At 44.2% G+C, this 260,263-nt stretch overlaps 7 protein-coding genes, 2 long non-coding RNA genes, 1 other non-coding gene and 1 pseudogene across 27 annotated transcripts; 3 read left to right on the top strand and 8 right to left on the bottom strand.

The window, feature by feature from the left end:
• Positions 1-30,773: 30,773 nt before the first annotated feature.
• On the bottom strand, positions 30,774-41,376 carry RBFA (ribosome binding factor A). The gene is made up of 7 exons (XM_087765506.1): positions 41,065-41,376; positions 40,348-40,390; positions 39,530-39,706; positions 36,898-37,010; positions 35,609-35,693; positions 33,213-33,286; positions 30,774-31,511 (listed from the first exon to the last, which is right to left on the bottom strand). Exons 1-7 carry the CDS (start codon positions 41,172-41,174, stop codon positions 31,121-31,123), a joined length of 993 nt encoding a protein of 330 aa, XP_087621632.1. The 5' UTR covers positions 41,175-41,376; the 3' UTR covers positions 30,774-31,120.
• A 1,153-nt stretch (positions 41,377-42,529) lies between these two features.
• LOC104021783 (uncharacterized) lies at positions 42,530-48,108 on the bottom strand. Its single transcript, XM_087765444.1, has 7 exons — positions 48,012-48,108; positions 47,484-47,537; positions 46,577-46,961; positions 45,444-45,615; positions 43,913-44,091; positions 43,275-43,371; positions 42,530-42,894 (listed from the first exon to the last, which is right to left on the bottom strand). The coding sequence occupies exons 3-7, from the start codon at positions 46,956-46,958 to the stop codon at positions 42,741-42,743; spliced, it is 984 nt and encodes a 327-aa protein (XP_087621570.1). The 5' UTR covers positions 46,959-46,961; positions 47,484-47,537; positions 48,012-48,108; the 3' UTR covers positions 42,530-42,740.
• Positions 48,109-51,484: 3,376 nt separating this feature from the next.
• LOC104021872 (uncharacterized) lies at positions 51,485-60,295 on the bottom strand (annotated as a pseudogene). Its single transcript, XR_015706451.1, has 5 exons — positions 59,971-60,295; positions 58,032-58,203; positions 54,244-54,420; positions 53,931-54,027; positions 51,485-53,029 (listed from the first exon to the last, which is right to left on the bottom strand). The product of XR_015706451.1 is annotated as an uncharacterized LOC104021872 (transcript).
• Positions 60,296-62,168: 1,873 nt separating this feature from the next.
• On the bottom strand, positions 62,169-72,134 carry LOC104021784 (uncharacterized). Of its 3 annotated transcripts, none has more exons than XM_087765408.1 (7): positions 71,268-71,404; positions 70,529-70,776; positions 66,395-66,779; positions 64,969-65,140; positions 63,606-63,784; positions 62,730-62,826; positions 62,169-62,328 (listed from the first exon to the last, which is right to left on the bottom strand). In XM_087765408.1, the coding sequence occupies exons 2-7, from the start codon at positions 70,727-70,729 to the stop codon at positions 62,172-62,174; spliced, it is 1,191 nt and encodes a 396-aa protein (XP_087621534.1). In that variant the 5' UTR covers positions 70,730-70,776; positions 71,268-71,404; the 3' UTR covers positions 62,169-62,171. The 3 variants fall into 3 exon arrangements, with proteins under 3 accessions (XP_087621534.1, XP_087621541.1, XP_087621527.1); XM_087765415.1 differs by having other exon boundaries at positions 70,529-70,641; positions 71,268-71,403; XM_087765401.1 differs by lacking the exon at positions 70,529-70,776 and having other exon boundaries at positions 71,268-72,134.
• Positions 72,135-72,264: 130 nt separating this feature from the next.
• Positions 72,265-80,830, top strand: TXNL4A (thioredoxin like 4A). Of its 4 annotated transcripts, none has more exons than XM_087765458.1 (4): positions 72,265-72,381; positions 72,578-72,751; positions 79,738-79,841; positions 80,551-80,830. In XM_087765458.1, exons 2-4 carry the CDS (start codon positions 72,599-72,601, stop codon positions 80,720-80,722), a joined length of 429 nt encoding a protein of 142 aa, XP_087621584.1. In that variant the 5' UTR covers positions 72,265-72,381; positions 72,578-72,598; the 3' UTR covers positions 80,723-80,830. The 4 variants fall into 4 exon arrangements, with proteins under 4 accessions (XP_087621584.1, XP_009473661.1, XP_087621599.1 ...); XM_087765473.1 differs by lacking the exon at positions 72,265-72,381 and adding an exon at positions 76,596-76,804 and having other exon boundaries at positions 72,687-72,751; XM_009475386.2 differs by lacking the exon at positions 72,265-72,381 and having other exon boundaries at positions 72,415-72,751.
• A 3,953-nt stretch (positions 80,831-84,783) lies between these two features.
• Positions 84,784-87,607, bottom strand: HSBP1L1 (heat shock factor binding protein 1 like 1). The gene is made up of 4 exons (XM_009475493.2): positions 87,475-87,607; positions 87,254-87,320; positions 86,168-86,262; positions 84,784-85,163 (listed from the first exon to the last, which is right to left on the bottom strand). Exons 1-4 carry the CDS (start codon positions 87,517-87,519, stop codon positions 85,158-85,160), a joined length of 213 nt encoding a protein of 70 aa, XP_009473768.2. The 5' UTR covers positions 87,520-87,607; the 3' UTR covers positions 84,784-85,157.
• Positions 87,608-87,735: 128 nt separating this feature from the next.
• Positions 87,736-99,100, bottom strand: LOC148057527 (uncharacterized). Its single transcript, XR_015706446.1, has 3 exons — positions 94,617-99,100; positions 88,749-93,716; positions 87,736-88,166 (listed from the first exon to the last, which is right to left on the bottom strand). It is a non-coding gene; the product is annotated as an uncharacterized LOC148057527 (long non-coding RNA).
• A 151-nt stretch (positions 99,101-99,251) lies between these two features.
• Positions 99,252-167,728, top strand: SLC66A2 (solute carrier family 66 member 2). Of its 7 annotated transcripts, XM_087765334.1 has the most exons (9): positions 99,252-99,365; positions 99,812-100,164; positions 109,692-109,825; positions 113,944-114,057; positions 114,205-114,258; positions 144,236-144,452; positions 159,648-159,826; positions 161,136-161,234; positions 164,475-164,628. In XM_087765334.1, the coding sequence occupies exons 2-9, from the start codon at positions 99,962-99,964 to the stop codon at positions 164,489-164,491; spliced, it is 1,017 nt and encodes a 338-aa protein (XP_087621460.1). In that variant the 5' UTR covers positions 99,252-99,365; positions 99,812-99,961; the 3' UTR covers positions 164,492-164,628. The 7 variants fall into 7 exon arrangements, with proteins under 7 accessions (XP_087621460.1, XP_087621486.1, XP_087621477.1 ...); XM_087765360.1 differs by lacking the exon at positions 113,944-114,057; XM_087765351.1 differs by lacking the exon at positions 161,136-161,234.
• A 4,032-nt stretch (positions 167,729-171,760) lies between these two features.
• On the bottom strand, positions 171,761-233,503 carry KCNG2 (potassium voltage-gated channel modifier subfamily G member 2). 4 transcript variants are annotated; one of them, XM_087737598.1, is made up of 4 exons: positions 232,892-232,999; positions 197,153-197,976; positions 173,569-174,117; positions 173,389-173,479 (listed from the first exon to the last, which is right to left on the bottom strand). In XM_087737598.1, exons 2-4 carry the CDS (start codon positions 197,906-197,908, stop codon positions 173,477-173,479), a joined length of 1,308 nt encoding a protein of 435 aa, XP_087593724.1. In that variant the 5' UTR covers positions 197,909-197,976; positions 232,892-232,999; the 3' UTR covers positions 173,389-173,476. The 4 variants fall into 4 exon arrangements, with proteins under 4 accessions (XP_087593709.1, XP_087593702.1, XP_087593715.1 ...); XM_087737583.1 differs by lacking the exon at positions 232,892-232,999 and adding an exon at positions 233,403-233,503 and having other exon boundaries at positions 171,761-174,117; XM_087737576.1 differs by having other exon boundaries at positions 171,761-174,117.
• Positions 211,494-211,657, bottom strand: LOC148057526 (U1 spliceosomal RNA). Its single transcript, XR_015700189.1, has one exon. It is a non-coding gene; the product is annotated as a U1 spliceosomal RNA (small nuclear RNA).
• Positions 233,239-244,193, top strand: LOC148057525 (uncharacterized). Of its 3 annotated transcripts, XR_015706434.1 has the most exons (4): positions 233,239-233,531; positions 234,341-234,475; positions 235,488-235,758; positions 243,789-244,193. It is a non-coding gene; the product is annotated as an uncharacterized LOC148057525 (long non-coding RNA). The 3 variants fall into 3 exon arrangements; XR_015706436.1 differs by lacking the exon at positions 243,789-244,193 and having other exon boundaries at positions 233,239-233,465; positions 235,488-237,414; XR_015706433.1 differs by lacking the exon at positions 243,789-244,193 and having other exon boundaries at positions 235,488-237,414.
• Positions 244,194-260,263: the final 16,070 nt, after the last annotated feature.

Below are 260,263 nucleotides of genomic sequence, written 5' to 3'. Positions count from 1 at the left end.
CACTTTGAACTTGACTTGATATGGGTGTTACTCCAGGCTTAATGTAATGCAAGGTCAGATGTAGAAGAGAAGAGTTTGAGATCATCACAGCCAAGCTGGACATCCCTTGACACCTACATAAATGTGAAGAAAGGAGTGGAAAGAGTAACGCAAGTAAAGAGGATCAAATAGTTTTGGGAATAGACGGAATAATGAAGTATGCTTTCTTATGGACAATATTTTGTCATTGGGTTTCAGTGTCTAATAAGGTAAAAGCATCCTTCACAGCTTTCTCCACAGCTGGGGCTGCAGAACATCTTGCTCTTATTTGGATTTTCTAGTGCCTAGTCAGCTCCAAGTTTATGCTGCAGTATTTTCCGTAGGGGGAGTCTTACCAGCCGTCTTGCCTCTGATGGGCTTCCTAAAGATTTACTGTTAAATAAAAAAGGTGATGTTGCTTACAGCTAAAGGGATTGGAAAATAAAAAAATATATCTTTGTGTCAGGGCCCTGAATGCCCCAACAGACTCTGAACTTCTTCCCCCACCTTCCCCTGAAGGTTTTGGCTGCCTGCACCCAAGGCCAGCTCTCACGCAGCCCAGGTGTGTACCCAGGGTTCGACTGCTGGGAGAGCTGGGAGAAGCCTCCAAGCTCAGGTCCTCACCTCCTCTAGGCTGTAGGTATACCTCTGCCAGGAATCATACCTTGCTGACTTGCTCTTCTGGCTTGACCTCAGACCTGCCTCATCCCTATGGACCTGTCTGGTGACCACTGGAGCACAGCTGCCCATGGTTACCATCATGAGCCCTGCTCTGGTCGTCTTGCTCAAGTGCTGTGAGACCACGTCCTCTTTGGGAGCCCTGCCTGCTTGCCTCACTGTCCCCCTTGGCTCCTGGCTCCTCTTGCTCTGTGGAGCTGCTCTGCTCTGGCTGTGCTCTGACCCTCACCTCAGACAGCTCGGCTGTGACAGGCTTGTCCTTGTCAGGGTCTGTGATGGGGGAAATATGTGAACCAAGCTCAAGACAAAAAATGTAGGACCTGAGGGCAGGAGTCTCATTTTCCACTGATGCCATCCTTTGGTAGCAGAGCTTCTGAACAAGGAAAGACATCTACCAGAGGTCAGGCACCTTCTCTAACTTCTAGTGTCTCCAGCAACAGAGGAAAACAGATACATTCTGCAGATACCTGTTGAGCCTATCATAAAATCCCTGGAGAGTCTGGTGTTCAGGGAGTGCTCCTCTATCCCTCAACATGACAGATAGCTTCCCTAACTCATCTTCATCACTTTTAGGTTTCTTCCTGTCACTCAGATCTCTGCATTATCTGCTCCCAGACTGGCTCATGCAGCTCAGATAGAGACCCACACATCAGTCATTCAGGTACAGTGCTTTGCATCATGGTCCAGATTCCAGTGAAAAGGCTTGCCATCTCCTGGGGGGAGAGGGCTCTCAAGGCACCAATTTCAAACCACCCTTAACTCCAGCCAGTTAAAACAAACAGAGGATTTATTTGCAAGATCTAAGAAAGGCAACACAGAGACAAGTCTTGTAAGTGCCGTAACTAAATAAAAACATGCTTTGTCTACCTCCACTCAGAAGAAATCTGAAAGGTCTCTCTTTTTCTCCTTCTAGCCAGCTGACAACACCAGGGACCAGCCTCTTACCTAATCTGCGTGGTCTGTGACTGAGTCCTCTTGCATTTCCCCTCCTCCATTGGAAGAACAGGCTATTTTTAGACCCACAGGGTCCAGTCACATTGTCTTCGTCCTCCCAGAGATTACTGAGGTATAATAATGCTTGGGAGGTAATTTTAATGCTTTTAATACTTTTTCCTTTACATAATTTACAGCCTTCACCTCTTTGGAAATGCTCACATCCCTTTGGCATGGTTAAAAGTGGTTAATAGCTATCTGGACAGTATATGTAGTCAGTCAGCAGTCTCCCTAGCGCTTAGTTAAGCTACAAGCAAATCACTAACCCACTGAGAAGATAATGTCCTTTTGCTCTGCATGGGACACAATGAAGTTCACTGGGGGAAGCCTTTTTTTCCCCAGAACCACATACATAACACAAAACATATAATTTGATAAATACACTTTACATAACCACAAGCAAGGGAGGGCAGTCCTGTAGCCTGAGACTGTGGCAAGTCAATACAGGAGTATGGTCTGGACCATACTGTGCCTCCAAGTCTTTCCCACTTACCTCAGTTTTCCTGTTTCCTATGCCATGTGTTGGACTGCTGCTACTCTGTTATATGCACACAAGCACTCACGCTCTTAACGCCCTCTGACTTGGCACTGTCCCCTGCATCCCATTCCCCTGTACTTGACTCTAGCAGCAGCCACTTCTTACCATGAGCTCTGTCCTATTCCTCACTTCAGGTGCTGACCTGCCTGCATGTTGGGTAAGAAGGGTCCAGAGGGCCTGCGAAAGCTAATTTCTCATCCTGCCTTTTGCATTCACTCACCACATGGTGTTTCAATCAGCAATTTCTGTCCATGTCCTCCTGAAAATGGGACACACCTCTCCAGGGTGGAATTTCAAACCTTGGGCTGATGAGGCTCCTACACAAAACACTGAAAGAAATGGACTCCTCAAAAGGGAATCCAGATGTGACAGTGTACATGAGCACGGGACTCTGTACAGCTATCCAGGAAACCTTGTTTTGATTTACAGAAAGCTGTTCTGTCAGTAGACAGAACCACTGCGCTTAGCATGGTGTCTCTTACACGCTTTGCAACGTCACAATATTTCTCAGCCACCCATACTCCCATCACTACCTTTGTGTCTGGTCTTCAACACAAGCCAGAAATGTGCTGTGTGCATTAATTCTAGACATGGTTGTAAAAGACATGGTTGCATATAATACAGGGTTCATATAAACCAGCTTTGACCAGGAATTGAATACCGCTCAAGAAATTCTGTCCCACAGTGGGCTAACAAACTGCTTAGGAGACAGCCAGACATTATTTGGTCAGTTATTAGCAAATGCAGGTTTCTGGTATGTTAAGTGCTTCCACAGTGGAACCAGACAGTCCCTCATTATTTAGGACAAAGCTTAAAAAACCTTTTTATTTAATGGAAGGATTAAAAAATCCTCCAGAGGACTGCAGAAGATATGAATCTAAATAACCATAACCATTTCTAGAGGACAAAAACAAGTGGCGATCCCTAATTCCAGATCATCTCCCGTGAAGGGTAACTGAAGGGTGCAGAACTGGTGACTGGCTTATCAGTCAGAAGGCTGTGAACAGCAAGCAGCCCATCAGCTTCAAAATGGGAGGAAGCTTAGGTGCTGAAGGAAGAAACAGGAATGGCAATGCTCTCTTTTCATTTGTTTTTGATTCTTTCTGTAGATTCTGTACCTCCTGTGTTCGTATGTACATTTTGTAAGGAAATTGCTTTCTTCACGGATATCTTAACCTTAAAACCAAAGGGTGATTTCAGGTTATGGCTGGGAGTTACAGTGCTCAGTTCTTCCATGATGCCAGTCCTTGTAACTGTGATACATGACCACTGATGTGCTTCCCCCAGGCATTCAGCCAGTGAAAGGGTGCTCTTCTACTTAGCTGCATGGGGAACTGGAAGAGAAGAGTGCCCTGCGGAGGAGCTATCAGCGGGGGGTACCAGGTGTTTCCTGGCTGCAGCTGACCATTGGGGAAAATACGGAAATTTTGAGGGTCTGCTTGTTATTTGTGATGGAGTTGCATCGTTGGACTAAGTATCAGAAGTTCTTCAAAATGAAGGATACCAAATCTATGAATAGAAAACAATAATCTATGAATAGAAAACAATGTTTTCAGGTTACTTGGGCTTCTCCCACAATTAGTTCAATATGCACAATGCCATTATGAATCTAAAATCTTTCTTACATTGTGAGCTGGGTCATGAAGCCATCAGGCTGTCTATAGCTATAAACTGTGCTGTTTTTTCATATTTGTCCCTGCTAGCATGAGCCAGTTCAGAGACGAGTCCGGTGCAAACGTGTCCAGTCAGGCACATATTTGGATGGTCTCATCAGCTTTAAGCCTGCATACAAATAAACGTCTCTGCTAGTGCCTTTCAGCAATAACGCAGCAATGCTATTCTAACCAGCTAGGCAGTTAGACTGTTTTTTTGTCAATATTAACCTTTAGACTTGAGCTAAGTGTTTATCCTGACTTCACTGAGGTCTGCTCTTGCCCATAAAAAATAAAAGCATACAAGTACACAGTGTATCAAGATTGAGAAACTAATTTTTAAGTATTTTAATTACTTAGAAGCTGTACTTAAAAAGGCCCAGACCTTTTAAAGAGAAATAGAGAATGGCTTTTCTTTTCAGCTTTGCAAGCACTCTTGCAACTTGCCTGTCTCCCTTTCCAACATCTTTTCCTAAACCAAGTGGATCCTGACAGATAGTGATTGCCCACATTTTTCCATGCTGGAATAATTATTCACTGTCTTGTGGAATAGTATTGGCACAGCAGTCAGATAGCTCCATAGGAAAGGGTGCAGAAAAATAAGTTGTTTTCTAGGTAACACAAATGTATCCATTGATACCTACTTACAAGAATGGCTAATCATCTGCTGAGCCAAGAGCAGCTTTTACATTTGCCCTGCTAGTCAGATATTTTGTAACTTAGTGTAAATAAATGGATCAATATTTTTGATCTTGTCTTCAATTAGATTTTTAGAGTGCTACTAATAATCAGTTCCAAAGTGCATACACTCAACACATACGTAAATATATATGTATATGTATAATGTCTGTGAATAGCAGGGCACTTTGTGCAGAGCTACAGTGTGACACTGGAGACTTGCTGGCTGAGAGTCTCCGCCTCAAAATCAGAATGAAAAGTAGTGTCGTGGCGGAGTTTGTTACATCTTGTCTGACTAAGACGATGAAGTGGATGAGCTATAGGCAACTATCAGAAGCCCTTCAATCGCAAGCCCTTGCCCTCATGTGGAATTTCAGTCATCCAGATATCTTCTAGGACAGTAAACCAGGACTGTGCAAGCAGTCCATGCGTTTCCTAGGCTCTGCTTGTGACAATTTCTGAATGCAAACACTAGAAAAGCTGACCAGGTAATGTGCTACTTGACCTCCTTCTCACAAACAGGGAGGAAATGATGGCAAACATGGCTGCACACAGCAATTTGGGTTGCTGTGACCACCAGATGATCAAATTAAGGATCTGGAGAAAGGATAGGAAGGTAAGCAGCAGGGTTGGGGCTTGGACTCTGGGGGAGTGGACATTGGCTTATTCAGGTAGAAAAGAAGCAAGGTAGGTAGGGCTCCCTGCTTTGCTATTGAACTGAAAGGCAAAAAGAGAGTGTGCAAGAGGGGAAACAATGGCAGGCAGAAGAGGAAAAGTGTAAGTGCGAGGGTATTCTGGATGAAATGAGGAAGGCCAAAGCCAAGCTGAAGCTAAAGCTTTCTAGGAATAAAAAGGTCAACAAGAAGGATTTCTACAAGTATATTAGCAGCAGGGAAGTCAAGAGAAAATATGGGTCCATTGATGAATGGTGCATACAACTTATTGGTGGAAAACATAGGAAAGGCTGAAGCGCTCAATGTCTTTTAACCTCACTCTTCACAAGCAAAGTCTCCTCTCAGACCTCTGTGCATACCAGCACAGTTTGGGAAGGTGAGAGACAGCAAAACAGCAACTACTTAGAGAAGCTAGATGTCAAATCTGTGGTGCTGGATAGGGTACGCCCAAGATGTGAGAAGGCTGAGTTGGCTCAGTCTGGTGAAGAGGAGCCTGAGGGACAATCTAATAGCAGTGTAGAGCTACTTCAAGGTTAATTACAAAGATGACAGGATCAAACACTTCTCAATAGTGGCAGACAGTAAAATGAAGGACAATGGCCACAAGTTGCACATCAGGATGTTCGTATTGATCATTAAGACAAATTTTCTTAATCTGAAAGGTGTCGCAGTCCTGGAACTGGCCCAGGGAGGTAGTGGCACCCTCACCCTTAGAGGTTTCCAAGGCTTGAACACACAGAGCCATGGCTGGCCTAGTTGTCAGCAGTCCATGTTTATACTCTGATTGCAATTAAAAATGAACACATGATGCAGAACAACAGGTCCCTTGGAGGGATGTGTCGGAACTTTGTGCTCACTTTGAACAGCTCAAGAACTTCACCTGAGAAATACAGAGATAATGACTGAAGGGTTGCTGTTGGGAACAAGTGTTGTTGTTGGGAACAGGCACTTTCAAGAATTTGTTTTTAAATCTCTACCACTTTTTGCAACATTTCGTGGTTTTTATAATCACTTGATGGTTATGCTTATATGCAGCCCAATCTAATTGTTGATACTGTATAGTACTGAGTATTTATATACAAGGCCAACAGAGTTCAAAAGACTTTGACATGCATTTTTCTAGGGTCATGACTCCACATATCACAGTCTCCATTGCTATCAGAGTTTGGAGCAGGGGGGTGTTCTTCTGTTAGGAGAGCATTACTTTAATTCATCTCTGTCAGCCTTGGGAGGGTGGGAAACAATTGCCCACTTCATAATTCCTCTTATTGTAAAAGAAAAAAGACAGCAGATGCTACCTGGCAATAGTATAACACAATTATCACAATCTGAATGTTACTAAACATAGATGAACTTTTCCAAATAGAAAGTGGGGAAAGAATTAGAGTTTGCTGTGTACCTAAGGTTAATCTTCCTGCACCCGTAGGAAGTTTGGACATTACCACTAACAACAAATGGAAAACATATTTAATTAATAATTTAGTTTTCTAAATAAGTCAAAACTTTATCTCCATTGGAAAAGAAGTGTTAATTACCTTCCTTCTTTTTTCTCTAGTGGTTTATAAGCCGCCAGAGGACACAGAAGGCAACAGGACCCCATCCCTCACCCCTTCTACCTGTCTAGGACCTACAAGTACCCAATACACCACAACGAGCTACAGAGCAGACAATGAGGCTCTTGTGGCCTCCTCGTGTTGTTGTAGTCTGCATCCAGTAAAATACTTCACAGGAAGACATGCTACCTGTCACTGCATCCCACAGCCTGTGAACCACTGACTCTGGTGGAAGAGCTCCTGTCTCTGCTGTGAGCCAGCTCACGCTCACAGCAAGTGTTACTTTGTTTATTTTACAGAAATTCACATCGTTAAAATTACATTCATAATAAGTATTTTGCAACTTAGCTTCTAAAATGCAATCATGCAATTGATTTCCCTTTTTTAAAGATACATACACATAGACTGATATACACAGAGCCACATACAAATAACAACACGGCTCATGATGACATTCTGTATTTTAGTCATATACACATTCGTCTTAAGACTTGTTAGGTTTAATATTTTAAACTGTCTATTTAATATGGGCCAAACTAACCCTATAGCAGGACAGTGCCAGGATTGCAGCTGCAGCTTTCCCGCTCTGTCCATTCCCCATCAAGTAAAAACAGTATTATCTTGGGTCTCATTCTGCCTCACATAGACAAGGTTGTCCATTCCTTTCATTATGGAACTCCTGTTGCTCACCTTCTGACCTATAATCACCTGTGATTTCACTCCCTTTATTTTATTCCCTTTCAAACAGCAAGGAGTCAGGCTTCTTTTGTTGTTGTTAATTTTGTGATCAGTCCCTAGTTCAACCCCTTCAGGTACAGTTAGGCTGAAAGGCGTAGGATGCAAGTAGTAGTAGAATAGGAGAAAGAAAAGCAAGGGATGGATCAGTTTTCTAATCCTGTTGCTATGAAATTCCAGTCTGCACTTCTGCAAACAGAGCCTTCTAGGTACATCTACAGAGCACAGCACTGCAGGATTTTCTGATAGTCAGCAACCACTCACAGGTGTACTAAAAAGCTGCAAAGCACTTTCTAAGGTTTTTGTGTTGTCAGCCACTGACCTAGACAGTCTCAGTCCGACCAATGGCAGACCTATGCTAAGGGATATACTAAGGGTAAGGGGCCAAAATTCATGTAGTTAATGTATTCATTTTCCATGAAGAGCTATCATTCTTTTCATCCCATATCTTGCATATCTGGAAAAACAGCATAAGTGAGTTAATCACAAAACAGTGCAAGGCTCTATGACATGTAAAGTTATTTGTGTTTTTATCTGTGTATGAGAGATTTGAGAAGGGCTGTAAGGATGGCCATTTAAGAACAGAAATAATTTGAGCAAAGTTGTGTAGAGCCTTTCTAAACACGACTGGTACAAACCTAGTTGTCATTAACATTCCTGAGAAGAAACAATTGGTGGAATCTCTTTACTGGATCATCACCTACCTAAAAAAGAAAAAAAAAAAATACCCAAAACCAGTTAGGAGTGGAGAGGGCAAGTCCATGGGTTCTCCTGAACTTAAGTTACTTGTATTCACAATCCTCCAAGTCACCCAAGCATGCTAGTTCAACATGCCTCAATTATGCATTTATTGCTCTGCTTTAAAACTACTGAACTGAGGCCAATGGAGAGCATTAGCAGTGTTATCTGTAGCTCATCAGACAGAATTGACACTTCCAGTAAAAAAAGATAACAATAGACAGATATAGGAATAAAAGTAATTCATTTTAAGAGTAAGACACTTAACATGCTAATCCTCCAGATTACTGCAATTCTCACTTTCAGCTGACCAGCCACCATACTCATACTCCTATTAGGGGCAGGCTAATGGTCTTGGGAAGTTACACAGTGTTGAATTTTTTTTTAATGGAAGACTCTGTTTTGAAGACAAAATTGTTGTCTTTCTTTCCATTAATGTACTCTGGATTCTCCACCTAAAGGAACTTTGCTGTCTCATAACTCAAGGTGAAGTGTCAAAGACTGTAACACAGACAATGGCCACTTGCATGTTAGGCCTTCAACTTCTGTGTATTCTGCATAATATTTATTCTAACATTTCTGCAGTTAGGACAGTTAGCTGTAGTACAGTATACTGACTGTATTTTAGTAAGTGTATGACTACATCACAGCTGCCTGACTAATCTGGTGGCTTGCCTGTCTAATCTGGTAGCCTTCTGGAATGGAGTGACTGCATCAGTGGATAAGGAAAGAGCAGCTGATGTCATCTACCTTGACTTCAGTAAGACCTTTGACATGGTCCTACACAACATCTTTCTCTCTAAATTGGAGAGATATGGATTCAATGGATGAACTATTCAATGGATAAGGAAGTGGCTGGGTGGTGGCATCCAAAGAGTCACAGTCAATGGCTCAACGTCCAAATGGAGATCAGTAACAAGTGGTGCCCCTCAGGGGTCTGTATTGGGACCGATACTGTTCAGTATCTTTATTAAAGACATTGACACTGGGATTGAGTGCATCCTCAGCAAAGTTTGCCGACAACACCAAGCTGAGTGGTGCAGCTGATACGCTAGAGGGAAAGGATGCCATCCAGAGAGTCCTTGACAGGCTGAAAAAATGAGCCGATGTGAACCTCATGAAGTTCAACAAGGCCAAGTGCAAGGTCCTGCACATGGGTCCAGGCAATCACCAGTATCACTACAGACTGCGGCATGAATGGATTGAGAGCAACCCTGTGGAGAAGGATTTGAGGATACTTAGTGGATGAAAAATTGCACATGAGCTGGCACTGTGCACTTGCAGCCCAGAAAGCCAACCATATCCTGGGTTGCATAGAAAGAAGCCTGGTCAACAGGTCGAGGGAGGTGATGCACCCTCTCTACTCCACTCTGGTGAGACCCCACCTGGAGTACTGCATCCAGCTCTGGGGCCCCCAGACCAACAAAGACATGGACCAGAGAGCAAGTCCAGAGGAGGGCCATAAAAATGATCTGAAGGCTGGAACACCTATCCTATGAAGAAAGGCTGAGATGGTTGGGGTTGTTCAGCCTGGAGAAGAGAAGGCTCCAGGAGATGTTATTGCAGCCTTTCAACATATATAAAGAGGGCTTATAAGAAAGACAAAGAGAGGCTTTTTACCAGGGCCTGTAGAATACAATGGAATGGAATGGAATGGAACGGAACAGAACAGAACAGAACAGAACAGAATAGACTAGACTAGAATAGAATAGGAATAGAATAGAATAGGAATAGAATAGTTGAATTTGGAAGGGACCTACAACAATTATTGATTCCAACTGCCTGACCACTTCAGGACTGACCAGCAGTTAAAGCATGTTATTAAGGGCATTGTCCAAATGCCTTTTCAACACTGACAGGCATGGGGCATCGACCGCCTCTCTAGGAAGCCTGTTCTAGGGTTTGACCACCCTCTTGGGAAGGAAATGTTTCCTCATGTCAAGTCCAAACCTCCCCTGAGGGATGCAGCTTTGAGCCATTCCCACGTGTCCTGGCACTGGATACCAGGGAGAAGAGATCAGCATCTCCCTCTCCACATCCCCTTCCTCAGGAAGCTGGAGAGAGCAATGAGGTCTCCTTTTCACCAAACTAGACAAATCCAGTGTCCTGAGCCGCTCCTTGTAGAACATACTTTACCAGCCTCTTCCTCAGCTTTGTTGCCCTCCTCTGGATGCATTCAAGTACCTTAACATCCTTTTGAAATTGTGGGCCCCAACTGACGGAATTGCATTCCCGTACTGTGTTCCTCCATGGTACAGGTGTCCTGGTTTCAGCTGGGATAGTTAATTTTCTTCCTAGTAGCTGGTATAGGGCCGTGTTTTGGATTTAGGATGGGAACAATGTTGATAACACACTGATGTTTTGGTTACTGCTAAGCAGAGTCAAGGCCTTTTCCTGCTTCTCACACTGCCCCACCAGCAAGTAGGCTGGGGGTGCACAAGAAGTGGGGAGGGGAGATGGCTGGGACAGCTGACCCCAGCTGACCAAAGGGATATTCCATACCATATGACGTCATGCTCAGCATATAAACTAAGGGAAAAGATGGCCAGGGGCCCACTGTTCAGGAACTGGCTGGGCATCTGTCAGCCGGTGGTGAGCAATTGCATTGTGCATCACTTGTTTTGCGTATTTTTTTATCATTATTGTGATTTCCCCTTTCTTTTCTGTCCTATTAAATTGTCTTTATCTCAACCCATGACTTTTACTTTTTCTCTTTTTTTGATACTCTCCCCCATCCCACCAGGGGGAGGTGAGCAAACGGCTGTGTGGTGTTTAGTTGCCTGCCAGGTTAAACCACGACAGTCCTTTTTTGGTCCCCAACGCGGGGCTCGAAGGGTTGAGATAATGACAGATCTGACCAGAGCGTGTTAAAACAAATTTGTTACAAGTGTTCTTTATTAGGTTAAGAGTTGCTGCTTGCAATGTTGATTTCTTTGCTCTCAGAGTTGTTGTGCTTGTTCTCGGAGTTGTGTTATGTAGCACCTTACTTGCTGTATATGTTCCCTGTTGTGCTGTGTATCACCTCTGGGGGTTGGACTAAGGTTATCATTTTGCTGTTCTGTGTACCACTGGCTTATGATATGATAGAATTACTGGTCGTGAGACTGATCTGGTATCTGTACTCAGCATTGCTGTCATCTCTGTACTTCGGGAACCATCTCTTGGAAACTGTTAATAATACAGTCTTTACGTTTTCTCCTGGGAGAGCCAATTTATGGGGGAGACAAGGGGGGACACTTGCCCTGCTGCTTCCCCTTCCTCTTCTCCTCCAGGCTAGTTACAATAGCTCTTGAGAATTTGGAATATCCTTGGGATGTTCAAACCAGCCTGTTCCTATTGCTGTGTCTCCTGAATGTGTTTCAGGTCTTGTTTAAGGTTCAACAAGTGTCTAAGTATAGCAGCCAGAGATCTGTCGCAAGGCTGGGTAGTTAGGAGTGGTAGGGTGTGTGGGATAGGATGGGCAAGTACCTAGGACAGTGGGCACCTCCAGTATTTTGGAACTTCATCCCTAAACAAGTGCAGAATTCTGAAAAACTAGTAAAATGTTTGGAAAAAGTCTGCTGTGACCCTGGCAGTTCCAGAGAGAAACAAATCACTGCAACGTGCTGGGGCCTGGCCCATGCCTTCTGAGCCCTGTTCAACACTCTTCAGGACCCTCAAGGGGAAGAGGAGGTCTTGGGATCTGATGCCAAAGCGGCAGGCACTGTGGCTACTCCAGCCCTGGCGACAGGCAGTGCAGTTGAACCAGAGAACCAACCCGTGCTGGTATCAGTCGCCCCTATAGACAAGAAGAAATGTTGGAAGCGAAAATCAGCTTGTTTAGTAAGGGAAGAAACTCTTCCCCTGCTAAGGGAAGAAGTGGACAAGGCAGGCTACTCTGAAGCAGGGCCATCATGAGAAGAGGAGGAGAAAGAGGCAGAACTCATAAATGAGGCAGCAACCACCTGATCCCTATCCCTGAGTGAGCTAAGACAAGTGAAAAGACTTCAGCTGTTGTCCAGGTGAGCAGATTGTCACCTGGCTGCTCTGATGCTGGGATGATGGGGCCAGTATCCTGGAATTGGAGGGTAGGGAAGCCAAGCAGCTGGGATCCCTTTCTAGGGAAGGGGGCATTGACAAAGCAATTGGCAAAGGGGAACAAGCCCTCAGCCTCTGGAGGCACCTCCTGTCAGGCTTGAAGCAACAGTATCCCTTCAAGGAAGGTGTTCTGTGTCACCCGTGCAGGTGGACCACCATGGAGAGAGGTATCCAGTACCTGAGAGAATTAGCTGTGCTGGAGGTGAGTTGTGATGACCTGGACAACAAGCAGTTATCCAAAGATCCCGATGAAGTCAAGTGCACGCGACCCGTGTGGCGGAAGTTTGTACAGAGCGCACCAGTGTCATATGGCAGCTCATTGGCAGTAATGACCTGGCAAGACGGAGAGGGACAAACGGTGGATGAATTGGCTGTCCAACTCTGGCAGTACGAAGAAATTCCAAGTATAAGGCCTTAGTGGACACTGGCGCACAGTCTACGGTAATGCCATCAAGCTATAAAGGGGCAGAACCCATCTGTATTTCTGGAGTGACAGGGGGTTGCCAACAGCTGACTGTGTTGGAGGCCAACGTGAGCCTAACTGGGAATGCGTGGCGAACGCACTCCATTTTGACGGGCCCAGAGGCCCCGTGCATCCTTGGCATAGACTGACTCAGGAGAGGGTATTTCAAGGACCCAAAAGGGTACCGGTGGGCTTTTGGTAGAGCTGCCTTGGAGACAGGAAATTAACCAGGTGTCCGCCTTGCCCAGTATCTCAGAGGACCCCTCTGTTGTGGGGTTGCTGAGGGCCGACAAACAACGGGTGCCGATGGCTACCACAGCAGTGCACCGGCGGCAATATTGCACCAGCCGAGACTCCCTGATTCCCATGCATAAGCTGATTTGTCGGCTGGAGAGCCAAGGAGTGATCAGCAAGATTCACGCACCCTTTAACAGTCCCATTTGGCAGTGCAAAAGCCTAATGGAGAGTGGAGACCAACAGTAGACTATCGTGACCTGAATGAAGTCATGCTGCCACTGACTGCTGCTGTGCCAGACATGCTAGAACTTCAATACGAACTGGAGTCACAGCAGCCAAGTGGAATGCCGGAGCTGGTATCGCTAGTGCGTTTTTCTCAGTCCCTTTGGCGGCAGAGCGCAGGCCACAGTTTGCTTTCAGTTGGAGGGGCGTCCAGTACACCTGGAATCAACTGCCCCAGGGGTGGAAACACAGCCCCACCATTTGCCATGGACTGATCCAGACTGCACTGGAACAGGGTGAGGCTCCGGAACGCCTGCAATACGTTGATGACATCAACGTGTGAGGCAACACAGCAGAAGAGGTTTTTGAGACAGGGAAGAAACTAGTCCGTGTCCTTCTGAAAGCTGGTTTTGCCATTAACGAAAGTAAGGTCAAGGGACCTGCACAGGAGATCCAGTTCTTAGGAATAAAAAGTGGATGTCATCAGGTCCCAATGGATATGATCAACAAAACAACAGCCATGTCTCCACCAACTAGCAAAAAGGAAACACAAGGTTTCTTAGGCGTTGTGGGTTTTTGGAGAATGCATATTCCAAATTACAGTCTGATTGTAAGCCCTCTCTATCAAGTGACCCAGAAGAAGAATGGTTTCAAATGGGGCCCTGAGCAACAACAAGCCTTTGAACAAATTAAACAGGGGAGAGTTCATGCAGTAGCCCTTGGGCCAGTCCGGGCAGGGCCAGATGTAAAGAACGTGCTCTACACCGCAGCCGGGGAGAACGGCCCTACCTGGAGCCTCTGGCAGAATGCAGCAGGGGAGACTTGAAGTCAACCCCTAGGGTTTTGGAGCTGAGGATACAGAGGATCTGAGGCCCGCTATACTGCAACTGAAAAAGAGATGCTGGCAGCATCTGAAGGGTGCTTGGTACTGAAGCACAGCTCCTCCTGGCACCCTGACTGCTGGTGCTGGGTTGAATGTTCAAAGCGAGGGTCGCCTCTGCACATCATGTAACTGATGCTACGTTGAGTAAGTGGGTGACACTGATCTGATAATGGGCTCCAGTAGGAAACCTCAGTTGCCCAGGAATCTTGGAAGTGCTGTCTTCTTCCTAAATGCCCTCTGGACAGGGGTCACTCCTGGCAAGGGAATTCGTCTCTGGCCTCACTCTGCCTGCTGATCTACCCTATCTATGTTTGGGCAGATGCAAGGGCCTGTTGTCTCGTCACAGTGAGCTGGCATCAAATTGTTGAAATTCTTTAACTGAATAGAAATACGCTGGCAGCTTTCTGCACTCGTTGCACCAGTTTTGCAAACTAATTACCAACTATGTGCCAGAAGAGTGTTTTTCGTACTTTCTTTGATCAATTTAAAAACAACAAACAATGAAGTTCCTTTGTATCTGAATAACGTCACCAGTAATTTCATCACACCGCCATTCTCAGGTGGTTTCAGGTGGGTGTATAAAAAGCAAAATCCTCAGTCCTTCTTGGCAGCTATCTTCCAGGCATGTAGGGACTCTTAAAGAGAGGCAGTTGCCTTTTGGTGTCAGATGGCCACCTGGACAGCCAGCTCCTTACCCACACCAGCATGATTGGCAACAACTTTCCTCTTCCCTGAATACCTGCAGAATTCATTTAAAAACTGGGCGACCTGTCTTCACACTCCTGGAGAGTAAAGCTTATCCCCACAGACAGCAGTGTCACCAACTGCATCACATTGACCCACCAGTGTTTCATCTCTTGGAGCTTTTTCAGTGTCTGGCACTTTCTCCAAGGAAGCTTCCAATATGGAAGCTCAGTTAATGCCAGCTGTGGTTATTTCCTTCCCTAGGAGGAGACATCCATTTCTAACGTGACTAGGCTGACACCACCAGCTTCCTGTTCAGAGCCCACCCACACAGTGCCTCCGTTGCTCACCTGGCCAGTGGAGGGCTGGATCTGCTGGTCGTGACTGCTTGGAGCTGGACACCAGCAGGCTACTGATGGGTGAAAGCCTCCTTAACACGTCTCAGGCTCCACCCTTCAGGCTTTGATGTCATCAAATGTATGAAAGGGTGAAGTTCATGGTCAGGTTTAGATTTAGATTGCGGAAAACCATTGTTCAAGAATTGTAGGTTTCCTTGTCTACATCATATTCTGGATTTCATGGCTTCCGTGAACCAGAAAGAGCTGTATCTCATGATCTGTTTCTACAGCCCCCATGCTCCATACCAGCTGAAGCTCTGACAGAAGAGATAGCCCTTACATCAATAAACCATGCATAAAGTAGTGCACTGTAGAAATAGGTAGCACAACGTCAGATGGAGTGCCATGAGTTTCTGCTCCAGCCTGGAAACATGGGAGTAGGAAAATGTTCCTGGAGGCATGAGCAGATCACAGGGTGACGATGAGCCACCAATGTGATACAGGCAAATGCATTCTTGTGTGTCAGGCAGGATATTTCCGTACGAAAGGCAAGCATTGTGCAAAGCCCTGGTGAGAACTCACTTGTACCACTACGGACGTTTCTCATTCCTCAGGTTCAAGAAAGAGAAATTCTGTCCAGGGTGAAGGCAGACAAAAACTAAGCAGTTGATTCGGAGCATGGAAGGCCTACAGAAGAAGACAATGACAAAGAAGGAGCAAGACAAAGGCTGAGAGGGCTGCCATCACGTTCAAGAAAAGTAGCAAGGATGAAGGCCGAAGAAGGAAAAGAGCTAATGAAGTGCAAGGAAAAAGAGGGTCAAGAACACAAACCAATTTGGTACTTCTTTCCAAGAGGAAGACATCACCATCAACAGTGTAGCAGCAAATGGCCCTTGGTGCATGGCTAAGGAGTGGTGAGGAAATCATGCATGCTCTCTAGGTCTCTGCAGAGTGCATGCAGAGGGAACCAAAACCCTGTCTGTCACCTCTGGCATCACTACAACCAAATGAATGTACATGGTAGAAATGCCCTTATTGACATAGTCTAAATGTACATACCAATTTTGGCACCAACATACAAAATGACAAGAATAGTACCTTCCTTCCTCTTTTGGGACTCAAAATACTAAATCCTAAAGGAAAAAGAGATCTGCCAGGCTTTTAGATGAGAAGTGAACATCTACCCACAAATGGAGGTAGGCAAATAACTCTGAGAAAGGTTAAAGTCACCAATGAGCTCTGAAAGTTTTACTTCGTGTCTGAAGTGCTTTTTGTATCCCATATAAACATGGCCAAGTGTGCAGCTCAGTTTCAGTGGGAAAAGGGGATGTGAGGGCAATAGCAGCAATGGGCTATTTTTACAGTTTGGAAGAGTTGTTGTTTGCCTGGCTGTGCTTTGGGCATGGATCCAAATGTTCTAGGTCTGAAAATGACCGACCTTTCCACCACACCAGTGTAACGTCCACTCCCTTGTTATTTCCATGGCGGTGTCTTGGCACCATCCATCCCAACCTATGGCTCTGGTTACACTTTGGCTTTCCTCCAGGCCATGGCTGCTGAAATCACCTGCCTTGTGCCCCCAGAAAAGGGTTTGTGTCCAGCCAGATCAAGTCCCTGTTCCTCCTCGCTGCGTGACCTCATGGACGTTAGCTCTGGCGCAGAGAGGGGACGGTTAATAGGAGTGGTCTCTGGGCTGCAGGGTTGGTTTCTGCCATGGCCTGAGAGGACTAACAGCATGAGGTTTGTCCCTGGGAGCCGAGTGGCAGAGGACGGTCAGGGAGGCCCAGCAGCTGTGCCCAGTGCATGGCCACCAAGGGCAGGGACAGCCCCCTGGGCCCCCTGGGCACAGGGACTGCATCAGGGCCAGCACCCCAAAGGCCTTCCTCCAAAGGATGCTGGGTGGAGGGGTGGTGGGCAGGGCTGCGCAGGGGGGGCCCTGTCACCCCCATGTCATAGTGCCACCCCCCAACAACGCAGCAGTCATCATGCCCTGGGGCAGGATAAAAGGGAGCATCTTCCCATGTCCTGCTGCCAGAGCTGGCACAGGGACAGCCCACAGACATCCGAAAGGAAGCCCTTGAGGAGCCGTCAGAGTTACTTGGAGGGGGCTGAGGGAGAAAGAGCAGAGGCTGGACGAGGCTACTGGAGACGAGAAGAAGCAGCAACAGCTGGAGGTGCCTGAGGCTCTCTGGCCTTTTCAGCTGGAGGGCAGTGGCCAGACCAAGGGAATGCCTTCTTGAGGAGCACTGCAGAGCTCACCGTCCTCATCCCCTGCGGAGCCAGTGGCAGCAGCCGTAAGGAATGGGATGCAGAGATGTTGCCAGGGGTTCCAGTACTGTGGAGCACCCACTGGTGTCTGGCCAGATGCAGGAAGGATTCCTGTCCTCGAGGTGGATCAGGCCAGGGGCATTTGGCCACTCTGGGAAGCCCCTGAGATGGCTGCAGGCTGAGGGGGAATAGGGGTTGGGCATGTCCTGGGAGGCGTGAGCAGCCTGCAGGGACGAGGAGGCAGGTCTTGCTCACATGCTCAGGGACTAGCCGATCGCCGGTTCTGGGGTCAGGAAAGAATTTTGCCCCGGGGCAGATTGGCACTGGTCCCCGGGGGTTTTTTGCCTTCCTCTGCAGCATTGAGCATGACCACTTGTCAGGGCAGGGCTCCTGTGCTCTGTTTTGTCTAGGTTACTGCCTTCTTCACCTAAAATCCTGTTTCCACTTGTAAGCTTTCCAATTTGTGTCCTTGAAAGTATTTTTGGAGCTGAAAATTAGAATAGAATAGAATAGAATAGAATAGAATAGAATAGAATAGAATAGAATAGAATAGAATAATAGAATAGAATAGAATAGAATAGAATAGAATAGAATAGAATAGAATAGAATAGAATAATAGAATAGAATAGAATAGTATAGTTATGGCATGTTATGATACAGTTCTGCATGACAAGCTATGACCTAGGTCTGAGGGCTCCATCCAGGAGAGCAGCTCCCTGCAGTGCAGGTCCCAGGTCCATCCAGGAGACAGGGGCAGAGACAGGCACACCTACCACATGGCTCAGGTGGGAACTGAAGGCCCCAGGCTGAGCTGAGACACATCCCCTGGAACCTTGGCAGGAGATGGTGTGGGTGGGAGTCCCAGGGGAGGCCGGTCCCAGCCATTGAGGCCTATGGGCATCCCCAGGACCCTGGCAGAAGTAGACTTGCACTGCTCATATCCTTTCCTTTAGACATTTATGGTTGAGCACTTTGGAGACAGAGTATTGAGCCAGATGAGCCTTGGCTCTGATGGAGTGCTGTTGTTCTCTGGATCTTTTCTTTTACCATGATTTTCCAAGGAAAACAGCTCAGGCATTTCTAAAAATGACTCCAGGAGAAAAAAACAAGAAATCCACAGGGAAATGAACAGGTACTGCTCACATCAAAAAGTTTTGCAAGCATTTAGTTGCAGAGCACTTCCTGCTTCAGACTGAGGCCTTGATCTTTGAGCCTCGCTAGTATCAGAGATGTGGGGTTTTGCCATCCTGTGGAAACCCAGCTAAACTGGATGAACAGAGAAGACTTTCAAAAACCACATTTCCCACATGCTTTTTGCAAATTTGTTGAGGTGGTCAAATTACTGGGAGATGATCCACAGCTCTCACCCCCATCAGAAGGTACATGCCTCCTTCCCACAACATGACAGAGCCAATGCCTAGGCTGAGACATGGTTACCCCTTCAATCCCTTCTACTAGAGCAGGGCTGGCAAGAAATGTCATCCAAGTTTTCCTCAGCATGTACTGGTAGGGAAAGGAGGGAGGAAAAACTGAATCAAATTGAATTGAATCAAATTGAATCAAATCAAAGAGCTGAGTTGGGAGGGACCTACAATGATCCTCAAATCCAACTGCCTGACCACTTCAGGGCTGACCAAAAGTTAAAGCATGTTATTAAGGGCGAAGGGCGTTGTCCAAATGCCTTTTCAACACTGACAGGCATGGGGCATCAACCACCTCTCTAGGAAGCCACCCTCTCGGGAAGGAAATGTTTCCTCATGTCAAGTCCAAACTTCCCCTGAAGGACACAGCTTTGAGCCATTCCCACGTGTCCTGGCACTGGATGCCAGGGAGAAGAGATCAGCACCTCCCTCTCCATGTTCCCTCCTCAGGAAGCTGGAGAGAGCAATGAGGTCTCCTTTTCACCAAACTAGACAAACCCAGTGTCCTGAGCCACTCCTCATAGGACATGCTTTCCAGCCCCTTCCCTGGCTTTGTTGCCCTCCTCTGGATGCATTCAAGTACCTTAACATCCTTTTGAAACTGTGGGCCCAGAACTGCACACAGTACTCAAGGTGAGTCTGCACCAGTGCTGAATACAGCGGGATAATCACCTCTTTTGACCAGCTGGTTATACTGTCTTTAATGCACCCCAGGATGCGGTTTGCCCTCTTGGCTGCCAGGGCACACGGCTGACTGCTGTTGAGCCTGCTGTCAACCAGCACCCCCAGACCCCTTTCTGCAGGGCTGCTCTCCAGCCACTCCTCTCCCAATTTAGACTTGTGTCCAGTGTTACTCTGTCCCAGGTGAAGAATCCAGCATTTGTTCTTGTTCAGTTTCATGCCATTGATGATTGCCCAGTGCTGCAGTCTATCTAGAATCATAGAATATCGAATATCCTGAGTTGGAAGGGACCCACAAGCATCATCGAGTCCAACTCCTGTCCCTGCATAGGACAACCCCAAAAATCATACCATATGTCTGAGGGTGTTGTCCAATTGCTTCTTGAATGTTGTCAGGCTTGGCGCCATGGCTACCTCCTGGGGGAGCTTGTTCCAATGCTCCACCACCCTTTGGGTGAAGAACCTTTTCCTAATGTCCAACCTAAACCTCCCCTGGCATAGCTTCCTGCTGTTCCCTCGGGTCCTATCATTGGTCGTCTGGGAGAAGAGATCATCGCCTGCCCCTCCTCTTACCCTTGTGAGGAAGCTGTAGACTGTGATGAGGTCTCCCCTCAGTCTCTTCTCCAGGCTGAACAGACCAAGTGACTTCAGCCGCTCCTCATACGGCTTCCCCTCTAAACCCTTCACTATCTTCATGGCTCTCCTGTGGACGCTCTCTAGTAGCTTCGTATCCTTTTAGTACTGTGGCGCCCAAAACTGCACACAGCACTCAAGATGAGGCCGCACCAGTGCAGAGTAGAGCGGGACAATCACCTCCCTCGACCGGCTAGCAATACAGTGCTTGATGCACCCCAGGACATGGTTGGCCCTCCTGGCTGCCAGGGCACACTGTTGGCTCATGTTCAACTTGCCGTTGACCAGAACCCCCAGATCGCTCTCCGTGAGGCTGCTCTCCAGCCTTTCATTCCCCAGTCTGTATGTGCATTCAGGGTTGCCATGTCCCAGGTGCAAAATCCAGCACTTGCCCTTGTTAAACTTCATACGGTTGGTGACTGCCCAGCTCTCTAATTTGTCCAGGTCTCTCTGCAGGGCCTGTCTAGATCCCCCTGCAAGACCACTTGTCCCTCGAGTGAGTCAACAACACCTCCCAGTTTAGTATCAGCAAACTTGCTAATGGTGCATTCAAGTCCTGCATCCAGATCATTGATAAAAATATTGAACAGAGCTGGCCATCGGATTGAGCCCTGAAGAGCACCACTGGTGACCGGTCATGAGCCAGATGTAGCCCCATTCACTGCAACCTCTTGAGCCCTGCTGTTCAGCCAGTTCTTCAGCCAGCGCACCATCTACCTGCTCATCCCACAGTTGGACAACTTGTCCACAAGGATGCTGTGAGGGACAGTATCAAAAGATTTACTAAAATCCAGAAGAACTACATCCACCTCCTTCTCCATCCACTAGGTGGGTGACCTTATCATAGAAGGATGTTAAATTAGTTAAACAGGACTTTTCCTTTGTGAACCCATGTTGACTGTGCCCAATGATTGCACTGTTCTTTAAATGTAGTGATAGGACAAAGTGTAACAGTTTTAAATGGAAAGAGGATAGACTTAGATTAGATATAAGGAAGAAATTCTTTACAATGAGTGTGGTGAGACACTGTAACAGGTTGCCCATAGAAGTTGCGGGTGCCCCATCATTGGAAGTGTTCAAGGTCAGGTTGGACGGAGCTTTGAACAACCTGGTCTAGTGAAAGGTGTCCCTGCCCATGGCAGGGGAGTTGGACTAGATGATCTTTAAAGGTCCCTTCCAACCCAAATCATTCTATGGTTCTATGTAATAAAAGCTGTATTCATACCCAACGAGTGATGCTGTAAATGTCCTGACTGATAACTTAAGATACTCCTAGAAAATTTTGTCTCGTGCCATGTGACTACATAGTTCTCTAAATATAAACTGTCTACTGGTGTAATAGAGACAGAGATATTAGAATTTTTTTTAAAAGTTCTACCAGTTTGATTTAATGTGTTAGTTGACAGGTTTATGCCCCTATAAAAATTAAATTATGATCTAATGAAGAAATGGCACCTCTTTTCTCACTCTGTCCCCAGTCCTTTCATACGTTTTCAGAATCATACTTGTAAAATTTCATGGTATGTTTACTATATCTAACTCCAGTCAGCAAAGCAGTCACAGCTAAGTCAAGCACACCCCACACTGCTTCATTAACCCATTTCTTGCAGTAGCAGCAGGCCCACAGATGCCACAGGGGCCTGAGCAGAACTTCAGGGAAGAGGGAAGCCTCTCCCTGTGCCAGGGATCTGAAACAGAACCTCTGTAGATTAAACAGATCTTGAACTTGTTATCTAATATCACAGCAATAAGCATGGACAAGATAACCCATACTAACTTAATGTGAACTCTCTTTGAGCTGCAGCTGTTCAGAGAAGTTTTTCAGTTTTTTAAACAGGCTGCACGGCAGGTGAATGAAAGCAGCGGTTTGAAGTGCATTCTCCTTTTTCTCTTCTGGTATAGAGCCATATATCAGCTCTTCCATAATGTCTGGCTTCCTTTGAAATTGCTGACCTGTCTGAGGAGAGAAAAGAAAAATAAATACTGTCAAAACTAGTCATCTGTAAGATAAGGTAAGGTGGGAATGTAGCCTCAAAAAGAAAGAGGGGGGAAAAAACAGAGCTATGTGAAATAAGTGTGAAACAATGCTATTTGGGCACTATGAAATAAAACTTTGTTACAGCTAAGAATCACCCGGGAGATGGCAGATATTCAGATATCAAAAATGCTAGGAGCTGGAGATCAGAACTGAACATAACAGCATCAGACACAGTGGTGTTTTACAGACCAGTTCTGTTCTGCCTCTGCTCACTTCATCTCACTTCACTGGGATTGCAGCATCCCATCGCACTCTTAAACCTGCTGGAAATTTCCCCAGAAAGATCAAAAAGCCAAAGTGATGGCATAGTTCATAAAACTGAAATGCAAAGCCTATGGGGAAAAGCAGAAGCAAGTCTGACCACATGTGCTTGCAAATTGCAATGTTTATTTACCATGACAAGTGTCTTATGAATCTGCCAGCAAACAGCCTATCAACAGAAATGAAAAGTAAGCATTTGATAAGGGATGCACTCAAAATAATGATTTTTAAAGATTTCCATCCCGCAGATCTTAACACAAGAAGGAAACTATTACCAGGAGACATACAGTAAAGACTAAATGGCAGCCTGAGTGTCTGGGACTGACCAAGTGATAGGCATTCATTTCTGTTCTAAAACAGAAGGGTTGACTCCCACTAACTGCTGCTGCTGTGACAGAAATAGAAATAAACAAAATGTCAAGCTCTTAAACAAAGCAGTCAGAGGTACCAATGAGGAAGTTAAAGTTCAGGCAGTCAAACCGGAGTGACGCACAGAGAGCACCTGGTTGTCTTCTGTTAGCCTTTGAATGCTGGTGAGTGCATAGAGCTTGTCCCAGCCTGCTCCCTCACAGGTTTCTCTGCCATTCTTTGTTACAAACTGCCAAAAAAACAAATACAGTTTTTTTAAAAAAAGCCTAATTTCCAGTGGTAACTGTGCAAACAGAGGAGAGTTTGGGAGAGGAAAGACTGAAAGACATTTCCCCTTTTCTTGCAATACATTTCAGCAATGACAAGAAGAAAAATACTTGAGCTGACTTTCCATTGACCAAATATGCACAATTTTGCTGCTTATCAGCTGTTGGAATCATGTTCTTCAACAAAGACCCTTTGAACTAACTTAAACTGCCCTATTTAGATTTCAGCTTTGCAGCAAGGCCCATGTTAGCAGGATGCAGTAGCTCTGCAGCAGCCTCGCAGCCTGCCCTCCCCCGCCTCCCTTCCCCCAGCAGAGGTGGGGTTCTCCTGCAAGCTGGGTGCCGGACCCCCTTCCCACCTGGGAAAGGGGAGCTTCAGTGTAGTCGTGGTTCTCAGGCAGGGGGTGAAAGCTGAGTACAGCTAAGGTGAATAATTGCATCCAGCCTGGAGAACACTCTCGTGCATTTTTCTGCAGGACACGGTACTTTCTTGCTTCTACCCCAAAATCTTCTGTAATAAAACTGTCCCCTGGGCAACATTTCCTCTCTTCTGTAGCAAACCTCGTTACTTTTTGATGGCAGATGAAAAGGGCTCCCATTTGTGCTGTAAGCCTTCATGACATACTGCAGGGACATACAGTGGTGGTGCTCTCAGTTTCAGATGTTTTGGGCCCAGTACCTACTTGCTGGGAAGCTGTTGAGTCCTGCTTGACAGCTGCAGTGACTGCTGCCAGGAGGGGAGCAGGGCTGCAGCAGTGTCCTGGTTTCAGCTGGGATAGAGTTAGTTTTCTTCCTAGTAGCTGGTATAGTGCTGTGTTTTGGATTTAGGATGGGAATAATGTTGATAACACACTGATGTTTTAGTTGTTGCTAAGTAGTGCTCACACCAGTCAAGGACTTTTCAGCTTCCCATGCTCTGCCCGGTGCACAAGAAGCTGGGAGGGGGCACAGCCAGGACAGCTGACCCAGACTGGCCCAAAGGGGCTATTCCATACCATATGACGTCACGCTCAGTATATAAGCTGGGGGAAGAAGAAGGAAGGGGGGACATTCGGAGTGATGGCGTTTGTCTTCCCAAGTTACATGTGATGGAGCCCTGCTTTCCTGGGGATGGCTGAACACCTGCCTGCCAATGGGAAGTAGTGAATGAATTCCTTGCTTTGCTTTGCTTTGCTTGTGCACGTGGCTTTTGCTTTACCTATTAAACTGTCTTTATCTCAACCCATGAGTTTTCTCACTTTTTCTCTTCCGATTCTCTCCCCCATCCCACTGGGGGGCAGTGAGCAAGCGGCTGTGTGGTGCTTAGTTGCTGGCTGGGGTTAAACCACGACAAGCAGTAAGAAAGTCCACATGGATCTCCTGTTCAGGGCTTGCCCATGTGTGCGGCGGCACGCAGGTGCTTGGTGCAGCACCTTGCAGCCCGGCATAACTGTGTTTGTGTGTGTGCTCTGAGCTCCACCATCCGCTTTCACACCCCAGGTTCTTACCACGTTTCTTTCACTGTGTTTGAGGTCCTGCCCAGTGGCAGAGACCATGCGACATGAGTCGGCAGCAGTGATGAATGATTTGACTCTCATGCCTCTTAACGAGGAGGCGGTACCTTAGCATATCACGGCTTACTGTTTTGCTTTTGAATATTCATTTAAGTTATTCAATATTTCTTGAAGGAGGCACACACTCCATAGGCTGTAATAACCATGTGGAGTCTACCAAGCAAAATTAGCACTGCTAGCAACAGGCATACCAGTCTGCATGTCAGCTCTTCAAATCTGTTGTGCTGCCTAGGGAAAGAAAAGATGTGAAGTAAGCATTTTCATGGAATCATTTAGGTTGAAAAAGACCTTTGAGATCATTTAGTCCAACCGTAAACCTAACGGCTCTTTCATTGCATATGAACTGAAAATTTAGATGAAGAAACAGTGTTTATTTTGAGAGAGTTCAGCTTCCTCCCCAGAAGAACTGGCCATCAGTGCAGCTATTTAGAGTCCATTAACTGACAACCTCCATCTTCATGTTTTGGGGGTAATCGTTAAAGCCTGGCTTGATCGCTGCTCAGGAAAAATTACATGGTCTCCAGACAAGCACTCGGGCAACACAGATTTACTGTGCGAGCAGCACTCGCTCTGTGAATGAAGCTGCCTCATCTTCAACATACTTTTCTCATTGATTTTTGCCTGTTTAAAAACCTCAGGCTAGGACAAAAATGTCAGGCACTCCCTTTGGTGCTCAGTTCAGCATTTAAGAAGGTACAAGTTTTCTCTAGTGCAGCTGATCCTTTCTTTCCATTGGCCTGTCAAATGAGAGACACATTTTTCTTTCCATACCATGGGATTTATGCTGGATAGGTATTTCATTGCTTTAGTTCCAGATATTTTCTAGCCATGACTTTGTAGTGGATGGGGATTTTTTTATCTGTCCAGGTGTTCCCTGGAGTTCAGGAGTTGGTCAAGGACTGGGTTAGGTGCTTCTGCATTGTAGCATTTTTGTTTTGAATTGTCTGCTTTCGCTTTGGGAACACTACACTCTTGAAAAGCTGCATGTATTTAGCAAGTCTTGGCTCCTCATTTAGCAAGTAGTTAAACATAGGCTCAATATTAAGATGATAATTTATTTCAGTATTCTTAATTGTTCAAAGTATAGGGCACAGAGCATCTCTCATGCAAGGTGAGACTGCGAAAGCTGGGATTGTTCAGCCTCGAGAAGAGAGGGCTCAGGGAGACCTTAGCAATGTTTATAAATATCTGATAGGAGGTGCAGAGAAGACAGAGCCTGGCTCTTCTCAGTGCTGCCAAGTGACAGAAGAGGCAACAGACAGAAGCTGAAATACGCAGGAAATTTTCTCCGAACAAAAGAAAACACTTTTCTACTGTGGGGGTAGTTGAACACTGGAGCAAGTTGCTGAGAGAGGTTTTGGAGTCTTCATCTTTGGAGATACTTGAAGCCCAACTGGACACGGCCCTGGGCAACCTGCTGTAGCTGACCTTGCTTTGAGCAGGAGGGTTGGACTAGACAGTCCACAGAGGTCCCTTCCCACCTCAACTGTTCTGATTTTGTGGTTGCCATTGCAGCTTGTCATCAGGCCAACAGAAGAACCCAAGCTCCATTGTACCAGGTTTTCTTTTGTCAGGAGCCACCCTGTGTTCCTAGGGGACTCTTTTTGGTCTGATTGCAGCCAAAGATGTATTAAGCTACCTAGAGTCTGGCAGTAGCAGCTCCTCCTTCCTCACTGTTTGTTTGAAGCCTCTCCTCAGAATCAGGTGATGATTTTCAATTACAAATTAGCAATGTCAATAAAGTTAATAAGGTCCTGTAAACCACAGCTGTGGACTGCTGCAAAATCCTGAACCGAAGTTTTCCACTGAAGAAGTAAACAGTAGAAATAGAGAAGCCTCCTTCTCCCAAGACACACACCAGTGGAGACACTCAGAGACTTCTCGGTCTAGCACCAAAGCAAGCACCTAGCACCCTTGAAATCTTCATGTCAAAGAGAGTAAATACTGACTTCTGTAGTAGTGTGAGAGCCAGGAACAGACATAAATGCATTGCTTTACTTGGAAAGCCACTGACACACCACCAATAACAAAAAGTTTATAAATCTTGCAACTGTAGATTGTTCAACGAAAGGCTACAGATACTGCTTGAACGTGCAGAATAAAATAATCATCACTTGAAATGATGCCAGGTTGTCCCAGGTAACTTGCTGAAAACCGTGACAGCCCATGGATCCCAGCCACAGAACTTGTCTCCTTTACAAGACGCCACAGATCTCAACACATCTGCTGTAGCGCTGCCATTTCACTACACCCATTCACATGGCTTTGTTTTCTCTCTCTTCCTTTCCTTACCTATTCCTTGGATCCAGAAAGAGAGTAGTTAACTGAAATTAACTACAAGTGTTATCCATTAGAATTTGTAAGTGTGAGCAAAGCCCACCAGGTAAGATGGACCACCTGAAGAACATACTACCAAAAAAAGTCAGAAGTAATTACCACAATGGACAAACATTTCTGCATTTTTGTTCTTACAGTTTGAAGTGTGATGCTTTGTTGGTTAGGTGTCGATGAGAATGACTGGTCTTTCACCATTACAGATTTTAAAGTACAAATGAGTGCAGTGCAGCAATGTGCTATCAGCAGTGATTGAATGCAAGAAAAATATGCACGCAACTCATTATTCCTAGCACATTCTTTAGAGCTTTGAAATCTTTAAAACTAAACCTTTTTGTCTTCACTTATCCTCTTGCAGAGTTAGATATAGGACAAAATGGCAAAGCAGTGAGCAATATAGTATAGTGAGAATATAGTTCTCTTTGCTGAGCTTTTATTCTATGTTTCTTGGCTTTACATATGCAAGCAAGGCTTAAGGGTAGACTGGCTTTCATGACAAATAAGTAATTGCTCGGACAGAAGATTTTGGTGAGATGCACATCTTGATTTTCTAGTTTCCCTAGCATGATGCCATTTTTGTCAGTGGTTTTTCTGACTCACATGAGTAAGGACACAGTTGCCCTCCTTGAGTTACATGTTTTGGAGAGGGTTGGTAAACTTCTTTCAGTCAGCCTGTCTGCAGCACAGCAGTGTTACTCAGCTGTTCTGCTGGAGAGACACTTCTGTTTTGGAAAGACACAAAATGCATAAACACTTTCATGGCAAGGTCTTAGAGGGATCAGAGAAATCAAACTGGTTGGCTAAAAGGAAGCAGAGGAACTATGTGCCTTCATTTCCCCTTCAAAATCAGCACCTTATAGGACCAGGTCTTCAGGAAAATAACCAGATTGGAGGGATAACTGAGGTATTTCTTTACTTTCAGTCTGAAACTTAGATCTGAGCAATACACTTGTAGGGTCCCAGAGTGTTTGGGAAGGTTTGGACTGACAGTCATAGGAAGCAAAGGAAGCTCTTGTGTTTTTTAAAACTGTCATTGACTAATCACCTTGATTCAAACACGAGTGGTGTAGCACATGCTCGCAGGGGCACCAATCGCTTAAATTCAGCTGCACGTCTGATTCTGCCAATGTTAAATAACAATTACTCCCAGCTGTGTATTTCTGACCAGGATTAATAACTGAATACAGAACTGCAGCAAATGGCGGCCACTAAAGGTAGGGGACCAGGTCTGAAGGCCCCAGAAGTTCTTTCCCCATCTGCGGTTATACAATACAGAAAAACTCAATCAAGGGATTCTGCAAGTCATTACAGTCCATATTGCTCAGATAGAGTGTAACATTCATTTATTGTCTGTTACAGCTATGTCTTGAGGTTACTATTACACTGTATGCTGGTTTTGACTGAGATGATAGAGTTATTTTCTTCGTAGTAGCTGGCATAGTGCTGCGTTTCGGATTTAGGATGAGAAGAATGTTGATAACACACTGATGTTTTAGTTGTTGCTATGTAGGGCTTACACCAGTCAAGGACTTTTCAGCTTCCCATGCTCTGCCGGGTGCACAAGAAGCTGGGAGGGGGCACGGCCAGGACAGCTGACCCAGACTGGCCACAGGGCTATTCCATACCGTATGGCGTCATGCTCAGTGTATAAACTGGGGGAGCTACTGGGAGCAGCAATTGCTGCTTGGGGATGGGCTGGGCGTCAGTTGGTGGGTAGTGAGTGGTTGCATCACTTGTTTTTCCTGGGTTTTGTTCTTTATTGTTGTTGTTGTTTTCCTTTTCACTGTTGTTATCATTATTTTATTTCAATTATTAAATTGTCTTTATCTCAACCTGCAAGTTTTCTCACTTTTACCCTTCTGACTCTCTCCCCCATCCCACGGGGAGGGTGACCGAGCGGCTGCGTGGTGCTTAGTTGCCAGCTGGGGTTAAAGCACGACACACTGGTAGCATAGCAGAGAAAACTTCCCACCTTGCTTCCCTGGGAAGCCAGCGGACGCTGAAGCAGAGCACTAATGACGGGGAGGCCAGGGACGGGGCCGCGGCTGCTCCCAGCCACCCGCTCTTGTGCCATTCTCCAGACATCCCCTGGGCCGCTTCCTCTTTCCAGTCTGTCCCGCCTGGTCATTTTTAAGATTACCATCTCTTCTAAATCTGTCTGCTTTTGCTTCATCTTCCTCATCACCAGGTCCAGAATGGCTGTCCCATTCCTGGACACCCTGAGTAAGTGCTAGGTCACCTCTCTTCTTGAACAAAGCCTGGTTTCTGTGACATTAGCTGTGGCAAGCAGAAGAGGTCGGCTGCCCTCGCTTGCTTAACAAGGGAGTAAAGGTATTAGGGCTGACAGTGACAATGGGTTTGGTTGTTTTTAGAAGAAATCTGATCTGTGAACTGCAAACCTAGTTTATGGATGTCCAAGCTGAACAAGAACCAGACGTAATCAACTTTGTTCTCTTTGGGTTGTTTTTTTTCCTTTTTTTAACCCTCAGGTAGAGTCAGGACAGTCCCACATTTTATACAGCAGAAACTAAAGATGGAGACATTAGTATTCTGTGGATTCATTTGGAATCCACCAATTAACAGGTTCCTGTCATCCCTTCAAAAACTTAAGAGCTTTGTTGCCAAGTTGCAACAAATTCATGGCTGGCTTTGATTGACAGTGATACTGCACATGAACAGTTTCTGATATGATAAATACCTTCACTCACTGAAAAACAAACTAAAGCATCTACTTCCAAGTGTGTCCGTCCTGTGGAATTTAGGAAGAACTCCTGGAAAGCCCGAATAAGGCACGCTGAAATTTGTGGGACTATTCACCTACTTCAAGTTAGGCAAGTACTAATGTGAGCTACAGCTCCAACATGTATCCTAATAAAAGTGACGCATACATTTATAAGATCCTGACCCTTATCAAGAGATGCTCTAAACAGCTTATAGGAATATCCTATGGATATTGATAGCTCATATCCTTTCCATATTCTTACAGGCAATCAATCTTCAAAATATGCTTCAAGGGGACTATTAAATAACCTACAGTGAATTTCAGGGTTCTTGGCTGACCTGAAGTCCTCCCTTCAACCTAAAAATCTGTTTTTTATATACTGGAGTTTATACTTGCTGTCTTTTAAACCTTTTTGAAAAACTATAGCAACATACTGTAGTGTGACCTCCTCTGCATTGCCTTTCTTTACCTCCCCATTAACTAATGGAATTAGATGTTCCTTGTTAGAATTCCTTTTTACTACCTTGTTAGTTAGAACTTACTTTGAAGCTTCAGCCCTTGTGACTTTATACACTCATGCTATTATTGTTTACTTGCTTTAGCCAGAAAGCTTTATTCTCACTTTTTATATGATTCCCCATCCATTTCCAAGTCTCAGACAGTTACTGGGGCATTCTCCCCTGCTGCTTTTTCTCCACCTTTTGAGTTTTGAATACATTTTTTCAGTCACGGTCAATGCTTTGCTGAATTTTACCCAACAGATGAGCAGTTCTCCATTCTTTTCTGGTTGCAGTTCCCCTTGCACAACTGTAAATTTCTGAATATTAAAATAAATTTATTTTCTTTCAGAGTTGTAACTTTATTGGCCGTAATTTCAATGAGTTTCACCTTCCTGTGGAAAGAGTTCCTCTGTCAGACTGGGTCCTCTGTCCTGGTTTTTGTGCGCTGAAGGCTGCTCTTTGAACGCCACTACCATTATTTTGCTTCCCTCTTCCTTCCTGACCTTAGAATAACGGACATCATCACTTTGTGATTATTTTTATCCAGATCACTCAAAAAAAGGAAGACATTTTATTTCAACACAGAAACCATAATTTTATTGGAAATAATCAACAGAACTGCAAGAAGTTTTAACTCAGTGCTGCACTACGTATATTTTGTTATTACAAAACTGCTCTCTGGTTGAAAGTCCTACAACTGCAGCAGCTTGAAAGCTGCTTAACAGAATGTCACAAATAGCATTTTTGTTTTTCTTACATACCTTGTGCTAGCAAACCTCCCCACGTGTGGCAAACCTATTAGTCTGAAAGAGGAAGTGGTGAACAGGCTGTACAAAACTGATCTTTCAGTATCTATGGCAGTCTTGTCTTTTCTATTGGCAGGCTCCATTTTAGAGTGAGCGGCTTTTTCACTTCATTTCAGTTTATCAGTAGGCTGACTTAGAGTTTTGCCATCATCCACCTCCAATTCATTTACCTCTTCCTGTAATTCATCCTCCAGCTCATAGTCCGAGACTGATTCAGTGTTCTCATTCCAGTAATCAGCTTCGTAACTGTCCAGTAAGTATTTCCGTGGTGTGATGTCATCATCAGGAGGATTCCTTGTTTTTTTCTTTTTTATTTTCTTTTGGATCTTAGAAAGCTGCTGCTCCTGCTCTTCTGTCCAGGCAATGCTTTCTATATGTCTTGACACCTTCAGTCTTTTGTAGTCCATTATCTGCTTATTCAGCAATTCATGATCAATACCAAAAAGATTAGACCGCATGGGTGAATCTGAAGATTGAGTTGCTGAGGAGAACAGTTCACTGTGGAAAGGAAAACAAATGTTGTGGGTTTTTTTCCCCGTGTATATTTTAAGGCGTAATGCTAATTGTGACAACTTGAGTAACACAGAAATAAACTGGAGTTTTCAGTTTGACTTTATTAATGCACTGTGTTCAGCACCGTGCTCCCTACGTTAAGAAGGAAGAGATACCACCGTACTATGTGTGCAAGGACAGGCTGTGTATAAGCCTGTCAGCCTGTCAACAGATTTAATGAGAGGAAGCCAACAAAGCAACTACATTCCAGATGAAACTGCTTGCTTCTGGGAAAAGGTGTGCATAGGTAACAGAGTAAGCACTGGGCCTGGGAGCCCCAAGGAAGCTGGACTACTCGCAGATCTTCCAAGAAGCGAGAAGCAGCAGCCTGTGCCCAGAACACATCACACAGGTGTATGAATGACACCGTATAGCGCCTTAAGCTGGACTTAAGTATTTCCACAAGACACAGAGGAAGATGTTAGGTGTCCTATGGGCAAGTCTGTCACAACAGTGATTTTCCCCAAGAAGCTATTTCTGATTTGCACCTGATGAACCGTCCTGTGAGACGTTAAAGCACAAAAGGCATTTCCACCAACAGACTGCAGCACACAAATGCAAGGCTGTTGGCTTTGAGAGCATCCAGTCCAGAGAATCATTATTCCAATAGACTGTTCAGCCCTATCCATCAACAGCCAAAAATCCTCACAGAAGAATGGTTAATTAACTTACTTTTTGTTAACTTAGGGAGATTTATCAGTAAACTTGTACCCACGTATAACAACCCAAACTCATACCAGAAAAAAGTGGCCAAGTAGAGGAGTGCTGGTAAATATAGAGCTTTTATCCTCATGAGAAAATTACCAGCAAGAAACAAATATTACTGCTGCAAAGCATTTTTTAAAATTTAATTATCACAAACACATTCAGTCTTGAATTCTTAGAAATTCTAAAAATATTTCCCTCATAAAAGTAAAGATACTAATACCAGAACAAGTATTGGGTCTGCAGGTAACAAGTCTGATGACTATGTCACTCGGAGTATAAACATCAAACACAACTGATTTCTAAGACTGTGTTCTGATATCACCTTATGGGTTAGTTGACTCTGAAAGCATATACACTATGCTGTTACAACTGACAATTCAGGCATTCTCCACAGCTTAACGGAAGCCCGGTTATACATAAAAAATAGACTTTCCCTTTCCATATTTGCAAACCTGTGGTCTGCAGCAAGGTACCTGTGCACAAGAACCAACAACAAGATAGCCTATGAAAAATGCCTCTGCACTAAAATATGAAAGTAAACCAGAGCATATACAATAAGAAATATTTTCCCTTAATTTTAATAAATGGGTGTAACATTAGTAAAGAAAACTTGAGCCACAAAATAAAATGCCAACCTCTACATTTAATTTCTGGGATGATTATGTATTAGTTTTGTCCTACGCTATTCTGTAGCCTCTTCTATTAATAAAAGGGCCCAAATGATCTCTTTAAAAGCTGAGATGCCTTTTTGGTAAGGTCTTCAAAAAGTCTCTCTCTTCTACTTTCTATTTCCTCATAACACCATTTGCCGAACTCTGAGATAACAACAATGTACACATCTAATTAAAATATACTTTGTCACATCAATTAATACCCAATTTAAGCTGGCCAACAGAGATGAAAACAGACATTTGTACAATTCTGATTCAAAAAACCCACCTAGAATCATTTTGAGATAATGTTTCTACTTCTTCTGGAGGTCCAAAATCAGCAACTGACAATAATTCCTCAATCTGTAAACACATAAAGACAATACATATTAAAGGCCCTGTATTAAATTCACTTTGTTCACACCAACACAAGAAACAGACAAGTATCAAACAGCAAATATTTTATTTTCTACATTTGGAATATTTAGCAAAACCATTTCAAAATAGCCTTTTCCTCCATTTACATGGAACTGCTTATTCTTGCCTAGGAAGTTTGTGTCAAATAGCATAACTGATCCAGGGATTCCTACAAAGTTTTTTGCCTTCTGTACATTCTGAACAGCTGGCTAGGGATTGTGTGACATATATAATTTTTGTTTTATTTGGTCTTACTTCAGTCTTGCAAATCCTTTTTCATAACATCCTTACACTGGGATTTGTTTCCCTTCTTCCCCCTTTCTGCAAGTTTGTATTTCTATTGCATGTAAATATTGAGTTCCCAACTCCCTTTTAACATGGCACCTAACCAGTAAATGCTACAAATCTTGTATATCCAGTGCTTATAGACTGTACCTAATTGTGAAAATTCTACATCTCTTTTGAAATTTTTATTCCTACTTTTCTTTACATTACTTCCCTTCTAATTCAACGTATTTTTTCTAGGAGTTGAATTGGATGGTCCTTCCCTGTCTTCCAATACTTAAAAATCAGGTTCAGCTATGTTATTTCAAGCCCTGTTATTCCAATCTGTGGATTACATAAATCTGATGATCTGGAAAGTGTGAAAAGATGACCCACCTAAGTGCTTCCCAGTGCCATTCACTGACAGAAGCTATGTAAGGAGGATTTTTACTTGTCTTGTGTAGTTAACGTTCTTGGTCCCTACGCACTGAACGTAAGGTAAGGTAAGGTAGTCCAGGGGTTTTCTTCTTCAAAAAGAGTTGGTGGTCATTTAACAAAGTTTGAGAAACAGGGATTAATGGAACAGGGATTAATGGAATGTTCTTGGTCCCTACGCACTGAACGTAAGGTAAGGTAAGGTAAGGTAAGGTAGTCCAGGGGTTTTCTTCTTCAAAAAGAGTTGGTGGTCATTTAACAAAGTTTGAGAAACAGGGATTAATGGAACAGGTTCCACAATAACAGACCTGAAAGACAGGACCTGCAGGAGTAGATATTTGTAGCTCCATCTAGGTATGTTAATGACAGAGTAATAGTAACGACAAAGTGCTTCAATAATCACTTGTTACTTGTGTAGAATTTTTTGTGTTGATTAGGTGGAGCATAATAACAAATATAAAAAGCCTTCAGAAGTGTTTAGTTCATTTCTATTCTTCTGCTTTTTTTTTTATGCTAATGCAGGTGAAAAGCATTTGCGCTGTGGATCAGTATATTGGCATGAAACTCGGAATTTTTCTGACCACAGAAAGTTCAAGCAATTCACTGCATTTCTAGAGAGTCTGAAGTTTGTATTACCCCTTCCAGTTCTGCTAATACACACCCCATGAGCCCATAAGTCACTAACAGCAATTGGCTGTAATAGTAGCACATCTAAGAATAAGGCATTTCAAGGCACAGAAATGCGAACGTGCTCTTTTCAACTAATGTTCTTTCCATTCACATCAACAGCTTGAGAGATGTTTTTCATTAAATTCTACACATTGGTGTCATCTTCTGGAAATCTCACTATTTAAGAGATCTCACTTCACAGTCCTAATGACAGCAAATTCCTAGAAAACATCATTATTCTAGCAATATTTCAACTAGTTAAAACTATCAACACCTTGACAGAAAATGTGAAATAGTAAAGATAATTTTTAAAGTGAAAAAAAAAAGCAGTATGAGTGAGCTTACATCCTCTATGCAAAGATCTGCACTTCTCTAGAAACACACTAGCAATTCACAGATGGAAAAAGCTTGGGGTAAAAAAAAATAAAAATCACTGATTAGATTCAATGGCATTTTAAAAACACATAACATTTAAAATGTGGAAGACAGCTCCTCAGACCTCATTTCTATAACCATGTATACCAGGCAACAGACAACTGCCTACCCTGTATTATTCCTTAAAACTGTAATTTCATTTTTTAGGATTTCTTTATTGACTTAATGATCTGGCCTACAAGCTTCTCTGAAAACTTCAGAAATTTTAATAGCAGCATCAAAAAAAGTTCATGAGCTGCAATGATTCTTTTACATTGTATATAAGCATCAGTCTTACTCACGATTCTTTGCTAAAATGCTTTGGAATATGAAGAGGAAAGGGTATAGACAAAGACTGATTTTTAATGTAGATTGGTAGAGCAATTGAATGATCAGCTCTCTCCGTATTCCTAAGCATTATGGTATGCTAAGTCACCATGTTTGCCTATCATTATATTTGTACATTGAGTCAAAGATTACAATTACCTCTTTTACAGCTGCAGCTTCTTTGTCTTTTACAAATACTATTGGAGGTACATTTCCTAGAATCTGCTGACTCATCAGAAGATACCTGGCAAAAATACAGCATTCACCAGTATGAGTAACAGTATAGCACCTTCAGGACAGATAAAATATGTTAAATTAATTCCAGCAGTCCTGCAAATTCAAGGATATGGTTTGCAAAAGTTACAGTTTGATGGGTATCCATTCAGGTTAGTGCTAAGCAAGACATCACTGCAGAATCCCAACTCTGAATGTGTAACATACAAAAACTACCAGCTGCAGATCCCACTGAGTATCGATGGTATTAGATTTGTCTCCTGTATGCACAGGCTAGTGCAGGTCTTTCCCCACTTCATCTGGCTTCCTTCTCCCCACTGTAGGAGTGACAGCGGTGGGGGACAGAGCCCTCACAGCAGGGCAAGACAACTAGTCCTACATGCTAGCTGCAGGAAGGAGTGACAGGCTCCCCTCATCTTCTTCCTAGCCAGCAGCATTCCTTCTCAAAGAGTGGAAGCTGTTGGGAGTAGAAGAGAGCATTGTGCTGGAGCAGGAATTACACAGCCTAGGGAAACAGGGGGAAAGGAAACAGCTCTACAAGTATGCTTCAATGCCACCTTCCCCATGGGGTGAAGTCCTGATCCTCCAACAGACCGGCTGGGTAGCAGAGGTTAAGCCCAGGAAAGGGGGAGAGACAAAAATCTCTATGATATCCTGAAAACTCACTGGACTCTCTGCCAAAAATGGGTAAAAGCATCACAATACACGGTAGCATCCCGACATTTATTTTTTGGTATCAGTATTGTGAAAAATTTCTGTAATATCAGTCGTCCCTCCTGGAGGCCCAAATTGTCCCTAGCGATCAGAATTGCCCAGTGAATCTGTAAGGAGATCCTTGTTGTAATGGCCACTCCACTTGTGCAGCATTGTATTCCGGCCTGCTGCCATGCACAGCACGTCCAGCCCACCATCACTAGTACAATGAAGTGAAACTTCATCCAAATTCCTCCTTCTTTCTGCTGAGCCCACTCCAATCCTAGGAAAGCACAGAAGCCGAGTAAGCCAGCTGTGCTCCAGCAGGAGAACACACAGCTGGTCTGACATGGTCATCCTTCCCTGTGAGGCTCATCACAGGAGATGCTCCGACTCCAAATATCTAAAAACCTAAAGCATCCTAACAGGTCAGATATAGACTGTTAGAAATACTTAAGAAATGGTACTAGTACGTAGCTATGAATTATGAAGTGGTCTAACTGTTTATCCCAGAGCAGTACCGTATGCGTGGAGCACTCTTCCGCAGTACACTTTCAACATAACTTTCTTTCTCCATAGTAGCAGCAGGATTCCAGTACACACGACACGCTGAAAAGTTTGATGCCAGGGACACCTGCAAAAAGACAAATGTTTCTTTAAAATTATATTTATACACACTCTTCATATACAACAAAGTCTCTAATTCATGAATAAGCATACAGTGACCCAGACTGGATATGTAAATTCTTAGGAGAATCTCTTCTTCCATCTCTGCTCTTAAGAACCAAAATTACATGGTGCCTTTATAGAGGTAGAGTTTAACACCAAGTAAGATTTACATTCAGTACCTGAAAGGACTTTTTTTATTTAGGCAAGTCACTGCCTAATCTCCCCTTCAACTGAAATTAAATGGAGGAGAACTTTGTCAACACCTCTATGGAACTGACAGTGCCACATTTAGTCAATGTGATGGTGCTACCACCACAAATAGTCCAGAATGACAATTTATGGCATGCTGTTTTGGAATACAGTTGAAAGTGTAAGTTTCCGCTAAAGTGACTTGTGACACTGCCTGGTTTGTTGTCACTCAGAGTTTTGTTTTGATATTGGCAGAAAAGAGGATGCCCTCCATGCCCCTGCAATGTTAAGACAGCTCTAGAGCCTGCTGGGAACCTCCAGTGCGTTAGCTCACTAACAGAGAATATTCATAGCTGTCATGCATGCAATTGAAAACACAGGGTGTGCAGGGGCCAAAGCACATGAGATAGACTGACAATCTTCCTGAAGAATAAACTTCTGCAACACAAATTGGATTCTGAAAGATTTCTATAACTGTCATTCATTGCGTCTAGCAGCGTCTTACAGAACAGGTTCTCACTATGGGAGTACACTCAGCAAACTTCTTATAACCTGTGTCAACCGAAGGAAGGAGCCAAGGAAGAGGGAGGAGAAGGCATAAACTACCCATTAGAAGGCACAGTTCAGAGGTCATCTAGTCCAGAAACCAACTCTTCAAACAAACAGGTGTCTACAGACATTAGCAGGAAAAGACAACTCCATCAGAGTACTCCCAGGAATGAAAACTGCATCACAGTCTGCTGTTGACAGTGCTACTCTTTCCTAAAGCAGAATGGACCGTCCCCAAAAACCAAAGTAGATATTGATTTTTTCCACCACCAAATACTTCCTGCCTCAGGAAACCCATTACTCATTAAAAAAACCCACCGTGATCATTAACCGGCCATTTCTACTGCAGGATCAACCCTCCCTATCTCCCACACTGAGTTTAATGTAAGCACATAAACAACCCTACCTAACACAAGCCATTTCTTCATCATCACATGAGTATTGTTATCAAGTGGATAAAAGTTTGATGTATCAAGCCTGAAGCATGATTCTTATTTGTATTACTATGATGTAGTTTTAACTCATACTGACAAAAACAAATTCTGATGGATTGTTGAAAGCCTGCTAGAAGATTTCTTTTGATAACAGAAGTAACAATATTGGACCAGAATCAGCTCAAGAGTAAATCAGGACTGAGTCTCAGCCACATCCCAGTGCAGCACAAACGCTAAGCACTATGCAGCTATAATAAAATCTGTACTATATTTGGAAGAAGGCTGTTTCTTTCCCTCTCTCATAAGTTGTTTTATTTACAGCAATGCCTCCTGAAAGTGCTGTGGCTTGCCTACATCAGCCAGTATTTTTATGTGCAGATATGCCATCCGAGTTAGACAAGCAATCCTCAAAGCCCTAGAGAGAGAGGAATACTAGATGAAGGATACTGCACATATAGAGCCAAAAGATTCATCTTGCCCATGTAATTTTAGTCACTTGCCTGAAGACAGAATGAATTCAGCTGGCAAAATCACGTTTCAATCATAAATGACAAACCCCTTGCCACAGATGCAGCTGGTTTTTTTTCCATGCTTCTAACTAACAAAGCTGAGTCCATCAAGCTTTTTAAGCCAAACACATTTAATCTTAACAAAACAGCAGATGTAGAAGAAAAAACTACAGACAACAAACAAGAATGTGGAGACTTAGTTCCTGAATCAGAGCTTTAACATCCCTTTCAAACTCATGAATTATGACAACACCAGCTACAATTTAGGTACAAATTCCAATTCTTTCTGGAACCTTGCTTGCCAATGGCATTTTCTTAGGCTTGCCTTTTTTTTTTTGAACTAAGCTCATGCCCCATTTAGGTCTTCTGCCTGTGTAATGATGCTGGTGAGGGATACAAGGAGGTATCAACTCTCACGCAGCTGCACGAAGACCAGACTCCCAGAAAGATACAGTTATGTTGGTAAAACCAGGCTCCTCCTTCTGAAAGGGCAAGGCAAGCAGTACATGTCTGAGTAACAGAAAAAAAAAGTCATACCGGGAGAATCACCATTTAGTTGGCCTAAGCTGCATTTGCATTATAGTGGCAAAGGTCTACTAAGCTAGGTACAACCGTGGCAAAGTTCTGCTAGCGTGCAAGATGAATCCAGAGCCTCATCTTGCTGTGCTGCGCCACACCAGAAGCAAGGCAGCAAAACTCCTCCTGCACACATCACAACACCCGGGGAAGCTCCTTTGGCGCGCCATGCTGACCTCAAGGCGCAGTCAGAGTGGCTCAACACAAACTGCAGCTTGGGCACTTGCCTTGCAGATATCCAGCTTGAGATCATAAAGTTCTTGATTGACTTCACAGGTAGCCATCATCTCCGCCACAGCTTTATGAATAAGACCGTTCAAGACTCTGCAGCGTATGTTATCTTCTTTTCTAGTTTTTGTGTGGTCATCTTTCATTACAGAGGCCAACTTGGTTGGTTTATACATCTTTAAAAACAAAAAACCCCCGACACGTTAATCAGTAGCTACAAACTTGTATTAGGCAATTATACACAGTTTTGCGCACTCTACTAAGTATGCTCTCAGAATGCCATTACTGGAGCTGTGATTGCTTTATATAGATCTTATGCATCAGGTGTTTCAATAAAGAATATTTCTGTTCGCCAAATCTCTGACCCTCGTGTATTACAGTCAAGGTTTCTCAGTTTCTTCAGTATTTTGTAGCAAGTTATACAGCTCAATAAATCAGTTTTTTGAAATACAGCATGTATTAACTGAAAAGCATTGCTTGTTTGAAAAACAAACGTGAAAATCTGTTTTCTGTAAAAGTAAAGCTAAGGTGGTATACAGAAGTTTTAATCTGGATCAGTTCTCTGCTACAGGCTCAAGAGCGTGCAAGAGAGTGCTGGTGCTCGCGCAGGTGACAGACCAGCACAGAAGAGCCGAACGGCTCCTCTCGACAGCAGTCCCGGCATGTCACAGTGAAACTGGAGCGCTCGTCTCCACTCACAAAATTCTGCTATTGCTCCACCCGAAAATACTTTTTGCAAAGTTAGACACAATGGCAGAAGCAGAAGCTTGTTCCTCCTGGCACAGATAAACACGGCACCTTAAAAGCGTGCACTTACCATTTTAGATCCCAGGGCAGGGCTGTCATACCAAAACTTCTTCCTTTTGGAAAAAGGAAAGGAAATCAGCTTTATCGTTCAGCAGCCCGGAGGAACAACGGGCTCCCTGCGTAACTAAAGCGTCGCCGGCCCGAAGGCGCACGACACAGCACCCAGGCTTCCACCTCGGCAAGTCGTTCTCCCCACAGCGGCTGCCGGCTCGGTGCGGAGCGGGGAGCAAAGCTTCCCTTTCACGGCTGAGGCTGCGGGTGGAGGGGGAAAGAACCGCCCCAAGGCTGCTTCAGCGATCGGCGCGGCTGGGCGCAGCACGGCTGTCACAGCCCCGCGGGCGCCGGAGGGGCGGCTCGTAGGGCGACGCGGGGCGGGCGGCTCTCCCCCACGCACCTGGAACACGGGAGCGCCCCGAGCCCCAGAGCCCCTCTCACACGACTTCGCCCAGCGCCCGCAAACCACCCCGCCACGGCCCGGCCCGGCCCGGCCCGGCGGTGCGGGCGCAGGCGGGGTACGGCCCGGCCCGGCCTGGCCCGGCCGGGGGCGCGGAGCACGCTCGCCAGGCCGGAGGCAGGCCCTGCCCGGCGGCCCGCGGCAGCACAGCCGGGCAGGCCCAGCAGCCCGCCCGCCTGCCCCCGCAGCGAGGCCCAGCCCGGCGGGAGGGCCCGCTGCCCGCCAGCCCCCCGGCACGGCACGGCACGGCGCGGCCGGCGCCCCCGCACCTACTTTTTTTTGCGGAGCATTTTCTTCAGCAGGTCCCTGGAGCCGCCCAGGGCGGCGGAGCTGCGCAGCGCCCGGCACCACCGCGGCACCGCCGCCGCCCGGGCGCCCCACATGCTGCCGCTGCCGCAGCGGCGCGACCCGGCCCGGCCCGGCCCGGCGGCGGGAGGCTCCCCGCGGCGGCGGCTCTGGCGGTGCCGGCTCCCCCTCGCGGCGCGGCGGCCCCGGCCTGCAGGGCCCCGGTGGAGGCGGCGGCGGGGCCGGTGGGCGGCCGTGGGTGGCCCCGCCAGCGCCAGGAGGGAAGGCGTGAGGCCGGGCTGCCGCCGGGCACAGGCGAGCCTCGGGGCCCGAGCGGGGGCAGGCTGACACACGCCCATAGCCGAGGCGGGCGCGGGCGCAGCCGTGCACAGGCTCTCTCATTTGGATAAGCCGGTTATCTATCTACCCCTGCAGAGGGGCCTGGACAGGCTGGATCGATGGGCCGGGGCCAACTGTATGAGGTTCAACAAGGCTCAGTGCCGGGTCCTGCACTTGGGTCACAACAACCCCATGCAACGCTACAGGCTGGGGGAGGAGTGGCTGGGGAGCTGCCTGGAGGAAAAGGACCTGGGGGTGCTGGTCGACAGCCGCCTGAACATGAGCCAGCAGTGTGCCCAGGTGGCCAGGAAGGCCAACAGCATCCTGGCTTGTATCAGGAATAGTGTGGCCAGCAGGACCAGGGAGGTGATAGTGCCCCTGTTACTGGGCACTGGTGAGGCCGCACCTCGAGTACTGTGTTCAGTTTTGGGCCCCTCACTACACGAAGGACATGGAGGTGCTGGAGCGTGTCCAGAGGAGGGCAACAAAGCTGGTGAAGGGTCTAGAGCACAAGTCTGATGAGAAGCGGCTGAGGGAGCTGGGGTTGTTCAGTCTGGAGAAGAGGAGGCTGAGGGGAGACCTTATCGCTCTCTACAGCTACCTGAAAGGAGGTTGTAGTGAGGTGGGGGTCGGTCTCTTCTCCCTAGTAACAAGCAATAGGATGAGAGGAAACATCTTCAAGCTGCGCCAGGGGAAGTTTAGGTCCAAAAGGGTAGTCAGGCATTGGAACAGGCTGCCCAGGGAAGTGGTTGAGTCTCCATTCCTGGAGGTATTTAAAAGAAGGGTAGACGTGGTGGTCGAGGACATGGTTTAGTGGTGGACTTGGCAGTGACAGGTTAACGGTTGAACTCAATGATCTTAAGGGTCTTTTCCAACACTAACAATTCTATGATTCTATGATCTTGGAAGTGAAAATAAACCCGCGCTTCCATGAAAGGGCTGCCCCAGGAGAGGCCTGGCAGGCTGCTCCCTGAAGGCAGGCACGCTCCGGCTCGCAGTGCCGGGCAGCTTGGTGGAGGAGCTGGGACATGGCTTAAACGTCCTTCGATTCCGCGTTACGCTGATGGGCAATTTTAAGAGGATGCGAGCAAAACAAATTACACCGATGCAAGACTGTGGACTCGTAAGTTTTTAATTGAAGTTCATGACAAAACACTGCAGTTTTCCACACAGAATCACTTTTCATTATTTAAATAAACTAAACCCATGCATTATACATTTTACCTGTATAACACACATGGGATAATTACATGAAGAGTGATCAAATTACCATTTCCTCACACCAGGATAAACACTACTGGCATTAACATTAAATGCAGGCCGCTTTACAGAATAACTTCATTAGGGATAGGAAGACCTCTAAGACCCGCTTGTATGCTTTCCGTCATGTTTTCCATCATGAGGTGGCGTGTCTTTTTGGTGGCACTTCCAATGTGAGGAGTTATTATAACACTCTTCAGCTTTAACAAAGGGTGATCCCTGGGAAAAGAAAAGAAATACTGAGCTAGTCACTCACAGAGCATTCATCTGTTATTTTGTCACCTGAAGGGAGCCAGGGAAATATTTAAAATAATAATTAAAAATAAAAACTAATTGTATCACCCAAGCATACTCAGAGGAGTTCAAACTGCTGCTTAGCTTGCGGGTTTTTTAATGCAACAAATCCTCCAAATGAGTCAGTGGGAATTTTGTTTGGCTAGGACGTAAGGATTGTGGGCATCGTTTCGGTAGGACCAGGGCACATACATCACGTACTCCTCCTAACAAAATTATACAACTTCTCACGTGCTCACAAACTTGTACTTCGCTTGAACCACACACCTACACTCATTTATATTTAGCTTAAATACATGTCCTACCTTGGCAAAGGTTCAGGATATGTCACATCCAGAGCAGCTGCCTTAATAACTTTGTTTTGAAGGGCTCCCACCAAAGCATCCTGGTCCACAACCAGACCTGGGTTACAGTAAGAAGTCTACTCTTATTTTCATATTCTGTACTGTCCTCTCACCATCCTTCCAGGCATGGTGGTCAGGCAAACGGCAGGGCTAGCGATGTTCACGAAGCAGAAGTGGCAGCAGGGAGAGGGTGGTGAAGCAGGAGGAGGAAGCTTGGGTACGTGCATCGGAGTCAGGAATTTTAAAAGGCAGTCCGTAGCACCATAAAACACAGTACAACGCCAGACTTCAGAGTTGGCTGTGCCACCCTGATGCGTGTTAGCAACAACACTGCACTAAATAAATAAAAAGCTTAAGTAGGAGATTATACATGGGCTCCTAACACTCCAAGCTCACTAACATTTTAGAGACCTACTTGCTCATAATTTTGGAAATGCTTAAATGTTTTGCTGAGATATGACCAAGGACATCTAAATAATCTAGTAATCAGAGAATTTACTGAAAATTCCAGAGCGACAGACTCTGTATTAGGGTTGGGTTTTCCCAGGTCTTTTTATGCCAGGAAACCATAATGCAGTTTTGTTTATTCCGCACCCTACCTCTGCTGATATTAATAAGAGTAGCTGTGGGTTTCATTAGCTCCAGCTCCCTCTTCCCGATCAGTTTGTGTGTCTGCGGAGTCAGGTTCACAGACAGCAACACAAAATCTGACTGCTGGAGCAAATCATCTATCTTCTTACAGTAAATAGCTCCAACGGCACTTTCTTCTTCCTTGTTTCTGAGGGGAAAAACACAAAATTAAACTCCAGTAGTAAGCAACAGGAAAAAGTTCAAATCACCATTGGAGAAAAGGTTTCTTAATTGTTTTCTTCGCTCCATAGTGCAGAGCAATTAGCAAGTTATCTGACTGAAACTCAGTGAAGAAAAACGTTAAGCTGTTTCCCACAATACGAAGTGCACTATACACAAATGTGCAGTACTGTACCCGTGGGGATGGAAAGTAAGAAATGAGTATCATGTAAATGCACGGAATAAACTAAATGCATTTGTGTCACAGCTTCTGGTTGTAACGGGGATTCTTTTCCAACCCAAAAGCAAGACTGACGTTTGACATGAATTCCTTTCCCTGTGAAAAGTAACTCGTCTGAAAATTACTGAGGAAAGCCACAAGACAGGGCAGGGGTTAAATCTTTGGAAATTTGTGTCAGCAGCATTCCGCTTGCTCTGTGCATCGGTGCTGGTTCACTGAAACCACGTGCAGCAGGACCTGCCGGTGCATTTGATCCGTATCAGGACAAGGTTGGGGCGTGTACTGCCCAGCTCCCATCAGATTCCCACAAAAGAAAAGGATGCGATGGGCCTGATGGGAGCCGTGCCATACGTGAAGGGCACATACACCTCATCTAGAAGACAGCTAACAGGCTGGCGAGTCCGGCTCTTCGCTGTCAGCTGGCTCTGCAAAGGCGAGGTGTCTCTGCCTGCGTCCCTGCCTCACCTAAGTCACAGGAGTTATGTACTCCCAGACTACTTCTCCTTTCCTCAGTCTATTGCAGTGTCACCAACACGACAGGAAGGCCCAGGGAGCCCTGACTCACAGGGGGACCAGCAAGATGTCTCTCTCCCATTCCTTCCTGACTTTGTTTCTGTATAAATTGGGAAATTAATGACTGTCTTGAAGCAAGTGTCTGTGCTTTGCAACTTAAAATAAAGAGCCAATAATAAGGCGGTGACTTATTGTCATGGCCCTGAGGGCACCGCCAGCCCTGGCTGTCGCTGCCTGGTCCCCCGGGGCTTCCCCAGATCCCAGGACCCCACGGCAGCTCCCCCTTCGGGCCGTCAGCCCCTGCCCCAGCGATGCCACAGCAGGGCTGGTCTCCAGCTCCCCGGTCTGGCCTCTGCCCTGCCTTATCACCATGAGCTCACCTGATGATTTGGACCTTTGGGTGAGCCTGGCCACAATCTGTGGCCCTCGCTGCTTCCTGGCACAACATTTAATAACAATAGTGCAGCGAGCACATTGTCCTACCCTAACACAGAGAGAACGGGAGATCAGTTTGACAGTGAAAGGTACAAATAATGTTTAAAAGCAGTGACAAAATAGGCTTCCCATGGAGCTGCAACCAGCTTTACCTCTGATTCCTGTTGTGGTACAAAATCTTCATTTCAAAGGCTTTGGCTCTCTCGGCCACTTTGTAGCCAATGGTGCCCATTCCCACAATCCCCAGGGTCGCCCCAGAAACCTCAGCCCCCAGCCAGTCAGCAGGGAAATACTCCGTGTCAGGGGAGACCGCCATCTGATAGCCTTGGAGGAGGGAAAAGAAGGAAAAATGTCATGTAAAGGATGTCCTGGCATCTGGTTACTTTTTTCCCCACTTACTTTTTATCATAAGACAAGGCAGAAGCAGAGGAGCAGTAACATAAAGTTATTGTGTTTCTGGACAAGAAGTGAGTAATGCTGCACTGTCAACACCACATGTGACATTGATTTCTTGCTTAGGATAGAAACATATCCAGACCTTGGCAGACAAGGAAGGTAAGACCAAAGCAGGAACCTCCCTTCGATGTACATCACACACCTGCCCATCATCTGTCTCTGCCTGCAGTACAGATTATTGTGGCATTGAAATGCACCTTGGCAACACAGCTTCTTACTCACGGTGGGTCATCAGCAGGGCTTATGAAACGGGCAGTGCCACGGATGTCGCCTGTATTGTAAATACTGAATGGTGCAACTGGTGAATCAGTTGTAGTATCATCAAGACTTTCCGTAAGGCCAAAATATGATTCCCAGCTATCTTGCAGATACACCAAAGTTGGCAAGGAAAAGAAACACAGAGCATGGTGGACAGATTTCTGGACAGCTTGTTCGTAATGACTCAGATACATGTCAGCTTGGCAAAGACAGGTTCCAAGCCTCCTTGAAAATATCTCCTTTTAATCCCCTTTTATTAAAACTTGAAAAGCAAGACTGCAGTGAACAAGTCAAACGAATAAGTGGCTACGGGCTGAGGGAGAAGAGGCCTGAATTTAGGGCTGTCTGAAGAAGGAACACATCTACCTTGCTGATATACCCGTTTGGAAATGGTATGCACTGTGTGCAAGTTATTGTCAACATGACAGACTTGTCTTAGCTTTTTTCTCATCCCTGTATTTTCCTGTATTTCTACTTTTAAGCTTACCTTTGCATCAGCACACACTTTCTAACTGCATGTTTTGAAGAGTCACCTTTCCTCTAAAAAGACTAAAACCATTTCAGTTATTACCTTCCACGAGCCTCCTGGAAGATGCCAGTATCAAAGCCATCCCCAAGTCTGCAGTGTCAGTGGAAACAACAAATGGAGTGTTGGACACTTTCACGCCATAGCTGGAGAGGAGGCTCAGGTCCAAGTGATCTATTCCCACTCCAGAGCTTGCAACTATCTTCAAGTTAGGCAAGCTCTGGAGCAGCTCTTCATTAATAACTGGTTTGTGATACCACATATAAATAGCTCTGATCTTTTTGCTGAGAAATTTCTTGTTTTCAAGATATTCTTTCATGGTGATGAGATGAAAATGTTTCTCCAGAAATTCAACATGGTCTTCATATACCCCATGCTTCCCTCCTACGCAGTCAATCAGCACGTAAGGCAGTTCCTGGCCCTCCATGCCCTATAAAAGCAATGAGAAACCAAAAGGACATGTCCTTAAGTGACTCATTATACCTTTATTAAAAAACAGGAATTGATTGGCTCCATGACATGCTGTTTTCCCACTTGATGACAGAGTTGGCTAAAGATATTCACTCCCACATGCAGAACTTTCTTTGTGTTCTTCCCATGTTATTCAGAAGGGTGTTCAATTTTTACGTAATCTTGTTAATAAGATGGGAAAACATGGTTTCTGGCATAACAGCTATGCTAACACTTAAACAAACGAGCTACCAGATGTTACTCCTGTTCAATATTCAATATTTAAAGGCCAAAGTCTTGATAATTTAAGAATGTGGCCATGTGAGTGGAAGGTTATCTTTTAGCCCCCAAGCTCTGCCTTCGATCGCCACCTATGCAACCATATTAAGTAATTAACATGAACGAGATAATCTCAGGAAAAGTCTCGTTTAGTATAACAGAGCTATAATTTGTCAACTGTGAACTCTGGAGTTACCAGTTTACCTCCCGAACATAAGTTTACCCTTTTTTGCCTCCGTCTCCTTCAGCGCCCTGACAACTCCTCACTCCGCCGACTCTGGAAAGAAGCAAGCCTGTTACCCCGGGTTAGGGACAGGAGACCCGCACGATGCCTCCCAGCCCCTCGGGAAACGCAGCCCAGCGTCCGCGGGGCAGCGAAGGCAAAGGCGCAGCGGGCCCGGCACCGGCGGGCGGTGCTTCTTCCCCGGCGGAGCGCAGGCCGGACCCCCGGCTCCGCGGCTGCCGGAACAGGGCGGCACTGCTCTCCCGCCTCCCGCCGGCCTGACAGGACCGGCGCCCCCCCTTCCCCCCCCCCACGCCAGCCGCCGGAGCGCCGCGCCAGGGCCGGGCTTCCAGGCTGGGGGCGGGCTGAGCCCCCTCTGAGGGGGCTTGCCGCTGCCCCGGCGAGCCTGCAGGTGGGACTGGGGATAGGACGGAGCCGGAGCGGCGGCCGCAGGGCTGGGCCCGGCCCTCCGCGACGGCAGGGAACGGGCGCGGTCCCCTCCTGGTCCCGCTCCCGCGCAGCACTCACCCACGCCGGCCCCGCTCGCCGCCGCCGCCGCTGCGCCCCCGCCGCGCCGCCGGGCCCTGGGAGGGCGAGGGCGGAGCGGGGCCGCCCCACGCTGGCATCGCGCCGGCCGCCCAGGCCGGGGCTGCCCGGCCCTCCGCGCCCCCGCCGCCGGGGCCGGCCGGGGCCTGCGGCCCCCCGCGAAGGTGCTGCCGCGGGCCGGGGGCTGGGGCGAACGGGGAGGAGGGGGGGTGGCAGGGCGGCGGGAGGTGCACCCCAGGCCCCTCGGGGGAGCCGAGAGCGAGCGAGCGAGCGAGCGACAGGTGTCCACAAATAATGGCGTGGTTTAAAAATGCATCGTGTTTCTGCGCTGTTAGTAATTTCAAAATAATCGGGATTTTGCGTTAGCGTCAAGCACGCTGTTTTTTCCACGCTGCGTTTGAACGCCAGCTATGGTCCGGTCTCTCTGTCGGTCGTCACGCCATTTGCACGTGAGTCAACGCGGCACGAAGAGTGGTCCCTGACCGGCAGACACCGGTGACAGATCTCATTGCACACACGCGGGTCTTCTCCAGCCCAAAGGCTTCTAAGAACACCCGCAAAAGCTCCCTTCGAGAGCCGAGCAGCTGGGGCGCGCTCAGGTGCTCAGTTGCTGCAGCTGTTATCCCGGCTACAGGCAGTCCTGCGCCTACCCCAGCTGAGAAACACACGGAAATTTTCCTGACAAGGTTACTCGGACTGTAAATCCCCGGTGATGGAGGCTGCCAAGTACAGCTTCGGTCCTCTGTTCACTAAGCCTGTGCCGGCGCGATGCCCCTTGCTGCGCAGGTGGCCAAGGGGCACTGGAGAGGGGGCCTGGCTTCTGCGGCGAGGGCAGCCCAGGAGCCGGGAAGCACCGCTGCGGCGGGCAGCGGGGATCACTCCTTCCACCCTACGAAATAACCAGAAATCGCGCGCTGCCGCGTCTCTCCTGACGGCTGTAGTGCTTTGCCAAAGAATGGGTTACAAAATCCTGTCGTCTTGAATTCTACCAAAGACGTTTTGATATGCTGAACATTAAGGCAGTCAAGTTTACCACCAAATCCTCTGTAAAATGACAAACGAAAAGATAAAGTATAATAAAGTCTTGTAATAATTATACAGAACCATAAATTGTTCTTGTTATCCTGGTGATGATTTTTGAGTATCATTTGGTTACACGGATTTCAAATTGAGACAGTTAAACTTTAAAGCAAAAATTCATTAACTAGCAAGATGGAGTTACAGCATATTAACTGGATTCTTAGTTACGTCTACTTGAATTTTCTTCTTTAAAAAAGAAAAACAAGCCCTAAAATGCTTACACGTTTCCTGTTTCAAATCAGCTGCTCCCAAGTTTGCTGATAGGACATAATGGGTGATCTTTTAACTTACTGCTCACATTACAATACCTGAGATCAAAGGACCGTTGCAAAGCCCCTCTCAGACACAAGTCATTCTAGCTATGAATCCAGGAAGGACATCTACCACTTTTGAGTAGTGAAGGTAAAAAAAAAAAACTTTGGAAGGACAACACGGTAGTTTTCCTCTTTGTATATCAAATCAACAAATTTGAATGAACACAATGAAGAATCGATTAGTCAGAGGAGCCAAAAAAATAATAGTCAAAGGAATTTTACTCTTTTTTAAGCAAAAATTCAGGACATACCTATCAAATGTCCAGAAAATGGGTGCGTTATCTGGTTAGATGTGGAGAGAATCAGATGGCTTCAAAGGTTTTTTGTGTAACGTGAACATCTAATTATCAAGTTATGGTTCAGGAGCTGATGTATCTCTATAGGAGACATCTGTATAGCAATATACATGGTAGAAGAGGTCAGGAAGCCATTTATATTTTGAGTGACTGAAGAGCTGTTCGAATTATTAGGACACAGAATGTCGCGGAAAGTAGAGTGTGGGCAGCAACCAAACAACAGTTACCGTAAGCTATGTCTGATTAAGGTAAAACGAGATGGGAGTGTTAAAACAGTGCACTGTCACGTTCTAAGCAGATTTAATTTGTAGAGCACCTTAAAGACCTCCATGTAGAGTGTTAAGCTGAATTATATAGTGTTGCAGTGTGCTGTTTGTTTTATATTATAGAAAGGGATCTATTCTACCGGCATTGTGACAAAGTTCTGTGAAATTAATGTCTATGAGTACGGGGAGAGAAGTATTGCACAGTCTGCGAACGTCACTCCCATTATTAAATATTGCCACTGGTGTCCACGTACCACTGCAGGGCAAGCTGATGCCTGCAGTGTTAATAAGGTGCCTGTGTAACAATCGTTTCTTAGGATTAGCCTTTCGAAGTATTGCGTTAGCCTAGAAGACTTACGTATAATGTAATGTAATGTAATACATTTCCCAGGTAGGGATGCATAGACTAGCTTAAGCACGAGACTGGATAAGGACGTACATTTCCCACGTCTACATTATGTGTTACAAAGCAGTATTACATGTGACCAGGATGCAGAGGACAAAAAAGGCCGAGGCAGGAAATCTATATTCCCGAGTTTGTTGTTTCAGGCAAGGCCAACGCAAGCAATGCATTTGTCGTCACTGACTCTAAACCATCATGAAGCGCTATCACTAACCCGTCTGCTTGCCGTGGGTAAGGCCAGCTTTCCCAGCAGACTACTGTAGCAGCATTTTATACCAGGTCGTGTACTGTTTGCCCCTCGAAATGTTTCAAACAAATCTGAATCAACGGAGTGAACTGTAACGGATCATCTCTTTGCTTACGTGGCCACTGCATTTTTTGACCCATTCTTAGTAATTGTAAGATTGGATGTATTGTGTTTTCCAAGCACAATCTAAGTAGAGTAGCAGAGATGGGAAACAGCATCTAGTAAGCACAGGAAGGCTTCCTTAACTGTATGTCAGTTAATTTGACACTATTCAATAAATATTTATAGATAAGGAATGGCAGGAAACAAAGGGCCATTTTTTGCAATGTAATTTGAAAAGAGAGGTAGTTGCTTCCTGAAGACATTTTGGGAAGCTCTCCTTCAAACGACGATTTCTAGCCTGTGCAATGCCAAGTCATTAGGCCTTGTGTGTGAGTCAACCCATGACTCCAGTGACTGACAGGTATCCTGTTGCCTAGCGCTGTGTCTCCCTCTCTAAAGCACCCCACCGGCAGGGAGCACTTCTGTAACTCAGCAGCCCAGATTCTTGAAAGAGTTGCAGAAGTAGAAGTAAAACTCCAAGTAAATGCCAAGCATGTTCTATTTTATGTAGAAGTGAAATGAAGTACTGTATCTGATTTTATGTTTGCTGCTTCACGTCTAGAGAATGTGCAAAAGCTTGTGTGTTTTTTCCAGTTTTAGGATATTGAGCTAATAAAAGGTATTTTTTTGTCTCTGCTATTTTAGCTTCTTGTAGCTTCGTTTTCAGCTCTGTAATTTATTGCTTAGCCTTTTATTTTGAAAGAATAAACTTTTTTTTGCCAAGGTCATACAGATGACAATGAAAGCCATGCTGGGTGCCTGTACCTCAGAGAACAGGGAGGTACCTGGGAGAGCCTTGAAATTCTTGCCATCCAACTTGCTGCTCCTGAAAAGCTGCAATGTCTTGCTTCCCTGAGCTGCAAGAGTTGGTAGCACCATCATATGTTAAAGGAAGCGTCTTTTGGCAAGCACCAGTGACAAACTTCTGCAAGAAAAAGGAAGTGGAAATGGCTCTGTAAAGATGCATGAGACTACAGGCAAACTCCTGGCTGCACTAAATGGCAACTTGCCACTAAATAATCATAGTATTCATACTACATAGTAAAATGCATAGCACTGCCACTTGTGAGTTGTGTATTGGTTTATTTGTCTTTTAGACTTGTATTAAGACAACAGAGAGTACGTAAAGACAACTGAGAGGACAGCAAACTGTTTCCAATGAAGCTCTCGTGAGGTGGATGAGCATTCTTCTATTTAAAGAGATCCTTTTCCTGTGGAATTCAAATGATTAATTGTAATATAGGTGCTATTTCTGGAGGAGGAAAGCCATGGGATTTTGATTTCTTTCTGTAATAATTGCAGTAACAAAAACAATTTATCAAAGTATTTTTTTTCTCTTCACAGTAGTGAAGGTCCCTGTTATATCTTGGTTCAAGTATAATTATTCTTGCGAACATCCAGGAGCAGTGGTACAAAGGAAAACATAGAGAGATTTGGATTTTAATGCTGCGTGTGTTTTTATAGACTTTTGTGTTCCCCCTAATTTACAGAACGGTGTTGGAGGCTTAGAGGGCTCCAAGTGTTCTTCCAAGTATTTGCACAAAGCTGAAGGAGGTAGACTGCACAGAAATTTGGTATTACATAGTAGCATGTTCATCTGGAAGACTAATTTTCCTTAGTGCTAGTACTTTAAATTGTCTTCTAAAATCCAGTCTGCTTTGAATAAATGCTTCTGAAAACTGACTTTTGCCTCAGCATTTTCTGTCTCAGGAGCTAGTTTAAATGGAGACTTCCATATGGAAAATCACTAATATTTCTAGGCAGGTAGCTTACTTTGCTGTTTTTGATAGCTAATAGAATGGGAACAAAGTGAATTATGTAATCTAAAAATGTCATTTTCTTTAGGACTAGGAAGCCTAGCAAGAACTGTAGGTGCATTGACAATGAGAAGTTATTTTTTCCAGAGCCACTTAAAGACTGCATGCATCTATCTATGGAAGTGAAGAGTAATGTATTCCTCCACTTCGCAAGGAAATTAAAATGTAAAAGCTGTTTTTTAACGACATGCGAGACCCCGACAGTGCTTTCCGTACCCACTTGGAATAGGTTTCTCTTAACGGGGAAAACATAAAAATCTTTAGAGCTGATGGGGGAAAGAGAAGAATAAAAAGAGAGCTGTAATATCCTTTTGCACATCCGCTAGAGAGCACTTCACTGGGTATGGGGAGACCATTAAGAACTGCTCGTATGTTTTCAGCTGCTTCCTCTGTTATCATGTAGGTGGCCTTGTCTGTTTTGATGCCAAGGTGAGGCGTTATAATGACGTTCTTTAATTTTAACAATGTATGATCTCTGGAAGAAAGGAAAAAAGAGATAGTTAAGTTACCTACTGTTGTTCGTCCAAATACAGAGTAGTCCTACTTTGGCTTTTGCACTGTATTTAAATATAATTTAATATAACTTTACAAGTCCCACTTACATCCAGAGAACCTGATCACCTGTGTTCAAGTAATTTTGGACATTAAAAGGACATGTTAAGAGTTTGTACTGTGCTCTTTTGTCCAGAAACAGACTTTTGCCATTGGGCAGCAATTTGAGCTATGTCAGAAGAGAGGATTAAGCCCTCCTGACACATTAACCCTACAAAATGGTCTGAGCTGTAGTTATGCAACTCAGATAATGGACAGTGATGTCCTGGCACACAGACTTAACAAGACCAAACTCCCCCCAAACCAAAATGCAGCCGGCACAGTTAATTCCATGAGGCACCATTCTGGTAGAGGTGTGATTTTACAGAAGCTAAGTAGCCTCTGGGCCCAGGAGATCTGCAGTACTTCAGCCTTGTATTGGGAAAACAAGCCTGCAGGGAGGGAAACCTCGGGGCAATGCAGCAGGTCTAAGAAGGGATGACTCGAGCAGCTTCCACCCATTCACGGCAAGTTGCACCTTCAGATAAAGCAATTTGTAAGTGAAGCACTGCTGCTGCTTCCTATGGTGATTCTGTGGAGGGGGTGTAACGCTCCCCATGGCACCCAAGCCCCCTCCTGCTGTTTCCTGGTGCCCAGGCTTCCCTTTGGCCTGTTATCAGACCCAACATCTGGGCTGCATCCCATTTGTATTTATGGCGCTTTTACACAAACCGGGCCAGGGGCGGGTGGGGCAGCCTCTGCCAGCCCCCTGCCTGCTGCAGGCATGCCTCCTGTCTCCTGCAGGGCTCACCCGTCCTTTCCGAGAAATAAGCAGAGGTGGCAACCTGGGCAGTGGTTCGGGGTAGGTGACGTCCAAAGCTGCGGCCCTTGAGAACACCAGTCTGCAGAGCTGTCGCCAGGTCTCTTGGTCAACTGCTGCACCTGGTTTGGAATAAGAGTGTCTCTGAGTGCCATTTGCAGGGAATGATCTGAGAGTGAAAAGAGAATAGAAGTGAAGAGAGAGGAATTTTCGCCCTGCCTGATCTGTCCTTGGTGTATGCACCAGCTGTGTGGCAGATGCAGCACGGTGCCGCATGTAACACAACAGGAGCTGGCTCATACTTTCTCATCAGGACAGTCAATGGTTCTGGATGGTACCTTGGCTGATGTTAATGAGAGTAGCTGTGGGTTTCATCAGCTCTGCTTCTCTTCTCCCAATCAGCTTGTGTGCCTGAGGTGTCAGGCTCACCACCACCATCACAAAATCTGCCTGCTGGAGCAAGCTGTCTGTCTTTCTGCAAAGTGGTGCCAACAGCTTGCTCCTCTTCCTCTTTCCTGGTGGGGAAAAAAAGGATCACACTGTATTTCAGGGTATCAGTCATGAAAATATTTTCTTCAATGATGTGACTGGTATACAAACTAAAGGATCTGATTATCATCACATTCATGTAGCAAACAGGTGGCAAACAAAGGTGAATTTACTCTCAGCTGGCTGTTTAGGCCCTTCTGGGAGGCTTCAAGCCCTACAGCAGGGGATGGATGCCTGCCTCTCAGCCATTGCAGTGCAGGGTCCAGGGGCTTCTTTTGAAGTCTGCAAGTGGAATAAGGCTAAGCAGTGGAACAGATGGCAACACATGGTCCACTCTCCAGGATCTCCTGTGGGTACAGTGCACCCCACAGGATTCAGTAATTGCTTAAACCAGAGTAGTGGTATTCACCAGAACTCATCTGTGTGAGCCCTGAGCATGCTGGTGGTCCTCATCCTGTTGGCATCCTCCAGTGAGCCTGGCATTTTCTGATGAGTGGAATCAGCAAGGCAGCTCTTTGATCATGGGTTGGTTTACAGGACACCAGGCCTGCTGGCGACAGACAAGGCACACCTGTCTCAAAAGGGAAAAAGGATCTTTGCACAGGAGTTAGCAGGGCTCATTCATTGAAAGAGCTTTAAACTAGATTTGAAGGGGGGAAGGGGTAAAACCAGGCTTGCTAGAGATAAGCCTGGGGGCAGCAATCCAAGGTTTGAGGGAAGGAGTGCTAGTGAGGTCCTTCAGTCTGCCATCTCAGTGGAGGTAGGGGATGGAGATCCATGTGGCAGCAAAGACGCAAGGGTTATGGATGTGTTAGAAACCATGGAAGTGCCTGAGAATGGTCACGAGTTAGAGCTTCTCCCTCCAAAAAGGTGGCAGGATCAATAGCCCAACTGAAGTGCATCTACACCAATGCATACAGCATGGGCAACAAATAGGAGGAGCTGGAAGCCATTGTGCACTATATAGCTGGGTGAAAAACTGGCTGGATGGCTGGGCCCAAAGCGTGGTGGTGAATGGAGTTAAATCCAGTTGGAGACTCGTCACAAGTGGTGTTGCCCAGGGCTCAGTGTTGGGGCCAGTCCTGTTCAATATCTTCATTGATGATCTGGATGAGGGGATTGAGCGCACCCTCAGTAAGTTTGCAAGTTGGGTGGAAGTGTTGATCTGCTGGAGGGTAGGAAGACTCTACAGATGGACCTGGACAGGCTGGATCGATGGGCCAAGGCCAGCTGTATGAGGTTCACCAAGGCTCAGTGCCAGGTCCTGCACTTGGGTCACAACAACCCCATGCAACGCTACAGGCTGGGGGAGGAGTGGCTGGAGAGCTGCTTGGTAGAAAAGGACCTGGGGGTGTTGGTTGACAGCTGGCTGAATATGAGCCAGCAGTGTGCTCAGGTGGCCAAAAAGGCCAACAGCATCCTGCCTTGTATCAGGAATAGTGTGGCCAGCAGGACTGGGGAAGTGATCGTCCCCCTGTACTGGGCACTGGTGAGGCTGCACCTCGAGTACTGTGTTCAGTTTTGGGCCCCTCACTACAAGAAGGATGTTAAGATGCTGGAGCATGTCCAGAGGAGGGCAACGAAGCTGGTGAAGGGTCTAGAGCACAAGTCTTATGAGGAGCGGCTGAGGGAACTGGGGTTGTTTAGCCTGGAGAAGAGGAGGCTGAGGGGAGACGTTCTCCAACTACCTGCAAGGAGTTTGTAGCGAGGTGGGGGTCGGTCTCTTCTCCCAAGTAACAAGCAATAGGACAAGAGGAAATGGCCTCAAGTTGTGCCAGGGGAGGTTTTGGTTGGATATTAGGAAATACCTCTTCACGGAAAGGGTAGTCAGGCACTGGAACAGGCTGCCCAGGGAAGTGGTTGAGTCCCCATCCCTGGAGGTATTTAAAAAGACCTGTCGATGTGGTGCTTAGGGACATGGTTTAGTGGTGGACTTGGCAGTGTTAGGTTAAGGTTGGACTCAATGACCTTAAAGGTCTTTTCCAACCTAAATGATTCTATTCTATTCTATTCTGTTCTATTCTATTCTATTCTATTCTATTCTATTCTATTCTATTCTTTGGCAGGCCTCCAGAACTTTCACAAAATAGTGTTCAACACAAAAAGTTACCAAAGGAGAGAGAGATTTTTAGTTTGAACTTTTCACAATAAAAAAGGATACTTGCCATTTCTCCCGTTCTTTGTAAATTTAGCTGCCTGAACTTTGGGAACTAAAGAAGCAATGATAAGAGATTGTGTGTACAATCTTCTGCTCCTGATTGCAAGAGAATGGCTCTGAATTACCTCCTCCCTAATCTAGAAATGAAGAAAGAAATCACACTAAGAAAATAACTTCAGTGTAACTTTGGACCATGTGTCTCCTAACGCATGCATTTCATTATTTTTTTTCAGTGTCCAGGTCAACAATCAAAGATTAAGTGGATAAAGAACAGACTGGAACTAGAGCCAGTTTTTCAGCATGCAGAGTGCATCTTGCTTCAGCTCATAAGCTTGAAGTGTAAATGTACTTTAAAATAAGCAGGTTTTTAATTTCTGTTGCACTATGCATTGATTATTCATCACATCACTCTTACATTAAATTACTTTAAAGACTGAAAATTACTGAACAGGGAGTCAGTGATGACCTACAGGAAAACAAAAGGATTTGTGCCTTATTTTCTCTTTTTTGTGGTTTATGAAGAAATTCTGAAGATCTTAAGGAGGGTGTTCACTAGTACTTTTTTTAATGTGAGTTTGCTCAGCTGTTTTTATAATTTCTGAAGTAACAGGAATGCCAAGCAAGGCTAGAAATTTCTGGCCTCATCCACCCTTGTGATTTGGTTAGGGCTAGCTAGAGCAGTAACCCTCCTGCTGCCGTCTGCATATGGAGAAAATCACTGAAAGCCACATGTACTAGCACTGCAGCTTCTCCCTTCAGTCAGGGAGGAGCAAAATTGTCTCAGGGTAGATCACGGTTTATAGCAGTAAACATTTGTTCTTCTTGTTGGCTGCACCTTGCCTGATTGCAACAGCCTTGAGTGGTACATGGGGACCTTGCCCACCTTTACACTGAAGAGCCCCTGTGCTGAATCTCTAACAAGGATCAGATTCCCAGATACGCAGGCTAGGAGGGGCCAGAAATGAAGGGTAAAATCCAGTTAAATACTTGGCAAAATTCCTGCTGGATTGAAGAGAAACAAGGTTTTCTCAAAAACAGCTCTCAGGTTAATCAGTTTTCATATTGTGCCAAATACATGCTTCCTAGTTCTCAAGTCATTCAGAGTTTCAACAAGATTACTCCAGAGCTTCAAAATATGGAGAAAAAATAAACAAAAGGTAGAGTTATGTGTCACTATAGTAAGATATGATAAGAATAAAAAGGGTATAAGCTTGATTTTCCTTTTTCTCTTCACATCTCCAGGAAACCTTGGAATTTCTAATATAAAACCTAAATAAAGTTTCCAAGTGTTTAATCACCAAGTAATTCCTCACAAGACTGATTTGAGGCAACCATTCTTTTTTTTTCTTTTGTTTTAATCTTGGCCCTATTCCCTCATTTCTTGCTATGTTCCTGACATAATTCCTTGAAAAGGAAATACTGACTATCTAAAAGGGAGTTTCAACTGTAATTAGGGTCAAGACATATCTTGACACATACCTCCGTGTCCTGTTGTGGTACAAAACGTTTGTTTCAAATGCTTTGGCTCTCAGAGCAATCTTATACCGAATGCTGCCCATGCCAGTGATCCCCAGAGCAGCTCCAGTAACATCAACTCCCAGAAAATCGGCTTCACGGTACTTCATACCTGAAGAAACTGCAACGTGATCGTCTGCAAGAAAAACACTCCAATATGAGAAATCAATGGGGTCCAACACAGAGGAACAAGGCAAAAGAGTCTGGGCTTGTTGTGCTACTATAGCACAACATAACTTTTAACAGTTACAAACACACAATTTTAAATAGCAATGGTTTTTGTAATGTCCTAGGTGACTCCCTAATATTCCCTGCCACATGTATGTGACATTCTCATTTATTCTCACCACACCAGAAAAAGCCTTTTGATGTAATCTTCCCTAAAAATCCTTTCACTGCTTTAGACTCATAAAAATATTGCCCTGTTCTGCATCAACAATCAAAATAATTATTGCCACTAACACTGCACAGTTTGGAAATGTCACGTGGAGAATAACACCAGAATAACACAAGTTTTGCTATGTATAACAAGAACAGGTTTCCTGTTCACCTCTGCCACTCTCCTTGGAAAGAAAAGTGTGACTTCTTTAAAAATCACTACTCAGTAATTTCCATAATTATCTGTTAAACCTGCAAAATTTTGGATAGTTCTACAACACAGAAAATAAACTTATATGCACAGAGACAGCATTTATTAGTCTGCTAGCAAGGTGACAGGCTTCTGATATTTCAGTCTTCTGATATTGCCAGCTCTTCTAAAACACAAGCAGAATATTGTGAAAATATCAAAAAATGTCTCAGGATAAAACTCAGTCATGCCAGGGCAGAGCTATCAGAAATGCCACCAGGGATAGTTTATGTAGATGGGAACAAGAAGTTAATCTCCCTTTTAATCTGTCTCCTCCTTGTGAGGAAGAAACAGATTTAGGGGGAGACAAATCTCCTTTTGAGTTTCTGTGAATCCTGTGGTACAGCTGGTAAATCAAAGGCAGGTAAATTTAACAGGATAAATCTGGAGGATCTTTTCCTGAAGCCGGAGGCATTCTAACCAAGCCAAGGGTAGGTCTATTTGGGGAAATGACAAGAAAAAATTGTGGAAGAAACTAGAAAGGATGCTACTAGCAGAAACTGGAGCAGGCTGCCTTGTTGCTTTGTAATGCTCCTTAAATTCCCCAATTCTGCACGAACCCATTTTGGTCCCTGAGAATACGCCCATGCCTCTGTCAGCCCCAGCTTTCAGCACGTACCCTTAATTCTGCTCCATTGTTTCCTCCCACACTCTTAATTACTTCTGCCAGCCTGTGGTTGCAGCAATCATCTGATCTTTGGCATCCCCCACTTTCGGTCAATAGCACTGTAACGCTATCACATCAAGAAGCACGTGTTATGTCAGCCAAATGTCATAGTCACTGAAAATGCGCTGCTCAAGAAGGTAATGAAATTGAAAGTTTTCATATGTAGGAAGCACACTTCAGTGTGTTGTTAATCTGAAACTGTTAAATTAAGTCTACAGCCATATTTATTCTAAAAACTAAACTCCAGCTTCTAAGACCAAGCCCAGTCCGTAAAGCGAAAAGTTGTATTTGAGCCGAATGAGATTAGATTCTGCTCAAGTATTTTCAACCCAGGCTGCTGACCTGTGAAAAATAAACTCATATGATTTTATTTATAACCAGTTGAAATATATGTTATGTATGTTTGTGTATAGTGTAATAATTTAGATATATTTATGATATATAAAATATATGAAAATACCGATTATTCTATTTGCCAACCCAACATATTTAGATTTTCACATTTTATGTGAAACTATGTGCACTACAGATAACTCTAGGAAAAGTCAAGTTAATGGTAGGTAAATCTGGTATGATTTTTCAAAGCCACAAAAGAATTGAGATGTTACCTTCCACTAGTCTCCTAGTAGATGCCAGCAGCAAAGCCATCCCAGTATCTGCTGTGCTGCTAGAAACAGCACGTGGAGCATTAGGCATCTTCACGCCAAAGCTAGCTACAAGTTTCAGATCCAGGTGATCCATCCCTACTCCTGAATTTGCAATCACTTTCAAGTTCGGCAGGCTTTGGAGGAGCTCTTGGTCAATGACTGATTTGTGACACCACAAATAGATCACTTGGACCTTTTTACTCATATGCTTTCTGTTTTCAAGAAATTCCTTCATGGTGGTAAGGTAGAAATGTTTCTTCAGGAATGCCATGTGGCCATGCAGCATCCCATGTATGCCACGACAATTTTTTCATTTACCAAAATTTCATTTACCAAAAGCCCAGGTAGCTCTCTTCCGCCTATGATCTGCACAAAGAAGAAAGACACAAAGTGTCAGAAGAAAGACGTATAGTTATTTCCAGGCATTTTAAAGAATAATCACTTTCATGTCCTGTTTCATGACATCTATGACAAGAGATCCTATAAACCACATATTCAGATAGGGAGGTAAACAAGATGAGAAAGCAGCTCTTTTAAGTGTCCTATCAATCATACACACACACACACACAGAGGTATTCACATAATCAAGTCTGAACAAGTTCTGTCCCTCATGGTCTGTAAGGTTTCATACCACTGCCACCAGGTTCATAACACACAATTAGTTCTCATTAATTACTTAGTTTCAGACCATCAATACTCTGGTGCAATAAATCTCCTTCCCTACCCTGAAACCACAAATTACCACATCTAAGTAGTTTAGAAAAACGTTGGACCAAATCTCGTTCGTGAAAATAAATTGCACAGCTTCATCATGAACTTTTGAGTTGCCAGGATAATTTTTAAATGCTTCATTGCAGAGATTTTTGCAGCCCCCTGTCTTGAAGAGACACCAGCGATCTCTTAACTGCAGTGCCTTCCCCTGAGGCTGTCTTAAGTTAACAAAATCATACATGCTTAGGCAAGTGTTTGCCCAGAAGGACTAATGCACTCAAATTAAAGCGTGGGTTTTTTTGCAGGAATCACTGACTATCTGTTTGCAGTTCCCAGAGGGTCTGTGAATTGACAGGTTTTTTTGTTTGTTTGTTTTTTTTTTTTTTAAATAGACTATTTACAGCTACCATTGATTTTCCATAGGAATTTTGGGAAGAGCTGCGGGGAGAGCTGTGCAAGGGCTGAAGATCTTGGAATCCCCTATAGCAATACTTGCTGTTGTCTTGTTAGTAGTATTTCACTGTCTGCATCTGAATGTCTAACTCTCGGCCTGTCTACGCTTCCTGTGCTAAAACTTAATTTTACCGTCCCTTCAAGGAGCCTGACCATATTGCCAAATAATGGAAAGGCTTCCAGATCTTATGGAGGTGACAAACATTTTACTAAATTTTCTGACTTTGTTGCTTGGAAAGAGAATGTAAGAAAAAGCTTGGCCCTGGGCTGGAAGTTAGGACTGATCACTAATTTTGCTTTAGGCTGGGCCCTCACCCATGTGATTTCAGTGGTAGATCTACCATTGTTCATGGCCAGTCAAGATAAAAGCATCATTTTTGTCTGCATGGAGGAACTAGATCTCTTGGGATTTACTTTGGTTTTCAAAGGATCCCCTCAGGAAAATCAAAGATGCTTTTTCAATTATTTGCTTTGCTTTAACATGTAGATAAAGCAGAGCTCTTCTTACATTAGAAAATCTTAGGCCTACAATCATTTCAAGGAGTCTGCTTTCTTCAGTGTTTTGATATAAAAATAGAATATTGCAATATTGGCTGAGAAGTGTTTCAGGATACAGTCAAATTTCTGCAGGGAATTAATGCTCAATTCACCTTTAATATATTTGAGAGTGTTACACAATCTGCTTGGTGTACTTACTTATCATTATGTAGCAGCAAGTACTGGGAACAGAACACAGGTATTCATTGAAATAACAGACTGAAGATATCAAAGTGCATAACTGCTTAGTTTAAAATCTTCAAACAAATCCCTTTTATTAGTTCCATTTTATTTTTCAGAATTGTAAATAACAGTACAGATCAAGTCTAGTCAGATGACAGCTTTGCAGTATCATGACAACAAAAGCAGTGCAGGAACAGGTTGCTTTTTTTTAAAGTGGTACTGTAAGAAATAGTGCCTCCCCACACATATGAGATTTAGTGATATCATCTGCCACACATCATTTGGGAAACACTTCACTTGGAATGGGTTGGCCATTGAGAACAGCCAGCATATTTGCTATTGCTTCTTCTGCCATCGTACAGAGAGCTTGCACTGTTGCGGTTCCAATGTGAGGGGTTATGATGATGTTATTTAATTTTAATAAAGGATGATCTCTGTAAGAAACAGAAAGAACACAATGTATTACACGGGGAATTCACTCTGCAGCTATCCTATACTAGTTGTTAAGAACTGAACCTCAGGAAACAGCAATGGCATGTTGAGATAAAAGGGCCACAAAGCGCAGAACCAGCAGAAAGCTGTGGGAAGCTTGCTTACCCATTTCTTCTTCCTCCCTATTGGTCTCGTTGCCCTGCCTGTCAGTTAGGCTGGCAAAGAACTGACAGATGTGGGAAAGCTGAATAGTTTGTCATTTATTTATGACTCTGTAAGACAGGCTGAGGTTCTGCCCTTAAACAGTGAGAGAAACTCCCCATGGAGATGAAGATTATGAGCACACTTTTGCACACAGTTTAAAACATTTCAGGTTAATAGAATAGAAAACAGGTTTCTCTACCTTGGCAGAGGCTCAGGGTATGTCACGTCCAGAGCAGCAGCCCTAATAACCTTATTCTGGAGAGCTTCTACCAATGCATCTTGATCAATCACTGCACCTGCATTGAAATAAAATCTTGCTATCCTGACGAGTTAATAAACACGTTTTTACCTGGGAGCGGGGAAAGGTCTCAAGAGCCTGGTAAGAAAAATTACAGGATCTTCATCTTGTTAGAGAGTACAATAGCTTTCTAATAACCATTAACCAAACAAAATAGAGATTTTATTTATTAATCTTTAATTAGAGGAGGATTATGGTCCACTGTATAAGGCTTTTCCTGGGATGTGACCAGTCTTTTCCTCATTTTGACACTGACTTTCTGTATTATTTATTTATAGTCAATTATTTTATAGACAATTATTATTTCTATATAGACAAATAATTTAAGCTCTTCAAGCTTTCCACTCTTTTATCTCTGCTTTCTTTACTGAAACTATAATCTCTCTCTTACGTGCTTGTTCAGTATCAACAGATCTGTAATACCATATGAGGTTTCTTTTCTACATAGCTGTTCCAAATGAAACTTAGATTTTTCTTTGTACCCCATTCATCATCGGTGATGATAAACCTTTCAGTTATTTCCACTAAAAAAAGCTGTCTTTAGGATAAGGCCAAAGAGAACAGAACATCTGCTGAGCATCCCTAAAGTCCATAGGACCTTTGAACACAGAGCATCTGCTCTATGATACGTCATTCACTTGTAAACTGCCAGCTACTTCATGACTCAAACAATACAGGGACATCACAGACTGAGGTTGGAGGGGGGAACGTCAACATAATCAGACAAAACACAACCTCAACCGTGGAGCCACAAACAGTGCTTTTAGACCATCCTACCTCGGCTGATGTTTATAAGAGTAGCTGTGGGTTTCATCAGCCCCAGCTCCTTTTTCCCAATCAGTTTGTGAGTTTCAGGAGTCAGATTCACAACCAACATGACAAAGTCAGATTGCTGCAGCAAGTCTTCCATTTTCTTACAGTAGTGGGCACCAACTGCCTCTTCCTCCTCCTTTCTTCTGAAAGAAAAATGCACACACGCCCACATTGACACAACTATTTCTAACTGGCTTTAACAATCAATCAACCCTAGGAAGGATCTGGAACAGCACAGAGGTTGAGAGGTTTGAGGCCAAGGTAAAGGAAAAGACATTGGCAGGCACAGATGGTGGAAGGGAGGAGGGAAGGACGTGGGCTAGAGGGAGCAAGAGGCTAGAGGAGTGGCGGGACACTGAAGGAATGACGTATGTGTGAAAGTGAAGCACATAGGCGATATTAGGTATAGGAGGCTGGGGATGGAGTCAGACCCCACTCTTCTCTCCTGCGTCTATGCCAATCCCTGTAGAGTCTCTCCTTGCCTGACATGTGAGTTAGGGCTTGGGGTGGAAAAGGAATGAAGGGGAAGTGAAGTCTGAAAGAAAGGGAACTATAAAACTAAGAGAAGTTTAGACCGTTGTCATTGGTGCTGGTGCGATGAGTGATCTGGCTGGGCTGAGGAGAGGAGTGACTGCCTGGGTGGGCCAGGGATGCTGCCAGAAGCCTGAAGAGTCCGGCAGGACAGGGGACACAATGAGGGCACAAGGCCTGGTTTGCTTGGACAACATCTTCAGAAAGGTTACACGGCCCTTGTTCCAAACTGCTAGTAGCTAACCAGGGCAGAGCGACTGCGGGAGGCGAGGGGGAGCTGCTTCCCGAGGGGAGCAGTAGGGAGCCAAAGCAAGGAAGCGGCAGCACGCTGGTGCTCCTCATACTGCTTGTAACTGTCACAAGTGCCTAGTCTTGTGCGATTCGGTATACTACTTACACAGAACTTGTTCAGCATAACTTGCTTAGCATAAATTTGCTGAAGCCTTAGGCCGCAAGCTGTGAACTCTCACCGAGATATGTTGAACTTTTACCTAGTCAAGTAAAAGAAGGCCCCAGAGCGGGTTCCAGCCAAAAGATAAGGAAGCTGCATTCATTAACAGAAGCTGCAGCCTTAGAGAGAAAAGAAATGGCCCACCTAGAGATAATGAAAGGACCCAATGAAGAATGGGAAGACCCCAGACCCTAATATTACTACTGGTCCGAACTGTCGCATGAGGGATGGGGAATTTAGATTGTAAGGGTATAATTGCCCAGGGGTGTCTTTGTTCGAGGTCCCTCTTTGGAGGCACCAGCTGGAGCTGTAGTGCTATTAATAAAAAGGACTTTACGTTTTTACCTCTGGTTCCTGTTATGGTACAAGATCCGCATGTCGAAGGCTCTGGCTCTCTGAGCCACTTTGTACCCAATCCTGCCCATCCCGATGATCCCAAGCGTCGCTTTGGTTACTTCCACTCCCAGCCAGTCAACAGCAAAATACTTTGTGTCTGGAGAAACCGCAATCTGGCAGCCTGAATGTAAATACATGATAAATGGGTACAAACCAACCATAAACGTAGGTTTGGGGGAAAGAAAAAGTTTCTTACTGTCACAGCAGAGGGGCTCTGGAGCACCCCTTACAAAACATCGTTGATAATTTTGACCAGTTTATAGAAGGGCCTGGATGGTGCCATCCCCTGCAACAGCCAGGGCTGGAGCCAGTAACACGGGGGGCTCCCGGGTGGGTACTGTGCTGGGAGGAATGGCTCTGCAGGGAAGTAACTCTTCCGTGGCTGGAGTACTTTCTTGAAACTTCAAAAATAGCTTCTTTGACACTTACCACCCCGCAAGAATTGACTTCACTGTTCTTTAGCTGGGGTAAATCTCACCATTTCTCTCCTGGATCACAAGCCAAAGCAGCCCCACTGCTTGAGTGGGGGTGAAGGTTGCAAATTCCAGCTCAGCCAGGGATCGCTATGAGCTTTTATTCAAACAACTTGAGGTCCAGCAAGATGCAATAGTGAGAAAACATCACAGGGAAAGAGGTGTTATTTCATGCTCAGGGATGGACCAGCAGTGACAGAAACACTATGAGACCCTGAAGACAGAGGCAACTTCTTGTGATAGTCTCTACTGACACCTTCCTTCCCCTGAAAGGCACTGCGTAGCAAGGTCATGTGGGGAAAGGACCTACCTTTAAGGACACAAACTAATGTCGGTGGTACAGTTTGAAATAACTTTGTCAGAAGGATTATCAGCTATTTCAATAATAATGCTGATGTTCTTTTGGAAATACAACCCATTGGCTTAGACAAATTCTTCGCAGAAGCAGGAAAAAAATGAAGAGTTATACTGATTACTGCTCTAGAGATGGGGACATGGCCATTAATGCTTTGTACCTTCCTGTAGCTCCTAACACTTGTTCCAAAGGGAAATGGAGAAGTGGTGAAATCCAATTTGGATGCACTTTGTATTCAGTTTTTACAGCTATAAACAACTCACCCAGTGAACAGCGGGAGGAGAATTAAGCCCCAGACATTATTCCAAACAGGATATCACAAGTGACTTTAAAGTGCATCATTTAGACAAAGGCCTTACTCTTGTCACCATTGCCTTAAAAAGAAGCGGGACATAGGAAAAGCAGAGGCCTCTGAAAATGAAGTCCTCAGAAATTTTTTTCCCTGTAAAAGCATCCCAAGTATTGATTTGGGCAGATCACCTGTACCATAGTAAAAGTGAGACATGCCAAAGAAGCAGCTAAGATCCAGGAAAATTTAAAACATTACCTTCCACTAGTCTTCTGGCAGAGGCCAGCATCAAGGCCACTCCTATGTCTGCTGTTGGGTCCGCCACAGCATGTGGGGTGTTGGTCACTTTTACGCCAAAGTCAGAAATCATTTTCAAGTCTAAGTGATCGACTCCAACCCCAGAGTTTCCAATTACCTTTAAATTAGGCAGGCTTTCTAGAAGCTCCCGGTCAATAGTTGGCCTGCACTCAAACACAAAAACAGACTGGATTTTTTTGCTCATTTCTTTTTTGTTTTCAAGAAATTCCTTCATGGTGATAAGGCGAAAGTGTTTCTTCAAAAGTGCTGCAAGGTTTTCTAGCACACCATGAGTTCCTCCTATATCCACAATCAAAACACCTGGCAACTCTTCTTCTGCCATGACCTGCAACAGGGGAACAGAAGAAATAACTCCTTTCTTTAGGAGAACACCCTTAAAGGAATGCTGCTGTAGTGATCACTTAAATTCACACCTGTAAAACAGGAAACCGATGGAACTCAATACTGCTTTTACTGATACAGAATAAATCCTGTCACTTGGTACTAGCGTGGTACATTAGACAGCTTCCCAGTATCTTCACTAAGTGCCGATTTAGACTATAACACCAAGGAATATCCACCCCCTTAGGTCTAAATCCAGTCCTACAAGGTGTTCTTCTTAAATAGTTTCATTTCAGTCCTGAATCAATATTGATTTCACACAAATCTGGTAGCTTCTCAACCTTATTCACAAATTCATTTCTATAAGCAGTGGTGTGAAACGGAGGCTGCTAGAAAGTGACTCAAAGTTTCTTGCCTATTGATTATGGTTGGTGAAGCCGCAGGTAGTGTAGGGAGGCACTGAGGCTCAGATGGGTCTGACAAACATCCATCAGGAATGGTTTAGGTCTAACAAATTTGCATGATGTCCTTGGACAGCTGCTACACTGCCTGCCTTCAGTGTTTTAAACATCCAGATCTGTACCTGAACTTACCTCCTGCAAAATTTAGCACACCCACGCCTGTGTGCTGAACCAGTGAGGAAGAGCACCAGAAGTGATAGTTGAAGTCCCACTGACAACACAGTCCTTCAAACTAGAACTTTTCCCCTGCCCAGACAGTTTTGAGCCCAGTCCTCTCTGCAACACCCATGCAAATGTATTGTATCCTGCAATAAGATAGGGGCTCCACAGATAGCCACACACCTAATTAGAGGCAGCCTTTATTGACAAAAATGGTAGTGGAAGATTTGCTCCATGTCTTAACAACATTCGTGTCTAATTTCCTACAATTCTGTTTGCTGTGCTCCACTCACTTTAGGTCTCTATCCCATACTGTGTCCTAGACTTGGGTCCAGGAAAGTGGACATCCTGCTAACTGAATCAGAACAATTTTCCACAGCAGTATGCTGATTTATTCTGGACACACAGTGCTGGGCAGAGATTTCCTGCTGCTTCAGTCCTCTCACACAAGCCTTGAGGGAGTAACCAGAATTCAAACCTGTGACAAAAAGGCATCAATGCAGATTGGAAGTTGCCATCAAACTGTATTTACCCTTCTCCTGAGCAAGCTCAGGCTTATCCCAACTGCATCGATTAAATGCTTACAATCTCAACACCAGTAATATTTCTTTATCCTGGTCTTGACCTCCATTTCTGCCTCCAGTCTGCTGCTGTACATGGGCTAGAAGGGGCCTCCATGTTAGGACAGGTCTGCAGTTCACCACAAACGGTGTCTCTGATAACACTAACAGTGGCAAACAAAGCAATGAGATGAATAGTGCAACCATATTGCAAAGGAATACTGTGTTCTTAGAATCATAGAATCATTTAGGTTGGAAAAGACCTTTAAGGTCATTGAGTCCAACCTTAACCTAACACTGCCAAGTCCACCACTAAACCATGTCCCTAAGCACCACATCGACAGGTCTTTTTAAATACCTCCAGGGATGGGGACTCAACCACTTCCCTGGGCAGCCTGTTCCAGTGCCTGACTACCCTTTCCGTGAAGAGGTATTTCCTAATATCCAACCAAAACCTCCCCTGGCACAACTTGAGGCCATTTCCTCTTGTCCTATTGCTTGTTACTAGGGAGAAGAGACCGACCCCCACCTCGCTACAAACTCCTTGCAGGTAGTTCAGGTACTTCCAGGTACTACCTCCTCTCTCAGGTAGAGAGCAATAAGGTCTCCCCTCAGCCTCCTCTTCTCCAGACTGAACAACCCCAGCTCCCTCAGCCGCTCCACACCAGACTTGTGCTCCAGACTCTTCACCAGCTTTGCTGCTTTTCTTTGGACACGCTCCAGCACCTCGATGTCCTTCTTGTAGTGAGGGGCCCAAAACTGAACACAGTACTTGAGGTGCGGCCTCACCAGTGCTGAGGACAGGGGGACGATCACTTCCCTGGTCCTGCTGGCCACACTATTTCTGATACAAGCCAGGATGCCATTGGCCCTCTTGGCCACCTGAGCACACTGCTGGCTCATGTTCAGCTGGCTGTCGACCAACACCCCCAGGTCCTTTTCCTCCAGGCAGCTCCCCAGCCACTCCTCCCCCAGCCTGTAGCGTTGCATGGGGTTGTTGCGACCCAAGTGCAGGACCCGGCACTGAGCCTTGTTGAACCTCATACAGTTGGCCCCGGCCCATCGATCCAGCCTGTCCAGGTCCATCTGTAGAGTCTTCCTACCCTCCAGCAGATCAACACTTCCACCCAACTTGGTGTCATCTGCAAACTTACTGAGGGTGCGCTCAATCCCCTCATCCAGATCATTGATAAAGATATTAAACAGAACTGGACCCAATACTGAGCCCTGGGGAACATCACTTGTGACGAGTCTCCAACTGGATTTAACTCCATTCACCACCACGCTTTGGGCCCAGACGTCCAGCCAGTTTTTTTACCCAGTGCAGAGTGCACTTATCCAAGCCGTGAGCAGCCAGCTTCTCCAGGAGAATGCTGTGGGAAACGGCATCAAAGGCCTTACTAAAGTCCAGGCAGACAACATCCACAGCCTTTCCCTCATCCACTAAGCGGGTCACCTTGTCACAGAAGGAGACCAGGTTAGTCAAGCAGGACCTCCCTTTCATAAACCCCTGCTGACTGGACCTGATCCGTTGTCCTGTATGTGCTGTGTGATGGCACTCAGGATGATCTGCTCCATAACCTTCCCGGGCACCAAGGTCAGACTGATGGGGTTGTAGCTCCCCGGATCCTCCTTGCGGCCCTTCCTGTAGATGGGCATCACATTTCCCAACCTGCAGTGAGCTGGGACTTCCCCGGTTAGCCAGATATTCTTAAATTGTTAGATATTAGATATTCTTAAAGAATTATTTTCTTATTTATTTATTTAATTATTTTTCATTATTAGATATTCTTAAATATATCTAATCTATTTGTTGCCAACTTAAGTATTTTGAACATTGCCAGCCCCATAATTTGAAATTTGTTCAAATTTCCCCAGCTGTAGTCTGTATATTTCTTACAGTATCACACAACATGACCTTAGAAGGATGAACTAGATATGTCCTCCAGAATGAATGATGCATAGAATAAAAGACAAGATTTGATGTCACATTGTGACAGCACTGTCCAGCTTCTTGCTGATCAGAACCTGATGCTCCTGCGACAGCTTACTCAGACAGGATGGCAACTAGACCTTATGCTGTTTAGTGATGGAAAACTGGGCGCCAGATGTGGTCAACTGACTGGCAGATGCCAGTAAGGCAGCACTGTACTACACCACTTGCTTTCATCACCACTTCCTCCTCCGTTACAATACACTACTCAGGAAGGTCAGAGTCAGACCCGCACCGATTTTAGAAGCACGTCCTAAACTTCACAAGCAGGAAGGTGATCCGTGAGGAAGCCACAGTGCAGCGCACCAAGAGCTGGTTTAGCTTTAAACGAACCAGGTGATGCACTAGAAACAGGCTAGTCGCATGTAATTAATCTTTTAATTAGCGTGGACATGCTGAGTCTGCCACAATCTCAGCCATGTTTGATATGGGCGTGAACCGTTCGTGGACTGCAGCTTTGGTTCAAGAACTGGGGTTCTGCTAGTAGCAGGTACAATCTTAAAAAAAATATATTGATAGCAGTAAACTAAAAACACTTAAAGGAACCTTGCAGAGGGAAGGGGGCTCTCCAGATACCAACCTTGGTCTGAGGAGCACTTATTGTTTGTCCTCCGGCACTACCTGGGCCTGTCTTGTGCCTCTGTCTGTAATCCACACTTCTGCTGTGACAGCGATGTCCTTGAGAAGCAATAGCTGGATGAATAAATTTATAAGCCAAATTTGGCTGGCCAGACATCAAGGGAATGGGTTTTAACAGAACAGATGCTATGGTCCTGAACATAATTTTTCAGATGTCAGATGTTTTGTCCAGTGTGCTAAATGTAACACCTGTTAAAAACATGACAATTTTGGTTTTGGACAAGTATAATCTGAAGTACTGCTAACTTTTTTTATTTCTTTTAAAGCTGTCTCTCCTCACCTTTTCTATTTACATAAGATTATTCCATGTATGCATGCATCTATAATCAAATATAACACTGATAATAACGTATGTGTACTGATAATGAGTTCTGGTCCTCGCATTGGAGAGAAAACTTTGAAAATAAGAATCGGATTGAGACAAGCGGGCAAACAAAAAGAACCACGGGCAAGCATTAACTTCGGTGTTACTGTTTTTCTAAGCCGGCCTTGTTTCTTTTGTGGAGCTTGACTCACTGCTGGCTTGCAGGTTTGTTGACGGGCACTGCTGTATCACTTTGGACTTAGCCAAATAACAAACAAACCCACGTAACTTTTCCAAGCTCTGTTTTAAGTTAATAGCATGCGTTACGCAGGATAAATTCCTCCCACTGACTTCTCTATAGAAGAAAACGAATTACCTGAATGACAACCAGAGAATTAACGGGGGCTGGCTTCCTCCTGACGACGTCTCTCCCACGGCGCGGCCTCCGGGCAGCGGGAGGAGCCGCCCGCCCGCCGCCCCGCTCCCCGCCGCGGCCTGCGCCCCGCTGCGGCGCTCCCGTCGCTCCCGCCCCGCCGGCCCACCGCCTCAGCAAACGCGCACCCGGCGGCTTCGAGCACCGGCACCGCGGCTCCCAGAGAGGAGCGAGCGTGGCGGCTCGGCGGCGCGACTGCTGCCGGGGCCGGGCGGCGCCGCTCCGGCGGGCAGGGCCGGCTCTGCGCCTGGCAGCAAGAAGCGGGGCGGGCGCGCACGGACCCGCGTCTTCACGCAGCGCCCACGGCACCGCTGGCGCTCGGCGAGGCAGGCAGCCGCGGGCTGCTGCGGGCTGCTGCGGCCGCGCAGCCATCGCCAGCCGGGGCCGGCAGCCGCTCGCTCCGCTGCGCGTCTCCTGGAGCAAACCCAGCGGAGGCGCGGGGGGCGCTCCGCCGGCCGCGGCGATTCGGGGGCCCGGGCCGCGGCGACCTCCGCCTCAGCCAGCTGCGCCCACCAGCGCGGCGCGGCTCCGCTTGCGAGGGGAGGCGCCCGCGGCCGCGGGCAGCAGAGGGGCGGCACAGCCCGCCCGCCCGGCTCCTCGGGCAGCGGGGACACCCCCGCAGGGCCGCCCACCGCTTTGGTGGCCCTCTTGGCCATCGCCCAGGAGCCAGGCCCCGGCCCTGGGCCCCTCGTTGGTGGGATGGGGGCGCAGAGACCCCCGAGGGGACGACGCCTCCGCCTGGCCCTGGGCACGGCCGCCCGACGCCGGGGGCTCCCGCGGGCCCCGCCACGCCGCTCCCGCGGCGACGCGCAGGGACACCCCAGCCCGGCCCCCGCGACCCCGGCCCCCTCCCCCGCTTGGTACGGTCCAAGCTGTTCTTCCGCGCCTCCCCGCCCGCCTTCACACTTGGTATGGTCCGAGCGCCTTGCCGCGCCCGCTGAAGCGAAACCCCGCCCCCTCCGGCGTGCCCGGCCGTGGGAACGCATTGCCTCACTTCCGCTTCCTCTCACGCCGTGGCTCCGTCGCTCCGTTTCGCTGAGAGAAGGGCGCCCACGGGGTGCGGCGGGGACCGGGACGGGGGCGGGGGCGGGGCTCGGCTCGGCTCGGCGGGGGCCCGGTCCTGGCGCCCGGTGGTCCTGGCCCGCTGGGTCCTGGCGCCTGGGCCTGCGGGGGGTGCCGCCGTGGGGGGCTGGCGGCGGCGTGTGAAGGCAGGCCGGGCTGTCAGCTCCCGGGTGGTTGCTGTCGTCCCGCAGGCCCGGCACCCGCCCTTCAGGATGTCGTACATGTTGCCGCATTTACACAACGGCTGGCAGGTGGACCAGGCCATCCTCTCGGAAGAGGACCGAGTCGTGGTCATCCGCTTTGGGCACGACTGGGACCCGACCTGCATGAAAATGGATGAAGTCTTATACAGCATTGCTGAGAAGGTAAACTGGAGCTGTAACGTGAGGCGGTCGCTTTCTGCGCTCAGTGTTTCAAATGGCTTATACAAAGCCTGAGGCAGGTTATAACTCTGGTTTCTGGAGAGGTATTCCTGCTTTAGGAGGCAGCGAGAAAGCTGTTTGGTTTGCTTTCATGATTGTCTCCTAAAGTCATCGACTATCCTGATGTTTGCAGTGTTTCATGGGGTGAAAAGAGCGTTTCAAGTTGTGAAATCAGAATCGCTGCCTGTTACTAGTCCATCGTTTAATGACCGTCAGCATTCCAGCAGAAACAAGTCCTCGGTAGTAGGACTGCTGTGGCTCTAGGCAGTGCAGCACTGTCACTTTACAATCAGAATGTATAGTAGCTTCAGATTTCCGTTTGAGTAACTTAAAAGGTTACTTTCATTTTGACTCTTAAAAATAGTAAGATCCTAAAATGTACAGGATGGTGTTGATTAATGTATCAGTAATGTTCTTCATGGAGACAGGTGGCATTCCATTGTGTTGCCTGGCCTGAATTAAATTTTAGGAGCCAAACTCTGAAGCTGTTTTCAGATGGAAAGCGAATGCCTCCTGACAGCTGGTCACTCATTTAAGAAAGATAGATATTGAAGAAAAATTAGACTGTTAACATGCACAATCAGCTATAATTTATCTTTTCATGTATTTGGTAAAGGTTTTGCATAGTGATAGATGTAGAAAATTGTCAGCTCTTCTTTAACTGAACCTCATAGAAGATGAAGCAAAAAAAAATCTGAACCAGAAATGGTAACTTGGGTAGGAAAAGGAGTCAGTTATCCTTATGTAAAATTGTGTGCATACTGCATAACTTGATACAAAGTTCTTTTCTTGGTGTGTTCCTTTCTCTTTCAATATTATCTTTAAATAAATGAACTTCTGTCTCTAAAAATGCTGCAATGAAAGGTATAGCCAAATGTTAAGACATGGTAGAATACAGTAAGGAATTGTGACGTGGTTTAATTTAGTCATTTTGTGTTTAACATGGTGGGAGTGTCTTATGCTCAGATCTGTTAGTATCGACTTTTGGCAGGATGCTTGGCAATTTGGCAGACGTATTGGCAGTTAGGGGTGACTGGGGAAAGAAAGAACAATGTAACTTCTTATTCAAAAATCTCCCTCTGCAGAAATGGCAGATTAAAGGGGGAGATCCTTCCTCATCCTCTTGCTTACAAGCCATGTTTGGATCTCTGCTGTTTTAAAGAGTGAGTAAAAGTTCCAATTGTACAGGTGTTTATACTAGAGAATAATACAGAATGTTAACATGCTGTAGTTGCATGCTACATTTGAAGAAAATGTAGCCGTATTTTACATTTGAGACCATGGTGCAATATTATTTTAGTCTGCAGTGTATTTTTGGGTAGCAGTAATATTTATCTGTACTTTATAATAGGAAAACAGGATTTTTTCGGTTTGAATCCTTTTGGGGGAAAAAGAAACTAGAACACTGTATGAAAATACAAAGCAGGTTATTTTCACTGAAATGTACTCCACTTACAGGTGACCCTTTTTTTTTTTTTTTCCCCAGTGTTACATGAAAAAGAAGCAAGGTTTCACTGAGTTTCAAAACAAATGATTGTATGATGTTAGTTTTTTGCTTTGTCAGGGTTTCAACCAAACATCTAAGAATTGAGTTTCATAAAATTCCTCTGGAACACCGTTTTTAAAAATACACTTTTTTTTTTAAAAAAAAGGAGGCTTACAATTATAAAAACCCATTCCCTGAAATACAGGGCTTTGGCTGCTAAATTACTTTAATACCCCTTTTAAAAGAAATATTTTAAAACAAGGATTTATCTAGGACTGAATACTGTAAATCAGACAACCTCTTGTGAAACCAGGTCACTTTAACCAACAGGTTGTATTGGGTCAATGTGGGTTTAGGGAGGATTGTTCAAATATTTTGCATTTATTTAACTGTAATCAGAAGTGTGAATAGCTGTGGCTTTTGCTCAAACATCAGTTGTGCCTCTGCCTTCCTGTTAAGGTTACATGAAAAGTAAGAGAGGAAAAGAAAGGGGGGTGGGGAAAGTGGGAGCTATTAAAAAAAACATACTGGTATTACAGTTACTGGTGTTTGTAATTAAAGCTGAGCAAAACTAATCCATTTACTCATGTCTATAGTTTTCAAAATTGTTAGCTGTAAGTATTGCTCTCAGCAGTATGTCTTTCTCTTTTCCCCTATAAATTTATCACCTAAACTTACAGCATGATTAGCAAGAAAAAAAATTCAAATAAATATTGACAGTACAGACTTCGAAGTTTGTACTTAACTGTGTTTGCGGCCTCTTTCAGTTCAGTAATGCAAGTCTGCTAGCTGCCTTCAACTTGAACGATTTGTTGCAAAAGCTAGTCTTGATTCCTGTATTTTTTTTCCTGTGATTTCCTTGACCATAAAGACATCTAAACATAAAAACCATTGTCTAGAAACTGGCTAGGAAGATGAGAAGATGGAATCTTAGATCTTGTCTCAGATTTCCGTAGGTATTTGCTGTACACACTTTGGTCCATAAGGTAACGTGTGGCTGTGAGATTTGCTTCTTAAAGGAAGCTGAAGTCTTAACAAAAAAAAAAAAAAAAAAAAAATATTACTTGCCCCTAACAAATTTAAAGAAACTTCACGATTATTGCCGTTCTTCCTAGTCATTGATCATATTGCTGTAGCAGTCTCATGTTGTAGGAAAGCATTAAGCATTCTTTTTTTTTTTTTTTGGAATGACATTGTTAATGAAGAAAGTCAGGAGGGAGAACTTTGAAGGACGAATGAGATTTATTTCATCTGGCATGATTTTTCCTACATCCATGTTTCCTATTTACCAGCTAAGTGTGTGGTCTTGATCAAGATAGGATACAGAATCTGTATCTGATGTTAAATGTCCTGTAGATTGCTCTGCTTTATAGTCTTGAGCCGTTCTGTTTAAAGATTTAATAGTAGTCTGCCCAAGCAGGTACAGTTCTGTGAAGTATTAAAATAGCCTGTAACTGTGGCTAGGCAATAATATACCTCTGGGTTTTGTATGTGTGCGTTGAGTGACGTAGACTAATCTGTGAAGCTACAGAAATTAACAAAAAAAAAAAACAACCCAACCAAAATTGAAGCCCAACCCATGAAAGTAAGTCCGATAAAATTTTGAATCCATGCTGCTCTTTGACTTTTAGTTTCCTACTCCATCCTGTCCCCATGGACAGCAGCTATAATGGTCTGGTAAAACAGAGAAAGTTGTGAATTGAAAGATGGATAAAGGAAGTCAGAGTGTCAGAAATAAATACATTCAAAAGTTAATATCTGTCTTGTTTTTCTGCTGAACATGTTTTTATCTTCAGGTGTTGAACAAGTGTGGAGCTGTCCAAAAGGAGGTCTATCACCAGGGGTTTGTTGTTTTTTTTTTTTTTTTCAGGAAGCAGCTGACTTAACTGCAACAAATTTACCATATTTTAGTATATGTTATGAGGTTAAGTACTTTCAGAATAAACTTGTGTTATTATGTGTTCAACTTCTAAAATACCACAAGTTTTTTTGCCTGTTGTCTGGACAGTAACATTTTGGTTTACATTAACAACCTCAGTGTAGTCTCAGTTGTTGCAACTGTTTTTATTTAGTGTGGTTTGCTTGCTCAGAGTTGTATTTAATTGTTCTGAGGTCTCCATACTGTATCCCCAGTTATAACTCAAAAGTCAGAAAGAAAACTTCTTAGCAACCGCTGCCTGGAAATGATAGTGAAATTTGTTCTACATAGGAATGTAGTTTCTGTACTGACAACTCTTGTCCGAGGGATGGATTCACATCCCAATGGACAGAGATAGGTTAAGCTTTGGTTTATCTCCACAGACTTACTAGCTCAAGTATAGATCAACTCTTGCATCCATACCAGCCTGAATCCAGAAATACTTCAATTGCTTCTGCTTAAAATGAAGCCTAAGCTAAAGCCTTGTGAATTAGAGCCGTCTGTGTGTGAAGCCAGCTCAGATGCTGCTCTGTACTGCTGTGAAGCTGGCTCTGTACTGCTGTATCTGGGCTCCAGTACTGTGTCTGAAACAGTAAGTGCTTCTTCAGGCTGTAAAGCTGGTCAGTACTGCACAGAGAGAGACATTTGAGTAGTTCTTCAGGGCTTGTCTTGTGTTGAAATAAAATGCCTCTTGGCGACAAGCCTGCCCAGTCTGGCATGGCTGCTAAACGGTAGATATTATGGCCACTGCAGTGCTTCTGCATCACCCTTTCCATATTTAGCCTCTCACCCATGTTTTTATCTAGTTTGTTCTTGGGCCTGAATCCCAGCCTTCTGCTGCTACATATCTTGGAGTGTTGCACGGCAAGGCCCGTGTCAAGGGCAACCTTGGCAGCCAGTGTCCAAACTCAACAAAACACATCCTTATTCAATGCACTTGCAAGTGAAGTGGTTTTGGAGTGGTAATCTTGTCAGATTTGAAATTAAGAAAGCAAGGGTGAAAGAATAGAGCCACTTTTAAAGTTCTGAATTCAAATTTGAGAGTCCGTATCTAGCTTTCGGGTCTGCTTTAGACTTCATACAAGGTTTTGAGCAGGTGACTGTCATCAGTTTCACTTCTATAAAAGCAGGTAGCTGTGCTTTTATTCCCATGTAGGAGAGAAGGAAGAGTCAGTTAATGTCTGAGATACTTGGATTGTGGTGATAACTTGCACATATGCTGTGTAAAGGTGATTTGAATGATCCGGTCCTTTGAGTAAGATATATGTAATAACTTATTTAAGACTTGAATAGTATCTGAGTTTCAGAAGATAAGCTAATGCATTCATTAACTCTCGTTCTCTTTTCTAAAATCTTGGGCTGTTGATGTTCATTGCTAGTGACAAGCATTTCTGGTTCTTCAACAGCTCAACTAAATTAAATGTATATAATGTAAAACTAAAAGTTTTGTTGTTCCCATGCTATGTGGAATACAGAATTCTTGGAAGTAAAATTTTGGTTTAGCAGTGCTTTTGTAGTGGTCTTCTGATGTGACATATAATCTTCTTGGACTAATCTTTCAGTGAACAAAGCAGGTCCTAAGAATGTTGTATTGATGCTTGGTTTAACTTAAAATAATTTTCTAATCTCCAAGTTAAATACTTGTTCAAAGATTATGTTTAGTTTGTCAGAATTTCCAAATGTGTCGTAGAAATTTCCCCACATGGCGAAGCTGTGCTGCTGATGCTAAAAATGTCAGCAGGATGGAAGAAGAAATTATAGGAGAAAATGAAAATGGCTTTTCAGGTTTTCAAACAAAAACAAACAACGAAACCCAACCAACCAACCAACCAACACTCTTTTGCCTCCTGCGGCTAACCAGGGAGTAACTTCAGTCACTTCTCAACTAAATTGTTGACTCTAAACATCCCATTAAGTTTCTTGAATCTTTCATATAAAATTGAAATGGGCATCAACGATCACTTCAGAGGGTGTTGGAGTTGGATATTATGACTAACTTGGGTTTTCAAGGCTTTACCTCTTGCCTGTTTTGGAACATGGCCTAAATGGGATGTTTTCATTAGATTATTGACAGAGTCTAGGGTTATAACTGGCTCCATAAAAGCACAGTAAAAACTGTTTAAATGCTGTTTCACTCCAGAAGAGATTTTACTTTCTTCACTACTAATACTTAGTTACATCTTTGAAGTGTGATTATTTTTTTATAATTTAGAAACTGTCTTGAAGCAGAAGTCCATCGAAATTTATTTACTGTGTGCTTCTGTTTTTTTGTAAACAAACATCTCCGTACTTTCTCAATTAAAGTGCCTGCTAGGATATTTAAGTACAGGGTACACCTTATATAATATTTTTTCTGGTACAGTCTAATCCTGTTTTTTGGACTAAAATAAAACATCCTTACATCAAGCAGAAATTATACTCATTGTAGCATTTCTAGATGTTCGATAGCAAAATTAACAAGTGGGAAGTACTGTGACAAACAGTAAGTTTGTCATAAATCTTAGACCACATGTGTTACCGCAGACTGGTAATTTTGCGTAGTCAAATGGAAAGGGACAAAATTGTATTTGTATGTAAGTAAGGGGGGGGGGGGCAAAGTTGTCTGTTCATGGTATAATGCATGAGTATTTGATAATGTACTTTACAGTTAAAGGTTTGTGTAATTTAGATGCCTACTGAATTATTCGTTAATGTGTGTGTGTGTTAATTTCTACTGTACATGTATAAGCTAAGTTTAGACACTAAGACTTCCCCTAATTCCACTTAAGGTTAAATATGCTACATCTGGGAAACAAAAATGTGACATGGTTTTCTCTCAGAAACAAAGACATCAACTATGACATTAAAGGGGAGGGATTCTTGTGCATTTAATTCAGTAACTCTGCAAAATGAAAGCCTATTTTACCAGAATTGCCCAGAGAATAGCTTCTCATCAAGGTCTTTTTTTCATTGTCAATTAAATTTTTAAGTTCCTGTTTTAGCTTTACACCTCTCAAAAGAGCTATCAGTTTTTATTATTAAATTATCAGTTTTATTTTCATTTAACGAGCCTTGTTAAACAAATTAGATGGTTTAGAGGGGGAAAAATGGTTGGAGGCAGGCACCGGGGCATTTTACATCATTAATTTTCTGAAGTCTATAAGCAGCTGATGACAGAGGCAAAATGTGTCAGCTTGGCTTGCACTAAGCAGTTACTCTACTTGTTTAGAGCTGTGCCTGTCACTGTGAGGTCTCAGTTGTACATAAAGGGCATTTGTTTCTCTGGATGTTGATTTAGCATAGTATCTTTCCAGTTGACACTGGATGTGAAATGAGCATCTTGGCTATATTTAAAAATATTTTCCATGTTAATTGGTTGTTGTGGTTAAAAATAACGGCAAGACTGTTTGCTGTGATTTTATGACTTAATATTTTAGAAAATAAATGTTGCAATACTGAAAGCTTATGCTTTTTAATCAGTAATACACATAATCAAAGGCTTGGTAACATATATTGCTTTTATATTTCCTGTTTTCTTCTGTTTAGGTAAAAAACTTTGCTGTTATTTATCTTGTGGATATCACTGAAGTACCAGACTTCAACAAGATGTACGAGTTGTACGATCCCTGTACCGTCATGTTTTTCTTCAGGTACATGATGGTTCTACAATGTAACTCAGTTAAATTTTTTGTGTGTCAAATACAGTGTCTCAGTAGATAATTTCTAAATGCATGTCAGCATACTGATGCTTGTATTTTCATTGCTCTACAAAAGAGTAAATTGATTAAATAGGAAAAAGGCTTGTTTCCCAATTAGCCTAGTAACAGTGTTTTGATAATAGAGTAAAAATTAGTGATAGTGAAAACTGTTTTTATTGTCCATTGTTTTTAGTTTTAAATCTGAAACTCCCTGTATAGAATACTGCAGTTAATACAGCAGTCAAGCTTGTCAAACTTGCTTTAAAGATATACTGAAAGTATTAAGGTTTTTTGGAGCTAAGTCATCTACATTAATGAGATAAAATGTGCTGCTGACAAGCGTGGAACTGTCTCTGGTGTTAGACAGTAGTGGGAAAGAAATATAAACAATGAGGAATATGCTGAAGGATAATTGCACTGAGTAGCAATCTTGGAGGCATGTTTGCAGTCTTTGTTCTGGCTTTAGAAATAGGCAGTAAAATGTCAACTTGAGTGACCGAAGTGGATCCTCTTTCTTTGAGGTTTATTTTGCAAGCCTGTTTATGTTAAAGAGCTTCTTTTGAATCCTACAAAGCATTCCTGTGGGGGATATAAAGTTTCTTTCTGAATTATACTACTATATTACCTTGTCTCTTTTTTTGTTTCTTCTCTTCCTTTAAAGGAACAAACACATCATGATTGATTTAGGTACAGGTAATAACAACAAGATCAACTGGGCAATGGAAGATAAGCAAGAGATGATTGACATTATAGAAACTGTTTATAGAGGAGCCCGCAAAGGTCGAGGTTTGGTGGTATCGCCAAAAGATTATTCCACTAAATACAGATACTGACATTTCTTTGGGGCTGCCTTTTTTTTAAACCCTATGTCCACTTAAATGTATTCTTGTGTATGTGTGTACATATATATATTAAACGGAAAAAACCTACAAATTCTTCAACTTTGAGCATATTTTGAATTATTTAAAAGATTGAATTCTGTTTGGAAAAGTAAAAGACACAAAGCCTGGTACTGTCTGACTGCAGTAATACTGTGGATGAACTTTGGATTTTTTTTTTTTTTCAAGACTTTACTCTGTGTTCTCATTCGGGTATGATGTATTTTTGTACACAAAAAGCGTGTTTGCAGAAAAACTTTCCAACTGTTTTTGTTTGCTTTTGTTACACAAATATGTGGGAAAACTATACTATAGCTTTTTTAAAAGAATAAAATGAGTTTCACTTATTTACCTTAATTTTCTTTAGCTAATTAAATTTGAGAATGAAAACAAATGTAACTGGATGCATAATGTTGGACAATGAAGGCTTATCCCTTCTGCCAGGATTTCCTTGCATGGTATCTTGGTCTTCTGTATCCACTAAAAATAGAAGAAAACACTAAGGTGCATTTATTAATATTTAGCAGAACTCAGAAAATATCTTCCATGACTTCCCTCCTCCCCAACTTAATTGACTTGTGGTGAAGGACTTCTTTTTTCTTGGTGATTATGCATACAGTAGTCAGTTTGAAGTACTTAGTAGATTCTGCAGTGCCAAAGGGTAATTGCAGTTCTGGAGCTGCCTGCATAGTCAACAGCTGAAGAAAGGATGAGCTGTGCTTTCTCTCATTTGACCTCCAGTTTGTCTAATGGTACACTAAAATGCGTATCTGCCTATGAGACTTGGATTGGATTCCACTGTGGCATGGCTTTTGAAGTTTCGATTTGCATCACCCTCAGTAAGTTTGCAGATGACACCAAGTGGGGCGGGGGTGTTGATCTGCTGGAGGGTGCAAAGGCCCTACAGAGGGGCCTGGACAGGCTGGATCGATGGGCCGAGGCCAACTGTGTGAGGTTGAACAAGGCTCAGTGCCGGGTCCTGCACTTGGGTCACAACAACCCCATGCAACGCTACAGGCTGGGGGAGGAGTGGCTGGAGAGCTGCCTGGTGGAAAAGGACCTGGGGGTGCTGGTCGACAGCCAGCTGAACATGAGCCAGCAGTGTGCTCAGGTGGCCAAGAGGGCCAATGGCATCCTGGCTTGTATCAGAAATAGTGTGGCCAGCAGGACCAGGGAAGTGATCGTCCCCCTGTCCTCAGCACTGGTGAGGCCGCACCTGGAGTACTGTGTTCAGTTTTGGGCCCCTCACTACAAGAAGGACATCGAGGTGCTGGAGCGTGTCCAAAGAAAAGCAGCAAAGCTGGTGAAGAGTCTGGAGCACAAGTCTGGTGTGGAGCGGCTGAGGGAGCTGGGGTTGTTCAGTCTGGAGAAGAGGAGGCTGAGGGGGACCTTATTGCTCTCTACAACTACCTGAAAGGAGGTTGTAGTGAGGTGGGGGTCGGTCTCTTCTCCCAAGTAACAAACGATAGGACAAGAGGAAATGGCCTCAAGTTGTGCCAGGAGAGATTTAGATTGGGTATTAGGAAAAACTTCTTTACCAAAAGGGTGGTCAGGCACTGGAACAGGCTGCCCAGGGAAGTGGTTGAGTCTCCATTCCTGGAGGTATTTAAAAGACAGGTAGATGTGGTGCTTGAAGACATGGTTTAGTGGTGGACTTGGCAGTGACAGGTTAACGGTTGAACTCGATCTTAAGGGTCTTTTCCAACCTCAATGATTCTATGATTCTGTGATTTCTGACAACTTTTATTCTGCAGTAATGGAGGAAGTGTTGTGTGGGTTTTTTGTTTTGTTTTGTTTTTTAAACTGATACATGCTACATGTACATGATACAGGATTAAGAAAAAGCAAGCCAGACTATGCAGAAAGGAGATACCTGTACTTTTGGTCCAGTTTGTCACAAGACGAACTGGAATATGCTTTTTTACCATCTGTGTGTTTTGGAGGATTTAGAATGAGTCAAGAAAGCAAAATTAAATTAATCTGGTCTACAGTGGTTATTAATTATGGAGTCATTTATGTTGGAAGGGACTCCTGTAGGTCTAGTCCAGCCTCCCACAGTAGGCCCCACTTGATCAGGTTGCCCAGGACTGTCCAGGGTTGAGTATGTCTAAGGTTGGAGATTCCTCAGCCTTTCTGGAAAGCCTGTTGTGCCGCTTGAGCACCCTCATAGTTGAGAAGAGTGTTCCTTGCATCTAGCTGGAATTTCCTGTGTTCCAGCTTGTGTCTATTAACGCCCTCGTGTAAGACACCTCTGACAAGAGTCTGTTTCCCATGTTCAGCCACGGGGGAGTTGTAGCCAGAAAGCAAGCCATAGTGTTTTCTTAAGGCTGAACTAACAGAATTCTGTCAAACCCTCACATGCTTTGTACTCCACCATATCTTGGTGGCTGTCTGTTTAACTGCCTCATAACAATATATTTCTTGAACTGGGGAGCCCCCAAATTGACCCAGTATTCTGGCTGTGGTCTTGCAGGAGTTGAATAGCGGGGAACGACCTGCTGGCTCTGACCCGCCTGTGGCTGCAGCCTTTGTTGCCTGGGCACCCTGCTGACTCACTTCCAACTTGCCCACCAGACCCCGCTCCTCTCCCGCCAGCCCGTCCCTCACAACCGCGCTGCAGCATAACCTTACCCTGTCCTAGCGGCGAGGCGTGGCACTTGCCTTTCGCCTTCACGAGGTTCCCGTTGGCCCACTTCTCCAGCCTGTCCTCTAGCATAGCAACCTCTCCCCACCGGTTTGACATGGCTTGCAAATCTACACTGATTAAAGCATTGATTAGAATGATTTCTTGATATTAATGAAGAATCTGTAAGAGATTATAAGTATTAACATCTGCTAAAATTTAAAAAAGCATATTTATCCTTCAGTAGCTGAGGTATTCTGTTTACCTGGTAATGCTTAAATTTCTCCATTTGTTGTAAGCGGTTCCCTTTAAGTTTCAAACAAAATTTTCCCTGCCAAAAGTGCCCATGTTTTGGTGTACAAGAACCTGAAAGTTAGTGCAGATGTCCTGTTTTCTTTGACTGTATCAAGAATAGTGTGGCCAGCAGGACCAGGGAGGTGATAGTGCCCCTGTACTGGGCACTGGTGAGGCCGCACCTCGAGTACTGTGTTCAGTTTTGGGCCCCTCACTACACGAAGGACATGGAGGTGCGTGTCCAGAGGAGGGCAACGAAGCTGGTGAAGAGTCTGGAGCACAAGCCTCATGAGGAGTGGCTGAGGGAGCTGGGGTTGTTTAGTCTGGAGAAGAGGAGGCTGAGGGGAGACCTTATTGCTCTCTACAGCTACCTGAAAGGAGGTTGTAGCGAGGTGGGGGTCAGTCTCTTCTCCCTAGTAACGAGTGATAGGACAAGAGGAAACGGCCTCAAGCTGCGCCAGAGAAGGTTTAGGTTGGACATTAGGAAAAACTTCTTCACCGAGAGGGTGGTCAAGCACTGGAACAGGCTGCCCAGGGAAGTGGTTGAGTCTCCATCCCTGGAGGTATTTAAAGAACGGATAGATACGGTGCTTGAAGACATGTTATAGATGGACTTGGCAGAGATAGGCTGACAGTTGTACTCGATGATCTTAAGGGTCTTTCCCAACCTTGACGATTCTATGATTCTATGACTGCTACGTCTTATTCAGGACATGTTTGGTAACTAGACTTCCTATCTGTCTCCAAGTCTTGAGGCTCCTTCATCAAAATGGGTAATGTTGAAGAACTGAAAGTGGCACAGTATGCGTACGTGGCCGATGGTGCGTGCACAGCTTTGGGTGGGCTTGTGGGAAGAGCAACAGCTGAACAGCTGTAATCTCTGCAAATACTGCCATTTCTTTTAGTGCAGAACAGCTTATGTTCATCGGACCTATGAAGCTTTGCAAAGGCACCTTTGTAATAACATCAAATAAGATAAGGCACATTTTGTAATGTAAAACATTTAAAGGAGCCTCAAAATGGCACACGCAAATGGCGAAGTTTTGTCATAGAAGGATCTTGTTATTCTGAGAATATGGAAGTTAAAAAGGCAACAAAGAAATGTGACGAAAATTTTAATATTATTAAAATAAATGAAATACATTTTCATACATTGAAAAAGTTTGTGATTGGATAAGTTCACTATATAGGATATAGTTTTCTGTCCAAAATAGTGGGTTTGCCTTCCCTGAAACGAATAGTTCTTTCCCAATTACAGGAAAGAACAGTGTCCCATTTAGATAAACAAACTGAGCTTTCTACTTCTTTTTCCTGGGGCAATAGTTAAAAAAAATAAATTTGAGATTCTATTGTGACATGATGCAAGTGCGTTTGTTTTCACTGATGCTTTCCGTGACTAGCGACATTGACTGTAAAACCCCAGATTCCGCGCGGTGCTGTTCTCCCTTTCTCTTTCTTGATCACATCCTCATTTCAGTGCTGCAAAGAAACAGTGAATAAGTAGGTTAGTGGTTTAATTATTCATGAATGTGATTCATCAGAAAAATAGGAAGATCTCTGTACAGTTAAATACATCTTCATGGATTGTATTTCTGAAAATTATTACATAGCTTATCACAAAAAAGGCATCAGAACGAACAGACGCCAAAATTACGTCACTATATTTACAGACGTTCCTGTCTTTCACTGGGTAAGCAGTCTTTAAATGACAAAAATAATTGCTGTATCTCGGTTTGAATCAGGAAAGCGTGTAACAACAGGAAGAAGACATCACCCGCAGAACAGGGAAGCAGCGCTGTCTTGTAAATACTGAGAACAACAACTAAGGCATCCATCCGGGCGGGGTGTGGCATTTGCAACAGCCAGCCATATAAAATCTCACCTGCAATCCTGAACTGTCGCGTGATTTTATATTACAGAGTGTTTGCCAATAGCACCAAAGTTATCCTTGCTCTTTCCACCCCCCATCTTACTGCTGCAGGAAGAAACAACCGCTGTGTTCGGGGCGAATGTATTTACGAGGTGTGCTCTGAGCCACGCGGGCAAGCTGAAGCAGGTTTAAAAGCAGATGTACGTGAATTTATACCAAGGAGAATCCTCAGTCAGCTAGGTTAGCATACTTGAGGGACAGGAATGGTGGGCAGGAGCGCTTTAAGCCACACACGTTTTATTACAAATGTACAGCCTCAGTTTACATATTGGGGATTAGTTTGCACTACCCCTTGTATGCAGCACTCGGCTGGAACAGAGGCATCAAGCGACACTTTTTCTTTTGAAAAAGCGGTAGCATTCTTTGGCTCTTGGCAAAAAGAAATCCACGGTAATTTTAAATATTTAAATAAAAAAATAATCTCAGTATACTTTAAAGTCCAAGGAAATGCAGGTATGATAAACAGATAAACAATATTTTCATTCTAGGTGCTGCCCATAGTTCAAAACTAAGTGGAAACACATGAAGTACAATAAAAATTAAGTTCCTTTACTCTCAACTCTTCATCGGTGTTTTCTATCCCAGCCTCTGTCATCAGGTCAGCAACGTGCTTCTCAAGGTCATCAATGCGCTCACCCATTTCTTCCAGTAAAAAGTTAAAGAAAACTTCTTTATAAATAAGAATAATGTAATTTGATATTTTTTCTTTGAGAATAACAAGCAGCTTTCTTCCAGATGTCTCAGCCTCTTACTCATGTTTAACGCAAGATGAAGCATGCACAAAGTTGTATTGTTACAAGACGATCCCGCTTTCCCTTGCAACAGAGAAGCATTCAACTTCTAAATATTTTCAATATTTAGAATATATTCAATATTTAGAATATTTCAATATTTAGAAATTTCAGTATTTTCACGGGCATTCTTCCTGCACGCCCGTGAGTGAACTGGAGTGTTTTCTGTGTAAGAGATTGTTTTCTTTCTGAGGAACTATTTCAGGCGATACAGTCAACCCACACAACGAGAATATGAGTGCTGCTAACACGTTATTCTTCTCTTACACTAAAGCAGCTGCTTCCTGAGAGGCTGAGTTTCAGAAAGAAATGGAAAATGTAATAAATTCCCAGTTTCAGAAAGCAGGGGTAGTTTCTGTAAATACATCTAACGAGAAAGCGCGGAGCCCCTTCAGCTCTTAATTTCTCTTTTTGAGGGCTGGCCTCCCCGCACTCCGGAGGCTGGCCCTTGTTTTTAAACCAACAACATGCGGCGATACGCTGATTTAAGTGGCATTTTTGAAGATGGTTGCTTTTTTAATGACCCGTCACCATCTTTATACACAATTTGTTGCTTATTTTACTTGGAAGCAACACACAGAGACTAGCTCACTGGGAGTTGTTGATCCTGCTTTTCGTAAAACCTTTTTTAGGATTTCCTCCCTAGCAAAGGGGCAAACAAACGGGCACGGGGGGCAATTCGCTTCTCTTTACGTCATAGGCGTTGAACAGCGCCAATCGTTATAGCCGAATTTGACGTTTGGGGAAAAAGCAAAAGCAGCGAGGCCCCCCTTTGCCGGCAGCCGAGGAGCGCGCCGCGCCGCGCCGCGCCGCCCGCGGGGCCCGTCACCCCCTGCCACGCAGGATATTGCTCAGCGTGATCTTCTCGGTCAGCGCCTGGAAGCTCGCCTGCAGCTCGCGCAGCGCACTGTCCGCCTGCGGGAAAAACAGAAAGCAGGAGCCCCGGGCGGCCGGGCACCCCCTCCCGCCCGCCGCCTGCCGCCTGCCGCTGCCGGGCCGGCGGAGCCCCCCGCAAGGCGGCCCCGATCCCGGCCCCCGCTCCCCCCGCCGCAGCCGGCCCCGCGCTCACCAGCTGCGAGAGGTCCCCGGCGCCCGGCGGCTCGGCGGCCGCCATCGCCTCCGGCTCCCAGCCGGGCACCCACCGCCGCCGGGCACCCACCGCCGCCGGGCACCCACCGCCGCCCGCCTCCCCGCGCCGCGGGGCCGGCAGGTGAGCGCCCCGCCCCGCCCCGCCCCGCCCCGCCCCGCCCGCAGCCGCCGGCCCCGCCGCCGGCAGGGCGGCAGCGAGTCGTTGGTAGCCACCGAGCGGCGGTACCCCCTTATTTTCCAAAGAAATCGCAATCCGCAGGCAATAACTAAGTAAGGACGCTGAGGTCAGGTCTTCAGGGGTCTTACGACTTCACAGAAGTGGCAAGTTAATGATGAAAAATGCCTGTCTACCAACGAGGCCCAACTTTGGTGGTTTTTTTTTTTGTGTGGTGGGTTTTTTTTGTTTTTAAGGTTTCCTTCCTGTCCCCCATGTAATTAGTTTTGTAATACAGAGTGGTAAAAATACCGTGCTTGTTGAAGCTCCTTGCACCAGAACGTCTGAACCGACAAGACTGGCGGCATCGGCAAGCACCGGGTGGTGCCTCTCGCAGTCCTGCCGGCATGTAGGTCATCCCTGCGGTTTTCAGCTTCGTAGCACAAAAAGCTCCTGGTGCATCGATTGCAGAGGTGTCTTCTTGTGTACGCGGATGTCCTGGGTGCTGTAACTGTTGCCTGACGTAAAGGAAGAGGTTTTTCAATTTACTGTGCCTCTGTGGTTAGGAGAATATTGCTGTTGGGCGATAGCTTTCCTTCGTCTATTACTTTATAGCTATGCCAAACACTAACAGTGCCTTCATCCGTAACAGGTTTCCCTCCTGAGTTAGCAGTGGCCTCAAATGCTGGAAAGATTATCTCTCGTAAGCCTACCACTTAGAATCTTTCTTAATAAACTTAATTGTCTTCCTTCTTGACCTTCCCCACCTCATTTAGGAAGGTGCGTTCATCTCTGCGGTGAGATTCTGGCATCAAAGCAAACCTCCCCCTTGCTGCCTGCTTCCCGTAAGCGTGGCTTCTCTGTACATCTTAATCTTCCCACTCTTGCAGGTTCTCCTCTTTGCCTTTCTCATTGCAGAAAGAAAAATCAAGCCAGTTTTGCAGCGCGTGAGCGCTGTAGCAGTGTTACTGCTCTAGAAAGCTAGATAAAACAATTTGAACAGTAATATGCATATAGATAGGCTTTGCATTTGTACATAGCCACTAGCTGCAACCACATAGCTTTTTCGTTCTGTTGCATAAATAATTGTTGCTTCTTACCTATTTATTCATTGCTAATAAATCTCCTTTCCCTTAGGGCTAGGTAGTAGAGCTGCACTATTTTTGCATTTTAACTCCTGATAACAGCCATAGTCTTCCTGCTTTTCCCTCCTGCCAGAACAGCTCCATCGGCTTCCCTCTTAGGCAGCAGGATTTTCCCCTGGAGGCCGTTGAATTGCCTCTGTCTGCTTGTGTCCAGGTGTCTTGAATAAAGTCATAGAGTCCTATTTGCAGTGAAAAGCTTGCAGGGGTAAAGAAACAGCTGGAAATGTGGACGAGCAAGCATTATACAGCCAACGAGTTTGCAAGAATTGCACTAAATCTTTGTAGCGCCACATCTTGGCAATGGCTAGGTTAGAGTTCAACTGAAAACAAGCATGACTTGGTAAAGGCTTTTTGTAAATAGCTGCTCTTGTTTGCGAGGCAGGTCAGTGGGGTCAGAACAAAAAACCACCGTATCCAGCCAGCACAGCAATGGAGGAAGGGCAATTAAAGCGTGAAGGAGACCCAAGGAAATATTTCACCATGCACTTCCCCCTCCAAAGGTCTGGTTCTTTTACTTTGCGGCCTCCACAGCTAATTTGAATGGCCCTCCTAGTTCAAATCTTGAGCTGAATTAGGCCAATAGTCCACAGCTGAGTTTATGGAGTAAGAATGGAAGTGTCTGTAAAGCCAAAAATGGTCGTGTAAAAGTTCGAAAGTTCAGAAAACCTAAGAACAGAAGAGATAAACGGCAAGACCAAAAAGACTTTGCTTAACAATGGATTTATTTAAAATAGAACTGGCACTCTCGGCTTTGCTCTGCTGTCCTCTATTCTCTCCCTCCTCAGAGGGCTCCCTTCTTCAGAGTTGAGCTGGTACATACATTTCCAGGCTCTGAAATCTGGGAATGTAAGATGAGCCATATTTTAAAAGCAGTAATCCATGTTAAGCATGCATCCAAGGGCTAAGGGAAGTTGAGCAAAGATTTTTTTTTTTGTTAGTTTCAAAAGCAGAGGCTTAGCTGAGAACCAGTAAACAACCAGTGCTACTGGTGCTTATAAGAGTATTTACTGCAATAAGTAAAGAATACTTAATTTACTAAAAGCATACCAAGAAGTTAATGTTGGCAATGAATACAAAAACAGATCTTGAAGGGGTTAGGGAGAGGAACAAAAGAGAAGTTTTGACAATATAAATTCATTTTCCATGCCAAAATATGCTCTATGCTACTTTCTTTCAGTAAAAAGCTTAGACTTTAGTCACTTTCAATTTAAGTATGTCCTCTTGGTATGAAGCACATGAAGTAAAAATAAAAAATAGGGTGACCTAGAGGCTGGGGAGCCATCTGCTTCCGTCCTATTTCAGAATTGCAGGCCTGTGCTGTGAACTCTTCACATTGTGCATTTATGCCGAAGCATGTTTCTCTTCCTCTTTCCTAGGGAAATTCCAGTCCCTCCAATGCTGGAAGGCGAAGTCAGGGTAGCAGGATAGGAAACAGAAGTATGTTTAAACATTTATAGTCCTAAGCTCCAAGTTCAGCGCCACTACTATACGATGCCACGCTGTAAAAGCCCGCGGTGTGGAGCGGTGGAGGAATCGTTTTGTAGAAATGCATTACCCTTGTTGTTTGGGTGTCACATAAAGTCCCTTCCCTCTCCTCTTTGCTGACAAATGAGATTTTATATACCAGGGGTCCAAAATCCTCTGGTCACATACTCTAAGCATGTCTGGCTCAGGGCCGCTTTGGAATGGAGGTGAGGACAGAGAGAGGGCATGTCGAAAAAAAGCCTAATATTGCGTGTGTGGTAAGAAAGAAAACTGGAAATTTAGTCGTGGAAGGAGACAAGGCGGCAAGTATTCCTGGGCCAGCATGGCAGCTTGTCTGGCTGTAGATCAGAAGGCAGGATGCTCACACTGCAAATTTGGGGGTTTTGCACTTTTTTTCTTCCTGGTAGGGGCATGGTCAGTTGTAAAAGTTTTCTTTGAAGAGAAGAGAGCTAGGTACGAGCCAGTTCTTGCACCGCAGTCATGGTATTTCTGCTACTAAATTGTAGGGTTGGGTCTTTGACTCATGCTGTTCTTGGTCTTTCCCTCTCTCTTAGGAAGCTTCTCTCGTGCCACTTGGCAGTCGTTGTTTAGAGGGACACAATGTGCAGAAAAAGTGTCTGGCTTTGCTAGGTCATCAGCTTTTATATGCTGAAATCCTAAATGGTGGTGATGTTTCTTGCAAGCAAACTATTAACATCTGTTTCTCTTGACTCAGCATAGTGTAGTTCACTGAAAGCTTGTTCCACTGGAATACTTACTGGTGAAGACATCACTTTTCTTTCATCTGGTAACATCAGTAGAAGTAACAAGTGGCTGTTATTTAAAAGCGTGGAAAGATGTGGTGAGTGAAATGCAAATGCTTCAGGCATGGGGAAAAGGCATTCGGGTCAATGGTGTCTGACAACTGTAGTGCTTCTTTGAAAGACAAGTCATTTGAGGTGAATATTAAAAGCTTGGGTGTTTGTGCATGGTTCATATTTCAGGCTCTGTATCTTTGAAGAGAAAAGGGTAATTCCAGTGGTCGGGAAACCTGATCCCTGATGGAGGGAGATGCTCTGCCTTCAGTGAAAATATTGCGTTTTGGGACTGCCGCTCACAAATCCCCTTGCTGTGAAACCTGTTCAGTCAGCCCCTTTCTGCAAGTTTCTCCAGAAAGAAAACTGACAGGGTTAAGGCTACTCTTTATCAGAAGTTCCTTGTGTGTACTATGGGCATCACGTATCACTACGTAGCTGTAACAGAAAAGAGGGTATAGTTTTCCTTATAAGTGTTCTGCATTGGAGATAAATGTCGGAGCAGCAGAAAGCCTGCTGCAGATGCTTCAACTACGGAGGCTGGCATGGTGGCATCCTTCGGCTCCATAAAGAGTTGTGTGTAATTTGTGGTTGTGTGAAATCACCCGTCTAGCTGCTGTTGCCTGAATTATTATGTGGCGATCCAGAAATCTCTATCTATGTTTCCCAGGCATGGCTGGTAGGAGATGCTACTTCCCATGCTGCTTTCTGCTCCAGCCTTGTTCCTACTGTCTTTGGACAGTGAGGGTGGGGGAGCATTCATCCAGCAGTTCCCCTCCTGAAAGGCTGCAGGAGGGAGCTGGAGGTGTTTGTCCCAAGCAGAAAAGGGAGCGGGGTCTGTTTCTCCAGCCTCGTGGCCCACGGGTGCCACGCCTGACGCTGGATCTGGAGGCTGCGTTCAAATCGTCCCGCAGTCTTGCTCCTTACGCTGGGTGTCGTATGTGCATGGTGGAGCTTTCTTGAAGAAAATGCAGCGTGTAACAGGCAAGGCTCTGCCAGCCTCCGCGGCGAGGGGGAGACGAGGCAGCCTCTGCAGCACAAGGACGGTGATCCGACCCCACGTGTTCAGATCCCACAGCCTCCTGTGGCTCTCTTCCAAGTACCTCATGGTCCACAGCAGTGTGTGTGTTCTGTACACAGAGATTAAATGTGGCACGTGTTGGGTGTGTGACGGAAAGAATATTTTTCTACAAAATTTGATAAAAGAGCCTGTGCTGAAGAGGCTGGAAGCTGGGCGAGGAGGGAATGGTTCATTTGAAGATGCATGTTTTGCTTTTCCAGAAGCTGTAAAGAACCATGGCTAAAGTTTCCTGTGAGCAAACTGCAGCTACGTTCATGCTTCCTTGCAGCTTCAGAGATAATTTATCCCAGAGAAGACAACTGGAGTGTTTTCCTGGTACAAGCAGTTTAAATTCACCTTGAATTAGTGGAAAGCACTTACTACGGTTGCAGAAAACATGGGTGGATTTGGGCAAACATGGGGAATAACACTGGGGAACATCAGGCGTAGGATAAATTATATGTGCTGTAACAGCAAGGTTTGAATCAGTGAGCAACGACAGTAATATAAAAACCCAAGGGTGTGGAAATCTGATTCTTTGGCAATTTTTGTTGGGAGAAAAAGATTGTGCTTCCTTGTCTGAAACAAAGATCCGTTGCAAATGTGCTTTTAAGGCTGAAACCGTTACTGACAGCGGCCTGCTTGCTTCACTTGCTTTCTTCTGTGAGACATTTGTGGCAGAGAGGGGGGTGCTGAGAGTATGACAGGTATTTTATGCAGCTTGGCTGCTGTAGGAGGCCCTCCCACCCCTACTCTGCTCAGTGCTTTATGTGGCGTTTGCCAGCAGGAGTCATGTGGGTGCGTATTCCAAGCGTGCCTGGCAAAAGGCGTCTGAAACGACAAGGACATAGAGGGACCGGAGGGTGCCAAGGGATGCTGCCAGCATAGGCTGGCACAAGTGTCACCTGGGCAGCACAGCGCTGGAGACTTGGCCCTCCGTAGCCAGGGGAAGGGGTGCAGTGGCACGGCCTCATGGTGCCACGGCAGCACGGCTGGCTTCCCATCAGAAGGTTTGCGCGTTCAAGTCACACTGGGGTCCCGGCGGGCCCCCCAAGGCTGCTCCCACTTTTGGTGCTGGCTGGAGGGGCTCAGAGGACACGTGAGGATGTTCGGCTTCTCTCTGGGATAAATGCTGTATTATTCGAAAAAGACCTGTAACTGCAGCTCCTTGGGGTTTCAGAAAAATCAGGCTGCAACGTTTGTGTCCGTCTCATCTAGATTATTGTCTTGGACTCAATTGTTACTCACACAATAAAGGTGTTTTTTGGGTTTTTTTCCCCCCCCGCTGCACTCTTTGCACCTGGTAAGGGCAGCGTAAATTTGTTTTGTTCTGTTTTTATGTGTAGAAGATGTTCTTATGCATACCACAGATGCTGAGCTTATCCCAACAGAAGCAAACCAGGAGTGTGCTACAGCGCGTAAATGCCACCAGAAGCACTTTGTCCTTGTCTTGGAACAGAGAAAGAAGTTTGGGTGCTGTAATGCCACTGACTCCAGATCACATGGTGGTATTCTGAATCATGCTGAAGCTATAGTTTCTCTGTCATTTTTCTTTTCTCTCTTTGCTTCCAAGCCACTCCACAGCTTCAAGAGGGAGAAAAAATGAGTCAGAGAAGGCTAGGGATAGTTCTGGTGAGACTTGAGACACTGCCCTTGCACCCTCTACTCGTTCTTCAGAGATAAAGCCGGTTTAAGGATTTCCCAAATTGCATTTCACTCCCTGTGCTGGGTCTGGCTAGGATGGAGTTAACTTTCTCCATAGCAGCCCCTATGGTGCTGGGTTTGATTTGTGACCAAAACAGTGTTGATAGCACACAGTGTTTTAACTGTCACTGAACAGTGCTTGCATAGCGTCAAGGCCGCCTTTGTTGCTCACTCTGCCCTCCCAGCAACTAAGGCTGGGGGTGGGCAAGAGGGGCAACAGCCAGGGCAGCTGACCCCAGCTGACCAAAGGGACGTGCCGGGCCCTGTAGCATCACTCTCAGCAATAAAAACGGGCTGGGCGGGTGGTTTCTTCCAAAGTCGCTGTTGCTCGGAGACTGGCTGGGCGTTGGTCTGCTGGTGGGAGGTGGTGAGTGATTGCCTCTGCATCACTTATTTTTGTTCTTTTTCTTCACTTATTAAACTGACTATCTCAACCCATGAGTTGTTTTTTTTTCTCAGTTTCACCTTTCTGATTCTCTCCCTCGTCCTGCTGGGGGGGAGCGAGTGAGCGACTGGGTGGGGGCTTCGCTGCTGACTGGGGTCAACCCACCACACTCCCTCTTTCCCATCTCAGTCCCCAGTATCAGCAGCTTCTTGCTGAATGCAATGTCCTGTAATTACTAAGTATTCTGCCTTGGGGAGGGGTGAAGTGTGGGAGAGAGGGAGATGGTGCAGGGCTCTTTCTGCATCTGGGCAAGAAAGGTCCAACAAAAAATGGCTTAATAAAATAGCCATTTTAATAAGACAGAATAAAAAGAGGAATATAGATAGTGAGCAAACCTTATGGCCCTTCTGACGCTGGGCACCATGTGTTGGTTCAGCAAGGGATGGAACCTGCATGGATTTTCCCGCAGCATGCTGTGCAGATCCTGTCCGTGGAGACATTCCTCGCTTCTGGTCCTTCAAGCTATTATATATTTTCTTACAAGAAAACAGCTCTACTCCTAAAGGCTGTTGACGTGAGAACTTCTGGCTGCACTGTTAGACACGGGCAAGGGTGCGCAGCGGGTGGTGTGGCACGGGAGCTGCCTGCAGGCTCCTCTGCTGCAGCCAGCGGGCTGAGGTGACCCTGTGGCCACGGCACACGCGCAGTGCCATACGAAGAGCACGTGGGGAAGAAACGTTTCTAGTCAGCTGGACCTATTTGACAGAAGAACAGGCTGTGGGTTAAGCAGTCCTGCTTCAACTTCTTGCCTGTGTGGTATGTTGTTTGTTTATTTCTCCGCTCACATGAACTTTGCCTGTTGTTTCAAAGCTGTAATGGTTTGAAGAAGGGTTCATGTATCTCTGCCAGCTGTCAGGTTGATTCCTGCTTCTCCAGCATGTTTGGTTTGGGGCTTTTTCTTCATTTTTCTGTGGAGATGGAGCAGTCCAAGTACAGAGAGGAGTCTAATCAGCTCAGCCTGCGCGGTCCTTGCTCCCGCTCCCCGGTGCAGAACATACCACCGCTGCCCAGAGATGGGCTTGGAGGCTGGGCACGTTTGTCAGAGGTCCTCCTTGGAAGTGCAGAGGGGGTTCCTTTGCGTGCCGGTGGGTGCTCCACCCATGCTTATACTCACTGCTCTATGTTTACAAAGACCAGTGCAGAAGGAGAAAGAAAAAGTAGTGAAGATGTGCAATAAAAGTGTCTCCTGTTAACACTAGCTTGATTCTGTCCATCAGTTGCAAAACCAGGGGCTCATCAGTGTTTGAAGGGGCCAGGAGGTAGCTTCTGCCACCAGTTGCAGTGTGGTTGCTTTAGAAAAGCAAAAGTGGAGAGGACAGCTGATTTAGCGATAATGCATCTGGTAGGAATGGCCAATTTCAAGGTACTTAAGACCCATTTACTTGTTTTATGAGCAGTACAGTGAATATTTCTTTTTAATTTCACTGAGACTATTCTACAACTATAGTTGTAGAATGAGACATAATGTGCTAATTGAAGGGAATTTGGCTACCGTAGGAATTCACGTAATCTTTATGACAACATTTATTATGCAATGTGTTCAAGGAGTGACTTAGAGCTTATCTGCACTGTGTCTTTCGCCTATGTCTTGCAGGGACTTCCTATGCTTGCTTCAATGCAACAACATTTCTCTAATGTAGAATATAAAATAATTTTAATAGTCATCTTTCAAAATCAATTGACAGAACAACAGACTGGTTAGAAGACTTGCAGCAACCTGCTGTTTTTGCTACTGCAGTAACTACAAGTGAAGCACCAACAGCCCCCCTCCTCCTGTAAAAAACTGCAAAGTAGCTCAGGCTTCAGTCTTGAAACTGGTCCAACCTTGCGTGGTTGATTCCTGTGTCCTGTTGGCCCTAGTGTCCTTCTGCTAGGAATATGTCTACATGGAGCCAATTGAAGAAACAAGCTTCTGCTTACTCTTCTAATTCAGTGGACCTATTTGCAAAACAAAACCTTATATAATAATTTTTACCACCTCTACCAATGTTAAAATCCCTTTGAAAACATCCCAAGTCTGTTTACCACTTTCAGCTTGCTTAAACTGTATCCAAAGATACAACAGGAACATTTCTTAACAGGTATAATCTCTATCAGATTTCCTAATCTGGAATTAATCAAAGTTCTTGTTATGGTTGGAGGTTTAGGGACTACGCTGTCACCAAAATGTTAACTGCTAGGAGCTAGTTTGTAAAACTAGGTGGCTAGAGCTGCTCACAAACTCAGTTTCAATTCTCCTAAGCAGTTGTCATAAAAAGAGTACTATTAGTCTTCAAGGAAGACTAATCTTCACTGGTGTGAAACATACTGCCTGCTGCTATTTTCTGAATGGGTAATGCAGTCTAGCAAATGGAGATTTTTTTTAAAAGGGGGAATTTTGCCAGTCCGTGGGGAAAAATAAATGCACCTGTTCTTTTTCTCCTCACTCAAAACCAGAGGATTGCTGTCTGGCAGCGAAGCAGTACTGTTTCCATGGTAGGCTCTGCTTTCACACCAAGGAAGCGGTCCTTCGAGCTCCCTCTCAGTTACTACCGACCAGCCCAAGAAAACTAGTTTGATGTAAAGCCTCACAAGGCTGAGCGTTCTCACCAGGCTGCACTCAGACCCGCAGGCTGCAGAACTCCTCCTTGATGAGGCGAGACTCTCTTTGATCACCCGTTATCTCCCAAGCTTTAGATAAATCTTCTCCAGGGGACGCTCCTACTGGAGTCTTGCTGGGTCTGTCGTGGCTGGATATTCTGTGTGCTGGGCTGTATGTTATGCCGGAGTCAGCGAGAACTTAGGATGGCACCACTGCCAGAGGAGTTGCCCCTGGCTGCTTAGAGTATTGAGAGACCTGAACGGTCCCTCCCTGGTGCTGGCACAAGCTTTTCTGCAGCTGCTCAGCCGAGGAGTTCAGGCCAACCCGTCGTTCCTCCCCCCACCCAATGCCTGGCATCGCTAGTCAGTTTAGCTTACATCGGTGGATTAACTCCTGAACAAGTTGGACATTTTTCAGTGACCAAAACTGAACTACATTCACACAGCAACATGCTGTAATTCAGCATTTGCACTCTCACGATATCAAGTAAGGGCAAACAACCTAAGTTAAGGCAGTTGTCTGTTTCCAGTTGAGTACTTTAGAACCTTAATATTGTATGAAATTTGTTATCACATACACTTAAAAGTGTCCTGGAATTATTCTGGAAGCTAACCTGGAGAAGTGGTGTCCGCCTGGGCAGTTTCTTCTACGTAGGTAACCATTACTTCAAAATACCTATTTCCTCAAGATAATTTCTCAATGTTTTCTCAAAACACTTGTATTTACATGAAAAAAAAGTTTGCTTCCTAATGTGGGCTACTCTTATTTTCAGCCTGAGCCTTGTTTAGACCTTTGCGCTTAAGGAAAAATAATGTGACAAGGGGTCCCAAAAAAAGTTGGGAAAGAAGCTGGCATAACTGCATGATTACAACAACGCACAAGTGATATGTGGGATATGAGCCATTAAATAATAAAATATGTTTTAAATTATGCAGTTTATACATAATTTGATTGTTATACGCTCTCTGAATGAGTCAGATGCTCCGAAATCAAGAACTTCAGGCTTCTTATCCAAAAATCAGAATTAAAGACTTCCACTGGGTATTTTTAACTTTGACAATCAAACTTTCAGGCCTGCGGACTGAAGTAGAGCTTCATTCGAGTAGCAGAGCTACTACTTCCCTGCAGGAAAGGTGAGTCCTAGTGTTAGCACTGGCCACCTCATCTACGTAGGAGCTTGTTTTGGATGTTTGTGTGATGGTACCCCAAAAATGGTCTTTGAAAAATACACCCTGCGGTCGTGTGCAGGTTCATGTGCTGCATGTACGCCGCAAAAACTTGCCAGGTGCCAGAAACGGTTGCAGTTGAGTAAGGTGCTGCTATGCAGGAAGTCAACACAAGGCTCCACAGGCCCTGAAAGAAACATTTCTTTCTATTTTTAATTCAGCTCCTTTCCATTAAAGACTCACAACAAACATTTGCAGTCGCTGATATACGACACAAAATAGTACACCGTTCAGTTGCAGGAAGACCCACTCTCACCTGTTGGATGAGCAGCAGGAGCACGTACAAGGAAAGAAGCACCATGCCTGTGACAGTATTACCGGGAGCCCAAGGAACGGGCTCCGAAGACGGTTGTGCAGCCACGGTTGTGCAGCCACGTGTAAGGTTGGACGGACGAAGCACCCTTTTTAGTGTCGCTGCAGGTTGCCACCACCTCGGGCGGCCGTTTGAGGATGCAGCGGCCCCGCTATCCATCTCCTCGTAGCATCCGTGTGCAGCACTTGTCATTGCTCCGCTGGCCCGGTGCAAACAGCAGCGAAGCCTCGCTGACCGCTTCGGGCAGAAGGTGCACGCTTTCCCTCCCCCTGCCACCTTTGCCCTCGTGGGAAAAAGCCCCTCTCTCTCGGAAGGAAGGAGGACGGGCCGGTTACCGTTGGGTTGCACGGAGTTACGGAGCGACTGCGATTTGGAGAGCCACTGAAATGTAATTTTCACGCAGCGTGACGGAGTTTCCCGCAACTCTTCAGGAAAAGGAGGGAGGCGGAGACAGGGCAGCAAGACCCGGGACAGCGCCTAGGGCCAGCGAGCGGAGGGAAGGGCCCGCAGGGACGCCCGGCGCCGCCTCTCTCCCGGGGGAGCTGAGCAGGCGGCTGGCGGTCCCTCTGCGTGCCGGGGAGCCGCACCGCTGCGGCGGCCGGGCGGTACCGGCCCAGGTAGCGGCGGCGGGGCCGGTACCGCCCGCGGGCGGCCTCCGGGGGGCTCCAGTCCTCGGGGCCTGGCAGCGCCACGGGCCGCCGCCGCCGCCGCCTGCCCCCCGCCCCCGCCCCCGCCGGAGCGGCCGCCGCTGCCGCCACGGGGCCGCGCGCGCGCTGGGACCCGGCGGCGGCGCCGCGCGCGCGGAATCGGCGGGGCGGCCCCGTCGCTCATTGGCGGAGGCGCGGCGGGTCATCGGTGGCGTCACCGGCCGCCCCGGGCCCGCCGCTGCCGCCGGCCCGCGACCCTCAGTTGCGGAGCGGCGGCGGGCGGAGGGGGATGGCGGCGGCCGCAGCGCGGGGAGCAGGTGGGGAGGCGGGCGCGGCGGCGGGCGGGCGGCCGAGCGGACAGACAGCCAGACAGATGCCCGTGTTCGCGTGGCTCCGGATGAGCGGGGCGCGGCGGGGAACCGGCGGCGGGCCGGGGAGCGGGCGGGTGAGGGAGGCCCCCTCAAAGCAACGACCCGGCCGGCGGGGGTGCCGGCCGGCGGAGGGGGCGGCGTGTGCCCGTGCCCTCCCTGGCGCCCCCGGCCGTTGGCGGGAGGTCTCCTCAGCGGCGCGGCGGGGGCGGCTGCCGCCCCCGGGCCGTGCCAGCGCCGCCCCTGTGGGAGAGCCCGTGGGAGGGCGGGAGCGCTGGGGCGGGGGAGGCCCCCGGCCGGCCTGCGGCAGGGCGGTGGTCCCGGTTCGGCAGTGCGCGGCGGCCGGCTGGGAGCGGCTGGAGCGGAGCGGGCTGACGCCCCGTCCCTTTCACCAGGTCCTGGCCCTGCGAGAGAGGGCGCAGTCACGGTGCCGCCTCCCCCGCCGCAGCCGGTGCGTGGCTAAAGCCGCCCTCCGCCGGAGCGCGGCGGCCGAAGGCGACCCCGCAGCGCGACCGCCCCCGGGCAGCGCCCCCGCGCCCCGCGGCATGGAGGCGGGCGGCTCGGAGTGGCTGCTGGTGCCGGCGCGGCAGCTGGTGTCGTGGGGCGCGGCGGGGGCCATGGTGTTCGGCGGCGTGGTGCCCTACGTGCCCCAGTACAGAGACATCCGTCGGACGCAGAACGCGGAGGGCTTTTCCACCTACGTCTGCCTGGTGTTACTGGTCGCAAACATTTTGCGGATACTCTTCTGGTAAGTTGGTTTTCTGTGTGCGTGTCCGCCCAGTGCTGAAGGTTCTGACTTGCTTGCTAGTTGTAAAGCATTGTAAAGATTTGGAATATGTGAGGAAATGATGTTTTACATGCTTTTCCCCCTCTCTTGAAGATGAAAATATTGCCTTCCCATAAGGGGTTGAATCTGCGTTGATTAAAATGAACTGGGCTCACGAGTGCTGTCTGTTACCCTTGCCAGATCTGATTATCAGTGCTCTGATGTTCCAAGATGCGACTTTTTAACTTGTTGGTAAAGAGGTTTATTCGAAGGCAGATCTCTTTTCTTGCCGACTGTATTTTACATTTCCCTTGCCCCTCTAACTCTGTTCTCACAGTGGAGGCCCCGGTCCCGCATGCTTATTCTAGCATCTAGTTGGTATTAATGTCATTGGGACACTTGCCATATGTTCTTGCATTTTCCCGGGATGCCAACTGGCTTCAGAGAGGGTTCACTTCTAGAGCTCCATGGACAGCTACAGATGAAAATACTCATTCTTTGATAAGCAGGCAAAAGGTGGGCCATCTTTCAAAGCAGATTATTTTTGTTTTCAACACCACTTTCAGTATTTAAAAGCAAGGTTGTTTCCATGTTTAGGTCTTGTGCTGCTAGACAAAGAAGATGTTATTAGGGCATGATTCCCGTGAATGAATTTTATTAACTTGGATTCCTCATTACTTCTTATAATATAGATGCTACAACACTGGGAGTGTACTTAAGAAACCAAAGATGAAATAGTCTGGGAAATTTCTGCAACTAAGAACAGTTATTCTAAGAATATTTTCACTACAAAATGCTGCTTTGTACTCCACAAAGAGCTGATAGGTAACGGGCTATATCCTTTCCAGTCTCTTTTTAAGGCTCCTCTGACTCTTTAAGTATAAAGAGCTTCCTGGATTCTTCTGCAGCAAAATGTAATGTGTAAGTGCTGTGCTGGAGTGGAGAAAACAGGGGACCTTCTCTTGGGACCACAGCTGGCAGTCAAACTGAGGAGTCATCACTAGATCAGAGCTAGGTGTTGCATTGGACCTATGTTTTCCTGGTGAGAAGTGCACGGACCAGAAGCGAAGTAGAGGAACTGGCCAGGGGGAGGAAAAGTGAAAAGCCTGAGTTGACAGTTTGAGAAATAGAAATGGTCTAATTTTTTGTTTCACTGGAGGTAGTTGAAATACACAAATGATTTGTACCTGAATGGAGATGCTGGCAGTATCCAGGCGAGTGCATCTGTTAAATGAGACTTGGACTATGGAAGAACTGAAAAATCTTTAATTTGAGTTGATTTTAAGTATATCTAGTTAGGAGATGTGCAAAAGAATAAATATACGAGTAATGAAAAGTTATAATTTATGTCAATGTTAAAAGATTTGTCAACACTTCAAAAGAGCGAGAATGCAGTTATATTGACAAGATTATGTAATTTTTCACTGTGAGTATTTGAGCCACATGATAGTATCACTCCCTGACACATACTAGCTCTGTGCAGGCTCTGGTCATCTTGGAGCTCGGTGATGGCAGGGAATGGCTTCAACCCAGCAGGTGCCTAGGTGTCTCTGGCTACAGGGGGAGGCGCGTAAGGCGTGCTGCTGGCTTGTGGTACAGCCACTTCTATGGGGAAATGTTGCAGGCACGAGCCTGCAGAAACCTTTCTCTCTGTACTTACAATGAATTGTCTCTTTCTAGTTCTGTTGAACTAAAAGACAGAAAAGAAGACTTGCATAATGATAATTCAGTGTTCCCTGAGAGAGACTATTTTGCTTCTCTCCTTATAAAGGTTAGGCAGCCCTGGTAGTTCATATAAACACCAGTAAGTCGTGAAAGCAGCATCGAGGGTGGATATTATCCTTGGGCATGTGGATGATTAAAGGAAGATAACAGAGCAAGAGCCTCTCATTTCTGTGAACATGTTTAAAATGCACCCGTAGAGCAGCTTGGCAATTCAGTTTTTGTATTAGTTGCTTACTGTCACCTATGGCTGATGTATTATCTGGGACTCAGCACTAGATAATTTCACATAAACAGCAGAATTATTTTAATTATGCATGTAATATTCATTGGAGAGAATGAGAAGGTGTTTGTTTATTTTGTTTTAAATGTGTTAAATAATTTGATCCATTCTTGTGCTGGAACAGGACTGTTCCTACAGGTAATTTTACTTTGTGTATAATTTTTCCCCAATCTGACTTTCAAAGTACCAGTTGATAAGATTACTCCTCCTTCCCTTTAGCAAACCAGTCCAGACCTTAATCCAAGTCTCTCTTCTGAAAACTTTACTGACATATAGCTGCTGTTTCCAATTGTTTTGTTCCTCTTCATTACCCCTGCTTATTAAGCATATGATTTGTGCCAGACTCATCCCTCCTGACTTCCCCTCCACCCTGATCCAAAAATAAGTACTTAAAGTGGTAGACCTTGAAAACTTTCAAGTTCTAATAGTGTTGCTTTTCAGGCCTTAATTATTTCTTAGGATGGCTCTTGTTTGTTTGTGTGTTGGTTTTTTTGTTTTTTTTTTTTTTTAATTTCAAAGACATTTCTGTAATTTGTTTGTGTTGTTACTTCCAGATTTTCCCTGAATTTCATGGTTACTTGAATTTGAGGCTCACAGAGTGGGATGCATAGGCAACGGGAACAGTTATGCCATATTTCCTCTGTATTTTCACTCTTGAGTAGTGCTGGTCTTTCTGCATCTCTGTCACTCATAACAGACCCAGTCCCACCTTTCCCCTATGGCTCTACTATAGTTTGTTCACCTCAGCTGTGGGGGCAATTCCCTCATTTCCTATTTGTGAATTGGCAGATTCCAGGGGTTCCTAGAACTGTACTTTGTTATCTTAGAGGTTTTGTTTGTTTGGTTTGGTTTTTTTTTTTTTTTTGGTAATGTCTGGTTTTGCAGTGGGTGAAGTTTGACCTTTTGTCTCCCCTCCAAATAGAGGATTTACTTCCTAATTGTTTCATGTGTCAATAGAGTTGCAGCTGGTGTATTGCACTATGACAGTAGCCAATGAACGAAGTACTGCTGAGATCAAGGATAACAATCCTATTTCCAGTTACCTGTTTTCACAGTTTCTCTCCCTCCAATTAGACTGTCTCCAATGGTAAGCCATCTTTTAAAGTCAAGAGGACTCAGTGCAATGCCTCTCCTCCTTGTCTTCCTCCCACCTAATCCCTTAGTTTTAGGGTGTGCTCGAAGAATATCTGTTTGATAGTGATGACAGTAACACATTATCCATTAAGTCATTTTTCATGCTTCTCTCTTTCACAATGTCTCAAAATGTCATCTTTAAGGAGACATTTCTCCTTTCACTTATGTGTGTTTGGCCTTGCTCTGTTCCAACAATGAGTTATATGCCAGACCTTTGTGGAAAAGCAGTGGGAGAAGACTGGTCTGCAAGAATGAAAACTGCATATGGATAGCAGCGGGCATGATTCCACTTTGTTTATGACTGTATGTGAAATCTTTGGCCTTTTTAAAGAGGATTCTGAAAAAAAAAAATTTGAGAAGTAGACAGTCTGTGCTCACAGCATCACACAATGGGGTCTCTGTTTACCCGTGTGAAAAGTAGATTTTGTGCTGTGACTGGAGTTGGTATCAAGTTAGCTTTATTTTTAGTAATAATCTGTTGTTATAATTTTGTACGGTGCTTCAAAGCAGCGCTTATTTTGGGGTGCCAGTGTAGCTGCTGATCATGATTTATGATTGGTATCAGCTGCTCCTTTGTTCTAGTGTTCTGCCATTGTCAGTGCTGCTTCTCCTGTCTGCCTTCTTCAGACCCCATAGGTCATTGTTTCTCGCTCTCCCATCAGTTCAACTTCTGGACTGATCAGCCTGGAGAAGATCTGCGCTGCAGGTGAAGAGGAAGAGCCAGTGCAAAACTCAACGCCTTTGTAATTCCGGTACATGTGAAGATGTATGGCATGCTCCAAAAAAACTGATATAAATTTTTTTCCCTGCTGCATTTTTAATAAAACACTTCATTACCATTTTTGTTAGCTAATGTCTTAGCTAACTCTAGGAAATACCATCTGATTCTTGTTCAAGACTGGTTGTTAAAATATCCAAGGGATACTCTGAGTCTTACTAATGCTTGAGCTTTGAGGCGGTTAATCGTCTGGTTAAGCTGTCCTAGGCTGTTTTGAAGTTGTGGGCCAGCTTCAGAGCGCACCGAGGCACTTGAACTCGGTTGTGACCAAGACAGACCTATCTTCTTGGTTCATGTGGCGTGCAGTCTGCCAGCGGACTAGCTTTGCATTGTCATCCTCAAGAACAGGAACAAGAAGGCGGGTGAGAGTTGTGTAATCAGTTGGGGGTGGAGGATGCAGGAAAACTTACTTGCGAGTTCTCCCTCTCTTCCCCCTTTTTTAAAACAGAGCTTATGATGACATAAATTATGGTTTCTTTTAATACTAAAATCAGAATAAATAGCTAGAGGAAAGGGAACTACAGATTTCTTAGAAGTCAGCAGTAAGCATTTTTATTTGTATCTAGAGTAAGTTCAGCCAAAAGTACTTATGCTCCCTGCTATTCTCAGAGGTTTTTGGACTTTTTTTCCAGTTTTGCAGTCCATAAAGTGTTTTATGTAGTAGTATAATATGGTTTATATATTTTTCAGGAAGACAATATTCTTTCCAAAAGTTTCGAGATACAATTCTGTGGGCCACTGGCCTAAACCTCATACAGCAACACCATAGAAATCCAAATAATGGAAAATAAAACTTTCCAATTTTGGAGTTGTTCTTACAAAATAGTTGCCTTAAGACAAACTGTGGAAACAAGTTCTGACAGTCAGGGAAAGGATGAAGACTATGGAGTGCGTTATTTTTGAGCAAAGCTAACCCTCTACCTGTTCCACATCAGTTCACCTAAAACAAAGCGGGTTCTGAAAACTGTAATGTCGGTAGAACTGGGAGCTCTCTGTGCCGGAGTCAGTGGAATAAGCTCCCTGTTAGGAGTAGAGGTTTACAGAGACAAGTATGCAGCTGGAGGTAATTTACAGGAAAATGTTGGACTTGCTGTTGTCTGGGGAAGATTCCTATATACTTGTTTATTTTCCTGTAACACCTACAGTGCTACTTGTGGATCAGGTCACGGCCATCAGGTGTTGCTTTGGCTTCAGATATGGGGCCAGTGGTGTCTGTCTGTAGGATGTCCTGTGGGAAGGAGAAACTTTTGCTTTTAAGACTTCTTTTACTAAAATGGATCTTGCCAGCTTTTACCATGTGGGGAAGGTGGGATGATGCTGTAAACCAAGCTGACAGAGTGACTACAACTTTGAAAGATTGCGTTACATATGGCCTGCTGGTGGAATCTTGCTCAGATACTGAGAGCAAAAGCGTTATGCAATTCCTCCTTCTTTTTATAAATGCCAGAGAGCGAGGATAAAATGCACTGCTCTTTTGTACAAAAAGTAAAGGTGAAGTAGGATTTTGTATCTCCAAGTGAGAAGCTTGTTTTGGGTGCTCTGTAAAGTCCTGGAAGTTTACGTGTTAAGGAGAAAGTGTTGTATCAAGAGATCCTGTTGTAAAGCTAGTTTGTTTCTTGTTCTTCCTGCTGATTAAATTCCGTAATTGTATGGGCTGTCTTTCAAGACAGCTGCCATGCTGCCACACCAGGCTATCCGTCATGGCCCTGGTGGCGTGCACAGTGCCTCACGTGCTCTCCATCTTGCCTGGGGTCTGTAACGTCCCGAAGAGCTGGAAACGTCGACCCTGAGCAGCGAGGCCTGGCGTAACTGCGGTGGTTTCTACGGAACCGCCTCTGTCAGCTGAGGCGGTGCTGCCTTCGGCCCGCTCGTGTGCAGGCAGAGGACAGGAGAGAGGCCCTGCCCCAGAGCGGGCAGTTTCTTTTCAGAAATGTCTTAGGAAAGGAGATAAGCAAACCTTTTGTGTTTGGTATAGTTTGGGCTTCTTTTGCACAATCGGTATTTGCTGTGTTGAGCAGGCCCGGGGCTGGAATAGCAGGATTATTGCAACAGGATTGAGTCACACCAATGGAATTGCCTAGTTTTCTCCATGACTAGTTAGTCTCTGCTCTGGCTTGAATGTTCACTTCTCTTGTCTTCATCACCCTGAACACGCATTAATTGTTTTAAGGCTGTTGAGAGACTAATAAAATGTAAGCCCCCCCCCCCCCCCCGCCCTTTATTTGCACATTTGACTAGTACAGGAAAGAGAGTTCTTTTGTTTTTACAGTATTAAGTAAACAGTGAAAAACTCTTTGTGTCTTGGTAGTCTGACGTATGAAGTCTGAGTTCCCTGAATACTGCAAATGCCACGGTTGTTCACTTTATGTCACACAACATTGTAGTTGTGTGGTGAAAATGCAGAATAATGATGGTGACCGCCTCATCCCCAGGACTTCAGAGTCGTTCTTTTCCGTGAGCCCATTCTAGCATCCTAAGGCCCTTCATCTTTCTCTCATAATCTGCTTTAGTGTTCCTCCCCTCCTGGCCCCTGCTTTGGCAAAGATAGGAATCACCTCTGTGAGGCAGAAAGCAAACAGAAGATGGAACAGCACACTCTCCTTGCAGGGCTGGCATCCTGCAGTGCTCCTAGCTCAGGCTGGCATGAGGAGTCTTAAACTGGATTAGTGTTGCTTTGGCAGGCCCTAATATCAAGGCAAAGTAGAGTAAGCAGCTTGGAGTGGTGTTTGTTTCCATGATCCTGAGCAAAATGAGTGTTCTGGCTTTACTTTTAAAGCTTCAAGAGCCCGACAGTGTTCTTTGACACTGGTATTCCCTTCAGTCTTGTTGTCATGGTAGTGTGGTGTAGGCCACGTCCTGTTTGCTCTGCCTGTTGGTCTCCGTGGCAGCTGTTTGATGTCCTGTAGATGTGACCTAGCTTAGGGAGTTGTGTTGCCTGCGAGACTTAGTTTGGGGGTTGGTGTTTGGGGAGATGTATTTCACATGAGTATGTTTTGTTGTGTAACCTTTGCCTTTGGCTGGAGGGTTGTTAAAAAATAAAAAAAACAACAAACCTACAGGTGTTGTGCATCGATTGAAGTCCCTATAAGAATTTTAAAATTTCTAGTTTAGCTCTTGTGTGTTGTGAGTTTTGTTTTACTTTTTTTTCAGTTTTTAAGGGGCAGAGGATCTGCAGCAATACTTTCAGTCTCATTCCAATAAGGCTGTGGTGATGGCAAATTGTTACAATCAGACAGCAGGTGGCCATGCTTATGTGTGTTTGTAGTGGGTGGATATTTATACCGCAAGCAATACTTTTGTGAGGCACCCATAACTGAATGGCCAATAATCTCATCAGCAGGGAGGACCTAACCTTGCAGTGACCTGCGCTGGATTTACCATCATAATAGCTTCCAGCTTATTGTGCTTCTAGCTCAGCCCCTCTTAAATGCATTACTATATTTTTACATGCAAATGTGTTTGTAATTGGAGATGGTTTTTCACAGCCTGATGTAAACATTTTGAACTGCTCTGTAACTCTGAATAAGTCTCTTTTTTTTTTTTAATTTTTATTTTTTCCCCTCATTCCCTGAAAAACAGACAAATATAACAGTAGTGAATTCCAGTAGTTCAGGGGAACTTGGCCACAGTCAACAACACAGGCTGAGTGAGCTTTGGGACCATGGGCATGGGGCATAGGCTGGGCCAAACCTTTGTTCTTCTCCCCTGCATTTTTTCCTAGTGCAGTGAAAGCCTTATGCAGAGAGCGCTCTGCCTGTGATTACATGCATCAGTTGTGTTCTTTATTTGCTTCCTCATAGCATCCTCCAAATTTGTTATGATAATGGCTCTCATGTGGCCCACCATCGACAGTATAAAGAAGGGGGGACTAAGGTACACGCAACTGCTGTTCTTCCAGTAGCTACTGGTGGTGTCTTTGGCAGTGGTGTGGAGGTTCAAGGCATTGTTGTACTTTTCTTTAGCTGTATGCCATTAGGCAGGAAATACTTGGCCATTTTTATTGGTGTGGGCTGCTTGGCTGTTCTGCACAGGAAGATTTCCAAGGAAGCTAGTCAAGGACTTTTCAGTCTCTCTCCCGTTCCTTATTAGTTGACTCATAACAAAAAAATATCTCTGGTGAAACAGCTATAGTGGAAATGCAGTATTGTGTGTGAGAGTGTGATGGTGAACCTAGTTGCTTTTTACTGACACGGAGCTCTGCTATGAAAGTAGCCCAAGCATAAGAAATTATATGTTGCCAGGGTGGTGTATAACAGGAACTGTCAAGAAGAGGGCGGTGGTTGCCATGCCTGTGAGGCTGAGGTCTCCAGCAGCACGATGTGCTCAGAGGATGGCCTTAGTAACTGTGCTGCGAGGGGAATTTAGAAAGCCTGCGTGCCTCACGGCGCAGGCTCAAGGAATTGGGGAGCATAGCAATGTGTTTTCACCAAATCCCTTCCTCAGCATCTCTGTCTTCAAGGCATAAAACCTGGCAGAACTGAGCACAGAGAAGCCGCTCACCGTGATGTGTGTGCAGCCTTTCTATTGTAAATCTAATGTACTTTGAGGGCTGCATATGAAAAGCTTCCACCCTTTACCCCTGATGCACTTATTGAGAGTGTCTGGTGGGGATTGCTGAGCTTTCATCAAGTAATGCAGAAAGAGAAGCTTGGAGCATCACCAGTCTTCACTGAAGGGTCTCATTTTCCTGTGGCAGAACGTTGTACAATGACATAAGAGGAAGCTCTTGAGTCAAGATTGGCCACAATCCAACTTCTCTCTCTGTGTTACGTACAGGAAGGGCTCAGTAGTCCCCACCAAGCATCATCTGCGAGCAAGCAGAAATTAAATTGGGGGAAGGGGAGAGGGCAGGAGAGGACAAATTACGTATGTTCGGTTCCCACATCTTTTGGACTTCCTTACTTCCCCCAACCTTGGTCCAAATTAGACACAAATTGATGAATTGATTGGTGTGTTCTGCGGACCTGGTCTTTCCACTCAGATGTCTACAGGTAGACAAGGCATAATACCTCCTCCCCCCCCCCCCCCCCCAAGATGTTATATTAAACCCAGCAAGCTAATATCTGTGGGTATTTATTTCTTTATAGGGCAAGTGCTATTGTTTTTATGACTTGACCTTAAAAATGAAAATTTGAGAGAGGTAAGTTTTGCACAGAAGTCCTTGTGAAATCTATGGAGTGTGTATGTGGAGAGGACACATAACTGGTATTAATGCAGCATAACTCTCTGGTCTTTCTGTACTGCCTTGACCGCTCAATGAATCTGCTTCTCCTTTCAGAATAATAGGTTTGCTGCTGGCTTTGGAAACAAAGACTTAAGCTTCTGGTTTCAGAATTTCTAGGATCATTTCACAGGGATGTTGTAGTAAGGTTCTCAGATACTCCTGCAAGGGGATTGTGACTCTGAGCTACTGTATGTGCATCTAGATTTGGCTGGTGACTTCCTCTTCCTCAGCCTTTCATACCTGTTACTATTAGGATTTCTTTTTTCAGGTGCTTAGATAGGATCAAAGAATGAAAGTAACTGAGTACAACACTTATAATCTTTGAGACGTTTTATATATTTTCTTTTCCTTTTTTTTTTTTTTTTTAGGTTTGGAAGGCGTTTTGAATCCCCTCTTTTGTGGCAAAGCATTATCATGATCATTACTATGTTACTGATGCTGAAACTGTGCACTGAAGTACGTGTGTCCAACGAGCTAAACATAAAACGCCGCTCTTTTGCAGGTTAGTGACAGGAACTGGCTTTTGCAGGATAAATCTTTTTGAAAGCATGGCGCGCTGTATTTTGCAAAAAAGTTCTGTCTTAATTGCAATCCAGTGTCCTTGATAAATCAGTGTAGCACTTCCTGAACTTCTTTTTTTGAAACTGCTTTTTTCCAGATAAATATGTAAAGCTGTAATTTTATTTCAGATGGGTCTTGGTTCAGTCTAGAACTTAGAGTTCTCCTTAATATTTCACACCACGCCCTGAATATAGAGCTGGCTGTTATGCCATTGTGCCAGCCTGGATTTTTTTTTTTTTTAAGATCTTGGCCAGAATAAGAAGTTATTTTCTTTGGCTGTGCTTTTGACTAAGTTCTTAGGTATGATCATACACTATTATCTGAAATTTTATTTTGCAACTGCAAACACTTGCTTTTCTACATAATTTATTTTCTACTTATGAGTTACTGTCTGTCAAAATAGGAGGTGCTGTCATATCATAGTTACAAAACTATGCCTTTTTGTATACCATTTCCGTGGGATTAGTTGGGATTTATGGGAATTTTCACATATTTTTTATTTTGGTTATTTGTTAATTTTTAGGCATTGATAATTTCAGTTGTGGCCAGAGTGCTATTCTTTATTTAATGAAATGTTCAAGCTTTGTGGAAAGTATCTGCTTTTTTTTCCCCAGATAAGATGTGTGAGAGGGGTAGTTTTTGTGTTTCTCTGTGTTGACTTTGACTTACAACATTTTATGTTACAGCTTATTACCAACAAGAACAGAATTAATGCTGTCAGCTTTTTGTCAGTTGTTTTGCCAATATGGATGTATAATTTGTTCTCTCCATCTGTTCTCTTCGCTCACTCCCTAATAATTGAGGGTCTGATCCAGTTCCAGATACCCACAGCCATCATTAGAAGGCAGCAGCTACTGGCTGTGCAGTAGGGTAATTTGTGTAATAGCTAAGGAAGCTACTTCCATTCCTGCTCATTGTGGAGTGGAGTGTGAAGCTATTCAGGTAAGTGAATTCATGTGGAAGAGGAGCTGCACTCCAGCTCCCAAACACAAGCTGCTGTGTTCACAAGGGTTGTTAGTCTGGCAGGATGAATGACTTAAAAACTACTTTCAGCCAGATTTAGCAGCAGTTAAAATCCAGGAAGCATTTGGGAGGGGCATGTACGCTTTTTCCCTCCTTTGCTCTCTGTGCTAGAGTTTTGCAAAGTGGCAGAAAGGTTTCTCTGTTTGCCCTTTCTGAGGGGAAATACCCTTATGCACGTTTACACACACACACTGTTGGCTCTTGCAGGCTCCTTCGGTAACCTTTGGACAAAAAGGGAGGTTATTCAGTTTAGTATATAGCTCTCTTTAAACAACTCTCCCTGAAAGACACACATTCTCCTAAAGGATAATCAGTCTTTCCCTTAGTAGGTAATGGAAACTTCTCAAGGTTGCATTGTGTCATTTGATCCTTTTTCCTGAAACTCAGTTTGTCATGTGTTTAATTAGCTAGAGAGACTGATTTTACCTACTTGTGGACCTTTATTATTTGTTTTCATCGAAAGGCATGCATCCTCCCGCAAACGTTGAAAACAGCTAAAATCTTTTTCTTACCTCTGATTTTTAGTAAGGCCAGCTATAATGCGATGGCTCAGAATAAACATGCAAATACATACAAAGCTCCTTTCAAGCGAGGCAGAAAGATAGATTTGTATTTCAAGCATAATATGAGTAGGAGTGAGATCCGTGTTTCTAATCCTACTCCAAATCTTATCTCTTAAGTTTTATGGTGATCTAGGCAAGCTGAAAATCTGTGTACTTACTTTCTTTCCTCAAGGCTTACTGGGGCAGTGAGAAGCTAGGTTTGAAGTCAGTGTTTTTCATTAACCTTGCAGAATCCTGAGGGGAAGGTGCACAATTTCTGTATGACAATATATTTTGTTATTTCTCACATGGCTGATCTTCAATTTAAACATTTTTCTTCTTTAATTTCTATCCTCTCTCTGAATGTTTCTGCAAAATAATCCAAAATATTTAGAAAGTGAATAGAACAGAATATTTCAGTGGAAGGGAGTTTGCTGTTTTCTTGTATTACTATTAAATGCGGTATTTCTCCCCCAGTCACATTAGTATATGTTTACCAGCGTGTTTTGAACTATGTGGGAGTTGCCTTTTTTTCTTTTGTTTTTATTATTCTCACAGGTAAGGTCCTTTAAGTAATAACTAGTTGAGAAGGAATCTATTTAAAATTTCTTGAAGCATTAAGGAACAGTTTCTACTAATCCTGACAAGCTTGTTCTGTATTCTCTAGCCTGTTTTGTGGTGTTACTGGGTTAAAATACATATCAATAGCAATTCAGAACATAGACATAAAGCCATCCAGTTGAAATGCTTGTACTTTCATTTGTAGGGTAACTATCATAGCATGAAAAACATGGAAAATACAGTCTCCCTGGAATCTTTCTAGTAATGTTTGATTATTTCTTGTAGACTCTGTATAGAGAACTTATTAGGAAAACTCACATAATTGTTTATTTTTTTCTCTCAGTTACTTCTCAATTATGGGATTTCCACTCCTCCCTTTCAGTCTTGCAAAGTGAAAGTAAGTTGAAAGTGGTGCAGCTCATCTTGTGCTGCTGTTGCCTTCTCTGACTTTTTGTTCTGGATACATAAACTTTATCCTTCAATTACATGTACTGATCGAAGACAGAGTAAGTCCTCTTTATATATCCAACTGTTTTATTATTTTTTAAACTTGGACTATATAGCCTGTTTTAACTGTTCTGAATTGGGGAGAAAAACCAACCAACCAAAAAACACGAGCAAACCAAGAAAACAACAAACCCCCCCTGACTTTATTTTAAAACCTCCAATGATAGGACAGTTCTGTCTCCTGCATATGCATGCTTTGAAAGCTATGTGAAGGAGTCTTCAGATGAAATCAGCATGCATGAACAATACCTCTTCATCTTTTAGCCTTTATTTAACACCACTTTAATCACATCTTGACTGCTTTAATGCAGCTCTTCTGGTACCATTATTGTGGTAACAATAGCTCTCCTTATTCATTGCCCACTTTTAAATTGGTGTCCGTGCAGCTGTATGCTGTGTTGTTGGCTCAGTACAGAAAGGTTCAAGGTTCGATGTTGGCTCAGTACAGAAAGGTTCAAGGTTCAATGATAGTTTCTTTTGTTATAGGTTTTTGGTTTGGTTTTGGTTTTTTGTTTTGTTTTGTTTTTTGTTCAAAGCACTGTAGTATTTGTGGGGCATGATGGTGCTACCATGCTAGAGAGCTAACTACTGAAAGGCAAAATGTGCATGTGTCATGTCTTGACTTGAAAATCAAGAGGAGGCTGAAGCAAGGTGCTCACAGATCTGGACAGCTAAAAACATCTGGTCACTCTTAAAAGTGTTGGCAGGCCACAGCAATCTCTTCATATTCTTGGAGAGACAAATGCTCTATGAAGAACCCTCTTTTTCTTTCCCCAAATAAGCCTTCCATCTCTCTCCAACAAAGATTCAATTTCAGTTATGCCCAAGACACTGTGACAGATTTCGAGCACCCTGAATGTATGAACTATACTGACAACCAGTGGACAGCGTTTGTTAAAAACAGGCTCTTAGACATCTCTTCTTACAGTACAGCCCAGGCTCCTTAAGTAGAATATGGACTCTTGTGTTTTTACATGAAGATGATTTCCTCTGGTCATTCATCCAGTTTTGTCTTCCTTCCAACCTCTGGTTTTCTTAACCTGCTTTATAACTTGTATCTTATAGCACTCTGATCCCTTGAAGAGCTGTGTTTTTGGCACTGGAAAGCACTCTTGCATAATACATGGTTCTCGACTGGCAGAGGAAGGCTAGAGTGAAAAAATTTAGCATGCGGGATGGTTGCAGATGGGGTCTACTCTGTCCTTCTTGATACGGTTGGTGTAAGCTCAGGCTTTTTGAACTATTTTAGAACAGCATTTGCCACAGGAGGCAAGGCAACTGTATTGTCTTAGCTGATTATACATACATATCTACACACTCAGTGTTGCTGAGGTAACAACTTGTTTTCTCTGATCATGAAAAGTATATAAAGTAAGAGTTAAGCTGTCTGTTTCTCTGGTTTTAAGTCTTCATTTTCTCCCTCTAGGTACATTGCTGTTGGGTTGTGCATTGAGACTGTTCTGGAACTTCCTACTGCTCGACCCTATCTTAACATCATGGGGTGGGAGCCTGATAGAAAGCATGGAGACTAAAATTTCTGGCATGTTTTGTTTTGACTATTATTTTTTTGTAAGCAAAATGTACTAACTGACTAAACTGTAACTAAAAGACCCGCTGTTGTATTTAATCATACAAATCTCTTTGTCTTTCCTTCCTTTTTTTTTTCCCTCAACTGTTTTTTATGTAGCTGCAGATAGTAAGGATGAAGAAATCAAAGCACCTCCCAAGAGATCCTATCTGGGTATGTACTGTACAAACCCATTCTGCATGAAGTTGTCCTCTCAACTACATATTTCATGCTTTGCTACTTTTTGTAACCGTTTTTAGAAATGATTGCATGATCATTTCTACAGAGCATGTTTGCATTACCTTTTCTTGACATACTAAAACCTGGTGCATGATTTTTTTTTTTAAATTTTTACCTCCCCACTTTTACCTTTCATAGAGGAAAAGATGCTTTCAGCTCTATTTCAGAAACCAGTTTTTTGAAGACGTTTGAATTCACCACATTGTGTGTCTCAATATCTTCCTTTTTCCTTCCCCAAGCTAGACAAGCAAAATATTACATGATACAGGGATCCATCTCTTCAGACTCATATTCCTCCTCTTCCAGCTCTGACTCTGGAGGAAACGATGAAAAATACAAGAGTATCTTTCAGCATTGTTCAGAATGCTAGATAAGAAATTTCCCACACTTGATGTTCAAGCAAAATGCCTGCATCCTTGTGAAATTTTCTGGCTGGTTCCTCTCTTTTGTTAGAGCAGCCTCAAAATTGTTATTTGTTAGTAATTATTAGTAATTAGTAACACTTAAGGTGAGAGCTTCCAATCTTCAGTTTCAGAGTTGGAATCTATGTTCTTTAATGTGCCTAAGGAAGAGGAAATATTAGGTGCAAACCAGCTTTGCAGTATTTTTAACTTAGTCGTTTGGGAAGACAGTTTTAGTCAAGTCATGGTAATTTTGTTTTAAATTAGTTGGGGTATCGCATTAAGGAAGTTATATCAACTAGAGACACAGAAGTTCCCCAAAGTCAACTTTTAGACTGATTTTAATTGAACTGATTCAGAATCTCACATTATACTAGTTATGCTCTGTTGCAATTCTCGAGTTAGTAAGGGGTCAACTGAAAAAATACAGGGTAAAGACCACTGTTACTGGTGCAAAAAGAGAGTCTCTATTTCTATATTTGTCAACACACACAGTTAATTAATCTGGAGTTAGCTCTGAGAAACACTACCAAAGAGTAACATGAATCTGAGTGCTTTCTTGAAGCCATAAGACCATTCCTGCTAAGGTTAAATAGACTCTCTTTTAATGATTCATCTTCTGGATCTCCCCTTTCAGATTCAGGGGCAAAATGCATGCTTTGGGAAACGTACCTTTTTTTGGTCTGATACCAATATTTTGCAAAGCACCTTTTCCTTTTGTGTTTTCAAAACACTTTTTTCTGGACTTGGTATCAAACTATTTTGTTTTTCTGTTTGTCTTGAGTTATAGTTTGTAGTCATTCTCGCTGGCTTGCAACACTAACCAATGGAATGTAAACTTTAAGGAGCCCTGTCTTCCTTGTGCCTATATTCCTGTTGTCTTTTACTAGTATTCAGCAATGCTTTATTTACAGTGTCAGAGCTAGAAACAGCTGTCTGCTCCTAGTTACAATTGAGTGGATTATTTAAAAATGCTTCAAGTGGTTAAAATTAAACAGAAATAAGTAACTTAAGGTGACCTTTTACTCATTTCAGATTTTTTTCTTGTCTTTTTTTGGTTAAAAAGTCATTTGCTTGGTAGTTTGATAGCTTAAAAAGTTGAGGTTTGTAGAAAAAAGCACCATACCACTTAATCCAACTGACTGAAGTCTGAAACATTTGGTTGATAAATGTTACTTGGAGTTCATTTTGGAATTGCTTAGCAAAATGGGATGAATGGAATTATCACTAAGGAACAGGACAGTCTTACACTACTGCTCAGAAGTTTAAGGAGTGGGGTGGCCAAGTCTGTTGAAATGTTATAATTCTTACTGGTGTAAACAAATTACAGATTTTTTGAGGTGTTTGTGTATAGTGTACAGGCAGAAGTATGTCCTTGTGGTTTAAAGAGTGGGATGCATGGTGCTTGACATCACAGCATAAATCATACTTCAGTTTACAGAGGGCTTAACTGAGCTGTGTCCTGCAGTGCTGTGTTTTGCTACAGCTCTGGGGAAGCTCACTTAGAGGTTAGGTAAGGGGAGTATTTGCCATACTTGCATGTGGCGGTGCATTCTCACAATGTCTTTTAATGAGTTTTGATTAAACTTTTGTTCAGGAAGAACAAATTCGCTTTTTCATTTCCCCTGTTTATTTCATTGGTGTAAAAAATGTTCTTCAATATGTTTTTAGGCTTCAGAAACTGTTATATTACCTTTTTTCCAGTTACATAGTAAATGCTCTGTGTATTGAATTTGTAATTGAAGATTGACTATCCACGAACACTATTTTGTTGCAGAACTGTTGAACTGTTAATCTGAAAATGTACTGGTCTACCAATGAATTTCAGGTGAACTTGTTAGATGAATACCGAGGCATTTGTCTGATGCCTCTCTTTGAATAGGGGCTGAGCTCGTGCTGTGCTCCCTGGGATTGCTTTTAGGTACGTTTTATTGTCAGTAATCCAACAAACCACTTAATGCCACTGTTTTTCCACACGTTATCTAAAAAAGCCTTTATCAGGCACATGACTCTGAAAACTGACTTTCTAGCAGCCAGTGCTGAGGGGAGTTGAGGGTGTGGGGGAAGGTTGCTGCAGTTTCACTAACCTAAGTAAAATAAATATAATTTACAGTATGGTGGACCTGAGAGTGTAGTGTTTCCTGATTTCAAGCAGAAGTGAAATTATTCCCCTCTTTTTCTAGGCAAAGGAAGGATTAAAAACGATTAAGTAGCTCCAGTTCCAAAGGAATAATGCATTAGAAAACAAAGGGAATAAAGCAAGTATCTAGTTCTACCTAGTGCCTGCTAGCATTTGATGGCTACTGCTGGGGCTGAGCAAAGCTGCAATTGAGTGATGTTGGGGTTTTTTTTGTTTTGTTTTGTTTTTGTTTGTTTGTTTTTTTGTTTTTTTTTCCCCCTCGATAAGATGTTTTAGAACAAATGTGGATAAATGTCTTAATCTGTTATACTAAAATACAAATTTAATCTATCTATCTATCTATCTCTGTGAGTGTCAGAGATTGTTGGGGCAGAAGTAACAAAACACTAAACAAGGCATTGCTCCAAAGAGGCTGTGTCTTTTGAAGTTGTTTAGAGTGGTCTTGTTGCTGTGGCAGGCAAGTCCAAAGTGAATGTGAGTTGTTCGACTTTTTCTAAGTAGGCGTTTAAACATTTTGAATGACACTTCTGGTAGATCACAAGGGTTTTCCTTCCTTCTCTGAAATTGGTTTTAAAACTTGCCATGCTACTGAACCCTGAACCTTGCTTTTAGCCCAAACAAAAAGTTATCCAAGTAACATTAAGTTTTAAAACAGTACTAATAAAATGACAAAAACTTAGATTGACCGAATACTTGTTGCAAAAATATTTAAACCCACTTATTTTTTAGGGGAAAAAATGCAAAATGTCTGTGTAGTTAACTTTGCAGCGCTAGTATCTGCATGATAATGAAGAGAAAATAATAATGTGAATTAAACAGGTGCAGTCATCTGCTCCATGGTTTCCACTGGCAGTGTGACAGCCTGGTAAATAACTCGCACGTTCACCTCTTCTTTTGTCCGTGCTCTTCACTTAACTCAGGGCATCAGCTGGCTTGTGATAAATTAAGTGTTGGCATACTCTAGGACAGCACTAATCCATTACATGTGCCATGAAGGACATAAACTTTATTTAATCGGCTCTCTGGCTCTCTCGGTTCAGAGTGTTTGGTCTGTTTGGGTTCAGCAGGGGCGTCCGGCTTGCAAATGTGCAGGCGTGCCCTGTGATTTTCCGCCGGTGCTCTGTAAATGTGCACAATGTGCTTCTCTGTCCAGGCCTCGACATCCTGAGCAGGGGTAAAGACAGAGCAGAGACACAGTTTCCCTAGGCAGGTTGCGGGCAGCGCTTCGGTTTCATTGAAAGTATGTGACTTTTACACCATGCTCTCTAGTAGTTGAATTCCCTGTACAGCTGCTGTGCAGTTAAATACATAACAAAAGCACAGTTGTTGCTGGGATGCAGCTGCCATCACCTCTGTCCGTGCATAACTCTGCCCATGGACGTGAAGGGGTTTAGACCCCTTCTCCCCAGGATTATGTGTATCCTTGTTAGACTAATTTCAAAGTGCTTTTGTTGATTTTTTGGGGAGAGTGTCAGGAGAGGGGGTTATAATGGTGCCTCTGTGTGAAACTAGGATGCCAAAAGGGTTGGTTGGTTTGTTTGTTTATTAATGGAGTTTTAGTTGTTGAGGAATTCAGGTCTGCTTTGCCCGAGGAAATGGCACCTGGCTGCATCGGCACGTTAGTTGTAGTTCTGTGTATGGTGGGAACAGGTATTTCCCCTTGTCTTTCTCTGCATCAGTATTTAGACCTTTTCAGGAGACAAAAGAAAATAAGAAATGGAGATTCTAAGGATGAAGTGGCAATTTTTAGTTTGTTATAAGTAAATAGTTAAGTTGAAAACTGTAGAATCTTTGGGGTTTTTTTATTAAATAATTTTTGTTTCTTCTTAGTTGTAAAGCAGACAAACAGAAGTCTGGAAAATAATTTGTCTATTCAGGTATGAGTCTGTGCTAGAGGTCTAAGTTACTATTCGGCATTTCAGAATAATTCAGTCCAAATAGAACGCTATTAATTTTTTTTTTAAAGGAACATAGGAATATTTTGCATGCTGAACGGATAACTTTTTTTTTTTAACTACAGATGCAGACAGAGAGAGGGAATAGTTTCATTAAGAAGGTTGTTCTTTTATTTTCATGGGGAATTTCTGTTTCCTGAACCATTGCAAAACAAATACGAAAATACTTTTCTTGCAGAAAACTTGTGAAAAATGGATTTGGGTCAGTCTGTTTTCTAGGGCCAATGTTATGTTTCTCAGTAGATACTCTCTTTCCAGCTTCAGGGTTCCATTTAGTGTAAATCTTTCTTCAGCTCCTCAGGCTAATGGGCCTCGAATGAAAAGTCGTACTGTGGCCTTTTCTGTCCTGTTGAAAAGTGTTGGAAGTTATTCAGTAGGAGGGCATACCTTTTTGCAGGCATATCTAGTATTATTCAGAAGTTATAAAAGGAAATAATAAGTTTATCTACTTAAATTCTATGTTCCAGAGAGACATTTTCCTTTTAGAAAAGGCAGCTGGGAAGGGAGGAACCCACATAATAGTTCCTGATTGTTGAGGCCTCTGTGCAACTGTGATCCCCCCCTCTGGTAGTTCGCCGTTTCCTTAACCTGAGAGACCCAAACCCACACAGGCGCACCCCCCACGGCGAGGTGGTGGGGTGAGGCCCGTATGTCTGCTGCATGCCTGAGTGCTCGTTACGGGGTGGGACATAGAGCTCTGTGTGAAAGCACGTTCCTGACCGCAGTGCAATACTGGCTTTTCTTTTATTCCCTGATTTCCCCGTGCCGGAGGCAACTGGGCCACGTGGCTGTGTGGGGGAGCAAGGAAGGGAGAGGGAGACTTGTGATAAATCTGCCCCCAGACTTACAGATGCTGTGGTGAGGGATCCAGGTGGGCAGCTCTCTCTGGGAATGCATGGCATGTAGCAGGTTTATACATGACAGACAAGTGGTGAGGTGCATGAGAGTAAAGGTGATCACCAACTGTTTCTTTCCATGGAAGACATGGATGAACTTGGCAATAGGGGGAGAGGCTGACATTACCTGCATGAGGGATACATAAAGTATGAGGCAATAGCTTCCAAGTCTTAAGCTGATTTCAGTTTTATTGCTCCATTCGTGAGCTGCAGGCATAACATCAGTAGTTGTCGTAAAGCCACAGGGAATAACACACCAGTCCCTGTGTTGTGGGCTTACCCAGGCAGGCAGCTGAGCCCCACGCAGCTGCTCCCTCACTCCCCTGCAGTGGGATGGAGGGGAGAACCAGAAGGGTAGAAGTGAGAAAACTCGTGGACTGAGATAAAGACAGTTGAATAGGTAAAGCAAAAGCTGCGCGTACAGTCAAAGCAAAATAAGGAATTAATTCACTGCTTCCCATCGGCCAGCAAATGTTCAGACGTTTCCAGGAAAGCAGAGCTTCATCACGGGTAACAGTTACTGGGGAAGACGAACTCCATAACTCCAGACATCTCCCCCCGTCCGCTTTCTGAGCATGCCGCTTACACTTTTTGCGATCACTATGCAAACATTTGCATGAAGGCCATTTGTCTAGACTGATTAAATACCAATATTACACTGAGTAGTCAGTTTTTAGACATCCAGGAATTCTTGCCTCAAATGGTTTGTCTCAAGTTTCCTCTTGGAGAAAGGTAAGGTGATGGAATGTGGTTTGTATCCAAAAAAAGGCTGGTTCTTTCCAGAGACCAAGAAATGCCAAGGACTCATGTCTTAATCCTGCTTTCTGGTTTATTAGTATGTGTGATCTATGGAGAGCCTGTTACTTTATGCTAGCACATGGATCCTTCAAGTTGCAGTTTTACACTGTTAGCACAGTTCATGCTGAGTTCTTACTGGGTCTGACTGTCATCTGAAAGTGGAATGACGTGTATCTGCCAGGTGAACAGCTCTTTTGACTGCTGAGCTGCTATTCTCTTTGTGTGGGTAGGAGGAGAGGGGAGAAGAGGGGTCTTGTTTGGGTGGTAGCACTTAATCCTATTTCCAGAATTTTGGTTAGCACAATGATGGTTGAACAGGTTCCTGCTGAATTCAGGCTTTGGATTGGAACTTCTGTATTTTATCTTCTTTTAAGATGAGACTAAGATTGGTAGGCAGAGAGGTGATGTCCTTTAACAGACTACTTGGGGGAAAAAGTGTTTTCTGCTGTGCAAGTTCTTGTGCAGGTCTGAAACAGAAGCAGTGAGCTTCAAGCTCTATTCAGTTTGGAAGCTAGTTGTCTCCAAGCTGAACTTGCTTATTTTATCAGTTTAGACCAGTTAAGTGAGAAGAATAGTTGCCACCTGTCAGGTCATTGTTCCCTGTGGGACAGAGAATGGGATAAACACCCACCATGGAATGCGAATGGGTGAGTTGCATTTCAGGAAATATTTTTAGCATGCAACAAAGCCAACAGTTCTAGAGTGTCTATAATTTTTGATAACCATTGATGAATTTTAGTTTCTAGGCTTGTCATTTGGCAACCTGACAGAAAAAATTTCTTCCTTGAGGCTTCCACTCAGAGATCAGAGATGGCGTCTTTGACAATGAAAACCCTGTCTGGCTGGTAATGTTTCTCTCCTTTGAGTTTATATGTGGGAGTTGGTGTATAGTGGTTGTTTCATATTAGCCACACGTTTTCCACAAGGCCATTTGATACACTGAATGAAATATTTTATGTGCAGTGATAAGTGTAAGTAGCATCTGTGGACTTCGAGCGCTGTATTGGAAGGATCATTGTAAAAAGTTTTGGTTTTGTTTTGTTTTGTTTTTTTTTTTTTAAACAGGCCTGAGAAACTGGAGCTGCCACCCACGACTTCTTTTAGTTCTAAACTGAAACCTCCAAAGCCTTAAGGGCTGAAGGGATTCTTATCTCGTGCATAATGTGGGCAATAACATTTTGCTTGTATATTATTGTAGTGCACACAGTAACTTGTAGTCAAACTGGCTCATCATCATAGTTTAAAAATGTACCCATTGTTGATCTCAAAGGTCCAAAGTACCACTTGAATGAAATGACGTCACTTGAGTGAAGTGTCCTCAGTTTTTAAATTTTACCAGGTTAGCTTTGAACAGGAGACTGGACTAGATGCTCTGCAGAGGGCTCTTCCAATGCAAGCTACTGTGGGATTGTAAATAAAATATTCTGCCAGTGGTTTACTGTGAGACCACCACATGCAATTTGAAAACACAGTCCTTTTGTTCCTTTAGGATATATATTTTATTAGCTAATGAATACTTCTGCAATAATCAGAAATACACTATGTTTTCAATTTTGTCAGCTGTATTAGCTTTGTAATGTTTTGCATCACAGATGTTAATTCATCTGGCTCCTGTCATTGGTGGTAATCAAACCATATACATCTTCTCTATCCCTGGAACAGGGAGTTGAGAAGAAGGTGTTACGTGTGTTTACTAGCGATCAGGGCAGGGAACTTGGAGGATGGTGTTAAATTTTTGGGGCTACCACATTTTAAATTATTATTTAGCTCCCTTTAAGTTTTCAGCTTACAGCCAGTAGGAAAAACAGCCAGCCAGAGACTTGTAAAATCTCTGCTGAGTCGGAGTGGTTTCAGTAAGATGTTATTTGGTGGTAAAGCAGTATGTTCAGACCTGAGTTATGGGCCTTCTAACCCCTCCTTTTGTGCCAGCCTTGCTACTGCTTTTGAATGCCTTCGACATGAAAATGGAAGCAGGCCATTCATTTTATTTACTTCTAATGCAGTTTACAGTGCTTCTGTTTATAGTTTAAAATGATCTGCCAGGTTGAGTGTAGCAGTTGAAGGGCCCATGCCTATTCTGAAAGCCTACCTGCTACAAGGAGAAAGAGCTGGGGGAAAGGTGGTTGGATGGGGATGGACAGGCAGGGCATGGATGCAGGTTAGGTGGAGCAAGCGAGGCTTGCAGAGTGGGGAGGCCTCTCCTTTGCCATGTAGCATGAAGTGCACACTGCAGTGGTTGGGGGAGCTGGGAAGGAGGAGTGCAGCTGTTAGTCTCTCAGCCTCTCTTTATTTAAAAAAAAAAAAAAAAAGGTAGGGAGGGAATTCTAGTTTTATCTTAAATTGAGAGAAAACTGTCCTTTAACACTGGAAGAAAAGAGAGAGGTGGTAAAGGTGGCTCTTCAGCTTGGCATGAGCAAGCTAGTATCCAGAGGTATCACGGGAGGCAAGGCTCAGCGCTCTGTTGGCGGAGCGTGCTGCTTGGGGTTCTTGCTGGCTCCGGCTGCTGGTGCCCCTGCCCAGCCCTTCGGCAGTCCTCGTGAAGCCTGTCACCCAGCTGTCGTCTCGTGGAAAGATGACGACTTAAACAGGTTCTGTTGGAAGAACTGTGCGGTGTCAGAAATATTACTTCTGGCACAAGTACCGCTTCTAGTCGGTGCTGTTGTGGGGAAGTAAACCTGTGAATAAAATGTGAATTTTGCTTGTGCTGCATGTATTTTAAATGGAGGAAGGAGAGCTCATAGCAACTTCTAGCCACATGAGGGTGCTCTTGGGTTTCCAAATCTTGCCTGCTGAACCACTCAAGTGGAACCTGGGAGAGGAGTCTTATCTTGCTTTTAGGGCTGCGGTGGTAACAGTAGAAATAGTGAATAAACAGATTTTGAAAAAATCTTTTTCTTCGTGGTGGGAGCCAGAATCATTAGTTGCTTTAATAACATCAGCGATGAAACATCTAAATGTTCAAATACAATCAATTTGTCTGCCCATCCTGCCGATCAGGGAATGCATATGCAGCAAAGCTGCTGCTTCAGTTTGGTAGATGTGGTAAGCTTTTGCAGTTGCCTACTTCTTGAGCATGCCACGTGCCATTGTATACTTGGTCACGTCTAGATCCACATGATGAGATTGTTCTTTAAACAAGGCCACAGAATAATGTGGCTTGGAAGGGAACTCTGAGGTTATTTGGTCCATTTCCCTGCTTGAAGCAGGTCCAATTAGATGAGGTTGCTCAGGGCCATGTCCGGGTGAGTTGTGAGTGTCTCCAAAGATGGAGATTCCCCAACCCCTCTGGCACCTGTGCCAGTGTCTGACCATCCTCGTGGTGATAAAGTTTTTCTTCCATCTAATTAGAATTTCCCTTGTAACGCATGTCTGTTTCCTCCTGTCCTGTCACCATGTGCGTTCAAGGAGATCCTGCCTCCATCTTCTCTACACTCTCCCCTTAGATAGCTGTAGGCAGCAAGAACCCTTTGCTTCTTAAAGCTGGACAAACTTGGTTCTCTTAGCCTCTTCATGTACACCATGTATGTCGGCCCTTTACTTGTCTTGGTGGCCCACCACTGGGCTCATTCCAGTAGGTCAATGTCTTCCTTGTACTTGGGAGCCCCAAACCGAACACATTACTCCAGGTACCATCTTGTGGGTATTGAATAGAGAGGAATAAACACTTCCCTCCATCTGCGGGCCACACACTTGCTCAAGTATACATCCCAGTAAGCGATCGGCTGCCTTTGCCGTGAGGACACACCGCTGACTAGTGCTCAAATTGTCTGCCAGGCTGCCCTCCACTGATCTATAAAACTGCTTTCTAGGGAGACAGCCCCCTGCACCCGTACTGTGGTGCGGGCTTACTCCTTCCCAGCTGTGTGGTAACCCTGAACTTCATGGTATTCCTGCAATCCATATCTCCAGCTAAGATCCCTTTGAATAGCAGTGCTGTCCCTCAGTTTATCACACACTCACCCTAATTTGGTATCATTCATGAACTTACCATCATCTAGGTTGCTAATAAAAGATGTTAAAGAGTGTTGGCCCTAGTATTGATCACTGTGGGCTGCCTTGTAACTGGTCATAAATTGTATGTTTTTCCTTTGAGAAGAGAAATCCTTTGAGCCTGATGATCCAGCCAATTTTCTACCCTTTTTATTGTCCACTTACCAGTTGATATTTTGCGAATAAAGATACCGTAGGAGACTGTCAACAGCCTTGCTCAATGCACTGTAAACAATATCTGCTGCTCTCCTGTTGTTCTTAAAGCCAGTCATCTCATAACAGAAGCCGGCCAGGTTGGTCAGGTGCAGTTTGCCCTTGGTAAATCCACGCTGGCTGTTCCTAGTCACCTTCTTCTCCTTTATGTGCTTGGAAGTGAGTTCCATGAGGACTTCTTCCATAACCATCCCAGGGATAAGGTTAGGCTGACTGGCCTGTAGTTCCCTGGATCCTCCTCCTTGAAGATAGGTGTGGGTTTTTTTTTTTTTTTTTTCTTCCCCTGCCCCCAGTCATAGAGAACCCAATCACTATGACCTTTGAGTGATAATAGAGCAGCCTTGCAAAGACAGCAGCCTGCACCCTCAACACCCTCAGATGGTTCCCATCTGTGTCCCATGACTTGCATAAATCCATCAATTTAGGTGCTCCCAAACTCATACCTTCCTGTTCTGTGGGTATTGCTTCACTCCCTCCACTTTGCTGGTAGGGCTCAGGAACTGTAGAGGGCAGAGCTTACCAGTGAAAGCACATTAAAGCATTATTAACGCAAGAAGGCACTAGGTAAGTTTAGAGCCATGGCGAGAATTATTTGTCTAGCTTTTATTGTGATATCCTGCTTTGCTGCTTGTCTGATATCTTTCAGTTTCTGTAAGTAAAACAGGTGAGAAGAGAAATGATTTTCTAGATGATGGCCAAGTTGCCAGTTCAGTGCAAAAGGCATAAGTAATGAAACATTTAAAGGGTAACTCAACTCCCCACAGACTCCAGAATAAACTTTAAAGCCGAGGTGGTTTTAGTTGTTAGTACAGATGCATTGGTAGCTCACTTTTTTTTTTCCTAAGTGGTTTGTAACACTGGATGACATGGTGTGTGCTTAAAGAAGCGCTGTTGCCCAGCACTGCCTGCTCAGACATAATGGATTGTCTAGACAGCTTGCTAGGGAAAAAAATTCTGTCTGCGGCACATTTTTAGGATCTTGTTATAGATCCTGGCACATCCATGTTTTGTAGATTTCATGTATTTCTAAAGAATGTTATCTTTGCATTTATGTAACTGGTGTGGAATCAACAGTTCAACACATGAACGCATCATCAGAGTCAACATATGAAGAGTTACGTCCTGTACAGGGGGTGGGGGCATAGCTTGCACTCAGTTTCTGCTGCTGACTCTTGTAAAAGGACTCCATGTGAAAGACAGGCATGCTGTCACTCTGGAAAGCTGCTCGTTTCATATGTTGAGGCCCTGTGGGCATCATTTGCTCAGGACTTTTGCTTTCTGTTTACAGTTTGTCTTAGTCTGTTGGAAGTGAGCCCACTGAGATAACCAATACTCACTGCAGTATACAGAGTGGGGGAAATGGACAATGAGGTGACCCAAAGTCTGACACTTAGAAGTGCCGAGCTGGGTGGCAGCTCTCCCTTGGTCCCAATTAAAATGGTGTTACAAGGGGCTGGTGTGACAGTAGGATGTCTGAGCTGACATAGTATGCTCTGTGAACTATATGTGGAGGTGATGCTCAAGGTACAACCTAATTGTTACGTTCAGCCTGATTTATTTTTTCACTACATTTTATGTCCTGTATGTTTTATTAGCCTTCTTTTATTTAAAGTGCACTGGAAATATGAAATTACTAGTTTCTACTAAGCTAGAAATAGGGAATATATTTAGTAAGTCTATGTTTCTGAAGCTCTTCTTTATAAATAATGACATGTTAACAAGACATTTCCTTATGCTGGATATTGAAAGGCACTTATCACTGAAGCATCAGTGCTTTGCCATTTTCATTGCTGTATCAAGGGAAAACAAAATAAAACCTTTTCTATTGAAAAGGAAATGTCATGCTTTTAACCTGTAATGCACTACACTGACCATCCTTGACTGAAAACAATTAGGGATGTTTTACTGACAGGTTCCCACCTTCCCCCCACTCCACACTCCCGCTTTGCAAGCAGCGATGCACCAAAGATACATTTATTGGAAAAGAGTTTTCAAGCCCTAGGTGAACATTCCAAGTGAGAAAGAAGAAAGATCTTTGCTACCCTCCAGTTAGCCAGTCTCCCTGGGCTGTTCACTTTTGAGAGATTACACAGGAAATTCCATTTTATGTCCCTGCTCTGAAGCAGGAAAACTAGGCAGTGGAACCAAGGTGCTCCGTATCTGTATCCCACGGGATTGCTAAGCAAGGATGAATCAGGGCAGGGGGCTTAGGTGCTCCTCCTTTCTTGTATCTTCTTCATGCCCTGTTGCCATCCCAAAAAGGATGCATGCAGTTGGCTCTGTTCTGCCCTCGCCCCCCCATTTAGTTTGTGTCTGCCTCTGCCCCTGAATGCTATTAGCCTTGTAAAGACTGGAGCTGAAACAGGCCAGTTATGCAGGCTACAAGCCAGTACCATGGCACTCACATGGGGTATGAGAGACTGAGGTTCCTGCTTGCACAGATAACTCATAGTGTATCAGTCTGAGCAAAGGCTCTGATGGTCCCCTGGGAAGCCAGCCTGCAAGGCAGGAGAGAGGGGCCCCAGTGGGAGCCTGAAGCAAGCACGCTAGCCCTTGGGCTGTTTAGGTACTCAGGTTCTCTGTCTTTGAACGTGCATGTCTGAAAGAGTGTGATTTCCTACTGATTTGCAATGGAGAAACATCTGAAACCTCAGCGTTTCTCATAAAAGAAAAAGGCCTCCTGTCTGGTTCTACCCTTGACTCCCCGAGCCGTCCACAGAAGCAGAAGGCAGGCCAGTCTCTCTCCATTGATTGCAAAGGGCCTGAATCCCCAGCTCAGGCTCGTGGATTGGACTCAAGATCTCTCAAGTCTGGTGAGATGAATACTGCCCTCTGTGGTACAGCACTGCATCATGGAAAACTTCCCTCTCCCTTACTAAGTTTTACTTACTAATTTTCTTTTGCCGTAGTAAGTTCACAGTTGCCTGTATTTTATGTTTATTTTTTTGAGTAATTTTTTATGAACCTGCAGGCCCAAGGCATGCTGAAGCCAAAACCAAACACCTCTCTGGCGTGAAGGCCAAATGGTCACTTCTGATGTTTGGCAGTTAACAGGTGCCGAAAGGACGGCTTAAAAATGCTGAAGAGAAGAAATTTGTTTATTTGTCGGTTCTGTTCCTGTGTGTTGGGGAGATGGGCATTGTTATGGAAAACGGCACAGACCTTTGCATTCAGTGTGGAGGCTGTTTGATGGGAATGCTGCAGTAGCACAGACTTGGCCTATGTATAGAAGTTAATAACATAACTAAACACTCCTGCTCTGTTGTACTTTTGACAATATCAGAAATCTGTTTCTTCTGAACTTTGTGTTTTAAATGTCTTTTTCCTGTGCCCATACTCTGTCTAATCTTTACTGAGACATGACAGTCAACTTCTGAAGATAGGCAGTACATGATCTTCTTCCCCCCACCCCAGCTTGATACTTTTTACTATTTCGTGCACCCTAAATACATTATTTCAGAAGAGGTGATTACGTTAGGTATTGGGACAAATTATTTAGACATTTAGCGGTGTGACAGTGCAGAGTGTTTAGCAGCGCTGGCTTACAGCCACGTTCCAGATCACAGCCTGGACTGCTGGAAGGTCGTACAGTACATTGCATCAAGGGAGAGGCAGGATTAAGGTGGAAGGATGTTTTTGCCAGCCATATCAGTTCCTGAATTCACTTCAGAGTCTTGTCCCACAAACAGTCGTTCCTGCTTTAGGATCCAAGCCATCTGCCTTTGACTTCCAAAGACTCATTGAAGCTGTGATGAGGAAGTCTTATATTGTAAAAGATTTTTTCCTCTTTCTTTGTGAGGGTGGTTGGGTTTGGAGCTGCCTTTGCAAATCACGATTTAAATTAACAAGCAAGAAATATGGGACTAAAATAAATTATTTTGTATCTTTCATTTACTTTACTAAAGAAAGCTTGGTTCACATGGTGATGTGTGTAGCAATGTAGTCATTATGCTGACGTAGGTTTTGTTGCTGATGAAGGAAATGTAATACCTATACATTTTAGTAATGATACAGCATAATATGTGATCCATTCAAATGACGTTTTTTATCATGTTAAAAATACTTTAAATGGTCATGTATTAGATTACTTTTACTTGTAACTTATATCAAGCTGTTTTGGTTGAAAATTGATTTAAAATAGAAATGTGAAATAACTTATTTAAATTTAAAAAATTTAAATAAACTGCAGTATTTGTACTGAATGTCTTTTAAAAAAAAAAATCCAAACAATAAAAGCAGGTACTATTTTTAGATAGATTTTTAGAAAAACTCATTTACTCATTTTTTTTCTGGTCATCTCATCCTTTTATACTCTCAGTCATTATTCAAAGACACAGAACAAAGCAGGTGTTACTCAGCTCCCAATCAGTTTCTTACTGTTTGAATAAATGAGTTACTTTTATTAAGTTCAACTGAAAAAGTAAAAAATTGTTCTTGCAGAAGCAGACAAAGCTTTCTAAGCTCTGGTTCCAATGCATCAGCCAGTAATTCTTTAGCTTTAGTATTTGACTCGTTAAAGCTATGCAGTAGATGCTCAGTGATTTAAATAATACTAATAGATTAGCAAACATATGCCTCGTTAGAAGTGTGCATTTAAAAATTTTATTTTTTTTTATTTTTCCGAGTAAATGTTTTTAACTTCAAAATTTTATTTTATCTTGTTACTAAATAATTATACGCAGTCTCTATCTACATGAGGAGATGACACAATACTGAGCGAGGTTGGGGAAGAAAGGATGTAACTTAGCTGTTCATGGGAGGGTGCTTCCTGTATCCTCTTGAATCAACAGCAGAAAACGTGTAATTTTTTGGTGAATCATGAGTTTATGGTGAGGGTCGGGGTGTACGCAGTCTCCCTCCAGACACTCGGATTGCTAGTAATGAGCATGTTTCCCTCCTTGTGGAGGGAACTATACCACCACTATTCCTGAAGTTATGAACGTCTCCTTTCATATGCATTTATGTGCCCTACTTTCTCTTTGCTCTGCTCTATGATCAGTATGCGTTACATCTACTGCATCAGGATCCTATGTTCTCTCCCATGGGTAGGGGAAAAAATCCAAACCCCAGAATTCAGTTATGGCAGATTTATTTTTACTTGCATTGTACATTTAAAAAAACGGGTCTTGTTCATCCTGGACGATTCCATGGAGACATAGAAACTAGTGAAAGGAAGACAGATCTTGAGTATTTCAGGGAAACATTTTTTATTTTTAATAGCTGCTTAAAGCTGTCTTTTTTACTATTACTCATTGCAACTCAAAAGCCTGGTGAGAACTCGGGAGATGCAACATTTTAAATATTCAGAACATCGCTGTTTCTTTGCTTAAGGTATATGAGTTTCAATATTTTTTTTCCCATCAAAATCAGGACCAATATTACTGTTTCTAAAGTACATAGACTGCTTTGGTTTTTATACACACTTCAGTAGCCTTTGCAAGCTTGCTGCATTTTTTGTGTGTGCACGTGTGCATAGTTCATCTTTAAAATTTGAAGTCTCTCTTTATATTTGTGATAATAAAAATTTTGCCATCCCCTCCTTACTTAAAGTGACTTTTTAGTAGGTTGCTTTGTAAATGTCACAAGCTGTGCAGTCATTGCTAGGTAAATCCCCCCCGCCCCGCGCCCCTTATCTCCAGTTTGTATAGCCTTTGAAAAGAAATGGTTGCTGGTCTTGAAATTCTCTGCTTCCTCTCGCCCCCATTTTTTTGTCCATTTATACAAACCACCAAAAACTTGGAATGACTCCTAAGGTTTTACTCTGCTGTGCTTTTTGTCTTTGCACCCCTTGGCATGTAAAAATCAGGAGCAGTTATTTCAGAAAATTTCTTTTGCCTTAAATTTTTTACTGTGTCTTCGGAGACGTTATTTACTCCCTCGTGCCTTTTTTCATCCCCTGTTGGGAGTAGGTTGTAGTAGAAGAACAAGTAACTGTGCACTGAGGGAACAGAGCAAACTTAATATCGAAACGGCTTAAAATAGTCTTATCCACAAGTTCCTCATTAAATTGCTGTGTACAGTAGATGTCAAAGAACTGCTCAGTCTTTGAAGAAATTTACTATTTCTTCACACAAGAACACAGGAATTTAATGAGGAATTTGTGGGTAGGACCATTGTTTGGCAGCTCATTGTTTATGGTTCACCCGTCATCGTTCTCCCTGTCCCCTGCGCTCCTGAGTACGGGATGCGTAAGGCACACAGAAGTGGAGGGCAAAGCCAGGAAAAAAGGACCGTACCCTGTGGTGGCAGAGTCATCTCACTGGTGAACCCTGCCAGTGCACTGTCTTCTGCATGTTTTGGTGTGGAGGTTTTTTGTGTCCTTTTAAAAACTAATTATATTTATAAAGGGGCGTAACAACCAAAGTCTTTTGCCTCCAGCAGCGGCTGGGTGCCAGAATGTTTGGCAGTAGTGCCAGCCTAAGACACTCCTGATCTTCTTTTTTCTTTTTTCCCCCCACTCATTCTAGCCCCCCTGAGTTGTACTGACAGAACAGTTTGTGGGATTATGTTTTGAACCAAATAAGGGAACAGATCTGGCTTGAAATGCAGGCTTGTTCTTTTTTTTTGTGTAAAATCTTAAAAAAAGAAAAAAAAAAAGAAAACCCCACAATTTGTGGCTTGAGTGAGAAATGCTTCAGGGAGCTAAACAGTTGTCTTGCTGTAGCTTGAGGGGGATGAGAGAGGCTTAAAATTCTGCTGGGAAATGTGAACAATTTGTGAATGCACACCTGTGTCACCACCAAACTCTTCATGACAGAGGAACTTACTTAAATCTACTACCATTGCCTTTCTTACCAGATCTTGAAGATACGTTGACTATGGAGCATTAAACTGCATACACAAGGTGTTCAGAAACTCTGTGGTATTCAGAAGTGCATCTTGCATAACAACCACTGCTCATGTCAAAGCAGGGATTTATCCGTGGTCAAACTAAACAGCTGGGAAGTTGAAGAGGAAATTCTGTTTGAGGGTAGCTCTGTCTCGCTTGGCTCCTCCAGTTACAAGTGCTGTAATCAGTAAGGCAGCCTGCAAGCACTCAAGTGAAACTCTGTACTGGTCTCCCTCCCTATAAATTCTTCCTGCTAATGCAGTGAAGTAATTTGTGTGGAAATTCCTCCTGTTTGGTCACTGTATGCAGTAGTTTAGATCTGTGCAGACTTGTTGCACATAGAGTGAGTTTTGGTTTAAAGGTTGTGAGAGAATGCTGCAGGCATGTAGGTTCTGGAAAACCTTCTGCTACCAGCAGTCCTTTTTTTCCCTTTCCCTAGAAAGTCATACAGAGATTGAAATTACTCCCAGCTTCATCTACCTACTTCTTTTTTTAAAAAGCGGATGAGTTTCCACAGTCAACTTTACAAATGTCAGTATGCTTAAATGATGTTTGTGGTTGCAAATGAGAAATTATAAGTTGAGATTTTTCTGCTACTACTGGCTAGAAAATTGTGAATTGATTGTTGGGGATAAGGGTTGTCATTGGTGAATGGTCACATCTTCACAAACACACACGTGAATTATTTCAATGAATTTGTTTGATCAAAATTGTTCGTCTGGAAAGGGCAGAATTTATGCTGAGAGGAGACGCTTCCTGACCTGACTGGGCAATAGCCTCATGACTGGGTGCTCCCTTAGGACATGGAAAAACCTAGGCGAAAGGTCCTTAATTCAAATTAGAGACATTAAAAATTTGCACCTATTTCCCAAACCCCATCTGTATGTTTGCCTCTGTCTTCATCCTCCCCCAGATTTTCTGAAGTCTTGCTTTTGTTCCAGCATAGAACAAAAATCCAGAAATAACAATTTCTTTTTTTCAAAACAGGATTCTTGTTCACCAGCCTACCCTATTATTCTTAACTACAATAGACATTTGAAAGGAAGCCCTATGAAATGTAGTAGATTGTGCAGTCATTTTGAGATATTAGCATCTTTGTAATGCAGTTCAGATAATTAAAGAAAACATGTCTGGCATTTTTGTGTGTAGCAGGGATGGGGCAGAGGAGAGAAGCAAGAGAAAAAAAGAGCAGAAATCTTCCTGCCATTTCCCACACGCTTGTGATGATTTTGAAGTGTCAAACTATCGATACTAAAACAGGTCATTCTGAGGTTAACTGAGGCAATTGCCAAGAGATGTTTAGCAGGCCACATGGCATTATTTTAGCAAAGGAGGCAGCCGCACAAGGCATTATTCTGTTTTGGTGCTAAATTAGTAGGGCCAGTTCAGGGGCTAGAATTTGTCTTGGCTGGTGGTGGGTTACCTAGGAAACAAGGATTAAACTTTCCCCAAAAAAATTCTAAATGAGGAGAGGAGTTTATATTTTTAGGAAGGGTGTTCAGCTTTGTGTTGTATACCTACTTACACATGCACGTATGTGTGCCTCACTTCAGTATCTGAAAAAAAAAAAATCATAAATGCTTTCTTTCTGTGGTGTCTTCACAATAGAGGAGATAGGGTCTCAGGTATGTCAAGCTCAGAGAAGGCTGAAAAAGAGAGAGATCGTTTATCTTTAGGCAAGTCACTGGCTATGCAGCATTCTCCCCAGGGATCTGCAGTTCAGAAGGGGGTGTGTGTGAAGTATTACCTGACAGTTACTTCCAGAGTTTCTGGGAGTAACTTGCTGTGTTATACATGCAACCTGGCATTGTAATCCCTGACGTGGTGGTATCTGAGGCAGCCTGCATCTGGGCTAATGGACAGCTTGGTTTTGTAATATTTAGAAGAACTTTAATTGCAGTCTTTGCATGACAAGGAGTATGATAAGTGCATATTGTTTCTAATATTATAGTAGTCTTGATATCTTCTGAGATTTAAACTTCAAAAAATAAGTTTCAGTACTATTCAAAATAAATTAAACTGTTTTCATAGACAGTTTATAACTCCCAACTACAAGAATTTGGAGCCAAGGCTGCCTGTTCTGCAGTGCTTAACTTACTCCATTTTAGCCTTTTGTCTGGAGGCCTTTGTGTACTGCCTGGTAGGGCTGTGGGTGATAGCTTAGATAAACCATGCTGAGGATAGTGTAAAATATTGTTAAAATGATTGTAAAAATAGTAACTTGGTACTACACGTTCTTCTTGCTGTGACATTCTCATCATCCCTGCTTAGCTTGCTGTCAGAAAAAGAAGTCTCTTTCTATAGTTAGCATAGGAAGGCGTATCTAGCCAAAAGAAGAGCAAGCTTGGCTCTAATCTGCCGCCTCCATCATTAGCGCAGTTGGGAGCAAAGGCCTTACTTCAGAGATGCGTTTGCAGGTGAAGGGTTGGGGGATTTATTTCTTTAGTTTGACTTGCTTTGGGATTTTTGATGCTCTTGGCATAGGAGGTGAGCAGAATCAGGAGCAGTGAAAGCATTGGCTGCCCAGAGTCATCAAAACTCTGCTGTGGCGCTTGCTGGGCTTCCCATTTCACTCCCGTGCTGCGACTTGAGAGGAGGACTTCCTCCTGAAGTCTGTGCTCTCTCTGTCTCGTGTGGTTTCTAAAGCTGTTTGCACTGCTTTCACTTCACCTTTCAAATGCATAGCTTATTTTCCGTAGCACTAGTTCCTTTGGGCCACAGCTACGTCATTCCAGTGGCTTTCCTAGCCCCATGGTCTGCCTAGTTATTAGGCTGTTCTCCTTCATCAGTCATCTTGTAAGTCAGCTAATAGCTGCTTCTGCCAGCTGTTGAGTCAATCTCATGGAGACAGTGACTAAGAAGAACAGTCAATACATTAGAATAGAAAGAAGAGAGACTTCTGTACTGAACAGGCAAAAGTAGCAGTAACACAGTAGGTAATTTGAGTAGTGATGTTACTGAGGAGGCCAATCTTCACAGAGGAAATACAGTCCTATAACTACATTGATTTAGATATATCTAGGCTTAACTTAAGTGCCTTGCCCTAGTAGCAATATTGGAATGTATCTGTGGTAGTGGCTGTCTGTCTTTTTTCTTCTCCTAATCTTAGTGGCCTGCTCTAGGAGTACAGACCTGGCGTTTTCTCTCAGCTGGACTTGGGAAGAAAACGAGTTTGGATGGCTTGTGTTGCACAAGGTAAATTGGTAGGGGGTTGCAAGTGTACCCCCTGCAAGATTGCCTTGAAAGCATCTGCTGTCTGGAGAACTCCAAGAAATGTCCTTGCTTTGGAAGAGACTAGTCCAGAGTACACTTCTGCAGGCTTTTTTTGGTGGGGAGCAGGGAAGGAGTTTGCTTCTGGCTCGCTCAAAATTGGTTACACTCGTTCTGCAGCAATGTGCAGAGATGGCTGGGCTGAGCTGTACTGCTCCATGTGGATTTCCCAGCTCAGTTGGCATTCGCCCGCAGTCTCTGAGCCCAACAGTTGGAGCCTTGTTCACAGATACCATACTTCCTAAAACTTCCTCTGTATTAGAACAAAAAAACTTTGTTCTCCCCTGCTTGCCTTTATAATTTTGCTTTCTTTTTAATGCTTGTAACATTAGCAGTTGTACTGTGAGGAAGAGGTATGTGTGTGTATGCAAGCATATTTAGGTGTATATAGAAACATACACACAAATTAAAATTTTGACAGGGGCTGGTAACAGTGCAGCACAAGTGATGTAAACAATTCTGCATCCTTTTGTAACACAGTGCAAAATGTCCAAGATGAGTTAAAGGTCAACCTAATTTTGTGGGTTTATATAACTGCATTTTTCTCTAAAATGTTTTTTTCTCTCTACTGTGAGACTCCCATAAACTGAAGCTGTGTACAAAGCAAATTGCGCTGCAGATAGCACAGCAAAGGCTGTAAGCTGCACAGGAGGTGCCCAGGGTATGAATATTTTGGTTTAGGTTTCATTCTTACTTGTCCTGTGTGTTGTTAGCAGCAGGGGTAGAACTTTCAGACTAAGTGTAACTTTTTAATTGCTGTTCTTTAAGGTTCACAAAATAGTCAATATAGCTGTTATTGCTAATTATCTGTGGTCAAGACCACTGTGCTATGTGGTATTCAAAGGTTTCCCTTAAATCAAAGGCCGTAAAATCAGGAAAGTAGCAAATTAAGGGGAAAGGCAGGGTGTTACGAAATAGAGTGTGTATTGTTTGATTTTTTTATATATACCAGTGCATTTGTGTGTGATTTTTTTTTTTAAGTAGTTGTACTAATATGTCTCTTAACCTTGCAATTACTTATTCCCTTTGGTGAGGAGGTAGAGTGGACCTCACAAGACCTGAAGGGGGAGGGCAGAGCAGTTGCTGGTGCTTGAAGGTATGTGTTGCTGGGGGACAGTAATGGAAGATGAGTGAGAAGCCCTGAGGGGGGGACAGTGCTGGAAGAATGTCAGCTCACTTATGTATAATTTTTTTGAGAAGGAGGAAGAAGAGTGAGTAATAACCCTGACGGTGGGGAAAAAACATGAACTTGATGTGGTGAAACAGAGACCCAGCATAAGAGACTTTAGAAGCTGGTGACACCACATAAAATGAGGCAAAGAAAACCAAGGCACGTACTTGCCTTCAAACTAGAGGAGATGACTGAGGGAGACAGGGATAATGTTGATTTGGAGGAGATTTCATCAGACTTGAGCTTCTAATCTCAGGTGTTCAACAAGTCCTCCACCAAGTACCAAAACCTCCAGTGAGCTTTTAAAAACAAAGGTTCTTTGTATGAATCTTCAAGGTTTATTTGGGTCAGGCTTTCATCCTTTTTCTCTGCAATTAAGATTTGACGCTTCTCTCCCTCACATGAAAATCTACTGGCTACTTTTTGTTAACTAAAGGACTTGGTGCTGGGGCTTTAATGAGAGTCAAATACTAAGAGGATTGGCTCTATTGAAACTCTGACATCGGCCTAGATGTGGCCAAGGAAAGGCACTGTATGGCCCAAAGGATGTCAAAAATGGATTTCATTAAATGACAGTAATTTCTTTAGTATAGGCTGGGGTGATATTTCAAGAGCCTCTGGAATATTTTGCTCCCACCTTAGACATGCTAGGGAGGAAGAAGTGACAGTATTTGGGTAGTACCCAGTGTGAAGGCCAGATGACAATAGCCTGTAGATGGGAATGTTGTAAAGTAAAGGCACTTGGAGAGATGCTCAGGTACTATGGTGACGGGGCGGTGCAGATACTTAAAAGTACACAGAGATGCAGAAATTCCTAGGTCACAGGCCTGAAGGAGTGGAGACTGAGAACGGTGATATTAGCATCTTTATAGAGACTATGCAAGATGGTGGATTCCTTAATATTTTTTTCAAAAGGAGAACGGTTTGGATCAGAGCCAGAAGTTTTTGGCGCTAAGCTCTCATTTCTTCTCTTTTGTACCATGAGTGAAACCTAACAAGTCCCTTTTCAGTCCCAGTGAGTGTAAAAGAAATGCTGGCTTCAGACAGTATTTTGCAGGTTTCTATCACTTCTTAAAAAAGGAAGAAAGAAAACCTAAATGTATCAGTTCTCACTGTCTGTCTCTAGTGCTGCTTCCTTCCTTCTTTCTGGAAAGTGCCTAGCTGGATATGTAGTTGATGGGAGTGAGAGAAGAAATTACGGATCGCCTGGTAATAGTCATGCAGAGCCTTCCTGCTCCTGTCACCCCAGTTATTTCCAGGGTGCCCTGTGGGGTACGTGGGAATTTCAGAACAGAGGATCGGAGAAACCCACCTGCTGGCTGGGAGCTGCTCAGAATGAGCAAGGTGGGGAGTGCTAGCCAGCCTGCTTCTCTGTAATCCTGCTGCTGTCTTGAGATAAGGCACCTGAAATCAGGATTGCCAGGAAGACAGGTAATGCCTGAGGCAAATGTCTGAGGATTTGCTGCAGCTGATGGACTGCAAGTGTAAAAGTCTCCTTTTCAGAATCCACTGCCCAGGCCCCACCTCCTGCGGCAGATGCCTCCCAAGTCCTCTTCAGAGGATGTGGCAGAATTTATTTATTTGAAGATATTATTGCTGAGTGCAGTGCCTGTGCGTAGCTAAGAGCACTCACTGAAGGTGTGAGAGGTCTGAATTCATTTCTCTTGTCAGCCTGGGGATATGAGTCTGCATCTTCCAGCTGTCTAAAGAGTTGCCCTTGTTGCCAGGCTGGGATGAGGAGGGGCATCATATTTGCCTGCTGCTCAGAGCTGAACCCTTTTTACAGCAGAGACCACAAGCTTCTTGAGACAAGCAAAAGAATAAGTGAGGAGGAGCCTGCCGCACCATAGCCCAGTGGTTAAGACCCACAGGCAGGGCAGAGAGTTGTAGGTTCCAACTCCTGCATCCTTGAACTGCGTGTACATTTTACAGTAAACAGACCGTGGATAATCACCTGAAATAATTCCCAGCCATGACTGCATTTTGTAACTGTTCCAGGTTGGCTGAATTACCATTATCAGGCTCTTTCACAGCATCTAAGCCCTCAGGTTTTGGATTCCCGTGTTGTTAAGGGAAGCATTGGACATCTGACTGCTCAGGCTGGGCTCCTTTGATCATGTGCAGAAGCAGGCCGTGACAGGAACAGTCAGGTCAGGTGGGCAGGCACTGTGGTCCTGAGTTAGGTGATGGGAATTGGAGGTTCTTTGAACAGCAGTCTCCCAAAGCACAAGACTTAGCTGTAACCCTGGGGGGGAGGAGGATTAACTACCCAGGCATCTGTTTAGAAAGGCACTCAGGAGTAGAGACTGTCCAGCATGCTCTTAGAATGAGTTAGTGAGCATGTTTTCATACGGGAGGTCAAGAGTTTGATTATGGGAGGCAGTTTGGGTGAATGGCTGTGAATTGATGGTGTTTGTAAAGAGTGGGAGGGAGCACAGTGAAATAAAACCAGTAGCCTTTATAAGAAGAAAAGAGTTTGTTTCCTTGGTGAAACTATACAAAGGGCTCAAATGCAAACTCTCACACCTCGCAAAGACAGGGAATGCAAATTGCAAGCTCTTCATTGACCTCAAATGCAAGAAGGAACTAAATAAAAAGTGGGAACTCGGTCAAATGACTAAAGACAAATATAAGTGAATGTAGCACAAGGATGTATATACAGAATTAGAAAGGTCAAGGCACAAAATGAGATGCAACTAGCAAGAGAAATTGAGAGCTACAGTAAATAATTTTTAGGATGTCAAAGTCTTTGCTTCACTTTCCCAAAAGGAACTAACATGGTAACTGACTTGGTATAAAATGCTTCTTGACTAAAAATAATGTAACTGTTTGGACCTCTGTGTCATCCTTAACTGAAAGTTGATACTGTGGACTCTTCTTTGTGTCACTTGGCATCTATCTCACACCAGAATCTTGAATTTTTTACTTACATTTTGGCCTGAGTAGTGCTGACCATGGTTATTTGCAATGCTGTCTCTGACTGCTTTACATTTTTCGTACCTGACATGCAATGTGCCTCCCAGAGGAGGTCTTTTAATCTCATCTTTCTTCACCCTCAAGCTGTGTAGACTTTTCTCCAGTCAGTGCACAAAGAACCTACTGAGCTCCTCCTTCCCCCAGCATCAACAGGATTTTCCGACATAAATCTCTCATCTATCAATGGATTAACATGTTTAAAATGCAACTCACTGAGTGGATTAAAGAGCTCAGGCATGGGTAATAAGATATAGTACCTTTCAATGCAGTAATGCCAGTTCAGATCAATCCAGGATGTTAGTGACTGGGAGTTACCATTTGAACTGCATCGACTGAGTATGGTTACAAACTCGTGTCATGAATTTCTCTCCAGGCAGGATGGGGAGCTAGTGAATGGAGTGACTTGTGCAACCAGTGCCTTCCCATTTCAGGGAACAGAAAGATATGCATCCAGATTTAACTTGGGCAGATGTTAAGACATTTGATAGAAATAAATTGTGGTGCAGTGGGATTTCTTGTTTTGTCCTTTTAAAGAAAAGGGGTGGCGTTTGCTGAGGGACGGGGGGCAAAAATCCCAATCTCATCTTTATTAGTCATAATTTTCTTCAAATGTGAATAACGTTTGCAATAATATTTATATCTTTGTTCAGCTCTGCACTTCAGATGATGTGGCCCAGGGCACTGAGTGGTATCCTCTGGGTATCTTCTTGGGACAGGTGTGGCTACATATGCTGCAGATTGCTCTGTATGGAGGGGGACGGGACTGGTCTGCTCACACGTGGGTTTTGTTCTGTTTTTAAAACTTCTCCCCCCCCCTTTTTTTTTGAAGGGATAGTTCCCTTTTGTTTTTAAGCATTTAAAAGCCTTTTTTGCATATACCTGTCACAGTACTCAGCACAACCAACATTTTTTTCTCTGAATGTATATAGCTCCTATTACAGAACTAATGTGTTTGGACCCCCTTGAGAAGGGACCCACTTGGAAAAATGAGTCACAGTTTATTTCCAAACCTTGAAGTGATGGGTATATGATTTTTTTTTCCCTCTGAATTTTTGAAACCATTTGTCAGAGAAGATAAGCTTCAGCCTTGGTTAAAAAGAAGCAATCATGCGGCAAAACAGTTTAGCAGTTCAAGCGAGGGCCAGAGAAACTACAACCCATATGAAAGGTCAGGTGTACCATTCTCTACCTTTTTTTTTTTTTTTAGTTCAGTCATTCTTTTACTTCTTTCTGGAAGTAGTTGGTAATGCAGAGTTTGGTGATGTGTAGTGTCCTAAAATAGACTTCCGCATTTCAAAAATACAGCTGTTAAGTAGAGCAATTAGTGATTATGTATTGGGTTGTTTTTAAGATAATTCAGATGTTTTTCTGTAAGGCTATGTCCTGGTTTCGGCTGGAATAGAGTTAATTATCTTCCTAGTAGCTGGTATAGTGCTGTATTTTGGATTTAGTATGAGAATAATGTTGATAACACACTGATGTTTTAGTTGTTGCTGAGCAGTGCTTACACTAAGTCAAGGACTTTTCAGCTTCTCATGCTCTACTGAGAAGGCTGGAGATGCACAAGAAGCTGGGGGGGGGGGGGCACAGCCAGGACAGCTGACCCAAACTGGCCAAAGGGATATTCCATATCACATGACGTCATGCTCAGCATATAAAGCTGGGGCAAAGCTGGCCCAGGGGCTGCTGCTCAGGGACCGTCTGGGCATCGGTCAGCAGGTGGTGAGCAACTGCATCATGCAGCACTTGCTTTGTATATTCTTTTATCATTATTATTATTTCGATTTTATTTTATTTCAATTATTAAACTGTTCTTATCTCAACCCATGAGGTTTTTTTTTCACTTTTACTGTTCTGAGTCTCTCGTCCATCCCACCGGAGGGGGAGTGAGCAAGCGGCTGTGTGGTGCACAGTTGCTGGCTGGGGTTAAACCATGACAGCCTATTACCAAGGTTATAATTGTTCTTGTCTCATATTGTCTTTATTTCAGGAAAACATTAGTGAGCGAAATTTATAGCAGAAACTAGAACTTACTCATAATCTAGTATAGTGAAATGGAGACTATATAGCATCAGGATAGTTTTGAGCAAAAGAGAATCTCGGTCTCTTTCCTGTGCTAGTAATTAACTCTCCTGCTTCAGCTGAAGTCCTGTTTCACATGATAGTTTTCTCATCTGTGTATGTTATTATAATAGAAATAATACTTAAAATTTTCAGACAAAAGATGATGAGTAAATTATCGTAATTACCAGATTTCTTGGCTGCCTAATACTAGGTTCAGGGACGTTAGTACTTACGTGAATGGAAATGGACTTCAGTGCAGCAGTACTGAATACGCACATGAACAGCTGGCGTAGCAGGAGGTCATGTTTGCATGGGTCCATGGATTTTGTAGCTGGCCTCACGGTATCTGTGTGAACGTTGACTTTTTTTGTTCCATGAACTTCCAGAACTTCCACACCCCCATGTAGATTTAGTTCTTTCATTTCTATTATGAAAATAAACTTGGGGAAATAAGGATTTGGTGTAGAGGGATGGGTATTTTAAAAAAGGATCCTTGAGCATGTGAAGAACGCAGGAGGAGAAACACAGTGTATGCAGGGCAGCCCTGACAGCTGGTGGGAGGGCTTAATGAGTGAGGGGCCAAGGGTCCTGCATGCCCAAGGCAGCATGGCAACCAGATCCAGAATAATGCTGTCGAGTCCAGGATTAGAGGTGTAATGACCACATAGCTATCTTGAGAGCCAAGAGGGTCTCTTCTAGGGCTGGAACTGCCTGGAAGAGTGTGCTTCATGTGTTCTTGCCTATGGCTGCTGCCAGTTGCCAGTTTTCAGGTTTTGGTCTGAGCCAGTATCTGTTGAATGGTGTATCAAAGTTGAATGCAGGTTTTCCACCCAGCATGTTTGAATGCAAGAGCTCTGAATTAAAATGAACCGCTTGCCCTTTTAAGGGTTGAAAGCCAGTGCTTTAAGTGTCTGTGAAGAAACTAAAGGCTGCGTGAGAACATCTCAGAATCAAGGTTTAAAGAAATAATCTGGAAAAAGTAGCAGTTAGGTCTTACTCAAAAGCCATCAGTAGCTCTCCTTTTCCAGAATGGAGGTTGCTTTTTTAAATGCCCTGTAACCTCACCAACTTAATCTTTCTCTTCACCCTCTTTTCTTCTGCTGTTCATTATTCTGTCCCCATTGTAAGCCCAAATGCCTCTGTCCCAGAGAGCATCTCTTGCTAATATAACAGTTGCGTAGTGTTAGATTTGTTGTGTTGGGTCTGGTCATTTGCTTGGTATTGCTCATGAAGCTGGCAAAATTAGTGGGAATTTACTCCATTATGCCTCTTGCTATTTTATGTTACGCAGATGTAGGTAAGGCAAAGTGAAAGGAATGGGAGTTTTGGGTGTCCCTTATGCCTTCTACCTTGTCAGAGGTTCTCGTTGACTCTGCTCCTCTCCAGAAAATGCAGTAGATGGAAATTAAAATGGATAATTTTTTCCTGCCTTTGTGGTTGTGGTTGTCTTGTGCTTTCTTTTTTCTGCTTCATTCTGTTCTGTTCTTCCTTCATCTCCACAAAGGAAAGCCTTCACAAAGCTCCAGAAATGAGTGATGCTCACATGCTGCGTGGGCTGTGCCAGCATGGGTCTACCTTTTATTTAGTCCCATGTCCCTGAATTCTGAGGCTGAGGAACCACTGCCGTAAAATACTGAAGGTCAATGTGACATTGACAGTGTCTTTGCCATGGATTATTTAATTCGGTTCTGGGTGATGGCTGACAATGCTACAGGTTGGGTATGGCTCCTGGCCAGTTTTGCCTTCTTTGTGGGGCAAAGTAAAATGATTTAGCTGGATGTAGTCAGTAGTTGTCTGAGGCATGGGTTTGCCAAGTATTAAAAAGGGGACACGAGTTAATAAAGAGTGAGGGCCAGACTGGTAATGATATGAAAGTGTGAAAAGATGCAGAAAATGAAACTATTATTTGGCATGTATATGTATCCTTAGGCAACTAAGTGCCCATACAGATTTATTCCCATTTCACTGAATTTGTTGTTAGTGTTAGTCAGCGGAGGTCAATGTCTTTGTTGCCTGAGTTAACAGTAGGGCTTTTTTGTAGCATTCTGTACTTCAGCTGAGGAGGCAGTGACAGAAATCTTCTAGTGATGTGCCGGTGTGTTGCACGTATTTGGGCTGTTAGAACGATGGTTCATCGCCTTGATAATGAACAGAATCCAGTTGGTTTGAGGTAGGTATTTTTAACTTCAAGTGCTTTTAAGAAAGGAAGACATGAACAGCACCTGCTAATGAACAGTTATTTCAGAGTTCTTCTTATTCAAAATTACATTGTTATTTTGCTATACAGTTAATGGTAATGGGGTTGTATATTTTATTATTCATCAACAAGATAGCTACATGTCTTCCAGCGGTATGCTGTTAATGTGCCAAGCAAATGGCACGGTTGCTTTGTTCTTTCGTTCTCTCAAGAGAGGATATTGTGTTTTGTGGTATAGCATTTTGTTCTGATGGATGTAGAAATGGGTGTGCACCCTGCACTCGCTGGTACTGGCAAAGGCAAGAACGAAGAACATTTTGCCCTTGGAGTGAAAAGTGGTGATGTCTGTGGGAGGTGTTGTTGCAGGGGGGTTTCTTGTCACAGTCTTGCACCGATCTCAGTAAAGCTGTACCAGTTGCACATGGCAGCTTGCCCTTCACCACAGGCAGCTGCACCGCACTAGGGAACAGAGCTGTGGACTTCAGGTGACCTTCTCAGCAGCTTGGATTGAGGCAGTTTGAAGGTAGAGGTAATGATCTAAGAGAGAGAGCACTTGCATTGATGCGTTTGGGGCCTGTACTTAGTATTGTGAAGTTTTTTGTGAAACGCTTCCTGTGCCAAGTCTGCCAGAGCCATATCCAGAGTTCATGTTTGATACCTGAACGTCAATGCTTTCTCTTTAAAAGTCATCTTCATAAATACTTTGGTAGTTTGCAAGTCTTTGTTTAATTGTTTCTTTATTGAACACCCGCACCAAAAATGTTTTCCAAATCAAGACTCCTATTTGTTATTTTTCTTGTGTGTTTTGAGTTTGGTGGGGGGTTGGTTTTTTTTGTTTGTTTGTTTTGTTTTTATTTTTTTTAATCCCTTCCCTCGTTTTCTACCTTCCTCTACCCGCAAAGACTGACAGTGGCTCCCTCCTGCTTCCCAGTTTTCAATTCCACCCTGATTAACTTTGAGTACAGTTTGGAAAACGTATTTTATTCTTCTTCCATTCCTATTCTGTTGCAGATTTTGACTTGAACTATTTTTGGCATTGGAGCAAGTTTACAGACTACGTGCAGTGCGTCCTGACCTTCACCGGTGTGACTGGTTACGTGACTTACCTCTGGCTTGACTCAACTCTGTTTGTGGAAACGCTGGGCTTCCTTGCAGTGTTCACCGAGGCTATGTTAGGCGTTCCCCAGCTCTACCGTAACTACCAGAATAGGTCTACAGAAGGAATGAGGTATGGTGTTTGTCTTACGTAAAACAAGTAAGTGTGTGCGTGCGCATGTAGGTAAATCTTTGTGTAGTGTGGGAATGCTTTTCTAGGTAGGGCAATGTCATCCTTCTAAATTTTACTTGAAAATAAAACAGCTGTTGGAGTAGATTCGCTGTCAGTAGGAGCTGGTGCAGAACTGCTGAAGGCAGTGGAAGCTCCATTACACCTCTGAGGTCTTACCCATTGTCCAAGTCCAGCTGGACAGTTCCAAGGTGAAACGTGTTTTATTAAAATAAACATGTAAAACTATGCTGTTAGCAACATATTGTAGTTCAGCTCAAGCTGGTAATTAGAAATGGACTAAAGAGATCTTGCATATCCAGAGTAATAAAGAGGAAGAAAATATTCTGAGCCTGCAGCAAATAACTCTGTCAGTCTAACTCACATATTAGCTTATCACTTTTTCTCACATATCTACTCATCACTTTTTCGTAATACATTATTATGTATGTAGCAAATGACATCAGTATTTATTTATGTGTAAAAGCTTGTAACTGACAGTTAAAAAAGCTCAAATGAGATGTTTGTAGTCATGACTGGAAACCCTCTGTAAACAAGTGTGGGACAGAAGACTTTAATCCTCTGACCACTGTTGGGGCGTTAAACTAGATTATCTTTTCATGCTGTTTACTGGATATCTCAATCATAACACTAAGATTTCCATATTGCAAAGGCAACTTGTAAAGCTTTTTAAGAGAGAAAATGTTCATTATGGTGCATCAGTGCACCAGTCTGTAGAAACAGTACAGCAGCGAATTCAGTTCACAGAGTGCTGTGATCATTTGTGACGCTAACTGTCTTCTCTTTCATTGTTTTGAAATGACTTCTCTTTCATTGCTTTTAAACTTTCTGGGATAATTTTTACTTTGGTCAAAACAAAAAAAAAACCAACCCTCCTGACCACCCCCAAACCAAAGCAATTCTGTCCTTTGTCTGTTGACATTGTTCCCTTTACTTTTTTGGCTTGGAGACACTTCTACTAGCTACTTTAAGTTCTTTTCTAGCTTGAAATGTTGTTGAGGGAATGTTCAGAAATTTCCTTTGATGCTTAAAGCATTTTTTGATTGGGAGCCCCTTTGGTACAGAGTGAGTCAGGATTTACTTCCAAAATATTGAGGTATTTTTCATGCACACACTGCCTTTGAAAATTCTGTACGTGTGATATCCAGAAGGCAATTTACCTACTAGATGTTCTTTATGCTCTGGTCTGGCTTTTCCCTTTATGTTTTTTATCTGTGAATCATAATGCCGTAACGCCACATTATGATAGCTGCTGCCAGATAGTGTTTTGCTTTTCCTTAGCTCCTCTCTGGGGACCCGAGTTTCAGTTTTCCAATTTCCTGTATATGCTATTTAGCAAAAGGAGAAAAAATCCCCTTTGTGCTTCACAACAACACTTTCTTTGTAAAGCATTAAGCACAGAATTGCAGGATTCTCATCTGAAACTGCTTGGCAAGAGCGCGATGTGTTTAGTCAAGAGAAAATAGAATAAAAGCTCTTGTTCCCTTGCCATCAAACAGAACCAGGTCCAGAATAGCCACCCTCCTTATTGTCGGTGCCCACAGGTTTTCCAGAATGCATTCCCCTCTCTGGTTCTACTCTTGAAGCAGTACTTTGCGTGGCACTGGACATCGATGGGTCTGGGGACTGATGAGACAATATACAGCTTATGCTGCTTTACTGCAGTTGGAGTATGTTCATGCAGATGCACATGTTAGTACTCTTTCTTTTTTCAGGTTCTGTTGCAGTTTTATATATGTTGCAAGTACCACGTATACTTTATAGCACCATGCAATCCTGAGGTGACTTGATGGTCTGTCTCTAAGCATTATCGGGCTGTTCCTACTGTGAGTGACTTCTGCTAGTGTATTACCTTCTGTTGAAGGGGCTGTTGGAAATACTCCTCTGAACTTCCCTTCCTGTGCCTGCTTCTCTGTCTAAAAGCACGTCAGAGAAGAGACCGCAGTCCTGGAAGCACTGAAGGGAGCCTGTAACAGTCCGGCCAGGCTGAGTTCTCATAGGACTAAGTTTATCAATTTGCACGGGTATTTACCAGATGGGGACTAGTTGATGTCCACTGCTCTGTGCAGTTATTTACTGTTCAGTGCAGAATTAACATGCATGTGGATGGTTACGCTGTCAGAAACAGTTGAACTGGTGATCCTCTGCCCATCAGCTGGGCCATAATGGCTGGCTGACAGACATGCTCTTAGCAAGCCTCAGTGGCAAAGTAAAATAGACGAGTTTCAAGTGTCTTTGTGGCTTTAAGCTCAATGGGGAGAGCAGTGAGAACTAAGCTGTTCTATGTAGTGACCTTTTGGTCAATTATCACATCCTGATTGGAGGCGGTAACTTCTTAAACCACAGTAGCTCTGTCACTTGTGGTGCATGAGTGGAGTCCATGTCCTTGACAAACATGACAGCCTTTGCTACTGCCAGAGAAGGTGTTGTTTGGAGGTCCTCATGGCTTGGCTGAGAAAAGCAGCAATATGCATCTGTCTCTGAATTGGGGCAGAATGGGACACAGCAGCCGAGTTGTTAAGTCTGTTTCTACTTTAGCAAATAATTCCTTTCCTAAACGTAAACTGACAAAATAGAAATGGAGAATAAGGTTACAGTATGTGGCCACATCTGATCAGGGCATCCTGCCAGACTCCTCAAACATTGTCTTGTTTCTGAAAAAAGGCAGCAAAAACCCCCAAACCTACAGCTCCCCCGCCCCACCACCCCTTTCTGTTTAAACAAGAAGTTGAGGATATCTCATGCTTGACGTAGCAGACATTTCCTGATTATCAAACTTGGAAACTGGGGGCCATGAGAGAGGTGAATGGCACAGGTGGCTGTGGTGGCAGGCAGGATACCCTTTGGGAGTCTGTTGTGAAAAGGGTCCCATCATCTCACCTCTGTATTTCAGTCTGCTGCTGCCTGAAAAGTCCCCTGCTGAAGGTGTGCTCAGTGTCTGAGGTAAACATCCAGAGGACATCTGCAGCTGAGTCAGTTATGTTTATTGTAACAAGGCATGGCTGGAGTGAAAGAATCACAGTTATGTGCATTGTAGTACTCCTGAGAATGAGTCTTCCAGTTCTTTGATATCTCTGTTCTGCTGGATATAGCTCCTCACTTCTTATTTTTATTGATGTCTTCATTTCTCCCTATTTCTCTAATTTTCCTTCTTTTTGTAGCAATATCAGTACTAGGTCCTATCCTCTCTCTGAGAGAGCAGAGACCAAAGGAGAAGCTGGAAAGAGATGGAAACAATAAAAGCAGAAAGGAGATGCATGCTGAGTAACAGTTTTGTGGAGGGAAGATAGTGTAGTATGTCCTGGTGGGCTGATGATTGAAGGGTGGAAATTTTCCCATAATTAAGGAAACCGAAATAAGCCAGTCAAAGGAACAGAAATTTTCATTATCTTCTCTTTGGCTATTCATCTGATTACTTTTGGAATTAGTACTTTCTAGAAACTTAGAGCTCTGTTCACATGTTTAAGTACTTTTGAATAGTTGCAAACCTAAATAGTACAGTCATAGTTCTATTAATTATGGTACTAACCTTGACAGAAGTGCTTTTTAAATGAACCATGGTACAAATTAATACCTATCAAGGAAATAATCACTTAATTTAATCTCCATTCAGTTCAAGAACTAAACTAGTTCTGTCCTGTCACCTAGTAAAAGAGTAATTTAATGACATTAATTGTTATCGAGATGGATTAGAATCATGAGTATGCTTAGGTTTGCATCGGTTATATAAAGGAGGAAAGCAACCTCAAAAGAGCTTTGGAATATAGGAGGCATCCTGTTAGATGGGAAAAAAGCATTATGAGGTTAAAAGATTGCTCATCACTTTTAATTTTTTTTTATATTATGTGGTAAAATATTTCAAGATCTTGATGACAAAAACCATACGGACAAGAACTTCCTCTGTCATTTATCTTTGTGTCCCCACTCCTCCTAAGATACTTGCCTCCCAGTCGCTTTCCCCTGCTGATAAACTACAGTCACGAGAAAGGCTGGTGTTCGGCGTGAGGCAGCGGAGGTGAAGGGAAGGTTGGCTCTGGATCTGGCAGCAGCACTGCTGCACACAGAGGTAGGGACCTGCTGGTCAGTTCACTGGGAGAATCGCATCCTTGCGGGGACGACAGTTTTTGTGGAGCTCCTGCAGGGAGGAGGCATGTGCTTTTGCGCAGGGGTGGGGAGAACCTCATCTCTGTGGGAGACAGGCTCATGCAGGCACTGGTGGTGTTATGTACCCTTCATGATCCCATCAGACCTCCCTCCACCAAAGGGGGAGGGTGGAGGGTGTTCCTCTGTGTGTCTGTGACAAAGCTGTAGGTGTGCTGTCCTGCACGGGGATGTGTTAACCTTGGGACTGCACAAGGGTGGATTTGCTCCCTGTTATATTGCATTCCTATCTGCTGCCCTGCCCTGCCCTGCTCCAGAAAAAAATAACTGCCCTTTGTTGAAGTTTTTCACAAAAGTTCGTCAAAATCACCTGGCAGTGACCCCTTTTACTGTCAGCTGCTGCTCCCCATGGAGCAACGGTTTCTTTTCAGGCAGTGCTTGGAGCTCAGAGCCGCTGGATGGCAGAATCTCCCCAGGTCCAAGAAGGAGGTCTGGCAGTAGGACTGAGCTGGGCTGTATTATCTTGAAGTTTCAGAAGCCACACTCAAGGTGATCCTGAAATGTGCCCATCAATGGTTAGCTTGGAAGCATGTGGGTCCAAAAAGCAAGGTCCTCTGGCCGTGGTTATTGAGCTCCTGGTGTGCGCTGTTGTCTCTTCCCCGGCTGCACGCTGGGCACGAGGCAGCAGGTGCTGTGCCTGGCTCCGGGCTGCATGCGCAGTGCAAGGTCAGAGGGACGGAGCTGGGAAAGGGCTGTGTCGTCCCTCTGTGAGCTGTTTCCCAGGTCTCTCTTCTAGCCTGTGGCCAGTTTTCCCTCTGCTTGAAAGGAACCTCCTTTCTGCACATCCTTGGTCTTCTGCGTTTGGCTGACACAGGGTCAGACTTCGCCACCCAGAGACAGCTGGCACAATCAGTTACCTGCTTACGTGGTGATATGAGCCTGTCTTGAGAAATCTGGCCTGAAAAGGCTGAATGAGGAAAATCTCAGTATTGCATTCAATCAGATTATTGCGTGATAAAATAAAATACTAATTAAGTTCCTCCTGTGGCAGTACTGGGTCGATCACTGTGATTATCCTGTTTTAAAAACCACAAGTCACTGAAAGAGAAACAGTCAGCATTTATTGTCTCAGAAGCTGCTGGAGCGAAGAGTTGCAAATTTTAAGAATGCTTTTCCTTTCAGAAGTGTTTCATGAGGTGCACTGCAGCTGTGGGCTAGTTAGGAGCAGGCATTTATCTGAAATGTATCCAGTGAAATAAGTGCAGCATAAAGTGGTATGAAAGAAAGAAATGGTATTAAATGTATATCCTGAGATAGTATTTTCTCTTTTCCCCTATAGATAATATTAAGAATACTAGAAGACAGTATTTCTTAGGGAGGTAAAATTTTGTTGTGGGGTGGTTTTATTTAGTACTGCTCTATAGCTTTTTCCTTTATGACACATGCAGCTCTTTATATAATTTTTTAAGAGAAGCTTTTGATTTCTGAGGACAGCATTTGTCCAGAGACAAATCCTGGCTTTATTCAAACTCTGTGAAGATTAATGCGAGCTGCTCGATTTTTCTGCCTGTATTGGATTAGCCAGGTGCTGTGATGAACAGATGTAGGAGGCTTTATTCAGGACTGGTTAACCAATGTCTGGCCACCTCCTCTAGTGAGATTTTAGACTTGAGATTGGGCAAGTGCTTTAAAAATGCCACTGCTGTGGTTTCTTGGGATTTCTTAGCCTGAGGGAATTTTTGAATAGTGAATAGGTAAAACAGATCCAGTGAGATACTTCCTTTGGAGTTCTGCTGTTTAAAAGAAAACAGAACCCTAAGCTAGAGAGGAGTGGCAAGAGTTATGGATGTTTCTGCTCAGGCACTAACTATACATTAGCTTCTTAACTAAAGAATAAATTTAGTTCCATTGAAAAAGAGATGCTAGATGCAATCAACATCTGTTAGAGCAACTTTGTTACATATCTGTGCTTCTTTGGGGAGATTTAGTAAAGGAGAAAGAGAAATTAATTGGAAAAGGACTTAAAAAGTGCTTAAAAGAAAGAAAGTTAGAAGAGGATGATGCAAGCAATGGCAGTATTGATTTTTTAATTTTTTTTCGCAGCTCTTGTTTCTCACTGACAGAAATTGCATGGATGAGAGCAAAATCAAAGAAATAGGAGTAGGGATAATGGATGCCTACATGAGAGATTTCCTTTTCTGAGTATGCCATATAGATGAAGCAGACACTGGCCAGTACAAGGGTGACCTGAGTTAGTAGTGCATTGTGTCCGGCCTGGGACTAGCACCAAGGAAGCTGCTGAAGACAGGGAACTGTTTCTCTCGGGCTTCGGAATTGTAGCCTCCAGATGCTGATATAGCAGTGTCTACTCTTATTCTTAAAGTAGTAGCCGCTTTATGTATTAAACAGTCAAAATAGAGAAGGTGGAAGAGGGGTATGGGAAGTAGGGACCATTTAGTTTAAAAAGAAAAAAAAAAAATAGAATGGCTTTGTGGGTTCAAATCATCTGACCCAACTGAGAAGCAGTTTTTCATTATGGAAAGCATTGTATAGACAATCATAAGGGACTAAGTTATAAAAGAGAAAGTGGTTTTCAAGAGAATAATTAGGAACTAAAGGGTAAATCTGGGACCCTGGCAAATGGAGAAATCAAGGTCTTAAGTGTGAGCCAGAAATACATTGGGTAAATGAAAAATTATTAGCACTACTTAAAAGTCGTTTGTACTTATTGTTGTATAGGCAATTCCTTAGTTTCACTGCCTTTCCTATTGCACTAAGTTAATCAAAACTGTCTGTCAGTGTGCTTGCAAATTGCCTATTTTAAACTATTCTTATCACTTACTGTAGTTCTATGATTGTATTCATTTGTCTTCCTAAATGCTCTTTCTTTCTACTCAGATCTTTAGTTTTCTCCATGGGTCTGCAAAAATCGTTGTCATTGCTTCTGAGGCTCCAGCCAGCATTCATACAATTTTCTGGGGAAGTTTTACTCGTTTCATTGTTTTGCTTTGGTGACATTTCTTCTTTCAGTACTGTGGCACTGATCAGCTGGTTACTGTTGTCCTTTGTGGTGGCCTTTATATAAAATAGTCTGGGGTTTCTCATTTTTGGACTTTGCATACACATCCAGGTTTGCAGGAGTTTGGGGAGTAGTCAGTAAACAATTTTCATGACTGGATGGACCAGGGTTTGGTACAACTGTAAGGCTTACTGCTTACTGCTTCTCTTCTCTCTTCCCCTTTTCATTTGTGGTTCTAATGGATTCAGGAACATCACATTCCCTTCCTGAATCTGGCTGTTTTAAAGTTAGAGGTTGAAGAAGGTGGTCTCTAGTCCTCAGAAGATTTCTAGTTTCTTCTCCCTTTGAAGTGTTACTACATCAGGAAAGTAAACAGGCTTGGTCTCTCTCTAGTGCATTCAGAATGAGGGCAGAGTCCTGTCAGCATGTGAACAGATAGACTGAAACCATTTTGTTCTGATCCCAGGAAGCAAACAGATTATCTCCTCCACACCCTCTTTTCAGTTACAGCAGACCTGTGATCTCTCTGCCCTTAATCCCATGTTCTTTCCCTTCCCTGTGCAGTGCTCCAGGTTCAAGGACCTGCGCTTTCTGCTTGACTCTCTGCAGACATGTGGCCTGCGGGTTGCTGTGCTGGGGTCAGCGCCGCATTCACCTCCGTGCTTGCCTGCTGTGTCTCCCCAGAGCTGTTCTCTCAAGGCCTGCAGCAGTGCAATATGAGGCTCCAAAGAGAGTTCTTTGTGCCCTGTGCACTCAAGACATCTGAGAATTTCAGGAACTGAAGGAAAAGGCAGGTGGAAAAACCCAGGAGGGAGTGGGAGACCTTTCCTCAGCCTCCCAGCACTTCTGACAGTGTGAGTGGCAATATCCAGTTCCCTTAAGCGTCATCCAGATTGCAGCAGAGTGTGGACTGCTAAAGCTCTTGCACATATTGAACCTCTTTCTCCTTTCTCTTCCCCTGGCACCTCATCCCATCAGTTCAAAAAGTAAATTCAAAGCAAACGACTTCAAACCAAAAGCATTAATCTTTTACAAATAGTTCAAGGTTTCTTTACAGTAATAGGAATAAAGCACTGCTGGCATCTCTAATCATTGCTCTCTTTAGTTGGTGCTTTTCCCTGTGCCCTGAAAATTTGAAATACAAGAGAAAATCTATTGTATTTCTTTTACAAAAACATTCTGTTAAGTTTGGGCACTCCGTTTTCTGCTGGCAAGGAAGTGTCATGGAAGGTATTTTGCATAGTTAAGGTCAGGTCTTGCCAAGTCACAAAAGGTCCAAGTTGAGCTTATCATGAAGGCACCTGAGAGATGAAAGTTTTCTAAAAATGTCTTTTTCCTCTGTTACCTAACAGATTTGGGAACAAAAGTGCCTCAGTTCTTGAAATTCCAGCACCTGTATTGTTTTGCCAGAGTTCACTGCAGCCAGTTGTGTAAGTGGGATAAGTTATCTACTTACATGGTTGTAGAATTGTCTCTCTCGGTGCAGTAGGACTGAGTGGGATTAGAAATATGGAATGGAAGTAAAATGAGATTTGGGATTGGAGGAATGTGGATTGAGATACAAGGATACAAATATCCATAATGGTAATACTGATGGTGATGAAGATCTGTGAAGTGTGCAGAGTGGTGAGTAATTTAAGTGGTTGGTAGTAGATGAGCTAGAACAGCAGGAAAAAAAAGGTTGGTGGAACTTGGGCTGGGACGTGACTTTGCAAGGTGGTCCAGAAAGACGAGAGGTTTTCTGTTACAAGTTGACCTGCAATGATGCATTTGGTCCTCTGCTCCTCAGACACAGAGGGACAAGCAAACAGAAGAAGAGTGGGAAGTGCAGTGCCTGACATGTTGGATGATCTGCCTGAAAACTGAGACAGGGGAGGAAGTGCTTGTAGCATTCTTCAGTGGGATGTAGAAAGAAACAAAACTTGGTGTCAGAAAAAGCTGTTTCAATAAGGCTCAAAGGTAGGGTTTTAATTTGTTCCGGGGAGGATGGCTGGGAATGATATATATCCACATAAGGGAATGGAATTATATGCCAAACAAGATGTCCTGGTGTTGTCAGGTAAGCTTTCAGGGTAGTGCTGGAAGCCCTGTCCCCTCAGATGCTAAATCTTGTATTGGAGAATTTCCTAAAACAGGATTCATAGTGTGCAAAGGGGCAGATGGCAAGAGTTTGGGAATGAAGATGGGCTAGGGGATGTCTGTCCTTGAAGTGCAAAGACCCTACTTGGGCTGAAATTTTAAGATTTGTGTCATGCTACTGTGTGTGGGATGTGATTGTGATGCTTTTATTTCCTCCCTACAGCATTCAGTTCTGTCCACAGCAGGGCTTTAAAGCACCGCTCTGCAGCCACTGTGGGTCGGTGGTAATGCTGCACACGGGAGGTGGCTCAGAAAGCGTCGGGTTTGTGGTGGCACCTTCTGACAAAGCACAGCCTTCCCGCCGGGCTTTGCTTTGGGAAGGCACACAGGTGCATCACTGTACCTCTGTGCGTGCATGTGCATGTGGAAGGAAAGGGGAAAACCTGGCATATAGAGCTTGCAAGCGGTTATTTCCTTATAACAATAAAGCATTTTTGAGAAGAATGTGAGCTTTGTTTCTTGCAAAAATCTTACCTTATTTCCAGGCAGTAAACTGACTGGAAGGTAGGACTTTGTCCCTGAGTGATCGCTCTTATTTTACATACTAGTGTGTTTGAGGTTTTAGTTTCTCCAGTGTTATCTTAGAATGTGAGAAGCATTTTACTAGCTGAAGGATGTGATTAATTCATGAAAAGTGATGACTGTAATATCACTAGATTTTTGTCCTCGGGGGCACTGGCTTTGGAGACAGCCACTGAATGCTAGTCATCTAGAACAAGGTAAGCAGTAGAGCTAGGACTGTTATCTTGTCTATGGTGATAACTGCAGTTATTGAATTGAAATACCAAAAGCGTGCTCAGGCTACGTACTGGTTACCATATGAAGGTGAAGGGAAAAATGTGGTCAAATTACCTCAAGTTAAATTGGATGAAGAGTCTGATGATTTCTTTGTTGTTTAGGGCAGGAAGAAAGGAGGATTTAAAAGCGTGACAATTTGAGCCTTGGGACACACAGCTGTGCTGAAGCAAAGCTCTATTCCCTCCTGTCTTTTTATTACCTTTCAAATTGAATGTGTCCCTAGTTATTTAGACCTAGAGAAGGAAGTACACTGAATGGTGTTGCCCAGGGACATTATTTTGCCATTTCTTAGCAGTGGCCCTGTGGGGCGTAGCAGTGGTGTCCCTCCTGGCAGCGGGCAGGCTGCAGCAGCCAGGGTGTGGGGGGCCAGTTCACCCTGCGGGGAGGCGAGCCATGGGAAGGAGTGCTGCTTCCTGGGGTTTGCTGCTGGCCGGCTGCATGGCAGCAGGGGTGTGGGGATGGCCCCCTCACCACCCGCCTTTCGGTAGGTGGTGTGGGGCCCCGGGGGTGGCAAGATGACTGGTTCAGCTAGCTGTGCCAAGCAGCTGGAGTGTCGATGGGCAGCATGAGAGCGTCTAGAGCAGCATTAGCCAGCAGCTGTGCCTACAGCTCCGTTGATAGTAATGCCTTGAGCAGGAGGTGAGAGACAGGGAAAGGGGGACAGATACACAAGAACAACTTCATGAGCGAGATGCTGAAAGGTGGTGTAATTTCGGTGTGCTCTGCACCATTTCCATTAAACTGACACTACCATGTGCATTGGCAGCTGACTGTATTACTGCAAGCACTGCAGGGTGTGATTTGCTGCCCCAGCACCTAACGCTCCCTGTCATGGCACCAGGTCTTGAAGCTTCCAAATCCACTAGCAGCAGAGGCAGAGCCCATCTCATATGAGTTCGTACCACATGTCTGAGCAGACCTGAGCTTTGCAGTCTGGCCAGCATCCACTTGTGTCTCCTGGCAGGAGGGGCACCGGTGTGAATTGTGGTTCAAGTCTTTCCTCTGATCCACAGAAGAGATGTATTTTCACACCTGCTGCACAGACTTAGGGTGTTTGAGGCTGTTAAAACCTGCTGACCTTCTTTCTGCAGCACAAGTTGTAGAGTACTAGAAATATTTTGTAGCTGCTAAGGGTTACGAGTTTCTGGACCTTTAGGCATAGCGGCTTGAAATACCAGTGATCCTGGGCTATACACCAGCTCCAGCCCTGCGTTGCATGTCTTGTAGTTTCCCCTTGACTCTCCTTTGACAGACGTGTTCTAACAAATACCGGCTTTTGGGTCGGCGTGCTAAGTGGGGTGAAACTCCCTGCTGCTCTTGGGAGTTTAGAAAACAGATGTTCAAGAGGAAAAATAATTTACAAGTTCCTGTGTACCCTATTTTACTATAAAACTTTGTTGTTTATATGTGAGTCTGCATAAGATGCACATATTAAAAAAGAAGCCACCAACAATCACTTTAGACTGCATCTTTCTGGGTTTGTTTGCCTGACAGCATTCCAGAGTGAAATCCTCCATTTCATCTTTCCTCACTGACGTCCTTGAAAATCACAGGAGCTTTCAGATAGTTTGCTCTTGTATTCCAGCCCTCTGTGGTATCCATTGCTCATGGATGCGGCTTTAACTCAGTTGCTTTAGCTCAGTTCCAGAGATCCAAAATAAATGTTGGATCTATCTTGCTGCATGCTCCTCTTAACTCCTGCTAGCATTGCGGGGCTGGACAAATGGCTCCCTCTGGAGAAGGTCAGTGCTGCTCCAGCCTCAGAGGAATTGTTGAGAAGTGAGGTAAGGCACTTTCGCCGAGGCAGTGCTCATAGGACTGGTGAACCGTTTCATGCTTGGATTCCCAGCTGGCTGTGCAGTATTTAAAAACAAGATCTGTGCTTGCTCACACGTAAGGACCTGTCTTAGGGTACGCATGTTTAGTTTCCAGATTTTCAAACTTCAGACGTGTTGGATATCCGATCCCAATGTTTTCTTCTCTTTTTTTTTAATGGCCTTTTAATAATTTTTGGCAGACTAAACAATTTGGTTAGCATCAGAACTCCCTTTTTCTTAAGCCATATGGCTTTTTGTTAGGAACAAATGCTCTATTTATTAATTTTTGTTTGTTTTGTGCAGTGTTAAAAATACCATGGCATTTGGGTTTCATGTTTTCTGGTCTGTGTTTCACTGTTGAAGGCAGGCCAGCCTCTGATTGAAGTACAGTGTTACGGATGCTTGCTGTCTTCCCTAAGTAGACTATTTTGGAGCTGCAAATGAAAGCTGAAGGTTTTCCAAAGTCAGGATGTTATAACTGAATCTGCTTTCTCTTACAGACATTCCCATGCAAATGGCTTGTGGGAGGTAACAGCTTAAAAGGTTGCAGGAGAGATACCTTCTGCACCCTCTTCCTCGCTTACCAAAACCAAATGCAGTGTTCAGAGTACTCATTGACAGGCTGGCTCGACGTGGACCTTATTCGTGAAGGAAATACTAGCTTGTCGGCTCTTAAATTATTTTATTCTGCTTTTATATCCCCCCCCCAGTCATATAAAGAACTGTCACCATTTTTTAACATATATGAAAGTCAAGTGCTAATATACGAAGAAATGTCAGAAACTATGACAGTCTAAAAAGTCAGATTTTTGAATCTGGTATCACCTGTGTCTTGGTCTAGCACTTGACCATGATGTGGGGAGGTTGTGGTCAACTTCCACTGATTCTTGAACAAAAAGAGTCCAGGCTAACTCTCCTCTTTTTAGTTCCAGTTGCCTGAGATAGAAAGAAAAAAAAAAAGGCAACTTTCAAAATAGATAAAGGTCAATGAATTATACTCATTTTTCTGTTATTGAAAATAACTTAGAATTTTTGAGTTCGTTGACTGTCTGAGCACAATTAGCACTACGTTTGTGACTGCAGCAGGATGTAATTACATCAGGGCAACACGTACCTCCTGTTGCTATTTGTGCTGAAATGTCTGGTCAAACCTCTACAGAATTTTTCAACGGAAGTGACTGTCTAATGTCTGATTCTCTTTGTGTCTTCCAGCTTGCAGGGTATTTTTGGGTTTGTGTGTTAAGCTACAAACATGCAGAGTCATAACATTGATGTGGGAAAATCCACGGTGCGAGCAGGAAGCGAGTGCTGCCATGTCTTTCTTCTTGTGTACGTTTTGTACTAAGTACCAGACCGTGTTCTGCAGGCTGCTGCTCTGCAGCTCTGCTAATGTGCTACTGTTTGTAAGTTATTTTGATGGATGGTTGGAACTAGTCGTAAGACAGACTAGTTTACCAGGGAGGAGGAAGAGGGGGTTTCACATCTCGTATTTTTTTACAAGATCTTTTATTTGGTAGTTTTTGCTTCTTTCAGATGAAGGAAGAAGAAAGGTATAATGACCAAGAAGTGGCCAATGTTGAGCAGAGCGTGCAAAGATTCCAGTGGAAAATCAGAGACTTGAGACTGTCACAGCCAGGTTTTGAGCAGAAGGAATGAAGATGCTGAAAAGCTTTGATTTGAGTAGCATTAGTCCTGCATAAGGGGGGTTGAGCCTAAGTATCTCATTGTTCTGTAAATTACTCAGTCTCCAGTACAGTTCCTCAAAGAGAAGCAAGAGAAAGTTGTTTTTGTTTTTGTTTTTTTTTTTCCATTTGAATACAGTTTACGAGCTCTTTCTACATCTGAATAATTTCAGGAGTATTCTGTGAAAATTATGGTTCGTTGGCTGACTGCAGATACGGTGTACTAATAGGTGTTTTTTACCTCTAGTTGCTGTCACTTCAGAATTAATGCACAATATACAAGGAACCTGAATGAAGCAAATTGTTCCTTGAGAAAAGTGAATGCTGTTTTCCAGCATGACATTTATTTATTTAGCAAATGAAGATTGGTACAGTGGCTTTTGAAATCTCCTATCGGTGGCAGAGAACAGCAGCGCTGTAGGGCGTTTTTATATTACCATATTAAAAAATAGCATTTAGCAACCTACCCCTAGTCTAGTGCCTGATCAGAAGTGATGGTGTCCTTCTCAGAATTAATTCCAACAGCAGAATAAATAAGTGCTCTTCCAGATTTTAAGAGCAGTTGAAAAATACCAGCCTTTTCTCTTTGTGGTCAATTGTAATTTACACAGACTCGACACCGACTGTTAGAACATTAGCAACTCCTTGTAATGAGCTCAACTGTAAGGAAGGCGCTTGCTTCCAGGAGGTTTGTTGTCATTGGATACTGCAGTACTGATTTACATTACTGGGAAGTGCTATTTTTACCGCGAGTCTGCTTCAGCCTCTGGCAATACCAGCTATTTCAGCGCAGTTCCTGCCTCCTGCCCCTCCAGTTGGCATCTCTCTTGTCACACAACCAATTGTTTATTCCTGCCTCCCCAAATTGCTCTGTGGCACTGCTCACCCCTAACCTGCTCATTCATTTGTGCAAAGAGCAGTTGTGGTGTCCTACTAGACCGTGTACTCCGTATCAACAAGGTGAGCATTTCCTGCCTTCCGCGTCTTCCCAGCTTAGCTTTGGGCTATTTCAGGAAAAGTATCAGTTTATTTACTTTTACTCCTACATCTTGCTTTGCTGTGTAGCCAGTGCTGTGCAGAACAGCTTCGCTCATGTGGCCTTGCGGACGTCAGAAAGATAAAGCGTGAAGTTGGTCTTTGTGAGATAGGTTGGGAAATTTTTGCTGCATGCAGCCGCCTTGTGCTGTGCTGTCCAGTCTCAGGTAGTGTTGATGGTGGGCCCTGATTGCCTCTTGCAGCAAAGCCTCATCTACGTTAACAGTGCAGCATTTTCCCTTGCACTGTGAAGCCAAGGGCCAGACCTACGCCAACGGGCTGTGATCTGCCAGCCGGTGGCCCCTGGCACATGGCACTGTAAAGGAGCAGAGCCATGCAGAGGACTTGTTCAGCACCACTGGCAGCCTGCATTGGAGCCGCTGCTGCATCATGTGGCTCTCTGGGAGACTCATGCTGTGGCTGTGATCCCACAGATTTTCCATCACGTGGCATGCAGAGCCCTGCAGGGGAAGAAAGCTGAGACTAGAGGGTTGCCCCCCTTGGTGTATTGGTAGTTTGTTAAAAATGAGCCTCTTGTGTCTTACAGGAAGGGACTGGAGCTTCATTCAGCAAATGGAGGTTACAGCAGAGCAGTGGAAGAAGGGCTCAGGTGTGCCCTCCCCTTTTTCCTCTTCCTTCCCCACAACCAACTGAAAACTCAGTTTCTTTTGGGCAATAAAACCCTCCCTTTCTGCACAGACACTGCTCTTTTCTCCTCTGGGGCAGGTAAGAGGCAGCTATCTGCCCAAGATAGGTTGGTTTCTTTTCTACCCCAAAAGTAAGAATAAATACAAGAACTACCTCTCTTCCCCAAGTGAGCGGGTGAAGTTGAGAAGCTGCGGACAAAAACTGGCTTTTCTATATTGTGTGGCATCCTGAAGTGACACGATAGCTGGAAGTATGAGAGCAGTGATGGTGTATCCATGTGATCAGTCACGCATAGTCATGCACACACCATTGCATTATTGTGAATGGCATCTGCATACGCAGCAAGGACAAGGCAATTCCACAGCCCAAATAAGGGCGGAGGACCATTACTATTTTACCCGAGTGTCTGGAAATTAGGACGTGGCAGAAGCCACGCTGATGATGTACACTTCATTCAGCCCCTCTCCCAGCCTCCCGAAGCTTGGGCCTGTGATGTGCTAGTGGGGGCAGGGGCAGCTCTGTTCCCCCCGAGATGCCATGCAGGCACTCGATGGGTTTCTCGCCAAGCTGAAACTTTCAGGCTGTGTGTGCAAACGGGTGCTGGTTCAGATGGGGGAGAGCCGACAGCAGTTGTAGCTGTTCCCCTCCCCAGGATAGGCACTGGAGGAGTGAGACACAGACTTAATTGGAGAGGGTCTGGGGGCGTTCGGGGATGCTTGCAGACATTACAGTGATGAGGTGGGGGTCCTGGGCCAGCGCACGCCTCTTCTGCTCATTCCCTAGCTTCACCCTTGTGGTGGGTTGACCTTGGCTAGACGCGAGGTGCCCACCAAGCCACTCTATCACTCCCCCTCCTCAACTGGACAGGGGAGAGAAAAATATAACAAAAGGCTTGTGGGTCGAGATAAGGACAGGGAGGGATCACTCACCAATTACTGTCACGGGCAAAACAGACTCAACTTGGGGAAATTAATTTAATTTCTTGCCAATCAAAATCAGATTAGGATAATGAGAAATAAAAACAAATCTTAAAACACATTCCCCCCCGCCACTCCCCATCCCCCTTCTTCCCAGGCTCAAGCTTCACTCCCGAATTCTCTACCTCCTCCCCCCAGCGGCACAGGGGGATGGGGAATGGGGGTTGCGGTCAGTTCATCACACGTTGTCTCTGCCACTCCTTCCTCCTCTGGGGAGGACTCCTCACACTCTTCCCCTGCTCCAGCATGGGGTCCCTCCCACGGGAGACAGTCCTCCATGAACTTCTTTAATGTGGGTCCTTTCCATGGGGTGCAGTCCTTCAGGAACAGACTGCTCCAGTGTGGGTCCCCACGGGGTCGCAAGCCCTGCCAGCAAACCTGCTCCAGCCTGGGCTCCTCTCTCTCCACAGGTCCTACCAGGAGCCTGCTCCAGCATGGGCTTCCCATGGGGTCACAGCCTCCTTTAGGCATCCACCTGCTCCGGCGTGGGGTCCTCCAACGGGCTGCAGGTGGATATCTGCTCCACCCTTAACCTCCATGGGCTGCAGGGGGACAGCCTGCCTCACCACAGTCTTCACCACGGGCTACGGGGGAATCTCTGCTCCGGTGCCTGGAGCACCTCCTCCCCCTCCTTCTTCACTGACCTTGGTGTCTGCAGAGTTGTTCCTCTCACATATTCTCACTCCTCTCTCCCGGCTCCTGCTGTTGCACAGCAGTTTTTTCCCCCTTCTTAAATATGTTATCCCAGAGGTGCTAGCACCATTGCTGATGAGCTCAGCCTTGGCCAGTGGCGAGTCCATCATGGAGCCGGCTGGCATTGGCTGTATCGGACATAGGGGAAGCTTCTAGCAGCTTCTCACAGAAGGCACCCCTGTAGCAGTCGTCTGCCCGTCTGCCGCCCCCCCCCCATGCAAACCCAATACAACTCTGAATGCCCTTGTCCCAGGCTGTACTCCTCTGTCCATCCACCCCAAATTCAGGTTGTTTCCAAAGGACTTGTGTCCTAAGTTCCCAGCCTCTTTTTCCTACCCCCTTCTCATCTGACCGACCTCTCTGCTCCTCTGGTATCTCCTTGGCTTTCCTCTGGGGATCTTCATTGCCTCTTCTCACTTCTTGCATGATGCTGTCCCTGTTTCCTTGCCAAGCTGTTTTCAGTTACCCCACGCACTTTTAGGTCTGTGCTGGACATGCTCCTTTTGTCCAGTCCTATCCTCTCCTCTGGAGAGCAGCCGGCACTCCCACAGTCACTGCTTTGCATTAACCCCGGGTTCTGAGATCCTCAGTGCAGCTGTAGTACTAAGGTTTTGTGGAACATCAAGTATATTGTGTATTTTTATTTTGCATTTTTATAGTACCTTTGTGATTTGCAGGTTTTCTCTGCTGTTTTGTCCAAGCTGCTGGACAGAGGAGGATGTATATTTTTTGATTCAGTGATAGACTCGTGGTGTTAGCTCTTCAAACTATCCCTTAGATTTTTTAAAATCATTTTTGCCAAGGGCAAGTTGAGATTTTCCTGTGTATAGAGCATTGTCATGTCCTAGTGAGAACCCCAGGCATGATGCTGATTTCCTTGAGTGTCTGATGTACAAGCTGAAGAGTGGGGCTCCGGAACATGCAAAGGCATTGGAGCATGCACCACGTTACCCAGTTGGTATTGCAGGCTGTTGAGTTCACAGGTGGCTTCCTAGCAAAACCCAGATTTGCTCTGGCAAACGCAGCACAGCGTGTGACACAGCTAGAGGTGTGCTTCTAGTGCTTGGCTCCTACGCTGCTGCTGAAGTGCATGTGTCCGTGACGTTTCCCCCCAGCAATTATTCTTTATTTGGGGGAGTAAACTCTTTTGTAGGCTGTACATCTGATAGTGTGGATTTTCTCCTCCACATCTGCACTGCACTGTGGGGTCACTTTTAAAACCCTTGGCTTTCTCCATGGGGAATATGTGACAAATACCCTTTGCACATTAAATTCCTATTCAGATATTTCGTGGCATCACTGAATTGCCTTTCTGTCAACAGCGAGCAGTTAGTTTGACCTGCTAGGTCAAAGCATGTGCTTTTAGTGAGGGTCCCCAACCATGCCAGGACAGAGTCACAATTAAATTGTCATCAGTTGACCAGCAAGCACTGATAAGCTTAAAATTGGAGGAGGAGGAATGTTGGCTTCCTGCAAGCAAGGTGCCAGTTTTATTACCCTCAGCGTTTATCGCCCTTCCTAATTAAAATCCCAAACAATCCCCGCCACCGCCTGTGTCTGTAAACCTCCCATAAGTGTGCTGTAAGGTGACTCGGTGTGACTGGGAACATGCAGAAGGCAGGTGGTGCAGGCTGTTTGCACCAAGCACAAATGACACTGTGGGTTCCGCAGTTGTTTTCCTTCTCTGATTATTTATTTACAGTTTTAGAATGACCTTGGGTGGGGAATGACTGCTTACTCAACCCCATGTCCTCGCTTGCACCTCCACGCAGAGACTCTCTTTGGAAGGTCTATAAGATTGTAGACCTGGTTTACGCTCTCAGTCACGTGAGATGAGTTACAAAAAGGCTTGTGTTCCCGTAGTGCGATGGGGCAGAATAAACTGATGCTCTTGGCCACCCTTCCCATAGGGGGAGAGAGTGGGCTGCAGCATTTGGCTTGCAATAGCATTGTGTACTTGTGTCCAAAATACAAATTGTGCGAGCTCCCTGCCTGAATGTTTGACAAATTAAGTCCTACCCTGCTGCATGGGCCTGACTGCATTTGATGAATTGGAGTCAATGCTGGCAAAACGTAATTGCTCTTAATCATGACAAATCAGGTGCAGTGTTCATACTGTGAACTACAAAGCTTTTGTCCACTACTGCTTATCCAGCTGCTGAAAAAGCTCTCCTGTTAAAGTGCATGAAGCTCAGAAACAGCCTTCAGGATCTGGTTGTTCACGTTTTGTTGAGGGCACTGAAAAAAATTTGGTCTGTTTGAAAACCTTGCTTCTGTTCCCCAGAGTTTTTCCTGATGTGGGGGAGCAGGAGCTGGACTGCAGGACAGGGGATGGCTCAGCAGTACAGCAAGATGAAAGCAAGGATGGCTATTAAAAGGAAGTCTAAGCATTGCTCTTGATCTGTGTCCTTGATAAAAATCCCTGGTGATGTTCATCCGTCCAGTAACAGCGGCAGGCATGTCGTTTCCCCTCTTTCTGTATTACTGGACAATCCGTCCTTCTGTTTTTTTTGGTTTGGCATTTTCTGCAATAAGAAATGGTTTCTTGTATCTATCAGAAGTGTTTGTTTCAGCAGATGCTTAAAAAGCGTGCATGTATGAGAGAGCAGTCTACGTGTTACTTCACCTTGCGTGAGCACAAAGTTGCACGCACAAGAAGTAACTGTTGGGATGAATTGCCTTTGTTTTCCATGCACTGTATTACTTTTGGTCAGTGCTGTCAGCATGTGGCAGTCATGTTTACAGAGCGCCGCTGAGTCAAATATCCTAGCTGGATATTTTAGAATGTTGGATACCTTCATAGCCGCAGGCATTTGGAGCTGTAATTGCTGAGATAAGAGTGCTGCAGTTTCTGGGGTAGAAAATTTGATCCTTCCTTCCAAGTACAGTGCTGCACGTCTTGGCTAGGCACGCTGTCTGCCCTCGTCGAGGGGAGTCCCAACTCACTGTTGAGTATAAACCCTCCCTGAAGTTGGTGGGATCCTTTGGCACAGCAGGCCTAATCACAAGCCAAGTTCTTCTCAGTAAATATTCTTCCCTTCTTTTTTGTCTTTTAGTGTCAAGATGGTGCTGATGTGGACCAGTGGAGACACATTCAAGACTGTTTACTTCATCTTGAATCAGGCCCCTTTCCAGTTCTCCATCTGTGGACTCCTGCAGGTTTTTGTGGACATTGCCATCCTGTTGCAGGTTTACTTGTACAGTTACTACCCTCAGAAGCCTGTGTCCCACACTGCACACCCAGCCAGCACCAAGGCCCTGTGAGGCACTTAGCTGGGCAGGTTGCAGGTCAACGGCGCTACGGAGTCAGCCATGGCAGCTCCTCTTCTGCTTGTAAATACTCCTGTGTTGCTGAGTTGAAAGCAGAAATGAGAACAAGGATTGAAAACTTGGCTGCGCTTCCAGCTCGGGAGGTTTTATTTTAAATAACTTGCTCTCTCTGTTTTCAGACTTAGCTGTACAGAACTGTTTCTTGGTGGGGGGGGAGGGGCACTTTATTTTTGCATATGTACCTATAAGCCTTATCAATTCACAATGTTTGTATATTTAATCACAAGGGCTGGATGGTTTGTGTTTTTAATGCTATTTAAAAATGTTACACCACAGAAATTATAGGATATTTTGTCTGAAACTTTTACCTATTTATATAATATAAAATCTGTATATTGGCAGGAAGTTTGTGGCATATGCTAGCATTCAGTATCTCCATGATGTAGGAAGAAGTATCGAAGAGCAAATGCAGGAGCTTTTTCTTTTCTTTAAGAAGGGTGTCTGGTGAGCAGAGGAGGTGAGGGCGGGAAGCCCTGCAAAGAGGTGAGCAGCCAGAAATGAACCAGCCACACACAGTGTAAAGCATCAATGTGCTAAGGAGTGAATGGCAGGTGTTCACCCCCGCTGCGGGATCAGTGTGGCAGGCGGACACATCAAGGAGATGGTGAAGGGGGTCTGAGCATGGATGATGCTGGAGCCATGGTTAGCGTAGGCACAGCCAGTCAAGCGGTCAGCCAAAAGGAGGAGCGAACAGGAGACTGCAGGTAACTTAGATAGTCATGCTTTGAAACGATGGGGTTTGGGAACAGCCCGCCCTGCGCTCAGGGGGCAGCACTGCACTTGCAGCTGTGCACAGGACAGAGCTGGACTGTAGGACGTCTTTCACAAACCAAGGGGCCAGCAGATGCATGTTGCCAGTATTGCCAGGCAAGTATTTCTAGATGGCGATTGAGCCACAAAGGTAGAAGCAACTCCTCTTCCATTGCCTCGGAAGGGGAAGTGAAAAAGTTTGAGGCAGAGGAAAAGCCGTATGCTATGGAGTAGGACTAACATCTGACAGCTTGGTTTGTTGAGGCTGAGATTCATGTTCATGTTGTTTAATGCCAAGCAAGAACCAGTTTCTGGTTTGGGGTCTTTCTTACATTGACTCAACAAGGAAGGAGTCCACGTTTTCCTTTTTCTGTTGCTTAAGATCTTCTAGGCTCTTAGAAGAATCAGCAGCCTGTACTTAGACAGAGGGACTGAGAAAGCCGAAGGAGAGGAGAGTTTATTTATAGATGTAGATGTTGTCTGTAATGGCTGTTTGCCAGCGTAGGTCACTGTGCCCCTTCTGAGAACTGCACATGTCTAGCAGCTGCAGGTGGTGTGGACCCACAGGGGGCTATGACCAAGCCCCTGGGCTTCTGCCAGCTGCTGTCATCAAACTGCCCTGGGCGGTCTGAGGCAGCCATAGCAAGACGCTTAGCCCCAGGAACAGCTACGCCTGCGCTGCTTGCTTCTTCATGAGGCTCCCTCCCTGCTGCTGGGTGAATCCCATCTGACCACAGGCAAGATGTTAGAGCTCGGACAGATTTTTGAGAATCATTTTTTCTCCAAGATGAGCCCAAGAGCTTATGTTTGTTTCTTACCAACAGCAGCGAGTTTGAGGTTTAATAACTTCAGTGTGTAAATCAGATACTTGCTGTACCCTGTTTTATTTGGGAACCTCGTGATTTGAGTCTGGACTGTCTTCACTGGTGGCAAACTGTCCTCTGGAGGGGAAGCATTGGCAGGCTGCAGCAGTGGTTGTGTGACGCTCGGTTGGGAATGTCCGTCATAAGACAGGGAAAAGTGGGCTGTCCCTGTGCTGCTTTACAGACCTGTGCCCCTCTCACTGCCCAGGCAGCCCCAGGCTGACATTGGGGTTCCTGCTGCACGTGCCGCTTGGTTTTGGAGCCGACATGTTGGTGGCAGAGGGCTGAGGCCCAAACCTGCGGGCAGAAGTCCTGCCCTGGTGCCAAGCCGTCCTGCCCTTTGGTGGGGGCACTGCTGGAGATGGAAGGAAGGGCATCCTCGGGAAGTCCCTCCGGCCCCGGCAGATCCGGTTGGATCCGTGTGAGTAAAGCAGAGCTGAGGACAGCTGCTGTTTCTGAGGGCTGGGCACAGAATGCTCTGCGCAGGCACTGACTCCACGCTCTTCGTTCGATACCGTACTCTTTTAGGCCTGAAGTGACCTTACAAAGATGATGTACGCGGCATGGTAGTCTATGAATGTTTTGTTCCTCTCTTTTCTCTAATGTTCACGTTGTGTTACAGGAACATCTGGGCTTTTGTCTTTTTTAATTGAAAACTTACTTACTTAACAACTGGCTTCTCTGGTATGCTGCTTTAATGAGGATTGTATTTCTACTGTATGCAAACGAACACTTTCTTGTGTGTTTTAATGGTCTGAAGGTTTTTTTTTTTTAACTACTTGTAATGATAAGATTTTTGTATGTGGTGGTCTTTTTCTAATATTCAATGAAACAGGGATATAAGAAATAAATGGCTCTTAAGAAACATACTTCTCTATGTTATAGCTTCACCTGGGAGTGCACATTTTTGACCACCTCTTTGGCTTTGAACTACAGGTATTACTGAGGATAAAACAACTGTCGTTTTTTCCTTTTGGGACTCTTCCTTGAGCAGGTTCCTGAGTCTGTCATCAGTACCCAAACCAGCGAGCTCTGCAGACCAGTCTCATTCACACCAGAGCTGCAAATGCTAGAAGAGAAGCCAGTGAAACCATGTCTAAAGTCATCTTCTGTGTGTGGCATTTAGCAAGGCAGGACTCTTGGCCAGAAACTCTTGAACTTCATCTTGCAAGATACCTTAGGGACAAAATGTTACGGAACTTTGTTTTTGTTCTTTAATTGTCAGGAAGTATCTGTATCAATGATCACCTCAGAGAATAACAAATCAATTACTTCAAATACATCTCTTTGAATGTATGGCACATTTCATGGAGTTGATTTTCTTTGTCAGTTGCAATATTTTTTTTAAATAAAAATTACCTGTTATATATAAATTGCAGTGTTGCTTTGTTTTGTTCAGATACAAGATGTGTGCTTCTTAACTCCTATTATAACTCATCTTGTTGTCTAGAGCACTGTCTGTAGGAATAATTAGCGTGCTTTATCCTCCTGATGGGTGGGTAAGCACAAGGCATAAATTGTCCTGAGGTCATGATGCACGACGGGGATTCTGGATTTCTGTCCTCTGCTCTTCCATACATCCTGAGGTAAACTTACGCTCATGAACTCTTTTATGCTTGTGATGCTCACAGTAAAAACAAATTACTAGCAGATTATTATGTGGCTTTAAAAAAAACCCATATCATGCAAACTGCCTAATGAGGTCAAAGACGGGACACAGCTGAGGGACATGCTCTGTGCAGCCTCTGCACAGAAGATGAGGAAACTGAGCGTGTCATCTCATGGCCAGCCGTTGTGCCAAGAGGAGTCGTGACCTCCCTCCCTGTTGATGCAGGACATGAAAACAAGCCCGGACAGTCACGACCAGCCTTGCAGCCCACATGTGGCTCCGGGGCCCTGCTGGGCTGCTGCTGCAGGCTGTTCGGCTGCTCCGGCCTGGGGAGAGGGTTTGCTGTTGCTGCATGCGGTGGCTGCGGAAGCTGGAGAAGGGGAGTCGGTGAGGAGAGGGGGTTGGGGGCACAGGAGGGAGGGCTGGGGAGGGCAGGAGGAGAGAGGTGGGAGAGACTCAGCTTGCTCAAATAAGGGGATGAAGGGAGAGACTCCTGGAGGGGAATGAATGAAGGAAAACCAAGACCTGGAAGGGCAAAGGTAGGTAAATCAGTGAAGCGGGGGCAAATGAGCAGGAAAAGGAGGGTGGGGAGTAAAACCGGCCTGCTCCATTACAGCCTGCGGTCAGTGGAGACCACGGAGGCCAACAGCCCAAGCAGCTCCCACAACAGCCGAGCCTGCTCGTTACTCGTAGGGCTTGCACCACCTGTCCCAAATAGTACTGATGTTACTGGTTGCTGCTCTGGCACTCGCTGAGGGGAAGCTAATGGTGGGACTGGCCCTAAATGAAACACTGGGGAGCCCCTTCAGTAAACGGGAGCTCTCGCAGCCACCTCTGGGCACGGCGGCAGCCAGGGCAGCAGCAGGGCCTGTGTCCTGCTGGCTGGTGCGGCACGGGCCCTGGCCTCAGGGCAAAGCTCTCCCTCGGCCGCGCAGGGCCAGCAGCGCTCTGCGCCGCGGCTCTGTAGAGACGCAGATCTCATCGTTAGGTGTCTGGGTACATGTGTCTACATATGTAGTTAGATGCCATTAAAAACATTTTAAAACAAAAGGCAAAGCTCAAATTCAGCACTGAGTAGTAAAGCAAAAGTTGGCCCACAGATGCTGTTTGTTAAATTTGGTTGTGATCCTTAGCTTAGGCTTGAGTGCCAAGAAGGCTTCAAGGACCTGACTGACAGCTGTAGCTTTGTTGGTGGCTTTCTCTAACAGAAAGAAGACATGAATGTGTAAGTAAGTCAACAATATGCCAATAAATAAACGCACTGCCTGGATACCTGTGCCAACAGCAGTAAAGAAGAAACATGGACTAGAGCAAAATGTGAGGCACACCCTGGAGCAGATCTCCCTGTAAACAGCTTTGTAAAACAGCCAGGTCCCAAATGGACATCAGCATCTGGAAATGCCCTGACAGCAAATACAGACTTAGGACTTATCCTGCCCCTTCTGTGTCACAGTTTATGTGGATTTGGCTCTTGTAGGTGCTAGCGTAGCCGTACTGGGAGACAGAGGGGCTTTGCTGAGCCTCAGATGGGCCAGCAGAACCACGCTGGATTTCTCTACCCATCAAGCCCCTCCATCCGCCTCTTTCCTCTGCCACCTCTTTCCTCTGCCGCCCCAAGGCTTCATACTCTTCTGAGGCTGTAGCTTGTAGGTGCCAAGCCCTGCGAGAGCCAAGGATACTTTGCCCCCATGAAGCATTTGCTGTGAGGCTGCCACAGACCGTGCCTGTTCTGGCCTCAGCAGCGTGAGACAGCAACCTCTCTCTGGCTGACTGCTGAGGGGATGATACCAGTGTCAAGTGTTCCTTATGATTAGTGCTTTTTCTTAATTCAGGTTGCTAGGAGGTAGGAGATGGTGGTGCTGTGTGAGCAGGAGGAGTTGTGTTTGACTTTGTGCCGTTCCCTCTAACTCTGTCCCTTTACCAGTCACTGCATCCTTAGCTCTCAAACACAGTTACGGTTTTCAGATTATTATTGTTGCCAACTGCCACAATTTGTATGTCCAGATCCACATGTGCTGCCACCGAGACGGCTGTGTAGAGGAGGTGGCTTTGCTCACATGAGTTGTCAATCTCTGTCCCATAGGAGAAGAGGAGGTGGTTTTTTTTTCCTTGGGGCAAAACGAATGTGCTACAGTCATGAAGCACTAGACTGTGTTTCAAAGAAACAGGTATAACTACCCGCTGGTGCCGGCATGCATGCCTGTAGCATTTGTTATAGTTAGAGATAAATGGCCTTAAATCATGTGTGCGCTGTGTCGAAGAAAAAAACAACCACCACCATACACAGCAAAACCGACACTTCTCCAGCGGCTGATCAAAAGTAATAAGCATCACCCATAACAACAGCTACGCTGGGTGAAACTCGCTCTCCTCTGGGTATCTTTTATGTCTGGCAATGTGTGCATCACAACTTTATACAGCTTCCAAAAATAATTTGTTTAAAAGGTTCCTGGTTTATATGTGTTTCCTCATCTGTCATCTCAATAGATAAAATGAAACTTTATTAAAAGCCAGGCCTTGACTAACAGACATAATGAGTGGGTTTTGTCACTTTATTAAAACTCTGTGCGTGCTGCAATTAATTATGTGCCTTTTGAAAAATACAAAGAACTCGCTATTGTAGGACAATAGCAACTTGATGGAGCACAGCAATAACATGGTGTGTGTCATCAGCCTGTTTTTCTACACAGCTAGCTGCTGAACTGCAGCTAGCTGTCCCGGTGCTCGTTTTTTCATGCCACAGGGCCAAAAGTGGCGTTCATTCATAGTTATTTGCTAGCACTGCAAGCGTGAAACTCTTCATTCTGCATGGATATCTACTCCAAAATGGCTCTTCTAAGAGCAAGCTAATGCTGATGATCATTCGTGGGCCTCACCACCTTGAGGAGATTTATTCTGCACCCTCCATGCCCACTAGCCGTGATCACCCCATTCACACCAGAGCTGCAGCCCTAAACAGCACCTGGTGTGCGTGAACCAAAGTACCGTGAAAGGTGAACTTGCGGGTTCACCTGGTGAATCTGCTGGGTCCCACCTGAAGACCAAGCACCTGAATGCCACCATAAGAGGCACTGCTGCCCCTTGGCACCATGTCCCACTTACTTTGCCCCCCCCCACTGCTCACTCTGCTGGTTTGCATTTAGTCAGCTGCAAAGCTGTATCCCGGATGCCAAACCTTAATAAGCCTTAATGCAAGAAATGCCTGCATCAGGATTAAAAAAATAATAAAATTAAAATCTCTCATGAGTCACAGCAAACCAGTGCTGGTATTGCTTTGCCAGGAGTCTGAGTCAGCCCAGGCACCATCCACCAGCCCTTGACCCTCCTTGCCTGGCACAAGGAGCGGATGCGCTCCTGGTGGTGGTGGGCTGTGAACGATGGGCAGAGCCCTGGCGTGTTCAGCTGTGTTCGGTTTGCTTGTAGTTCAATACAGCTGGGGGTCCGGAGACTCAGATGCAGCTTGTAGGTCGGGGCGGGGGGGGGGCTCAGTTTTGCTGCCTCCACCTCTTGCAGCACTCACCAGCAAGCTGTGTGCATAACACAGCTGCCGCTCCGAGCTGTGTAGCCTGGCCCAGTGACCCTGCTGTGCTGCTCAGGGCTGTCTGGCCTGGCTATGGCTGCAAAGGAGCAGTAGTAGCAGGGCTGCTATGGGCCAGAGAGGGCCAGTAGCATGGGACCCTGGCTGGAGCACTGGCACGCATGGCTTCACATCAGCATGGCGAAACACCCCCCCCCCCCCCCCCCAAGTCATCAGAGGCGAGCATTCAGCAACAAGGCTTCTAATTTTTATTAAAATAAAGTGTAACCTTTTATTTTCCCTTGCTCCATTCCTATAAGAAATGGCTTAATACGGGAGTTTGCTAATGTAGGCTTGGTGTTACAACATACGCTGAGGCAAAAAAACCCCAAACCAGACAAATCCCATCTTCAATACATCAGCTTTTGTTCCCTTCCTGGCAGGAGGAGAATATGGAGGGTGACACTGCATGGCTTTAATACAAACGAGGGCATAGGTACGAGGCAGTTGTACTCCTTCTCCCTCCATCCCCTGATCGTATCCCGCTTGTAGGAGCACTGAAAGAGCCACACAGTGCGCTGACTTGGAGCAGCTACACAGCTCCTCCAGGGAGGGGCCTGGAGAGCTCATGGGGCTGGCATCAGTAAATAAACATGCACATGCCACCATATAATTCACTTTCCCTTTAAACTGACTTAACTCTTTTGAGAACTAGGAAGAAGAGCCAGAACAATAATTCTAATTTTTAGATGACAGGATTGTCTTTTTCTTAGTAGGAAAAAAAGAAAAAAAGACTACTCCTAATGTAGAGCACAGCTGCTACACTGCAGCTCTGGCCAGAGCCCACTGAAGGAGTCTCATTGACTTCACCGGGTTTGGACTACTCCGGTATGCACATGACTGCAGCAAGGGCAGCCACCACTGCTGAGGAAGAGTATGCAGAGCTGGGAGTCGCTGCTGGTTTATCATCACCCTCCCCTTCTTGGGCTGTGGGTAGTTCAGGTTTAGTCATCTGTTAAACACATTTTTTTGATACATGAGAGATGGAAATAGTTAACAGTAAGTGGAGAAATGGCGTGATTTGTAAAGATATTTGTTATATTCAACTGTTAGCAAAGGAAAAAAACCAAGTTAACATTCAGTATCACAGTCAGGAAGATTGTCTATGTAGATTTCTGTCATGGGGCTAAGATACAAAGCTTAGGGTGGTAAATACGCATATTTACTAAATAATGCATACTGCGCTAGCGCACAAGTCAGAGCTGGCAGCCCAGGCTGCGCTGCCTGATCTGTAAAACAGACAAAACCAAGCCCCTGGGAAAGCTGAAGACATGTTTCTGCCCTTCTCTTGCCCTCACACCTTTGCTTGTCTGAGGTTTGTGTTCCTTGGCGGAGCTGCCAAAAGAAACCCTCTGTGCGTGGGGCATCGCAGCATTCAGCCCCTCACACATGGAGTGTCGCCAGGCAGGGAGGAGGCGGCACGCTGGCTGCTCCGCCGCACGGCGCCCGGCACAGGCTGTGCTTCATGTTACGTTCTCCTGGCTGGCTACTTTCAACGGCTGCTCTTTGGGGGTTGCCAAAAGTACTTGTTCAATAGAAAAGAAAAGCCCTACGAAAAGCGATGGAGCAGAGCTGTACTTGGTAGAGTTTCTAGGGGCTCTTTTCAGAGGGCCCTTAAGATCAAAAGTTGGTCTTTAGAGACAACCTTCTGCGTGTCTGCCCCTCATTTATGCAGTTCAGGAGGTTCTTCTTGCAGAACTGACCCTCCTTGTCCACTGCTTCTTGTGCTGCGAACATAGATCTTCAGCTGTTGAGAGTCAACAACTTCTCTTGGCTCGCTGGTCCACCACGGGCTGACCCTCCTGGCCAGCAGCATCTGGTGGGAATGTGCCACTGAGCCCCTGCGTACTGTCACCACCTGGGAGTTTGGTGCTCTCTTCTAGCTGGCGCATCTGCCTGCTTGCTGCTCGTTGCTGCTGCTCCTTCAGCTCACTGTAAGAACGGGAAAAGGTATGAAAGATGGACGTGACTGGGAAAGCCATCAGCAAAATCCCACTCAAGATACTGCTCAGGGCTACCACCTGTCCAGGGATGCTACGAGGCACCATGTCCCCGTAGCCAACAGTTGTCATGGAGATCACAGCCCACCAGTAACTGGTGGGGACGCTTGTGAATTCTTGCTTGGCTCCCAGTTCACTCTCAGCCAAGTACACCAACGGCGAGAAGAGGGCCATGGCAACACAAAGGAAGAGCAGGAGGAGCCCAAACTCCCTGGTGCACCGGCGCACGGTGAGCCCCAGCGTCTGCAGCCCCAGCGAGTGCCGTGCCAACCTCATCACGTACAGGATGCGCAGAGCCCGCAGGAAGCGCAGCACCAGGCCCACTCGTTCCAGGTACTTGTTCCCAGCTCCCCCGCTGGGCTTGCTGCTGTTTTTCGTGGAGGCCATATCCACAATGAGAGAGATATAGAAAGGCAAGATGGCCAGGATGTCGATGATGTTGAGCGGGGTTTTCAGGAAAGCGCACTTGTTCTCTGCCTGGATGGATCGCAGCAGGAACTCAAATGAAAACCATGCCACGCACACCGTCTCCAGCACAAAGATGTCATAGCACTTCTGTGAGCATTCGCCCTGGGGAGAAGAGGAGCAGGAAACACAGAAAAGGGGAAAGAAAAAGATTTAGCCAGGGAGCGAACCAAAGAAACAGAGAATGGCAGTTGTTAAAGGAAAGCACCATGTGAGATCGATACGAATTGCGAGGCACCAAAGTAAAATCATCGCTGCTAAGAGCAGCTGGAACGGATAACTAAAACCAGAGCTACTAGCTACGTGTTCGGCTGCAGGAGGGGTCAATGATGCTCAGGCGTCTCCCGAGGCTGCCAAGAATTTGGTGTGATGGTATCAGCTGTCGGCCAGACAGCCCACTGCTGAAAGGCCAGTGGCTCACAACTCATTTCTAACCAAGCCTTTAACACTCATTCAAAAGGATTAGTACAGGATTCATGGATTTTAATAAATGGGTGATTCCTCCCTCCCTTCCTGATCAATAATAAATTCCTTATAAATGGCTCGTAAACACCTACAGCATTTGATGTTATGTGCTTGGAGTCATCTACAATCTATTATTCACAGAATATAGAATATTTTTCATATTCCAGTGAACATTTATTAACACACTAGCCCTATAGTCAAAGCTTATGTAAAGTACTGGTAAATGTAGGTATTTCTAAAAGAAAAAGTACAAGACTAGAGGGAGGGTCCAGAGAGATAAGCATTTTTAATTACCTCGCCTGTAACAACTAATGACCACAATGCCCTCCCCAAGCTTTCTGAGGCACTGGAAGAGGTGCTCTTCCCTGCAGGCTCACTTAGTGGAAAATAAAGAGAACTCTGGTTCTTTAGTTACGATGCCTGTAAACAAGCCAGCCTTGGCGCATTGGACCAGCAATAAACAATACAGCTGGTGATGGCTGCTCTTTGATTGTTAATTCAACAGCACAAATACTATGGCAATTGTCTCCTACATCACTGTTAGTAACTCCAGCTGAATAATAATCAGCTTCTCTAAATAAACAGATTTTGATGTGGACAATTATAGGGCTAGTGCTGTTTCCTCTGTAAATGCTCATATAAAAGTGTTAATGCTCTGGGGGCTTTGAGCGGAAGGCAAGCATATATTTATTTAAGGGAAGCGTATATTTATTTGGTGAGCCAGTCTGACTCTGAACAGTTCATGAAAACTCTTGTATACATGTGGGAGTCCATCCACGCTAGTGGGGTGTGTGACTCCCGCTGGATGCAACAGGTATTAAGTACCAATGTAAAACCTCGTTTTGCTCACCTATGCTAAATTATAGCAATAAAATATCACTCAAGAGTGGCAAGGCCATGTCAAGTCCCCATTTCACCACCGGAGAAGCTGAGAACCTGGCACATCTATCAACAGTTCTGCCCACATGCTCACCACAAGTGTCTTTCGCTAGGCCAGAGGAAATTTTTACTGCACAGCACCGCATCCTACCTTCATCCCTCTCTAAGTGTTTATGCACAGTTTTTTCCCTGTTGTGAAAGAAAACAGCAAAGGAGTGATGAGACTTTTGCCCTCCTCACTAACTACAGCATTCCCCAGAATGTCGGGGAGTGACTGGATACATGTTTCAAGGGCTGCTGCACTGCTGGCAGCAAGGGCAGTGTCATCACATTGAGTATAAAGCCTTGCGTTACCTCAATATGATAACCAAAATACCAAGGCACCCTCCCCATTTCACATTTAAGAAGAGACTGAGATAACGACTAAAGAGATGTCAATAGGAAAAAAAAATGTGGAAAGGAATCCTCAGAGCCAGCATTTATGGTCCTTGTATTAAACACGATGAAAGGTTGTAGTGCCTTGTATTTATAGATTTTTTTTGTGTTCCACTTTGAATTGGCATATGATGTACCTCCCACTGTTTCCCAGGGGGTCACGCTGATATGGAGAGAAAAATTACTTGTCCCATTGAAATTGCTGTCAAGATTTTAAGCATATTGCAGGGAGGAAGGATAATCTTGTTTTACTAGTGTAGTAGCTCAGATATAGCCTGTCTTTAACGTCCTAATTTTGATAGGTGTGAAGACTAGAAGGAGCTTAATTTGTATCTGCCTTACCAAACTAATTTGGTCATAAATAAGTATTTTTGTCACAATCATAACACATAGGACAAAACATTTTGTTTTTAGGGGCTTCGCTCCTATCACAGCATAATTAAGCTGTCAGGCTCTCCCATCAGGTACAGAACGAAGATGCTTTCACACCATCACGCAAATCTGGCTCTGTGGGCCAGAGCCAAAGCTCACGAAGTCAGTGGAAGGACTCTCCCTGTGCCACTGTAACTTCTGACCTTATTACCAGGAAACCAGCCATCAGACTGGTATTGTCCCAGAGCCCTGCTGCCTGGGAATCTCTCATCAGGATATGCTTGATCTCCCACCTAAGGGCAATGGCTGCAGGTGATCTGCAGCTCCTGATACTGTCCTTGCACATGCACAAAAGGATCAGGCTGAGATGTTAGGAACGCAACCCATAAAAGAAGAGCTATGGCTTGAGCAAAGCAGCAGCGATGGCAAGAAGGAAAAAAACCCCATGTCCAAATTTGCTTTCTCTGAAAGGTACATCACTACTTGGACCACCATGTATGGAGACTAAGATGTAGCCTGCCTTAAGAGACCTATCTGGCAGGAAGCGTTCTGGGTTCTGATGTGCATGCATGTAATTTTCGTGCCACTAAAAGTTTAAGGAAAGTCAGTGAAGCCTATGGAGAATTTAGCCTTGGAATAGACCTATAAAGACATTAAGGTGTTTAATAGCTAATTTGACACCTAATTCCCCCAGCGCTCTCTATTTGGTGCATAAGGAAAGGAAACTCTCCAGAGTCCTTCTGTGTATGAGTTTTGGTGTGGGAGCAAACAGGAGTGAAAATTGTTCCTCATTAAGGGACTACCAGGGGAGATGGCTTTCGGAAGACTCTATCTGCCCTCCCACCCTCTGACATGTTTATCCTGTGTAGGTTCACAAACCTACAGCTTTGCTATTTATGTCTCCAATCTTCCTGCAGGACTACATCAAAAACGCAAGTGCAGGAGCAGCCTGGCAACCTTCACTCAGCTGAGCACGAGAGGCTCGGCAGTATCGGAAACTCGGGTCACCCAACAGAGAAGAACCAAGCTGGCATCTTTGCCCGTCACTGTAATGAAGAGCTGAAATACACTCCATCCAGAGCTGATAGTGGGCTCTGGCCTTTCTCTGCTCTTCCCACTATCCACCGCTGACAGCTAACATCATTGTGAATCCCAAAATGTTTACTTTCAGTAGAGTGGAGCGATAATGCTCTGCTACACAGAGTTCATTTTAATGGGATGAAACAATCCCCTCTTTTAGCTAATGCGTAATTATTTTCAGCAAAGTGCTAGCCTTTCTCAGTATCGTTATTAGCCTTTTGCAACCTGAACAAGCCAGGCCCTGTTCGAAGGCTGTCCTGAGCATAAGAGGGTCTGAACAGGCTTTTAGAAAACAGACCTGTGTGTCAATTAACCTGCCAGAGGCCTTTTCCCCACTAATCAAATCTCTTCCTGTCCCCTGCACCACGTTTCAATATCATCTAGGTATGGCCTATTATTATCCTCACAGGAAATCAAAAACAGTAACAGCAAAAACGTGTTTCATGCTCTTTGTGCTTTGCTTCTTTCAGCTGCAGCTGCTTTTCATTGCAGTTTTTTTCCCCTTGATTAGAGCATTGTAAAAAAAAAAAAAGGCAATTTTTCTCTTTCTAAAACTTTTAGCTATGTATTCGAGTCCAACCGGATGCTGTAACTCCGCTTCGGGTTTTGAGTTTTTTTCCATTCAAGAAAACAAAACAAAAATGCGCAGAAAGACACACAGAGATGGAAAAAAGCAATCAAGAATTAATCAGACATTGGAATAAAACAAGTCCTAACAGAATACGATAGCATCCTGCCCAAAATAGGTCTGTATCAAATCTGTATGTTCTCAAAAAAGATCAAGCTATACCAACTCATGGCCGTAAACATGTACCTTAACAACTACATACTGCTTTTTACTTTTTGTAAGCAAAATAGCTAGCATTCACACTAACTAACCAGATTTCTTCATCTTATAATCTAACAGATGATACATTTGTATGATTACATTTTCATACCTAGCTTTATGAAACTGGGCCGCAGGAAAGCTTTTTTTTAGTTTTCATAACAATTTGATTTCTTTTTGTCTTTTAGAGGTCTAAACAAAAAATAGCATGAATGGCAATCACAAAGGACACCCCCCACCACATTCCTCTGGTATTAGATGACTAACATGTTTTTTCTTTTCGTGTGCATATAACCATGCCATTAAATAAACAACATCTTAGGCTTTTGATTACAAAAAGCAGTGGTATAATAAAAATATATGGAAACAGTTGTTCTTTACAAGATGTATATGTTTATTTAAGCATGTATATGTGTTTCTTTCAAACAGCAAGCAGATTTTTTTTTTCCTGTGCAGAAATTACTTGAGTATGGGGAAATATCTGCAGTTGCACAGGATATTGGGGCCATATACTAATGTCAACTCAGGGCACAAGAAAAGAAACGGAAGGTCTCAGTGAGTAATTCTATGCAGTCAAATTAAAGTGAGTCTCCTTCAGTAGGATTTATAGAAATTTGCTGTCAAAAAGCCAACCGCAGTATCTTTCTTCTGGAGAAACATTTTCTTTGCCAAAGGTTTCTTTGGCAAAAGGAAAATTACAAAAAGAAACGCCGGTGTCACTGGAGTTCAAATCCAGCTGTACTCATTGATCTGTATGCTGTGTCTAAAAATTGCAGGCATCTTTCAGAAATGTTTTGGTTTGGTTTGGCTTGCAAGGTCCCTTTCACTGGCACTTCCCTGTACTGCGCCTCAGAAAAATTCTCCACTGTGTGTTGTCTGACTTCTTGGCCCTGCCTTTGTCCTGTGGTCTCCTGAGAAGAAATACTGACTCTCCTCTAGATTCTTGCAGGCTTTGATGCCATCTCCCCCCTCTGGCATTAGAAGGTGTCAAAAGCCAGATCACCTCTAACCGCCCCAGTTCTTGTGTTGCTTTGCACACACGTTTTTGTATGGTCAGCAGCTCCACAGGACTTTCAGGGAAGAAGTTTCAATGCTGCCCACTTCCCCCCCGCAGCGAAGATTTCCCTCCCTCTAAAACGTATATGTTAAGAAAAAAATAACCCCAAATATGAGAGGCATTGCATACAAAAATACTTACATGAGCTTTAAAATCATGACATTTCTAAAATGATATATTTGTTCTCTTCCACTTGCCTCTTGTTACTTGAGCCTTTTGGGTCATGTCTTTCAAGTGTTTCTCTGTGCACATCAGATCAAACTCTTTTTAAAAAAAATGTGGAACTTGAAATTCTGACGTAACTGATGTCTCAGCAGCAGAGATCAGCATTAAGAGACCTGCAGACAAAGTCCCTGAGGCTGCTACGCAAGGTCTGCCCACAGCCTGGACACAGTGCTGCAGAGAGCGAGAGAGTCCCCAGCCCAGCAGCTCAGGGTGTTCCCCTCAGATTTGGGCTTGAGGCTGAACTGCCTGTTTCAGTGAATGTCTGCAGAGACATTCAGAGGAGACATTCAGAGGACAGACCCCCCACTTTCAATTATTCAGCAGGCCAACACTTGGAGCTCTTGCCCGGCTCGGGAGAGACCCAGCTCCTGCTCCGAAGCGGGCAGGGTGGAAAGCCGCACCTGGCTCTGTCCCAGCCTGTGGGAGCACCTGGAGCACCGGGGGCTGGGTCACCGCCCTCGCTCATCCCAGCTATCGCTGTGAAATGAAGAAGCCTTCCCTGGAAAAAACTCCAGCAAAACAGCAACATTCCCAGCAACAGCCCCAACAAAACCCAGAGATTTTGCTCACACTGGCACTTTGTGATGAAAAGCAATTTTCTGATGAAAAGTGATTTTCTGATGAAAGCATCCAGCCAATTTTCACAGTAAGGATGAGCGCGTCACTCTTGAGATGTGACCCGCTGTTGGAAGGGCAGCGTCACACCCTGCCCTCGGGCGCAGGCACGCTCCCCTCGCCACTGGCCACCTATGGACTTGGTGATTGTAATTCAGCACATCTGCCATTAAAGCTAGGGTCAGGCTGAACTTGCAGCCAGCCTGCTCTGAGTATTTCTTGTGCTCCTGAGCAAAGATGATTCAGCTACTGCACAGTCTGTCCTCAAAGCTGGCTGGCTGTGAATTCAAAGTAACGGCTTCTGTTTTTAAAGTCGCCAAGGGGCCATGAAAGAGCCCTCTGCTTCTTGCTGTACACACTTTGATCTGCAACTAGAGCTTAGTTCGTGCTTCATCTTCAGGCAAGCTGCTAGAAAAGGCAACCAGAGCCTTGCCTTCAGCGGGGAAGGGTTGTCACTAACGGTTTGCAGTCATATTATGGACACAAGATAGCTCTTGTACAATTGTTCCTCTACAACTTGTCTTTGTTGAAGAGAAAGGGCAATGAGGTGGGCAGGAGCTATACCTACTTTAGACTTATCTCTCTGGATTTCCTTTGATCCCGAGACAGCACAGCCCCAAATCACCACTTTTCAAAACCTCTCAGCCTGTCATTTTTATTCTGCCAGTGAAGCTGCAAATAAACATGGAACACCAACAGGAACAAGGGAGATGAGAAAAGACTATGGCAACTGCTGGAAGGTAACATCAGGGTGTGCTAAAATCCACAGCCAGCGTCTAATCAGCTTCTAAAATTACATGTCATGCTATTCAGTTGCAGTCATGTAGTCAAGGGGTTACTGAGATACAGCTACCTGCACATGCCTTGCATTTCTGTCTCAAAGTGCTCTTCTGACATGCAACTATAAAGTCAAATGGCTATGTTCATGGCAAGCTCAGAAAAGGGCCTGGGAGTCAATGAGGGGGAAGAGAAGACCATGTGTGTGAGGAGTTTACCCGTGCACTGTGGTAGCCTATGACCACCCTTGCAGACTCGACAGGCGGGAGACGTAGATGGCACTCCTGATCCAGGAGGCTGCACAGAGAACCAGCTGTGTTCCCGCCAGTTACGCTGCCCAGTCCACCATCTCAGCCCCAAACTGCTCGACCAAAATTAGATACTGTAGGTAGGACTTGGGTTTCTAAGCCATAAATACTGAGCCTTGAGACCTGTTTAACTGTCACTTTTTTCCCTGCAAATGCCATAGATGTCTTAACAGCTGTACTCTGCATGGATTTGGCATATACATCTGAGTTGTGGAGAAAGACACAGACACGGGGGATTCGATCACCCACCCACCAGGCAAGACTGTTGTTGCGATCCTAAGGCTGTCCTCCGTTTCCCTGCCTCCTTCACTTACTGTTCCTGCCACATGCAGATATATTCTTCAGTCCACTGTCCTGCTTCTTTTTGCCCCAGTAGAGTTGCTGGGAAGAACAGAAAGCAGGCAGGTAGTACTACAGATGCACAAAATGCCCTCTCATTAATATGGTCTTCTCAGCCAGCTTTTCTCACACCTGCATCCACTTTTAGCACACACTTCTCCAAAAACAACAGTATTTGTTAGAGGGAAACAAATGTTATCTGGCTCTACTTTATAGAAAGCAACCAAAACCTAAAATCTGCAAGAAGTAAGAAACATGTAAAGAATAAACCAGACCATAAATACCTATGAAACAGAATGCTATCAACTGGTCTGGTTTTCAGATGCCTATCAGGAACAGCACAGTACCTCACCCAGACAGGCTTGGGGGGGTGTAAAGACATCTAACATCTTAAAACTCCTCAGACTCTGACTGCGGCTGGGAGCAAGTTGAGGGAACAGTATGCGCTCCAGCAGCCATCTGCTACTATCTCCCAGTCGGATCATACCACACACCAGAAGAGAGAGGCTATACTATAACTTAAGGAGGAGCAACGTACCCTGAGTAACATTTTCTTTGAGGATACTTCTTAAGGCTTTGCTGCATTCTCACTGCCTAGTGACCTCCTCATGGGCTAGTATTCCCTTCACTATGTATTTCTTTGGTTTTCTCGTGTTTGTAATCTGCTTCACTACAATGAGTACACACAGCTTCTCACAACCTGTGGTTTTCATCCTTGAAACAAGCCTTGGCATCAATTCCTTCTTGCTTACCAAATACACACATGCAAAACAACCAGTACTTGCATTTGGAGCCTGCTGATAGGTCCCAATATATGTGAAGGATTTGGTTTGTTCAAGAACCACCCAAAGATGATTCAAACTGGAATGAGTTGGGAGAATAACCCAAGGTTATGTGGACGGCTAGTGGAATGGAAAACCAATATTAAAAACAGAAAATTAATTAAATGCATTTGACTTGTTTACCATCATCAAATGAAGGCAGAGAACAGACATGTTTGCTGTCTATAAATAAACCAAGGGGATGAAGAGAAGCACTGTTTAATGGTGTGATCGAATGTTCTCATTCAGGTCTCTCTGGATATGCTGAAAGTACTGCTACCTCCATCTACTACCCGGCTGTTTAAAGTCCCCAGCTCATCCAACTGAATGGGACATATGATCATTCCTTAATCTTCTTCAGTGCAAAGTCAAACAGGATAACTCACTGGTTGGTTGTGCTAGAACAGCTGACTTTGTTCAGGAGTGGCTGGGAGGGCAACACCATCAGCTAAGTAATGGCAATCAGCAGGTGAGGTAGGAGTGGAAAGGAGAGGGACCTCACATGCTCAGTTTGCGCTGAGCTATTTGCAAAGAGAACCCATGACTAATCGAAAGGACAGCATCGGCAGGAGAAGCGATAGCTACACCAGCTTTCAGAATCTGGACTCTTGAAGACACATGAGGTTCCAAAAGAGCCCCCCTGCAAGAACAGGAAAGGCCAGAGACCTTTTAAGATGAAGTTTCTCAGTTTCTGGAAATGGTGGTGTGATGTGGTACCGATGACAACGGGCAACCACACTCACCACAGAGGACCCCTCCAAGTCCTACCTTCCTGTAATGTTCAACTAGCAAAGGAAATTATGTGCTTGATGCTGATGGAGCTGGGCCTCAGGGGGGTCTGAGATCCCTGCCTGGCTTGTCTACAGCTTTCATCTCTGCACGTGTGTAAGACGTAAGTAGGCTCTGAGAATTACAATCTATATGTACAAGAAAAGGTTTACTGCTATTTGTTTGAACAAATACTCTGAGTCAAAACACTGGTTAATTGTATCTGGAGTCTGCTTTGGCAATTTTACAGTATCTTAGTGCCATTTGGAAATTGTCTGAAGACAAACAGCTGCACAAGAAGACCACGAGAACAAGATATTATATTTGAAACACATGAACTCCCACAGCATTTGAGGTAGGATTTCACAGGCCACTCCCCATATGGCTTGCTTGCTAGCAGCTTTGCCCTGAAGCAGACCTGCTCTGTGGGAAACACCCAGTGTCCATGGTGTCCAGGTGTGTCCATGGCTCCCACGCAGCCTGCCGTGCTTGGACCAGGCACGCCCTGCACAGCCTGACCTTGGGGGGCTGCTCAGTGCAGAGGATTTGTTTATCAATCAGAGTCACTGCCTCAGAAAGATGGATCTTCTTAGTGTTTCTGAGTAAAAATTACCCTGGAATTTTCTATTTCCAGGTTTACAGAATGTTTTTCTTGGTTTTGGCCCACTTTTTCACTGAAATTGAAAGTAAAAAGACGCAAGAGAATAATTAAACAGCAGAAGCCTCCTTGCTGACAAGTGTCCCCCTCTCTCCCTGATTTCACATGGACTAGAAATCTGCTTCCTCAGCCTACTCTCTTTTCTAGCTCTGATAGAGGCATCATATCCCCCGAGGCTTGGAAACTACAATGCTTTTTTAAAAAATCCATTCTCTGTAAACCTAAACAAATGCTTGATCCTGAGCTTTTACCTGAAGAAGCCCAGTTACCTTGCAAATTAGCAATTCTCCTGATTTCTGGAGAATAATCCTAGCTTGTGTTTTCTATCCTAGTGCTCTGAAAACAAGACAGACTCAGTTCTTGCTCGAAAAAACTTGAGCAATGGCACTTGGCACTTACAGCACACCTGCTTCTCATAAACATGGCAGGACTGCAAAAATAAAGACGGGGGTTGTCTCCCGTAAGTGGCAGCATAAATCAAAACACCGCAGAACCAGAGCGGGGCTGAGTCCTCGCCAAGGGCACTTACGTGCAGTCTGAACAATTTCCCCAGGGAATGACAACACCTAGACCCAACGCTTTCCTCTGAAAGGACCAGCCGAGGAGAGAGTGGGCTGTGTTACAAAGCAGTGGCCTTCCCAACGCTTTCACACCTACCCAACACCTGGGAAAAGATGATGCTGTGGTGGCACCTGGCTGTGCTCACAGATACATGCAGATATACGGTGTCTAGAACCGTGGTCCTCCTAAACCCAGTGTCCTCTTATCTTCTTCTCCTCAACCTTGTCTCACACTAAAAAAGAATCCCAGTCTTGTTCTCTCTCTAATTGTATTAAAAGGAACAACTGATTCTTAACAGCATTTTAAAGTGTATTTTCCCCTTATTTCCCCCAGTTTTCCCCTTCTTTCACTCCCTGTTTTAGAGACTCTTCTCCTCCTGCCTTCCACTCATTGCTGGTTTTATTTTACTGATCCACATTTAGTTTTACTGGTTCCTGCAACCCTGTAACCTGCTATAAAAGTTGGGGGTGTCTGTTTTTTCTCTTGGAGGAAAGGAGGACAGAGTCAACCTTACTCTTTTCCTCTTACATTTTTTTTTCCAAACCTGTTTTTTTCCCCCTCTCTTTCCCTTTATCCTATTATATGAAAGCAAGTGACGGATTTGCCTGTGTTGCCCGTGGGTAGATTTGCTCTCCTGCTGGTAGTGGCTCAGTCGCAGCTGGCAGCCTGCTACCGCATTGCCCTTGCACTGAAATGCTGTAAGCTCTACTCCTGCACTTGCAAAGTGGATGAATTTTTGCAAGGTGGATGAATTTTTGCAAGGCGGATCTGACCACTGTGAAACCCTGCACTCTCTCATATTCTCTCTTTCTGCTCAAGGCAACAGTAACAGTGTTTTCTGTGACAGCAGTGCAGAATGTAAGAACTGCATGACTTACCTTAAATTAGCCAATATTTCTACTGTGTACAAAGGCAACTAGCTGTGGACTGGGAGAAAACATCCACAGCTTCTGCCCACAGACACTCAGTGCATGGACCTTTCAGGAGGGCGCTGCAATTTCTGTTCTGTCATTGTCTCTACCCAGTCCAGCGCGTGCCAAGTTTCCAACACGGCTCAGGATGTATTGGATGGCTGGGACCTTCACACTATTCCCTTTTTTTCCTATTTGTATCCAGGCTCAGAAAACGAGCTGGAGCAGAGGGAAAGCGCGTGTGTGTGTGTGTGCCTGCATGTGAAGGTGAGGGCAGGAGGGCCCTGCCAGTGAAGGGCCAGCGGGCTGGGCTGGCGTGTATCCTGGTGAACAGCCTGTTCTGGCTGAGGCATCCTGCTCGTGGGTGACCCGCAAGCTCGAGTCTGAACAGCAGCTAACGCTGGGACTAAGCCCCGCCGGTAACATGTCCCACTTGTAGCACCCCCCGCAAAGACAGTCAGCGCTGGATAAGATACCTTGGTCAGGATCCTGCCTTCACAGGGCCAGACTCATGCCATGCCACTCCTCTTCAGAAAGCTTCCAGGCTTCTGAGTTTTTCTGGCTGCCCTTGCCTTTAATCACAATTATGAACTGCCACTGCTCACTTCATCTTACTGATGACTTCAGGTCTGAATGTACATGAGGGCCAAGGAAGCCCCTGACATACAGCATCCTTGCTGGCACCTCCGGCACCGGGGGACGGCGCTCCCGCACGAGCAAGTTGGGGACGGGATGGCAACTGCTCACTGACCTGTAAGGCCAGACGGGGCTCGGGAGTGAATCCCCTGCAGAGCAGAGGATCTCACCAAGTGGCTCATGAAGCACGAGCATGGTTTCATCTGAGCTGAAATGTAATGTTTAGAAGGACCGACAGAATGTATTTAAAAACTGTGTGAGATGTACTCAAGCATCTCTAGACAAACAGTTTCCATTGTTAATTACCCACACTGTAATACACCTTATTTAGAGCATGAGCTTGTCTAGCTGCAGGTTCCAGTTATTGTCCACTGTTGTCCACGGGCATTCTCTTATTCTGCTGTTTACTGCATCAAAACTCTTTTAGTGTCTCACTATTAAGCAGAATTTTCGGACTTTAAATAATTCTTTTAACTTTTTTTTCAACTTATCTGCTTAATGGATACCAATCTGGACACAGTTATCTCAAGGCTCATGCTTTGCCTCTTAACTAGCATGTCAGATGGGAAATCGTGTACAGCCAGTAGTTCACCAGGGTCTCTAAATCCTTTCCGAGTCCCCACTTTCCAAAAGAGTCTCTTGTCCTGGGCTCTCTATGCTCTCTACACCTATGGGTTGCAATCTCTGCTGATGAGTTACCTGCCCACATTCAAATCAGTTCAGCTTACTGTGCCAGATACTTCCAGTCCCTGACTAGTGTGTCATTTTTGCGCTACCTGTACATTTTTTTTGCAATCGTTTCATATTTTCTCCCAAATCACCAGCAAAACACCTAAGTAGCTCTGGGCCGACACCAGAGACACTTGCACGCCTTTCTGCATACACTGTCACTGGATGATGATTTCTTATGTTAGTTTTCTGCTACTTTGAGATCTAACAGAAATGTTTTCAACATTTAATAAGGGAGGTAAGTTTTTGAAAAACACCGTTTTTATTAAGGAATGATGTTGTGTGGCACTAATTCAACTGTCTTACAGAAGTATAAGAACCTACATCAGAAGTTATTTTCTTCAGAAAACTTCATAACCTCATACTAAGTTTGACTAATGAGTGGTGTTCTACATAGACTAGAATTAATTATGCTGTTGTCCTCAAAAATGTTGCTGATTGCACTCAGTACCATGTTTTTCATGGTTTTACTTGGAACTAATACCATGTTTACCTTTAGAAAATCCAACAACCTTACAGTTTTCTCCTGGTCCTTTCTTAAGCCTTTGTTAAAAACCTACTGCAAAAATTTTTTTAACCCTTTCTTTTTTTTTCATTTGTATACCACTCTTCTGTCTTAATTTGTCTTGCATCTAAATGTCTCCATGGACACTGGAAAAAGTCCCCAATTTCAAAAACTTCTATATTTCATCTCAATCACCACATTTTAAGCAATGAAAATGTAAGCATTTATAATGTTAAATGATTTAATGCAATTTTTCTAAGTGCTGTACACATGAATCAGCTCATTACCTCAGCCTAACTATATGAGGTCTAGCCAAATGTAGATCTGGTTGCTTTCTTTCATTCCAAACCTCCAGAATTGATAGCAACATATCCTGGAGCTCTGAGATGAAATTTCCAGATGATATTTTTATTACAAATAAATGAAGGATTTCTCTGTCACAGAACACTAGGACAGTACTCAATAAGCCCATACAGCACAAGCTCTCTTGCAAAAGGCAGTGGAGGAATCCATTGAGTAAAGAAGCTATGCTCTACCTTCAGGATATTACAGAGCAGGCTATACTGAATAGCTGTAGTAATTTTACAAACATGACTGGAGGCCAAGCGACTACTATCATGAGATTGCTTCAGAGACTCACTGGATGATTTACCTGGAAGTTAGGAGAATAAACCCACTGGTAGGTATAGATAGTTATGGGGGTGGAACCAGAGAAATATTAAAAGAAATTAAATATGGGGCATATTTTGCTGGGTCAGCCACATTGCACCAGACATAAACCAGTTAACGTGACAAAGTTACCAATGCTTTTATGGAAGAGTCTTAGCTGATTAATTATTTATCACTAATGTTATATTGCAGCATATTTATACAATATTTAAAAGAAGAACTGAGCCTGCTATTTATTCATGAGAAGATATCCTGTAGACTGAAAGAGTTCATTAGCACAGCACAAAGTTATTAACACATCAACAGGAATTTTATCTTATCCAACTCTTGCCTCATCCCCAAGCTAACAGTGCAAAGAAATACCTTCTCCATTTTTTGACTTCGAAGCCTAAAACACTGCATAGATTCTCAGGTGGTTCCCAAAGTCTATATTGTAACCTACTATTATCAAAATCTTCTTTGGGAAAAGCAACTCAGGAAAAGATGCTGCAGTGAGACCCAAAGTTGGTAAGAGCCATGGCATGAAGAGCTCAGGCAGCAACTTTGCTGAGATAGGGAATTTTGAGCAGAGGGTCTGCAGGCTCACAGTGGGACTCTGCAAACCTGTTCTACAGTGCCATGTCCCCACCCCCAAATCTAAAGGCAACTCTTAGTGAAAGAAAATACAACATTCCTCCTAATCCTCCTGATACAACAGAGAAAGTTTTTCTCACTGGGACCATGTTTCCTTTATCTTCTCTTGAAGGAGCTGCCATGACAGAACAACTAGATATGTCTGCTAAAGTTTAAATAGCTTCAATCAAGCAGGAAGGCTGGATTTCTTTTTTCCAGGGGAGGGAGGACTGCAGAAAGTAATTTTTTTTTCTTTTCCAAAGACAAGCAAGCAAGCCAAGAAGAAGAAATGGTGAGAGGTCTCCAAAAGTAGTCATGACTAAATACAACTAGTTGTTATCCAGTGCTCTGTCCACACAACCAGTATCAAGAATAACCAATCATTCCTTCAAACTTTTGCTATTCATTAGCAGCTTAAGGTAGCCTTGCAAAGGGGAAGGGCTATCTCTGAAAAGAGTTGGCAAAGCTGGTGTGTGGTGTGCTCTTTGACCAGGGGGTTTCCAGGCAGCTGGAGTCCTGGGCAGTGGCGGGCAGAGCAGGCGCAGTGGGCAGTGCGTTGTGCAACAGCGACGCCGAGGACTCACAGCACCAAATGTGTTTCCCTGGTGTGTGAATACAACCATCCCGAACTTGGTAAAATAAACTGATACCGAGATATGCTCTAACACTAACAGCTGGATTTGGACAACCAGTGAAGGAAAGATTTAGATTCAGATCCACAAAGGAAAGATTAATACTTGTATTTCTTTTACATTAAGGACTGTATCATTCAGATGGTTCACAGACAAGCACAGTTCCCAGTAAAATGATCAAAGGACGTTTTGCCATTAGTCTTATATTTGCAAATTCCATGGGAGTCAGATGAAAGATGCACACCACAAAAAAACCACACAACTCAACATTTAAGGTTTAGATTGAGCAGTGCAGAGGTTCTCGACTCCTTGATTTTAAAGCTGTGTGTGTGACCCACAGAAGCAACATCACTTTTATCTTTCAAACCTCATCACTTTCAACTGCTTTCAGACAAACCTGAGCTGCCTAAAAGGCAACATGCACAGCAAATTTCTCTGACCATCAGATAGAAGCTGGGAGACTACACTATGATGACTCAGACTTGCACTGCAGAACTTTGCAGTTACTCTTCAATTTTGGACTGTAAGGATATCATACAGTAATTGCATCTTGCATTAACTAAGTTGGTCTCACTTATGAAAAGAAAAAGATTTCCTTGCTTAGAAAGCTAGCTCACAGCCTGAGGCATGAGGAATGTGCCTATGTACATGAACAGCAGGGTAGATGTAATTTTTATTTCTGTTATGATGATGGTCGTAGATGTTGTATTTAAGACATTCTGTCTCCAAAGCATAGCAGCCTTCCAGTACCTGAAGGGGGCCTACAAGAAAGCTGGAGAAGGACTTTTTACAAGGGAACATAGTGATGGGACAAGGGGTAATGGCTTTAAACTGAAGGAGGGCAGATTTTGATTAGATATAAGGAAGAAATTCTTCACTATGAGGGTGGTGAAACATTGGAACAGGTTGCCCAGAGAAGTTGTGGATGCCCCATCCCTGGAAGTGTTCAAGGCCAGGTTGGATGGGGCTTTGAGCAACCTGGTCTAGTGGAAGGTGTCTCTGCCCATGGCAGGGGGTTGGAACCAGATGATCTTTAAGGTCTCTTCCAACCCAAACCATTCTGTGGTTCTATGATTCACAATCTAAGTGCAGGACTACATAGAACAGGTGATGAAACTACATGAGGCAGATTGAGCACATAAACAACAAAGCAAACTTTTGCTTATTGCTGATGACTAAAGCTGTGGGTAAAGGATGCTCTCAAAGCTTGTAATTTGGACTGTGTGTTACCATTTTAATTTAAGTACCATGTGAGCAGAAAAGCTACTTTAAGCTTATGAAAGAAAAAAATAACACCTTACATGTAGCTAAAATACAGCTCTGCCATGCTGTGAGTCCTACATCCCTTAAGCAAGGGCATGTGAACGGGAAAGTGAACATGAATCTCATGTGTCTACAGGAACTTCCGTGTGCACAATGTTGTAGAAAAGGCAAATGACAATTGTTACTGAGTCATTTGGCCTTGCCCTGGCCTCCAGCCAGCTGTGGCCTGAACTGACAGGAGCAAATACAAAATGCAAACTAGCCCTGTAGGGGATGAGTACATCAGTAGATCAGTTCAGATGCCATAACTGGTGATACTGTTACAGCTCACCGTTTTTGCATTTAAACAGCAGAGCTGAGAGAATGGTATAACGAATTCTCAGATGATCCCCAGGGAAATTAGATAGTCCAATTCCCCAAGATTCTTTTTATAAAAAGTCACCCTTGGTGCCTATATACTATAAATAGTTATCTGTAATACCAGCACGGAGATTTTTTTTAAATACATGTTTTATGTTGACTGTGTTGTAATTTCTAGAACAGTTTATTCCACAAAGAAAGGAAAAACACAAGCTGAAATTTTATTAAGACTTTCATTCATTAAAAAAAATCTATGCATCACATAAACATGTGGCTTTAAGTTAAAATCAAGAAGGTCTCAGTATCACATGCAGAAAAACAGCTGAACAGTCACAAAAGACAGAAAGTGCTAAAAACGAGCTCTCCAGTAATGAAAAGCTTCATTCCAGAGTCTCAAGCAGAGTGCCATCTTAGGATAGAAAGCACCAACAATAACAACTGTTTTACTCCTTTACATTACTTTTCACTGAAATGAGTAAATGATTTAATGTAAAAACGACAGTTTTCCCCACCTAGAAGTACCTCAAACTGCGAGAGTTTTGAGACAAGATGATATCATTCATTCAACAAAATGTTAGGCATTTGTGACACTCTGAGGCCCTGAATACTGCCATTTCTTCCTATTTAGCTACCTATATAGATTACAAACCTAAACAAATCAGTAGTTATAACCACAGAATCACAGAATGGTTGAGGTTGGATGGGACCTCTGGAGGTCATCTGGTCCAGCCCCCTCCACCCGCTCAAACAGGGCCACCAAGTTGCCCAGGACCGTCACCAGACAGCTTCTGAATATCTCCAAGGATGGAGACGCCATGACTCCCCTGGGCAACCTGTGCCAGTGCTCGGTCACCCTCAGAGCAAAAAAGTGTTTCCTGATGTTCAGAAGGAACCTCCTGTGTTTGTGCCCATTGCCTCTGCTCCTGTCACTGGGCACCACTGAAAAGAGCCTGGCTCTCTCCTCTTTGCACGCTCCCTTCAGATATTTATGCACACAGATGAGATCCCCCTGGGGCCTTCTCTTCTCCAGGCTAAACAGTCCCAGCTCTCTCAGACTTTCCTCATATGTGAGATGCTCCAGTTCCTTCATCTTCATGGCCCTTCATTGGACTTTCTCCAGCATGCCCATATCTGTCTTGTACTGGGGAGCCCAGAACTGGACACAGGACTCCAGGTGTGGCCTCACCAGTGCTGAGCAGAGGGGAAGGATCACCTCCCTCGACCTGCTGGCAATATGTTGCCTAATGCAGCCCAGGATACAGGTAGCCTTCTTTGCTGCAAGGGCACATCGCTGGCGCAGGGTAAACTTGGTGTCTATCAGGACCCCCAGATCCTTTTCTGCCAAGTTGCTTTCCAGCTGGGTGGCCTCCAGCATACACTGGTGCATGGCGTTGTTCCTCGTCAGGTGCAGGACTTTGCATTTCTCCTTGCTGAACTTCCTGAGGTTCCTGTCAGGCCATTTCTCCAGCCTGTCAAGGTTGTTCAGGATGGCAGCATGACTCTCTGGCCTGTCAGTCACTCATCCAAAGTTTGTGTCGTCAGCAAACTTGCTGAGGGTACACTCTGCTCCATCTTCCAGATCCCTAATAAAGATGTTGAACAGGACTGGACCGAGTATGGACCCCTGGGGTACACCACTAGGTACAGGCCTCCACCTAGACTTTTTGTCACTGATCACTAACCTCTAGGCCTGGATGTTCAGCCAGTTTTCAACTGCCCTCACGGCTCAACCAGCCCCTACATCAACAGCTTCTCTATGAAAAGCTGTTGAGAATCATTATACAAGACTCTCTTAACCTTGTCTGAAATTACTTTTGTGTGTACCTTTGCAAAATGAAATCTTTAGTCACAAGATTGTTTAAAATGCACATTCACAATTTATCTATTCCCCATCCTCACCAATATGAAAGTTGAAGCACAGTGTGTAAATTAAGCTTAGAAGTTTAAATAGTTTCAGGCTTCTTTATGAGCTACTATTAACTTCATTATTTATGAGTATCTCTCCTTGTTGTAATGTTCTTCAGCTGAAGGTTATTGAACTGTAACTTCCTATCACAGCATCTTTAATTAGACTGGCTTTTCCCAATACATTAGAAAGTACGGTGAAGAAGGAAGTACTCTCTAATCTTCTTCTGTTTTACACTGTGGTACTAGAAATGATTGAGCTCATTGGGACTCAGGTCTATAAATGCTTTTGTGAATCAGGACAAAATGCTTGATGTTAGTCTCTAAGTTCACCACCTTTCTTCTGTGATGAGGAAGACTAACAAAAGAAAGAAGCTTTCTTCTTCAGATAGAAATGGTCAACATTTCTGTTTTCACCAAGAAAAACATGAAGAGTCTAGTGTGATGACCATCTGGCTTTCAGTTGAATCTCAGTGTCTTTTGGTTGTTCAGTTCTTACTGTGTTGTTAAAGCTTTTGCTGTAATGTATCCCCAACTGGTTTAAGAGTCCTGTGATGTATTAGCGGCTTTCCTTGAGTCACTCGATACCTCCCATTTGCTTAGAGAGTTGAGAAGCCCACTTAAAGGTATCATATGCCTAAAATGCCTTAAGGATACTCTATGCCTCTGGCTATTTTTATGTCTTGGAGATCATTTTTGTGGTGGTCTTGAAAGAACTCAGTGCCTCAGGGCTCCTGCTATGATTTTGTCTCAGCAGTATTTTGCCTTAAGAGGGGACTTTTCACCATTAAATCTAGATCTTACATAGAAATCTCCCATTCTGAAAAGTCTGAAATTAAAAATTGATTATTGCTTTGCTACTTTACATGGAAGAACCTGACTGTCTTCACAGGTTTCATTATACACTTGAAGTGTCCCTTTCCTGAAATTTCCAGAAGCAGCTATTATGCGCATTACTAGATTGGTGGTTTTTATTTAATTTAATCAGTAAATAAAAGCTAAATGAGAAGAAAAATCGACAAGAAAAAATGTATGTCCTAGTTTGGTAAGTAAAAAGCAGTTTAGGATCTGATTCTGTTAGCTTTATTCATAATAGTGCAGCATCTGAAATATGTGATACTACTTCCAAAAAAGAGTAACACTTGAGATGAACCAGGGTGACCATTAGTAAGAACAAGACAGCTACGGTACATGCGAACAGCATCCTTCCCACTCTTGCTAAACCACTAGGGATTGCCACTGTCATCTAGAACATCTAGAGCAGTTAATAAAGTTAACAAAACGTATGATTGATTCTTCTTCTGTATTTTAAAAGAGAGAGGCAGGCACCTAAAATAATTTCCTCACCCATTTGGTAATTACTTCTAACTTTTAAGGTCCCACGCTTTTATCTGGGTTGAGGTCGCTTACACCTCTGCAGGACATCACTGGGTGTAACAGCTGGTCCATTCAGATGACATTAAAGGACTGGGGGATGAAAAATTGCTTTCCAGCATGGCTTTTTTTCATGATTGGTTTCTCTCTTTCCCTGAAGCAGTAACAGGACAGATAGGTGGCACATAAAGTTTTTGTTTTCTGGAAAACGCCAGCTCAAGGAAAAGACCACTGCTTGTTAGCCAGAGTATCTACATTAGCCAGAGTATCTACGACAGAGCCCTAACAACAGTAATGCCAGCCAGATAACCTGGAAAATGTACACACCGAGTACAGTGCGTCCTTGAAATAATATTTACTGTTTATTTGTTCCTTAGCCAGGAGGGATGCACGTACATTTTCCGCTTGTTAGGAGGCTGCAAAACCAGACCAAAGAGCTATCCCTGGGCAGAAATTTTAAACTAGGTACTAGGGATACAGCTCAGGATTATTAACATGACTTTGAATTCACATAAGCTCACTTCTTTCCACACCCGTTATTTGATGAGCTGCATTGGCTTGCTAAGCCATGTACAGGTGACAGGCAAGGAGTTTGCAACCTAGGTCTCTGATATAAGCAATTCCATGTGGGCAGATGCCTGACTCCTTGCCCAGCCTTACTGAGGCTGAAAAGATCTGCATGGGTATTTACATCCATTTGTGCAGGACCAAAATCAGAGTGTTGACCCGCATTGATTCAGTAGCAGGCGAGGAACACTGGGGATGAACTAAGCTATGTAAGAAGTGATCCTTCACCTGTCCCCTGTGCTAGAGAACCACCTTTGTCTCAAACAAAATAACCATTTCCACTCTGTCCGCAGACCTGCCCTGTGCAAAGGGCAGAACAAAGCCTATTTGCAGGAGCTCTGTGCTTTTAGAATTTAAGATCATTTATTCTGATCTCCTCTGTATTGCAAGCATTTCACCTTTGTAACTTGAACTGAAATCAGTAATTTACTTCTGATTGAAGTAGAGTGTGTTTAGCTGAAGGCTACCTTCCAGACGGGCATTGAGCTTTGAACTAAAAACATAAAAAAATAAAATATCCATTAATTCTCTTCCTAGTCTGCCCCAGTAATTAATCACCGGGGTATTAAATATTGGCACCTAGTTTCCCATATGAATTTATCAGGATTCAGCTTTTAACGATGCAACCTTTCCCTGCTTAATTTAAAGGTCTTTTAGATGATACAGTTCTCCTCCCCCCATAAAAACCACTTATTTGCTTAATCCACTCACCTTCCTTTCGATATCTAAATAAACTGAAATGTTCAAGTTTCTTATTGCATGGCATTTTCTACAGGTGGCTAGCATTTATAGGTTTTTTCACCCTCTCCAGTTTTTCAAAACACCATTTAAAAACATGAACGTGAGAACTGACTGCAGTTTTCTAGAGTCAGTCTCACCAATGCCGCATACAGGCACAAAATCATCTTCCAGCTTCTAATCACTACTCCCCAGCTTAGATATTCAAGGATCACATTAACCCTTCTGACTTTGTGCTGCAACAGGAACTTACATTCAGTTGCTTGTACCCTAAATCCTATTGAGAGTCTCGTTTTGGGAATCAGACTCTGCTTTTGCAAGGTCAAGTCTGCATTCATCTTTATTGTACAATTTTGCATTTGACTATGAAAATGTGCTCCTTTTAATGGCCCCAGCTTACCAAGAAATCCAGGCTGCTCTGTCCTCATTTATTACCCTGCTCCACCCGACGAACATTATTAGCCTATTATTATGAGTCCCTAATTTATGTTCAGATCATTAGTAAAAATATAAGGTGCCTAAACTCCGATAATTCTGAAGGCAATTGTTCCTCTCTCACTTAAACCCAGGAATATCTAAACACTAAATATATCTCAGTTTTCAAGAGTAAAATATCCCTTGTGCTTAAAATTCCAGCATACTGGAGCACTGTTGGTTAATTACAGTAAAAGGCATGTGTTTTGGAAATGAACTTTTTTTTAATTATTAGGACATTATAGTTTTAACTAGTACCCAGTACTGCTATCCTCAAATTTTAGATCATAAAAAGCCTTTAAAACAAAGATCTTACAATAAATCAAAGATCAAACAACATACCAAAGGTTTTGTCTGTTTTCTTGGCTGCTACTGAATGAGTCTGATTCCAAATCAAACAACTTAGCTGGTATCTAACCTGAGCACACCTCGCAAGCAAAGGGTGGGTTTAACTGCACGTGAGGTACTCAGTCAAATGCAGGGGTCTCTCTGGAGTTGCTGGACCCATTTTCCATCAGCATACTTTTTATTTGCAATGCTACAAAACAGTAAATGCCTCCTGTCAGGTAATGACCACCCTGTTTTCCGCTAGTGGCAGTGAGTGATGAGCCATTCAGCACCTGGGTGATGGCCCACAAGAAGGGTTCTGCTTTCAGCAGAGCTTAGCCTTCATCTGAGAGGCAGAACTTGACGGGGTGAAGTACTGTCTTAGTAGCTGAAGTTCACAATCACATTTAATGATAAGCCCAAACATTTAGTGTCAAGCTTGGATTTGAGTAAAACTAAAAAGTCCATGAACTCTTCGAAAAGTCCCCACCTGCCAAAGCCCTTACATTGCATTTCAGCACATATTTAATGAAAATGTGAATGTCCTCCTCTGTTGTTCTTCAGATGAGCTCTCGTTGGCCTACATACAGCTAATCCTAGGAAACCAAACTGCTTGCACAAATAAGGGACTAAACCCTTAGGAAATTCGTTGAACTAAAGAATAAACAAAATATCCATAAGACTTTATTTTCAAGGGCATGAAGCAGCCACAGATTACACTTGAGAATACTAAGCATGTCTGAAAATTGGGACATTTGCTTTGTTTCTGCTATTAAATTGCTGCCTCAGCTTCCCTGCCCTTTACCTCACCTATAGCATCAAAATATTTTAGATGTGGTTTTTACAGTAGGGTATCAAGGGTTCATTCAAAGTGGTATGTTAAAGTACCTTTAAGAAAAACTGATCTGTTAGCTCTTAACTTAACTTCAAAACATTAAGCATCAAGCAAGGCTGATTTTTATACCCACAAGAGCGAGTTTGTCATCTGGTTAGAGATGTCAGAAAACAAATCTGTTGGGTAAAGCTGTCTGCTGGTGCGAACTGGCAAAGCTGTGCTGGCAAGGCAGAGTTTGGCCCAATCCTCCCTCAATATTAAGTGACATAATGCTTTTCTGTGCTCTACCCCGGCCAGCCCTCCACATCATAAATACTGAATGCAATACCTGCATGATTGCTGCAGTGACTTTGCCCGTCACCTTCCCTGAGGAGCCAACAATGCAAAACACGCTTTACTCAGAAAAACTGCACTCACCCGATCTTCTTCTTCTCTGACATCTGGCATGGTGCTGATGCAGAGGCTGACTGCAGTGATGGCAACAAAAGAGATTGAAATACAAGCAAAGATCTTTCCTGGGATCCCTGAGTGGGGGTTCTCCACCATATCCCTGAGCTTTTGCATGCACAAACTCAATCGGCTATTGTCCTGGAAGGCACATTGCGTAGTTTCACTAAATACCATCTCCCCTTCATACAGCCTGGCCTCAGCTGCCTCCTCCTCTTTCTGTCGCAATCTTTTTTTACAGCACCACTCCAGGTGGTCCTCTTCTATCCCCCAGTACACAAGCTCCTCCTGAAAAGAAAGAGCGCACATCTCCCTGAGAAGCCTCAGCTTCCCAGCTGTCAGGAAAGTCATGATTGTCCTGAAGGCACTAGGATTACGGTCAAAAAAAAATTCATTGCAGCTAACATCATAATCATCGCAGATGTTCATGATCTCATCATAATTGTTGCAAGACTTTAGCTTCCCAAGCCTGGTCAAGGGGCAGTTCTCCAAGGTGGTCCATGGAACTTTGTATTTAATACCACCTACGTTGATGATCACAAACCTGGTCCGGTCATCCAGGCGGGCTAAGCAGCACAAGTCTTCCCCAGGGTGCAGAAGTTTGGCCTTTTTGTAGAAGAATCCTTTCTTGGTTTGCACTTCACACAGGTTTTCCAAGTTATTAAAGGAGTAGGAGCTGAACTCAGGATCTGCATTCCCAGTGAGCAATGCCATTTCGTGATACATTTGTTGAGTCCATAGGGAGGTTAAGGCTACTCAAACAAACGCATCTGGAGCTTGACTGGAGAGTCAATCTGTAAAACAGAATTACAATAAAATTAGAGTGTTGCTAGATGAAAAACAGTCCTATCCTCTCAATTCCAAGAAACTTTTCTCCATGGCATTATTTTTTCCCTTATTATTTTAGGACTATCATTATTTGATAGTCGCTTGGGGAAAGAACTTAAACTGCAATAAGGTCAGAGGCCATGTTGATTCTTCTAGAGGGTTTAGTCAGTGAATGAATGGAAACAAAACCAGTATATTATCATTTTCAGAAATTTCTTTTCTAGAAGTTCAACCTATATCCTGGACATCAATGGACACTGGAAGGGAAAATGGGTCTTTTGGATAAATGGCAATTTACATTTTAGCAACTTAATAAAGTAACTTAGTTGCAAATGGTTTTTTGATTATTTTGGCCCAAGTACATAACGTTTCTATCACAAAATGCCTATAGTGCGAGGATAGAATGGATACCTACGGTACAGTCAGAAATGTGATTGCAGCAATGCTGGTAACTCCCAATTTAAATTCACCAAGCTTAGGTACCAATAGCAACGAATATGTGGGAGCTGAGAATCCAGCCTGCAGCCAGCACCCAAGCAGGTTTGGGTGCTTGAGCACAAAGTGTGTGCTACCACGATTCACTTGCCACTGGTACCCCAACTAACTGGATTAAGCTATATTGGGCATATCTACCTGAACAGCCCCACTTCTAAAAGGTGGAAAAGCATTTGTTCTCATGCTGGGGTGCCTGCTGTCCAGGCGAGTGACATCTCCTGCAGGGAGGTGTACATCCCGGGTCTGAGCGGAGACCAGAGCTCGCCTGGGACCCTGGGCTGCTGGAGGCTCTGCTGCAGTTTTGACTGCATGAGGTGGACAGGGTGCCCAGCAGCCTGGCAGCAGCTCTGAAACAGAAGACCAAACCTAAGAACAAAGCAGAGCTGGAAGCAACCCACTTGCTGCTCTTACTTCTGGATAATGCAGAACCCAACTGGTCACATTTAGCAGGAATTATGCACATTATGAGTAATTCCAGGATTTAATTTGTGCCTTCTGCTTACCCCACCTTTACCACACCACCATCCATAGATCTCCTGAACACATTTTTTCACCTGCCACATCGCTTCCTGACTTTCTCTAGAGCTCTCCACTCAGGTTCACCAAAGCTGTCTGCCCAAAGCAGTACTAGGACGTCTTGAAATGCTACTATGTAATCACATTAGTCAATCACCCAAAACTTCCTGAATTGCTCAAATATGAAGTAGGAAACAAGAAATCGGTGTAGGACCGTTGGGATGCCACACAAAAGACCTGTACTGAGAGTGCATGCAGTGATAGGGAACAATCTTAAGCAGGGGATATAGAAACCTTACAAGTCGATAAAAGACAGGAGAAAAAGCTGAGTTGTGAAGGATAGTCTGATGTTATTGATGACAGGATTGTAACCATGAGGTAGTAACTCCATAACATACAAGCCACATTCTCCAATTCCCTTTGGATCTCATGCCTCAGCCTGGAGAGAACACTGAACAAGTGGGTGCCAGGAAAAACTGGAGAGCACACCCATTCAGACACATTCCCAGAGCAGCATCTTCCTTTATCCATAATCAACTCACTAACTCTTAACTCATTAGACTGAGTCAAAACAATCTCCAACAGAAAGTGCTGAATACTTGCTACTCACAGCCCTGAGTCACTCTCTAATTATTCTTACCAACCACACTCAAACAACCAAATCACAGCAATAGCAGTGGTACTCCTGCTTCTACATTTCTGTGAGGATCCAGCCACTGAATTTTAGAAAGGCATTTACATTGGATATTCGTAAAAAGTCAGAGAAAGGCTGGTTTACATACAAAAAATCTGAAGTCACCTAAAGATACTTTTCGGCACTGTGAAAATTTCAGAACTAACGATGCCCAAATCTCTCCAATTTTGCTTTGGGCAAAAAAATTGTTTAAACATCTGTTTATACAGGGCAACATGAACAACAGAGAAAAGCTCCTTCGTCTGGCTAAGGGCCAGTAAAGGGTAAGAGGCAGCAACACGCGTTCTGAGAAATGGGTGCTTTTACAGCACAAGCTTGAGTGCAGCTGGGATTGCAAATACCATTACTGTCAGAACGAGAGCGCACTGTCAGCACGGCATACGCTTTAAGGATTTAGTCTTTTGTTGCTTTTTGTTGGTAAGATAAAATATTCACTGCCACTACTCAGGGCACTGTGCTTTTGTTTTCATGCCTCACTTGCTACACAAGTCAACATACAAAAAGTAGTTTACATTGTTTTGACATCAAGGCCAATATTTGCTTTTCTCCTCTCCCCCCGTGTAGCAGGTTGTTGCATAAAGGGCCCAGATACATTTCACTGAATTATTTTGAATCTGATCTTACATACGCTTCTTCCTTCTTCCAAGAAACAGCTAACTCAATGTGAAAATCTGTAAGCATGTTGTTTATTACAAAATCTCTGAATTACAGAGGGTTAGTCTTTTATTTTGTGGATATAAAATGATGCTGATTAAATGTAAAGCAAGCTAGGAAGCAGCTATTCATTTTTTTTGTATGATCAGTGGATAAATAGAAAGTGATAACAGAAGTAGTTACAGATAGTATTGCCTGTGGTTTAACAGGTTGATTCTGGACAGTACTGGTAGCATCAGATGATGGAGTTTAGTTACAAAAGTGAATTTTCTGACCTCACATTTCAAGATCCCAGAATCCATACTAGTATGCATTATTAGTTGGCAGCATTTGTTTTGGAAATCTCAGCTAAAAAGATAAGCATGTGAAGAGAGTTGTATGTATTATTCTCCTTGGCACCTCTGTGAAGTGGTTGCCTTAGACCAGGGCTCAGATGTCAGTGGAACAGCATGGAAAAGCTTGCTGAGCCACTTTAACTGTCCTACAGAAAAACAGAATACATCGCTGTGGGCTCCCAATTTGGCATCTAGCCTGAGAAGTAAAATAAGCCTGGAAGGTCTGTTTCTGATCTTATGTGCATGGAATGTATCATGACCCTCACTGAATAGTAAAGGGTGTTTCAAAATTATGTGGGTCTTAAAATACTCTTTGCATGCCAAGGTTATCTAATGTAGGCACATGCCTACAGTAAAGCATCCCACTGAAGATTAGCTTTAAAAGCCAATACTTCCAGAAATGATACTACATTATCATCCAGTTGGTATTTCTACCATTTAATCTGACACATGGGTGCAAGAAAGACTATTAAAGCACAGTCTGTAATAAGCTGCCCATTGCAGGGACACAGGACAGAATTTGACTCTGTATTTGTTGTTCATCATTTTAAAATGCTGTGGGAGAAATGCTGTATAAATGTTTCAGTTTGACGATCATTCACAGGGTGGGTCATACATATTGTGGATTCTTTTCTTTTTTAAGTAGAGTCAAACAATTTTTATTCACTAAGAAGTACTTTCTTTGGCCATCTACGTATGCATATGTGTGTGTCTACACACGCACACACACGTACACACACAAGTTCAGCCAAATGCTGTCAACAGCAGACAGTTAAGATCTTTAAAATACAGGTACTTCTCATCAAAGATTTTAAAGATTAAAAAATGTCAGAAGCATACAACTGCTTCATATTCTCCTTTTTGTTGAATTATTTTGTCAATGGAGAGGGGGATATTTCCCTACTTACTGCCTTTTCACCTGGCCTGCTCCCATCACCATTCTTCACACAAACTTTCTTCATCATCCCGTTTTATCGGTATTACATCTAAGTCATACATGGTTTTGCATGTGGCTCCACTGGTGTCAAGTTGCCTTGAATAAGAATGAAAAATGGAGCAAAAGCATCCCTGCCAACAGGCTGGCCAGCCTGGTGAGGAGAGCTTTAAACTAGAGATGATGGGGAAGAAGCGGTGGAGCAAAGGGTGCAGGGTGACATGGGCAGGAGAGACCTCGTGATCAGTAGAGGGCTGAAGGGTGACCACATCAAGTGTACGCACATAAATGAGGGAGGGTGTGCCTACAGGAACGTGTCATGGGCAGAGCGCTCATACCTTTTCTGGGAAATCACCATGACTAAGTGCCTCTGAAGTGCCTGTACACTAATGCATGCAGCCAGGGGGGCAAACAGGAAGAATTCAGATGTCTGTGTGCAGTTGCACCTAAGAAACTGGTACTATGAGGGTGGTCAAACGCTGGAACGGGATGCCAAGAGAGGTCATGGAGTCTCCATCCTTGGGGATATTCAAAACCCATCTGGACACAGTCCTGAGTAACTTGCTCTAGCTGATGCCGCTTTGAGCAGTAGGGGTTAAACTAGATGAATTTCCGAGGTCTCTTCCTACCTCCACTACTCCATGATTTTGTGAAGTCTCTTTTTAACTGCTGCTGTAAGTTACAAAGTACTGAGGGCTTACACTTGTACTACAGTAGCAAGAGGAAGCCATGAGGCTTTTTAGTAATTAATGTTTTAAGATTTTCTTTGTGAAATGAAACACACTTTGACAGAGAACAGGTTATTGTGTCATAATTTAAAGCCACAGACATGAAACATAGATTAGGGTGACCACAAGACGTTTTCTCTCAAGTCCAACGAGAGTTGAGTCATTCTGCAGTGCTCAGCCATTTCCAGTCAGAGGTGTGCTGAAACCTGACATTGCCTAGGACCAAAGCAATTCCCACTTCTTACTGTGACATGATTTATAATTTACAACGCACTCAATTATTTTAATAGTAAAGCTTACACATGCAATTGACCATACATTTGGTGGTATTACAGCTAACACTGTGGATGAAGAGGTTTAGGAGATCCAGGTTACTCTTGTACTTATTACATTTTGGTAGAACCTGGACTCCCAGTTATGAGTCCCTGCCAGGCACTGTGGAAACATGAAGAGAGGAGAGCACCTGCCCATGAAGCTTACAAACTACAGAACAGATGGGGTGCAACCAATACATAGATTTTAAAAAAATAAAAAAGGAAAATGAGACTGGGAGGATATGGAAACAATAAAACAGACATAGCTTAGCAAGAAGGGGGAATTAGCTTCACCTGATTCGGGGGAATTAGCTTCTGAGTTTGCCCACACTGCACATGAATATGGCTCCCTACATACTCATTATCATAGAATCATTTAGGTTGGAAAAGACCTTCAAGAGCATCAAGTCCAAACGTTAACCCAGCACTGCCAAGTCCACCACTAAACCATGTCCCTAAGCACCACATCTGCATGTCTTTTAAATACCTCCAGGGATGGGGAATCCACCACTTCCCTGGGCAGCCTGTTCCAGCGCCTGACCACCCTTTCAATGAAGAAATTTTTCCTAATATCCAGTCTAAACCTCCTCTGGTACAACTTGAGGCCGTTTCCTCTTGTCCTATTGCTTGTTACTTGGGAGAAGAGACCAACCCCCACCTCACTACAACCTCTTTCCAGGTAGTTAGAGAGAGCAATAAGGTCTCCCCTCAGCCTCCTCTTCTCCAGGCTAAACAACCCCAGTTCCCTCAGCCGCTTCTCCTAAGACTTGTGCTCTAGACCCTTCACCAGCTTCCTTGCCCTTCTCTGGACACGCTCCAGCACCCCAATGTCCTTCTTGTAGTGAGGGGGCCAAAACTGAACACAGTACTCGAGGTGCGGCCTCACCAGTGCTGAGTACCGGGGGACAATCACTTCCCTGGTCCTGCTGGCCACACAAAAAAGCAGGCTGCACTAGTCCAGTTAGGGCACCACAGTATCCAACCCTACTGCTTCTTGCCCTCAAGTTAACACATTTGGACCTGACATGAGCATCTTTGCACAGCCTGACACTTTTCCATGCAGTCAGAGCACTCATAACTTTAAAGACTGCATTACGCTACCTCTGGCAACCATGTCATGTCTATATTCAGATTCTCTTGCTAAGGGAACCAAGCAACACGTGTCCAAGTAGAACCAAAGTACACACCAAGACATATGCAGTGAGGTTGACAGGGGACTCCAACTTGAACACAAAACTGGGAAGAGGTCAACCACAGCTATATAGATTCAAGACTTTCTACCTCAGCACTCCAATCTATGTTAAAGCATCATTATACAAAGATATGGACAGTGTTTCTCTCACACTTTGCTTCAAATTTTTGTTTCAAGTTTTCTAAGCATATTTGTACCCCACCAAGCACAACAGGGGTCTGAACTCTGCCTGTTGCTTTGCCACTTTTATGTCATGAAAGTGTTGTTTCTTAAGGAATGAAAGTGAGACTAAGTAAAACTGGTTAAACCAGAAGCATCAAAGCATTCTTCTGCAAGCTTTCTGAAGTAAAGGAATCGGTGCTGAAAGCAATTTTGAAAAGAGTCTAGGTTTTAAAAATCATGAACACATGTAAATACAACTTGTTTGCTATGTATGTAGCCAGCTTCACTCTCAAAATGTTCAAGAAAAAAAAAGCGCCAAATGAAAATTAGAACAGAGTAAAACTGCTATAATCTATAAAAGGATAATCTGCAAAGGACAAAGGGGAGTCAGGTTGATTTCACACAGAGTACTTTCTATGTAACCACAAAAAGTTGAATTTTACATATTTCTGTATTTATTATCAGTAAGCTTTAATATCCCTAACCTCTCAAGCCACCGTCTTTCCCACTTACATAAGGCAATAGTCCAAGAAGTTGAAAAAGTACTAGAGTTTTGAACAGGGCTTCATTTTGTCCATTTCTTCATGAGAATTACAGGAGGCAGGGGCGCAATCTTACACACCTAGCTGAGATGTCCCCATCTACTGGAGAAAGGCAGGCTCCTCGTGTAGTAGTGGAGCAGAATAGCTAAGACAGGCTTCTCCAGAGAGTCGTTTGGGGCAACGAGTAGGATGCTGCATCGGTCAGTCCAACAAGAAGCCCAGGAGGAGTCACACTGTAACGGAGGTTGCAAAACTCAGCATGTGAAGCTGGACATTGTTTGCATACTCTGAGTGTACGTTTTCCTTAATAGTTTCATTAATTTAGTGGAAGAAAAAAGGAATGGTTTTCTTCTCTGAACATCCCTCATTGCATTTATGCCATACTATGTAATTAGCTGAAACAATTCAATTTGTTAAATGAACAAATCAAATTAACTTGACTCAACACTAATTATTCTGACATGCATCCATAGCTATTTTTCTCCATTAGACAGATTATGAGTTATCTATTGTTACTGCACTTGCCAGAGCTGTATAGTGAAAGTATTAACATTGTGACATCTTCAAGAAATCAGAGATTTGGTCCAACTAACTACCTGAAAGTATGGGATCCTTACCTGTATCTTCATAGCACAAAACCACCTTTTTCTGCACTTCCACAATCTTTCAGTGCCCATTTATCTTTATGCCCTAAAGAGAATTTAACTATTGTTTCCATGAAGTTATTTGCACACGTCAGCTGCACGGCAGACGAAGGCAGCCGTGCTACATGAAGGACAGACAGAGGAAGCACTGCTTGCTTTTGCATTCTCCTCAGAATTACAGAATTCTGTTCAAGCTAGTGAGCTTCACGACTTCACCAGTGTCCTAAAATACAGAGTGCTTTCACAGTGTATTTCATTAAACAGAACTATCTGTCTTCTGAGCAATAAAAAACTAGCAGAGCCAGCAAGGTTTAGGCAGATCCTACAAGGATTAGGCAGAAAAGTTTTTCCTCACAGAATTATTATTACTTACAATAAAAACAGAGCATCATGTTCAAACCATGCTTTATTTGTTTAGGTGTATTAAACCCTCATTTAGTTACAAGAAAAATGCATGTTTGTAAAATGTGCTTTCATCACCATTTCATATTTCCTGAATATCTGAATAGAGACACCAGATCTGCACAAAGCAAGTGATGGGCTAAAGCGAACAGACTTTAGACCAGGAGCTATACTTTAACCAGAGTCTGAGGAGATTAGATTGCACGCGGAGTTTTGTTTGATCCAGTTCCTGTTAACTGCAACCATGGATTAAGTATACAGTCTCAAGAGCCTAAAATTTAAATGTGTTCTGTCTGCACTTGCTTGGTCAGTGACGGAACCCTGCTAATAGGGTACCTTTGACCCTGAATACGGGCAGCCACTAGATGGTAAAGTTGCTACCCTTCCATGAATCATACACAAGTTTATTTTAGGAGCCTAAACAACTAATCCTTTTAGTATCCTGTTTAATCAACCAGTCTAAGAGACTCAGATATGGTACTAAACTTCGCTACTCATGATGGTGTTAGTTGCCAAGCTGAAGTATTTCTTTCCCTGTCCTTAGACTGCTGTATTCCAGAGTAGCCAATCATCAAAATCGAGTTTTTAAAATATCTGCTCCAGCCATGATTATGCGCCCACAGCTGGCCTCAGGTACAATCTGAATGGCACTGTCAAATGCGAAAGTGACAGACTGTGTAGTATGTTAAAACAGCATTGTTTATTCCTCTTGCCAGGGAAATTAAACAGATTGTCACATTTCTGTTGCCAAAATTCTGGAAGCATGATAAACCATACGAGTTACGGTGTCTTCGCAAATCACAGAATTATCATTCAGGTGTTCCCATGGATCTGCAGATCACTGCGGGGAGGAAAAGCAGATTTTAGTATGAGCCCTGCTCCCTCACTAAAACTGATACCACTATCTTTTATTTCTGATCCACCCCACTGATTTTTGCAATTCTATACTTAGCAGCTTCCCACCTAGATGATTAATATGCTTGATTTAGTACAAAATACAGCAACTAGATTTCTGTCTGGAAATAAGAAGGTTTGACTGTGTGATGCCACTCTTGGCCCAGTTTCACATTCAGATATTCATGATGATTTGCTGGGGTACTTTTCCTAATAAATGGATTTTCCTAATAACCTGTCCTTATGTCTTTTGGGGCCATTCATAGGTTTGTATGAATGGTTGTTAGATATAAATGTTGGAATATGATAGGACAAGAAGAAACAGCCTCAAGTTGTGCCAGGGGAGGTTTAGGTTGGATATTAGGAAAAATTTCTTCACTGAAAGGATTGTCAAGCATTAGAACAGGCTGCCCAGGGAAGTGGTTGAGTCCCCATCCCTGGAGGTATTTAAAAGACGTGTAGATGTGGTGCTTAGGGACATGGTTTAGTGGTGGACTTGGCAGTGCTGGGTTTACGGTTGGACTCGATGCTCTTGAAGGTCTTTTCCAACCTAAATGATTCTATGATTCTATGAATAAATGCTTTTATCAAGTGCTTATAGGTCTTAGATGTAGATCTAGGCTTTTTAATCTCTACATGAAACCCTTTGCAGAGGAGATAAATTGTATTTGTATACGGATGCATCTTGCTCCTTTTATTAGCTTTAATTAGTTACCACCGGGTTTTATGAATCTTCATTGGTTTTTTTGCCGATGCCGTTCTTGCTCTCATGTGTGTTTCATAAGTCCGTTGTGCATTGACCTCAAAAATATTCCCATCTCTATTTAAACACAAGTCTACCTTTGAATTCAACATGATTTTAGTTAATTATTAACATCATTGCGTAGAATACCTTTTAATTTTAGACTCTTAAGACTGTATACTTAATTCATGGTTGCAGTTAACAGGAACTGGATCAAACAAAACTCCGCGTGCAATCTAATCTCCTCAGACTCTGGTTAAAGTATAGCTCCTGGTCTAAAGTCTGTTCGCTTTAGCCCATCACTGGCTTTATGTGTATCTGGTGTGTCTATTCAGATATTCAGGAAATATGAACCAATGATGAAAGCACATTTTACAAACATATTGAGGGTTAATACACCTAAACAAATAAAGCATGGTTTGAACATGATGCTCTGTTTTTTATTGTAAGTAATGATAATTCTGTGGTGAAAAACTTCTCTGCCTGATCTTTGCAGGCTCTGCTAGTTTTTTACTGCTTAGGATACAGTCAGTTCCCTTCACTGAAATACACTGTAAAAGCACTCCAAATTTTAAGACATTGTGAACTCTTCCAATTCAGCCATTTGAGCAGGGTGTCAAATCAGCGCAGAGACAAAACGGGCAAGATAGGGATGACACACAGCTGTTCCAAAGTGAACCCACCCCATGATAATCCATCTCACAGTCTACTCTTTCTATTGTATCAAGCCCCCCTCCAATGAAGAGAAGAAGGGAAAGAAGTGGAGATTCATGTAGCAAAGGGACTGCAATCCTACTGCTCTCATTTCTCTGACTGCTACGAATGCAGAGGAGCACAGACAAAACAGAACACAGGCCAGAGAAAAGACAGTGAAAAGAGTGGGATGGAAGAGAAATACCACATGCAATTCAAGCATAAGTGAGATGGAAAAGAAAAACAGAAAGTAAAACAAAACCAAAGGTGATTACGATAAATCTTCATTTTGATGTCAAAACATTACAACATACAAATGGCTGCTACTGTCACATGGAGGTATACACACCTTCTGATTTCAGACACGTATTTCAGTAGCCTAATATTAGAGTGATCAGTTTGTGTGTAGTCAGTGAGAAGCAAACTCTCAGCTTGTGTTTTCAGAAATTTGATTTTGGGGAAGTCACTGTCCGACCACTGCCTCTATGGTTTGGCCTGCATTCTTAATTCTGACTCATACATTAAATGCCTACAGCTATACAGCATAAGGATCCCACTGAGGACTTGTCCAATTACCCTCAGCTTTTCATTCAAACCCAGGTACAGACAACTTATATTATGGACACCACAAAAAGGATCGTGGTAAATCAAGAAATCTAGTCCTGCAGCAGGAATCATTCAGCATCAGGGGACCAAAAGCTACCACCAAAATAGTTCCCATTCTTCCAGCTATAGTTGGTAGGTTCAAGAGAAGAGGTAGGCTCTTGTCAGAGGGAAAGAGAAAGCAGAAGCGGGGGAGAAAAAAAGAAAACCTGAAGCCTTGGGAAGACACTCGACATTTGACATATCTGCCATTGGGGTCCTACCGAAGCAGCCCATTCACCTCAGTGCTCTGTTTTGCTGAATGACAACCTGCTATGGAAATGATCACATCTGCCTGACAAACACAGAGCTCAGGAACTTCCAATCCACCCTTCTGTGCCAGCACTCCAGTGCCTCTGATACAGACATCACGCATGCTTGGTCGCAGCACTCACTCCAGTCTCTGCACTGCATGTTTGGATGCATGCTACCAAAATGCTGGGTCTCGATTCCCTATCCAGAAGCACTAGGTTTGCACTGACTCACATCATGGCTGGGAAGGTCAGGACTGGAAGAAGGTTCCCAGACCCAAATGTGCTTAGGTAGAAGGATGAGATGCTGTGAAATGCTAAGCCCTTCCCCTCCTCCAAATCCTGGCTGAAAGAGCAGGGAAACTTAGAACGCATTTTTAAAAAAGGGAAGAAGGAAGAAAGGAGCAGATAAACTCTCCAGAAAGTACATGCACTTGAAATCCTATGCTGTTTGGGGATCTGGAAGGGAATTCAAACAGCTTCAGGTGGACAGGACCTGCCAGATCCCAGTCCACAAGGAAAAGGAGAAGCTGGAGCTGACAAGCGAGCTCTTCCACTTGCCCTAACTCATCCACATGTTGACCCTGTCTTATGTCCTTGACCTGAATGAAGCTTTCCCAGTTTTTCTACTCTGTCTTCCCCTTCATCCCATCTCTGTTTATCCTCTTCACTGTACCAATCCCTTTTGCCTTGCTCTCCCTCTCACACTTCTTTCCCAGCAATCATTCTCAAGTGACTTGCGAGAACACAAGTTTTTTCTACATGTTCTGCTGTGAGCAGATTATACCTCCTCCCCCTCCAAGAAAAAGCAGCAACAAATGAAGACTGTAATTCGATGCCATCCAACCACTCGATGTTTGACAAAGTCAAAACCAACATCCATGAAACGTACAGCAGGTACAAGCTCTACTGAACACCACTTCAAGGAAGCCAGCTCAGAAAAAAAAAAAAGCTAAGTGGCAGCCCTTCCAGCTTGGCAGACTGTGCATATACCAGTTAAGCCACCTGTGCTAGGCATGTACCTGTAACAGGAGCAAACTTGTTTTTAAATGTTAGCACTGCCCTTCGAGGTAATGGACCCCATGTACTAGGCAAGTGAAATTTCAAGCAGTTGAAACCATCAGTACTCTACCAAATCATTATTTTAACCTTGAGACCTGCATGCTCATACACTACACATGCACACTAGCTGAATCTTGTCAACATCAAAAAAATCTGGGATTAGACTCCTCTGTCTCCAGAGCTTGTTGCTCACTTCTGCCTTGTTTGTCCCAATAACCCTACCCATATTCGCAGGGACACGCGTATTTTAGCACAAGATAAAGAAGGCTGCAGTTTCAGAGTCCTTGAATGAGGTGACCTTTAAACAGAGGGGGATTCTTCACTCCGTGGCATGATGCCACACACTGAGCACTGGGAATAATGATAAAAGGCTAATAACTGCTGCTTGATGCAGCGAGCATTGCCTGTCCTACACTCTGTGGGCAGAATTCAGGAATCCTGTCCTCCAGACATGTCTTTAAATGAGGAGGTGCTCCAGATCTCTCCCTGTACATAAGCTGCATTTCCACAATGATCAAACCTCCAAGAGCCCTTCACTTCTATTCTGCACAGTCTTTACCCAGGAACATCTACATTTTGCAGCTTTCAGGCATGGTGAACTGGAAATACTGCAGCAGCTTGAAGTAAATTAAAAAATTAAAATTTTTGCTGAATTAAATATGAAAATTAATAATATAACTAGCAAAGTACCCCTCATGTATTTATATTAATTTTAACACAAAATTCTGTTTTGAAATGTCATTCAGTTTCATTACATCTTCTATTCTGAATTCCTCCTAGACAGATGCCTGTGATGGCAACATCAGCCTTCCCAACAAAAGCTGACAGGACAAGACCAGAGCTTCTGGGTGGGAGCATTGATACTTCTGGCTCCTGGAAAGGCAGGAGATGGTTTGGATTTTTTTCCCTCAAACAGGTGATACCACAGGCCTTTCACAGTTTGGGGTTACAGATGCATTCCCCCGTTCTTGCCCTGCTATTGGAGGGGATGAAAATGACCTAAAATACTCCAAGGCATCTCTGTAATTTCTCTCACCAGGAACCCACTTCTCCCTACGCTGAATTGCCATTGCTACATTCAGTAGAGAAACCCTTAAATTCACTAAACACGCTTGGTTACTTAAAGGATCATCTGATAACATTATCAGAATTCAGTTTTAATTTTTAATAATGAATCAAAAGGATTAGAAAGCTTTGCATTTTCTCTAATGCAATTATTTCAGTCAGCTTGCAGAGCTCCCAGAGCAAGGGTGTTAGCATTTTTAAGACCTTGTTTTCTATAAATTTGTACTTTCAATTGACTTATCTATGCAATGCAGTAGCAATGAATGGATTCCGCTGCGAAGATGATGGCTTTAAAATCAAGTCAAATATGACTGACCCAGTTATGTGCAATATAGGATCATAGAATCATAGAATCATTAAGGTTGGAAAGGACCTCCGAGATCATCGAGTCCAACTGTTAACCTAACTGCCCGGTCCACCTCTAAACCATGTCCCTAAGCACCACAGCCACGCGTTTTTTGAATACTTCCAGGGACTGTGATTGCACCACTTCCCTGGGCAGTCTGTTCCAATGCCAAAAACCAGGGGAGAGCGCAAACGCAGTCCCCCACTACCGCAAATTATGCAGTCGGGTCTCCTGCATTTGGGGTAATCGCAGGGGTCAGCATGCCCGGAGTGCAGGGGATGAGCCTCACCCTGGGAAAACCACCTGCCTGATCATGGTGTCTCCCCTGCCAGGTAAGTATCTTCAACAGTCATGCTGAATCCTTCAAAAATCACCTCCCCTTTCAAAAACACTAGAACAGGTACAAGAGGTAGGCTGACCGGCTAATTAATCACTTGTGCAAGAGATGAAAACATTTCACTGACATCTTGCTGGAGAAGGTTGGTAGACCAGAGGTCATGATCAGACACACTGATATAATGTTTCCAGAGAACTGCTTCAGTGACAGAAATGTGAGCAGCTCAGTTCAACAGTCCCTCCTGTCCAGAAGTTTTTGACCAAACAGGTTTATATAAACCACTGAATGACGTGAACTCTTGGGGCAATGAAAGTGGGTAAGAATATAGTATAAAAGTTAAGAAAACAATCCAGGCCTTTGGGTGATGCTCAGGGCGGTTATTTGTTTACTAATTGTTTTTGCAATTGGGCTAGCAAGTGAACAGTCATGCTCTCTGATAAGAAAGTTCCCCTCTGCTTAGAGCTCCTTCAGCTTCTGCCAGATTGCTCACCATCATTCTACGTGCAATGCCAGCAGATACACAGAAACGTCAAGATAAAATACAGCTATGGAGTTCATTTTACAGCATCACTACTACTGACAGGGTTTTGTTTCTGAGCAGCTATTTTCATGCCGCAAAAGGACATGTTGTTACTCATAAAGCATACATTATTCTGCAAGTGCTACAAACAATAAATCACTCTGCCAGATCCCAGTATCTCTGGCACATTCCAAGCTTGCTGGTTTCTTTCTCTGTGCTGTCATGCTTTAAATCTTACTACCATCAGAAAGATGACCAGGAATGTCAAGCTACTTCAGTTCACTGCCACCCAGCCTTCCCCTTCCATGAGGAAGGCTCCATGAGCTGCACTGTCTGTGGTGCTCATGAGTTAAAAATGGAAAATTAGGAGGTAATTAACCCAAGGGCTTTGTTCAGGAGGTGTGTAAGACTTCACTACAGCATCCAGGGCTCGTTCAGGGTTGCCAGTGAAGCGGCTTTTTCACTTGTTTCTAACCTCCCACTGCAACGTTCATACTGCATAGCTCTGTAGAGGTAGGCTTATTATGTAGTGCTGTGTAGACACACAAACAGGCTTTACATCAGCAGAAGCGGTATAACCACACAAACCAATTTAGCCTGCATCTGGATTACATTGGATATCTGTGCAGAACTGTCACTCCAAGTGCTTTCCCTGATGCCTTTGCTCACAACTAGATCTACAAAGGATGGCAGGCCCATGGCAACTCCATTACCAGTGGAAAAGAGGAAGGTGACCAAGGTGGTGATCTGGGCTAGCAGAGCTGAGGAAGTCACTTCTGTAAGTGCCCTCTTCCCACTCTGTGACTCCAGGATGCTTGCTCCTTCTTTATTCCACCTTTACCTGATGGGCCATCATAGTAGCTAGCCAGTCCATTATGCAGCTAAAAGGGTATGTATGACTATTTCACTTTCAGCAATGGAAAACTGCTCTAATCTTCTTGTGTTGCCAGAAGCTCCAACAGGCTCTCAAAGCAGCTGTAGACTGACAAGTGTAGGAATGATTTTGGATGCCTTTTTCTTTCACACTACACTTCCTGACTGCCAAAGGAGGCTCCCTAGAAGGTGCTCTGCAGTTGAATAAGCTGGTCTAACTCATCATGTCACAGTTGCTGGAGCACTGCATTACTGGCACTGTTGGGGAAGAAAAGCTTGATGTTATTTGGTACGTCTTGTCCAGGAAAGAATTTAGAGCCTGGTCTCTACACAGACGCTTTCCTCTTCCTCCATAATGACAGCACTGAGTATAAGTCGTTTCTAAGGCACAAAGCTTACGTGCTCAACAGCTCGGTGATACGGAACACCCCAGATTTAGCTACCTCAATTTTATTTATCCTAGGGCATTACTTCCAAACAAAACTTCGTTGTTTTATTATTGTTTTCTTGCTAACAACCAACCTCTACTGTTAACACAAAAGAGCCATTGAAGAAACATGCACAAAAATAACTTTTATTCTCTCTCCTCCTGAAAATTTTCAATAAATAACATCTCATAAAATATGAATCCATATCCCATTTGCTTTTTCATCAAGGTAGAAGTAAACATGGATATCAGCATCTAAAAATCTGAGTTAAGATCGGTAAATAAGTATCTAACAGCTACTTAATGAGGATGCTTGAAAGGAAAGCATGTAATCTGATTTGTACTGCATAATTCTTTTTGTATTATTTATTTTACACTTTAAATGACCTCATTTTATTTAATGCATTCAGCAGTCTCAGTAGCTCACTCTGACACAGAACCATTTAGCTTAGGCTCTGATCAAGCAGCTGCACTCCAATTTATTCAGTCCCCTTCCCAACAAGAAAATTTGCTCTCCAAACTCAATCCCATACAACTACACGAAATAAGTATTTGGCTGCTGAATACTTCTATACCCTGATAGCAACTTGCAGCCTCATTTGGTCTCAGAAACGCTGTGCTGAAGCACGGCATCATACTCCACAAGCCCTAGCTTCAACTGAGTCAACAGGAATTGAAGGGGCATTGGAAACTGGCTCCTAGAGAGATCAGTCCTCAGGCTTTTGAGGGGTTGGAGCAGAGGGGACCCCTGGGAAGGCTTGCCAGATGGAACTGGTCAGCAGGAAAGATCACACCAATACTATACAGTGAGTCCGGTTCATAATATAAATTTCTGTGTCTCTGTAGTCATTATAGGGATGTTTTTTGTGGCTGTAAAGTATAGCGGCATGATCTAGAAGGGAAACAAAGTGTGAAATAAATATGAGACATGAGCAAACACAGATGGGTTTACAGAAAGAGAGTGGGAGAGAGAAAGCACTTAGCTAAACCTCTTGTGGTCAACAAAGAAATGTAAATTGTACTGTTTTCAGATAAAATATGATAATGAACTAAGATTACTTGGTGGTTTTATGCTTACAACTAGTAAGTCAAAAAGAAATATGTGATTTTCTGAAACACTGTGAAGGAAGAGGAGTGAAGGATAAAAGGCTTTGAATAGAGACAAGTATGGTATGAAGCAGATACTTCATTATTTTAGAGCCTAATCCAAACATATGCTGAATCCCTTCACTTTTCATGTAAGTTAGCAAGTGCCAAGCAGCTTGTAAGAAGCTCTCTGCCTCTCTCAGAATCAGGACCCTAGTCTGCAATATCACCTAAAAAACCCATTACCAAGTAAATGCATAACTGGTACTAAGCCCATGCTTAAATATATATAAATATATGTAAATACTCCCCTATAAAAATTTGTATTTTCCTCCCTACATATATCCCATACATGGGGAATCCCCTATATATATCCCATACTGAACAGGCAGGGAAATGACAGACGTGAGATCTGAGACATGAAATGCTTGTGGGTCTCCAAGCACAACCCTCAGGAGTGCAGGGCCAGGAAGCACCAAGGGTCAAATCAGCTCCCACGGGCTTCCAGTGGAAACAAGGAGCTCGAACCTGGTGCCTGCACAGAGGCACCTAATGCAATCTGAGACACCCTGGGATATCTGAGGATGGCAGATATGACACAACGGCAACAGCTGGATGCCAAGCAAGATGTGCTAGTACATCTAAAAGAGCACTGGATGCCCATCTTTGGGCAACCAAAATCGTCCTAGGTAAGCAGGGTCCTTTAGGTCCTTTGAAAATCTCTGCACACAGAGCCTTTGGGGATTTATTTTTAATTTCTTGGCAGCAAAAAAAGATCCTCCATATTCATAACTTTTTAAAGTATGGCACTCTTACATCATAAGTCAGCACTGTGTATCAACTGATCACTCCATGGAGATAAGATACTCACCGAAACAGCAGAAGTGATGTTAAAAAAAAAAAAAAAATCAATGGATTTTTACCGTGTTGTGGTGCATGTAAACCTGAAACGTTCTGTAATTAAAGTTAAGTGCTATTCTAGAAGAAGCTTTCCATAAGATTCACATTAGGCAGCTATATTTATTACTAAATGCTTCCTGTTTTTATCTAAGCTGAACACGTTCAACAATTTGTATGACAGAGCACAACTCTTTAATTCTCAAGTTAAATGTGATCACTGCAGATACTGGTTTTGCATGTACCCAGCCTGTGCATGCAAATTCCCGATGTCCATAGCTTGATCAGGTGTCTGCTCATACAAAGGCACTTGTGATGGGAACCAGCTGGAAATATGTATGTGCTTATTTATAACTATGAATGTGTACCTAAGTTGAAAAACAGAGCACATCATTCCTTATTTTTGAAGGGGAGATACCTTGGTCACACAATGGCATTATGGAAAACCTGACGATCCTCACGTAACAAATGGGCTGTGGTTTTTCCCTTCAGAGTGCTCACGCATCCCTTCTAAGGCACATGCCCACACAGGAGAGCCAAACGGCAAAAGAGAAGCCAGTGAAAGGGTCAGATGGTGTTACCTCTTCTGCTGCTGGATAAACGTTGTTGTCTAAAAATAGTAAATAGCTTTCCTGATCCTGGACTGGTAAAGTGAGACAGATGGATTTTAAACAAAACTGCATTCTCAAGGAATCACAATATAAAAATGCCAGTTTCCTCCAAACCCTACAAATCCTAGGATCCTAGGATCTCATGCTTTTGGCCTCTTGCCTCTGTTTTATGTATACTCTGCATTCCCACTGACTTAAGACAACTGGAAATTTGTAACAGTGAAAGGAAAATCAGGGTCATTGAATTCACCAGTCCATGACAGTAAAGCAAGCTACTTTTCATAATGTATGTATAGGTATCACATGAGCATTAATTGGTAGCTATTTCAGAATGCCTGGATATTGTGTGCTTGTCACACTGTCATAAAATGTTATAAATACACAGCTAATAAAGATGCCCAAACTGTAGATGCAGTCTTGCAATATGGACAGCCTACTTCCATCTAAATTAAGAAGGCTCGTTTTAATTCTGGATACAGAACAGAGTAGAACGTCCTCGCTCTTTTTGCATGTAAACCTGTTAAGATTTTCAGGCTAATGGTTATTTTGCACACAGAGAACCAGCAGTTCCTCAGCTCCAGCAGACCTACTGGATCCTGTGTGGCTCCACCGAACGAGAGGAAGATCATCAAGCAAAGCATTAGAAACCATGACAAAGAAGCCTTTCCGAACACTGAGTCCAAAATTGTAGGGACAAGATGGGGACAAGGTGAGAGAACAGACAACGTGTATCCTCATTTCCACCCCATCTCACACTCCTAAACGCCTTTATTTCCAACCAAGAAAGACAGGAGCAGTGAAAGCTCCGCTACCCCCAGCCAAGCTGTCCCAGACAGACAGTGGGGAGGAATTTTATAGGTATTACACATTTTCCTTCCAGATTCTCCTGGATGTGTCATAGTTGTTGCTGAGCACCTCCCTTACGGACATCCACTCTTACACCCCTGCCAGTGTTTAATGCGCGCTCCCTTCAACCAACTCGTGAGCTCCACTTTTACTAAAGCATGAATAAAACACCTTCATCTATCAGCCTCCTTTCTGCTACTTCCCTAATAATGAAAAGGCAAAGGAGTCACTTGTGGTATCTTTTCTTACTTCTTATAATCTGGCAAATCTCTTCTCCTTTTAACTAGTTCCTTTACTCTCTCTCCAAGTTATTCTCCACTAGAGCAACATACTTTTCCTCTTTTTAAGGATGCTTTCACCCCAAATAAATGTCTCACAGTATCAGTTCACCATGCTTCAGTTCCAGCTCCTCATTACCAGGTCCATTTTCTCTTCCACAGAGACACGCACAATTACATTTATGTGGTATAGCATGTATAAATCACCTCTCATGTGGTCATACATTCTAAAAAAATTCACCTGCGATTGTTATCCACCACAGAACTTCATCCCAATTATTTCTAGCAATCAAATCTCAGCCACAAAGTCAAAAGTTGACTGAATATGGATTACTGAAGCCGGGTTTTGGAAACAGTAATTTGTCATTTATTTACCTAAGTCCTACTTTCAAAGCTATTGTGATCTCATCCCCACAGGCCTTGAAATTGATTTTTGAAACAATGCTTACATTACCTTTTCATCTGGCAAACTTTTCTTTGGTACTTGGTTCAGAAGTTGAGGTTCACCCTGCCTTTTCACGTACTGCTCTGTGCACTGATGTCATCTGCTCTCCATCCTCGCTTACTGCCACATGCTCTAACTCAACAGGGCTGCTCAGTTACTATTACCACACAGGGGATATGTGGGCAACAAATGAAATTTTCCTGACACTTCCAATAAGCAATGACTAATAGCTTTTTTAATTATCAAAACAGTGACAAAAATAAATTATATTTAAGGCTATATTTGCACCGCTTCCTTGTTTGTATGTACAAAACATGCGGACATAATGGTATCAGCTAAATAGCTATGCAGCTATTCAAATGCCTTTTCAAATGCAGCTGTGTATGCTCAAATGTAGATTTTTCATATCTGAATGACTGTCAACACACAAACCAGAAGCTCATTGAAGATTCGGCTATTTAATCTAGAGGATATGCATATTAAGTAACACATTCTAAGTTTTAATATTATAAATGATTGTTATGGTATCCCTTTATACATTTCTGCATGAAAAGAATCGCACTTGATTTATTGAAAATAAATCCGGTCAGAGACTATTACAAAATTCAGAATGTCAAAAGCTCCCACAAACAGAACAAGCAAACCTGTATAATTGGTGCATTCACAATTTAATTTCATTCTGTTTTACTGACTTATATTCCTATTGTTTTTCAAATCTTTTCCTATGAGTTATTTTATGCTCTAATAAATGTTACTTCAAATCCTTGCATTTCTTTTTGTTTAATTCTGCAAGTTTTATTGCTTGAAACTTGCAGTAAGTATCTGCAACAGTTACATTTAACCTTCCATATGTCCCTCTTTCTCATATAACCGTTTACCTTCTAGGACAAAGACTGGTATCAAATTTCCTTTCTTTTTATTAGGCTTCTTGCTCACTGCTAGATGGCATGTGTAACCCTTAGGCTTACAGTTTACTAAGTTAACTAACTGTCAGCACTTTTCATCTTCCCTCAACTTCTTTTCCCTCCACAGATTTATCCCAATCGATTACCCTTGGCAGTTCTAAAAACTTTCAAACTTTGGTCTGCTGAAATTCAGTACTGGTGCAAGATGACATAAGGACAGTCTATAACCTTGACAAGAGATAATGACAAATTTTGAGCACACATCTCTAGTTAGCCTTGACTAGTGTTATTTTATCTGTCATTCAATGCCTAGAAGTGAAACTGGGGCATACTATACAAACCATAAAACCAAAAGTGCACTCTTTTCCTAGAAAAAAAGAGATATTTCCTTCCCTTTCCTAGTCAATGAATAAACAAATAACAAACATTTCTCCTCATCACTTTTACAATACTCCAACTACTTGGAGTGAAATCACACCATCTGACTGCTTTCCCTAAGGTAGATGGATACAGATTATTTTAACATCTCTTTAATTTCTGTTTTTCTTCAGGAGGGTGAGGCCCTCCTGAAATTTTATACCAGACTACCAACATGCTGGAAAGTCAAAATTCAAACAAATACTCTATAGGCCTCCTGCTCTAATTTTTGCTTTGAAAATGAGTATTTCTTATGTTGATTTGAAACACGAGGAATTACCATGTGTGGCCATAAAGGGCCACGTATATTGGAAAACAAAATTTGTCAGCTACGCTCAGCTATTTTTGCCATATCTGGCCTGCTGGCTCTACTCCAACCACATCACTCTAGTTATGGCAGTGACTTACTACCATTCGCTCACCAGCTCATGGCAGTGCTCCATGACTTCCACGGAGCATGAGATCGAGCTTAAGGTAGTTTCAAATGACAATAAAATGTGGAACTTGCCAGACCAAACACAACTTCTCTTCCCTTTCTACAAAGTCCCAGTCTCCTCCTACCTGTGCTTCCCCTCCCAGCCTGCAGATCTTTCACAGCAGGAGGAAGGAGGTTATTTGAAGCATCAGCCTGCAGATGTTTCCAAGATGTGTCCATGGTTAAGCACAGATTTTCCTTTGATTTTGTCCAGATCAGGAGTGGATGAAAGTAAATGGACTTTTTTTTTCATGACTCTTTCTTCTGCATTTAGTTACTTCTGAAATGCTTTCCAAATGTTTTCTCCGGGTTTGGCCTAAAATCTTGGTATGCTGCCTTCTAAAATTCTCCTCCAACATATGTTATTTGCCTTGAAGTTGATAGTGTCTTTCCACTTCGGAAAAAACTTCAGTCAGAAGAACCATGAGATTCTCTATTTCCAGACCAAATCCATTCAGTTATCAAGGAAAGAATTAGGTCTTCTACAAAATCAAGTTAGGGCACCCACAGAGGAAGATGAGCTGCTAAATAAGGAGGTGCCATTTTGCACAGCGCCTGTACAGAGCCAAACTGCCATATGCTGCTGTCTACCCCTCCTTCACTCGCATCCTCTCTGGAGGAAATCAGCTCTGTATACTTCAGTCCACTAGCTCAGTCTTCCCTCAAATTGTGTGTACTTTAAAACTGGTACCTAGTTGCAGGCTAATGTCTTCTCACCCCACCCCAAGGTGCTGAAATATGTTTTCAGCATTTTAGGCACCCTTGAAAGGAGCAGATGCAGCTTTTCCACACATGTTGCACCAGGTGATGCAACAGGGACACAGGCTCCTCCCGGGGTCCATGGCAGGCTGAGTCACAGACATGAAGCGGTTGATGGGGAGAAGCGACAGTCTCTCACTCCGTGTGTGACACTGTCTTTTTGTCTCCGGTTCCTTGTGAGTAGCACATGGGGCTGAGGAGGTGGAGGGAAGCCATGGTGTTGTTCCGATTCCCTTGCACTGCATCAAGGGAGCAGGGGAGAGAGGCAGTGGGAGAAGAGCTAAAGCTCTGCTAGGCCTAGCCTAAATCTATCCCTGTAACACGTGCTATAACAAAACAACAGCTTCATTATGTGTCATTAGCGCTGAGCAGTACCTTCTGTGTAAAGACAGGCTATTCAAAGTGCTTTACAACACCAATGCCCATAAGGAGTCAGGACTGTCCAGTGCAATAATACTCAAAGCTCTTATAGCTTGGTCCCTATCTTCTCTAGCCGTGCATGCACGCATCCACTAGCTTCCCAGCCCTTCCCAGGTGCAATAAACCTATTGCCCTCAAAAAGCTTTGAGATGGAAGCTCCAGCCGAGACCTCCCTTTTGCAACCTCACCTAAGCCTTCTCTCCTGCCATGTCCTGCATGCTAAGCCACAGAAGGCACTCCTAACACCACCTCCCTGGCTGCCTGCCTTGTCCTCCCTTCCAAAGCGACTTTGGCATCGCTTTGCACACATCTTGCCTCCACAAAGCTCCAAAGGACTTGCCCCTCTCTCTCTCTCTCTCACACACATTCCTGCCACTCCAACTCAAGAAAATAAAAAAAAGGATGGAAATCAGGGATCAGGTCTCATCCTTCTTCCCTCTCTTCTCCCAAGAAGCAGTGAGGCCATCCCTCCAGGGAAAGGCAGGCACTGGCAGCAGCCAGAACCGTATCAGTCAGTAAGTGCAACTGCAAGGAAGAAAGCATCCAGTCTGACACACAAACACACATTTCATTAATGAGCTTTGTCTCATTTTCTGTTAAAAAAGTTCAGTTTCCTTTAGGGCTATGGATTTAACCACCTTTACTGCTACCATGTTGTTTGCTTCAGAGACACTTTAAAGCATCTCAGAACACAGTAAAAAATGCGGGTGGAAAATAAAAACTGATAAATGAAACTGCTTTTACATAATTACAAAAACCTAACCATAACTGTATTAATATCGTACTTATTGCTGTGCTGGTGAGAACGCACTGCTGCAGCAGAAATGTAACATGGGTGAGTAAGCAACATAGAAATGTTTTTAAATCCATCCTCGGATCCCTGAAAACCCACATGTTGTTTCCTGGCACTCCAACACTTACCAGTTGGCTCGGATAAAATTATGGAAGTGGCAGATTCATTATCACATTCATTCATTACCTTTCATCCTCACTCTCGCTGGATGAGAAGCAAGCCACATACCACCAATACAGGGCATGGTATCACGCTCCCGCTCGCCTTTGCCTTCTCAGTCCAGCCCCAAGAGTTTTTGGCACAGGTGGCACAGCTTCAGCATGGGAGTTGAAGGGAACACCCGGCCAAGAAGTCAGAGCACTGCCCCAGATGTTTTCACTCCAGAGGGCAACTTAGTTCTCATGGCTCCAGCTCAAGGGCACTGCTGAACCACCTCACTGCCCTTCCAAAGAAAACAGCGGGCTCAGCTCTGGCCTTTCAAAGGACTGAAGGCAACTACCCCTGAAGACCATCACATTTTAATGGGACTCAGGGATGTACCTGCTCACAGCTTTGACTCAGCCTTGGCTACGTGGCAGGGGTTCAGAAACACTGCTGCAGAGCAAAAAAACCCAAATTATAATGATGATGTCTAGTCTGGAGCACTTTCTGCCTTTCTGCAAACAGGTACAAAACCTAGCTGTATCCTGAATCTTCGCTAAAGATATCTAGATGTCTGTTTTCCTGCCTGTTCCCACACTTTCTAGTACTCCAGTTTCCAGAGAACAGAAACTCAGCTGTGCAGGCTGCAGAAAAGCTTTGGGTCATGCTACAAAACTCTTGAGTAACTGGGGAGCAGGACAGGAGGGTGTCACAGAAAAGATCCGTTCAGGGACTCACCTGTAGCGCACGTGCATGGTGAGGGCAGCACAAAAACCAAACCTGGGGCTTAGGAGTTCATTCAGAAACCCGAAGTCAGGCATCGCTGAGCCTAGCTTGTAGAGACCTACACCTTTTTTCAGGGACAGCCCTATGAATATGCAGCTGATGACTGTGAAGCCACTTTAGGTGGCTTGAGACACCTGCTAGCCCCGTGAATGGGCAAGTGAATGCACAAAATGAATGGAGACAAAACTCGTGCTCATGACAACAGAGGACAGAAAATAATGCCAGATGTACAGATAAACAGCCTGAACACTGTTGTTCTACTTTGACCTGCTACCATTTTAAGTCAAAATACCAGTCTGTACAATTTTACATTAACTTATTTTAAAGTGAAAGTGGATCATTACACTTATATTATGACTATTTGAATACATTTAATGGCCAGCTGAAATTCCAGCAATGAATGGCTCAAAGTCAGACTACATCTACTAGCTTTCATAAATGGGAATCGGATGGAGAAATCAGTGGCTAATACAACACAAGTCACTGGAAGGCTCAAGGAATCTTATAATGCACAATCATGACATATCCTGCTCTTAGAAGCAGTTTGCTCCTAAACCCACACACTGCATTTTCATTTACATTCTGAGAATAAAGGGTCTGATTTCTTTTATACCTTTCTATGCTATTTAATATAACTGCAGCTGTGTCTCTTGCTTCATTATTTTGCACTGAAATCTCCAGCGATGCATAGAATAAGTTAAAAATCGTAGAGTAGGGTCTTTCCGTGGTACAATTACTTTTTCTTTTTAATAATGGTCCACTTTCGAGAATGCCGAGAGTGGTATAAACTGACATACTCCAGTGGATTCTCAAGATTCATGGAAAAAGATAATTAAGAAAATATTGCTCCCTGTCAGGATTGCAAATTATTTCTGTGAATTCCTCAGAGATCTGTACTCTGTCTCCTCAACAGTTCTGCCTGCAATTGAGGTTGGTTGAACTAAGGAAGGTACACAGGCAATAACTAGGTTACTGAGAAGGAAAGCACTATCAAAATCCTGCTAAGTAGGTCATTATGGGCCTCATATAGCTCTTGTGGCAAAGTTCAAGGCAAGGCCTGCAGCGTACGATGCCAGGACCCTGCAGAGATCTCCGAAGTGACGGTGGTAAAGAGTACTGGAAAGAAAGATGAAATCTATCCTGCCTAAGGTACTGCTAACACCATGAAGGCCACGATGGTGGTAACTGGCTTCTTTCTCTCCTCCAGGGAGATGCAATCAGAGTCTAAACAGGTATTAATCTGCACAGCTCACCAGCTGCACATGCCACCATTGAGCCTACTGTTTATCTCACTCCTTGTGCTTGTTAGCCTTCTATAACAAACTGTACCCTTAGCGTATAGTTATAATTGGTTAATTTACCCATACTTCCAGGGGTAAAAGAAGAACAAATAGACACCGTCCTTTTTGCAAGGATATTCAAGCATGAATAATCACAACAAAGGATGCCGAGGAAGCAAAAAGCGGGGGGGGGGGGGGGGGGGGGGGGGAATCATGTCGCCAACTCTCTTTGATCTTTAGATCATCCTTGAAAAATCTTCTCAACCAAGAAGGAGGCAAGAAAAGCCCAGGAAAATGCTGACTCCAGAGGCTTCAGAAAAGAATCAGGCTGCTGCCATTACACATGACAAATCCTCATCTGACTTTGTTTTTTCACACTAATACATGCATATAGCAATGTGCCCCCCTTATAACACTTTTTTTATAAGCAGCTCAATTAATCCAGGTCATTAAAACATTGAAGTATGAGTCTCAGATCATACACCGGTCGTCTTCTTCACTTAAGCTAAAGGTGGATCCTATCATTTGGGGAATAAATTAATCCTAGACAATCTTAAAAACAAAAAAAAAAAAAGGAAAAAACCTTCAGCATTTAGAATTGCAGTAGGTTGTTGCATAAGGGGCCATGTTTGATATGAAACAAAAAAGCATATTTCTGAGAAGCATGCACATACACATGTGCAGCATTTGAACAGGTGTTATTTGTCACAGTCTACCACAGACGCTATCAGAGCTTACAGAGAAACACAGCGGCTATTAAAAATGATTCACCACACTTATTAACATGACAAAGCATACGAACTGTGAACTAGTAATTAGAATGGATGCGATTTGATAAATAAAAGGGTTTTAAATATTCTGTAAGGACCCACTCTTGAAACCCCTTACCTACATGAATCCATCAAGTTGAGGACACCAATGTATTCAGTAAGATTGTTTGTGTGAATAAGAATTACTCATAGAAGGTAAAGTCTAGCAGGATTAGGCACTGAATGTAAGCTCTTTTCAGAAATTTTTATTTTAAATTTAGAAAAGAAATAAAATCAGAAGTTTTACTCTTGCTTAGCCCAAGGGCAATAATATATTATTAATCCATAACTCTGAGGGTTTAAACTCCAGACCACGGTACAAGTACAAAGAAATACAAGAACAAACATCTAGGACTGAGATGTGCTTTCATTTATACCAAGGTAGATCTGGACAGGCTCCTTTGATTTACCTCAGCATAGGCAAGAAGAACATTTCCCTGCCATCTAGCCAGGAATTGCTCCCATTGCATAGCCCCTAGCAGCAGTCTGCAGAACAAATTTGAGTCTTCCTGCAGCCAGAGGAAGCTTTCACAGCATGAAGCCTCATAAAACCACCAGGAGAGGCTGAACTCAGAATAAGGGTTTTAGGGAAACACTAGATTTAATACTAAACCGAGAAATATTTTAGTGACATTTACATTGAAGAATATACACACAAAAGAGGAGATTCGCAATCTACAATTATCAAATGCCGGGACTCTCAAAAGCGTGGAGGATATGCTGCTTCTGCTCTCGGCGGATAAAGAAAAGGTTGTGCATACTGTGCATTTCGAAGCCCCAAAGGACCCAACCTTTTGTTTCTAAATCAGTAGGTATAAAATCAAGCCTTATACCTGCTTCAGGACTACTTCAGCTTTTCATGAAAAGACTTTTTAAATTTCTCTTATTTCTCTCTTTCCTACGTAACCCTGATCAGCTTCCCGTATCCATACATATTTTCAAAGGTTTTCACAGGTTTTAGAGTCGTACTCAGAAAAGTCCTTCCTGAAACACCTTTGATGACTTTACAGACATCTAGTAACATTAAAAACTACAGCTCAAAGGCAAACATGAATAAATGACCTTGAAAAACATGAGAGACAAGAACACAGCAAGAAGGTAGAGAACTTATAGCAAATCAACTGTATCTGAACTAGAACTAGTATGACTGGAGGTGTTCCTGCCTTCTGGTAGGCTGAAGAGTGGAGACGTCCCTAAGGCGCTGATGCGGTACCATGACTTTCCCTGAATCAACGAACACAAGTTCAACTGAATAAAAAGCTGGAAAAGATACATAAAACTTAGCTGGGAACTAAGACTGAATATATTAACGTGAGTACTGCCACATGATTAAACATAACAGGGTCAAGATTTTACTGTGTGCTTCTGGATATTAAAAGACATCATATAAATGATATCGTTCAAAGCAAAGCATACCCATACACATCAATAGAAACCACAAACAAGCCTCTTGCGGCTTCACTGATTGCTTAGGTCTGGCAGGTAAGACCGGTCATTATTCTGAGCACAGGGGTAAGCTCAGAACTAGGTCAACATGTGTTATTGCAAACAAATTTAACAGCCCAGCTGAACAACGTCTTGCAGCCTGACAAGACCGCAAAAAGTCCAGTAACGGTAACAAAATGGTACTAGCCTGTCTGTGGAGACACATAGGTCTTTGCCATCAAAATATAACTGCAAATTCACTACAAGAAAAAATAAAAGAGGAAAGGAAGCATGAAATAAGGAAAAATGGCACCAGTCTCGATGGTCTATCATAATCTTCATGAACTAGAAGCACATTACGGTGACCTCCAGAAGCAATCATTTCTGATGTCAGAATTAGAAACTAAAATTTCTGAGGCTGTGCTCCACGGCCTGGGAAATATCTGCTTTTTAAAGTATTTCCTCCTTAACTCAATAACATTATCAAAGGCAGTTTGTGACGAAAGAGAATTCATTCTTGAGAGCCAAATAAAATTTCATCCTAGCAGGTCAGAATAAAGTAGAATCCTAACCCATACAAGACTTTAGCCTTGGAACAATATTTGAAAAGCTCTAAACTAAAGAGACTGGGGTTTCACTCAGAGTTTTGTTGAATGAATTTATATTGCGATTGCAGAGTCTCCATGGAGGCTCCGGCTTCCTGGCTTTAACAGTTAAAAAAACTGCACTAATAATCTGAAGGAAAACAACTGTTTTTCCTGATGCCCATCACAATCTGTTCAGCCCGGAGTACCTAGGATTCTTGCACTTCACTCTGAGAAGTTCAAAAACCCCTCATCTTCCCTCAAGCTCCGTCTATCCCTTATCCAATTATTTTGACTGTTCAATGATTTACAGTATTGACAATGCACTTTCTCTAGCAATTGTTTCCATCTCATTTCCAAAGCAGGATGTTCCTCTTTTTAAAAATATATATATATAAAAAAAAACCATAACATTTTCCTACACACTGAAAAATCCATCCATCAGTGTGATAACCAACTTCAGACAGTGGGCCGGGCTCCTGGCTGACATTGCTTCACACCACCCATGCAAGCAGCATGACCTCAACTCATTAATGGGAATCACATATCGTTTCCTTCATTAACCTACATCACTTTTGTGGTTAAACCAGCACACTCTCATCGTTGTTGATGCTGAATATGCTGTTCTTGCACTATTGCTCACCCAATTCAGTGTTGCTTCAGCTGTAACCAAATTTTGAGTTTAGCTGTGAATGAAATCATTCCAGCTCAGGCCAGTAACAGCACAGTAATCCCAAACCCACCTGAACCGGCAGCAACATAAGGTACAGAAACCAGGGCTCATGATCTATGTGCTGCTGAGCCCCATGGCAAGGGAGGGACCGAGGGGGAGGCGAAAGGGAGAGACTGTGAGATGATACACATTTTCTCACCTTCAAAGTCACCATAGTAAGCAGATTTGCCCTAAGAGCTACCTGTTTTCAGTCGAATGGGTACCCAAGCACTATTTTCCTTGATTCAAAGCTGGTTTGATGTGACAAAGATTTAAAAGCAATAGCTTAGGTCCAGTTCTAACTGGAGAAATTAAAAAGTGGGTGGAAACGAGCTTCCCACTCAGGATCCAGTTCCGTTCACCACCCTGGATAGATAAAATCCCAAAGTCTCAGAAATAAGCTAGAGTTGAAGACGTTAGATAAATTTTTCAGGGGTACAAGGCTTGGCACAAAAAATTATTCTCACACCTCTGCCAAATCCCTGGAGGATGGTTTATCCTAAATCTGACTGGTTTACTTCTCCTTTTTCCTTTATCTGTCCAGTCGCTCCTTAAACATTTTAAAATTACAGATGTCTTGTAATTCAGACAGTGGGGTAAATATGCATAAAATGATGACACGTGTGAGGAATTTGGTTCGCAGCCAACACACGATGCCTGCTTTACAGTACATCTGAGAAACCTCATTTTCAGCTCATTCCAGTAATGTGTCTGACTAGAAACATTTAAAGAAAAAAAAAAAAAAATCACAGCGTGGCAAGAGATATGCACATTCAGAATGCCTCTCCTCAGAAAATAAGTATATATAAAGTAACTTTGTCATTTCTCTCCAAAGTTCCCAGGGGACCATGCTCAAATCCCAGGTGTACCAAGCAAAGCCAACGCAGTGGTGGACTTGGTAGTGTTAGGTTAACAGTTGGACTCGATGATCTTGAGAGTCTTTTCCAGCCTAAATGATTCTATGATTCTATTATGTGTCAGCACCCCTCTCCACCTGGGGAGTGATGGAGTTCAGGCAGAGGAGGGCATCACCAGCACGCCCACAGCTGTTCCCATGGAGCTCCCATTCACTGAAGGGTGAGCCGTGGGCATCCTGGCACAAGACAACCCTGCACACAGACAATGCTGGATCTTACCCATTATTCCCTGCCCAGTTGACATCCACCTGTTTATTCTGCTAATGGAGCCATTTATAGAAGGCCGAGACAAATGGTTCTAACTCAACTGTCAAACCCCCCCCGCACCATTAATATTTACAAAGTGCTTCTAGTGGGTACCATCTCAGTCTCAGCAATGTTTTTTTCTTCAAGAAACACAAAGCTCTGAAAAAGAAGACAAGAATAATCTCCATAATCACCAGCATGTGCAATTCTTCACCTTTTGAAACAACACTGAAAGGATACATTTTTAATGCTTTATTTTTCTTTCGTCTCTGTTGCTTTAATATTCCTAGAATCTTGAGTACAACATTTTTCCTGTTAAATGCTCGCGTCCTTTCCAATTTGTCTAATATTAATTTACCACCTGCCAGTTGTGCAGAACTCTAATTTAATACTCTTTATATGGATCCCTTGTTTTCAACAAACTTCACGAATGCTACCAAGAGAGCTTGGAAAACGAAAGACACTAGTTAACCAAATAGCAGAGAGCATGGAGAACCATTATTTGTGTAGATATCCTGTAAACATAGTGGCTTTACATTTATTTTTACCAATAGCTGGCACCATAGTTAACAGTCTTAATTATCCTTATTTTTAATGTAGTTATTTAGAATCCTGAAAGACAATGAGAAAGAGATCATTTGGGACCTTTTCTACTCAGGAGTAGGAACGCATTAAAGTGACTTGATTCAATTACAGTAATTTAAAGTCTTCCTTTGGTTTTCTGTCATCTGGAAAAAATACCACAAATGTCTGATTTGCTTTAAAGTTTTAGATTTTATCACCAAATGGTTCTGAAATGGCAAATTTGTTGGTATAACCTGAATGATTATCATAGATGTCCGTTCGTGTTAAGAAGCTGGGAAATTGTATACTTCTCATCTTTTTCCAGGGTGAAAAAACATAAAGAGATTTTAAATATTTAATAAGAATAATAACGCTCCAGAAATTGCTCTTCAGTGGAATACATGCACCTAATGTTAGTGGAAGCACTGGAAGTTTTAAAATGTAAAGCACTCATCCTAAAGCACAGCAGCTTTTAGTAAGACATCACAGATGATTTTTGAGTTGGTAAGGGCGGAAGAAAAATATTAAGAAAGCAGAGGGACTCGGGCCCCCCTCTCATCTTGAGTAACATGGGGAGCGTCCACCCATTCTGCTGGGAAGTCAGGGGAAAGCCACTCGTCTTGCATCAGCCAATATGACCAGCACTAGAGTCTTCAAAAATGTTATTTTTTTTTTCTGCTCACCACTTAACCACACTGCACAGAATCTTAATTTGCCTTGGCATCTTAGTCCAACTGAAAAAGGAAAAAGCGAGGAGCGAGGAAAACGTCTTCCACGCACACTACACCAGAGGAACAGAAGCAACAGAGTCTGACTTTCTGTATGGAAAAACTGCCTCCTGAAATGGGATGTAGGTTCAGCTGTGATGCAGAATAAGAATACACCAGGAAAGCAGTAAAAAGTAACTTGAAGTTGTCAGGTTTAATTAACAGGTACTTAAAAATGTACTGACGCAAACAAAGCATTAAGGTCCATTGATTATAAAAGGTGTCATAATCAATCTGATGAAGACATTAATCTGAGTAGGGAAACATGCAAATGACATAACTCAGAACTGATGTCTTAATTAAGCAAATAAGCTACTCGATGCAATGCAAGGCACACTGAATATTTAAAGAGGTACCTGGCCAGAGCTGATATGGCTTCTTCATTTTTTTTAGTAGAACTACAAAAAATTTGAAAAGAAACAATCTCAATCCTTATCACTTATATACATCTGACAAAGTTTTTGACCCACCTACTGAGACCCATCTGTATCACAAATTTAACACTCCGGTCCTTGACTGCCTATGTCATTTTTAAAATAGGAGTAAGGCTCCTCCATCACTTAGACCTTTAGAAAATGTTTAAGAGTTTCCACTACCTCCAGTTTTCTGTTTCTTCCCTTAATACCATTCAAATTGAACATGTATTTTTATCATCTGTTCAGTCTTAAAACGCTGCCTCTCTTTCTGCCTTGCAAACAATCTGAGGACACAGTGATCACATCCAGTTCAGTCTTTCCCCTGACTGCTCAAAACAAGCAATCAAATAGCTGTCTACATGCAAGTTCACCAGCTAAAAGCTATGCTGAGCATTCAGAAGACAATACTCCGGAATAATTCACCATCTGAGTACTCTTACCCTGCACCAACAGTACCCGCGCATGATGTTAGCACAGGTTAGCTACAGCATTTTCAGTTCCCACCAGCTTTTCTGGCTCTTGCTTCTCCAAACAGACAGGTCTTGTGCTACAGAAGTACGAGGGTTTCCACAGCACATAAAAATCCAGCCAACACCAGCCTGATGACTGATCCTGTCTGATTGCAGGCAGTACTGGGTTCAGTGCAAGGCACAATCCAATTACCTGGGAGCAATTTCTTAGACTGTCCCGAAATCATAGTCAGGCATTTAAAAGGATTTCTCCCAGCATCAAACACAACAACGACAAAGAAAAGGGAAAGACGAGAAGCATCCAAAGACCATCACAATCCTGCCTAAGCATCCTGTTCAGCAGAGAAATGCAACTCTTCTCTCATCTGTTTTATCAACATGGAGCTGCCAAAGGCTAAAAAAAAAACCCAAAACTCATACATTTTAGGGGCTTCAAAACCGAAGCCATGTAAACAAAGCAGGGGTTTATTAATGGGGATACCACGAGAGTTATTCATACACAGGGCTGTATCACATCTAAAAGCTAAGCCGAAACTTTCCTTTGTGTGCTGTTTTAAAACCATTCCATAATTAAGCCCAAAGAGATGACAGACATTTATTGACAGTTAATGCAGTGCTCCCACGATGTATTATTAGGCACAAGACCAGCAGCGCAAGGCCAAGTGCTGTTAATCTCCTAGCAAGCGCAGTAGTGTCTCAGATACATACTGCCTGAGAATATCTGGTGATATTGCTAATGTTTTTTAAAAGGCAGAAGTCTTGAGTTTTCACAAAAACTGATACACTGATTAACCCACCAAAACAAAAGTGTCATGGAAACAAAATCTAAAACAATTTGCCTAGTTTTTAACCCCCTTTCCCCATATACGGGGTGATGTATAAAAAAGGACTACCCTCGGTTGCCTTACCTCGTGTTTTACTTCAGCAGTGTCAAATCTGATCTTTCGTGGTTGGCTAGAAACCTTTCAAAAACAAGTGGGAACGTCTATCAGCTTTTACCCAAGGGAAAGGAAGTGCTGAATATTCAATCATAGGTTTCCTTCCAAATGCTCTGCTTGTTTGTTTTAGGGAAGCCTTAAGAAGAGCAAATAAAAGAGGTCTGAAATCCTCTGAGCAAAGCTGACTTCTTTCTCTGAAGGTCATCCTCAAGTCATTTCAGAACCAGGGAAACAGCCGGGGGGCGAGGGGGGGGGATAAGCAGACTCAAAAGACACCTTTCCTTCTGAAATAACTTCGGTGCTGCAGGCTGAACTAAAAACATGCCCCCAGGTGGAGGTTTGCCGCTTTTTATGGACCCAGCCAATCTTCCCCTGGGGAGATAGATGTGATAAGAAGTTCTTCTTGCAAAAGTAACTCCAGCACAAGCAGTGCACAGAAAGGAGAGCTCGCCTCTTCAGAAAGACTCCGCTAGAAGCGATCGGGGTCGTCAGGAGTCTTACGGACAAGAACCTTCTTCCTTGGGACAAACCTTAACCCCCGCTTTCAGGGCCAGTGCTGAAGCCGGCACGCCAAAACCGTACGGTGTGGTTCTGAATCAAGACAGACCCTTCTTCACAATTTATGGTCTCATCTTACTGAGAATATGCACTCAGATTTTTAGTAACGCATTTAGCAAACATTAACTATGACTGACATGCATATTCAGAGCAAATTTTGCTTAGGATCCAAACGGAAATTCATAATCGCATTAGCTATACATATTATTTAGCAGACGCTGCAACCTGACTAAAGACTTAATTTTGTGTAAACCTTGAGAAAGACCCGGGAGCCCAGCGGGAGCTCTGCCTAAGCAAAAACTACCGGATCGGGGGCTGCCGCGCAGAGACGCGCCAGGGCACGCCATCGCCATTTCAGTGACAGCTCGGTACACCCTGTTTCTGTAACTAAACCGAAACGCCACCCCAAAAACCCAAGCAAGCAAGCAAACAAGAAAGTACTCCCGGGCGGTTCAGGCTGGAGCAGAGCCTGCGCCCCCTCTGCAGCTCCGAGCGCCGCCGACCCCTGCCGCCGGCGCCAGACCCGCTACCTTCGGCTGCCGCTGGCGGGGCGGCCGGGCGGGGGCGCGGGCAGAGGCGGCCCGGCAGCGGCCGCCGCGCAGCCCCGGGTTGACGCCCGCCCGCGGGCAGCGCCGGCGCGGCCGGAGGGGACGGGGACGGGGGGCCGCGCTTCGCCCCGGCTCTCGCTGCGCCCCTCTCTCCGCGGACGGCTCCGGGCGGGGAGGGGACCCGGCAAGGGAGCGGCCGGTGCCGCCGGCGAGCGGCAAAGTTGCCGCCACCCGGAGCCGGGCGGGCGGCGCAGGCACGGCCCTCGCCCCCAGCCCCCCGGCCACCGGTGACCCCGGCCCGCCCGCCCCGCAGCCCCCTCTCACCTCAGGCGCCGCCTCCTCCCCGCCGGGACCGGGGAAGGCGCCGGCTGCTCCCCGCTCCATCGCGGCTGCGCCCCGCTGCCGGCTCCCCGCCCGGACCCGGCTGGCCCCGGATCCCCGCCCCGCGTCCCAGCGCCGGCCGCGGAGCGCCGCCTGCCGCCGGGGGCACGGGCTGGGGGCGGCCCTGCCCGCGGCGCTGCCGGTGCCCCGGGAGGCGGCCCCTCCGCCGGGGCAGCCCCCGCCGCGCCGCCCGGCCGGGGGGCGGTGGGGGGAGCGGGGGCAGCGCTGGCCCCAGCCCGCCCCGCGGGGCGGCGGCGGCGGGGGCAGCGTCCCGGCCGGGGCGGGCGGCCGCTGCCGAGCGGCGGGGAGGGAAGGAGGCGAACGTGGCCGCCAGCAGACCTGGCCCCCGCCGCGGGGCAAGGCGCGCCCGGGCGTCCCGGGGCCGGTGCCTCCCGCCCGCGGGCAGCTGGCGCGAGGGGCCCGAAAACGAAGCCCGAGCCTTAATTTAACGCACTTCCAAAAAGTGAACGCGCTCCCCCGGTCGATGGGCTCGTCCCAGTCGCGCTGCTGGTCTCAGGTTAAGTTTACCCGTCCAAAATCCCCGCGGAGGCTCGGTGCAGCAGACGCAGCCCGACTCCGGCAGGTGGGCGCTGTCAGCGAGCCCACGCTGCGTGGAATCGCTCCCCGCGGGTGGGGAGAGCCGCGCGGCCGCGCTCCTGCCCAGCTCCGGTGCGGCCGCTGCCTGCGGGCGCCCGGGGAGCCCGGCCCGGAGCCGCCTCGGGAGCGGGGCCCCGCCGCCGCGCCGGCAGGGGCTGTTGCGGGGTGAGGCGGGGGCTTGGCGCAGACCCTGCCCCGACCGCGGGTGGGGTGGGGTGTGCCTGTGCCGGGGCCTGCCGGCACCCCCGGGCGGGCAGAGCGGGGAGCGGCGGCCACAGGCGTTCAGGCAGGGCCGTTCCCCTGCCCGGTGCCGCCGACCTGCGAGCGGGCGCTCGGAGAGCGCACGGCCGCCGGGTGCGCCCGCGTCTGCCCGCGCCCCCCGCCGCAGGGTGCCGCTCCGCCGCGCGATCGGGAAGCGCCGCGCTTGGAACTTTTGTGGTTTTAATAACGAGAATGTCTTGCTGGATTCCCGCCCTCCCCCCCGCCCCGTACTACATCGAGTTGCAACTTAATTGCGAGGATCGAAAGACCGAAATACATTTCCCGAGGTGGCTCCTTTATCTCGTGCCAGGTTCTTCGAAATGTCTCTGTGGCTGGTATCTGGCTCCAGATTTTTGTCCGTCTTTACATCGTCTAATTTATTTGCTGTGTATTCTGGCATTCATTCCAATTTTTTAAAGTATTTCCTCTCCCCGCCTTGGGGAAACTTCTGGCTAGTTCTGGCATCTGTCGTGATTTTTGCCTCTTAAGACTGAGGCAAAGATTACGTATGCATTAATTAGTGTCTTTTCTCAGTTAGTGGATCAGCTGCAAGAATATGTCGGGTCAAACCTGATAAAAACCGCCCGTCCCAGGCAGCCCCTTGTCTCTGCAAGGAGCCGACTCTGCACCCCTCAGAGGAAGCAGCACGGAGTTTTGCTGACGCTGTCGGTAGGTATTAGGGAGGTTCTCGTTGTGCGTACATACCCATTTCATGCTTCTACTGATTATTGCTTACATTCACTAGCAAATCTACCAGGTTTCAAGGGAACAGTTCGTTGCTCTTGAACTATTTGATTTTCAAGGTAACATTGAAGAAGTAGTCAATTTAAACATATTACCTTCTAATTTCATTTCATATTCTGTTGTTCTTGCAATACGAAAAGACAAACAAACAGGACCACCCATTCAACCTTGCTCATGCCCTTCTCAACTCCGTCTTGGCACTGCTTCTTGCGTGCTCTCCGTGAATCATTCCCCTCAGCTCTCCCGCTACAGTCCGGGGAAGTGAGACAGGCATAGCAATACCTGACCTTGTTTTTACCCATACTAAAGAACTATTTGAAACCACTTGCCTTTCTCATACAGCAAGATCTTTTTATTTTAATTTGCTTACTGCTTGACAGCACACGTAGCCTGGGACATATTTCCACTGGCATGAGATTTTCATGCATTTACTTTTCTGTACCTGCTCTGTTTATTTGTCCATTTACTTTCACCTGTGTACAGCTTGCATTTCCTCGAAACATTCTGTGTTACAATACACCGAGGTATACCTTTATTATTTCTTCTTTTACCCTCTAATTCCTAACCAGTAATTTGACAAGGCTATGGAGATTAGGAGCCCAATTCTGTTCACAAATTGACGTGGTACTATCATCTTCAGAGGGTACCTTTTGGCTTGCACTAGATCAAGCTCTGCTGTGTGTGGTTAGTTGCACGTCCCCAAAAGTGAATAGTGAGCATGACTGCACAGGTGTAATTTCACTTTTGAATATGTCCAAAGTATTAAACTGTGTCATGTCATCGTCCCCGTCCCCCCCCCCCCCCCCCAAATTCCACTGAGTTGCAAATGCTTTACTAGATGCAATAATTCTGATAGTGAAGATCAATAGCAGAATACCATTGATGGGGTCCATGCCACTTACCCTCAAAAATAATACAATTCTACTTTTTCAAACAGATGGAGAAAAGGTTGCATGGAGCAGTTAACTGGTTTGGACAGGATCATATTTGTGCGTTCTTGGCAGAACTGATGTTGAAAGCCGAGTCTCTGGCTCCAGCCTTCTTCACACAGTGACATTGCTTTTGTGCTGCTTTGTGCTCATGTTCCTTGTCGGCCGCCTCGTCTGTGCCATTCGCCGCCCCACGCAGCGCCCGCAGCTGCAGCAGTGAGGTTATAGGCTCCTTTCCAATCCTTCTGAAGACCATGGCAGCAAAATTGGGCCCAAAAGGTAAAATGTAAAAAGCTTTGTTTCATGCCCATGCCTGTAGAAGAGTGGCATAGCTACTGTTCCTTCTTACTCTTGTTCCTGGGCTTGCCTGGAGTAAATGCAATTGAGTTTTGTTTACAATCAAGCCTTCCTATTGCAATTAAAAGACATTTCTATGGTTTTCTGCAAGGAGCTATCTTTACACGGGAGCGTGGGTGCAGCCTCATCAGTCTTCTAATTTAAAAAGGCCGGTTTCCAGTTGGACCTCGTCCTACCCCAAATGAAATCACCACCTGAAGTCCCAATTATGTCAAAGGGAGTACGATTAAATGCTTTTCAGGTGTGTTTACCCATTTCTTCCTGATCCATCCCACTAGCATTGCCATTGCTTCTGTTCCACAGATGGCAGCAACAGGGCAAACGCAGGAGCCAGGCTGCACCTCAGTTTAACTTGTTCAATTTAAAATTTCTTAAACATGTTTAAATTCTTTAAAAAAGTAATGAACTTAAAAGCACTTACACTTTACATGCTTGCAGTGCTCACTGAGAGGTACTTTCATAACGAAAAAAAAGCAGCTTTAAGTGCAATACTTAAAGGCTCTTTATCTGAAAGCTGAGAAAAGCTGGACTGTTATCTCAGAGCTGTGAAGAGGCAAAGGCTACCTTTTCCTCTAGACTTACAGTAGGATGACTCTCAGCATTGCTTTCTTGTTGATTTCTTTGGATTCTTTTATCATCTCAGTTGTTATTACTGCCGTGATGAATTTGGTTGAGGATTTGTATTATCTAATCCAGAAAGGATTTTACAGGTCAATAAGATGTTTCAGCTGAGTGTCAAAAAGCACTCTTCAAATATACTCAGCTTCTCAGGAGTCTTTGGGGATAGGTGGCATTAGTCGTTTAGCTGCAAACTGGGTTATAAAAAGTTGTTTCCATCTTTTTGGAAGGGACCGAGTGGTGACTGGGAAGCCTTTGCAGAGAACGTGCCTAGAAGCAGTGGCATCAGGCAGAAACTGAGGTTTCTATGTTATTCCCATGTAAGAAGAGGAATCACAAAAAGGGAGGGAAGGTGCTGGTGACCATGAATTTTGGGCACCTGGGGTGTGTGTAGACTGTGGAGATGGGTATGGAAACTTGCTTCTCGGAATCAGTGGGAGGGATAAAAGGAAACCCCTGGAAGCCTCACTCCCACTCCTCAGCTCTCATAGCAGACAGAAATCCCAGAGATGGGTAAGTGAATGTGTCTGTGAAGACAGTGTTGAAAACTATTATTGTAATATTTTTGATCGATTGTCACAAAATACTGCCGAGTGTGCTTTTGAAGGGAGAGAGAGGCAGATAGCAAAATTTTGGTACCTGTCACGGAGGCAATTATTTTTGTAGCTGTAGGGAGGGAAAAGCATGGGGGAAAAACAAGAAAGGGAAATGAAGCATCGCTTGCTTCAGGTAAGAGTGATTTTTCAAACAGGAAAATAATTAAGCTGAACTTCTATTTACGTGACTGCAACCGATTCCATTCAGGGCAGTTGATGCAAACAAAGTTCTCAGAGCTAAGAAATTGTACTGCAGATAGCAATGCAGTGGGGACGGATAATATAATTGTATCAAGGACAGCAGTGGAGAAAATACAGTAGTTTTTCCCTCCAGTCGTTTGTGAGTAAAGTGGTCGTGTGCATGTGCAAAATATTAATGATCTATTATAACAGTGGCTATGTGTATATATTACATAAATATAACATTTTGTGTGTATTTATGTTCTTTTGTATAAGAAGAAGGAGAGTTTAGAGTATTCTGCAAACTATATATAGAAATTGTATAACCTGCTGCAAGCAGGATGTACTTTTCATATTAAAGCCAATTTTTCAAATTATTTCAGGGAAATTACCCAGGTTGGAAAATCACAAGAGTTAAATAAATAAAGGAAATTAAGAAAGTCACAGAAGACATCATCGAGCTACTGTGGTGATGGCTTATAAACACTCCATAGCCTTTTTGTGTGGAAATAATATTGCTCTGAGTTACCGCGCTGGTATTTCCTCTTTTATTAGACATCAGGTTATGTTACTGCAGCTTTGCTGAGAGTCACAGCAATGAATTCGGGTCTCTATAATCTCTTGTATCCAGTTGCAAGAGCACAGTCGTAACAAACAGCATACAAGCCACCTTCCAGTTAAAGCTAGACTCAATTTTAAGGTAGTATCTGCAAATCTACCCTGAAACAGGGACCTCATTAAGCTTGTTATGTATAAAGGTGTTTATTTTCTTCTTGTTGTGTTTATCTCCAGAGTCATGGGGGTGGTGGAGGGGAGAGTAACTCTGCCAAGAAAGAAACTGTTAGCTACTTGGCTCTTCGATTTGAAAATGAGACCCGGGTATACATATTAACAGCATTTATCAAAACAGGAACCTTATGAGAACAACATGTATAGTTGGATTTCAACTACTTTTTCCAGAGCAGATGCAAACTTCTTACACTCTAAACCGTCCCCGTGTAGAGATCTGACCAAGCTGCCAGACCCAGGTGGCTGGCAGTGTACCTCCCTCCCAGGCAGCAACACTGTCCTGATTGTGGACCACACCACGTGTTCAGAAATCGCTTGCCTACAAAGGGTTTGGATGTAAAAATCAGCATATGTCCGCCTCCGTGTTGGTGTAACAAATCCCAGCAGCCATGCTCAGGCTGAAAAGGTATTTTGCTAGTGTTGGGATTTGCCCACTCAAAAACATTCTATAAATGGGAAGAAATACAGAGCATAAACTGCAAGCAGTTTGGAAATCAGGTTTCGTCTCTCAAACCAAACATAAGCACCCGAGGCTCCGAGATGAAACCATACTTACTGAATAAAGACATGGTCAGGCAGCCAAACAAATGGAAAGAGAATCCAACAGTGTTAAGCTTGATCCTGCCCTGCTTTGGGCAAAATTTCAACCTCACGGGTTAATGCTTCTTAAATTCTTCATTGTGTAAATTCAACATCGCACCTGAAAGTATTATATTTGCTGCATTACAGGCTTTGTGGTCTGAAGGGTTCTCCTAAGCCATTTGGCTGAAAATCAAGGACCATGAGAGAAGAATGATATCAGGATGATCTCTGCAGTGTTTATCTACACTGTGGTTCTCAGAAAAAAATTAATCCAAATTGACTGGTTTCATATTTTTAAAATGGGTCATTAAACCAAGCTAATCTCCTGTGTTGACTCTGTTGTTCGGAACTAAGGTTTTCTCAGTAAATTGTAGTTCATTTTGGAAAAAAAATTAAGTAGATCCCCTTTAATTCTGAGTGTCAATACACAGAAATTTAAAACAGTTTAACAAAACGACTCTGAAAGTTGATTCAGATTAATATTTAATCATCCAGCATTCCTGTCATCTGGAGGCTTATGAGCATGGGAAACTTAATGTGCTGTAAAGTAGCTTTTAAATTCTCATTGAAGGAGAATACGCCGTTTTCAGGGAAGAGTATACTACCACTAGGAGTGGTCTACAGAAAGTGCTAGTGTACAGTAAGTTTACAGTCCCGCTCACTAACTTCACAGTAACTTGCTCTATAAACATATAGCAGAATTTATGTGTCATACAGCTTGCAGCACTTGGGTACAAAATGGATCAGAGCGCAAACAGTGAATGATGGCTATGTCTACTTTAGGAGCAAAGTAGGGCTGAGGGCCCAACGTCTGCACTCTGTGTGTTTCGGGAATTTTCCCTTCAGAGTAGCTGTAGTGTGCTCCCGGGGACCCAATGCACATTAGTAGCTGAAGCACATCTTTCAGTTTAGCTCCTGCAGAAGGACCCTGGGTCGGGCAGTGTGAACCCAAGCACAGTAAATGGGGAGAGTCAAGAAACTATTTTCAAAAGCACGGTCCTAATCTGAACTGCAATGCTAGGATAGACATACCCAAGCAGAGCACGGCTTCCACAGAAGGGCTAGTCTGCTGCCAGCCTGGGTGCGCTGTGAATCTGGGGTGACCGGTGTCCTGGAGACCTGCTAGAGGATGGCTGGGGGACTCCCTGAGTTAGCAGAGAGGTTGGTATTTTCCATTTTATGGAAAAAAGGATGCAGGAAAGCGCTCTTCATCTTGATGCCTATGGCACCATTCAGACTGTCACAGCACTTGATGCAGAAGTAAGAGAGACTTTGTTCGGAACATGCACAGCACTCCGTTACGAAAACCACATTATAAAGACTGCATTGAGAACTGGCCCTGAAGCTTTTCTTCCCCCAGCCTGTTTGCCGTGAGAAACAATACATTAAATAGCATCAGAAACACCAGACCCCTGTATGTAATGAGCATGCAGCCCACAGAATTCACTAACCAAGAGGTCAGTGGGCTTAATGAATTTGAACGGGTCTTTTTAAAGACTTTGTATTACTAATAACGTTTTCAGGTTCTTTGTGCAAGCTGAAGTGACTGCAGAGCTTTTGAAACAAACTTCAGGGTTCGGGAAGGGATGTGCTATTCTTGACCTCAGTGTTGCATTTGTTAGCTATCTACATTGCTGTGAGTATCATCTTCTGGCCTTGAATTCACTTACCACCAAACAGAAAAGACTCAGGTAAATGATGTGCTCATGTTGCGATCAATGTCACGTTGCTAGTACGTGTGGCATCTTTTTCATAAGAAAACACCAGACATGCCTTTCCAGCAGCTTGCAACATAAATTAGAGAAAACTGTGAGGTTCGGCAAGTGTGCTTTTGCTCTTTACATAGCAATTAAGATTAAGAGGAAAACAAGCGGCCACAGGTGGGTCCCAAGTAGCTGTACACAAATCTGAAATATCCACCTAAGGCACAGTCACCTTTTGGGATTCAGGTTGCTTTTGAATGGCCAGTGGGCTGTTTGTAAATTATTCATGTGGATGCTAGCCTATTCCTACACGTGGCAATAGCACATGGGAGAGAGGTGGGAATGGCTGCCGGAAAGGGAAGGTTAGGACAGCAAGATGCACATCGTGTCATCTGTGAACCCTGTCAATTATGGATCTTAAAAAAAGGGAGAGTTATAATTTGCAGGTGATAGTGTGGATGCTGACATCCAGAGGAGGGTGGTTTGGAGGAGAAGGAGGGAATGCAATTACCCCATTAATTCTGGCATGGCTCACATTAGCAGTGTGTCTTTAAAAACAAAATAAGATGCTGCTAAGACTTGCAAAGGAAGGTCTGATGTATGTTACATCAGTTGTTAAGTAAGTTGAATAATGTTTTTTTTTTTTTTTGCAAATGCCAGTGGCTGAGCTATAGTGTGAAGCAGAACAAAGCCACTGCAGTGAAGAACATGAGTAATTTCAGCGATGGTACCTGCAGAATTATTTAAGCAGATTTGTGTGATAACTGGGGCTTTTCTCACAGTGTTTAGTCTTCATGAGAACAAGACTGATGTCCTATCATCTGCACTGCTTATCACATTTACTGCTTAATAGCAGTGGAGCTGCTGAAAACAAACAAACGAAAAATTGTCAGGAAAGTGGGGTGATTGCATTACCACGTAATGAATGCCCAGAGTTGCCAGTGGTATTTTGGGGGGGGGGGGGAGGGGGAGGGAAGGATTTTCAGAATTCCCAGGACTGAGGTGATCGCTCAGAAGCACTGGTGGGGGCTGCGTCAGCGGGAGGTGTCACGAAAGAGCCGTTTGCCTTCGGCTCCTTCTCCCTCGTTGTGATGAAGGAACCTTCTCCAGTTCCACCGTGGGGGAACTGCCGCAGAGCAGGACGGACAAGCAAGGAGAGGGAGGGAGGCAGCTTGTCAAGGAGCAGCAGCCATCTTGGCTGCCTTTGCCTCATTTGCTGAAGCACAGCCAGTTTCAGAGGAAGGTAGCTCTGGAAAAAGTAGGTGCTAGGCTGCTTGGGAGCTGGCAGGTTGCCCCTCCTCGACCAGTAATTAACCTGAACTAGAAGATGAGGCTGCTTCTTTGTGAAATGCGTATTGTCATATAATGGTCATGATGGGGATGAAACTGCTGGGGAGTGCAAAATTGACTGGCTTATACAAGTTATAACCTGACCGACAGCATTCACAGCAGCCTGATCAAACCGTGCTTTGTGCTGGGGCATTCTTGCACTGAATCACTGCAGGTAAAAGATTTCACTAATTTTCCATTGCTCTCTTTCAGATACTGTGGAGATGTGCTTATATTAATTTAAACAGAACCCAGCGATCCTTTTCATATTGTTTTCTGAGCCCTTTTTTTTTTTTTAGAAATGCACATCCCTTATGGGCTTATGCCTTTTTGTTTGATGGTTGCATGTTGAGAAGGCATCTTTGCTGAACTGTTCACAAAGATCTTGCCAGGTTTTTTTTTTTTCTTTTTTAAATGGGGAAGTGGCAGCTCATTTAGAGCCCAAGAGCATGCCTGAAACATTCAAATGAGTTCCAGCTGAGACAGCTCTGGGTACTGTGTGAAAACAGGGAGTTTGCTTGACTGAAGAAGGTCATCCTACAGCAGGACATCTCTCCTTCTCCTAGCTATCCGTCTTCAGTTAAACCAAGGTGACAGATTAAATGTCACCAACAATCTTTGCACTTTTAATTAATAGCTCTTTGAGCAAATCAGCAGACACAGAAGACTCATCTTTATTATGAGTAATTTCCTATTAAATCCTATTTCACTATTTTAGTTCAATGGTGCTATTGCTTCCTTACAGCACCCTTTCAAAGCCCAAACAGGAATTAAAATTGATTAAACACTCAATACATTGCTAAAAGCTACATGAAAGTTGAGAATAAGTAGCTTCAGAAGCTAGAAACTTTATTCTAAAAAATTTTCGCCTAATGACAGGTTCTCTACCCCTAGGAGAGTCCAGAGAAGGATGTTCACGTTTACAATGTGCTGACTAGGAAGTCTAAGCAGGCTTTGCTCCCACATTACACATGAAACGGGATGGCTAGACATCTCAGGTCGAAGCCCTAGAGAGAATCAATGCCTAGCTGGTGGGCTGCAGGCTCCGTTGGGGCGGCAGTCCTGTCCCTGGTGATTTTGAGAGAGTATTAGTCTTGTCCCAGTGCAGAACAGAAAGCCATCTGAAGTACTGCACACATTTTCTATGTCGCTAGGGAAGTCAGTACAGTGGGACAAGGACAATGTTTTTCTTTCTTCATCTGTCCTCCAAATATTTTTAATTTCTGTGACCGCTCCCTGGGTGCATTCTTCATTAGCATTTTTGCAAAAAGTATTAATCTAACACTTTCCGGATAACAGTAACATTTTAAAAAAACCTGAATAATAATTATGTTATTTTCTCAAGGCAGTACTAGTCAGACACCCTCATCTTATTCTCCATAGGGCTCCTAAGCTGTAAGGAAAGCAGGTGGTAGACTGATTAGATCCATCTTCTTTTTTTCTCCCATTTTCTTTTTTTGCAGGCTTTTTTTTTTATAGCAAACAATTGCATTTTAACCTCTTGCTACCCACTAACTTTGAAGCTGAAATACTAAGAAAACAAGACATTGAAGTTTTACTGAGAAAAAGCTACACTGGTGCAGCACAGAAAAAAAGACCCTCTTTGCTCACCATATGGCCCACAGAGTCCTCAAGCTGCAGGGGAGGTGGAGGGGCTCAGGAAGTCACTACAAAGACCTGAGGCTCAGACCTTCTTGCTTAAAAGGGCTGGAAGTAGCTACAGTAGCTGGCCTTCAGTTGGCCGTCAGGTGACAACCTCAACACAGTTGCCTTCCAGGGCTACAATTTTTCCTTCTACCTGTCTTCCCTATGCTTCTTCCAAGAAGAGCCACAGTCAATTATAAGTTCTATTTAAGAGAAATATGTTTACTTTTTTTTTTTTTTCATTTATGATATTGCCAAAGATGCTATTCCTCATTTAATTTTCTATTTTTGAGAAAAATGCCATGGTCTGCTATAATCCCATTGAAGTCAACACATTTTTCTGAGCTTACACCAAGGAATTATACCAATTCTGTGTGCATTTCTGATTGTGCTGTTCCTCTTGCTGCTAAAACCTTCCTATTTCTCTGCACTCTGCATAACTTTCAAACACCAAATCAATCAATTCCACATGACCAGCTCTTACCTGCTCCCCGCCCCGGTTAATTTGCAGGTCATTCTGCCTGGGACACTGTTGTGGGGGAAAAGAAGACCTCCCACAGCTGGGTCTGAGGGTCCCGGTTGTCTGACTGGGAATTCGTGCCACTGTCAGTCTGCCAGCTGTTAATCTGCTCCCTGACTCGAAGCTCTGGAGAGAAACCACCTTGGTGAATCGAAGGAACATCATGCACCAGAGCCCCGTCACTGGCTTCACTCTCGCACTACTACAGCATCTAGCAACCAGCTTGTCAGTGGGAAAAAGAAACCATTCAGCTTGGATATCAATTAAAAGAATGCAGCATAATAAAGCTCAAGATTGTTATATGCTCTGCACATATAAGCAACATCCATCCAAATGCTTTTTTCATCCTACTGCTTAATTTAATTTATAATAATATAGCAATTGCCCAGGAGCATGAACATGTTCATATGCAGGAAGCAAATTAACTTAGTAAATTACTGACAAAACTAAACAAAGCAAATTTTTTTTTTCCCCAGAATAACATCCTCTTGACCATTATCAAACCAAAGATACCTGTGTGAAAAGATTATACTTAAGGCGCCCTCCCCAGCACCGCAGTATTCGTGATACAAACCCATGCAGTTTATTACAGCACACAAGATTATTTTTATCTGCCAATGCATTGTAGTAGCTCTTTCTTGCGTATGAATTATGGGTCATTAGCTACCAGAAAAGAAATATCTGCTCACATACACAGCGTGTAGCCACCTTAAAAGGGGCGGTGGAAGCACGTGCCTAATGAGGTCACCCTGGGAAATTCACAGAGAGTCAGACAAGTCTGATTAACAAGTTTACAGAAACAGGGACTGCAAGAAGATACTTCGCCTTCACTTCTCAGGCTAGGCTGTACAGATGGCACTTACTCCAAACTGTTCCACTTTATGTTAGAAAGTGTTTAATATGCAAGTTCAACCTATTCTATTCCAGGCTGAACATATTCAAGAACCTGGATCAAACTAGTCTCAGGGAAAGTGTTAGAACAACATTTGCAGCTTAACTTTTCACTACAGACCCTGGAAGTTATCTTCAGACCTGCTTCTTGCAGGAAGACTTTCAGTGAGGGTTGAGTTAAGGATTAAAGCTGATGGATTTCATGCCGGGATTTAGACACCTAAACATACAGGTGTCTTATTTTCTTCATCATAAGTGATTTGCCTGTGGCGACACAAGATGCTTGTGCTCTAATAGGCACTGGGTCAAGCTCCAGCATAGCCTGAGCTATATGCAATCCATTGGATTAGCCATAATAAGACAGTAGTGAGTCACCAATAATGTGACTCAAATGGCTGGATATGAAAGGAATCAGTGGTCTATGTCCAGGTGCTAAAGGCAGGTACGAAAATAATAAAAATCACCAAAACAAATGCTATTAAGTGGCCATTTGGCTTGACCTCTCAGCACAATGTATCAGGAAGCTGGAGAGAGGTAGGGGCAACAGTGGCTGGGAGAGTGCAAGAGGAGAGCTTCATCCCCAGGAAAAATGGTGTTGGCAGGTTCAAAGGTGCAGAATGAAAGAAAGGCATTAAGTAAGTGCCAAGCTTTCAGCGGAGTAAGACAGAATGGGTTACCTCATCTCTGAAAATTGCCATCTTGACCATAAAATAGCATTCTTCTGCAGAATACCAAGATACTAGTTAAACAGGAAACTATGGTTACAGATGGAAAAATGTATGGTCTGAAAGAGTTAATCAAAAGAAAGATCAAAATGTCCGAAGAGCTGGATAGTATAGAAAATCTTGGACTGCCAGTGAAAAATCAGGGAAATATTTTATTTCTAAAATGGAAGGCACCATCTTCCAAGTGGAATCTAAACCACTTTCAATTTCATTAGGCATCGCACATTACTCACATTACTGATCCATGGTGGAGAGGACATTAGGTGACCCAGGTAAAGTCTGAAGAAGAGCCATCACAGACCTTTGAACAGCAGTGAACCGAAAAAAAAGAAAGAAAAAAAGATAAAACACATCTGCAATTAAATTGTAACTCAGCTATAACCAAGTATGCACAAAGTAAAATGAATTCTGGCTCAGTTTCTCAGAGAAAATTAGGTAGTTCTGCTTAAAAAAAAAAAAAGTGGGAGAAAAAAGTATCCTTTTGCAAATGCATTTTTCTACATTATGCTGTTAACTACCAGCCCTTAAATCGTGTCTGAAGAGGCCAGGGGAAACACATTAGCACCTCTCCACAAGCACTGTGTTTGAACATGGTTGGCTTGGGGAGAGGGGAAGGAAAGATTTCCAAACTCCGTATAGACAGAGCCCAAGGGCTGTTGGCATAAGCACAAAGCCAGAGTAGTGATTCAAGAAAACAGAAAGAAAATGCCTTTAAAGCAGAATTCACCAAAAAGACATTGAAGAGCAAACAGGAGGCAGGGCCTCCGAGAGCAGTGTTTGATAATTAGGTCACTGCTCAGTTGCAGAGCTCTTTTGCGAATAACGAAGGTGTTCTACAATAGGAGTTAGAAACCTGCCAAAAGCCAATTTGCCTGCCTGTTTCAGAAACCCTCCTGGATTCCCTGGTTCAGTTTTCACCATCGTAGTTATCAGACTGCCAGGGCAACTGATACAGCACTGTTAACTGACTGTTAACTTCCAAAGCTGCTTGCTGCTGGTTTTAAAGAGTTAACAGAGGAGCTCAGGGAGGCAGCAGCTGCTGGCAGCGAGCCTCTGAGCAGCTCACAACCTCGTCCTTTGGGGGAATGCCGGACCTACCAGCAATTTCTGTGTGCAGAGGGACACAGTGCAATGCAAAGTTACCGACTGCATTTAAAAAGTCTCGCTTTCTGTGATCGTTACTCTCCTTTCCCTGCCTCTAGGTCAGCAGAGCACTTGCACACGCACTGTATTTTAAAGCACATGCCGAGGTCCTACGTCTGTTTCTGACTTGGCGTTTGCAGACCCTGGCAGCCAGCTCTGTCAGAAAATGCCATCCAAGTGAATATTAGCCAGTAGTTACACCCTGCATCCAGAAGAGGATTTCATATTTGAAAGAGAAAAGATGAGGCTGCTGCGTGCTACCAGAGAGCTACCGCAGTAGAGGTAAGCAGAGACATGTCATCCGCCAACGTACAAGATGAAGCATGCCAGCCCCTAGAGTTTTATTGAATGTGTTTCCATTTCTTTTCTTTCTTCTAGCTTAAATATTTTATTATTTTCAAAAAAGGAGACGTGTGAGCAATAAAAAAATTGTGTGAGAAGGAGAGCACTTGCGTTCTCAAGGCAGCCTCGAGACGGGTGAGATGGCACCTCAGAGGCAGATGGATACAGATTTCCAATCAAATCCATCATTAAGCTGTGTGGAGCTGGGAGTGAAGCTCAGCACAGGTTTAGGCAGGTCTGTGTGCAGTGTGGCTGTTTTTCCAGCTAGTGCTTCAACTTAGAGTGTCGTTTTGTTTCCCGAGCAATGTTTTAGCAATCTAAGGGTATGGTCTGCTGGGCTGAGCCGGCGTGGGCTGTTCATTGAGCCTCAGGCAGGAGCCAACACAGGCAGAGACCGTGGCATGCAGGACTGCCCCATGCCTGCTGCTCTCGGGCTTCAAAGAGGCTCCTGCCACCAGAGCAGACAGTGGAGATGGGACTGGGTTGAGGATCTGGGGAGCCGCGGCAGGCTTGCAGGAAGGCAAGTGGGAGCTGAGGGCAAGGCGCATCTGTCAGCCAGGGCGGGTGAGGGCTCGGCCAGGAGTCAGGGCGGCACTAGCACTGGAGTAGAAACATGCTGAGCAAAGCATTGACGCATGAGGACAAGACTAGATTTGCAGCCAGAAGCTCAGGCAGCCCTTAAACAAGAGCTGGTCCAGCCAGAGTAGAGGCATGGCAAGGTCGTGGTCAGCTTTGGGTGCCCCAAAGGGTGTGTCAGTCTCCGCAGGGGTATCACCATAGCCCTTGGGATGGACTCAAAGCTCCAAGGCTGTGAAGAAGCAGAGCCCGGACCAAACTATGTGCAATCCCATCTGTACTGCACGCTGATGTGCTTTGGTCAAAGTGACATACAGGGGGTTGTTTCTTCAGTCTAGTGGGAACAACACTCTTCTCTGGTGATCCTTCTTTAGTGCAATTAAAATTTTGCTTCTGTTTTATAGTAAGGGAAATAGAAGAAAGAGTCAATAAACCTCAGAAACGCTTCTTAGGAAAATGTGCTATAGGTATAGATGCTTGTGATTTTATAATACATATTTTTTTCCAGTTACAATGTGGATATAATTTTAAGGGTTCTGTGTTATAAAATATAACTTGCATAATTTAAAAACAATTTTCAAGGCTAAGATGAAGCTTTCTTTTACATTTTTGCACTAGTGCTGTATAATCATTAGATTTAATTGTAGATTTAATTGATGGAGTAGTCTTGAGTTTTTGTTGTTTAGTCTTACTATCTTGTGTAAGGTCTGCTTTAAACCACCTGAAATTACTGGATGTGGAGCTTACTGAACAACAAAACTCAGTCAACTGTCATTGGTCTCTGTATGATTAATAGAGATTAAGAAAGTGCTGGCATGTGTATGGGCACATGACATCACTGGTTCCTAAAAGAAACCGACACTCATCAGCTCAACATTTGAGATAGATTGGCTTTGCTTATTACCAGGGAGAAACAAGCACAAGGTTCAAGTTTCACTAGCCAAATTATGCACTATCACTTAGTAATCTCTCTTCAGCAGGAAATATTCACTGAATTCAGTGAGAAGATTTGTTTGGTTGGTTGGTTTTTTGTCAGACCAATCCATTTAGTCTATGTAGCTACAGGCTCAAACAAATACATGTACACTGACAGCCACTCACTGCCTGTGGACCACTTTAGTTGTATACTGCCAGTCATGTGCCACTATAACATTTTTTCAGTGCCATTGTTTATTTTAGATTAATTCAAGGCACTTCTGACACTGCATTTTTGCAGTGAGTTTGATTTTGCAGAAAAAAATCAGGTCTGCTTTGATGGTGTTTTACGGCCTACAAAGCTACTGTCAGTACAACTATATGTACAGGCAGGGATTACTCAGTTGAGATCTTTACGTACTTTAAAACATCTTTTTTTCCAGTGTTTGTGTGAGCAATTCTGCAATGCCGTTTACAAATTATGAAGGATCTGAAATTAATGATGGAGTATGACTGAGATGCTGAATAGCTGCGTAGAAAAAATCTTCCATCACAAAGAAAAGCAGACAAAGGAAAGGTGTGGTATATGTACGGTGCTTCTACAAAATGCAGGTGTGATCTCTAAATAAGCAAACTATGGTAATGTGAGATGTGTGGGCTATTTTAGGCTGTTTAAGTGAGCAGGGAGAAAAACATTATTAAAAGAAACGTTGATAAGGAATTGATTTGCAAAGACCTAGAGATTTTGCAGAAGTCCTTCAGTGTTGGGGAGGGAGTGTCTAAGGGGTCTGAGAGTGTCCTTCTTTTCCCACTAAACAGTGAGAGTCAATGAAACCCATCTGGGCTCTGGTAGTATCGGCCAATTAACTCTCTATATCACTGATGTAAACATTACAAATTTGGCATAGTCCAAGGCTTTCTAGAAGGCTAAAGATCAGTAAAAGCCATACAGGATTTTCAGCAGAGGTCTGATTTCCTGCTCTGGCCAGGTATGGTATGGTATGAACACCAAGAGAGGAACGGCCACTCTCCGTGCAAGCATGCGGGTCTGGGAAGCCTTGGAGAGCATTTCTGATAGCGTGAAGGCTGGGATGTCGTAAGCAGGGAGTGCCACAAAAACACATGGATAGAAATTAAAGTGATGTAACTGCTTATCCACCAGTTAGGAAAATACAAAGGTAAATGGGAAAATGGGGACAATTTGTTCCTCTTGAAGCACTTGGATTTAATGACCCTTTTTTTGCAGTTCTGGGACAGTTTGCTCACAGTGCATTGCAAAATGTTTTTTATTCTTGTACACAAGACTTGAAACAGGGAAAAATATGGAGGGACCCAATTATGCTATAAAAACCAGGATTTTACCCTTCATGAAGGTGATTTCCATAGGCAGTCAGCATTGGGCCAGATTTTTGACTAATTTCACTGGAAATGCAAATAATAATGAAAAGGCTTTGCTGAGCTTCTGAGGCCAGAAAAAGTAATTTCTAGTTTCCAGTAGTCTGGTGTAGTTTTGTCAGAGAAGGAAGACAATCTATTTTTTTCCTTTGAAAGGTAATGTCCTTTCAGAGCCAGAGAATTTAATTAAAAAAAAAAAAAGAGTCAATAATGCAAAGCACAGAAATGTCATGTCTTTCTGAGCACACTTTTTTGTCCAGGTTAATAGATAACAGCAAAATTACAAAACAAACAGCTCTGGAAAACAACGTATGTAATACAGATTCTGCAGACAAAAGACACTGCAATGGTCATCTCATATGACCTCCTCCTACTGTTACATTTGGAGTTATTTGTAGCATATTTTATGAGACTGTCCATTGAATCTTCATCTCAGCATCATGTACTAGGGTTAAGAGATGATCACATGTCTTCTAAAATAAAATTAAACATTATAAACAAATGGTTGAAGTAATGACTTATAGGTCAACAGGGACACTAGCAGAGATATTTGTTAAATAACATGCATCTGTTCTTTTATGGTTTTACTAATTATCTAAAGTAGAGGATAAAGAACATATTAATGCAAGTCCCAGATACATTAAATTGAGGGAAATTACTAATACAAAAAAGACATGAAAAAATAGGAAAGAACTTGCCCAGATGAAAAATACAGGGAGAAAGTGAGAAAATGAGATACCATTTACGGAATAAAACCCAATCAAAATGAAAAGCTAGTCTAATTCACAAGGGGAAAGAACAATCTAAGACATGCACAATCAGATAAACGTGCAAAGAAATGACATGGAAAGAATCTTAGGGGACTTTATTTGCAATGCAGGATAGCAAGGTAAAACAGCCAGAGCAACATATAATGAGGCTGGAATATATAGATATAATCTTTCCACAGTCACACCTGGAATAGCCTGTTCATTTCTGTATCAGATGAAGAAGAACTGATAAATGGGAGAGAATTCAGATCAGCGCAGCAAACGGATTCATCAAGGTCCGAAGTCTGATTTATGAGGAAGAATGAAAAGACTTCAAAATTTATTAGCTTAGTTAGATTAAGAGACAAGTACAGGCTGGGAACAAAGGAACAATCTTGAAACACATAAACCCTATAAATAATGTAGATAAAGGGACTTAACTAGCAAATTCAAAGCAAACATAAATAAATAGGTGAAACTAAGAAAGGAGGAGTTCAGACTCGGTGTCAACAGTCCCTTTCCTAACAGCACACCCTGTTAGCTTGCGCGGTGATCTTGCAGGAGAAATAAGGAAAGAAACTTTGCTTGGCCCATTCAAAACCTGAGAAAAAATGTGCAAGAGAAGACAGCCAGGAGTGGGCAGATTTGGCTGCCCAGTTAGAAGTGACTGATGTTCCCCTACCCTCCCTCGGCCCCTCAGTTCTCACCAGAGGGATGTCAGAAGATCCTGGTTGGTGCTACCCTTATGCTCCAGCCCTGCCCGCGGCTGGTTAACCGCCTGTCATTCTCTGCGAGACTCTTTTGGCCATGAATTAACCTCCATCCCACCAGAAATCAGCCTTCTCCTTCCTTGGTTCAAGTGTTTCTTGGTCACGCAATGAGTCTGTACTGGAAGAACGGCACTGTTTGTTTTGCAAATCCAGCTAATGCCCAAGCCAGACTGTCCAGCAGATGCTAACGGGATTTCTCAGCCTGGCAAGTACAGGAGCATCAGTGGGTGTCAGTTGGGAATGAGAAGCCCTAAACGGGCAGCTGCAAGGCTGACCCTCTCTTTGGGAAGAAGTGCAGCTTTGTGTACTGTTTCACAAAGCAGAGGAGAGCAGCAGGTAAGATTTGAATGGCAAATTTAGGGAGCAGAGAGTGCCGCTATGGCTCAGCGAGCTGGCAGTGCTGAAATCCAAAAAATGTTTGTTAAATTTCTTGGCATTAATGTCCTGCTGAGCAGTTAAGCTGTATAGCATAGCAAGCGAGTTGCTAGGAGGTACTGTCTGTCTGCTCTGTCCACCTCTCTCATCCAAGGGGATATTTCCCTCAAACTCAGTTTTCTTTCTGGGCCAGCATTTGACCATGAGCCCTGCGATAAAATAGTATTTGCTTATTAGCGCAGACGATCCTAGTTCATGTACGATGTGCCCCAACACAGAGTTCCTGTTTCCCTAAAACAACTTTTCTATGGCTATTGGTAAGGGTATCCTGTTATTCATTACACCTTTTATTAGCATGCTGCTGCTGGCTTTCATTGTCTAACAGCACCCACTGTGTTAATGATCATAGAGTGTAATGTTGAATATGTACAGTGGGAAATAACGCACATAATACAGGCAGGAGGGCAATTGATTGGACAGTTTAATCTACTGTTTTATTTCCCCACTGCCATTAGGAAGTCAATATCATTGAGTGAAAATGCCAAGACATAATCTTGTGAGAAAGCTTGCCTTTGGTGGGATTTAAAGAAGCAATGAAAAGTAAAGAGAACATTAAAAGTAAAATAATACTTACATAAAACTCTTTCAGACCCAAATTAGTCACACTGTGTTTGCAGGTAGATACTGGTTTCAGGCAGTACATTCGTACAGTAGCGCTGAACGGCTTTCAGCTTCATTTGCTGGATGAAGTAAAATGCAGTGACCTTTCAATGTTTTCTCTAGATAAGCCTGAATCAGAATCCCAAACCCAAACACCCCCAAATGTTGGGGACATTTGGATCTGATAGACAGATTAGCTAGGTAGTTAGGGATAAGTTTAGATATTTGTGGAGGAGGGAAAAGAAATCTTCCAGTGCGATACAGCTTGCGTAATCGTAATATCTGCATGGAAAGAGTGTGCGTGTGAAAAGGGGAGCATGACTAATTGAGACAGAGGCGAATGAAGAGAAATACATGGGCGAGGGATAAAGTTTTCCAGGCACTGGGAAGGGCACCGTGATGGGCACAAGCCACCTGACCTACTGCTAGGTGCCTGCGCCCCGCTGAGGCGATGCCGCAGGAGGAAACCACCAAGTGAGGCGTGGCCTGACCCAACGCAGGACCTGGATGTCAGCAGGGCCACCTGGGGGGCAGCTGCTGGAGCAGGTCTGCTGCGTAGTGAGATGCTAAAAGGCAACAGCCAAGGTTGGGCTGGGTGCTTGAAACATCAACTCATTCAGCAAGGGAAAGAGAAGCATCCTCTCACTTAGTGATTTATATCAACCCCTTTCCAGTTCTGCCTTGGCAAACGGGTGGCATGAGTACGGCTGAGCCACATAAACTACTTGGAAGAGGAGTTATGGTAGGGACGCTGCGTGAGCCCAGCAGTGTCGCTTCTGGTGTCCCCATTTCTTGGCTTTATGCTACCAGGGAGAAGCTGGGAAGTTGGGAGCAAAACCCAGGAGGCAAGCGATTAAAGGTGATAACAGAGGTGCGTCTCCTACCAAAGCCTGGGAGCTGAAGAGCCACAAAAGATTGAAGTGCTTGTGGCTGTGACATTCGTGGCATTTGAGAAATGCAAGCAGCAAGGTTAGCAAAAGCTGGCAAAGCTGACCCCTAAAAACTACCGTTCAGATATTGGGAGGAAAAGTTTCCTGGACATCAGTTTGCTGGAGGCCACTCCAGCAAAACATTACTCCAAGGAAATGGCTAATGTCATTATTTTGGATTCTTTCCACTAACTCAACAAACCTTTAAGAAATTTATTACAAGAGAATATTGAGCAGGAGAAGGAGTAGGTAAAAACTATTATGTGCCTTGTAGTGGCTATGTTTTTATGAACATTTATACAACAATCCGGGCCTTTATGTGCTAAAGGACACGAACTCCACCTGAATTGTACATATGCAGTTTGGTATGGAAAAACATCAGGAGCACTGATGAAGAATTGCATATTGACGATTTCAAGACAGGACATTAAAAATATTTTAAAACATTTGGCCCAAAGTGCCTGAGTAATGGATAGCAAATAGCAAGTGGAAATTCGGCTAGTTGCCCTAGATGAATTTCACTCAGAGCCCGCATCTCAGGTAGTCTTTATGCGGGCAAAAACTGTCTGAAACATGAAGGATGCTCATGAATTTTGTGAGGGACTCATATTCATTACCCAATACTGATATTGAAGTCATCAGTATCTAGGGTGGTTTGCATGCCTCTCACCCCAAATATCTCTGAATCTTGGTCTAGCTTTCTTGTTTTGTAGGATACTTCATAGTGAGACTTTATTTTTGAACTCTAACTCTTCTCTTCGAACTACATGATTCAGATCCTCTCTGCTGGAAAACAGATGCATCCTCCAGTGCCCGATCTCACATATCAGAACATAAAGAATATATTTATAAGATCCTCTGCTCTGAAAATGCTTGGATGTAATTTCTGAGGCAGGATGCTCGCTCGTTAACACTGGAAGAACCTGTTCCCAATATTGCAGCCCACATGCTGCTCAGGAATCGTTTCTTTAAGCTGTGTCGAAATTTCACAAAAGACTTGAAGGAGTCTCATTTCAACCCAGTGGGGAAATCTCACATTGTTTACACCTTTACACCTCATTGCCTCAAGACCACAATTATTCATAGCCAATTATTATTCGTAGCCACTCACATTCAAAATTGCACGTAAACCCTCACAAAGCCGTGAGCTTAGCTTAAAAATCACCAGGTATACTTGTTGGTGCTGTGCTTTTTCACAGTGCAGCCAAGACATATACTTTCAAACTTTGCTTCACAACCTGAAGGAATACAGAAAAAATTTCCATTTTCTTAAAGTGCAAATTGAAACTCTTGTAGATAGCAGACTCCAGAAACCACAGTTTTAAATGGAAAGAGGGTTGGTAACAGCAGGCTTTGTAGCAAAAGTGTGTTACAAGAGTTGTGCAGATATATATATTTACAGATGCAGATGTATTATACTGATTAGCTAAATATCTTCGAGAAAGCCAAGCGAACATCATAACATGAGAGCTACAAGCACTGAGCCTTCAACGTCACATCAGGGAACTCTGAGCAATGAAGGTGTTTTCTCCTTTGTGCTCTCCAGGTTTCCAAAGACCACGATTCCACAATGACCCAGAAGAAGATCCTGAATTAGTTCTGAATTCTTACTTCTCATCCAGAAACTGGTCCATAACAGCTTCCAGAGGTGCCAGAGATCACCTCCTCAGCCAGTGTGTGAACCCCTTGGAGGGCTTTATGGTTCACATCAAGGGAGCCATGGCAGTTTCCACCGGGCAGGAGCTGCCCCTTTGGGAGCCCCTTGGTGTCCTGCAGCCCTTTGCGGCACTAGGGGCATGCACAAAGACAACAAGCAATGGGGAGATCTAAAAAAGCAATGCATTTTGTGTCACCTGGATTCCAGATGAAGGCACAGGGTGATGAAGCGTGCAGCTCATGCTGACAGCAAGGCCTTTCTTCACCCAAACCCCGACAAAGATCAGCGTGCTGGGGCTGCTTGCATGTCCCCGCTCTGGGGTTGCTCCAGGTTAGGTGCAGCCCAAAGCAACTGTGGTGCAGCTCAGTTGCAATCCAGTCCTCTCCTGCACGGGCAGCATTCTCAGTATTTGCTCTCTGAAAGCAGTGGTTGTTTCTGCATTGCTGCGCATGTCATGGCATGTGCTACATCACAGCAAAGCACCGTGGCCAGGGGTTGCTCTTTGAACATCTTAAATTTTCAGCACACAGCTGCAGCATCCCAGTTATAGAGTGCCTGGGTTGTCTTCACGCTAACCCACCAGCAGTGGACACAGAGGGAAGTTATTTGGTGTGCCTTCGTGGAGAGTTTGGCTATGAGAGGGACGTGGCGCAGAGGCATGTGAAATCTATTAACTCTGAGTAAGCAAAGAGCAGCTGAAGGCTGCAGGCAGTACCATAATGAGGCAAATGATATAAGCTGGGGAGAAAACAGGAATTACTCACGGACTTATTCCTCAGCACTTCCACTGCGGCTGTTAGTGTCTTAGCCTCACAGATGTCAAATGCAGGCAATTAAAAGTAAAAGTTACGTAAGGTTGCAGCCGAGATTAACCCCTGCCATGCAGCAGTTTGCACCTGTTGGCAGGGGGAGAGCATGCAGATGAGCAGAGCCACCCTCCTGTAATGAAGCAAATGAGGGGCTTCTGCTTGATGGCCTGTGCATGGGCTCCGGTTCAAGTTACAAGGACAGTAATAGGTGCTGGGCTGATACAGTCCCACTGAGCTGCAAACAGCCCTGGGCACATGCTGTAGAGGACAATTTCAAGTCTGATGAACTGCTGTTTTGCCATCCTCCTGCCCCTTCTAGAGCAATGACCCTCTCACGTAAGGGAACAGTGCCCTGCCTTTGTTCACAGCGCCAGATCTCCCCTTCTCCTCCTGTCCTTAAAAGCATCCCAGGTCTGTAACACGCAGACAACTGTGTTGTGGTTTCTTATAAATGTGGGTGGACGCAGGGTGGAGGAGTGGGGCGTATGTTCTGTATTTGCCCAGAAAACACGTTTTTTGTGGACAGGCTATTTTAGATCACAACCGTACAACCTTAGAGAATAACACCAGCATCAGAAAATTGTGGTGCTAAATCCAATGCACATCTCAGGGCCATCAGGAATAGCTGTAGATTGTAACTTGAGCTGAAAAAATGACTGACTGATAACTTTCCTTGCCTAATGTGTACGTTCAGACTAAATGCACGCCAACCATAGTCTCTGTCGCGAGAGACGAGTTCTTCTGGAAATGCACAACTTTTAGACTGCTGGGGCCTGCTTTCACCTCCTTAGCTGCCTTCTGAATTTTAAAAAGGAACAGAGATTTTTAAGCACAATGCAAAAATAAAGTGCTAGAAAGTGGCTTGAATTACTGACAGGAGGAGCCAGCTGCGGGGGAAGCTGGGAGTGTTTCACGCAAGCAAGCTGAAAGGGCATTTCCACCACTGAAGAAAAGGAACGGTCAGCGAAGCAGACGGACGCTGGAAGACACGCAGCCGTCACTCTGAGATAGGCTCAGAGGTGGCACTGCCTCCGCGGGCAGCCCCCGGAGGGAGAGCCGAGGATGCCGGCTGATGGCCGCGTCCTGTGGAGCCGGCACAGGGCTGCTGCGCACGCGGGTCCCGCGGTGGGGCTCCCCTGTGGTCTCAGAGGATGGCTGAGAACTTGGATCCAAGGACAGAAAGGAAAAAAACCAGAAATAAAATGGAGCATTCCTCATTTGGTATTCAGTGTCAAGGAAAAGAAAGTTTTTCTGTGGGTTGCAGCTATAAGATTAGGAGAGACAAAGTTGAATTATTAAAACATTTATTCACCCAAGTACATGCTGAGCTCTCCAAGGACCAAACGTATCCACTTAATTAAAACAGAAAACTTCCCAAGGACCATTTATATTGCCACTAAGTGACACATTTAATACTTGTGTCCTGAAAGGGTCATACATATCCGTAGTGGTAGACCTGAAAAGACAAAAAGCTTTTCCGACTTCTTGCTGTACTCCCTGCCAAAGAGCGCCGGTGCTTGGGCTGAAGGCAGCATGATGAGGAGGAGGCTGTTGCCTACGGGCTTTGCTGCTGACAGTTGATCAACAGCAATGGTAGGTTGTGCTTTAGCGAGAACAGCTTGCCTGTTGTGAAAGAGCGACAACATCCACAATCTGACAGACAAGGCAGGCAAACATTCTTGGGGACTTACAGACATTGGTCTCCTGTAGAGAAAGGAAAGGGAGGAGGACGCAGCCCTTCTGAGGGCTTTGGCCAGGGAACCCTTATGGTTCCCGTGAGGACAGACCTGTCACGGCGATTCGCTGTTTGAAGATGTCTGTGGCAGATGTGGAAGGGACAGAGGAAAAACATCTGCATCGCTCATGTCCCACAACAAACTTAGAGAAGGAGGGACATTTTGTCCTCACCTGTGAAACCTACGTGGCTTTGCAATACAGTTACTGTCTGCCAGCTCTGGTGAGAGTTTGGCTCAGGAAGGGAGCAGCGGGCAGGCTGGAGAAGGGTGACTCAGGAGGAACGTCTGTCTCCTTTCCCCTTCCCAGTCTCCTGGCGAGACACACTGACTCCCAGAGGACAGCTCAGCGGAAGAGGGCAGCCCACAGCAAGCTGTGGACACAGCTGTCCATCCCACAGGTATGGCAGCAAAATGCACTTTTCTTACCTCTGGTGTTACAGGTTAGCATCTGTGTGACCTTTAAAGCACCTCTAAACCTACCCAATGGCTAAATCAGTCTAGCTTCTTCTGGGGATGAAGACATTTAGAAGTGCCATACATGGTTATACCTACCGGGTGAGGCTCCCTGTCTTGTGAGGAAACAGAAATAGGACAGAGGGTGGAAAGAACAGAATTCATCACAGGGGAACCATCCTCTGCCAAGGGAGCTCTGTCTTATGCGGGCAGCTTGGCTTCATTAACGTGGCATCACAGGCTCTATGGGCATGAGACCTGCAGAGGTGAGAGAACTCCAGGGGGTTTAAAAAGCGCCAGTGCATGTCAGCAATGTAGAGTAATGCAAACACATCAAACCCATCCTCTGCTCAGCACACACTGTACAGAATCTGTGTCAAAATCAGCCCCCACCCCGCCAAGTAAATTATCTTAGTGCTCTGGGGTTGGGGTATATGAACGATCCCATCATGCCCTGCGATCGGACCGCAGGTCACCTCCGCTCCTCCAGAAGGAGAAAGTGATGAAAACCGAGAAGCGCAAAAGGGCTAATTGGCTGTACCAGAAACATAGGTTGTGCAAAACAGGGCCTTGGCTTTTAGCTCGTCTCTGTTTCTCCTGCATTCCAAGTGCTTGGCATCCTTCTTAAACCTTCTTCCCATATGAAAATCTCAAATGGCTCAAAAAAACCCATCACATATATATTAAAATCCACACTCTCCTTAACACGTGGTAGGGAATTCTTCAGTGCAATGGCTAGTATTGGACTTGGAAGATAACAGGCTTCTGGCAATCATTCACCCAAAAGTTTCAGCTCTTGGAGAAACCCAAGAGTGAGGACAACAGCTGCCTTTTGGCTCCTCTGCCTTAGCCAGCATGGAGTAGTTAAGAAGCTTGTAGGACATACACAACAGCAATCATGCTCCTTGTGCTCATTCTGCTTTCCCTTGCACAACCCCTCAAAAAGAAAATCTTTTTACTGAGGGTGACTGAGCACAGGCTGTGGAGTCTCCGTCCTTGGAGGCATCAAAAACCTGACTGGACATGGTCTTGGGCAACCAGCTGTAGGTGGCACTCCCTGCTTGAACAGGGGGTTGGACTAGATGACCTCCGGAGGTCCCTTCCCACCTCAGCCATTCAGCGATTCTGTGAATTTCTCTGTTGATATGCATGTAGTGATGACGACAGACTCAGTCATTTTCCTTGGAGGAGGCAGATCACAGGGGGACATGTGGGCCCAGTGGAGATCCAGGAAAGCAGCTGGCCTAGTTCTTGGGGAACATGACCTTACAGCATCTGGGAATGAGCCAGATGAGAGATTTACATGGGAGCCCAGACAAGAAGCAAAGGTGAGTTCCTCCATTTATGGTTATGAGCTGTATGACACTGAAGAATAAAGTTTCCCTAGATGAAAGATGTTCCTCCCTCCACATGGAAGCACTCACACCCAGCCTGCAGAAAGGCAGTGGCTTCACTTATCTGTACTATTTGTTACTGCTCTGTTACTATAGTCCATATATATAAAATAAAACCAGTTGAAGACTCTTAATTAAAACAACTATGGTAGCTACTTTCCCACCTGGAAGAAACTGAGACTTACCTAGATGGGCTTTGAGAAGCCTCCGGCACCTCAGGTAATGACTGTGTGTACAACAGGTGGAGCACTGGGTCCTTCATCCTTCTGCTGCTCCTGAGCAGGACTACCTTTCAATACTTAAAAGGGGCTTACAAGAAAGATGGGGACAGACTTTTTAATAGGGCCTGTAGCAATAGGACAAGGGGCAATGGTTTTAAACTAAAAGAGGGTAGATTCAGACTAGATATAAGGAAGAAATTTTTTATGATGAGGGTGGTGAAACACTGGAACGGGTTGCCCAGAGAGGTGGTACATACCCCATCCCTGGAAACATTCAAGGTCAGGTTGGACGGGACACTGAGCAACCTGATGTAGTTGATGTTCCTGTGCATTGCAGGGTGCTTGGACTAGGCGAACTTTAAAGATCCCTTCCAATCCAAACGATTCTATGATTCTATGATGATTTTATACCTTACCTGTGTGGCCATGCCTGAGAGCTGCCTCTGTATCTGCTGGGTTGACGGTTGGGGAACACAAGGCTTTTGCTGGGCTGGCGGCTGGGAGACCAGCAGCACGCCAGGATGAGGAGGACCCTGTTGATGGAGCTGTGCTGGGGGAGGAAACCTTACATCTAGTGCTGGTTTTGGAATTTTTATGGGGGGATCAGGTAGGTGATGTGATTGCAAGAGGCTCTGCATAAACTGCATGTTCCTTTAGCGTGCTTTAGATGAGGAGGGGAAAGGCTGGTATGATCAGAACAATATGATAAAATAACAACTATTAATG

This window comes from Nipponia nippon, unplaced genomic scaffold (assembly GCF_047370975.1).
Source record: "Nipponia nippon isolate SJK-2023a ecotype South Korea unplaced genomic scaffold, ASM4737097v1 scaffold_1, whole genome shotgun sequence".
NCBI classification, from domain to species: domain Eukaryota; kingdom Metazoa; phylum Chordata; class Aves; order Pelecaniformes; family Threskiornithidae; genus Nipponia; species Nipponia nippon.
This window is presented reverse-complemented; position numbering and strand designations above follow the sequence as displayed.

Coding starts and splice junctions, on each gene's coding strand:
- RBFA (XM_087765506.1), bottom strand. CDS start 41,174: ATGTGGGGCGCCCGGGCGGCGGCGGTGCCGCGGTGGTGCCGGGCGCTG. Junction 35,694..36,897: donor AAGAGTGCTCCACGCATACG/GTACTGCTCTGG, acceptor TATTTTTGCCAG/GTATCTTCTGATGAGTCAGC. Junction 33,287..35,608: donor AAGCTGCAGCTGTAAAAGAG/GTAATTGTAATC, acceptor ATGTGTTTACAG/ATTGAGGAATTATTGTCAGT.
- LOC104021783 (XM_087765444.1), bottom strand. CDS start 46,958: ATGGAGGGCCAGGAACTGCCTTACGTGCTGATTGACTGCGTAGGAGGG. Junction 44,092..45,443: donor TACCACAACAGGAATCAGAG/GTAAAGCTGGTT, acceptor TTTTCCCCTCAG/AAACAAGGAAGAAGAAAGTG. Junction 42,895..43,274: donor TATCCTGAACCTTTGCCAAG/GTAGGACATGTA, acceptor TTCTTTTCCCAG/GGATCACCCTTTGTTAAAGC.
- LOC104021784 (XM_087765401.1), bottom strand. CDS start 71,696: ATGGCTGCGCGGCCGCAGCAGCCCGCAGCAGCCCGCGGCTGCCTGCCT. Junction 66,780..71,267: donor ATTCTCTGGTTGTCATTCAG/GTAATTCGTTTT, acceptor CCCCTGTTGCAG/GTCATGGCAGAAGAAGAGTT. Junction 63,785..64,968: donor TACCATAACAGGAACCAGAG/GTAAAAACGTAA, acceptor TTTTTCTTTCAG/AAGAAAGGAGGAGGAAGAGG.
- TXNL4A (XM_087765458.1), top strand. CDS start 72,599: ATGTCGTACATGTTGCCGCATTTACACAACGGCTGGCAGGTGGACCAG. Junction 72,752..79,737: donor TATACAGCATTGCTGAGAAG/GTAAACTGGAGC, acceptor TCTTCTGTTTAG/GTAAAAAACTTTGCTGTTAT. Junction 79,842..80,550: donor ACCGTCATGTTTTTCTTCAG/GTACATGATGGT, acceptor CTTCCTTTAAAG/GAACAAACACATCATGATTG.
- HSBP1L1 (XM_009475493.2), bottom strand. CDS start 87,519: ATGGCGGCCGCCGAGCCGCCGGGCGCCGGGGACCTCTCGCAGCTG. Junction 87,321..87,474: donor CCGGGGACCTCTCGCAGCTG/GTGAGCGCGGGG, acceptor TTTTTCCCGCAG/GCGGACAGTGCGCTGCGCGA. Junction 86,263..87,253: donor CGAGAAGATCACGCTGAGCA/ATATCCTGCGTG, acceptor TTAACTTTTTAC/TGGAAGAAATGGGTGAGCGC.
- SLC66A2 (XM_087765334.1), top strand. CDS start 99,962: ATGGAGGCGGGCGGCTCGGAGTGGCTGCTGGTGCCGGCGCGGCAGCTG. Junction 100,165..109,691: donor ATTTTGCGGATACTCTTCTG/GTAAGTTGGTTT, acceptor TTTTTTTTTTAG/GTTTGGAAGGCGTTTTGAAT. Junction 109,826..113,943: donor AAAACGCCGCTCTTTTGCAG/GTTAGTGACAGG, acceptor TTCTCCCTCTAG/GTACATTGCTGTTGGGTTGT.
- KCNG2 (XM_087737583.1), bottom strand. CDS start 197,908: ATGTATCACGAAATGGCATTGCTCACTGGGAATGCAGATCCTGAGTTC. Junction 174,118..197,152: donor TCAGAGAAGAAGAAGATCGG/GTGAGTGCAGTT, acceptor TCTTCTCCCCAG/GGCGAATGCTCACAGAAGTG.